Below are 281319 nucleotides of genomic sequence, written 5' to 3'. Positions count from 1 at the left end.
TAAAGCCAGAAATAAGCTGAGCAGAGAGATAGGGAGGCTGAGATGGAATCGTGCAAAGGTAGTGGGACCTGGATCAAGCCACACCTGAAGACACACTCCTGGATTTTTTTCTTCTTATTAGCCAGAACAATAATTTCCTTTTTTTTTTTTTGGTAATCAAGTCCCTGTTGTGAGTTGAATTGTGTTCCTTCCCCCTAAATGGTATGTCAAAGCCCTAACCCCCAAGATCTCAGAACTTGACTGTATTGAAAAATACGGTCTTTACATAGGTTATCAAGTTAGGATGAGGCTATTAGGGTGAACTCTAATCCTGTATGGCTGCAGTCACTATAGCAAAGTGAAATTTGGGCACAGAGACAGACATGCACTGAATGTGCACGCCATGTGACTGGAATGATATGTTTACAAGCCAAGGAATGCCTACAATTGCCAGCAAACACCAAGAGGCTAGGAGAGGCAAGGAAGGTTCTTCCCTAGAGTCATCAGAGCATGTCCTTGCTGAACCTTGATTTTAGACTTCTGGCCTCCAGATCTGTGAGGAAATAAATTCCTGTTGGTTTTAAGTCCCCTGGTTTCTTGTGCATTGTTATGGCAGTCTAGGAAACTAATATAGTCACATTAGTTGGTCTCTGTCACTTGGAAGCAAGAATTCTGAGTAGCACAGTGTTATAGCAACATACAAGCAATTATTTGCAAAAATAGTAAGTTTCTTATTTGAAATACCAGAATCTAGCTTTTTAGGTAGGACCCAGACTACTTATACAGACTTCACATCCTTCCATCTTCTTTTCCCATCGTATACCCTACTGCGTCTCACAAGCTGCATCCCACTCCCATCTCCGTAGAATGTGTGATCATTTGGACTCTGTGGTTGGGCCAAATACACCTTGGATTATCCCTGTAAAAGGTTTTTTGTTTTGTTTTTTTTTTTCCATGATGATGTCCCAGAGTGTCACAAATACCACTCATACATGAGGTTAAGTAGAACACCCAACTATTTTTTGCTTTAATGGTTAATATTCTAATGTGTGTTCAAACACTGTAACTGGCTCATCCAACCTGAGATTTCACAAATATCATTGTTCAATGTATCCGTGTGAGTCCCGGCACTCAAACAGGAAAACTGGAAGAGTTTATGGAAGGGACAGTTTAGGAAGGTGGAAGCAGGGTGTATGTTTGGGAAATCAAGGAGGAATGATGCAGCGCTCAAGGCTAGCATGAGCAGGGAGCTGTTGCCAGAAGACATGCAGAGGAAGTAGCTCCTGGAACCCAGAGGGAGCTGTAGCTTTAGGAGAGGAGTGACCTCCATCAGAAGAACACAGCCCCCGGTATAAACGTGGTGAGAGGGAAAGGGAGGTGGGGGAAATACCCCAACTTCTCTCCTGCTGCCTGCCAGCTTCCATCAGTGCCTCCCATTGGCTGAACCCTGCAGAGTGCAAGGGAGCCTGGGTAATGTAGTCCTCAGGGTCAGCCCCTCCCCCGCCCCGTGCGTAGAGCAGGGAAGGTCTGGAGAGTCAATGCAAGAGCCAGAATACTTAAAATGAGGCTATGTAAATGTAAATTAAAAAAAAAAAAAGTAAATACCCCCCCATCTCCCTCCCCCCTCCCCCCCTGCCCTCTGCTCTGCCCTCACTGGTCAACCTCCACCGGAGGCCAGAGGGGAGGAGGCCAGTCGATGCAGGCCACCTGGGTCAGCCCGAGGAGCAGAGCAAGGAGCACTAGAGAGTGAGGTCATCACAAGGAACCGCCCTCCTTTGATGGCTGAGGAGCAGGAGGCCAATCCCTTGCAGCAGGACCCGGAGCCAACAAGCAGCAGAGTCGGGATCTGAACCCGGGACCGGAGGCCCGGGCGCCAGCTCTGCCCGCCCTGCCCGCCGTGCTGCAAGCAGGGCATGCGGTGTCGGGAGCCAGCCACGTGAGCACGCGGCGTGTGCCAGCGTGTGTGAGTGCACTGGCTGCCGCTTCGCACGCCCACTCGGTGCCGCAGCGCCCCGTCCCGGGCATGTGTTTCTGTGGGCGTTCTCGTTTTTTCCGATCTCTGTTACCACCAGCAAGTTTCAAAAGCAGCCAGAGAGAGGGAGACAGAGACGAAATGACACTTGTACTAAACAGGAACCATCTCCCACCGTCCCCGCACGCTCCCGGTGCCTCTGTGTCTAATTAGGGGTGGTGGCGTTCGGGGTGCGAATGTGGACCCGGCTCGCTCTGCAGGCGGCGGGGGCGAGGCAGACGCCCCGAGGCCCGGGAAGCAGGGGCTCCTCCGCGGGCCCTGGGCGGCTGTGCCCGCGCCCCGGGGGGGGGGGGGCAGGGGGCCCGCGTGCGCACCGAGGCGTCCCCGGCCCCGCGGGAAGCGCCGAGCCCTCTCTCATCGGTGTTACCACATTGATCCTTGAACCCAGTGGGAGGGGGAAAGGGATTTAGTGCAGGTGAGGACCGGCTACCTAGGATTTCATTTCACCTTTGCAGCAACCAGGGAGCTCCGGCTACACCCAGCAGAGTGACAGAGTCACCGCCAGCGGAGCTGGGCTCCAGGGCAGCCCCAAAACTCTGCGTAAAGGGTCCCCGTGGCAGGACCAGGTCCTGGTGGAAATCTTGGGTTCTGGAGCCCGGGTGACTGGGTTAGAGCCCCACCTCTGCCGTTTCTATGCCTTATGACAGGTGCCTTATACGCTCTGTGCCTCAGTTTCATCATTTGTAAAGTGGGAGTGACAACAGTACCCCTCCAGGGGCCAGGGAGAGAATGCAGCGCGAAGAGCTTGGCACTGCGCCTGGTACATGATGGGCTCACAAGCAGCAACTTGTTATTTGCAAACATTGTCACTGCAGGGGCGCCTGGGGGGCTCAGGTCATGTTCCCGGGGTCCCAAGATGGAGCCCCACATGGGGCGGGCTTCCTGCTCAGCGGGGAGCCTGTTTCTCCCTTGGTCCCTCCCCCAGCCCCTGCTCATGTTGGTGCACACTCTCTTAAAAAAATAAATTAAAAATCTTTAAAAAAACCAACTAAACCATTGTCACTCCACCTTGGGATGGGACATTTGCTTCTCTGTTCTACCTCCAGAACCTCCCTGGCACCCTCCTTGGGCACATCAGAGCTGGAGTATTTGTGGAATGAATAATTGATTGACTTGGGCTAGCTGCTGAGTGGAAAGCATTCAGATCCAAAGGCTTGTAAGATACGATTTAACTCTGATGGGGCTGGAGCTTCACTGGGAGGCAAGGGGGTGCTGGGACCCTCCCATGAGGGCTGATAGGAAGGAGCTGGGGCTTCCCACCAATAGCCAGGACCCAAGCTTTGCTGTTCTAGGCTGAATCATGTACGCCCAGATTCCTGTGTTGAATCCTTGAGCCCCGGTACCTTGGAGTGGGACTGAATTTGGAAATGAGACCTTCAAAGAGATGATGAAGTTAACACGAGGCTGTTGAGGTGGCCCTCATCCAACCTAAGTGCTGTTCCTGTAAGAAGAGGAAGAGATACGAGGGACGAGGGACACATGCACAGAGGAAAGGCCATCTGAGGACACAGTAAGAACACAGGCATTTGCAAGCCAACGAGGGAGGCCAGGACAATCAGACCTGCTGGTGCCTTGACCTTGGACTTCTAGCCTCTAACACTGTGAAACCATAAAGTTCTATTATTTAAGCCCCCCAGGCTCTGGCGGTTTGTTCCTAAGACACCTGGCAACAGCCACCAAGAGCGCTGTCTTAGAAGCAGCTCCTCCAGCCCCGGTCAAACCTTCGGGTGGGGCAGCCCCAGCCCACACCCTCCCTGCAATCTCACAAGAGACCCCAAAGCAGAACCAGAGAAGCTGCTCTCGAATTCCTGACACACAAAAAAACTACATGAGATAAATACTTAGGTTGGTTTAAATTGGTAAGTTCGAGGGCATTTTGTTCTGCAGCAGTGGCTAGCAAATACACCTGCCACAGATGGGGCTGTGTCTCGCTCCCAGGCTCAGCTCAACCCACACAGCCCGGGGTCTGGAACAGATAGAGAGACACATCTTGCTTTTTGATTCAATGACTGCTTTATGCTTGGCATATAATTAATGCTCAACAAACACTTGTTGATGAATGAATAACGAACCCTCAGTGTTGCAGACACCTCCCAGGCAGATGGATCCTTAATCAGGACTACATTTTTCCCCAGGACTATTTTTTTTAATTTTTATTTATTTATGATAGTCACACACAGAGAGAGAAGAGGCAGAGACACAGGCAGAGGGAGAAACAGGCTCCATGCACTGGGAGCCCGATGTGGGATTCGATCCCGGGTCTCCAGGATCGCGCCCTGGGCCAAAGGCGAGCGCTAAACCGCTGCGCCACCCAGGGATCCCCTCCCCAGGACTATTTTTAAAGTCCAGCAAGGAAAGACACCCTGAACATTTCCCTCAGCAACTTTTCTAAACGTCTAGCTACCCTTGATGTCATGAATTTTCCGCTCATACACACACACCTGGTTTTCATCAATAGCAGCTAAAACTCCTCTTTTTCTTTTTTTTGGCTTTTTGCTTAATCTGTTATTTGCTGAGCAAACATTTACTGAGTACCATTCCTTAGCCACGTCCTCTGAGGTGGCCTCAATGACAGGTGTCTCTTTGCCTGTGAGGAGTGAGAATGTGCACTGGGACTCAGAGGGCCTGAGTTCCACTTTCTTCCTGGTACTGGGGATTTAGTTTTCCCATTTATAAAAACCGAGAGCTTTGTGCTTGACTGGGGGCAGCAAGGAGCTTTTATCATGTGCCAGTTCCTCGCAGTTGAAAGTGCCTGCCTCAAGGTCCAGGTTGAAGATCCTGAGGCGATGTTCAAACTCAGTGGGGAAGAGAGTTGGGATAGATTAGTGATGTCTGCCTGGGTGTGGCACAGGAAAGTGCTGGGTATTTGCCAACCCCAAGCTTGGCTGGCTCAGAATTTCCTGCAAATTTTGACTGTCTCTGACCTCGGGACACTTGATAGGCCTGTGTGGAATATCTACACACAGACAAGAAGCTGGTGGCTGTTGTAGCCAAGATCCATGGAGATTTCTGCACAGGGAAATGGTAGCTGGGGCCAGAGAGCCTTCCCAGTAGGTCAGTGCATTCAGAGCCTGGCTGGCATGCTGATGGGGGCTTTTCCAGGCACTGAGAGCAGAAGGCATGGGCATGAACCAGGGGTGTTGACTCTGCTAGTCCTGGACATCCCAAGGTGTGAGAAGAGAGATGCCCCTTCCCTGAGGTCTTAGAGCCTGTTTGGGCCTGATGATGGGGCTCTTCTTGGAGGAATTCATCGCATATCTGCATCTACCCAGACAGATTCTGAGCTTTGGGGAGTTGAATTCTGTTCAGACTGAGGCCCTGTGGAGATGCAATATTGATAAAAGTAGAATAACAATATCCACATTGACCACCAATAATTGACAGCTTACTATATGCTGGGTGTGGTGAAAGTAGTTCCTATGGCTTTTTCCATGTGACCTCCAGGACGCTCCAAGACGCTAGTGCAAGAGGCTCAATGCCTGCAGTCTACAGCAGCCAGAGTGGCCTTTGCAAACATCAACCAGACCATACCACCGCCCTGCTCTACATTCCAATGGCTCCCAGTGCTCCCAGAAGATCTGCGCTTGTCACATGACCTCCAAAGCCTGTGTCCACCCCTCCATCTCATGACCTACCCCCTTCCCTTCCATTCACTCTGCTCCATTCTCAAGGGCCTTCCTTCTGCTCTGCAGAAGTTCCTGCCTCGGGGCCTTTGCATTTGCTGTCCTGCTCTGCCCAGAATACCTTTCCCCTAGATGTCTGCATATCACTGTTCACTTCTCACATCAACTGCCTTGCCTGGCCTCCTTTTCTAAATAGCCTGGACTCTCCCCATGGTTCGCTGCACCTTGTTCTGCTGTGTCTTCTTCCTCACCATCGTGTCTCCCTGACATTATCACGGAGTGTTTCTTGTTCATCTGCCGTGGCCTGTCTCTCCCTGTCCTAGAAGTAACCTCCATGGAGACCCCTCCCCAGTGAGGGGTCCTCGCTGCCTAAGGACCACCTCCAGGCCTTTCACCATAGCAGAGAGAACAACGATGTCCCCGCGGGGCGGTCCACCTGGCCACCTGAAGGTGGACGACAAAACACCATGATCCTAGCCTGAGAAGTGGCCTCTGGGAGGACGATCTCCCCCAGGACGGTCAGGACAGAAGGCCCAGAGATTGATTCCCCTTTGGGAAACCACCACCATTGTTCACCCCTTGCCACAAAAGAGGAGGTGAGAGGAGGACGTAACGTTAGCACGCAGCACCAGTGCCAAGGCCCGCCGTGAGCACTTTAGCCGAATTGACTCATGTACTCACAACAGCCTGTGAGAAGGAGAAGTCGTCACTTCCTGGAGGCCGGTCTTCCCTCATCACTGAAATCAAAACATTTCCAACCACCAGGGGCTGGTCAGAGTTTAAGTGGCAATGGTTTTTCTGAGTGGGGCATCATGTTACAGCACGGCCAACACCAGCGGCGGCTTCGTTTTGATGAAATACCTTATCATTGCCCCTACTTTCCAGCTGAGAAAACGGGGCCCAAGACCAAGGAGCGTGGAGTGGGGGAACCCAGGGGCCAGCCCAGGGCTCAGGGAGGCTGGCTCTTGCTGCATTTGAACGTGTCCGTCTTGAGCCAGAGCTGCTGGACGCCAGCGCCCCTGGGGACACCTGGAAAGTGCCACGTATGCCTCAGTGGCCCAGCATGCACAGGGGAGCACACAGCCCTGGGCAGCCTGACTGTCTTTCTATTTATTGCCCGGGTGAAAAACATCTTGGCATTTTCCAGAGATCGTTTTGGCAGCCAACTGATCTTTATCTTCAGAGGCAGAGATGAAAGACGCCTGGCGAGGACAGGTGAACGCCCAACACGTCTCCCTTTTGTAGAGGCCCTGGGGCGGGGGAAACAGGGAGACCGGGCCTGCTCGGCATGACCACTGTCCTGAGGCTGGGATACCCACCACCCCCGCCACCCCCAGTCAGGCAGGTGACCAGAGAACAGGGCGTGCCATGGCCCGACCACAGGGGCCTGGGAGGATGGGGGCTCCCAGGCTCTGAAGTCCACGATCACACCTACCCTGCACCCCTGTGACTCCAGGTGAATAAGAACAAAACGGGGAGAAATTCTCTGCAGCAGTTAGAAGCAGAAGTAGGCCAAGAGAGCTGAGTTCCAGTTAACAGCTGTGTGACGTTGGGCAAGTCATGTTACCTCCTGGGCTTCATTTTCCTCATCTGAATAGTGAGGACAATAACAGTGACCACTTGAATGAATTGTTAGGGAAATTAAATGAGTTAATATATATGAGTTGCTTAAAAAACAGTGCTTGGGGGGATCCCTGGGTGGCTCAGCGGTTTAGCGCCTGCCTTTGGCCCAGGGCGCGATCCTGGAGTCCCGGGATCGAATCCCACGTCGGGCTCCCGGCATGGAGCCTGCTTCTCCCTCCTCCTGTGTCTCTGCCTCTCTCTCTCTCTCTCTCTCTGTCTATGATAAATAAATAAATAAATCTTTAAAAAAAAAACAAAAATACAGTGCTTGGCATATAGTTAGTATGTTGTAAAAGTTAGCCACAATCATAGGTCCACATCAATGAGGAGAAAAAAGGACAGAAATACACTAAAATCGCAGTGGTGTTAACTGCAGTACCACAGGGCAACAGAAGGCCTTTATTTTCTTGCTTAGAGCTCACATTTTTTTCTAAACATTTTATAATAAACATCCTTTCTATTGTCCTAAAAAATAACCTGCTTTGGGGGCACCTGGGTGGCTCAGTTGGTTAAGTTCAGTTCAGGGTCCTGGGATGAGCAGGGAGCCTGCTTCTCCCTCTTCTCTCCCCCCAACCCCCACCTGCTCATACTCTCAAATACATAAAATCTAAAATAATAATAATAATAACCTCCTTTGAAACCTGTAAGATGGAATTTCCTTTAATGAGGTGTCCTTTGTTGCTCTGTTGCCTCTGGAGGTGATGGTCTACCTTGGAGTTCATGGTTCTGGACTCCAGCAGGCAGGAAAGAAGGGGTCAGAGGCCTGGATGACACTGGGGTAGGAGACTGGACATAAAGGGTTACTTGGTGTGGGGGGCCAGGACTTCCAAACTTGGTGCCAGGGACATCGTATTTGGAAGTTCCTACTAAAACTGAACTTCACCTCTGCCCTAACCCAGTAATTCCACTGTTCCCAGTAATTCCAACTTTTCCCGGGGAAATACCTCTGGGGATGTTAATGGGAGCTCTCTTCATCATCACCCAAGCAACCCGGGTGTCCTGCAACAGGAGAATGGAAACATCCGTGGGGGTGGCTCACAATGCGATATTACGCAGCCAGGAGAAAGAGCTGTCTGCAGCCGTACCCAGCGCTGTAGAGGACGCTCATAAATGCAGCGGTGGGGAGGGAAAGCTGGACACACGAGCGCACGTAGCTCTGATTCCATTTATACAAAACACAGAAGCCAAGATTTGGTTGTAGCGATGGAGGTCAGGATGGTGGTTACCTACGGGGAGGAACGTGGGGTAGTGGCTGAGGGAGGTGAAGGGGCTTCTGGTTGTTTCTGGTCACATCATCTGTCTGGGTGTTGGCCACAGTATGTGCTTACTCACTTCTGGAAATATATTGCTCTGAGCACTTACAGGTTATTTATTTGTTTTTTTTTTTTTTTGGTTTTTTGTTTTTAATTTTTTTTTTTTATTATAGTCACACAGAGAGAGAGAGAGAGAGAAAGAGGCAGAGACATAGGCAGAAGGAGAAACAGGCCCCATGCACCAGGAGCCCGACATGGGATTCGATCCCGGGTCTCCAGGATCGCGCCCTGGGCCAAAGGCAGGCGCTAAACTGCTGCGCCACCCAGGGATCCCAGGTTATTTATTTGTTAAAAAAAATTAGTATTTTTAAAAATATTTATTTACTTTAGAGAGAGAGAGAGAAGGATTGAGAGAGAGGCCAGGGAGGGTGAGGGATAGAGGGAGGGGGAGAGAGAGAGTCTCAAGCAGACTCCATGCTGAGCATGGAGGAGCACATGGGGCTTGATCTCAGGACCCTAAGAGCATGGCCTGAGCTGAAACCAAGAGTCAGATGCTTGACCGACTGAACTACTCAGGTGCCCCAACACTTACAATTTATGCCCTCTTTTGTATGACTCATCTTTCGGGAAAGATATGGGGAACAAAAGAGAGATACAAGATCAAGACGATTTCCTCTTTCTGTTGGACATTGCTGTGTTTGCCTAAAAGGCTGGAACTGCAGCAGCCATTTTGTGACTATGGGGCTGAGTACAAAGCAAGGTCAGCAGAGCAGTAAGATGCAAGGATCCTGGATTCTTGGTGACTGGAGAGGTGGGTCTGAGTTCCTTTCCCTTGAACCTCGGTGGGTCTTTGTGACTGCTTTGACCTGTGGGTACAGAGGAAGTGAAGCTGCATGACTTTGCAGCTTGGTCATAAAGGTGATATGATCTCTACTTCGCTCTCTTTTGGGGCATGCTCAGGACACCAAGCCAAGAACTGCACTGTAAGAAGTCTGGCTTTCCTAAGGCCATCCTGCTGGAAAGAACACATGAAGCTGAAGGCAGATACCCAAGGTGTGCCCGCTGTTAGAGTCTTCCCAGCCCAGTGCCAGATGTATAAAAGAAGATGGCATCCAGATGACCCAGCATGAGCCACTGACGCCATCAGCTGAACTGTCTGGGACACCTGGAGCTTAGAATGCCCTGCAGAGCAACTCCCAAATTCATGACTCACAGAAATTGGGACATAATAAATGATTATTATTGCTTTAAGCCTCTACATCTAGGGTGACTTGTGTGGTCATAGACACCTGATATGCTACCTTCATTCTGAGACATCATCAAATGATGCAAGTCTTTTTATTGTTTAAGCCAGGGTTGGCAAAATGTTCTAGTAAAGGACCAGATAGTCAATACTTGAGGCTTTGTAGACCTGACAATCTCGGTCACAACTAGTTAGCTCTGCTGTTGGAACATGAAAGCTACCAGAGGCAATACGCAAACAAATGGGCATAACTTGGTTCCAATAAAGCTTTATTAACAAAACATAGAGGCAGCCCATGAGCAATAGATTGATGACCCCTGGCTTAAGCCATTTTTGAGTTAGATTACCTGTTACTTGCAACCCAAAGCATGCCACTGGTTATAACTACCTAGAAAGCCTGAGGCTAAGGGCAGCCAGGAGAGGGGGTGGGCAGATATGCATGGGCTCTGGGTGTGTGTGCCCAGGCTCTGGGTGTGTGTGCATGGGCTCTAAGTGTATACACACAAGCTCTAGGTGAATGTGCATAGGCTCTTGAGTGGGTGTGCATGGGCTCTGAGTATGCGTCCTTGGGCTCTGGGCAGTTGTGCATGGGCTGTAGGTGTGTGTGCCCAGGCTCTGGGTGTGTGTGCATGGGCTCTAGATGTGTGTACACAGGCTCTGGGCAGGTGTGCATGGGCTCTGGGTGTGCATGCACAGGCTCTGGGTGTATGCATGGGCCCTCGGTGGGGCCCCACCCCTACACCATCTTATCTGCTCAGACAAGAAGGGCTGGGCTTGCAGAACATTTCTTATCAAGAGATTACCAGCTCCCTCCTTTCCTCCTTGCTGACTCTAGAATCTCTGGAATCCTTCCTACCAGATGCTGAGCCAGGCAGGCAGGCAGACAGGAGCATGAGAGCCTTCTCTGAATGGGGACCTTACAGCTAAAGCCAGGGGTGGGACAGGCCCATGAAAGAGAAGAAAGGACAGAGATGTGCCATGGGGTGTCCTCCCTCCCGCACCCCTTTCCTCTGGCCCCCATGGGCCTGGAGTGACGATCATGTAGGGACAGTTTCCTATGTGCTGAGTGCTGTACTCGGTATTTACAAACCTATAATGTGGGGAAGAACTCTCAGGGGTGAACATTCTTCTTAGCCCCATTTCATGAATGAGGAACTGGGCAGATAGAGAGGGGAAGTCACTGTCCCCAGGACACACAGCAAGACGGAGGAGTCACCCAAGCGGGCAGTTCCACGCCCAGACAGGATGACTGTTCAACCTGAGCCAGAAACCCGCTAAAGAGAGATATGCTCAGCCACGTCCCAAGGCCATAAATCTCTCCCACCAGGGCCCTGCCCCCGGTCCTCCCAGGTGCCGCCCAAGCCCCCTGCCAGCCCTGCGCTGTGTCGGCAGGGGGATGGTGTGGGCGATGCTGCCGCTAGCTGCTTCTCTGCTCATCCTGTTTGTTCCTATTATATCAAGAAACCATTATAATTTTATGTTTTTTAGATGAACATTTTTGCTCAAGGGCATAGTAATTAGCACATGACTGGGAATTTAACTATTCTGGGCCATAGTGAGGAAAAGTTTTCCCCAGTAAATCTTTGGGAAGGCCTGGAGGCTACCACATGGCCCATGCAGACCCCCAACCCCCAGGATGAGAGGCTTCTGTATGGTGCACACAGGCTGGGTAAGGACGAGGCTGCCTTGTGCATCAGCCTCGCCAGCCACCACTCTGGGGATGTGCAGGTCATGCATCCTGTCCCTCTGGGTCTTTGCCAGAGAGCTACTCTCCCCTCTTCCTTTTTCCCTAGACTGTGCCTGGCACAAAGTTGCTCAATAAATGCATATAATGGAATGAATGGGCAGAGGTTGCAAACCAGTGGCCCATAGGTCAGATCTAGCCCTTGATGCACTGAATCAAGCCAGAACAATATATTTTTCTACAACTTCAATAAGTCACTGCCATCTGATGAGGAGGGCATTTGACAAGCATCTAAACTTTCAGATTCTCTAGAGAAGTCAGGATTTCTGGCCACATTGGGTCCATATTCCCATGTAGCAGCAAGTGGTGGAGGTGGAATGGGGTTATCCTCTCTAGAGGGGCCTGGGCTCTGGTTTGCCATAGTCCCCGCCACTCCCTATTGCCTCACATCCAACCACTGCTCTCACGTTACCCATCTGGCCAGCTGAGCATTCGGGTTTGGGACTCTTGATTTAGAAAGGCTCCCCCTTGTGACTTAACACACATGAGTCCCCCGTTCACTTGACAGTTTGGGATTCAGGGGGGTATTTAGGTGAAGAGGGCCCTCCTTTCTCCCAGTCCTTCATGTCTCAGGCTCCTGCCACCTCATGGTTCCACCATGTTCATGAGTTCTACTGTGCCTGCAGCTCCCAGTAGTGGGACAAGAAAGAGATCAGAGAGCATACAGGGGAGGTTTGGAGGGTCAGCCTACAAGTGGCCCACACCCCTTGACTCACCTTCCATTGGCCAGAGCTCAGACACAGGGCTACAGCTCACTGTGAAGGAGGCTGGGGAACACCATCCCGCTGCTCTTCCTTAGGGGAGAAGAGTAGATGCTGATGAACAGCTGATGGTGTCTGTTCCAACTACTGACTTCTTCCCCCAGCCCTGGAAGCCATCACCTCTTCCTGGGCTCACAGGCTGGCTCATTGTTATACATATTTTCCCCAGATCTTTTGTTTGGGGCATCAACTTTGTGTCTGGAGCTCTTCATTGCTCTGACTTTGCAGCTCAAAAGCCCAGATTCTTGCAACTCAAAAACTCTGGCTTCTGAAACAGAATAGCCTTTCAAATGCTTTTCTACTCTGTTTCTCCTTCCATGGGCAATGAAGTCCTGGGGGTCTAGTCTGGCAGAGGGCAAAAGGCAAAGAAGGAATCACTGGTATAAAAAGCATTGGTTAGAAATAGAATCCTGCCCAAGGTCATATATGAAGGACAACATGCCCTGGCAGGACCCAGAGATTCCACTCGTAGACATCCGCCTGAGAGAAATGAGAACCTATGTCCCATAGAGTCTCTTACACACAAACATGCACAGCAGCTTTATTTGCAGTCACTAAGCACTGGGAACAGCTCAGTGTCCATCAGCTGGTGGACAGATAAATGATGTTGCATGCATACGATGGAACCCTGTTCAGCAGTGAAAAGGAGAGATCTGTTGGTCCACACAGCGACATAGGTTAGTCCCCTGTACTGACGGGGGGCCACAAAGAATTATTTTTGGCTTTGTGCAACGTAGCATCTCTACTCTTGTAGTGTGGAAGAAGCTAAGACATAGACTCGTACATAAATGAGTGAGTGTGGCTGCATTCTAACCAAACTTTATTTATGGGCATTGAGATTTCAATTTCATATGCCTTTCATGAAATGTGGTTCTTCTTTTGATTTTCCTCAACCATTAAAAAGTGAAAAAACCCAGGGACGCCTGGGTGGCTCAGCAGTTGAGTGTCTGCCTTCAGCTCAAGGTGTGATCCCGGGGTCCTGGGATCAAATCCTCCATCGGGCTCCCTGCATGGAGCCTGCTTCTCCCTCTGCCTGTGTCTCTGCCTCTCTCTCTCTCTCTCTCTCTGTGTGTGTGTGTCTTTCATGAATAAATAAATAAATGAAATCCTTAAAAAATGTGAAAACCAAGATATTCTCATTCATCAGTGGTAGGAATGCAAAATAGTATAGTTACTTTGAAGACGGTACTTTTGGCGGTTTCTTACAAAACTAAACATACTCTTACCATACAATCCAGCAGGCGGGCTCCTATGTATTTACCTAAATGAATTGAAAACTTACGTCCATCTAAAAAACTTCACAGGGATGTTCATAGAGGCTTTATTCCTAATCTCCCCAGCTGGAAGCAACCAAGACACCCTTCAGTAGGTCAAGGGATAAACTGTGGTCCATCTGGACAAGGAAATGTTATTCATCACTAAAAAGAAATGAGCTATCAAGCCACAAAAAGACACGGAGGAACCTTAAATACATATGGCGAAGTGAAAGGAGCCAGTCTGGAAAGGCTATAGACTGTAGGATTCCAACTCTAGGACATTCTGGAAAAGGCATAACTATAAAGACAGTAGAGATGCCAGTGGTTGCTGTAGATCAGAGGGGAGGGAGGGAGGAACAGGCAGAGCCCAGAGGACTTTTAAAGCAGTGCAAGTATTCCTTCCGGCTGATACTATCACGGTAGGCACCTGTCGAGCATTTGTCCCAGCCCATAGCGCTGAACTACACCAAGAGTGATCCCTAATGTAAACTGCGGACTGTAGTAATAACGATTCACCAATATTGGCTCGTCAATCAGAACAAACGTATCATACTAATGCAAGATGTTAATAACAGGGGAGACTGTGTATTGGGGGTTGGGGTTTGGAGTAGGGTACTTCCATGGAACCCTCTGTGCTCTCTGCTCAATTTTCTGTAAATCTGAACTTATACCAGAAAAATAAAGTTTATTCATTATTTTTTGAAAAACATAATAAAAGTAAAAAACCATTCTTAGCTTATAGGCCTTAAAAAAGCAGGCAGCAGGGACACCTGTGTGGCTCAGTGGTTGAGCGTCTGCCTTCAGCTCAGGTCATGGTCCCGGGATCTGGGGTTCGAGCCCCGCATCAAGCTTCTCACAGGGAGCTTGCTTCTCCCTTTGCCTATCTCTCTGCCTCTCTCTGTGTATATCTCTCATGAATAAATGGAAAAATCTTTAAAAAAAAAAAAAAAGCAGGCAGCAGGCCCGGTCTGGCCCTGGGGCAGCAGGACCCCAAGGCGGCTGCTTAGGGAAAGAAGCCAGGCCTGCAGAGCACAGTGTGCAATCCATTTCCATTAGAGTCCAGAGAAGACAAAGCTGCTCTATAATGACATAAAGCAGATGGGGGGCTTCCTGGTGGGGATGGGGGTGAGTGAGAAGGGACACAAGGTAGCTTTGGGAATGATAGAAGTGTCTTCTGTGTTGGCTGGAGTGCTGGCTTCATGGTATGGGCATCACACGTTTGAAATGTGCACTCTACGTGGCTGCATTTTATGAAAACACATCGAGGGACCCCCACCCACCCAGCCCTTTGGCTCGTGGGGGTCAGGGCTGTGTCTGTCTTGCTCACTGCCTGGTGAGACTGAGGACATGCTCAGGGCAGTTCTGCATGAATGCACGAAGTAAGATCCATCCCACAGTCCGGGGCGGGGAGCAGGTGGGACAGGCTGTAACCAGTGGGAGATGTTTGAGCTAGGATTTGAGGATGAATCAGGCACACAGGCTGCCTGCCATAAAGGGGAAATAACCAGGCAAAGGCGAGGAGGCGGGAAGGGCCTGTGAGTTTGAGGAAGCAGCTGGAAGTAGCCTGAGATGAGGTTAGGAGGTCAGGCTGAGGGTTGAGGCATTTTCTCTCCAGGGCAGAGAAATCTGGGTGGTTTGTGTTCCTTTGTACTTACTACTCATCCCTATAGGCCGGACCCCAGCATCCAGGGTGGTGGCCCCAGGCCCTTGGGTCCTTCTGTCGGGGCAAGGGTGGTGGGGCTTCCATGTCCCGAGGCTGAAGGTAGAAGTTTCTGGGTCTAGAGACAGGTTTTGGGGCAAGCTGGTCCAGGGAAAGAGTTATCCTGACCCATCCCAGGGAGGGTGGCAAGAGTAGGTTTGGGGAGGGTTTCTATGAACATGGGTATTTGCAAGGCATATAAGTTCATGCTGCTGTAACAAATGACCGTAAACTTAGTGGCTTAAAGCAACACAATGTATTATCTCACAGTTCCGGGGCAGAACACCAAAACAGATCCATCTGCTTTCCTCTTCCAGCTTCAGACACACCTGCATTTTTGGGCTCCTCTGTCTCCCTCTCATAAGGAGAGGGACCTTGGGCCACCAGGATAATCCGGGACTATCTCTTCATCTGAAAGTCCCTTTTGCATGTATAATGAGTTAAATTTTGCCCCTGAAATTCAGACGTGGCAGCCATAACCCCCAGCACATTGGAGAAAGGGCCTCTACCCAGCTAATTAGGTTAAAACGAGGGATGCCAGGGTAGCCATCTCTGTGCAAAGCAATCTGCTCCAGAGCTAGACCTGCACCTGTCCTCGACCCCTCCACCAGCCTGGGTCCTTCCGCAGCCCCCTCTGGCTGCTTGGGAGCTTCGGTCCTATCCCTCAGGCCCTGGAGCTTCTCACCGAGCAGTTGTCAGCCCAGCCCGAGGCCTTCTTTTCTGTCCTGCCTGTGAGGGGCCTGGCTGCTGCAGGAGTAGCCCCGAGGCCCTGCCTCCCTGTCACCGCTGGCTTCCTTGTCTCAGACAAGAGGCTGCCCTCAGCATTCTGGAAAAAATAAGTTGCTTCCCTGGAGGGCTCTCTGACAGGAAACCAGAGCCCTCTTCTTTGCAGCCTCCTGCCCCTTGAGAGATGGCAGGCAGCTCCTGCCCACCTCCCAGCAGGGAATGGCAGCTTCAAAGCTTTGCAGGGGCGGGCGCTGGGGGCTGCTTGTGGCACGTCCCAGACATGCGTATGTAGGGGTCATGGTGCACGGTGCTTTGAGGAACCCCCTAAACCCAGCTCTTTCATTCATCCATTGTTTGTCTACTGATTCCTCCTGCTGCCCTAGGAACTGGGGCCGTAGCAGTAAAGGAGAAAGAGCATAGACAAACAAACAAGGCAACTCCTGGATTCTGGGCTGTGGGAAGGGGTAACTCCATAAAACTAAGGGGTAAGGAAGCGTGATACAAGATACTCCACAGGTACGGCTGCTCTGGAAAGACCACTGGGGCCTTCCTATTTGAGGTGATCTTTGACCAAACAGTGCCAAGATCTAGCAAAGGGAGAATGGTAGGTACAAAGGCCTGGTAGGAAACTGGCTGGTACAAAAGCCCTGTGGCAGGACCAATCAGGTGTATTCAAGGGCCCATTAGGAGGCCTGGCCTGTGTGGCTGGAGCAGAAGCTCTAGGCCCAATACAGAGCCTCTCACAGCTCTCAGCTCCTTCCCCATTCCAGCCCAAAGCCACTGCTCAGCATGCAAAGCCCTCCACCATGTGGGCCCCACCCACCTTCCCACCACACCTCCCCATTCTCTGTGACTTCTGGGGTTTTCCTGCATCCTTGCTTTTGTTCATATTGCACTAGGATTTGAGTTTGTTTTTTGGACAAGAAGGAGTGAGTGTGCATTCCTTAGGATGGACACGTTTCTCAGAGTCACTCCCTTGGAGGATCGAGGTGGGAGTGGCAGCTGGCCGGAGGAACCCCTCTAGAAGAAAGGAGTGCACGGGATAGCTGGCTGGGGCTGGAGGTGGGATAAACCGAGGGAGACCTAGTAGGACAAAACGGAGAGGCATTTCAACCTCAGAGCACTTGGCTGTCTTGCGCGGGCTCTGTGGACCTTCCACCTCTGGGGGTGGGGGGCAGGTGCCACCGCCTCTGAGGTCACCCCCAAGTCTCTCTGGGCTTCTCTCTTAGGCTGCTGGGGGCGTGCACACAGCAAACATAGCTGCCGCAGTTCTGGAGACTGGAAGCTCAGGATCAAGATTCAGTGTGTGGAGAGGCCCGCTTCCTAAGAGCATGGACAGTCATCTTCTTGCTGTGTCCTTGCTGGTAAAAGGGGCGAGGGGGCTCTCCAGGGCTTCTTTCATGAGGGTGCTAATCCCCTCGTGGAGGCTCCACCCTCGTGACTCAGTCCCCTCTGACTTCCTGATACTGGGGATTAAGTTTCATTCAGTATATGAACTTTGTAGGACACAGATATTCAGTCCTCATCAGCCTCAGCCGAGGCATCTGGAGGATGGGTATAACACTGGTAAGTCGGTTTCCGGACACTCAGAAGAGTAACTTGATCTTGCTGATGAGATGGAAGTTGTAGGTGGTGGGGCGGGTTGGGGGGGGGGGAGGTGGCATGGAAACTCCCACTTGGCCCCTGGCAAGTTTGTCTTAGCTGTTTGCTCTCAAATTCTTCAGGGCAGTGGGAGGCTCCTCATGAGATCTCTCCTGTCCCCCCACCCCCCCCACCCCCCCCCCCCGCCAGGTCCTGGGGAGGAGCCGTGCCTGGTACGCTCCCACCAGCCGTGCTTGCCCCGTGATGCTCCCGCTCCGCTCATTCCAGGGGATCCTAAGTGCCAGCAGAGTAGGGGGCCAGCCTTGAACTCAGCAAAGAGGAACGCTTGACTCATTTCCAGCTGGAAGGCTGTGCCATGGCTGGGGATTTATGAGGCTGCTCTAAGTAAATGCTCAGCGCTTTTGTGAAGGGGGAAGGGCGCGTGCAAGCCGATTTCCACCGGATCTGTGTCCCTTCCCCAGACAGCAGCTCAAGGCCTCTGCAACCTCCATTGCTCAGTCAGCCAGAAAAGATGCCATGGTTGCGAGACCACGGCCCGGGGACAGCCCGCCTCCGCCTCCAGCATTCTGCAGTTGGGAAGACCAGAAAGTTCTGGAGATGGATGGTGGTGATGGTTGCACAACCCTGTGAATGTCTCCGTGCAACACTGACTCCCCCTCCCACAGGCCCTGACAGCCGCCCTTCTACTTCCCGAGTCCACAAAGCAGACTCTCCCAGGGAGGTCTCCCAGGGACCTCCTGGACGCAGAATCACACTGTAGCTGTCCTCTGCGTCTGGCTTCCTCGATTGGCGTTGTGTCCTTGAGGTACCCTGTGTTGACATCCATGTGTCTGAAGCTCCCCTCCCCACCCCTTCCCCTCCTCCTCCTTCTCCAGGTACAAGTGCGTGGGGGGTGGGAGTGGGCTGGAAGACCCAATATTTGGACATTCTCTTTGCTTGGATTCTAGATCATCAGATATTAGGTCAATGGTCATGCCAGCTGGGTATGTTATGAAAAATACCGATTTGATTCTTTCTGATGCCTTAATATGTCTGCGAGCTAGTCCATTTTTAAATTCACTTTTGTAAGGATGGCACCAACAGCCTGCAGGGGCAGCTCTCAGACTGTTTGGCGGATGATGCCCACAGCAGAAGAGGGGACTTTTTAAGGCTGAATAACACTCCACATACGTACATCATTCTGTTCACCTGTTCCTCTGCCAATGACCTTGTAGGCAGCTCCTTGCATGGTGATACTTGTGAGCAATGGTCGGGCTCTTTTGTTCAGTATATCCAGAAGCACCTTCACCAGTAGTTTTGATGGCACGGTGCCCCATGCTGGGGGGACGGGGGACAGCTGGGCCTCTCACACGCGGCTGGTTGGGGCGCAGAGTGGCACAGCTGCTTGGAAAACAGCTGGCGCTTTCCTGCAGAGGTGAAGCTAACACCCACCAGTCCTAGATGCTCACTATGAGGAACACGGCATGCGCCCACTGGGGGCCTGCACCCGATCCCTCGCGGCGGCCCTACTCAGCACAGCCCCAAGGTAAAAACAAGCCGAGGGGCCAGTCCCCGAAGAGCAGATCCACAAACCGTGGGCCTTCAGCACAGTGGAATATTATCCAGCCATGAAGAGGAAATGAGGCACGCCACACGGTGGGTATGAATGGACACTGGAAACATGCAGCACGAAGGAAGCCTGACACAAAGGGACATGTGGTGGAGGGTTCCACTGACATGAGGTGTCCCTAATGGGCGAATCCGTGGAGACCGCTTGCAGCCGGGGGTTGGGGGAAGGAGAAAGGTTAAAGCACCTGCTAAGGAGACTGGGCTTTCCTTTTGGGCTGAGGGAAAATGTGCTGGAATCAGGTGGTGGTGATGGTTGCATAGCCGTGTGAATATACTAAACCCACATAATCATACGCTTACAGAAAAAATGAGGGGCTGATCTGGAAACCGATATTGCTCCCATTTTACAGATGAGAACACTGAGGCTCAGACTCAACACTTTGCCTGAGGCAATGGAGCTAGCGTGTGGGAAAGCAAGGATTTGAAGCCCGGCTGGTTCTGCCTCCAAAGCCCCACGGGTAACCCCACACCATCAGGGGCTCCTCGGGTTTGGGGCACGCATCTTTGCCTCCCTGCACCTCTGTTTCCAAATCCGTGCAATGGGCATTGTTCGAAGAGGCGCAAAGGCACGAGCACCGCCTGGAGCAAGCCATCGGCCGCATAACACCCCTCCTCTACTTCAGGAAAGGGCGGCCACGCAGCAGGAGGCTGTGGGGCTGGGGGGGGGGTGCGGCCACCTCCCGGCAGCTGTCCCCGCGGGGGGCGGGGGGTGGGAGCGGCCAAGCAAGACGTTCCTGCTGCAGTGTGTGGGTGTTTCCCGACACCCCCTTTTGTGCAAACACATCCCCGTTGCCATGGCGAGGGGCACCCTCTTCCATCTAGAGTGACAGCCACCACCTTGCTGGGACCGGAGCCAGCGCAGCCCAAGGGCAGATTAGTCCTGCCAGAGCAAGTCGGGCTCTGCGGGCTCTGCGCCTCCCGGGAAGGCCAGCTGCCGGCGCCTTCTCTTCCCCCCCGCGGCTCCTCCCAAGGGGGCAAAAAGAGGGCACGCGGGTCCTCTCCCAGAGCGTCACCCTGTCTTCTGAGGCGCTCTGGGCGGGGAGCGGGTGGGCTCCCGTGGCTGCAGTCCAGGCGCCTCTGTTTCCAAGCTCTGTGACCTTCAGCTTCACTCGGTTTCCTGGGAAAGGGTAGACATCAACACCTCCCTGCAGCCTTGTTTTAAGGAACCATGTATTCATTCAGTCAACATTGCTGCACCCCAACTAAATGCCAGACACTGGGGTGAGAGCAAGGAGTCAGAGGCAAAGCCCCTGCCCTCCTTGTTAACAAATGAACTTGAGAGTTTCCTTTAGGAGCAGTGCCCTGCAGTCAGGAACCCCAGGTGATGGGACCAGGGATAACAGGGAGAGGTGATGGGACTTTAGCCTGGAGCAGGGGCTATGGAGGATCTTTCTTTCTTTCCTTTTTTTTTTAAAGATTTATTTATTTACTTATTTATGATAGACAGAGAGAGAGAGAGAGAGAGAGAGAGAGAGAGAGAGAGAGGCAGATACACAGGAGTAGGGAGAAGCAGACTCCATGCTGGGAGCCTGACGCGGGACTCGATCCCTGGACTCCAGGACCGCGCCCTGGGCCAAAGGCAGGTGCCAAACCGCTGAGCCACCCAGGGATCCCCTATGGAGGATCTTTCTGAGGAAGTGACAGTGAGAAAATCTGGGGGACAAGTGGTAGGCAGAGGAACAACACATGCAAAGGCCCTGGGGCAGCAATGGGCTTGGCATGTTTAAGGAACAAGAAGGTCCATGTGGTATCACAGACAGAGCCTAAGGGAGAGCAGGGTCGTGTCAGAAGCAAGGAGGGAAGGAAGGCCAGAGACCAGTCAGGTGGGGCGTGTGGGCTGAAATGAAGAGTCCAGATTTTGATCTGAGAGCACAGAGAAGAGACTGGAAGGATGTAGGCCAGGGGATGGCCAGATCTTCCCATTCAACATGGTTTCTGCCCCTCGCCTTGGATGACTGTATTTCAGTTTCACAAACTGCACTTTTCTTTTTTAAGATTTTATTTATTTATTCATGAGAGAGACACAGAGAGAGAGAGAGAGAGAGGCAGAGACACAGGCAGAGGGAGAAGCAGGCTCCATGCAGGGAACCTGATGTGGGACTCGATCCCGGGTCTTCAGGACCATGCCCTGGGCCGCAGGCAGGCGCTAAACTGCTGAGCCACCCAGGGATCCCCACAAACTGCACTTTGAAACATAAAACTGGGCTCAGTAAATCTCATTGGAACAAATCATGGACCTTCACGAAATGGGCAAGTAGTCATCCCTGAGAACTTCAGTTCAGTCAGCGTGGGCAGAAGCAAAATCATCACACTTACTGATGTAACCTGGCCGTTGGCTCCAGTTTGGCTGCAAAACCAAAAAAAAAAACAAAAAAACCTTTTGCCAAAACCTAACAATGGTTCGAGACTCCCAACAGATATTTGTACACCTGTGTTCATGGCAGCATCACAATAGTGAGCTGTGGAGATAACTTGTGCCCATCGACGGATGAGCAGAGAAACAAGAGTGGTCTATGCAGGCAGGGGAGTAGTATTCAGCCCTAAAGAGGAAGGAGACGCTGACACCTGCTGTAACATGGATGGACCTGGAGGACGTGATACCCATTGAAAGCAGCCAGTCCCCAAAAGGACACCCGCTGTATGATTCCACCATATGAGGCCTCTCCAACAGTGAGATCCATGGACAGGAAGTAGGAGGCGGTGCCCAGGCTAGGAGAGGTGGATGCGGAGTTAGTATTTCATGGGGATGGAGTCTCAGTTCGGGAAGATGAGAGTTCTGGAGATGAAGGTGGTGACAGCTGCACAATGTGAATGTGCTTAATGCCACTGAACTCTAAACAGTGGTAAAATGGCAAATGGCATGTTATGTATATTTTCCCATAATAAAAAAAAGGAGCCCCAAAGATGTGAATATGATGCAAATCGCTGACTAAATATTTCTTGATCAGAATATTCGTAACCCTTGGCAGGTAGGATTGTAAGATGACCCCAAATAACCCATATCTGTGTATAATTCACTCCCCTTTAATTGAGCACGGGGATCCACAACTTGTTTGTAACAAAAAGAGGACGATAAAGGAGTTTTGCAGATGTAAGTAAAGTCCCCGATCAGCTGACCTTGCACTAATCAAAAGGGCAGTTATCCTTGGTGGGCCTGGTCTAATCAGGCAAACCCTGAAGAGAGAGTCCAGCAGTGAGAAGCAGGGTGCTCGCAGACCCTTTAAGCAAGCTGCTGTGACTTCCACAGCCACAGGGAAGTGAAGTCCGCTGCGGGCATGTGGCTGCTTGTAGGGGACCCTTCCTGAGCCGGGCCTCCAGAGGAGAGCACAGCCCAACCTTTACCTGGTTGGAGCCCAGTGGGATTCCTTGCTGAGAGCCAGCAAAAACCATGCCCGGATCCTGCTTGGCAAAGGCAGCGAGCAAATACACGTGTGTCACTTTGAATGGTTTAGTCTGCCACAATTTGTTATGTGGCAGTGGGTAACTAACACACAACCTGAAGCAGAACAGGCGCAGGTGAAGAGGGCACGGGATGTCAGGTGGGTATCTCAGGGCCGAGTCCTGGTGGCATCTCTCCTGCGCCACATGACCTCAGACGGGTGGCACCCGGTGGTCCTCGTACAGCTTCTGGAGGCAGCTGCCTGGGTCTGGGTCTCAGCTACAGTCCCTCCCAGGAATGTGGGACTCTGGGCAAGTGACCCCGCCATGCCTCAGTTTCCACATCTATAAACGGGGCTGCATCTTAGAAATGTTGAAAGGATGAAGTGAACGCCTCTGTGTGCATCTGTGTCTGGTGCAGGGTAACAGAAGCTGCGATGACATGTTATATGTTGACATGTTGTATGTAGGGAATAGGCCCCTAAGCCCCGAGGGTCTTCCATGGAAAAGCCCAGCCTCATGGCGAGATGCCCGCAGGGTGCAGGGACCCCACCTAGCCTGTCACAGAGGTTTTCTAAGAACAGGTGGGGCTTCCCTGCACAGGTGGAGGTGGTGAGAGGGAACAGGGGCATAGTGGTGCCTCCCTGGGACCTGTCACTCCCTTCGCTGCAGAGACTCAGGTCCCCGCCCCCCCAGCCCCATTTCCCTACCCACCCCACCCCCGAGCCCTCGCCCCAGGAAGGCAGGAAGCTAGCTCCACGTGAAGCTCAGGTGCCCAAGCAGCTCACCAGGGCCCTGGTGCTTTCCTCTCCAGGCCTTGCTCCACACTGCGCCTGGCCCTTGGCTGACTCCAGCTAAGTGGCAGGCAAGGCTGTGGCTTGGGAAAATCACTGTGAGAAGCCACTGGGTGGAGGCTCGAGCCCAAGGAATGTTCCAAAAACAAGAACTGTTGCTCATGGAGCTGCATGGCTAAAGGAGAGAGGGGAGGGACCGGAGACGGGCAAGCAGACAGAGAGGAACTGCCAAAGGTTTGCTCCAAGGTGGAACACCTTCCCTCTCTGACCCTGACTTTCAGGACTGATGTTTGTCGTAAGGTTGTGAGTGCTTAGGGTTCTGGGATCTCTGAGCTACTGGGATCTGCATGGTGGGCCCAGACAGGTAGAGGGTGATGGGAGGGTTTTGGGAAGCAGGATGCAGGATGGGAGGGCTGGGAGTTACCTGACTCTGGCTCAAATCCTACTGACCACTCACTCGCTGTGGGACCTGGGGCCCCTTCTCAGACAGGCTGTGCCTCAGTTTCCTCCTCTGTAGAATGAGGATGGTGACAGTCTTACTATGCTGGGACAAGCTGTGAAAATGCATGGTACACAGAGACTGGTTAGATGTTGTTGTGTTGATTTGATCATTTTGGGTTTCTAAACACACCCAAAGCAGGGACCTTGCCAAGCAACGTGGGCTGGAAGCTCCTGCGTAGAACACAACAAAGAGACCGCTAGACCTGCCAGGTCCCGTTAAATAAGTGATTAGCACCAGCATAGAAATCACAGCCCTTACTGACCCCTGGAGTCAACTGGTAATGGCTCCCGGGAGGCCAGCTCCAGTGAAACAGGTTCCTGGGAAACACAGGAAAACTGGGCCATGCTGCCTCCTCCAGGTAACCCTCCAGTCTGTCCAATGGAGAGGGCAAGGGATGGGGCAGTCTAGGCATGCTCACCCTCACATATACCCTCACAGATGCTTGCGGAGTGCCTCACACTCACCAGGACACACCCAGACCTACCCTCAGGCCTAGAACGCAAGAAGGATGCAATATTAACCTTTAAAGGCAAGGTGTTACAACTCCCATTTCGTGCAGAGGGAGACTGAGGCCAAAGAGTTTCAATGGTCTGCCTGGGGCCACCCAACAGGAAGTGGCAGAGGTGACACTGAACCCAGGAGACTGGCACCAGTCCAGACCACTGCCCCAAACAACACCTCCGAGCCTGTGTCCTCCCCGGGGCATGGCAGGCAAGGGCAGGGCAGGGGCAGCTCTGGCCCTTGTGTTGGTGGTGGCGCTTTGTTTTCCTTCCTGGCTCTGCAGTTACATTAACCCAGCTCTGCTTTCAGGTGTTAAGCAGCCTGGAGTCGGGGTGGGGGGTGGTTAAGTGTTGTTGTGATGGAGCTTTAGAGCCAGGAAGGGGAAGGGACAGCAGGGAGCTGACCTGCTGGTCCTGAGTGCCCTTCCCAGGAAGCCACTGTGGACTCTGGGCCCCTGGAATTGTGCAGTGTTGAGTCTGCACAGCCTCCCATGGCAACCCTGACTGAGAACTGTCTAAGGGGAGCATCTTAAAAAAAAAAAAATAGAGTGGAGCGTCTTGGGTGTGGAGAGGCCCCACTCAGGCCTCTGTCAGTGGCAGCATCTGTCACTTAGAAATACCAGGGACTCCCTGCAAATGACCATCTGGCCGTTTTTCTGAAGCTTCCTGGCCATAGAGCTATGTGCCTCATGCCTCAGGCGTCTTGTGGGGGGCACTTCTTTGCAGCAGCCCCACAATTCAGGCATCTCAGCACCCCCAATTCACAGACAAGCAAACTGAGGCACAGAGAGAGGAAAGCTGCTTGGCCCAGGTGGCCTGTCCCTTTGGCCCTTCTGAGACTGCCCTGGGGCTGACACTTCCTCCCCTCCTAGGAGGTGGACGCCATGCCCTAAGTGGGCCTCCTGGGCACTGCATGTCCTTTGAAGTCCCAGCCAGCAGACGGGGCCAACCCGTTTCCTCCTGGACTGCTGCCTAGCCTCTCAGGGCTGCGTAGGAGAGGGGTGGAGGCCGCAGGGCAGGGGGCATGTTTTGTTCTTTTTAATGTGTCTTTCTAGATTTTTCAGTTGTGTGTATGTACATGTCAAGCATCTTTCTCAAAGGGCACAGTGAAGGACACATCCTGTCTCCCTGGTCCTCAGGTGCCCACCACTGCTCTGCCCCTGGGGCATCTGCCATCCGCAGTGTCTGTGTGTCCTTTCAGAGGTGACCTGTGAGTGCACACGCAGAAATGCACAGACATGAGTACCAGCGATGAGGCCCTTCCACCGTCTCCTGCACCCACTGAACAATATAGCTTAAAAAATTTGTCAAGCCATCACCCCAGTCCCAGCACCAGAGAAACATCAGCCCGGTCCCCCTGGGGAGCCTCCTACACAATCCATGACCAGCACTGCTAAAAACTGCCCAGGCCATCGCAAACAAGGAAAGTCTGCAAAGCCGGCACAGCTGAGATGCCCAAGGAGGCGTGCCGCCTAAATGTGGTGTCGTGTCCTGGATGGGATCCCAGAGAGAAGGAGGACATTGAGGGAAAAGAGAGACAATCTGAATGAAATGTGGACTTTAGTGATTAATAAGGTACCAGTATTGGTTTGTTTGTTGTGGCAAATGTCGCATATGAATATGATGTTAATAATGGGAAATGGGGTGCCAGGTGTCCTATCTTCACAATTGGTCTGTAAATCTAAAACTGTTCTATAAAATGGTTCATTTTTTTAAAAAACAATCCAGTGAGTACACCAAAGGTTAATGTACTATATGCTCTTAACTATTATCTATTTTAACTCTGAATTAAAAAATACAAAACAGGAACGACACAGGAAGCCTAGATCTTCAAGGTGGCTCTGTGCCCTGACTGTGAGACAGCCTCACCCGTTGTGATGGCTGTATAGTGTCCCTCCCTCTGGAAGTCCTGTAACTGACATACTGGGTCCCCTATCAGCAGGCACCAGGCTTGCTGTCAGGCTTTTGCTGTGCATTTTTGTCTGTCCGTGGCTCCATACCCCGTCCCAGCATCTCTGCCCATGCTCCCACCATAGGTTCTAGGGACCGACTGTTCCTTGCCCCTTCCTGCTTCCTCGGCTTGCAGAAAGTCCAATCTCGGCCTCTGTTGTCTCATGATGTCACTCCTGTGTGATTCCGTGTCTTCATTACGGAGCTCTTGCTTATAAGGACACCAGTCCTACTGCATTTAGGGCCCACCGGGCTCTAGCATGACCTCATCCTAACTACTTACATCTACAGTGAACCTATTTCCAAATAAGGTCACATTCTAAATTCCTGGAAGTTAGAACTTCAGCAGTCTTTAGGTGGGACACTCTTGGATCCAGAACAGGGGGGAAACAGCATTCCAAGCAGAGGGAATGGCAGTTGCAAAGACCCTGAGGCAGGAGAGGGCTATTGGTCTCAGACCTTTGTTTCCTGCAAAACTTGTTCATGAGGAAAAGCCTGAGGCTGAATTCTGAGTTGGGCAGGGAGAGGGTGGCAAGAAGCACCGTGCCCCACCCCCAATCCAGTCGATAGCCTCCCGAAATTGGCCAACTCTCCCTAGACTCTGCCTCCACCTCTGTTCTCTTCCTCCCTCCTTCCGGCTCAGGCAGCCAGACCCTCTTATCGCCCATGCACACTGCTTCCTTTTTAGCCAAGGTCGTTATTTTAACACCTGCTGGGAAGACCAACAGGCGCTCTCCTGGGGGTGGGGGTGGAGGTGGGGGAAGTACTTGAGGAGATGCTGTTTGCCAGGCTGATCCCCAGGATTCATCAGGGTGCTGGGTGGGGCGGGTACTGGCTGGATGATCTGCATGTCTTTACCCACATCTGTTGGCACTGCAGCCAGGCAGGCTGGAGGGGCCAGGACGGGGTGGGGGGCATTTCTCCATTTGTAGTCCCTCCCCTCCTCAGTCTTCCCTCTGTCCACGTGCTTGCTTGCCCTTCTAGAAACTGGCTTGAGCTTCTCTTGGTGGAAAAAGTTGGATACCAAGAAAGGAAAAGCAGATGCTGCCAGGTCTGTCAAAGCTTAGTCCCAAACTGGTATTAATTCACTTCCACCGCCTCTTATTGGTCAAAGCATTCAAGGGGCCCACCCACTTTGGGGGGCTCCGCCCCTGGAGGGAGGAGCTTCAGGTACCTGCAGGCAGGAGAGGTGTGCTGATAGCCATCTTTGCAGGGAACCCTTGCTCCCCCGCTGCCTGCCTCCAGCTGGCCTGGCAAGGCCTCTGAGGCTGCGGAGGACAGCATGTCCCCATCGTGGGATGCTAGGAAGATGCACAGGCTCCAAAGAGTCTTGTTTTATATAAAAAACAAAACAAAACAGGGAGGGGGTATGATATCCCACCAGAGGCAAGCATCCCAGCCAGTTGGCACTGCAATCTGACTGGGAGGCTGAGCACACAAATTAGATGTTTATGAGAATAAACAGTCATTAAACTCGAGAAGTAGAAGGGAAATAAACACCATCTCAAGATACTTCACTAATTTGGACCTGAATTCTGCCTGCCTGTGGATTGCGCACATTGCAAGCCCTCTAAGCATCCTTCCTGTGCACCTCGGTCTGCTCCTTTGTCAGATGAGGACAAGAATCGCACTAAACTTGGGGTCGTCAGAAGAGCTGAATGAGGAAATATACACAAATCGAATGAAACTGTGCCCAGCGCCTAGAAGGTGTTCAGGAAATGTAAGCTATAGTTTTCATATATTCATGCATTCATTCATTCAACAAATATTTGGAGGGTCCCTGACAGTGGAAGTCCTTTGCCTAGTGTTGAGAATACAAAGGCTGGGCTTGAGTCCCTGTATCAGCTGATGCCCCAACCAGAGGGGGTGCTAGGGAACAGGCTTCCTGAGGAATGAACAAACAGAGCACTGACTCTGCTCTCAAAAGCTCCAGCCTAGAGAGGACACAGACTGGTAAATAAATCATTACAAGCCCTACAACAAGAAATCCAAAAGAGTTTGAGGTATGGGTTTCACCCAAAGGAAAAAGGACTAGCCTTTTTCTTCTTTTTTTTTTAAAGATTTATTTATTGTTTTTTAGAGAGAGCACAGGATTTGGGGCAGAGGGAGAAGGAGAAACTCAAGCAGATTCCCCGTTGAGTGCAGAGCCCACCGTGGGACTCCATCTCACCACCTTGAGATCATGACCAGAGCCCACATCAAGAGTCAGATGCTTGACTGAGCCAACTGAGCCACCCAGGTGCCCCAAAGGAACTGGCTTTAATGGAACTGCAGATCCAGTGGCCAAGGTAGGGAAAGGCTCTGGGAGCAGGATGTTGTCCCGGACCTCTTTAAATGGTACCAGGTCAATGATGGCCTCTGACCCCAGTCAGGAGACGAGAGAGCCCTCTTACTCGATCGTCAGACTTTGGGCTTCCCCTCTGCCTCTGTGCCCTTAGCCCCTGAACAAAGGGCTCCTGGTTCCTGGTAGGAGCTATAGGTGGCAGGGATGGGGCCGGGCAGCCATGGTGGAGAGGGTTTTATATCGGGAGGGCTTCCAAGTCTATCTGTAGGGCAAGTTAATGAGTGACTCTGGATATTTAATCAAAACCAGACACCACCTCACAGATGTCTGCTACAAGCAGCTCTGACCTCTGTAGAGGTGCTTCCACAGAGACACAGCCCCAGAGGGTTTCCAGTGGCTTCTGGCCAAGAGGTGGGGATCTGCAGGTCCCAGCATTTGGGGCCTTGAGTCTAGGCTACACATCAGATCTCCAGTGGCAGTCAGGGAGCCAGGCTTCTAGATCCTTGTCTGTGCATCTAGAATGGGGCCCCTGTCCAGGCCGACCACATAATTTGTGGGGCCTGGTGCAAAATAAAAACAGATGGTCCTTTGTTCAAACATGATGATGAAGTTCAAGATGGTGACAGTAGAGCATTAAACCAGTCACAGGACCTTCTGAGTGTGGGTCCCTCTGTCACCATACCCTCTTCCCATCAGCCCCCAAATGGCCAGAGCACACAGTAGAAGCACACAGCAGGGTGGGGAAAGTCCAGATGTGTTTGGATTCTTACACTTGTGAGTTGGCCAGATGGGGAATGGGGATGAGGGGAGCTGGATTCCGGGGCCTCAGTCTCTTGGCCTCTCCTCACTTTTCCAATCTACCTACTGGGTACCATCAATCCTGTCTTCCTGCCCTCCCTCTCCCCCCAGGGGATGCAGGCCTGGTGGCAAAACAAAGTAAACTCTTAAGGGCCATAAAACACAAAGAGCGATTGTGTCCCCTCTTAGCTTTGACCTCAAAAGCAGGTGTTGTTGAGTGAGTAGTGTATATGGTGCTAAACTGAGGTCACTGCCTTGCATCTAAGAGGTGCTAAATAAGTGCTGATTCCCAGACTTGAGTTATATTGTACAGGTGGAGGAGCTGGGAAGCCCTTACCTGCCCTTTGGCACTTTCTGTGGCCCCTCCTTGCTGTTGGCTGCTCCACTGGGGAAGAGAAGAGGGTGGGAGGCAGATGGGGAAGTAGGAGGCATTAATCCTTCTATCCTGGAGGACCTGAGAATGCTGGATAGACACACTGACTGGACCCAGCTGTGGAGAGGGGCTCTGGATCCAGAAAAAAAATGAGAAGTTACCCCCTGTTCAGCCCAAAAGGAACCAAGCACTCCAGATCCATCAGATTAAATAAAACTCACCTCTCTCCATGGTCCCCTGGGCCCTGTAAGATCTGGCCTGCCCACTCTCCCTGCTCCCACTATTCTCTGGCTTCCTTACTGCTCCTTGAATATAGCAAGTGCATTGCTGCCTCAGGGCCTTTGCACTTGCAGTTCTCTACCTGGTGTTCTCCTCTCTCAGATATTTGCAAGGCTCAATTCTGCTTTATTCTCTCTCTGTTCAAATGCAGCAGCGCCCCTCCCTGCCACTCCTTTCCCTCTGTTCTACTCTGGTTTCCATGAGGCACTCTTTATAACATCATATTTGTTTGTTGTCTTTCTCCTAATGCCAGCTTCCTGGAAACAGAGACTCATCTGTCTTGTTTACCATTGTGCTGCAAAAAATATAATATATGCACAAATGTTAAGGCAGCTCCTTGTCATACCAAGGAGAGGGGTACTTGTCCCAGTGGTTTGTTTTTTTTTTTTATATAAACTTCAGTATAAAAGTTCAGAGGTATAAATTAAATAGTCAAATGTTTACTTGCCCATTTGTATTAGTAAAAGAGTTACATGTGCCTATTTATGTCTATTTAAAGTCACATGTTATATAAGCAACATCATACATTAAGAAATATTTCTTTTTGTTCTGTGCTTACATTCATGCAATGCTGTAATGTGTTTTGAGCACCCCCGCCCGTGCCTTTGACATGGTGGTTTGAGTCATCAAACAGAACTTGGCTGAGCCCATCTGTTCTCCTTATGTCTAGAACTTTTCAGACATGGTGTTTTTTGAATCTGCATATGACGCAGCCACTGGAAATGTTATCCTAGGCCACAAATACCCTTTTGCATAAATTAGGACATTGGTTGTTTCATTTCCTTTGTGAGTGTATATTATTGATGAGCTCCAGCAAGTAGCTGCTTACTATGTTACTTTTTAAAGGGATCTTTAAAAGGTCTGTTTATTGCGATATCCAACACTTATGAATGCAAAGTCATACCCCCCCCCCCCCCCCGCGAATAATGGCTAGATCTGATTAAATTTCTTGGTGCCCTCTCTGGAGGGGGGATTTGAGGACGTGACATACAAGAATCCCACACAGCACACATAGTTTGAGGTGGTTTCAGGCTGAGGCTCTGGTTCTCATGGGGCTGTTTGTTTAGAATCACCCGGGGGAGCTTTTCACATCTATGGATGTTCCTGGCTTCTGGGTTCCACCCCTGAACCAACAGGATCAAGGTCCTGGGTCACGGGACAGGCATCTATAGTTCTAAAAACTCCTCAGGTGATTCTAATATCTAGTCGGGCAGAGGCCCATGAGGCTAATTTTGATAATGACAGATCAGTGGTTCCCCAAGTGTGGTCCTTGGACCAGCAGCACGAGTACTACCTGGGAACTTGCTAGAACTGCAGCTTCTCAGCTCCAGCCTCCACCTGCTGAATCAGACACTTGGGGGCGGGGCCCAGCAAACTCTGTATTTGCATAAACCCTCCAGGGGCTCCTGATGCTTAAATTGGGAAACTGCTGCTCCAGACTAGGCTTTGAGGCTTTGATGTTTAAAAAAAAAAAAAAAAAAAAAAAAGTTAATGAAACAGAAATAAAAAACTACCAGGCTTTGTGAGGACTCAAATATCAGGTCACTGCTGTTTCTCTGAAGGATGGCTATTCTCTTTGTTGAGGGATTGAAGGAGTTAGTGTCTCTTTGATGAACTGAGCATTCTGGGTGCCAGGCACTGGGGTAGATGCTTTGCACGATGCCCCAGTCAGATGGGTTCTAGTATTATATTCAGTTTATAGGCAAGGGAACTGAGGTTAAAGCAGAAATTCTTTGCTCGAAGTCCTGCTTTGGGGGAGGTGGTGTGGGTGCTTCGTAGGTCCAGTCCCCAAGCCCATGCTATTTACTATGACACCTGTCTGCTGCAGGGGCTGAGGTCCTGGGGTCAGTTACCCTGGCCCTCAGGGTGTGGCTTCCTCCATCTAGAACGCAGGGCAGGACATCCCCGGCTAGGCATCAGCTGCCCGAAAGCAACACTTCTCTGGCCTCAGAGGGCTCGCTGAACAGGAAGGCTTTGCCAACTGAAGTCCAGGCAGGGGAGCCCAAGGTGGACTGGGGACTCTCTTACATGAAGAGGTTTTGCTGAGGGATGCCTGGGTGGCTCAGTGGTTGAGTGTCTGCCTTTGGCTCAGGTTGTGATCCCGGGGTCCTGGGATCGAGTCCCACCCACATCGGGCTCCCTGCTTGGAGCCTGCTTCTCCTTCTGCCTGTGTCTCTGCCTCTCTCTGTGTGTCTCTCATGAATAAATAAATAAAGTCTTAAAAGAAAAAAAAAGAACAGGGATTTTGCTGAGAGCCCTTGTGAGGTAGAGTGCTTCCCACACACATCAATCTCATTGCTTCCGAAGGAAAATAAAACTGCAGAAGGAAGCACTAGATGCCATCTGGGACAGCTAACATGAGAAAGGCTGCTAATACCCAGTGCTGGCGAGGATGTGGGTAACGACCCCTCACACATTGCCAGCGGGGATGCAAAGTGGTGTAGCTGCTCTGCAGACACAGTTTCACAATTTCTTCTAGAGCAAAACACATGGTTACCATAAGACCCAGCAATCCACCTCCTGGGTATTTAACCCCAGAGAAATGAAAACACATGTCCACACAAGGGCTTGGACATTGAGATTCGTTGTCACATCCTTCATAATCACCAACACGGGCAATAAGCCATGTGCCCAGAAACAAGTGAACGACGATCACACGGCAACACACCCACGCCAGCACACCCACGCCAAAGGGAGCTATTCAGCCATCAGAGTCATGAACTCTCCGTGCGTGCCACAACACGGATGCATCTCAGAAACGTTATGCAGAATGAAAGAAACCAGATATAAAACCGTACATACCCTAGGATTCCAATGATATGAAACTCTAGAACAGGCAACTCTAACTCAGATGGGTGGTTGCCAGGGGGCCAAGTGAGGGTGGGGTGGCCACAGGGGTACTTCCTGGGGTGCTAGAAGTCTTAGATGTCTTTACTGGAGAGAACTGTGTACATATGTAAAAATTCACTGCATTTTTCTGCACATAGGCTATATATACCAATTAAAAAAGAGAAAAGACTCTTAAAAGTGCCCATCCAGTAGCTCATTTGTGGTTCATAGAAACAGTCCTTGATACACAAATGCCTTGAAAAATGGCCCCATTCTATAAGGTGAGGTCCTGGCCCCCTGAGGGCTGGCTGGTCTCCCCACGGGTTGGTGAAGTCAAAATCCAGGACTCTTTCTGGCCATTCTCAGGAATCTTGCCCTCTCCTCTGGGCCCTGGAGAAATGTCCTGAGTTTGCGACCCCTGAGAGCAGCACTTCACATCTATCCTGTGAGCCTGCCATAGGGAGATTTAATGACCCAGGGTAAGGCCTTTGGGATTTGCAGTAACCTGGGTGTGCCCAGGGCTTTTCCTGGATGCCTAAGAGAGAGGCTAACCTTCCCGTGATGCTGATGCAGGGATAGTCCCCTAAAAGAAGGAATGGTTCCACCTCCTACACAGATTTCAAACTCCTTTTATCATTTTTGGTGAGAACTCTGTCTATAGCAAACTGGCTCTAGAGCCTAACTTTTGTACAGGTAAACTGAAAGTAGTTTTTTTTTTTTTTTTAAGATTTTATTTATTTATTTATTTATTTATTTATTTATTTATTTATTTTTAATTTTTTTAAAAATTTTTTTATTTATGATAGTCACACACACACAGAGAGAGAGAGAGAGAGAGAGGCAGAGACACAGGCAGAGGGAGAAGCAGGCTCCATGCACCGTGAGCCCGACAGGGGATTCGATCCCAGATCTCCAGGATCGAGCCCTGGGCCAAAGGCAGGCGCCAAACCGCTGCGCCACCCAGGGATCCCTAAAGATTTTATTTATTGAGATGCAGAGAGAGAGAGGGAGGCGGAGGCAGAGACACAGGCAGAGGGAGAAGGAGGCTCCATGCAGGGAGCCCAACGTGGGACTCGATCCCTGGTCTCCAGGATCACGCCCTGGGCTGCAAGCGGCGCTAAACCGCTGCGCCACCGGGGCTGCCCTGAAAGTAGTTTTGATAAGGTTTTTAGGTGGGCACAGGGCTTTCCAGGAATCAAATGAGTATCAAAATCAAGGGGCAAGTATCCTCTGTTCTGTTCAGAGCCATGTCAAGTCTTATGCCCCTCTGGCAAGCCATGTGGCTGATGAAGTCACCACTAGTGATACAGGAGTCCACACCACCCACACACCTGTGTGAGTCTGCACATTACCTGGGGCATTCAGAGTGACTTTGCACACAGGTGCAAGCTGACATCGGGGTAGCTGTATTTGAGCATTTACCTATAGAAATATGCATTATTTTATTTATTTATTTTTAAAGATGTTATTTATTTGAGAGAGAGAACAAGTTGGGGGAGGAGCAGAGGGAGAGGGACAAGAAGACTCTGGCTGAGCTCAGAACCTGGCTCAGGGCTCGATCCCAGGACCCCGAGATCATGCCTGGGCCAAAAAACTCAACCAACTGGGCCACCCCAGTGCCCTGAAATATGTATTATTTTAATAGGAATTAATTTCCTTGATCTTTCAGGCAGGGCATGTGTGTATTTTATTTTTGGTACATACCATATGTAGGTAGCTCCTATAAGTCATGAGTCACATTTCAGGATCGTGGAGGCGACAGTCCAAACATTTGGCTTAAAAGGGGGCGTTGAGATCTAGTGAACCCTTGAGCCTCAAGAAGCATACATAGAAAAAAAAATAAAAATAAAATAAAAAAAGAAGCATGCATAGGATTTTTCACTGTAGCCTGGTTTGTAATTGGGGAAAATCGAACACCACACATAGGTCTGTCAAGGGGAGACTTAAAAAATACACCATGGCAGTTGAAATGAATTCTCTGTTCCTAAGCCATGGGTGTTTAAAGTATTGATAATAATCTATCGCATTAAAAAAATCTATCACATATCATATATTGATTTATAATAAGCCAAATGAATCAAGCAGGTTACTAAACCCTTGTGAAAATCCACAAGATTAAGGAGCGGGTCAGACCAGAGGGTTTCCCTCCCAGGGTCATGGGTGAGTGGAGGCCATGTCCTCCCTCCTCTCTTTCCTCTTGCCTTGTTTCTTACCTCCACACAGTGATCAGGTCCCGAGGGCCGCCAGTAGGGTTCCCGTGGCAGGCTCTGCAGTGACGGCTGCTGCTACCACAGGCACAGCCTTCCCTCTACCTGCTGTTTCTTGCCGGACTCACCTGCCCAGTAGGCACATGGCCTCCACTTGCCCCAGAAGAGCCTGCCTTGCAGAGAGGCAGAGCTACTTGCTCAAGGGCGCACAGCAAGCCTGGGGAAGGCCCAGCTGGTCCGACTCTGGCCCTTGTCACTCCCCTGCCTCGACAATAAGAAAACTCTCGTCATGTGTGACAGGAGGTCTCGGGTTTCCACCCCCCCCCCCCAGGCATGGTGGCCAGACTCTGGCTCCATGAGTCCACTGGGGAGGCCGGGGGTGGGCACTCTCCTGGGGCCAGGGCATCGTGGGTATGGCTAGCACACACAGTTTTCCCCAGGAGGCCCCAGGAGACACCCTTTCATGTGTTGTCAGTCAGAACGAGGGTGAACATCTCCCCACGAGTCTAACACGCTCCCCAGACAGGGGTTGTCAGGGGCCGCCCGCTGCACGGGAGGGTGTTGGGGCCTCTGTCAGTAAGCGCCCTTCCTGCTGCGGGTAACGATGTTTGACTAGAAGGTTCCGTGAGAAGGGGTCAGTGTAATCTCACAAAATCAAAGGTGGAGATACGGGCAGGCGGTCGTAGGACTAGTGGTGGGCTCAGTAGCACCAGCAAGGGCCTGAGACCTGTCCTCTCCTCCAACAGGGGCCCATCTTCAGCTCACCGCCTGGGCCACACTTCTTCCTGCACTTGCGTTCTTCAGGGAGGGAGAACCTTCCCCAGACTTCCCTCAGGTCCACTGCCCAGAACTAGGTCACGGGGCCTGTCCTGGCTCAGACTGGGCGTCTGGGGTTGGTCTCCTCAGAAGCGGACTCCTAGGTGACATTTCTGTGTGGGTGATTTATTGCTAAGGTCGTGCTCCTGGCACAATGAGGGAGGGCATGGGGAAGCAAGGCAGGCCAAGGGGGCAGTTTGGGGTTAAATCCTGGCCTCGGCCTGGTCCCACAGGGAGCTGCGGGCATCGGGGGCACCACCCCAAGGCCGGGCTTTTGTTCCTGTGCCAGCTGGGCCTGCCAGACAGCTGCGCCAGGGGATGTCAGCACCAGGCAGGGAGGCTGGGAGCCTCCAGCAGCCCGGAGTCAGCCCTCTGGAGAGTCAGCAGAGAGTGCACAGAACCCCAGGCCGAGGCGCAGATTCCTCAGGGTGGCCCAGAGATGGGGCAGGGCACCGGCAGGGTTCCCTGCCCCGGGGAAGCAGCGCGCTGGAAGGTTCCCTCCCCGCTGTAGGGGGCAGCCACTCCCATCACGAGCAAGTCGGGGAGAGTGGCCACTGGGAATGCAAATGACAGCATCTGCCAGAGGACCGAGCCACCAGAGGACTGCCGCTGGCCACAAGTGACCACTAGGCGCAGGCCAAGGGGAGGCAGGAGGCCACGCCAGGCCAGGGGACAACAGTGCCCCCTCCCTTCCTTCCCATCCTCTGCGGGGGTCCCCAGAGCCCGCTCTTGCCCACTCAGCAGGCAGCCTAAGAGCCAGCAGAACCTGAGCCGGCCCATGGGAAGGGGAAGCTCTGTCGACAACCCAGGCTGAACCCTGGGGCACCAGAGCCCAGAGGGCATGGGGTGGAGCCTCCCCTGACTTCTGCCTTCGCCGGGCGCCCAGGGAAAAATGCAAGGTTCCAAATGGATTGCTGGCCGTGGTCTATTAGTTCTCTTTAATTCCTTTCTCAGTAATAAAGGGAAAGGTTATTAGCACAAGGTGGCTGGTAATAAGCTAATTACGGTGCTGGCAGATCGGGGGCGTGAGGAGGCCGAGGCGGTGCCCCCGGTCTCTTCTGAGCCAGCGGTTCTGAATGATTACGGATGGGACAAAGCCGTCGCCGGCTTGCTGTGTTATTCACTTGGCCGATTTGCCCGGCCACAAATGCCCAGACGGATGCCTTTGAACTCCTGGGCCCTCTGCATGCCTTCTCTCGTCCCGAGGTGTGTGGCAGAAACACAGAGGACTATGGAAACACAGACGCCAGGGGACACTCGACACCGACTGTTTCTCTACTTCCCTGGACTCAGTGACCTTATCGGCGAGGCCGGGGCTTGCTTTCTCTCGGCCGATATGCGGGCCCTTGGCCTGCCTCGCGGCAGGTTGTCATCTGAATGGCTTTCTGGGGCTGCGTGGGAGGAACGGGGAAATTTGGGACAGGGGCCACCCTGGCCAGGGTGCGGGGGAGGGAATGAAGGCTCGAGGTTGTGGGTTTAAGTCCCCTCAAGGCCTGGGAGCTGTGACTCTTGTGCCAGCGGGGAGAGGACGGAAGGCATCGATGACTCATGGCAATGTGCCCCAAACACAAAGGCTGGGAGGCTGTCCAGACCACAGCGACCAAGTCATCCTGGTTTGTCTGGGACTTTCTGGGTTTTAGTACGAAAGGTCCCTCATCCTGGGAAACCCCCCCCCCCCTCTCCAGGGAAACTGGGACGATTGTTCAGTCTATCTATACCAGACAGCATAAGCAAGGGAGTTGCCTGGAGGTAGGGGGTGCAGCCCTGGGTGTCAGACAACACGGGGGCTGAACCGGGCTTCCACTGACCCTCCTATGCCCCACTCTGCTTCCTGAAAAATGGAGTAAGTTATCTCAAAGGAGTCAATAGAATGAAGCAGAGAAATGTAAATGCCCGGAATAGAGGGAGGTCTCAAACATATCACTGATGTGGGTTGGTGTCAGGAGATGATTGTGTTCTCATCACTGATGATGGGAGACCATGATGAAGGCCTTTTACAGATGGAAATTAGTGGGGACAGGGCTGCCCTTGACTTCAGGGAAGAAAACTAAGAACATCCACCCTGGGTGGCTGTTCCGGCGTTATGTGAAGTGAGAAGCCAGCGGGGGGCTGGCTTAGTGTGTAGTGTGTAGCTCTGAGAAGAGCATGGATTTCGATGTAAAACCAATAAGGGATAAGCTCCATTTATAGATCATTCAGCAAATACTCAGGAGGCCAAAAAAAGGGGATAGTAGGCTGTGTTCATGTGACAAGGAAGGGTGTCATTAGTCATTAGGGAGACGTAAATCAAAACCACGATGAGACACCATTTCACATCCATTAGGATGGCTGTAAGAAAAACAGAAAAACAAGTGCTGGTGAGGATGCGGAAAAACTGGAACCCTCACACACTCCTGGTAGGAATATCAAACGGTACAGCCTCTGTGGGAAACAGTATGGCAGTTCAAAACATTAAACACGCATGACTCAGCAATTTTACCCCAAGATATACCCCCGAATAACTGAAAACAGAGCCTCAAATAAATGCTTGCGTGTGAATGTTCACAGCAGCGTTGCTCACCTATCGCCAAAAAGTAGAAACAGCCTAGGGGTCCATCAACAGGTGCGTGGCTAAACAAGATGTCTCTCCATTCAATGGAATTGGAATATTTTTCATCCATAAAACAGAATGGAGTATTCATACCTGCTACAGTCTGGATGAACTTAATAACAAGTATGCTGAGTGGAAGAAGCCAGATGCAGGCAACCGAATATACTGGATGATTCCATTTATAGGAAATGTTCAGGATAGGTAAATCCATGGAGACAATAGATTGGGAGTTGGTTGCCAGGAGCTGGGAGGAAGGATGAGGGGCAATTGATATATGAGTGTGAGTTTCCTTCTGGAGTGATAAGAATGTTCTGGAACTAGATAGTAGGCATGGTTGCAAATGGACTCAGTGTCACTAATGGTAAAGTTTATGTTTTCATCTTTTACCACAAATACACAAAAAAAGGGCACTTGGGTGCCTCAGTGGTTGAGAATCTGCCTTTGGCTCAGGTCGTGATCCCTGAGTCCTGGGATCAAGTCCCACATAGAGCTCCCCACAGGGAGCCTGCCTCTCCCTCCCTCTGCCTATGTCTCTGCCTCTCACTCTGTCTCTCATGAATAAATAAATACAATATTTAAAAGAAAAAAAATACAAATACACAAAAAAAGGCAATGGGGTGCCCCTGGCTGGCTCAGTTGGTGGAGCATGTGGCTCTTGATCTCGAGGTTGTGAGTTCGAGCCCCACATTGGGTGTAGAGGTGACTTCAAAATCTGAAAAAGGTGTGGGGGGGATACGTGCCAATACATCCATGTACACACATATATCCTGGCATATACACAAAATACCTTTGGGAGGAAATGCTGATGGGAATGGTTGTTTCTAAGGATGGGAATCAGGGGGCTAGGGGCAGGGAGGGGGCATATTTTTAATTGCATATCTTTTGGATCGGTTGGAACTTATTATATCATATGCATATGTTACTTAGAAAAAGTAATAAGGTCTCCAGGTGAATTTTACAAGAAAAATAATGTACAAAATTCAGAGGGAAAAATGAGATGTCAGAGACAGACTCCCTGTGGGAGGAGATGGGGTCATGTGGTCAGACAACAGGAAGAATGCTGAATCACTCATCTTTGATGCAGCTCTGCCTTCACCACTGAGGACAAATGTTCTTTCAAATCCCACGGGAGGAAGATATGTTCTAAAGAGAGAATTGAATTCACGGCTTGCCTGGAGACAGTAAGGAGGGACCCAGGAGAAACCGCTGGATAGAAAGTGGAGCCTGAAGACGGGCGAGGACTCCAATTTTCTAAAAGGGAAGATAATATGGATTCTGGAAACCCCAGATGGGGTATGTCTGACAGCAAGAGCTCTTACCAGAATTCTGGAACAGAGCTTTACACAGATGGCTTGTGACTGTTTAGAAGAAAATATGATAATCACGAGAAGCTAACACAGGTTCACTAAGCTACCTTGTGTCGCCTAATGTCAATTTCCTGTTTTCACAGGGGACCACCCTGGTAGAGCAGATGGCCACTTAGGACTCTGCCCTCCTAAAGGATCTGTAGAACAGTGGTTTTATTATCTTTATGGTAGAAATTGTTATTAGTTTCTTGATTATCTGCCTTGTGTTTTCTGCATCTGCTTTATCTGGCAATACTATTCCTATCCCACAGGTTCTTAGGTCATTTCCCCGAATAATTGTCCATTTGTAAGCTACTCAGACTTATTTTTAATAACCTATATTAATCAAGAATCTTTTGGTTGCCAGGGAAAGAAATCCAGTTCAAATAATTATAAACAGAAATGTCTGCAAGTGCACCAGTTTCAGGTATGGCTGGATCCTGGTGTTTAAATGATGTCATAGGGCATCTGAATCTTGCCCTGTATTGGATCTGCTTTGTCTTATATTTGGTTTCATTCTAAGGTTGGATTTCCTCAAGTGGAGTTAAGATGATGCCAATAGCTGTTGGATTACCTCTTATCACCTTGGCAACCTGAGCAGCCGCAGTATCTGGGCCAGCTCTGATTGGCCCAGCTGGGTCTTACACCTATCCCTGAACCAGTTACCATGATGGCTTGTTAGTCTATGTCCTCCACACAAATCACGATAGGGATTAATTCATTTAGCCATAAGAAAAGAGAAATTCCCTAAAGGAAATTTGAGATTCCATTATTGGGAAAGGAAGGAATGGGTACTGGTCAAGCAAAAACACAGCCTAATCAAATTATGATTAGTTATGCAAATATCATGCAAGGAGGACAGGCCTAGATGGCATCCCAAAGTCAAAATGAGCCTGCTATTGTTTCCTTGTGTTCCATCCTTCCATCAACACAGAAAACTAACTGGTCGTACTCTGGCCCGTGAAAACTACACGGAGCTTTTGTGGGATTTGTTTGTACATGGACCACACAGGTGAACACATGCAAGGCCTTTCTGTCTAGAAGTGAATGCTGTATAGGAGAGGAAGGGGTCTGGTAGTGGGAAGGCAGGTAGGGCTGAGACCAGAGACGTGGTGCCCAGGCATCATGCTGTATGTCTAGTTCCAGACGGAAACTGCGGATCTCTCCTCTTCTGCACTCTCCTCTGGGCATGATGATTTCCTGGGTATGCCCCTGGCAGAGGTAGGACCCATGGCTTACAGTCTCACTGATCAAGGAGCAACAGATGTTTGGATATGGAATGTCAAGTAGATGTCATCCAAGGGCAAGCTGCCACTTGTTTGCAACAATCTCTTTGATGTTGCATTGTAAAGGATTAATGGCTTTCTCTGGAATCAATGGACAAGAACTCTGAGATTGATTAGCCATGTCTGCCCTGGGAACAGCCCATGGAGGGATGGAAGGCACGCCTCATACTTGCTGCAACTGAGCCAGGACTTCCCAAAGTTATTCCAGGGAGAGGGGGTGTTAGGAGGCCACCCAGCAACTGAAGACAGATGTATTTCCATCAAAAGCAAAATGAAATAATCTCTAAGTGAAGAGTACTTTTTATGTCCCGTCTGTTCTCCTAAGCCTCTTCTCTTAAGTCTACATTATCACAACAGGTGTTTGCTGTTCATTTGACTCCAACCACTAAAAATAGACATGACAATAATGATGATATAAGACAGACTCCCAGACTTCAGTCATTCCTGAAAACCTGCACATTTTCATAAACCAGTGTACCGATTGTTTAGCTAATATTTTTCTTTACAGTGCTTCACTTTCTGAATCTTTTTTTTAAAGATTTTATTAATTTATTTGCAAGAGAGAGACAGAGGGAGCAGATCAGGGGGAGGGGCAGAGGGAGAAGGAGAAGCAGACTCCCCAGTGAGTAGGGAGCCCAATGCAGAGCTTGATTCCAGGACCCTGAGATCATGACCTGAGCCAAAGTCAGATGCTTAACCAACTGAGCCACCCAGGAGCCCTTGGAACTTTTTATTGAGGTGCATTATATATACAGAAAAGACATAGGTCTTTAGTGCATGGCTTAAAGAATTCATGAAACAAACACACCAGTCTAACCAGCACTCACTGCAAGAAACACCACAGTCCCAGCTTCCCCAGGACTTTCCCTGCCCAGACTCTTTTTCTATCTCTACCCTCAAGTGTGACCCCTACGTGACTTCTTTTTTTTTTTTTTAAGAATTTATTTATTTATTCATGGGAGACGTAGAGAAAGAAAGGCAGAGACACAGGCAGAGGGAGAAGCAGGCTCCATGCGGGGAGCCCGATAGGGGACTCGATTCCGGGTCTCCAGGATCACACCCTGAGCTGAAGGCAGACGCTCAACCGCTGAGCCACCCAGGTGTCCCGCTACCATGACTTCTAACTCCAGGTTAGTTTTGCCTGATTTGAGGCTTTAAATGAATAGAATCTTAGAGTTGGGTCCCTTCTCGGCCTGGTTTTCTCCATGTTCTTATAAGTAGCTGTGGTATAGTCTTCCATGGTGTAAATATGCCACGATTTATTTATACATTCCAGGTTGATGGACATTTGGGGTAGTTTATATTCTGAATAAATCTTGTGTGGACATCTTTGTGCATGTGTTTTTATGAACAGTGGACACATTTCTAAAGGGATAGAAATGGCTGGGTCGTGAGGCAGACATATGTTCAGACATAGCAGATAAGAGTTTTCCAAAGTGGTCGAACCATTTTACACTCTCACCTGAATGTATGAGAATTTGCCCCAACTTTTTATTTTATTTTATTTACTTTATTATGTGATTTTTATTTTTTGGTGTCAATATTTCAAAGGACAGAATAGTGCCATTGAAGCTTATTTTAAGAAGGAAATTGTATAGCTATCATAAAAGTATCACTTGCCACAAATAAAAGGTTATAATAGCTATTATAAAAACTAATAACTATTAAAAAGGTTCATCTGAAACCTATTAAAAAGTTCACCACCCGAAATTACCTCACATGCTATCAGTGGTATGGACATCACCCGTCAGGAAAGACTGATGGTTCTTACCCGGCAGAAAGGACCCGGGCTTTATTGGGGTCCTAAGACCGTCCACTGACAATTAGCCTACCCCCAGCCCCAGGGAGGGCCTCCACAGGTCTGTGAGCTACCCAATCTCTGTTTTCTGCAATGGGGTACACTAATGCACCTCCAGGCTGACCCTTAGGGCCCATGAGATCCCAGCTCAGGCCCTGCTTCTCTGTGTCTGCTCCGGGATATCTGAGCCCCCACTGCTCTACTTCTCTGACCCTCTGTCTCTTCACCTGCCTGTGGTGGTTAACAAAGGCAAAGGTGAGAGAGGTCCCTTATGCCAAACATGTAGCCCAGCATCTCCTTTTTAGTAAACACCACTCACATTCTGGTTTGTTCTGGGCAGCATGCTCAAGCAAGTTCTCTCCTCACCAGCTTCTAGGATGGGTCTTAAAAGGCAGTCATCTTTAGTCACTTTTCATTTTCACCAGGGGTGGGGGAAGACTGGAAAAAAGTCTTCCACAGACAAGGCAACGGAATAAGAATAGACATTCTGGGCACCCCTGGGGGTGAAGAGAAAGGTAGTAGTAGGTAGGCTTGTTCAGAGCCGGGCTCTGCATGGTTAACTCATGACATTGTCACAATAATCCTGTGAACTAGGTCCCTTTACTATACCCACTTTACAGATGGGGGAACTGAGGCCTGGGGAATGATTCAGAGGGAATGTGGCAGAGCCAAGATTTGACCCCAACTATCTGATGCTGGAACAATCATCCCCTTCTCTCTTGCTGGGGGATGCCATGATTTTATTTAGGGGTCTATGCGTCTCTGTGTGGTTCAAGAAAGTGTGACACACTCCTGGACGGGGGTGGGGTGGGGGGGACAGGGTGGCTCTGGATTGATCTCAGGTATTTGCTCTGATCCTTTCCCGGGGACTGGCTGAGCAATGGCCATGGGACCCAGGTGTAGCCAATGAGACATGAGCGAACGCCTGCGGTAGGCTTTGGGGAGATTTCCTGTTCTCCATGCACCCGCCGTTGTGTCTGCATGTATTAGCTGGCGCAATGGCAGTCATTTTGTGGTTATGAAGGAATTTGGGATGAGAACAAAGCTGAGGGTGGAAAGATCCTGGGGTCCACGACAATGGCGCTTTTAACCTGACTCAGGACTACCCCTCCTCCTGACTTCTTGCCATGTGAAATAGCAAATGATCTCACTGTGTAAGCTCATTTGAGCTGGGGGTTCTGTTACTTGCATTGACATGGAAATGATAGAGGGATGGTCAGCTTTGTGCAGGCAAGGATATTCTCCCGTTTTGGTTGCCGCTGTATCTCCAGTGCCTGGAACACTGCCTGGCATAGAGTAGGCACTCAGTTAGTGTTTGTTAAATGAATCGATGCAGCAGAGAAGCTGAAGCATGAAAATGTAGGTCCAAACAATAAGCACAGCACGAGCCGGAATCCCCAAACGGTGGTGGTGACTGTGGGTTTTACAGTCTGACAGATTGGGTTCAGGGCAGAGCCCTCAACTTTTGGGCCAGCTGACCTTGGGCAAATTCTCCCACCTCAGCGTTTTTGTGCATAAGATAGATCTGGGAGGCAGAATAATGCCTCCCTCAAAGATGTACCTGTCCTTATCCCCGGAATCTGGGAACCTGTGACCTTACGCGGCAGAGGGGCTTTGCAGTTGTGATGAGGTCAAGGATCTTGAGATGGGGAGATTACCCTGGATGATCCAGGTGGCCCAATGCAAACATGAGGGGCCCTACAAGAGGGAGGCAGGAGGGTCAGCGTCAGAGAGGAGATGTGAGGACCGAGCGAGGGGTTGGGGGATGAGGGGCCACCAGCCTCTAAACTCTGGAAAAAGCAAGGAAATGGATTCTCTTCAGGGCCTCCCAAAACAACACGGCTTTGCAGACACCTGGATCCTAGCCCCAGAAGACTCGCTTCGGACTTCTGACATCCACATCTATAAAGTCGTATGTTTTTGTCATTCGAAGCCACTGAATTTGTGGTAATTTGTTACAGCGGTGACGGGAGATTTATACCACAAGGCGGGTAATTGTGTCTACTTCCAAGAGTTCTGGCAGGGGTTCAGGAAGCGCAAGCCTGGACTCGGCATGTTGTGAGAGCCCCGCTAGCCATAGCTGTTACTCACCAGTTCCAGCTCTAGCAGCTCCTCTGCCAGGAAGCCACCCCTGATTCCTCCAGCTCACGCCCAGCGCCCCTTCCTGGTCACTACGAATAAAAGGAGTACAGCTGACATTTCTGTGGCTCCAACACCATGTTAAAGGCCTTACCTTGCTATCTCATTTGATCTTCAGGACCACCCCGTGAGGGGGGGGGCTTATATGAGACCCATTTCACAGAGGAGAAACTGAGACATGGAGAGGTTAAGAAAAATAACGGGATGGGGTGAGGAGGCCTGATCCACCTACACTGGACATCTTCATGGGCTTGGCTTGGACTGGGATGGCCTGGAGAGAAGATGGGCCCTGCAACCCAAGGTGCGCCTTTCCATAAATAGCTTCAAAGAAATCACAGGGAGCATGGACAGCAAATGTCCTTGCATGCCGCTGCCAAAGCAAACTGTTTTGCAGGTACCAGCGGGCTCACTCCTTTCTCCTGGCCCAGACATGTCTTCACACCCAGCCCTGCAGGTGTCTCTGTGCTGGGACGCAGGGGGTTGGGTACCCCACACATTGCCTTCTGAACCTCTCTGGTACCCGTCCCCTCCTCCCTGCTGTACTGTCCCTGTCCTGACACAGCATTTCTTTCTCCAAGGCCTCCTGCCTCATGTTGCTCAAAGGGATAACCATTCTGAAACATGACCCAGGCCAGAGTACAGTCCTGCTGAAAACCCCTCCGGGTCTCTCCAGTGCCTGCAGGTGAAGTCTGGACTCCTTGCTGTGGTGTACAAGGACATTTATGCTTGCCGGGCTTGTCCAACCTGCCTCAGGACCTTTGCACTTACTGCCCCTGTCTGAAATGTCGTTTCCATGGATATCTTGCAGCTGGCTCTCTCTTTGCCTTCAAGTCTGTGCCCCACTGTCACCTCCCTAAAGAGGGCTTCCCCAACCACCCTCTGCTTTATTCTTCTTCCTTCAACATTAGCTGAAATTACAACATGCCATTATATGTCAATTTGTTTCTTTGATATCTCTCACTGGAAGATGGTCTCTATGAGATCAGGGAGTTCATGTCAGGTCTCTACCTCCCCACCCGGCTGACTGCAGATCATGAGACTTGTCAGCTTCCATAACACATGAGCCAACTCCTTGTAATTTCTCTCTCTCTCTACTTATTTGTGTTTATATCCTATTGGTTCTGTTTCTCTGGAGAACCCTGACTAATGTGGAAGACAATAGTTTCTAGGAGAAAAATTAAGCAGAAGAGGAGGATTGGGAGCTTTGCCGAAGGGCTTGTTTTAGAAAGTAGGCAGAGTGTCTTTCATCCAGGACCTGCAGAAGGTGAGAAAGCAAGTCTGAAGGGCAGGAATGGTCAGTGCAAAGGCACTGAGGCAGCACTGTAGATGTGTTTGAAGAGGCCAGTGCTATGGAACACCATCCAGGGTGGCAGGAGGAGTGGGGATGATGAGGTCAGGCGAGGTTGGGGGGGGGGATCAGGATGTCCCTACCTGGATGCTTTCCCTTCCTGCTGCTGTCCTTCTGGCTTTTCTTTCTCCTACATCATCTAGCAAAATCGATTGTCCTAAGCTAGCAGGTGCTATGACAAGGATGATTCATACCAGCCAGATTCTGCGTTCTGTTCTAAAGCGCTGGCCGTGGTGGAGCCAAGGAACCACGGTTTTGGCTACAGTGACATCAACCCTGCACCCTCTGTGGCTGTTTAGTTCATCAGCGGTGTGAATGCCTCCACTGAGCGATGGAAATTACCATCAAAACAATGATCCAACTAGATCTTGTGGGATGGTGCGGGTGCGGGGGTGGGGGGCACTTCCAGAGCCGGACAGAGCCAGGTAAATGTGAACTGCGTCTCTGATGGCATTGGGCTGGTGATTTATCTCCCTGAGCCTCAGTCTCCTCACCCGGACAGGGGGGATGGTAGCAGTGCCCATCTTATCTTGTTGTCTGGAGGCTCCGTAAGATACAATGAATAACTGATGCTTATAAAGCACTTATTATGTGCCAGACATCACCAGCTCTACTTGCATTCATTCATTTTCACAGTGATCCTCTGAAGGAGGGTCTGTCATTGTTCCCCATTTTACAGATTAGGAAACTGGCTCAGCAAGATTGAGTAACTTGCCCAAAGTCACCACCCCGCCAGGCAGTGTGGCCATAGAGTATATGAGCCTAGTCTTCAGGCTGCACAGCCCATCACTGGAAACGCTCGGTGAGCCCACAGCCCATTATAGAAAGAGCTCTTGAAGCATGTGCTTTAAGATTCTGAAGGGTACCTGCTCTTTGGGGTTTCCAAGGGTATTCAGCTGCATTGGCTCACTGAATTCCTAAAAACACTTGGTAAGGGGTCCAGCCCATTTTACAGATGGAAGACACTGAGGCTCAGGGAGGGAAAATGAGCTGTTCATCCCACCACTCCAGCCTCTCCAGCCAAACAAGTCTTCTCTCCACTCTTCGAAGACACCGAGTCACTTTTCCTGGGATGGCCTCAGCACTTGCTGTTCCTTCCACCTGGAATGCTGTGCCCTCACCTTCTGGCTGCCTCCTTCTCAAGCTTTGTAAGCCGTCTTACATGTCACGTCCTTAGGGAGACCCTCCATCCCTGCTCACCCAAATTTCAAACCTGTTGTCTGTCTTCCCTCTAGCTCTCTAGATCCTCAAGTTCCTTGCTTTGTGGCGATCACCACCACTGTTAATCGTATTCTTTCTTTACTGACTCCCTAAATCTTGCATGGAAGAGAATGAGTCCTGTGTGGGGTTGGGGTGTGTGTAGATTAAGTGGCCTCTGCACCTGAGGCAGAGAACTTCCAGGCATGACACTCTGAGACAAACAGCAGAAGCAGGTGGCCAGAAAGCTGGTGCCTTGTCCCAGGCAGGAAGCCACTCTCTCAGTGACATACCACCTCCCTCAGATGCGGGTTCCAGAACCCATCCCACTGCTGCAGTGCCCTCAGTCCAAAGGCTGGGCCCTCTGTCTACCCTGGGGACTTGGTTCCGAATTCTATCATTACATATGGTTTGTTGGAACCAGAGTCCATAGGGAACCCTCCCTGCAAGGAGTCTGGAGATTGTACTTGTTGGCTTCTACCTTCCTGGCAGGCAAGCCAAGAAGAGGGAGGTGTGACATCCTGGCACTGCACTGTAGCTAGCTAGCTCCGCGGGCGGGAGTCTTGTTCCCTGCTCCGGCCATGGGCCAGCCCAATTCCATCAAGGGACTGAATGAAGTGTTAGGGGTTGAACCCAGACCTGTCTGATTCAAAACTCCAGATCCCTTCCATTTGAACTTGCTCTCTCTCGCTCGTTGGGCCCTCACTTGAGGGTTTCGGAGCCCCAGATGCTCTGTATGTGCAATGCTGGCAGTTCAAAGCTTCCTCGAGGATGCCTGACTCAGAAGGCTCCACACTCACCATGGGGCTTGAACTCAGGACCCTGAGATCAAGAGACATGTGCTCTTTGGACTGAGCCAGCTGGGCGCCCCAGAAAGGCTGGTATTTTTTATTTTTTTATTTTTTATTTTTTTTTAAATTTTATTTATTATTTACTCATGAGAATACACAGAGAGGAGAGAGAAGCAGAGACACAGGCAGAGGGAGACGCAGGCTCCATGCAGGGAGCCTGATGTGGGACTCGATCCTGGGTCTCCAGGATCACACCCTGGGCCGAAGGTAGCACTAAACCACTGAGCCACCGGGGCTGCCCGGCTGGTATTTTTTAAATGAGAATTAGGATTGACTGTGTGAGGCAGGAGCCAAAGGGGACCCAGGAGACACTAACTGCTCAGCTCCAAGACTGTAAGTCTTCCCGGCTGAGCAGGAACCTCTATGCTCTGCTCTTTCCTTGATTAGGGACCTGAGCTCTGGGCCCATAGGCAGGATGCGGGCCACTTGGAGAAGCAGGTGGGGCAGCCACAGCAGTGCAGTTTCTCCCTAGCTCTTCCAACTTCCTGGGGCTTTTGTCGGCTTCCCAGGCCTAACTGGGAGGTCAGGCCACCCAGGGGCTAATTCCTGACATTCTCTGGGAGGCTGAGAAATAGCAAATGTGGTGCAAAGATGCTGGCAAGGAGGCCTCCTTGAATCTCAGGAAAAATACCCAGAAGTTCTCACAGGGATGTCCAAAAGCAGATGTCCACACTTGAAAGAAAAAGAGACAAAGAAAGAACGAATGAATGAGTTTTCATTATGCATCTTTAAGCAGGGAATGGGCAGAGCAAGTCTCCACCCCTGACCTCAACTCCAGCTCCCAGGCATCCCCCTACCCAGAGGCAACCTCTGGTAGCATCTCTCAATCATCCTGTTCCCCTCAAGCTCATCCCTCCCTCCTCACCTCCCACTCCATCCTGTTCTCCTCATACTGGCCTCCTCCTTGGTCCTTGAATGGGCCAAGTGCATTCTTATCACAGGGCATATGCACTGGCTGTGCCCTCTGCGCAGATACTGTATGGCTCTCTCCCTCACCCTCTCAGCAAGGCCAGCCCTGACCTCCCTACCTCTGTACACAGTCTTCCTTTCCACAATTTTTTTCTCTCTAATACATTGTATAATATATTTGGTTTTCCTAATGCATCTCCCCCACTGTTAGAATGTGGGCTCCATGAGGGCAGAGACTTTGCTTATCTTGGTCACTGCTGAATTCTCTCCACCGGCCACGGCGCCCTGCACATAGTAGGTACTCCTGCATTAGTGACTACCCTTCAGAAGTCTCCATGCATGGACAAGCACGGATATGCACATTTACTCCATCTCTTTTTTTTTTTGTTTGCACGAAAGGTACCATTTTCCATACCCGTGCCTGCACCTGCTTCTGTGCTAAACAGTGTATCTTGGAGCTCTGACCGCTTCAGAATGCACAGTCTGTCCTCATGCTTGTCCACAGCTGCCTAACTGTTTCACTGGATGGACACCCAGGACACGCAGCCAGCCCCAATGACTCCGCTCAGGCGACCCCAGCCTCGGCCACCAAAAGGGAGGCTGCATGGATCACGGTCCTCCCTCAATGTCTCCTCTTGAGGTTGCACTTCTCTGGTTCCATCCCTCTGGTGCTTGGGAGTGGAGCCTCAGGCAGATGCTCCAGGGGGCAGGGTAGGGGGCAGGAGCACACTCCAGAGATGCAGCCCTGGGAGAAAACGAGTTGTTTATCTTCAGAGATGATTGGGCCTATCAGACAGGGACTTGATCTCCTTCTCTGCTTCCTTCTTTCTGAAATGTACACAGTGTCATCAATAAAGGTGCAGACATGAGAGGAAGCGGGGGTGACACTACAGTTTCTTGCAGCAAGGGGCGCAGAGTGACTGGGGGCTCTGAGTGACATCCTCAGGGATGCTTTTGCAGGATTGTGAGATTAGAAGGGGCCCTGGACTCCCATTATTCTGGAAGGGTGGAGATCTGGGAAGATCCTGACCCTTCAAAATCCTGAGTTCTGAAATGTAACTTTGTTTTTGAACACCAGGATATGTTTTCTTACCCTTTAAAGAGTTTCTAGCATTCAGGTGTCCTCGATGCAACTTCTTATTTGGAGTGTTAACTTCCCACTGGATGCTGGGTCCTGAGGGCTGGGCTTGACTTCCTTCACTGCTCTGTCCTACAGTGCCCAGCACTCAATAGGCACTTACTACGTATTAAATGAACAAACGATGAGGCATTCATTGAAAGCAGGCTTTCCCTCCTCCTGCCTACAATTTTGAAAGAGGGTCCCTGTTCACTAAAGAAGTTTCTACTTCCTGCCCCCTGTCGACCCCTCCATTTTGGGTAGAGACCACTGACTGCTGAATGGAAGACTGGTCTGGGCAGCTCATGCTTTGTGTGTGTGTGGGGGGAGGGGGTGGGTCACAGACAGGCTGGCACTCACTGAATGTAGCCCACCCAGTCATTTGGTATTTGGTTTGTGTTTTAAAGTGAGGGTGAACATGACAGCTCGGGCATGGGTGCAGGGGTGTACTGCAGGCCCCGCCTGTCCCTGCTGTTCACCTCTTCCCTGGCTTGCTGTTCCTGCCAGGCTCTGAGGGCTTTTGAGTTTGAAATTGCTGTTTAAAGCATGTCCAAAGTATGAACATTGTATGTGAGATTTCCCATGTGCCCATGGTTCTGGTATGTATGCAAGGCTGGCCTGGGAATGTTCATCAGGGTGTCTTTTGGTTTGTCCCCAATAGAGGCCCAGAGAGTGAGGGCTTTCCTCTGCATGTGCTCTGACAGCCAGCCCAGGGCTTTTGGGGTGGCTCAAGGAGGCTCAAGTCATTGTAACCTCCAGCCTGTGTTTTTCTCCAGGCCTGTCCAGGGGCATACTTTTGGGGCAGGAAGTTTGATCTGACATCATAGTTGCCCATATGGACTGTTAGCCTGAATGGGTTTCTCCTGGGGGTCAGATCCTGGGTTGGGGATGAAGGATCCCCCATATCTACCCAGAGGCTGAGACAGTGGAGAGAGGTGAAGACTTTATTGTGACACGTGCCAGAGGGATGAGTGCTAGAAAACTGGGATGCAGAGGCCAGTCATTCCCACTTGAGTCCAGATTCTGCAAGGCCAAGCCTGATTCCCCAGCCAGTGTCCTCCATGTTGCATGAATTCATTATTCACTGTTGATTCACTGTCAACACTTTTTAACTGCTGTCTATTGTGTGCTGGTAATACAGCAGTGGGCTAGACAGATGAGGTCTCTGCTCTCATGGAGCTGACATTCTGGTGATGGAAGACGATATGTAAGTGATAAATGCCCAGGATAATTTTAGGTGGTGATAAATGGTGAAGAAAATATACAGGGTGATGGGGTAGTTAGTGCCTTGGGAGTTTTGATAGAGGGCCAGTGAGAACTTCTTTAAGGAGATGACATTGAACTGGGACTAGAACATAGGAGACAGCTATCTTAGGCAGAGAGACTAGCAAGTGCAAAGGTCCTGAGGCAGGAATGAGTTTGACTAGTTTGCTAACTATTTAGGAGGGAATGGTTGAATGATTTGAAGGATAGTGGCAACATAACCTAAGGGCAGAATTTGCCCCTGGGATGGCAGAGCTCCCTGGATGCATGGGACATCTTCTCACCATGTTCCCAGCTGGTCAGAACCCATGTGCCATATGCTGCTCAATGTCCTTGGGCAACTTCCCTTTATCTTAGTCTCCTCACCTATAAAATGGGCATATTGACAGTCTTTCCCTCATGATGATGAGATGTTTGGGAGGCTCTTAGTTAGCATAATTATTAACCCTCATCCCAACCCAGGGTGTAAGGCCCCTCTAGGGAGGCTGTTTGGGGGCAGAGTGTTCTTTGGCAATCTTTCAAAGCTGCTCTTCCCATTAGTTACATGAGAAGCCCTGGGGCGGCTGCTCAGAGCCCAGTAGCAAATGGTAAAGTGCTGCAGAGTAGTATCCAGGGTGCTGCTGGGTGCTGATGTGTGGGGGTCTGGGGGTGGGCAGCGGCTCAGCTGAGACCCCTTCCAGTTCATCCCTGCAGAGCCATGGTTTGGAGTGCCCATCTGGAATCACTTGCAGAATGAGTCTATCAGTTAGGTCCTTAATCTCTCTGGGTCTCAGTTTCCCCATCTGTAATGTCAGGTCAATACTAGGAACCCACTGTCTGAGGGCTTCTGGGGTGGGGGGGAACAGTGCGATCCTGAGGACATGTACTTATTCCCTGTAGCCCAAGAAGATGGGATTAATAACCAGAGGGACAGAGGAGGGCTAGAAAGAGCACAAATCACAAATTATCCTGAGAAAAAAGGCCTTGCTTCTCCTGGCTTCAGTTTTTCCATCTGCAACATAGCTAGTCCAGAGGACACTGACATCAGAGTCTGTGCTTGGCTCCCTTCAAGGGGTTTCCAACTGGCCCCTGGGACATTTAAAGCTGACAGTTTCCCTCCCTGGCCTGCCTGCCCCGCCACCTATGTCCACAGCCTTGGCCAAAGCCCCTGGGGAACCACTGGGAGGCAGACCCTGGGCAAAGGAACCCCTGAAGGTACCCCAAACCCTCCTCCTCTGGTGCCAAATCCCAGAGCAGATCTCAGGAGCCGGGCAGCCCAGGTGGCTCAGCGGTTTGGCGCCGCCTTCGACCCAGGTCGTGACCCTGGAGACCCCGGATCGAGTCCCACGTCGGGCTCCCTGCACGGAGCCTGCTGCTTCTCCCTCTGCCTGTGTCTCTGCCCCTCCCCGCCCCCCCCCTCTCATGAATAAATAAATAAAATCTTAAAAAAAAAAAGATCTCAGGAGCCTTCTCAGGTGACACTCTGGGGGAGGGGCAGGGAGGATGCAAAAGGAGGGCTGCCCTGTCCCCACCCTACCCCCTGGCCCTGTCTTCCTCAGGCCCCTTGGAGGACTCCACCTTCCTTTTGCAGGTCTGGCTTTTTGCCTGTGGATTCCCACAGTTTGGTTGGTGGCAGTGGAGCTGGTGAGGCCAGGTCGGGGAGGTAGGGGACCACTGACCCATGCCCCCTTCTCATTCCAAACTGTGAACTGTGCCTCTTCCCTCCACATGTACTTCCCCTTTTTCCAGATTTTGTCAGCCCCAGGTGCTCCCTCTTTTCCCCCAATAAAAGGAAAACTAGCAGCCCGAGGGGGCAGAGAAGGACAAATTGCTACAGGGGAGGCAGGCAACCCCTGCCTGCTGGCAGGAGGCACGCCTGGGCCCCTGGAAACCGCATGGCTGCCTCCCCACCGCAGCCATTCCCCACACCCCCTGGGGGTTCTCAGATGTTGGCAGATGGCAGAACTGAATCTGCTGAGACTTCGCTCCAAAAAAGGAAAGCTGAACCGAAAACAAAAATTCAAACTCTCCAACATCTTAGGGGAAAGGAGAGGAGGAGGGAGGCTCCAGGCCTGGGGCTCCCAGTGCCCTCTGCTGTTTAAAAAAAATCTTGTCCAGCTTGGGAGGGCCACCTGGGAGGGGGTGAGCCGGGACACACAATTGTCAGGGAGGCCAGAGAGGTTCTTGCTGGAACTGCGAGTGTCCGTACATGTGCCTGAGGTGACCTCACATGCTTGTGAGGGTGTGCTCCTGGATGTGCGTGTGTGTCCCTGTGTACCTGACCGCAAGCTTGCAGCATTTAGTCTGTGCATTTGTGTCCTCGGAGGTCCCAAAATGGATGTACACTCAACGACACATCATTGAGTCCCTACTGTGTGAAAAGGCAAGCGCACAAATAGCCACAAATGCCGTCCCTGGTGAACAGGACATTCTGGTGTGCGTGCCTGACCGTGTATGGAACTTGTGTCTGTGTCTCGTGTTTATCTGTGGGTGATCTGACACTTGAGTCTATGCCTCGGGCTACGCGCACGTCCGCGGTGCGTTGTGAGTTTCCTCGTGTGATCACGGAGCACATCTGCTGTCCCACGAGGCCCAGGGTGTGAAAGTCTGCAGCTGAGAGGTTAGGCTCCTGCTCCGTGCGCCAGTCCCCGGGGTGGGCTCTACCACGCGGGGCCCTGCGCCTCGGCGGGTGGCCCTCCCTGCGCACCCCCTCCCCACGCACGGCCACTCTGGAGCTATAATTTAATAGCTGAAACGCGATTCCACTTAAGTATCTGGGGCTGGGGAGGAGAAGGAGGGCGCGAAGCCCCACAGGAGAAGGAGGAGGGGGCGGGATGGGGAGGCGCTTTCCCCCTCCTCCCTCCCTCAGGGAGCTGCTAAAAGAAACGGCGTCGCGCCCCAGTGTAAGGGTGTGTGCGTGTGTGTGTGTGTGCGCGCGCGCGCGTGGGTGCGCGCAGGCCCAGGGGAGGCGACGCGGGCCCTTTAAGGAGCCCGAGGGGGCCGGGCCGGGGAGCGTCGGTGCGGGCGGGGAGCCGGGAGCTGGGAGGCCGAGCCACCGCCTCCCGGGCTCCCGCCCCGCCCCCTCCTCCCCCTCCCGCCGCCGCCGCCGCCGCCGCCGCCGCCGCCGCCGACACCGCCGCCGCCGCCGCCGCCGCCGCCGCCGCCGGGGAGCGGAGCCGCGGGCAGGCCCGGCCGCACCGGAGCCCCGCGTCCGCCCGCGCCCCGCCCGAGCCGTGCGCCCGCGCCCTGCGCCCCGCGATGCGCCCCGAGTGGTGGGCCGGGGACCCCGGGCAGGCGCCCTAGGAGGCGGCGGCGGGAGGATCGCGCCCCGGCGGGAGGCCGGGCCTGCTGCGCGCCCCCGGCCCGTTCGGCACCGCCACTTGCCTGAGCGCCCGGGCGGCCAGAGCGCGCCCCGAGCCCGGGCGCCGCCGCCGCCACCGCGGCGAGGTGAGTCGGGGCCGCGGGGAGGCGCGGGGCGCGCTTCCGGGGGGATCGGGGAAGGTCGCGCGGCGCACGCGGCGGAGTTGGCGGGGCCCCTGCACTCCGGAGTTGGCGCTCTCGGGGGTGGCCTGCTGGGGAGCGGGGCGCCCCGTGGCCGCTGCGGCCCGCGTGCGTGGGGGCGCTGGGGAACTTAGGGGAACTCCAGCCACCCTGCGAGGGGGCGGGAAGGGGGGAAGTGGCGTGGGGTGGACCCGCGGGGGACGCCCTGGAAACGCGCAGGGCAGCCCCCCGCCGTGCGCCCAGCCCTGTGGGCCTGGCCGCCATGCGCCTCCCTCCTCCCCAAGTAGCCCCGGGCTCGGGGGTGACACTGCGTCTTATTTTCCAGCAGGCAGCGCGGGCTTGGGGAGCCCCTGGAGATGGCACCCGGTGCTCCCCGGCCTGGCTGCTGGGGGAGGGCGCGTGGCGGGTTCCCGCCAGCGGGGGGCGGGGGCCGCTCCCGGGCGAGAGAGCAGAGGGCGCTGGGTGGGGGGTCCCCCCGGGAGAGGCGCCCCCGGCCCCCCCCCCGCCCCCCGCGGGCCGGTGTTCCTGCTGTCTGGGCCTGCCTCCCGCGGCTGGTGACGCCTCATTGGGCCGCCTCCTGGTCCCTCCCCCGGGCTGTGCGGATACTTGGGATGCCACTAGTTTGGGAAGTTGGAATTCAGAGCTGATCCCACCCGGGCTGGACCTGGGGGCCCCAGGCCCCAGTGCTGGGAGAGCATCCCCAGAGACCTGCGCAGGGGTGGGGGGACTCGTGGGGCGCGCCTTCCTCACCCCGGGCGCTGGCAGTGAAAAGCCGGAGGGAGGGAGGGAGGGAGGGAGGGAGGGAGAGAGGGAGAGACAGGCTGTACCTGTGAGCTGCCGTCGCCCGGGCCCAATTAGCGTGGGGCGCCCGGCGGTATTTTTACATTGTAGGTTTATTTTTTTGGAAGCCGGTGTCCTCCCGCAGCCTGTCGCGCGCTCCGGCTCTCCAAGGGTCTGGTTGCAGGCAGCGGAGGCGGATCTGTTCAGTGGGCTCAGCCTCCTCCCTTCCTCCCCCTTCTCCTCCTCCCCCCCCGCCTCGTTGGTGAGAACTGGTTTTATTATGATTATTTTTTTTTTTCCCTTTTTGCAGATTTGGAGGAAGGATGTGTGAGGGAGGGCGGGGGGGGAGGGGTGAGGATCCCTGTGGGCTGGATGGGGGAGTTCTGGGCACGTTGGGATGTGTTATCGGTGGCCTTGACTTTGCCCTTTTTAAAACCAGATCTGGGTCTTCGCGGCTGCTTTGATATAAGGGGCTCTCAGGACCAGGCGTGAGCTAGGAGGGCGTCCCAGGGCATTGTTGTGTACCTCGTCGTGGGTGGCCTTTTTTTCTTTTCTTTTTTTTTCTTTCTTTTCTTTCTTTCTTTCTTTCTTTCTTTCTTTCTTTCTTTCTTTCTTTCTTTCTTTCTTTCTTTCTTTCTTTCTTTCTTTCTTTCTTTCTTTCCTCTCTCTTTTTTTTTTTTTCTGATGGAGTGGGGGAAGCAATCAGAGAAAGGAAGAGATGTGAGCTGGGATAGCCGAGCCTTTTCAACAGCCTACTCTGCAACTCAACTCCCCAGGTTCAAATCTTTCTTTTGTCACTTATCTGGCTGGGTGACCCTGGACACATTACTTAACCTGTCTGTGCCTTAGTCTTCTCAGCTGCAAAGTAGGGTAACGGTATGCCCAAGTCCCTAGGGTTGTTGTGAGAACCAGAGTGGTATTTGTGTGCATGTTACCATGACCACTGTTTTGTTATTATTAATTACTCTTACTAGGTTCTAAAACTTGACTTTTAATCCAACGGCCTGGAAATTTTGAGAGCCGGGGCTGACTTGCCTCTTGCTGGGGAGTGGGGGGACCAGGTGGAGGGAGGACGTCTTCTCCCACCCTTGCCCTCCGCTTGTGCCGGTGCCGATGGAGCCGGGGCAGGTGCTGCCTGCCGCCCATTGAGCGGATGCACAGACCGAGCCGGGCGGCGGGGCGCACGCAGGCCCGGGAGCAGGCCCGGGAGCAGGTCCGGGAGCAGGTCCGGGAGCAGGTCCTGGAGCAGGCGCCGAGATGCGAGGGCATCCCGGGTGCTGTTTGGCTTCCCCGCCAGCCGCCTTGTCCCTGCTTGGAAATTTACCGCCGCCAGCCGCCACTGCCGGGTGCCCGGGGAATCTGCGGTGCCCAGACATGGGGGCGGGAGCAGCGGGCCCCAGCCCTGGCCTCTTCCCACTGAGCTATTTATGCTTGCTCCGGGATCAATACTATTGATAAATCCATGTAAATGGTAATGTGACTGTCAGGTCCCGGTGAGGGATGGAGACCCCCTTCTGGGGCTGCGCGCATTCCCCTCCCTCCCTGGTCGAGGGTTCGCCTACGTGGGAAGGATTTATTTGGCATAATCTGTTCTTTTCCCCCAATTAATAACACTTATACCACCTCCTAAAGATCTCTGAGAGCTCTGGAAACACGCATTTAGCTGCATGAAAGCCCTGAGCCTAGCCGGGGAGGGCGGGATTGTTCCAGGGCTCGGGGGGGGGCTTGGGCTCTTTGGCACTCACCCGCTGGCACAGTGGAAAGCCTCCCCCCCACGCCCCCTGGGAGTCGTGGCCCCCAGTGCCTTGCCATTCAGGCTGCCTGTGGCGGTGGCCTGGGCTGGAATACTCCCCCGCCAACTGCCTGGTGGGGGTGTCCATTATTCTGTGTTCCCACCCCCACCTGAGGCCTGTGGGTGAGATTGGTGGTTCACACTGAGATTTGGGAGTGGGAAGGTCCACCTTCAGGAGAACCCAGCCTGAGGAGCTTCTGTCTATGAGAAGCAGAAGTGCTCCAGGCAGGAGCCCACAGGCCCTTCCCTCCTCCAGCTCTCTGAACACCCCCCCCCCCATGGCACTCTGCCTCCTACGAGAGGGTTGAGAGCTTTTATTTGTCTGTTTTTCTCTTCTGTTTCCTTTTCATGTCTCAGCCGCCAACAGCAGCCTCCCCAGGTGACACCTCTGAAGGGAACAGCTTGCAGGAGCTGGTAATTCCTGCCCCACCTGCCCCAGGGAGGGGGTACTAGGAGGGGGGCCTGGGGAGGGCCAGCTGCCCAGGGCCAGGCCAGGCTGTCATCCTAGGATGCCTTGCACCATGGGTGGGTATGTGGGGTCCCCAGGGATGTGATGCTTAGGGAGGGTCAGCGGCATCTTCTGAGGATCCTTGGGGGCGTCTGGAAGGGACTTTATCCCATCATTGGGCTCCTGCTCTTGGAGCTGGAGGTATTGTACATAACACAAAATACTCTATTAGGAACAGCCAGCACGTACCAGGCACTCATGTGCCAGGCTCTGCCCCCACCAGGAATCCAGTCCTTCAGCTCTTATGAGGTCAGTGCTATCATTATCCCATTTTATAGATAGTGAAATCGACAAGGCACAGAGTGGTTTAGTGACTTGCCCAAGGTCACACACTTAAGCTGTGGAACCAAGAATTAAGACCTGGGATTGATTGCTCATGGTCATGTTGGTACAGAACTAGCAGGCTACAGACCTGCTCTGTGGAACTGCCGGACAGGTTAGGAAGAAAAGAATTGTTTCTTATTGGAGCAGCACCTACAGATCTTTGCCCCAGGGGGCAGGAGAGACATGGGGAGGGGAAAGTGCCTGAGGCAGGCCTAGCGTTTCTTTGAAGTCTCATTTTATCTTGAACATTCATGCAAATTTGGTATTCGCTTTGGCGGCTGTGTTTATTTTGAAATGAAAACATGGTTTTGAATTATTTAGCAGGGTGGATAACGGGGCTCCAGAAAGTGGCATCAGAGGAGTGCCGTGGCCTGGAGTTTCCGCATGCTGCCTGGCGTGCAGCCCTTGGGTGTTTCTGTAGCAGGCCTTGAGAGGGTCTGAGGTGGAAGGCAGCTTTTACTCATTTTACAGATGAGGGCACAGGTCAGAGGGGCCAGGCCAGCCCAAGGTCACACAGTGGTGTGACTTTTGCTTACAGTGATCAACATCATTGTGGTTACTCACCCAGTTGGGCTCAGGCGAGCCACCCTGGAGGAAGGCTCTTTCGTTATCGTAAAGAATCCTAAACAAACAGCAGAGGACAGACTAGGCATGTTTAGTTCCTGATCCTCATGGAGGCAGCCAATTTAGCAGGTTCTGGTGCATTCAAGCCCCAACTCAGCAATATACACGCAGTGTGCCCAGGGGCTGGCCCCTGCTTCTCAGAGTTTGGGTTCCCTGGTCTGTAAAATGGGTACATCGCTCACAGCTGGGGGGTAGTGGAGAGGATTACAGAGCAGAAAGTGTGAGCATTGGGTTTGATGTTTGGCTCTGTAGCTTTCAGCTGTTTTGACTCTGAGCAAGTTGTTTAACTTCCTTGAGCCTCAGTTTCCTCATCTGTAAGATGGGGATGGTGATGATAATGATGATGATCATCATCCTTCTGCCTTTATTGCTATGAGGACCTGATGTGTGTTGCAAGAGCTGCTGTTTATTATTTCGACTCACCTTGTCAGAGCCAGAATGCTTCCTTGTAGAATTTATTGTGGGAACCTGGGTCATCACCCCAAGGCTGTTTAGTCATTTCTCCCTCTAAGGGGCTCCTGGGAAGGAGGATTCTCTAACAGAACGGGGTCTCGGGGTCCTGGCTATAGAAAGGGCTCCTTTGAAGTCAGACCTGGGTTCAAATTCTGCTTCCTTCAGCCAATGACTTGAGTGAAGTCTCTGACCCTCGGGCCTCTGTTTCCTTACCCTTGAGTAGGAAATAACATCCAGCTCCGTGGATAGTGTGTAGCAGCACTGTCTAGTCAGCTTTCTGCTTTCGGGGACGGTGTCCTGGACCTGCGCTGCCTGTAGCCATTGGGCACACGTGGCTCTTGAGCTCCTGATATATGGCTAGCAGGACTGAACTGGCAATTTTATTTCATTTTTTTAAAGGTTTTATTTATTTATTCATGAGAGACACAGAGAGAGGAAGAGGGGGAGAGAGAGAGAGAGAGACAGAGAGACAGAGATTCAGAGACACAGGCAGAGGGAGAAGCAGGCTCCATGCAGGGGACCTGACTGGGGACTTGATCCTGGGTCTCCAGGATCATGCCCTGGGCTGAAGGCTGAGCCACCTGGGCTGCCCTATTCCATTTTAATTAACTTAAATTTAAATAGCCACATGTGGCTGTGGCTAATGGCTGCCTAATCAGATGGCTCGGGGCTGGATGATGGGAGTCAGAGTCTGTGCAGGAACAGGGCTTGGCTCTTAGCATCTGATTTTTTCCCTTTTTCATGTTTCTTGTCTCTGCCAGGTCCCCAATGGGGCACCATCATATCTTGGTGGCTGCCACCACATTCTTGGGACCTGTTTCCCAGACAGCCCCTGGCTAACCCTAATGCTGACCCAGGCTCCTCCAGCCTCTGTCCTCCTGCCCGTGCTCCTGATCTCACTGCCTCCTTCTGTCCCTACCAGCCTCTGGGGCTGCTCCATCCAGTCAACCTTTCTGCCATGCGGGGAGGAGGGAGGAACATTCTAGATCTGCCCTATACAACACCATTGCTGGGATCCCTGGGTGGCGCAGCGGTTTGGCGCCTGCCTTTGGTCCAGGGCGCGATCCTGGAGACCCGGGATCGAATCCCACGTCGGGCTCCCGGTGCATGGAGCCTGCTTCTCCCTCTGCCTGTGTCTCTGCCTCTCTCTCTCTCTCTCTCTGTGTGACTATCATAAAAAAATAAAAAAAAAAAATTAAAAAAAAAACAAACAACACCATTGCTGTAGCTGCATGTGGCACTGAGCACTTGAAGTGACTGCAACCAAGGAATGGAATTCCATTTTTTACTTAATTTTGATACATTTAGCTAGTCCTGTGTGGCCTGTGGCTACTGTCTCCTTTGGGTGGCATGGTTGTAGTGCCTCCTCTGTGGACTCGGGGCCAAACGCCAGTTTTCAGACCACTGGTTAACATTCTCTTCCTGGCCCTGTAGGGGCCCTGAGTGCCCCTGAGGCCAGGATCTCTTTGCCCGGACTCTACCTCCCCATTTGCTTCCCTGGCTGTCATTTCTCCAGCACAGAAGCAGCTCCAGGTCTGTGCAAAGCGTGGGCAGCTCTCACTTCTGAGGGCCGAGCTCTGGTGCATGGGCCTCAGGCCTGGCGGGGCTCACAGAGACTATTGCCCCCCCCCATTTGTTTTCACAAGTGCAGACAATGGGGAAGGCCTACTGTCCATAAGTGTTTCATAGTTTTTTTTTTAATTTTTTTTAAAAATTTTTATTTATTTATGATAGTCACAGAGAGAGAGAGAGGCAGAGACACAGGCAGAGGGAGAAGCAGGCTCCATGCACCGGGAGCCCGATGTGGGACTCGATCCCGGGTCTCCAGGATCGCGCCCTGGGCCAAAGGCAGGCGCCAAACCGCTGCACCACCCAGGGATCCCCTGTTTCATAGTTTTTTTCTGAAGAATGAATGCATGACATAACAACTAGATTAACTTTCTTTCTTTTTTTTTTTTTTGGTTGGGGGATAATGTCCCTTTCTATTGCCATTTGAAAAACATAAGAAACTAAAAAGTAATGCATTCAAAACTCCATTACTTTCTTTGGGCTTTATAAAAAGTAATTTTTATAAGAGAGAATGCCTGGGCCTGTTAGAAAGTTAAAGCAGTTCATGAAGGTGTCAGGGGAGGTCTTCTGGTTTCTGCCCTCCATGCAAGGCAGTTTCCCCTCAGAGACTCTGGGCTTATGCCTGCTTAAATGGACACAAGTAATATCATACCCTAGTCACGTCTTGCTTTCTTCCCCTAAGTTAAAACATATCTTGGGGCTTATTCTGGAACATATAGAGCAAGTGTCAGCAAACTACTAGCCCACAGGCCAAAACCAGCCCACCTCCTGTTTTTGTGGGTGGGGGGGAGCAGAGGGAGAGAGAATCTTAAGCAGACTTCACGTCCAGAGTAGAGCCTGATGTAGGGCTTGATCTCACGACTCTGAGATCATGATGTGACTTGAAATCAAGAGTTAGACGCTCAACCAACCAAGCCACCCAGGCGCCCCACCCCCCAACCTCATCTCCTGTCTTTGTATGGTGTGCATGCTAAGGATGGTTTGTGCATTTTTTTAATGGCTGAAAAAATAACAGGAAGATAATATTTCGTGACCTGTGAAATTATATGAAATTTAAATTTCAGTGTCTATAATAAAGTTTTATTGGCACACAGCCACACCTATGCATTAGTGTGTTGTCTGAGTCTGTTTTCAAGCTATAGATGAAAAGTTGCAGAATTGTGACAGAGGCCCAAAGGCTTGCCAGGCCTCATGTTTTTATTGCCAGCCCCTGCTACAGAGCTACTTCATTCTTTTTTTTTTTTTTTAAACATAGAATTTTTATTTGTGTGAGGATTTTAACTTAAAAAAAATATTCATGAGAGACACACACACAGAGAGAGGGAGAGAGAGAGAGAGAGAGAGAGAGAGAGAGAGAGAGAGAGAGAGAGAGGCAGAGGGAGAAGCAGGCTCCATGCAGGGAGCCTGACGTGGGACTTGATCCCAGGTCTCTAGGATCAGGCCCTGGGCTGAAGGCAGCGCTAAACCACTGAGCCACCCGGGCTGCCCTACATCATTCTTTTTAACTTCAGAACGACCTTCTGGGGTTTTCACTGTTGATGAAACTGGGATCCCAGGGAGGATTGTGAATTTAAGAGTCACACTGAGCAGGCCCTGAAAACTCCTGCTTTTGGCCTGGCTAACTATTCTTGCTCATGGTTATAATTCATTGTTGTAGGATTCGGTAGCAAGGGTGGGGGGATGTTAAGGCATCAGGCAGTGTAGACTGATTTTTATGATGCCTGAAGCTGTGATTCTTGCTGTACAGCGTTATGTGGTTGCTGACACACTTTCAGTGTGGTGCATCTTGTTTACCTCTTTGCTTTGGCCATCAGGAAACTCGGAGCCAGATTTGCAGCCTATATTCAGCAATGTGGTCTGGTCTGTATTTCTGTTTTACCCACTTCATCCTGATTTTACATTAGCTTGTCCCTGGTTTTTCTCTTTGCCCTGACCTCCCTCTCTGATACTATCTTAACACATGCATTCCTGAAAGTTGTCTCATCTCTGGAGGGGTGCCCTGGAGCAGGCAGGAGGAGTCAAGAAGAGCAAAACACTCTGAGATGTTTTCATGCTCATGTCCTGTGGGTGTCTGTGGGGTGGTGGGTCACCCCACTGGGGGAGATAACACCCTGGAGTCTCCTGATAGATGATCCCAGGAGGACATCAAGCTTAGCCCTGTGGAGTGTCTTAACTAAGGCCAGACCCTGGGTGATAACCAGGATCTTCGGATGCACCTGTTGGGTTGGATTTGGGAAGATGACAGTGAGTGATGAGAAGGGTGGCAGATGTCCCCGTTGGAGGCCCTGGAGAAGGCCCTGGAGTCGAGCAGGTGTCGGGCTCACTACTCTGGGGTCAAGTGTCATTTCTGTCTCTTCTATGTCTGGGGCCCTGGGGCCCAGCGATCTCCAAATTTTAGGGTGGCAGTCCTATGGGTGTGTCCACAGTGAGGGAGGGACCCCTAGGGCATCTCTTCTGAGCCTCCTTGCTCTGCTGATGTTTTCAATTGCCTCTGTCTCCTCCTGCTGATCCTGGGATACTTCTTGGAGCTGGGAAGGAAGTGGGGGAAAGAGTAAGCTATAGGGTGAGTTGTAGAAAGTGGAAGTAGGGGAGACTGGGCAGCTGGCTGCCTGGTTGTGTGTGTGCATGTGCGGGTGCATGTGTGTGCTATGCTGGAGGTGGCTGGGAGGCTTGGAGGCTTTGGGGGGTCAGTCTGTCCTGTGGCCTGGTGGCTGAGCCTTTGTGCCTCTGGTTTCCCAGGATTGGCCCATGGCCCTGAGTCCTGGGTCTGCCTCTTACTAGCTGTGTGATGTGACCTGGACAAGCAATGGAGCCTCTGTGTACAGCTCCTCAATTTATCCACCAGTGAAATGGGGTGATGGATGACACATCCTCATAAGGTGTAGTAGAGCAAAGGGGGCCAAGAGGCTGCCTGAGGCCAAGGCGCTCCTGCAGCCTGCGACCTCACCTCTCCTGTCCATGGCTCGTGCACCCAGGGAGCCCACCTGGGGCCAGGCAGCTGGATCCAAGGGTCTCCTGCTGGTGGCTGACAGATGTCCTTAAGGAACCTCAGGCCCAAACAGTCCCCAACTGGACCCAGTGTGGGGCACAGGCCAGAGACCCCGGGGTCGCCCATACTGCCCTCCTGGCTGCCCTCCTGGCACTTCCAGTAGCCCCCTCCCTGTTCTGTTTGTGGCCTTTGTGTCCCCACGGACCTTCTGTGGGTGCAGCTGTGCATGGGGCCCTGGTGGTACTGTGCCTGGACCTTACTCAGAGTCTTGAAAGGCTTCCCACCACGTTTCACTGCTTTGGAGGCCTGTCTGCCCAGGCGGCTGCTGACCTCTGACCTCCCCTGGGCGGGGGGGGGGGGGGGTGGGGGTGGGGGGTGGGGGGTGGGGGGTAGGGGGGTGGGGGGGTGGGGCGGGGGCCAGCAATCGCTGTGCTGGACTGGGGGCCGGGAGAGGGGAGGCTCTGGCTGGGCAGGGCCGGATGCATGGGGGGGTGGTGGGGAGTGGATTTTTCTCTGTGGCCCAGGAAGCCTCTCTGGAAGCTGCGGTCTGGAGCAGCAGGCCTGGAGGCCGGGCCCATGGGGAGGGGTTGCCCCGGCTTGTCCTCACTCTGAACTCCGGTGCCCGCCGCAGACCCTCCGGGAGCATCGCCCAGTGCCGCGGTGGTGTCTCCGTGGCCATGGCAACCGCCTGGAACCAGGGCCCTGTTCATTAGGCTAACGAGGCAAGCCTGCTGGGCCGAGGCAGGGAGCCAGTGGGAGCCAGGACCCCATGGCCGGGCTCGGCTGGTCTAGGGGGGCCACAGGGCCCGGAGCAGGGCCTGGCGGGAATCTGGGGCCCTCTCTGGGGTCCTAGGGACTTGGCCAGGCTCACAGGATGGGGTTCTGGCGGGCACTGGGTGTGAGGGTGACTCGTGTGTGGGCAGCTACTATGACCACCTGAACTGGCTGCAGGGGAGATATAAGCAGGGAGTGGTGGGGAGTTGCCTACTTTGGCCTTCCCCCACCCCCACCCAGTAGTTTTAGGCATTTCCCCACCTCTACTCTACACCCAACCTAGGCCATTGTGCTGGATTGAATAGTGCCCTCAAATTCCCATTCCCCCAGAACTTTGGAATGGGACCTTATGTGGAGATAGGGTTGTTGCAGCTGCACCTGAGATGAGGTGCTGGGGTAGTGTAGGCCCCAAATCCAGCATGGTGGGTGTCATTTTTAAGCAGAGGAGCAGGCCATGTGAAGAGAGACAGACATGGGAGTGTCATGTCTCTGAGCCCAGGAGTGCTGAGGATTGCGGGCTGGGAGACCCATAGAGTCTCCGGATGAAATCACCCGCTGACAGCTGTGGCACTGTGAGTTCTGCAGAGCAGAGCTGGGTGCCTGGGCTTTGGGATGACATGGTGACCAGCCTCAGTTTCCCCATCCATAAAATGGGTGCACAGTCAGATGACATGGCTCCAGAAGGTGCTGAGGGGTTGAGTCAGATCACGCATGAAGGAGCTTGCTGCCTTTTTTTTTTTTTTTTGCTGCCTTCTTTTGCTGAGGGCGCAGAGAAATACCTCAACACGGGTTGGCACGCATGTGCTGGTATTTGCGGTGTGAAAGTTCCCTTTGCCATCGTGCAGGAAGGTTGGGATATTGCAGCCAGACAACCCCAGGTGCCTGGGGGACTTAAAGCCTGTCTCCACAGGCAGGTGGCTTCTGGGTGCTACTTTGGCCTGAGATGGCGCCTTTCCCACGCCCAGAAGGGAGCTCTGCAGGGGCCCAAACTAGTCCCAGGCAGTGTTTGGGGGATTCATTTCTGCTATCTGGTGTGCGAGGAGAGACACTTGTAAACTCCAAGAAATGCAGGGCCTGAAAACACCTCCCTTGGGTAGAATTCGGTTGTTTGGTGCTTCAGTTTCTACATCTATAAAATGGGGGCAGCTGCATCCCTGCCTCATTGGGGAGTGGGGTGGAGTAGGGTATTGGGTGCCTCTGACCACCTGCAGTAGATAGGTGTGCACGCCAGCCCCCCCCCCCCCCCCGCCCCTGTGCCTGGTCTCTGGGTGGGATTGGGTCATAGCCGACTGGGGAGCCCAGTGAGCTGCTCACCGAGCGCCTATTAAGTGGCAACTCACTTAAGCCCCACAGTGACTCCCACGTGGCCAGAACTGTTTGTTCCTTTCCCTGTTGTGTGGTGGGGAAACTAAGGCACTTGGTGGTAGTGTGAATGGCTTAGGGCACACAGCTGGTAAGTGTCCTCCATGGTAGGCAGTTGTCATAGGTGGGGGCTGGCCTTTTCTTGGCTCTCTGTTTCCCTTGGACTGCGAGTCTGAGGGGGTGGCCTGGGTGTACCTGTATCCAGCCCTGAGCATCTCTGCCCATTCTTCCCCTAATCCAGCCTGTCCCCCTTGGGGTCACCCTTGCAGGCTCCTGGGCTGTGGCTGGCTCTGCCATGCAGGAAGCTGACCCTGCTGTCTAGGCTATAAATAGCAACTGCAGCACAGTGGCGGCCAGGAAGCTGCATCTCAGGGCACCTGGGCTGTGGCTGCTGCCCCTTTGCTGCAGCGCCTCCCAGAACCGTCCTTCTTCCCGTGGGAATGCCAAAGTGGAAGCATGTGTGCACCCCAGCATTGTGCTGCATGTTTGCTGTGTGACCTTTGTGTTCTCACTGCCCTCTCTGTGCCCCTGAGCCCCCAGCCATGTGTTTAGGACGCCTCTCTGCTTCCTGTGCTATAACACGTGTTCCCAGGGTGTCTGGAGGGTGGCTGGGGAGGTATGCAGGGCAGGGTGGGTTGTTTGTCATTGAGAGGGGGTCAGATGGTTTTGGCTTTGGAGGTGGGGGAGGTTAGTGGGAGGGGTAATCCAGGGAATCTGGGGAGGGGACATAGGACCTGTCTAGATGGGTGTGGGGGAACATGAGGAGGTGGAGGTGGAACTGCCTGGAAGGTCCCGGACTGGGGATGACCATGGGGTGCACTGGGCATCTGAGACCCATCCCCACTACTCGGTTCCTGTGTGACTTTTGCATGGCTTCTTTGGGCCTCAGCATACTCCTCAGATTTCCCGGCAGGAAAGAGGCACACAAAGCTTTCAAGCAAGAAAGAGCCATTTCATTGTTCCCTCTGTCATCTTCTGTGTTTTCATGGTTAATATTGCTAATGTCCTTGTGTTGTTAGGGGGCAGGGCTCCTCTTGCCCCTCTCTGGACTGTCAGGTCCTTGGGGGCCCTGGCTCCTGCAATTTCCTGAGTGGCTTTGCTGCTGGGCACTTTGGTGGCCTCTCCTCCCCCGGTCCCTGCTGACTGCCCTGCCTGGTTTCTGGCAGATGCCAGCTGCGCAGTGAAGGCTAGGGCTTGATCCTTTGGACATTTCCCAAGCGTGAGCCTCATGCTGCAGGGCCGGTGTACCTTGCAAAGCCTTCCACCTTCATGGAGGTTACCTGTCTTGTTGGTGTACATATCGTCCATGGCCTAGAGTGCACGAACACGAAGTCTAGGTTTCATCAGGGTGGCTTCCCTGTTGGCAGTCTTGCTAGATTGTGGGATACAATCCCAGGGCGATTTGTGACTGGTCCAAAAAAAAGAAAGAAAGCTTGCCTAAGATTATTGATTGATGAGTTATCATCTTAGAGAGGGAAGTCTCTAGTGATAAGCCACAGGACTCTACCTGATTCACATTTTCATTGAAGGCTAGACTTGACACCCATGGAGTATGTGTTTACCTGGCAACTGGCCGGGCTCTGTAGGAGAGGCAGTCATGTGGGCCTGGCAACTGCCTTCTGGAGTTCAGGGTTTGGGGGGGGGGTGCGGCCATAGGAGCAGTTTCCTTGAAGCCTGTGGTCAGGAGAATAATGATCTTCCCACAGTTGTCCATGTCCTAGTTCCCAGCAACCGTGAAGGTCTTGTCACCCGGCAAAGGGGAATTCAGGCGGTGGCTGGGATTAAGGCTGCTAATCAAGCTGACCTTGAGATGGGAAGCTACCCTGGATTATCCTGGTGGGCTCCAACTCTCCCCAAGGGTCCTTAGGAGGAGGAAGCAGGAGGTCAGAGCGGACGGAGCCTGAAAGATGCTATCCTGCTGGCTTTGAGGATGAAGGAAGGGGCACAGAGCCAGGGAATGCAGGCAGCCTCTGGAAGCCGGAAAGGGCCAGGATCGGATTCTCCTGGGGAGCCTCCAGAAGGAGCGCAGGCCTGCCGACACCTTGACTTGTAGCCCTGCTTTGGACTTGTGATCTCCAGAAATGCAGTAATAAATTTTATACTGTTTTAAGTCACTAAGTGTGTGGTCATTTATTACAGCAGCAAGAGGAAACTCATACGTGGCCTGCATCTTTCCCGAGACCAGCAGCTGGGAGCAATGTGGTCATTTATTTATTTATTTAAAAAGATGGATTTGTTTATTTGAGAGAGAGAGAGAGGGATCGAGCAGGTGCGAGCAGGGGAGGGACAGAGGGAGAGGGAGCTTGATCCCATGACCCTGATACCATGACCTGACCCTGAGATCATGACCTGAGCTGAAATCATGTCAGACACTCAACCAACTGCACCACCCAGGTGCCCCACAATGTGGGGTCATTTAGATGCTGGTGTGTCCCTACTGCCAGTGACCTTGGAGTCAAGTCTGCTCTGGGGTCTTGGCCTCAACCTAGGGGTGTGGGTAAGGGACTCTGAGCCAAGAGAGGGAACTATAAAGGGCCATACTAGGGAAAAACTGAAATACAAAACAAATCTGGAAGCAGGGAGGTGACCCTTTGGGAGCTTTGGAGAGGGAAAGAGGTAGTGTGAGGTAAGGATGTTGGGGTGTGTGTGTGTTTTCTTTTTTCTTAATTACTTCGAATCCAGTGGGGTACCTGGCCCCAGCGATGGCCAGAAAAATAACACATCCTCAGCCTATCCACCAACCTGTGATGAGCCATGGATGATTCTTCTGGGTGTGGTCTCCCAAGGGGCAGGTGTACCAGATTCTTGGAGCAGACAGGTGATGCCACACGCGGCTTCCTTCTTGGCTTTATTGAAAAGAGGGGAAAAAAATGGCCCACACCTCTGGCTCCGAAGGCCTCTGGGCCTGTGTCCAGAAACCTGAAGCCTGCAATTAAATGAAACTAGATCCGTAGGTGGGGAGAGCTTCTCCTGCCCAGAGAGGCTCCAGAGACTAGGCCCTGGGGACCTGCTGCTGATGGATGGACTGTGTGGGGTCTGGGGGCACAGAGAAGCTGCCTCAGGGAAAGGGGAGAGGGTGGGAATGTACCAGCCAGCCTCAGTCCAAGAGGCCGGGCTCAGGGCCACCACTAAGGTGGCTGCCTTTTATTAAAACAGAAAATTGCAGGTGACTTTCTGGTCACCCGAGTCCCTTCCCTGGAGGTCACCACTTCTCCGCTAGATATGTGCTCTTCTAATCCACATTTTCATGCTTCACGAGCCTCTCTGTGGATCCCTGCATGGCTTGGGGCCCTGTCCCATCTCTGGGCTGAAGAATGCATGTGGCCATGTTTTTCTGTGTGCGATGCTCTGCAGTTTGCTGTTAAGGGGAGCCATAGGACTTGGCCAGTTTTGTAGGTCAAAAGTGCTCGAATATCGACAGCTTTTATATAATTCAAGCTAGTAATTTCCTGTCTGTGCTTAGACAGGCGGCGGAGCGGAGTAGCTACAAGCAGGGATTTGATGGTGCATGGGCTCCCACCCCATGTAAAACAAGGATCGAAATACTTACTACGTTCTAGATGTGTTTTGAGGATTAGAAGTGTAACATACAAGGCATTTAAAACCACGTAGCTATAGTCATTATTATTATTCTTATATATTTTTTTAAAAAATTATGATTTTGCAGTGTGTTGGTGGAGTTTGATCTAGTTGATGGATTTTAACTTATGTACAGATAATATTTTGTCATGGGGATGCGTGACATGTGATTGGTGTATTCCATGGAGATGCCACTTGAGTTGATTGCAGTGTTTGGACCTTCTCTGAGCACCTCAGGGTGCTCATGTGCGTCCTGTCTCCTCCACATATTCTTGGGACTGGAATCTTTGGCTTGTGGCTTTTCCAGACATTGCCAGCTGGTGCTGCCCAGGGGCTGCACTGGCTGACTCTCTCTGTTTTGGGGTGTAGGATCTCCCTACGGCCAAGCCCTTGGGTGGGGCATGTGGTTTGATAGCTCCCTTACAAAAAAAAGACTGTTGGTTTTTAGAAGCAGAACAAACATGTTCTCTGTAAGTTGGAAAATTAAGAAACAAAAAAGCCTGCACATAAAAAAATCCAGCTACATTCCCGCCCCCCAGAGAGGGAGCATTGGCATCTTGGTGTATGTGGGTTTTGATGAAAGGGATCAGCTCTGATCTCTGCTGCCCTGAAGTGACCATGGGGCAAGAGAGCAGTGAAATATGGGGATTCTGCGGCCTCCACTCGAGACCCAGCAGGCGAGAATACTCAGGGATCGGGCAGGGATTTGGTGGCTTGGAGTAGGACTTTGCATCAGCTGGATCCGGGACCCACCTCTGCCTTACAGTAGCTGTGTGACATGCATGGCTCATGGAACCTCAGAGACCCACAACTTTGTTTCCTTGCAGTGTTTTTGTGCATCCCTGTACACAGTAGGTATACAACTGATGCTTGAAGGAATGCAGTATAGTAGGGTCTCTCAGCCTAGGCACTACTGACATTTGGGTGAGATAATTCTGATCTAGGGGCTGTCCTGTGCATTCAGGGGTATTGAGCAGCATCCCTGGTCTCTGCCCACCCAGTAGATGGTACCCCCCCAACCCAATGTGATAACCAGAAAGGACTTCAGGACACTCGCTGCCCAATGTCCTTGGGGGCTGGGGTTGGTGGGCACAGTTGCCCCTCCAGGACCCCTGTGGTACATGATAGGACCTCAGAGAGGACTGTCTGGAAGACAGAGAAGCCCAGGACAGTTTTCCATGGAGTCTCTGCCCAGTGTGTAGGTTTTCTTCATTCAGATGCTTTAAGCACCTACTGTGTGCTGGGAGCTGTCCTAGGTGCTAGGATTCGTCTGGGCACGAGGCAGGCAGGTGGTCTCTCTTCTTGTTTCCTGGGCATAGCTGGACACTGCACTAACCATGGCTTGGCCTTGGGATATGGTGGTGACTTAAGCCCTATTCCTACCTTAGTCTCCCCTCTCTATGACATGGGGCAAAGGTTGTCCTGAGGGTTGCAGGTGACCCTTTGAGGAACTCTGTTACCTTGGGCTGGCTGTTTCCTTTCTGGGCCTCGGTTTCCCCATCTGGAGAGTGGTGTTTGCGGTAGCACCTACCTCCTGGGCTGCCTTGGGGATTTGTGAGTTCTTTGCTCAGGCACATAGCACGCAGTAGGTACCTTGTGACGGTGGGCAGATGATGTGTGCAGAGACTCTGAAGGCCAGTGTGCAGGCATCTGCCCTTGGGTTATCACAGCCTGTTGGGTGGGGGCGGGGCGTGCTGGTGGAATGCCCCCGGCATCCTCTCTGTGCCTGGCCATGCGAGTGGGGGTCTTGGCGGGAGGGAGAGTCCAGCTGCCCTCCTCCCCAGGCCTGTAAGGAGCCGGCTCAGTGGAGATCCCTAAGGCGATTAAGTGGGTTCATTTGATCCTGAACGTGAACTTGAGCAGGCGGCTTATCTCCTGGAGATGAAAGCCAGGCAGGCGATGAGCCACCTGGCCCAGGCAGGGAGTGTGGGATTTTATCCTCCACTCTTTGCCCAGCTGAGGCCTGTGCTGGGGGCGTTTGCCCTACCTGCCCCCGGCCCCTTCGGCTGCATGTTCAGACTGTGTGCTTTTGATGTTGGTCTGATACTGGCGGGCACATGCCACAGTAATTCATTTGACCCTTTCAGTCTCATGAACTAGCAACCATCATCACTTTCTCTGTGTTATAGGCAAATAGTTAAGGCTCAGAGAGGTCGGCTGACGTTTCCAGGGTCACACAGCATCTTGACACCCCCAACGATATTTGCCGCATATATGGGCAACAACCCCTTTTATTCCTGGGTACTGAGATTCTTGCTTCATACACTCTGACTTTACACAGGGTTAACAACAACAAGAAAAATCAGTGTAATGCCCCCATTGTAGTATAAAGGGAAATGCTGCAGGCTCCCACTCAAATGAGTAAGTGCAGATTTGAGAGAAGTGAGTGCAGAAGGGTTTTTGTTCTGGAAATACATGAAAGTGACTTAAAGAAAAGGAAAAAAGCAAGTGTTTGAATTGGTTCTGGCAGGTTTTTATAATGGCCAGGTCATTTGAAAATTGTGTGGGGAGGATGACTTTCACGGCGTGGGCCTGTTTTCCCGGGCTGAGTGCCCGGCGCACGACAGCCATCATCATCTGCGTATGTTTCTGGCATGTTCCAGGTGGGGACACCGCCTCTGAGACCCTCGCTGCTCTAATCACGTGGAAACGGTAACAGTGACAGCTGTCACATGACCACTTGTCCAGAAGCCTTCCTGGTAACGATGGATAACATGTGCCGGGAGTGGGACCGCTGCCTCGGAGACCCCTGTCCGCTTTTCATTTTTTTTTAATATTTTATTTATTTATTCATGAGAGACAGAGAGAGAGAGGTAGAGACATAGGCAGAAGAAGAGGCAGGCTCCTCTAGTGGAGCGCCATGTGGGACTCGATCCCGGGACTCCAGGATCACGCCCTGAGCTGAAGGCAGAAGCTCAACCACTGAGCCACCTGGGCATCACCCCCTGTCCTCTTTTCAGTCGGTGATAACAAAAGCAGTGATGGCAGACCAGGTCTGTGACCCCCACCCCCCACCCCCTGCTTTGTCCCCTTCTGGCTCGGATTTCTGCAGTGGCTTCCTGCTGGCCCCTGAGTCCACTCTTGTCCTTGCGGTGCTGCAGCCAGAGGGAAGCTGTCTGAGGGAGGAGGTGCCTCAGGGTCTGGCTCTCCAGGCCCTGCGCCTCCTCCTCCTCCGGGAAGAAAGCCAGAGGCCTTGAGGCCTGGGCGGCTCCTGCTACCTTCACACTTCTTTCCACCTGGGCATTTGCACTTGCTGTTCCCCACCTGGCATGCTGCCTCCTTGCTGTCATTAATGTCAGCTCTGATGTCACCCTCAGGAGGGCCACCCATCACTATCGTTGCTCCCCACATACCGTCTGCAGTTGCTGTGTGAAGCTCCTCGGTGGATTTATATTCCCTCATGTCTTGATGGCCTTCCCATGTCAGAGGTCACCTCCTAGGCAGCAGGAGCTACGTCTGTCTGTCTTGACCACGGTGGGGCCCTCGGGGTCTGGAATGGTGCCGGGACATAGGGGCTTATTCTGTGTTGTTGAGTCCCTTTGCAGGGCTGGCTGGGTCCCTTCGCAGTGAGATGGAGCCTGGCTGGGCCAGGTCTCTGTGGGCCTGGCCCAGGGGAAGGGGAGGCCGGGTGCTGGACACAGGGCCCTTGTCCCTCAGTGGCTTCCAGCCTGTCTGGAACTGGCCAGACCCATGCCTGCTGCTTCCTGCCCAGGGAGAGAGGTTCTTAGGGAGTCAGGGTGCAGATGGGGTCAGTGGGGTGGGGTTGCTTCCAGGGTTCATTTGGTAACATCTGAAGATACTTATGGTTGTCACAAGGCGGGTGTAGAGGGCAGGGGGCAGGGAGTGCCACAGGCCTAGTGTGCTGGGGCCAGAGATGCTGTAAACACCCTATAGGGCAAGAGCAGCCCCCATAGGGAAGAATGATCCAGCCCAAGTGTCAGAGTGCAAGGACCTGGCATCAGGCCTCGGATGCTCAGCATCTGGGCTGTGCTCAGAGCAGGGGAGGACCGGGCAGACCTAGGTCCTCATTGCATGCTGTGTCTGCATATCTGTGACCCAGAGTGTGCCCCCGGGCAGGGTGTCTAGGCATCCCAGAGTCGCGTGTCAGGTCTGTTACCAGCACAGGCTGGCCATCAGCTGCCTTGGTGATGGGTCCCCCACATCTGCAGGGTTCCCACAGCCTGGCTGCTGGAGCCTCCTTTTCCCAGGGCTGAGAGCCAGTTGGGGGCCCTGCAAACACAGTTGTTGCTGTGGGAGGTCCCCCTGCAACCATCCCCTTCAGGGCCCCTTTTACAGATGGCAAGACCAAGGCCCAGAGTGGGTTAGGCGTTGGCTCAGGGTTGCACAGCACCATAGGGGCTGGACTTAGGAGGCCTGATATTTGAGCAGGGGATGCCAGCTCTCCAGGTCCCACGGTCTCCTGCCTCTGTCTGTCTGGCTCCTCCCACTGACCAGATTCCACATCCCCTCCAGTCATTATGGCTATAATTGTTTTATAATTTTTTTGTTTGTTTTATAATTTTACAAATTAAAAAAATATTTCATGTCTGTACCTGGTCATGTTGCATTTCTGTGTTATTTATAATGTTTTTTTTATTTTAAAAATATGTTATTGTTCTATTCATGTAAGGAATACTATTCAGTCATAAATAGGATTGAAGTGCTGGTACATTTATAGTGTGGATGAACCTTGCAAACATGTGGAGTGAAAGAAGCCAGACAGAAGGCCACACCTATCAGATTCCGTTGAAATGAAATGTCCAGAACAAGCAAACCTGTAGGGACAGGGGGCAGATAAGTGGTTGCTGGAGGGGGTGCTGGGGGTACGGAGGTGACTGCTCATGGGCAGTGGGGGCTCCTTCCCTTTCATGTCTGGGGAATGTTCTGGAACTAGATAGGGATTGTGGTTGCACAACACTGTGAAATGTCATTGGTGCACCAAGTTGTTCACTTTATAATGGTTAATTTTGTGTTATGTGAATTTTGCCTCAATAAAAAAACCAATCTGGGAACTGAAAAAAGATATGTATTTATTAAGCTTTTACTCCTTGCTAGACACCGTATACATTTGCTTACTGAGTCAACCCCATGAGTGAGAGTTTCCATTTCACAGGCAAGGGGCAGGCACAGAGATGTTAAGCAGCATGCCCAGGGTCACACAGCTGGAAAGCAGAGGAACCGGGGCTGGATCCTCAGGTCCCCAGTCTGTGCTCCATGGCCTCCCCGTGGCCTGGAAAATGGTAGAAGTCTGTGCTTTGGTGGGGCTCCCCTGCCTGCCTGCCCTGCAGCCATGAACACCCCTGTTCGCCCCCACCCCCACCCTCCCTACAAAAGCAGGAACTTTCCAACACGGGGTCGGGTGCTGTGATTCAGTGTGGCTTGCTCTGGGGAGCATGGGGGGGGGGCTGAGCTGTTTTCAGTTTCTGCTGAGTTTCTTGCTCTGACTCAGTGCTGCCCCTGGCCCCAGTGACCTGGGCTTCTGAACACCTGCTGAGCCAAGCTCTTGCTCATGTGAGCCATCAGAAGGAACCAGATTTGAGACTGTCACTTGCTGGCTTCTCTGGGCCTTGGCTTTCCTTTCTGTGTAGCGGGGGCATGGAAGGAGGTGTTTATTGATATCTCTCACATCAATTAGTGGATGTGAGGGGCCGCACGTGTCTGGGTGTGTGTGTCAGGCCCCTTCTGTTCTCCAGGACGACCAGCTGCTGAGCCTGGTGGGTGAATGAATGGTGGCCACTGAAGCCTCCATCTCCCACCCATTGGGTCCTGCTGTAGAGGCTGGGATGGGAGCCTGTGCCCTGTGTCATCTCATCCTTGCCTGGCTCAAGGGGCTGAGTCTGGCTGTATCTGGTTCTGGGGGAGTTGATTGATGTCTGAATAGATTGGAGGCTGAGCTCCGGTCTCTGGGGAGGCAGGCTGGTTGACCTGAGCCCCCGAACTGTTCTTGAACAGTGCTTCATGCTGGCCCACAGAGCAGCACCTGGCATCATCCTTGTTTGCTTGCTTGCTTGCTTGCTTGCTTCCTTCCTTCCTTCCTTTTCTTTCTTTCTTAAATTTTATGTATTCATGAGAGACACACAGAGAGGCAGAGACAGGCAGAGGGAGAAGCAGGCTCCATGCAGGGAGCCCAATGTAGGATTCGATCCCAGGACCCTGGGATCACGACCTGAGCCGAAGGCAGGCACTCAACCACTGAGCCACCCAGGTGTCCCTCATCCCTGCTTTATTGATGGGGAAACAGGTTTGCAGAAGCAAGTTGACTTCTTCAGGCTTTTCAGAATGGCTGGGCTGGGGTCTGAGCCTCAGCCAACCTGACTTTAGCTGTTCTGGTTATTATTGTTTTGTGCTGGAGGAAACAACTTCAGAGAAGTTCAGCCATGAGTTTGGGGTCGTCCAGCTAGAACCTGGGTTGAATCCAGGTGTCAGGCCAGGTCCTGGGCTTCAGGGGCTCTGGGTACAGGCTCCCTTGCTGGGCTTTCCTGTTCTGTCTGTGCAGTGAGCACTGCCTGAGGGATTGTCTGGTCCCTCCTGGTGCATAGGAGGTCCCTGGGTTGGTGTCAGCATGCAAGCCGTTGGGGAGCATGCAGAGGGAGGCCAGGAGAGGGAGGGGGAAGGAGGGAGGGAGGGAAGGATGATGGAGGAAATGTGCAAGGACCCTGATCTCTCTCTGGACCAGGTCAGCGGGAACCATCCTGCCCGCCCTGGGTTGCTGGAGTCCCTGGAGCATCCCTTGGGCCTCGGGTGACAAATCTCTTTCACCGTCTCTTGACCTGGACAATTAATTGCTTCTGGCGATCGATTGCTCCATGGCACCCCTGCTCTCCCAGGCAGCCCCCAGCCTCGCCCTGCAGCCACTAATGGCCCAGACCCCACTCTGGGGGCGGGGAGCCTGGGCCGGAGGCAGGAAAGGCTCTGCAGTGTTTTCCTTCTGGCTGACCATCAGGATCCGGTGGCAGGCGGCCTCTTTGAGGGGAACCCAGCTGCTAATATCTTGGAGTGCTTGCTTTGTGCTCTCCGAGAGGCAGAGACTGGATTATCTTTACAGTGAGGGGGTCCCTGAAAGGCATCCAGATGCTTCTAGAAGTTTCCATTCCCTTCCATTCCCAGTGCACCACTCCCAGGGGGCCTGCTCTCTTGTCTCCTGCCCCCCAGGGGGCTTCTGGGCAGGGGTATCTAGCAGAGGTCATGTTGTGTGGTTATATGGATGCCTGGATGCAGCTCTCAGCTGTGGGAGGCCTGAGCGAGCTTTCTGGCCTCTGCCTCATTGTCCCCATCTATAAAATGGGGAGGGCTGTAGGTTGGTTGTATTAGCCAGTTAATAAGCACAAAGGGCAGAGCGGTGTGCCTGGCAGGGGAGCTCCAGGTCTCTGTGGGCTGTCATTGCCGGTGGTAGACAGATGGACGGACAGATGGCTTCTCCATGCTGGCGCCTCCATGGGCCTGGAGGGAAGCCCCTCGTCCTCCCGGCCTGGTCAGCGCCGGCCTGCCTTGGCCTGTGCTTGGCGGGGAGCCAGGCTGCCGAAGCCTTGAGCTGGGCCCCGCCTGCCCCCTTCCCTCCGATAGCCCAGCTCCTTCCTGGCGTCTGATTTTTCCTGGCGGTAGCTGTCCTTGAAGATGGCCCCACGCCCTGAGTGAGGAGATGGTCAGGAGGCTTCAGAGAAGCATGTTTGGGGCTACATTGGGGGTGTAGAGGGTGGAGGATGGGGCAGCTGAGCATATGCCCAGTTTCCAACCTCCCCACCCCTCAAAGGCTGTGCAACCTCGCAGGCTGCTGACCCTCTCTAGGCCTTAGTTTCTCTGTCTTTGAAACAAGGTCAGGATCATGCCCCTCCTTGCTGGGCTGTGGAGGTGGCCCGGAGCCTGGCAGTGGGTGCCTGCTGAGGGGGTGTTACCATGAGGATGACTGTGGGGTTGTTTGCCTGTCCACTTCCGTCCACACCCCCTGGCCTTGCTGTGGCTGCCACTGTCCTGGCAAGTGGTAGGGGATCGGGCCGAGAGGGCTCCATCTGGCTGGCATGTGCCACCCGCCTCCTGCCCCCCAGCACCTGCCAGCTGCTGCAGTCCAGTGGGGAATCAGAGACCTGGCCAGCTCTCGGTGATTGCCTCTCTGCAGCTTCCAGGAGAGCCGGCGCAGGCCGGCATGCCTCAGCTGTCACTTGAGAAGGAAAATAAAATGTCCCAGTGGCTTCTAAATGGAAGGGCTGCAGAGCCTACCTCCCGCTCCAGCTGTCTGGGCTGCTGGCCACCATGGTGATGGGGATGGCCTGCCCCTTGCCCCTGTTTATCTGATGTGAAGAGATATGCCCGGTGGCCCTAGAGGCTCCCCCAGGTCTTCCTCTGCTTCCTTCCATCCCCAAATGCCTCAGGGCCCTGGCCTGCTTCCAGCCTGGTGCCTGGGTCAAATGGTGCCTGAAGTCCCCAGATCCAATTGGCAGGGACCACTTCTGGAGGTCATTCTTGCCTCTTTTGGGCCAGTACCCGGATCTGGGGTCTCCTCAGTTCAGCTGGTGGCTTCTGGAGAGCTGTCTGGCTCGGCTAACGCTGCTGGCTATTGGGACCATTGGGAGGCTTGCATGGGTATCATGTCGCTTTGCTCGAAGGGGCAGGCACCACAGTGGTCCCCGGGCTTTGGGTGATTTTGTAGAACTTGCCCTGTGCCTGCTGAAGGGGGTTTGTCATGGGCAGAGGGTGCTTCAGGCAGAGCAGCTCCTCTCCAAGGGCCAGTACTGGAGGTCCTGCCCTGGAGCAGCAGAGCTGGGCAGGGGGACCCGGGCAGGGGGCAATGCCTGGGGGCAGGGGTGCTGCGGGTGTGCCGTGGCACCTGCTCCTTGTGAGGTCCCAGTCTGTGCCTCTGCACTGACAGTGGAGTGCAGTGAGGGCACCCGCCCTCAGCAGGGACCCCTGACGATATGGGCAGTTGGCCCTGAGGTCCCTTCTTGGAGCCTCACTCTGTCCGGAAGAGGGGCGGTAGCAGTTCCAGAGAGAGGCTGCAGGAAAGATTGGGCTGGATCAGCGCTGCCTGGCCCGGGGTCTGAGCTAATGCAGGCAGAGGTTGCTCCCTGACTGTGACATTCCTGACACTCAGCCCCCAAGTGGGGGTTAAGACTACCAGGGCTCCCATCCTGACTTCACTCTCTGGCTCAACCTCCCTGGGTCTCAGTTTTCTCATCCGTAAAGTGGGAATGGTAGAGAACCTGTTTGAAGGCTTGTTGGAATTTAGTTAAAGGCTCGGCCTGGGGCTGCCACTGAGTAGTCAGTTAGGACCACTATTATTATTAGTTGTTGGTTTTGTGGCTGCTGCCAGACTGGATGTGGCTGAGTGTGTAGGAGTGAGGGCTGCCTTGAGGAAGGGGGACATTGGGCTGGTACACACGGGTGGGATTCTGGGGGGTGTGGGAGGTGTGTGGTGGTGGTGGGGGCTTATCTGTCGGGGGAGGGGATTGGTGGAAGACAGCAGGCAGGTCCGGGGCCCCACTGTGTGCCTGGCCCCATGATGCACCCACTGCATGCCGGGTATCGTGTTGGGTGTGTTGTGAGCTGGTTGGGCCAGGCCCTCTCTCAGCCCTGCTGTCAGCTGCACCCCATGGTGTTGGCTTTGCTGTGCATTGGCCCTCCCCTGTACCCCACCTCTTCTACTCTGAGTCTCACCATGCTGGTCCTACTCTGCATCTGGCCTCAGGTAGACACTTGTAGCCAGCGCGAGGGATGAGTCTGGTCCTTTCCTGGGGGACTCAGGTCTGCAGGGGGTGGCCAGACAGAGCCTTTGGGTGAGGTGGCATTGAGGCTAGAACATGCCTGGACCATCCAGAAAGACTTACTTGTGGGGGCGGTGGGGGGTGGGGAGAAGGGGAGAGAGCGTGATGGAGCTGGGCTTTGAGGGATGTGAGGGTGTTCTCTGGAGCGGTCACTTGCAGTCAGCAGGGCCAGGGCCTCAGTCTGCCTCACTGTGAAATGAGCATATTAGGGAGGAATTTGCTGGGGTCCTTGGAGAGTCAAGAAAGCTCCCAGTTCTAGCCCTTGTTCTTTAAGCCTCTCTCTGAGCCCCTTGGGACAGGTGACCCTCCCGAGCTAAATTTCTTCCTGGAGAGCAGCTTCTTGGAGTGTGGCTCAGGTCCCCAGGAGGGTGACATGTTGAAAGTGCTTGTTGTGGCAGTAGGTTTGTCGAGCACCTGTGCCATGCTGGGTGCTGTTCTGTACCGGCTCCTTCACGGGGCACTGTACCTTATGGGGAGTGGGGGCCCCTGTCGCCACGCCTCAGGTTACAGATGGGGAGCCAGAGGCACGGGGAGATGAGGTGACTCGGGTGCCCCATGCAGAAGTGGCTTGAGCGGGGACTGGAACCTGGGCTACCTCCGGCCCCACCTTGCCTGTTGTCTGCAGGCAAGACCAGGGGGTGCCCCGTCAACACCTGCTCTCTTTCCTTATACCTCAAAAATGTGCCTCCTGGGGGCCCTGCCTGCATGCTGTGCCGTGACCACCCAGAGGCCCCAGCTGTTGCATTCATGACTGCATCCTTGCTCAGGGGCTTTGTCAAGCCTGTGGACTGACTGAAGGGTGATGGTGTCCTGGTCGAAGCAGAACAGCTGCTCTGAGGTTTGAATTCTGGCGAGCTCTGTCCTCCTGGCTCTGTGGCCTTGGACTGGTGACTTCCTGTCTTTGAGTGGGACGAATGGACACGTTGGGCCGGCTTCCTGGAGGAGGAAAAGGTGATGCTTGTGCTTGTCCTGGGAGGACAGAGGAGGAGGATGAGGGTGCATTTGGCAGAGGCCTGAGGGAGCTTGTGTTGGGGCTGGGGAGCTGAGTCTCAGCCCATGGGCCCTGGGGGCCAATGAAATACTTGAGCTAGAGTGAGTGGCTGTGGGCTTAGGAGAAGGAGCCCTCCTCGGATCTGCTTTGCCGGGGAACAAATTGGGTCAGCCCCTGGGAGAAGAGGAGGACAGGAGGGGGCTAGAATTAAGCATTTGTGGCTGAGCCAGGCCAGGACTGCCCCTGGGGAGCGAAGGAGGAAGGGTGCCTGGTCCCGCCACGTGCTCAGTGAGTGGAGCCTGCACCGAGTGCATGAGCGTGAAGTGCCCATGAGCATGGACCAGGGGGAGAGCGTGTGAAGGGAAGAGGCACGGGCCAGTGGTGGAGTGGCTGAGGGTGTGCACGGGTGTGAACAAGTGTGTGAGTGTGAGTGCCAGCGTGACAGAGATGGTGGGTGAGGGGTGTGGAACCTGGTTGGGCTGTGGCAGCTGCTCCCTGGCCCGTGGGGCACAGGGGTCAGTGTTGCCCCCTCTCACAGAGGACCCTGGGCAGAGGGAGGTCCTGGGGGTGCAGCTCCGTGCAGGGAGGTGTGAGCCACGGCCATACTGGGGGAGCTCCAGCAAGTGCCTCCCCTGCTGCCCTGCCTTGTGTTCTGGCTCCCATCACCCAAAGAGCGTGTACCTGGGTTCGAATCCCAGCTCCTTCACTTTCTGGCTGTGTGACCTTGGGCGAATTGCCTTGACTCTCTGAGCCTCAGCTGCCTGGGCTGGAAAACAGGTCCCGGTGGTCATGAGGGTTCCACAAGGTGCCTCGTGAGAAGCAGTTGGAACACAGACAGGGCCTAGGTGGCTGTATTTCTCTTCTTCCTACCCTATCTAGAGCTGACCAGGGCTCTCTGACCATGGCCAAGCTGACAAGCTGAGCTCCTTCCCTGCCTGTCCTGTGGATTCTGCTTGCAGGGTGCTCCATCCCATGCACTTCTCCCGCCTCCCCTGGTGACCCACCTGGGCCGGTGCAAGAGCTTCCTCTTGGCCATCGGCTTCTACCCGCTGCCCCCACCCATTCTGCCCTGCACAGCTGGAATGCACGCTCCATATCCTAGCGGGAGCTTGTGCCTTCTGGGCAAGCAAACCCTCACAGGGGTCCCACTGATCTGGGAACAGAGCTGGTGTCTGTGGGGCTCTTTGTCACCTTCCCTATCTCCCTGAGCTCGCATGCTCCATCTGCTCCAGCTGTGGCTCCAGCTGCGGCCCCGGGGGTCCCTCCCCAACTCCGAGCTTTGTCCCCTGTCTCTGCTCCCACCTGTCCCCCAGTCCTCATGTCCTCGCCTGGAAAGACCGGGGAATTCTTTAGTTGGGAATCACGCTCTGGACTTGTGTGTGGCTCAGTCATTGCTGGGAGATGCCCCGATCTCCCGGTGGGCCATGTGACCCTGGGGTGGGCTGGGCTGGTCCTCACCCCATGCTGCCAGGTACTCGGGCCTGGGGGTTGCAGGAAGAACTGGCTGCAGTTGGGGGAAGGTATATGCAAAGAAGATGGGGTCTGAGCCCCGAGCTATGGTCTGGGGAGAGCGCCCGCTAGGCCTGACCCTGCCTGACCCTTTACGGGGCTTTTGGGAGCCCAGTTCTGGCCTATGGAGTCCTACCTGGGCACTCCCTGTTCCAGCTGTCCTGCGGGGGCCTGTCTCTGGGGCTGCTGCAGATGACAGGACCAAGTGCCAAGCTTGGGGGCATCGTAATGAAAAACACTTAACAAAAAAACATGGGGGTGGAAAGAAAGGGGGTGTGTCTCCCTTGAGCCACCTTCAGCTGCTCCTTTTAGGGCTTTTTTTGGGATCTGAAGGGGCTGCCAGGGCAGACGGGCAGCCAGCCCCTGGGTAAGGGTAATGGTAGAGCCTGGCGGCAAAAGAATGCTTGCGGTATGCTCTGGCTCTGCAAGCACTTTGCATCCACTCTGAGTCCAGGGACTTCAGCAGCGTTCCCAGAAACCTGGATGTTGAGGTGTTTGCGCATGAGCGGGCTGTGGAGTCATTGTGGGGAGCGGGCCTGTTTTCTGGTTGGGAAGATTGAATTCAGAGAGTGCTGGGGGGCTTGCTAAAAGGTCACATCTGTTAGTTGGACTAGAGCCAGGTTTCTGGACTCTCTGCCCAGTGCTCTGCCTGCGTACTATTTCTTTACAATTTTTTATTCCCGTGTGAAAGCTAACATGGTAACACAAAAACATGGGTGCAGGTTAATGAATAATTATCAAGCAGACACCACATAGCCCCCCTGCTTTTGCCCCAGTGGTGACCAGCATCCTAGCTTTTTTTTTTTTTTAAGATTTTATTTATTTATTCATGAGAGAGAGAGAGAGAGAGAGAGAGAGAGGCAGACACAGGCCAAGGGAGAAGCAGGCTCCATGCAGGGAACCCGACGTGGGACTTGATCCTGGGTCTCTAGGATCACACCCCAGGCTGAAGGCAGCGCTAAACCGCTGGGCCGCTGGAGCTGCCCAGCATCCTAGCTTTTTGTGGGACTCTCCTTTATTCTGTCTGGTGTGACCACCTCTGTGGGCCTCTGTACGTGTGAAAGTTGGGTTTTGCCCTTCCCGGAATCGTGTAGGTTGAACGATGGTGTGTGCAGCCGCGTGCAGCCCTTTGAGCCTGGCGTCTGCTCGGCACGTTAGCCGGAGTTCCTTCCATCTGGTTGTGTGCACCCGTACGTTGTTGCATGTTACCGGGGAGGAGCAGCGTTCTGGGGTACGCCTGTTGGTGGACAGCTGGATTGTTTGCAGATTTGGGGGGATTACGAATAAAGCTCTAACAGACGTTTGCGCAGAGTCTTTATGAGGCGTGGTGCTTTCATTTCTCCCACGTAACTGCCCAGGGGTAGGATTGCTGGGTCCCTGATCACCAGACACTTGGTGTCTGTCTGGCTTTCATCTTGACCATCCCGGTCAGTGTGTAGTTAGCGGACCCTGAGGGTTTTAACTTAAACTTTCCTGATGGCTAGTGACCTCGAACAGTTTTTCATGTGCTCATGGGCCATTCGTATATCAACTTTTGTGAAGTGCTCTCAAGTCTTTTGTCTGTTTTTCTCTTGGGTTGACTGGCTCTTTCTTATTTCTTTGTGGGATTCCTTTATATATTCTGGACACTGGTTTTCATTGGACTGTTTCTGACTTTGAATGGTGATATGGAAATTCATGAGTGAGAATAGCAGGTGTGCTCTTTCAGGTATCCCTAACTGGTGCCTAGGGTCCTCTTGAGAAGTCTGTGGGGCACGTAGTTCACAGTGACACTGTGATCTGGGCTCCTAGCTCCTCGGTGGCCCTCCTCGTTGTGACCACACAGCCCGGTTTGGAATCCCAGCTCTGTGACTTCCTGGCGGTGGGACTGGGGGCCACGAGACTTTGATTCTCTGAGGCTCTGTGTCCCTGTCTGTCACCTCTGGTAGCACTGCCCGCCTCACAGGGTGGTGGCAGGGAAGTGCTTGGCCTCCCACATGCGGCGTACCAGGCACAGACCGGTGGGCCGCACTGTTGCTGCCCACATGTTGATGTGGCTGTGCCATACATAGCTCATGTGTGGAGGCTGCTGACTTTTTACTAACAAGACTCGTATTTTCTCCTGCAGGTCTCCCGGGCTCTTTGAGGACTCGGAGTTGCTTGGAGGCTGATTCTGGTAGGTTCACAGCTGTCCCCACTCATTGCCTCCAGCAGACTCATGTGGCTGGGACCTTCTCGTGGGTGGGATCAGGAATTTCTGGGGAAGAAGAGATTCCTCCTGGTGGATGTGGTTGGCGGCCCAGTGTGACCTTGTGGGGTGGGATCTGGCACCGTAGTTGCCCAGGGTGGGGAATGGTTGGGGCACTTGGGGTCCCCTGGGGATGGGTTATGATGCCTGAGAGAAGGGGCAGTTCCTGACAGTGTAGATGTGGGATGGTGGGTTTTCTCTGTCTCTGGGGTTCATGGGCACATTGCTGTTGTGCTCTGAGGGTCGCTGCAGGCTTGGGAATGGACAGGCCTGTGGAAAGGCCCTGGTGTTGGGGTGGCAGGTATTGGAGGACGTCCTTGGGCTAGACATCCGTGTGCCAGCGTGGCCGCCATACCAGTGTTCCAAGCCCCAGCACTGCCACTTTGATGCTGGGCACCCAGGGCAGGTCACTTCACCTCTCTAGGCCTCCATTTCTCCACCTGTCAGGTAGGCGCGCCATCCGTACCACCTCATAGCATGGCAGTGATGGTTAAATGAGCTGATACAGTACAGAGCCTGGCATGGTGTGGGTGCTCCAGAAGCTTGTACCGCGGCTAGTGCTTTCCAGGTGTCGCCCATTTTGTGGGTCTCACAGTAATGCTCCCAAACGGGCTGCTTTCCGCATTTTACAAACCAGGAAACCGAGGCACAGATGGGTCACCTGTCCCACATCTCAGCTAGAAGCTAAGAGCTGGGGCTTGAACCCTTTGTCGACCCTCCCAGAGAACCTGGCATATTCTTCCAACATGCTCATTTGGCAGCAAGCAGAGTAAGGCCCGTAATGGGTAGGCCTGTGCCCACTGCCCGCATCTCCACCTGGTACATTGGATGGCTGGGGCTCTCCACCAGGGGGGTGGGGTAGGGGTCATACGGGCACTGGCCGGGTTTGGAAACCTCAGCGGGGAGGGAAGGCAGTCCAGGAGTGGGTCACGCGTGGTGGACAAAAGCTTGGAGCCAGGAATTCGGACATTGGTCTGGCTGGCACACAGTGTCGTTTATATCACATTGATTTTTAACTAGGAGAGGCATGGTGCTCCTGAGCAGGGACTCTGGAGTCTGGCTGTCGGCGTGCCAATCTCTCTTGGCCACTTATTATCTCTGTGACCCTAGCCATGGCTCTCTGTCACCCTGTGCCTCAGTTTTCCTGCCTATGAAGTGGGGATATACCCAAATCTCTTCTCCCCCAACCCCACAGGACTAATGATGAGTGGATTGTTGCTAAGATTTCTGTGTTTTTGTAATTTTTTTTTTAAGCAGCTGGGAGACCTGTAGTGGAGGGAGCTACATCCACGGCCCCGTCTCCCCATGCCTGATCCCCATCCCTGGAGTCATGGGGCTTGGCTGGGGGAGGACAGACTGCTGACCCAGGCCTGGCAACACCAAGGCCATGTCTTGGGAGACCCTGGTGGGCATGCCAAGGATGCTCTATTCTCCTGCCTAAGAGTTGAAAGATTTGGAGAACTAGTGGAGGATGCCTCCCAGAGGGGCTGTGGGGAGGGGGGGTCCTGGGTCACAAGGTGAGCACCCAGCCCCAGCCCATGCCCTGGAGGAAGTCAGTGAGGGTGTCCTCATAAGTGGCAGCTAGGCCCCTTCCTGGCTCTATGGTTCCATGACACTGAGTACAAGTCAGCGTGGTGGGGCGTGCATTTCTGTGAGCATTTGGTGCTTAGCAGGTAGTAAGTGCTTGTTCACTGCTCCCTGGGTCTTTCTTTACCTCTTACTGACAGAGCTGTTCCTCTGGGAGTGAAGAGGGGATGTCAGCCTGGCCTGGCCCCCAAGGAGGGTTTGAGGGGGGCTGAGCCACTGGCAGAGCCCCAGCCTGACCAGCAGCTTCCATGGCAGGGCTGAGATTGGGCACTTTGTGCTTCTCTGGGTTTCTAAGCACCTCTCACCTTTGCCCCTTCTTCCCCCATCAAAGCCATACTGGGTGCAGGCGGGGACCTGGGAGGAATAGCCAGGGTCACCTGTGCATCCCCATTCTGCATAGGGGTAAACTGAGGCTGAGAAGCAAGCAGAGGGTGTTCCAGCCCTTGTCCCTGACTGACACCCAGCCTGAAGCTGATGTCCTGGCTTCCCTGGCGGTTCTGCAGTGGGTAGGCCTCCCACAGACCTGGGCATGAATCCACTCCCATGCCTCAGTTTTCTCATCTGCCAGATGGGTGTCCTACAGGGCTGTTGAGGGGATTGCTGGCCCCATAACAGGGCTCCGCACATTCTGGCTCAGGCCTGGCTGCTGTTGAGAGGTTTTCCTCCTCTTCAGAAGACGTTCACTCACGAGAGTGATTATTTCTAAAGCACCTACTGTGTGCCAGGTGCTGTTTCAGGTGGTGGAGATGGAGCTGTGTGTTGGGTGGATGAGCACTCCGTCCTCCCTGGATGAGGCAGGTAGTAAGCACGTCACATACACACAGTGTGTCCTGTGGTGGTGGGGGTGCAGGTGTGAAGAGCCAGCAGGAAAGGGGTTTGGGAAGGGCGTGTGTGGCTGGGGGTTGCAGTTTCTAATGGCTGGTAGACAGGGTGGTCCTACTTGAGAAGGTGGCATTGGAGCAGAGACCTGCAGAGGGGAGGAAGGGAGCACGCAGGTCTCTGGAGGAAGGGTGTCCCGGGCAGAGGGAACATCTCATGGAAGGGCTCTGAGGCTGTGTGGAATGGGGTTCTTGGTTTGCAGGAGACTTGTGAAGTGGGGGGGTCTTCTTGGGGCAGGTGTCTCTCCATTGCCCTCCACCCCCTGGGAGGCTGGAGGGATAAGCAGGCTTGTAGGTTGCCTGTTTCCTGAGCCAGGCCCTCCCCTGGGCCCCAAGCAGTGAGTCTCATCATGGAGGTGGAGAGATGTGGGCATCACTGGAGGTATTCCCCAAAGGTGATGAGTCTAGCCAGGTTTGGGTGCTTCTGAGGTTGAAGGGAGACAGCCTTGCCCCCGGGGGTTAAGGGGCAGGGGAGGTCCCCTTCCTCCTCCTCCTCTGCCTCCTGGGCCTCCATCAATCTGCCTTACTGGCCTAATGGGGAACCTTCCTCCCATGGCTGAGTTATCTGCTTGTCATGCCGTAGCCCACCCGAGGACGATAAAAGGGCTTTTTGTCTGCAAGCACTTAGCTTCCTCCTCTGGGGCGATCCATCATGCCTGAGGAGGGAGGGAGGCAGACAGATGGGGGAGGGGGCAGAGGGGGTCCCAGGAGCCCCCCCTGCAGGATCCAAGTGGCTCCTCGGCCCAGAGACGAGGCCTGTCTGGGGACAGGCAGGGATAGCTGGGAGGGGGCCACAGAAGGACATGGAGGCAGAGCGACAAATGGAGACAGGGATGCCGTGTGTACCCTTGCCCCACAACTCCGTGTTGGCAGCTTGGGGGCCTTTCTGAGACCCTCACCTGGGGCGGTCTGGGGGGGTCAGAGCTGGGGAGTGGGGGTGTGGGCATTTCTGAAATAAGAGGTAGCCCACGAGATGGGTGGAGGCCAAGGAGGACCTGGGTCCGAGATGGTAATATAACGGCTGCAGCAAACACTCGCGGCTCTCATGTCGCCTGAGACCGCCCCCTTCTAAGCACCTCATGGGATTATCTCATTTAATCCTGAGAGCCACCCCACGAAATGGGGACCTGGGGACCTGGGGACCGTTGTTGTCCTGTTCTGTAGGTGAGGAAATCAAGGCTCAGCAAGGTGTTGGGAGGTCCCCAAGCATGGAAGCCGCAGAGGGAGGGTTTGAACCCGGGGAGCCCGGCTCTGGAATCTTTGTGCTGGTGCATGTCACTGGAGGAGGTGGCATTTGGTTTGCGTGCCCCTGAGCCAGGTGTAGGGGTTGACCCCGGGGACCGGGGGCCTTCCTTCCGGCATCCCAGGAGGAGGAGCTGTAGGATCCCTGGTGCAGTGAGTGGGTGGGGCTTGCCAGGTAGCGCTTGGTGGTGTAGAGATTGGGTGGGGGTGGGGGGTATGGGTGGAGGCTGAAAGCAGATGAGGGACTGGGGTAGCCAGGCTTTCTGGGTACCCTGGGGAGGAAGATCTGGACCCAGCAACCTGCAGGCAGACAAGAGTCCAGGTGTGTATGTTGGGAGGCTGGGGGGAAGGTTGGAGGGGCTCAGCCGTGCAGGATCACACCTCTTGGAACTCCTGTTGGTCCCACTTGGGCGGTGGGTCCACTAGCTTTGTCCCCGGCTGGCCGGGGTCCCCGTTCCTCCACTGGGTGGAGGAAGTAATGTCTGGGGGTTCTCTGCCTTGGGCTAGCTGTCCTTCCTCCTTTCCTTCCTTCCCCTTCTTCCCCACCCCCCTCACTCCATTTCTCTCCATCTCTCCCTCCCCTTCCTCCCTCCATAACCCCCTCCTCCTTTCCTCCCCTTCCCACAACCCCCCTCCTTTTCCCCACAGGCCACCCTCAAATGACAGCAATTAATGGTGCCTCTGATGGCGGGCTGGGAGGACGAGGCTGACAGTTGAGCGTGTCTGCCTGTGGCTGGCCCTCTAATCGGGCCCCAGGGATGCCCCCTCCTGCCATGGCTCCCAGGCGCCGCCTGCCCGCTCCATCACTCACACGGTAGCAGGGAGCAGGGGCCGCCCTTGGCGGGCAGTCGCGTGTGAGCTGGCGAGGAAGCTACCCCCCCCCCCAGTCCCTGTCATCCTTTTATTATTATCTTTTTTCTTTTCTAAATGGGGGGCTCTGGGGTGACCCTTGTCCTACCCCAGTTAATGTGCATGTGATGGCCAGGCCACCGACATGCCCTCCTCCCCCCGGGACATCCTCTCTGCTGGCCAGCTCCTGTCCCCAAATGACCTCTTGGGTACTGTGTCGCCCTCAGGGCCAGCCCCTTCCCATAGGGCCCCCCTTCTTTTGTGTCTGCTCTCTTGGGTGGAGTCGAGGAGCCTTGTCCTGTTCTGGACACTGGGCATCAGTTAAATGCTGCAACCCTGGCAGCCAGGAGCCTTCAGTGGTGGGGGTCACTACCCAGACCTGGCGTCTTGGCTGGTGGGGGTCTTGTGTGTGTTGTGGGGTGGGGGCAAGAACCCTGGCTGGTCCTGTCCACACTGGGCCTGGCGCTTGCTCATTCATCATTTTGCAGCAGCAATAATGAGGCCCCTGCTGTATGCCACAGCCTGCAGCTGGTGCTTTTCACCTCGGTTCATTTTATTCTACAATAACTCTCTGAGGAGAGTGCTATTTATAATGCTGCTTTTGTAGAGGGGGAGCCTGACAGGCAAGAGGCAAAGTGATTTGCCCTAAATGACCCAGCAAGGAAGGGATAAATCTGGGATGCAACCGTGACCTTCCTTGTTCAGGGCTCATAATTCAGGGCCATGGGGGCAACTTGGATGTACAGTGAGGGAAACAGCAGACCTGACTGGGAAGTGGGGAAGGAGCGCTGGGGGCACCTAAGTGGGGTTAGTGGTGTTGATTTATACATATGTCTTTCTCTCTTGTGGTTAACAAAAATCAGCCTTATTGAGACATGATTAACCTGGAGTATAAGACGCACCCATTTTAAGGCTTCACTTCTGTTAAGTCCAGACGACTGAAAACATTCACATAACAACCACAACAATCAAGATGTTTCCATCTACCCCAACAGAATCCCCACGTATAAAACAGAGCACCCCACCAGAAGCACCCACCGATCTGCCACCGCAGAAGCTCTAGAATCTTCTAGATTTTTCAGAATAAAATGATAAAGAATGCATTTTTTGGTGTGTTTTGCTTCTTTCTGCATGTTTCTGAGATTCATCTGTGTCTTGGGATGTACCAGTAAGTCCTTTTTTATTGCTGAGTAATAATAGCCCACATGTGAATGTGCTGCAGCTCATTTATCCCTTCATGAGTTATGGGCATAGAGGTTGTTTCCAGTTTGGGACTCTTGGGAATAAAGCTAGCAAGCCTTTATGCCTTCAACTGCTTTTTCTTCCCTTACTGCATTGGTAGAGACCCAGGGCTATGCTGGGTGGCAGCAGTTGGGTTTTTAGGGTTAGCTAGCTGTGGGAGTTGTTCTCTACACTCCCATTTTACAGATGAGTAAACTGAGGGCTCTGAGCGGTTAGGTGACTTATCTGAAGTTTTCTGCGAGAGTTGAGTTCTCTTTTTCCTCCTTGGAGCCGGGGCGTACCAGGCCCATGTGTTGCACTAGGGCCTTTGCTGGTCCAGAGGGTCGAGCCAGGAATTGATGGCTAGGCAGGACAAGAACCACCCATCTTCCCCAAGGGTTTCCTCTGCTGCTGAGTGAGGGTGTGGTAGAGGTACCTTGCCTTCCAGGTCAGGCACTGTCTGCTGGCACTGCTGAGCGTGAACGGCAGGCCTTGCGTGATCCCGTTGTCTTGGGCAAAGTCACGCAGGCATTCCGGGAGTTATTTTTGGGGCAAGGCAGGAGCATGACATACGAGAGCCCAGGAATGGGGATGAGGACAAAGAGGGGAGCCTTCTCCTCCTCCTCCCTCACCTGAGGGGTGTTAGCTAAGATGACTTTTCGGGGAAGGAGGCCCGTAAATTAAATAAGCAATCCCGTAAATAAATAAGTAATGAAGTTAGTGGGGTGCCTAATTACATCAAATTCATAATTATGGATGGATTCCTGCCCGATAATTGTACTTGTTTTTAATCTTTGGCTCCAACATGCGTCTCCTTCCATCTGACAGTAATCCCTGCCCCAGCTGGAGGGAGGAGGGAGGCACTGCCTTGCAGGGCTCCCATTGAGCCTGGTGATGGGCCCCCCCTGGCGCCAGGGATCCAGGCAGACTTGTCTTCATCCTGCAGTCAGGTTTAAAAACCTACGCAAGCTTTGTAATCGCTGTAAATGACAGTAATAATAACACAGTTTGTAATAGTAATCCTGTTGCACTTTACATGTTATAATTTAATCTTCCAAAACCCCCTGTAAAGCAGAGATTGTTATCATCCCCATTTTATAGATGAGGAACCTGAGAAACAGAGAGGTTAAGTGACCTGCCTGAGGTCACACAGCCAGTGAGATTCAAACCCAGGTTGTCTATGCTGGGGCCCACGTCCTTCCCATTCTCCTGCCTCAATGTCTAGGTCATCCTGAGTGGGACTTCTGCTGTCTCTGTGCTGGGCGCTTTATGCATTTACTGTTGTTTCCTCAGCACATCCCTTTGAGGGAGATGCTAATTTAGGGTGGCTCAAGGCCTCGCGAGGCTTTAAATGCTGAAAAGATTATGTCATGCTTTCCACGATTGCCATAAATCAAACAGAAACCATTCTGAACCATAAAATAAAAATGTTTGTTTTTCATTTAAAGACAAAGCAAGCCCATTGCTGAATTAAAATGACCTTCTTTCTAGATCTTGTCTTTCCCTTTTGGTGGCTTTGACTTGCTGGCACTGTGGACACTCCTCACCCTGCCAGGGGCTCTGTGTTGATGATCATTAGACCCATCTTCCAGATGATGGAACCAGGCTCCAGGAGGTGGCAGGACCTGAGTGAGGTCATAGCGGGTGGCGCTGGGCTTGCATTCTAACCAGCCCTTCCCCCCTGGCTTGGGGAATGGAGACCACCTCAGTACCTGCTGTGGAGGGGCTGCCTCTCTTGCCTGAGAAGTGAAGGGGGTCCCTGCTATGCTGGGTGGCCATGGCGAGTCCAGTTAGCCATCTGTCTGATGGGAAGAGGAGACCAGCAGTGCCCATTTCATTCTGGGGATGTGGGGGTGGCTGGGGGCGGTGTTGTTATCACATGCAGTCCATGCAGACCCCGGACCGCCAGCCAGGCTTGACATCTTTTCTTTCACGCTGTTTGCCCTCTGTCTTGGGACATCTGAATTCTGAGCCCTTGGTATGCCTGGGCCTCTCTGGGGGAGTTGTCCTGCAGACTGCAGGGAGGGAACACCCTTTGGTTTCTGGGGAATGCTCATGTAGCCAGATGGGGCCTGTGTTTTTGGCAGAGGCTGTGGTTTGGGCTGGCCTGGGGCATGCATTCCCCTGTGCTGACTTCAGGTTCTGGGGTTTGGGCTCTCTCCCTGCCCTCTTGCTGCAACCTGGGACACAGAGGAATTGAGGACAGACTCACATGAAGAGTTGTATATCTTCATGGTGCTCTGGGGGATGGAGCAATCTAGAGAGGCTGCCTGGAAGGGCTGAAGCAGGCATGTTGAGCAATAATGAACTTAGCTTGGAGGAATCAGTGTGAGTAAAACACTCCAACACTCCAAACGAGACCTAGCATAGAGCAAATACTGTGTTTATTACCAAAGCTAACATTTCCTGACCATTTGCCTGCCTTAGTGCTATGCGAGGGTTTACCATTGCCACCATCACTGACATTAACTTAATTTCTAATGATTCCTGGCCATTTATTCTATGCCATGCTGTGATCTGAGTGTGTCGTATATGTTCATTCATATGGCAGCCCTGTGAGGTAAGTGCTCTGTTTTATACGTGGGGAAGCTGGGGGCACAGAGAGGTTAAGTGACTTGCCCAAGGTCATACCGCTGGCAGAGTTGGGATTTGAACCCAGGCAGAGTGACTCTGTGCACGTGCTGTTAATTGTGGGGATTGTGCAGGCGTCACCTGTAGCTACCCCTGAGCCTAGAGCCAGACTAGATCTCTTGGCAGGGCTGCACCACCCATGGGACAGGCTCCATATGCCACGTAGGGCTCTCAGGCATGCGTCAGCTGTTCTGGGCTGGGCGGGACTGGTCAGGATTTGAGGGGTCTGTTTTCTGCCTCCCTGCAGCCAGGCTGGTGTCCCAGTGGCCTTCTGGGGGTGGGGCGGGGTATGTATACACAGCAAACAAGATGCCGGGGCCCCGCCTTGTGGATCCCATGGGCTGAAAGGAAGATCGGCAGTGCACAAAACAAATGTGGTATTCCAAGATGGGGATATGCTGGCTGTGGGATAATGCAGGGTGGGAGACAACGCTGGTTTTGTGGGGAGGCTCATTTTAGGTCAAGGAATCAAGAGTGGTCTCGATGGAGGTGGCATTGGAACTGGGACCTAGACAACGAGAAGGAAGCAGGCATATGAAAAGAAGAGGAATGAGTGTCCTAGGTGTGGGAATAGTTTGTGCAAAGGCCCTGAGGCCATAATGTTTCAAGAATGCCGAGGAGGCCTACATGGCTGGAATGGAGCCAGGGGCAGCAGGAATGCTTCTCTGGATCTGAGGCTGTTCTATAGACCTCGGAGGTTGGATTCTTTTCACATGTAAGGCAGAAACCAAGTTTAAAGGCTTTTGCTTCTCCCGTTTGTTCTTTTGTTCATTGATTAATTTACATTTATTGGGCACATGGAATGTTCTGGACGTTGGTAGGCCACTGGGATCAGAATGATGGAAATAGCAGGCATTGTCCATGCCTTTGAGGAGTTTAGTGTCCAGAGGGAGAGTGTCAGTAAAACAGGTGATATGGATGGTGGTAAGGGTCATGATGTGGAGTTCAGGCTATCACTGGGGTATAATAAGGTCTGAATTCGTCTGTGCTCAGGACAGGCCTTCTTGGACAAGTGTGTCAATTGAGGGAAGACCCAAAGGTGATTGGTTAGGACTTCTGAGTTGTGGTAGAGTCACACTTAGGCTGGTTTGGGCCACAAGGAGGAATTGATAGGTGCTCACAAGGGCAAGGTTCAGGGTACGACAAGTTCGGGCATGGCTGGATCCAGTGGCTCAAACTGTGCCTTGGGGGAGCTGACTGTGTCTCAGCTCTGCTTCCTTCTGTGTGGGCCTTGTTTATAGGTAGGTTTATGCTACCAGTATAGCCAGGCAGGGGAAGGAGTCATTTGAAGCCCCAAGAGTGCCATTCCTTTCTCTTGTTTGTTATCCTTGCTGAGTGAGACCTTCAGTACTTGTTCAGCTATTTTCAACAGCTATGGGAGGTGGCTGGGGTGGGGGGAGGGGTTGGCCCAAACCAGATGCAATCAAAGAAGGGAATGAGGCAAAAGGGAGGGGTGGGGATTGTGGCTAACTGGCATGCTGGATATTCTGATTTTCTTCTTCAGCTAGAAATCTGGATTTTATGAGCAATGTCCTAATTTTTAAAAAACACTGCGTGTGCCGGAAAGAGCTTCCCTGTTGGCTGCAGCTGGCTGTCATCATTTTGTGGCCTCTGTTTTTAATGATGACTTTCATCTCAAAGTATTTTGCCCTTCATGATCTGGGGGCAGGGTATCCCATGGAATGTAACAGAAAGTCCCAGGGCTTGGGAAGTCACATTTAATGCCTCTGGAGATCCCACTTCTAAAAGTTGGGGCCCAAGGCCATAGTAGTCCCTGCTAGAGCCCTCCAGTGGAGTTTGAGAGTCTGAGGGCCGTAAATCCTCGGGGTTAGTGACATAAGCTTAGGTACTACATTCCCTGTGTTCTAACCCTTGCCACTTCTAGCTTCCCGACCTGGGCAAGTCGCTTCATCCCTGTTCCTGGGTTTCCCCATCTGTAGAATGGGTCGGCTGTGCTCCTTAGTATTGCCCTAAGGCATAAAGGAGCACATGGAAGCCTGTTTGCCCAGTGCCTGGTGTGTTGGGAGTGTGTGTGTTCCCCTGGGCTGGTATTATCTGTCCTTCCTGGTTTGGGTCCTGAGATCCAGCTGGCAGAGGCCAGGAGCATTCCCCGACACCTCCTCCTTCCTCTGCTGCTGGGGTGTGGGCTCCCGGGGCTCCAGAACAGGCAGCCATCCGCCAGTTGCTCTGTGCCCTTTGCTGCGGGATGGCATTGCACTTGGACATGAGTGAGCAGTTAGCCCTGCCCACTGCAGCTCACAGCTGCTCTGGGTGGGGGCGGCCCCTTTGTAAAACAAAAACAGCACACAGGAAAAGAGCCCTACGGGACATGGCTTCTGTAGGTGGATGAAATGGTGGAGAAAGAAGAGTGCAACTTGGTCTGGCAAAGTCTCCTCCGTTCTGGGGCTAAGGCTGTGGCCCGTTTTGGCCTCCCTGTCAAGGAGGTCCATTTTGTGCAAGCCTTTTGGCAAGTGGCTCATGGACACCTCTCTCAGGGAAGGGGGTCTGGGTTCCTCACTGTCTGCTTTTAGCTGGCTTCGGCCTCAAGAGGGCCGGCTGTGGAGTCCCTGGGGGGGATTCCTTGAGAGGTCCATGGGCCTGTCCCTGCACTTTCCGACCTGGTTCCCTGGACTCAGTGCAGAAAGGAGAGGGGAGGCCCAGCACGTTGCTGAGCAAAGCATCTGATGCTGCCGAATCGAGTCTTGATCACGTAGTGGGTTGAGTTGTGTCTGCTTGGGTCCTGTAAATGTGACCTTGTTTGGACAGAGGGTCTTTGCAGATGCGATCAAGTCGAGCGTCTTGAGATGAGATCATCCTAGATTACGATGGGCCCAAAGTCTGATGACAGAAGTCCTTAAAAGAGAAGATACACAGAGAAGGCCCTTTGAAGATGGGAGCAGAGACAAGGAGCAGAGGACCGCCCGGGGCCACCATGAGCTGGATGAGGTGAGGCAGGATCCTCCCCAGAGCCTGGATTTTGGGCTCCTGGCCTCCAGAGCTGTGAGAGAATAAATAGCTCTTGCTTTGAGCTACCCCCTCACCCCCCGCCCCCAGGTTTGTTGCAGTTTGTTTCGGCCGCCCTCGGACACCGATGCAGTTTTGTGAATTTTAAAGACCTGTGTGTGGCCTCCTAGGCCTTGTACATCTGCACCCTGGGACTCTCACCAGCCATCTCAGCCACGGTGGCCTCCTGGCCTCAGGGCCTTTGCTCTAGCTGTTTCCTCTGCCTGGCACCCTGTTTGCTGAGAAGTTTCCGCATCTGTCTGTCTTCTCCAGCCAGGCTGCTGCTGAATGGCCACCACTTCAGAAACCATTTGTTACGTGAATTACATCACATCTTCATCTGCTGTTGACTCCTGACCTCTTCCCGTGTTGGCTTCACGAGGGCAGGGGTCTTTGTCTTCAACTCCTCTGTCTGCCCAGTCACCTCGGTGGACAGTAGGGCCTCTGTATGTGTTTGTTGGGTGGCAGACTGGGGTCAGAGGCTCTTAGCTTATTGAACAGAGGTAAAACTCACATCATGTAAAATTAACCATTTTAAAGCAAACAATTCATTGTTTTTTTTTTTTTTTTAATTCCCAAGTGATGTTGAACACAACCAACACCTTCCTCTAGTTCTTAAATATTTTCATCACCTTCTAGAGGAGACCCAGAAGCCATTTTCAGCCATTCCTGCATTTCTCCTACCCGCGGCCCCTGGAGACCACCTGCTTTCTCGTGTCTGTGGACCTGCCTGTTCTGGAAATTTTATATCAGTGGCATCACACAATATGTGACCTTTTGTGTATGACCTCATGCACGGCGTGTCATGTTTTTGAGACTCCCCCACGTTGTGGCAGGTGTCACTGCTTCCTTCCTTTTTATGGCTGCATCCTCCTGTCCCATTGTGCGGGCTCTGAGTGCTGGGTTGCGGGATAGGAGAAGGAATGTGGGAACAGGCTCACGTCTCTAGCTTTCTTTCTTTCTTTCTTTCTTTCTTTCTTTCTTTCTTTCTTTCTTTCTTTCTTTCTTTCTTCTTTCTTTTTTTATATTTATTTATTAGAGAGACACACAGAGAGAGAGAGAGAGCACAAGCAGGGGGAGCAGCAGACAGAGGGAGAAGCAGGCTCCCCGCTGAGCAAGGAGCCTGATGTGGGGCTCCATCCCAGGACTCTGAGATCATGACCTGAGCTGAAGGCAGATGCCCCCCAGGCACCCCTTTCTTTTGCTCTTTCTTTCTCTTCCCTCAGCTCCAATTCTGCTTCTGTGGGGAGGGAGGGAGTGTATGGGGGGGTCCCTTCCACTGGGGCCAGATCCTGTGGTTCCCTGAGCACCACAGCAGGTATGGTTTCTGTTGACCCTGAGAGAGGCAGCAGGCAGCATGTCCCCATTTCACAGCCAAGCAGAGTGATGCCTGCAGAGAGTCCTTCCTGCCTCCTCTCGGGGACCCCTTTGCCTCTCCACCTATGCCTCCATGGCTTCCACCAAAGCGTGTCTTGTTAAATTCTTCACTGATCTTTCCCGGTGTGCAAAGCTTTGTCCCGCAGACAGCTTCCTGGGGACAGTCTCTGTCAGAGTCTTGGGAGAATGAGGTGTTCCTTTGCCAGGCAGTGGACCCCTTGCTAACTTACTCTGAACATACGCTCAGGTTCTTTTGTCTAGAGGGACCTGCATGTCACTGTTTCTGGTTGGTGATGATTTGCCATGTTCATGAAGTCACTCAACAAATTGTCCATGGCCCAGCATCTCGGGCACAAGACGGAGAAGTGACCGTGGAATGACACGGCCCAGTGTTGAACCTGCCACAAGCATAAATAGCTCTGGTGGGGGTGTGGATGCGTTCCTCCTGGTTCCCGGGCCAGCTTCTGTGAAGGTTTGGGTCCAAGCCTGTGTCCAAAACAAACAGAAAAGAACAAAAGGAACCCGTGAGTCCTGCTGCTGCTGCTTCAGGCTCCGCTTCCTGGCCGTGTTTTGGTGGGGCTGGTTTCACCCGTTCCTGGGTTTTGTGATCTGACAGTTACAATGAGAGCCAACAGGCAGGAGACAGCCGCCAGATCTGGGGAGTAAAAATGTGGCTTTGTATTGCCTATCTCTCTCTGTGGCTCAGCTTCCCCATCTTCGAGGCTGTGGAGGAGTGAGGTCCCCATCGTGGCTTTCAGGGCAGGTCCTAGCAGCCCTCCCCTAACACTCTAAGGGAGTTGCCTTGGGAAAGGCGGGAGGGTGAGTTGACAAAAGTCAACACTATATGGCCCCTGTAGGGCCTCTTTACTGGTCTCCTGGCAGCCACGCTGACCCCCTCGCTAGGCCAGTGGCCATAGGCCTTGGTCTTGTGTAAATCCGATCTGCCCCAGACCCTCTGTAGCTCCTTATGGACTGTACCACGTGGCAGGATGAGTGCGGGCCAGGCTTGCCCTTTTCAAACCCAAGCCCAGCCAATTTCCAGCTGTATGACCTTGGGCAGCCTGCTTAACCTCTTTGGGCCCATTTCCTTCTCTGTGTTTTGGGGTTCAGAAGCGCACTGGCCTTTTGTCAGGCTGTGGCAAGGACAGATGAGCTCACAGGTGAAGTGCCCTATGCAGTGCTGGGCACCTTGTACACTGCCTGCCAGGGTCATTGTCATGATTGCCCTTGGGAGCCTTTCCAGTCTGCGGAGTTAAGTGACCTGCCCAGTGTCTTGTTGACCTACTTCCCCCTCTGCTCCTGTTACCCCCTGACCTCATCTTCTCTCTCTGCCTCACTGTATCTACTCCAGCCTCCTCTCTGCTTCTGCAACACGCTGGACGTGGTCCTGCCTCCAGACCTTGGCTGTGCTTCCTGCCTACAGCGTCCTGCCCCACATCCCCGGGGGACCCCCTTCCCTCCCCTAGTCATCCCTGGGGATGCCATCTTGGGCAAATGTCCTGGGGCCTCGAGTTCTGGTTGCTAGGGGGTGGGGGCGTGAATCTGGAGACCCCCCAGGGGATCCAGCCGCTTCCCTTGGTGGCCACCGCAGGGAGTACTGTGGGAAGCGGAGCCCAGCCTGCCCCTGCTACAGATGGGAAGTTGACACCCAGAGGAGCTCAGACTTGTTTCTGAGTCATACAGCCGGTTGCGGCCAAGGTTCAGACCCCTGGCTGACCACCAGAGCATCCATTTTGGCCCGTGTGCGTGTGGTGTGCGTGTGCGTGTGTGTGTGTATGTGGGGGGGGTGGCTTTGTTCACCTCTGGGCCTGTCACCGAGATGACCCTCGTTCAGAATAGCGATGCGAGCGGGTCATGTTTGCTTCTCCTGCGATTACAAGTAGGGCAGAAATATTTTTGAGGCAGAGCCTGCTCCTCCGCCATGTCACTCTGGAGGCCAAGGAGGGACCGGGCCGCGGCTCTGGGTCCTGGCCAGGCCCTCCGGGGAGGAGGCGGGCAGGTCCGGCTCCCGGGAGGACGGTCGGGCCGGAGGAAGCCCGTTGAAGTAGGAGAATTCGGGCCGGAGCTCGCTTTCGCCCGCGAGGAGGGAATAGTGAAGAGGTTTTTCTACCAAGCTATAAAAAGGCCTCCCAGCGTTTCAGCTCCTGAGTGTCGGCTGGAAGCCCGCCAGGGTTACCATGGCGATGAGGAATTATTACTTACTGCCAAGGCTGGGAGAAAAAGCGAGTACTTTTGGCTTCCGAACAAGAGGAGTGGACTTATGTAATTCTCTGTGTTTATAGGCCCGGAGTGGCAGGAGGCGAGGAGGGACCGCGGAGGCCCGACACCGAGCTCTGGCCCCGCCGGGTCGGCGGCCGCGGCTCGTGCCTGGTGGGCCTGGGGCTGCGGGCTGGGTGGGGGGCAGCGGGCCGGGGGAGGGGGCGCGGGGGCTGGGCCTGGCCGCGGGGCCTCCTCGGCCCGGGCGCCCGTAGTCTCGCGGGAAGGCGAGCGGCCGCTCTCCGCGTCGGCCGCAGGAAGGATGGCTTTGATGTCGGACACCGGGTGTCTTCTGGAAGCCAGCAGAACAGTCTGTGTGTGTGGACTCCGCTGACCCACTTGCTGGCACATTTTACTTCTTTTTCTTTTTCTTTCTTTCTTTTTTTTTTTTTTGTGGGAGAGTTACTTCAAGTTGTGTTGGGAGCTGACGTGAGTGGAAGGCTGGTCATGTGCTCTGGTAAGAGAAGTTTCTGGGCTTGGTGGTGGGCAGGGAGTCGCAGAGCGTCCAGGTCGTGGCCCAGGAGGGGTGGGCAAAGACCGGGAGGCACCGGGGCATCTGTCCGGGGGCCGCCGGGCTCACCCTGGCCACGGTGGCCTCAGGTGGCCGGCCCTGTGTCGGGCGGGTGGCGATGGCGGGGTGGCGCTGGGGGACGCAGGGCCGGCGGTCGCAGTGGACCGAGTGGCTGGGGTCCGGAGCAGGGCGCCCTGCAGGAAGGGCTTGTGGCCGCCGTCTGGCCGCCGGGGTGGATGTGCGGGGTGCGGACTGAGCTGCCCGGAACCGGGGTGCACACTTCCTTGCAGGAGAGCGGGCAGGGCCGAGGGATCGGGGTGCTCCTGGCGCTGTGGCTGCGGGGTGGGGGTGGGCTGGGGGCCTCGGGATCTGGGTGATGGGCTCCCTGGCTGCAGGGGGCAGGAGAGGGGAGCCAGGTGCAGGCAGCGCTGCGGCTGCCCCGGCGCCCGCTCCCACCGCGGTGGCGCTTGGCCGGGTGCCCATGTCTGGTTTGAAATCAGCGCCACCAGCCCAGGCTTGCCCAGGGACCTGGCAGCGAGGAGCCGGCATAAACACTGGAAAGTTGGAAGGGCTTCCTGAGCTCACAAGGAGCCTTCAGTTGCAGGCACAGGGGATGAGGGAGGGATTTGTCCTGAGGTCTGGGTGCGCCAGGACCGTTGGGAGGTAGCGGGACGTCTCGTGGGGGCCTGGAGCCCAGGCCAGGGAGGGCTGGCTTCCCAAGATGGCATCTCTCATTTGCCATGGACCTGAGTTTGAATCCTGTTTCCATCCCTTTTTTACACTGGGTGGTCTTGCCTCACCTGTGTGAGCCTGTTCCTTTGTCTGTAAAATGGGGTAATAGGTGGGGGGGGGGATCACTCAGGCTTTGGGATGAGGTGAGAGAGAGCTGCAGCCTCCTGGTTCCCTCTGGGGCCAGATTACTGGGGTTCACATCCCAGTGAAACACTTCATGGCTGTGTCTGGCCTTGGACAGATTATTTCACATCTCCTAGCCTCAGTTTTCTGGCAAATGGGCCCTCCATTTGTCTCCACCCCAGAAGTGGTTGTGTGGCTCAAGGTGGCCCCGCGCTGCCCCTCGTGTAAGGTGTGAGGTCACAGAACTCCACACAGCGGGAGTGGCTTGCAGGTGCACGGTGGTGGTGGGGAGCCAAGACTTGCCTGAGCAGGGCCCCTGTGGGCTGGTGTGGGGAGGCTCCTTTAGTGTAGACCATAAGCTTGGATTTAAGTTAGCTATACCTTGGGCTTCACCGATATTTCCTTTCTTCTCTGTCGAGAACCCTGTAGATTTGGAAACCACGGTGTAGATCACGGGAGGCGAGGCGGAGAGGGTCCTTCCTCAAGCCCCAGGCTCTGTTTGCATTTGGGCCTGGGCTGGGCGCCCTGGAGCTGTCCCAGTGTGTGCTTGTTTTGCTCCATCCCCCACCAAGCAGGGGCCAGGCACCCCTACTGCCTGGCGTGGCATGGGGGTTGGGCAGGCAGGGCTGGCTCTCCCGCTGAGGGTGGCAGTCATCCTGTGTTTGTAAGTGACACCGGATGCTGGGCCGGTGGCTGGCTCAGGGCTTCTCCTCCTGGGCCAGCAGGAGCCCGCAGGGAGTTCCCCAGGTGTCCAGGCGGTCCACACCAGCTGCCTGCTGTCCGGTTGTCCTCCAGCCTCTCCTGGGGACCTTGGGAAAGCCTCTGTAGCAGGGGGCCCCATGAGTGTCACCTTGCTTGACCTATTTGGGTCAGCTGCAGAGCTGGGTTGTGGGTGTCCCAGCCCTGCCCTGAGAGTTTCAGTGACTTGACGCCCCTCCCATCTGCTCTGAGGTGCAGGTGCATAGCGCTCAACACACACTCATATACACACAAATGAGTGCATGTAAAACAGCGAGGTCTGAATTAGGTCAATTGTGTCAATGTCAATCTTCTGGTCCTGACATGGGCTTCTCTAGGGACGTTCCCATTGGGGGAGGGTGGCTGAGGATACGCAGGGTCAAGCTTTCTTTTTTCTTATGGCTGTCTATGAATCTATAGTGATCTAGGGAGACAAAGAGTAGAGGCTCAAGGCCAGGCTGTCCTGGGTTCGAATTCAGATCTGCCTGTTGGTAGCTGTGTGCATTAGAGCAAGTGGCTTGGCCCCTCCAGGCCTCAGTCCTCATTTGTAAACTGGGGATAACATTTGGTATGTTGTGGGGCGTGAGGGAAGGTGAAATGAGGTGACATGCAAGGTGTTAAGAAAGGCACTGGTGTGTGCCCAGTGCTGCGTGGGGGGTGCTCTTTGAGTATCATCCCTGATGCGATTACTGTGTTTCTCCCCTCGCTGACTCATTCCACACCTGAGTTGGCCGAGACATGGGAGGGTGCTATATGATCTCTGCTTCTTAGACGAGGACACTGAGGCTTGGGTCAGGTGACCCACCCAAGAGCACAGAGTTTGTAAGGGCTGGGGCTAGACTTGACCTTAGCCAGAGCCTGTGAGCCCTGGTTCCTCTTCTCCTGTCGTTACCTGTAGGCTGGGCTTGGAGGCTGGGATGGGCGGTGTTGGCTAGGCTCATGAACTGTGAAAACCAGAGAGCCCTGACCTCTGGACCTCTCATTCTTCTGACTTCCTGGGCCCTCCCAGAGTCTGCCCCCTCTCAGCCACCTCTGAGGCCCGTGGGGTCACTCCTGTGATAGCCACACTTGCTTCCTCTTTCCTCCTTGCTCTCTGTCCTCTGGGCTGCATTTTTTCCTTTCTTGCTGTTTCCTGTGGCAAGGTACTGGTTTCTCTTGGACCCCTTCGCACCTCCACGGTGGATGTAACTAGCTCACCCTAGAGTGAGTTGGGTTATCCCCAGCTGGTGCTTAAGCATGAGAAATGCGTTTCTGTTCAGCCAAAGCTAATCTGAGGCTAGACACATCTCTGGAGACTCCTGAGAGAGGGCTTACAGGTTTTTGTTTCCCTTACAACTGACTAGTAACTGGGCTTGGGCCTTCAAGTGTCCCCAGAGGTCCAGGCAGGGCTTGCTTTATTTCTAAGGATTTGGGAGGGTTCCAGACCATCCCAGGCTGGGGACAGGGTACTGGCAAGCCCTGCTGGGGCTGAGTCGGGAAGGGTATCCACAATCATGTCCAATAATGGAGGCTGTGTCTGAGGCTCGGGGAGCACCACTCATAGCTCAGGATCTCAGGTTCTGGGCTTTTCTGGGCAGAGCCTGGAGGGCAGGGAGTGGGCTGAGTTGGGGACATTCCAGCCTCATGAGCATCTTGACTGTTTCTTGGAAACTCCGATCATGGTCCTGCCATTGAACCTTTGTACTTGTTGTATGTTCTTTCTGCAACACTCTTGCCTCAGGCCTCTGCTCAAATGTGGCCTTCTGAGCAGGGCCCTGACCTCCCCAAAGTTACTCCTGCCCCCTTGTACCATTGTCACTTGGGATTTATCATGTGTCTATTGCCATGTCCCCCTAACCCCTTCACCCAGGATTTTGTTCCTCTTGGTCACTGCAGTATCTCTAGTGCTGGGCATGTCACAGGTGCTCTGCAAATGATTGTGCCTGACTCAGCGTCCCCCACGGGCTGTGGATCTGGGCCTGTCCCCTTGCAGTGAATGAGGCCTTTCTGGGGATGGAAGTGCTTCAGCTGTGCCTCCAGGCAAGTCACACCCATGAAGGCTCTGGCTAGGGAGACTCAGGTCCATATCATCCCAGAAGTTCTGCATCTGAGGGCTGAGAATGCATTTTGGGGACTCAGGGTATATTAGAGTCCTTTGAAAAGCAGTTCTTGTGTTTGTGCTCAAGAGTGCCCTGTAGCAACTACACCTCCAGAAGGTGTGCATCTCCTAGATAAAGTCAGAGAGGTGGAGGTTGTGAGCAAGGCAAGAGGGGGGCCTGGTGACATGGGGCATAAGCTTCGTGTATTGAGGGCTGATGAAGCAGGGCAACCACTGCACACATGTTAATTTATGGAGTTCTTCTAACAACGCTCTGAGTCACAGAGAGGTGAGCATCTCGCCCAAAGACACACAGCTGCAGGCACCCAGTATTAGTAGGTAAACGGCATTTTGTAAGCAGCCAGGCGAAAAAGGGCCCCTTTCCCACTCTGAGCGAGCCCTACTTATCCAATCTGAGGCCAAGAGATGCCCAAATTCTTCTGGAAGGCCTGGAGTTGATTTCTCAGCCTGGCTCAGAAGCTAGAAGGCTGGAGGAGCTGCCCCCCAATCCTAGTTGTCCATTTGCATAACAATGAGCCTTTTGTCCCCGGGTCCAGCCTCCTTCCCAGGCTAATAACATAATTCCCGGCCTGTGATGTCATAATGGGCCCTTTCTGCTGGGGTTGGAGGCTGGGCGGGCAGCTGTGTAGGCTGGGCCCCAGTGGGTAATAAATAGAGAGGTGCTGATTATCGGGGGCCGGACGTGCTGTCCTTGCAGGACGTTGTTTCATCCTCCAGGAGTGGGATCTGCTTCTCTTTGACACAGGAGCAAACAGATTCAGAGTTTGTTCAGCTCCCTGGCTGAACCACTTTGCGCCTCTTCTTGGCCTGTGAAGTGAGGGTGAGTCATCCCTGGTTGGCCCTCTCTTGGAGGCGTGGGTGTGAGAGTCCCTCGCTTCCTGTAAACGTGAGGGAGGCCCCTGTGCCCAGCAGCTCCTGTGGTAGGACTGCTCAGAGCAAGTGGGCTCAGACTCTGGGCCTGTGGCTTCTCTCTGTGTCTCAGTTTCCTTGTTTACATAGTGGGGGCTCCTGCCCAGGGTTTGGTGGTGGGCCCCGGCAGGAAGCAAGCTCCCTGTCAGGGGGTGGCATCAGGAAAGGCTGCTGTGTCACGGAGTGAACGGCAGCCCCCCAGAAAGATAAACACAGGCATTAATACCCGACTCCTCTCCCATGTGACCTGCTTTGGGAAGAGGGTCTTTGCAGACGTTTCTTGAGATGAGGTCATTTGGATTCCCCGAGGGAGCCTTGTATTCAGTGACCAGTGTCCTGATGAGGGACGGAAGAGAAGGCACACAGAGGATGCTGTGTGAAGACGGGCAGAGACCAGGGTGACGTGGCCAGAAGCTGGAGAAGGCAAGAGGGATCCTGCCCCAGAGCCTTCGGAGGGATTGTGGCCTGCCCACACCTTGATGTTGGACATTGGGCCTCCAGACCTGGGAGAGAATAAATTTCTGTTGTTTTATAGCCACCCGGATTCTGGTCATTTGTTACATGCGTAGCCCTGACCAGCTAACACAGCCAGGGATGCCAGTGCTTCGGAGGTGGGAGGGAGCGCTCCCCGGGGAAGGGGCGTGGGGGGTACTCTTCCCCATTCCAAGCTGATGGCCCAGGACCTAGTGAGGTAGCTGGGATAGCTGAGAACACTGCTTTGTGCCCAGTGGTGTGGGCAGCCCTGTCAGAAGGGTCCAGAACCCAAATCCACAAATCCCCGACCCTGCCTACTGCCTGCCGTTAGCTCTCCCTCCTTGGGCATCCCTGCTAAGGAGGATATAACCTGGAGGCAAGAGGCTCCCCAGATTCCATGCTGAGCCTTCCCTAAGCCCTGAACACTCATTTCCCACATGCCTGGCCACTCATCTATCACCTGGGTTGCAGCCATCCTCTGCCCTGCACCTCCCTGCCCCCTAACCTGCCTCCTTTGCTAGGAGTCCTTCACAAGCGGAGACACTGAAGCCCAGAGGAGGCAGGCTACAGCCCTCGGTGGTGGTAATGGCCTTCAGAGTCTTAGCCATGGCTAGTGGGTGGGCTGGCATTGCAGCTTCCAGGAGGAAGGGGTCAGAGCCCTGACCACACTGAAAGCTGTAAGAGAGCAGGCAGTGTGGACATGGGTAAGTTCTTGGGACACGCTGGCCTAGTGTAGGTGACACCCCAAAATCTGACTTTAAGTAGACCCCTTCTCAGCCTCAGTTTCTATGTTCAGACAGTGGCCTTCAAGCTTTGGCTTAGAGTCTACGATAATGCTCTCCGTGTTCGTGGACTCAACAAGCATTTATGGAGGGCCTGCTGTGTGCCTTGAGCTGGAACTCAGTGGCAGACAGAACAGGTATGGCTCCTGCCTTCATGGACCTTACCTGTGGGGTTGTGGGGAGATGGGAAATAAGGCAGCAGGGGCTTTGGGAAGGAGGATTCCAGATCCTGATGAGGGAGGTAACAGAGCAGGGGGTTGGGGGAGGACTGAAGATGCCGCCTTCTCCTTCTGGGACCAGGGGTGGGGATTTGCAACGAGCTCTGGGGGGGCTAGCCAGATGGACATGGAGATGGCTGTGGCCCATCAGCAATGACTTGTGGTTGCCTCCAGCTGGCAACCTCCAGTGACTTGACCTGGACCGATGAGCAGTGATGTTGGCTACAAGACCAATGAGACCCTGACACCACCCTGGTGGGAGAGGTAGGGGTCTTCTCCAGTTTGAGCAGGGAGGCTGGGGTACGCTGGCAATGGACTCCCAGGACACAGTGGATAAGAGGTGGATGCTGGAGAGGGCTAGTCTGGGTTTCCATCCAGGCTCTGTCACTTGCCTACTTTGTGACCTCCAGCAAGTTACTTAACCTCTCTGTGCCTCAACTGTGTTTCCCATGGGTATTGTAATGATTAAATGAACTGGTGATAGTGAGCACCATGTTAGCAATTAACTATGTTGATGAGTGCAAGGTGCTCACTTTGAGTTGGTTACCAGGACTGCTCAGGACCTGGAATCTGGAAGTAGAATTTGTTAATCTTCCTGTGGTCCTGTCCTGCCTGTGGAACACTGAAAAGCTTTCTTTGGCCCCAGAACCTCAGTCCCCTATCTGTGAAAGGGTAGTGTAACTAACTTGTGGCTACATGGAGGTTGGGAGGAAAAGAGGACCCTCTGGGGTCAGGGATTGGGGGATCAGGCTCTTTACCTGCTGCTGGTTTGACTCCTGATCACCACCCTCCAGGCCCAGAGCAACTGCTGTTCTACAGCTCAGGCAGCGGGCTCCAGCAGGGATGTGGCCCAGGGTGTGTCTGTGGATGCAGCCTGCACGACCTGGCTTCTGGACTGTGGTCCTGTCTGAAGGGAGAGATGGGGAGGGGGAGGGAGAGAGAGAGAGAGAGAGAGAGAGAGAGAGAGAGAGAGAGAGAGAGAGAGTAGCACTCGCCAGCTTGGTATTTTCCTCCAGAAATCCCTTCAGAAACAGAGGCCAGAGCCAACATATACCGCCTGGGGCTTGGTGGGTGGGGGTGTGCTTTCTGCTGAGGGGCAACCCAGATCTGAGTTAGCTAGGAGGGGCAGTCTTTATCTGCAAAGTTGCTGCCTGCTGGGTCCCACCCTGGGCGACTGATGGCTCAGGACTGGTCCAGGATATGCTTCCTATGCCAGGCTCCTGCCGGACCCCTTCCTCCCAGGCTGAGTCTGTCCTAGGCTCCCGTCTCACTTCTCTTGCCTCCTCCTTGGCTGGCCTGGGAGAGCTCCCTCCCCACGCAGGCGGGCGGGGGGGGGGGGGGACACTAGAGGGAGGGTAGAAATATAAATATGGTTCCAGGGAGATTCATGGGTTAGAATCTGGGTTTTCAGGGGTTGCTATTAGGTGTTTTGGTTACAGTTGGCAGACTCCCTGCTCTTCCCACATTTAGCACAAAAGCCTCAGCATAAGCTTTAGGCACAGTTGGATCTAGGGGTTCAGGTGATTGAGGTGCTCCCCATGTCCAGTCCCTGGTAGCCTAAAACAAATCATCACAACCTTGCAGCCCAGCTGAAGGGAATCCTGTTGTTATTCCCGATACTACAACAAAAGTCAGAGTGAGCTTTATGGGCTCAGGTTAAGAGTTAAAAGCAGTGATGGTGGCCCTGGTAGTGGTAGTGCTGGGGCTCTGCTGAGAGTATGCTGCTTGCCTGGACCTGGGAAGCGGGGGGGGGGGGGGGGGGGTGTGTGTGTATCAGCTTCCTTCCGAATCCAGGTTGGAGGGCACAGGGCGGTTGTAACCCAAGAGACATGAGGGTGCAGTTTGCAAGGAGTGGGTGGGCAGGGAGACAGCAGCTACTGGCCACAGCCAGTTCACTGCATGTGTTGGAGATGAGCCAGCTTGGGGTCCCTGTCCAGTCCCCCCTTCACAGCCAGTGTGTGTTCTTTAGAGTGGGGGTGTTACTGAATGTGCACTGGGTAAGTGGCTTCAGCCCCTCCCACTCCCTGTTTTAATTAGGGGCTTCTCTGGTCCCCCTCCAAGCCATTGGGAGAACATTCCTGCCTGTCACTCTCCTTGCCCCCCCCCCCCCCCCCCCGCCCGCTGGGCTTCGCTGGGCTGTCTCTTGTGGCTTTCAACTGACCACATGTCAGAAGCCACAGGTCACCTCCTGGCAGCCCACGGGCTGTATTTGGATGTCAGACTGATTTATTGGGTTGGGTTTATAGTCCATGTTTTTGAAATAAAAATTGTAAATTGAGGGGTGTCTCAAAATCAGACTTTCTTTGCCTGAAACACTTGGAAGCTGTGATCCCTTGGGCCATAGTCTTGAGCATCTATGATGTGCCCCCCAGCTGGGGCTGAGCGGCAGCCACCCCCTTCCTGTGTCCTTTCACACATGACAGCCACCACCTGCCTCCCTGCTTGGCATGACTCCAGTCTGGCCCTGTGTGTTCTCATCAGGGTATGGCATTCTCGGTCTGCCCTCCTTCCTCTTTTCCCCTCCTTGTTTCTGGCTTGGGACCCTCTCCCCTGGAGCCTTGTTAGTCTCGCTCCTTCCACAAACTGATAATCAGATCCCAGGGGAATGCTCGCCAGTCCTGGGCACTGAAGCCTTTGTTCGCATCTGGAACTCCTGGCTGCAGGGGCTGGAGGGCCCTTTGGATTCTCTATCATTGCTCCATCATCAGAGACTAACTGATGAACGAAAGCCCTCAGGGATGCCGAGGGGCTCCTGTGATCCACGTTGGAGCATTGCAAAGAGCTGATCGAAATGGACTGTTCCCTCTTGGCCTGGCACCTAGGGGGCAGGAGAGGCCTCCCGGGCCAGGCGTGTGGGAGATGGAATCTGGAGGCCAGGGATGGGGTGGGGTACAGAGAGGGGGCCTGTTGTTGAGTGGGTGGGCTCCTAGCCCTGAAGGCTGTTGCTGGCCAAGCTATTCTTAGCAGCGGGAACATTTGTCCTCCTTCACATGTGGTGGAGGATGTCCCCCAGAGATCTGCCCTGAAATACTCAGGACGACCCCATAAATTCCTCAGAAGGCTGTCCTTGAGGGACCAGTGTGTTTGGAGGAGGGGCTGGAGGAGGCGTTTCCGGCAGCTGCACAGCTGTAGACACATTTGCCAGATGTTGATGCAGGGAAGTTGGTGGGAACCCAGAGTCAAGCTGCCCCTGCTCCCTGGCAGTGGCCCCCTGCACCCTCAGGGTCTTGGTGAACGATGGGTGGAGCTGACAGCCTGGCAGCCCCTCCCTGCATCCTGGCCTTTCAGTCATCTCCTAGACTGCCCAGGTTGGGAGCAAGGTCTTGACTCTGGTCCCTCTCAGTGCCTGGCAAGGAGGGGCTGCTGCATGCCAAGACTCCTGGCAGGGCATCTGGCAACGCCATCTCTCTTATGGGGCAGTCTTGGGCAGTTGGAGCCACCACAGAGTAATACCAGCCCAGCTAGATGACTTGACTAGCAATCAGAGAGGTCTCCCTGGAGGAGGTATGTGGTTTGTTTTGTTTTTCTTATTTTTAAAAAACTTTAAATTGTGGTAAAATAACAATTTTACCATCTCAACCATTTTTAAGTGTATAGTTCAGTAGCATTAAGTACATTCACATGGTTGTGCAATCATCCACCACCTTCGTCTCCAGAACTTTCTCATCCTGCAAAACAGAAACTGTTCCTGTTAAATGCTAACTCCCATACTCCTTCTTCCAGGTCCTGGCAACCACCCTTCTACTTTGTGTCTTTATGAATCTAACTATTCTAGGCACCTCCTATGAGTGAAATCATAGTGTGTCCTTTTGTGTCTGGCTTATTTCACTCAGCAGAATGTCTAGAGCTGTGCGCTGTGGCCCATTTACTCCTGGGTTCCCATCCAGGAAGTGAAGTGGTCAGACCCAGGACCCCAAGCCCCACATCCTCAGCCATCCCCAGGGCCTGGATTAGTAACGCTGTCCCAGGCTCTGTGAGTGGGTGAGCATCCACTGTGAGCGGGCACTGTGCTGAGCCCCAACACACCCTACCACGACTGGCCCCTACTGTCCACCCTGCAGTGGGCCTTGATCTACTGTGAGGCCCCTGGGGTGGAGGGTCCAGTGGTTTGGTTTGCTCAGGCACACAGCTGGTGCCAGTGTCCTCCTGCCACTGCCTGGACACCAGCATCTTCTCTGGTTCCCCCCTTCCCTCTGCAGAAAAAATCGCTGTTGGGAAGGCCAGATGGAAGAGCAGGGCCTAATGGAAAACACATCTCTCCTGGGATGCCCAGAACCTAATGAGGAAGAGCCAGGAAAAATCCGGCGTCATGTTTGTGAAATACCCAGGAGGGAGGGATAGCACGGAACGGCTCTCGTGTGGAACCCTGTGACCTCGTGTGCGGGGACGGCTTGTCCTGATTGTGGCTTCCCTCTCCTCTCTTCCTTTTAAAATTAAAAGAGGGAAAAGGGGGTCCAGGAGGAAGTGATTTTGAGCATATCTGGCTGGGGCTGGGCGACCTGTACACAAATGTACCAATTAAATTAGAGACAGAAACGGGCCTCCTCGGTGGCCCCAAGCAGTGCCACGCTGCTTCTGCTTACTTTGGACAGTGTGCAGGGCTGGACCTGGCTGCCTCTGGCTGTGTGACCTCAGGCAAGTGAGCTCACCTCTCTGAGCCTCAGCTTCTTGGTCTGTTGAATGGGGTGGTCCAGTTTGGCGAGGGAAATTGGAGCCTTCCCCTGTGTGGGTGCCTGATACACGTCACCTGTGAAGCAGGTGGAGCTGCCGATTCCAAGGCAGGTAGGAGGGATCTGGGAGGGCTGCACCAAGCAGAATTGGGGGGTGGCAGAGGTTCTTGTGCTGGCTGGGGATCCTTTATAGGGGAGGTGAGAGGTGGGGTGGGTGCCGGGGGTGTGTTTGGATCCAGGCCTCTGTCTTTCCTGGAAGGCTGGTGTAGGCTGTGGCCAGTCCAGGGCTCTGTTCTTGCACCTGGACCTGGAGCTTTAGTCCTCATGGCTCTGGGTGTGGTTCCCCTGGAATGTCTGAAGTGGGCTTGGTCCAGGTCGCTCTGCTCACCTCCCTGGGTGCCTGGAACTTGTGGGCTATGGGATCCAGCCTTGGAGGGCAGAGTCAGGCCATGAGGTACCAGCCTGCCGAGTGCCTGCCTCTTTTTGGGCCTCAGTTTCCCCACCTGCAGAAGGAGAGTGTTGAGTGAGGGCAGCCCCTTCCTCACTCATCCAGACCCTGTGAGGCGAGGCTCACCCCTCCCTTGGGGAGCTCTCTGCCTTCCTCTGTGTTCAGGTGTGGGTCTCCCCAGTCCTGCATAGCCTCCATGCTCTGGGAACTTGCTCTGCCATTTATTTGGTCAGGCCCAGCCTTGGTTTGCTCATCTGCAAAGTGGGGAGGGTGATAGCATCTGCCAAAAGATTAATATTGCCACCATTATTATCATTAACTTGCCTCCCCCACGCCCCCCCCAACTCCCCGTGTTTTGAGTGGCGGAGGGTACTTGAGCCCTCGCCCTTATTTGGGGAACTCTTCTGTGGGTGTTGAGCTTCCTGTGGTTCTTTTCTCAATGAACCTTTCTACCTGTCTCTCCTTGTTCTGATTCTGGAGTTTGAGACTGGATGTGGTTTTCCCCAGGGTCCTTTTTGCCCAGCAGTCTGGGGCTTGGGGGGCAGTTGTGAAGGTTTGGGGGTTCATGGGGGTGATGGTGCTCATGTGTGTCCCCAGCCTTGACTGGCAGGGAGCCTGATATAGGAGTATTGGTGGAATAAGGCCATGTTTGGGTCTGGGGGTTGCTTTAAAAAGAGACCCAAAAAACCATGGATAGTGGGACAGTTAAATTGATGTCCATCCACTGATTTGTCTGTCCATCTATCTATCCATCCATCCATCCATCCATCTCCCCGCTCCCCCTTCCTTCCTTCCTTCCTTCCTTCCTTCCTTCCTTCCTTCCTTCCTTCCTTCCTTCCTTCCTTCCTTCCTTCCTTTGTTTCTCCTTCATCTATCCGTCTATCCACCCACCCTACCTTCCCCCTCCATCCATCCTCTGTTGAGTACCTGGGGTGAGGAGGTGCTTCTTCTGTTGGGACAGGCCTGTCATTGGATGTGAGTTCTGGTTGGCAGCAGTTTTTGTCCAACTGGTCCACTGCCATGACCGCAGTGCTCAGCACAGTGCCCGCACATCAGAGATGCTCAAATAAGTTCCTGATTGACCAGAATGGGAAAGAGACCCACTTGGGGTGGGTTTGTCTTCACTGGCCTCAGTTTGGGGGAGGGCAGGCAGGACTCCTGTGAGTGGCACTCTGGGTTCTGAGTACAGTGACCACAGGCCCCTCAGGGCTGCTGCTCTTTGGACAGAGGTGTGAGCAAGTCTTGGTTGGGTTCCTGGCTCATTTTTGGGGAGCCCAGAGAGCTCTCTGCTGGGTCAGCGCCATTCCTGCTGGGCCTGCCTATATGAATGGGTGGGCAGGGGCTTGTTTTCTATGAGATCCTGAATGGTGGCTTTAACAGTGTTAAGATTCTGGGTGGGTTGATCCTTTTACCCACATACGATACACAGAGGCCTGGACCCATTACTCCCTGATGGGAGACACAGCTGAAATTCCTTTAACCCAGGGGCACCTACCCTTCCAGGGTAGGCTTGATGGGGAGACCTTGAGCATCACCGCTGCCCAGAGGGGTGGCCCTTCCCTTTCTCACTTCGAGTGAAAGCCTGTGTGACATGACCTCACAGGGCCCTGCCTTGTTCCTCCCTGCTGTTCTTTCTCCCCCTCAGGGCCTCTGAGCTGTCTGTTCCCTCTGCCTGGAACAGCTTCCCCAGACATCTGCATGCTTCCCTTCTCCCCTTTCTCTTCCTTTCCACCTCTTTGCCCAAAGACACTTTCTGGTGAAGCTGTCCTGACCACACACACCCCCATCCCCTGTCTGCCCTCCTCATGCCTCTTGCTTCTGTTTTTCTCCACACCACAAACACCTTCCAGCATTCCTGTTGTGACTGCTGTCTTGCCTGCTTGAATGGCAGCTCAGCAAAGGCAGTGTTTGGGATCTTTTACTTGCTACTGCATTTCAGTACCTGCCCCCAAAGTTTCCTGGTTGGTTCCTGGTGGTTGACGGTGGTGAGCTGCTGGGGCTGGGGACAGGGACTCTGCCTGAAGCCCCTGTCTTCAGAGGGCCATGCAGGCTCCTCTGAGCTCACTGGGGCCACCTCTTGTGGGGCTTTCTGTGTTGTGGGCCCAGCAGAGAGCCAGCTCCCTGGGCGTCTGTTCTGTGCCAGGAGGCCCTGCGGAAGGTGGCAGGAGATACTTGGCCAGCTCCCTGTTTTTACAGCACACCAGAAACTAGAACCTCAAGGTGTAAACAGCTTCGTTCTAGCTGGTGTTTCTGCCACATCTTAACCTCACATCCCGGAACAGCTTCCGTGCTCACGTTCCCTGTGTTGGCTGGCTTTGGCTCTCTGTTCTCCTGGGGGGCCAGGCTGTTTGGTAGATGTTTGTTGGATGCCTACTGTGTGCCAGGCACTGTGCCAGGCTTGGAATTATAGCAATGAACAAAACATATTTATTGAGCACCTACCATATTGGGTTAAATGGGGTCCCCCCCCCTTAATTCATGTCCACCCAGAATCTGGGAATGTGATCTTGTTTGGAGAGAGGGTCTTTGCAGATGAGGGTATCCAGGATGAGGGTGGGCTTGGAACCCAATGACTGGGGTCCTACTTAGAGGAGAGGATGCACAGACAGCAGGGGCCAGGCCAGGTATGATCAGCAGAGACTGAAGTGAGGCGGCCATAGGCCAAGGGGTGCCTGGGGCCACTAGCAGCTGGAGAAGGCTGGAAGGATCCTGGAGCTTCTAGGTGGGGGAGCGTGGCCCTGCCCACATCTTGACTTGGGACTCCTGGCCTCCAGAACAGTGAGAGAGAAGGCATTTGGTTTGTTTTCAGCCATCTAGCACATGGTCGTTTGTTTTTCGAGGTTCCAGAGCACCAGCATACCTACTACGTGCCAGATGCTTGCAGGGATTCAGCAGCAACTTGTCTAGTCGCTTTCTGATGGTCACACACTCTTCTAGATGCTTGCTGAAGGGCAGAGGTGAGGTGGGGTTCCCGGTGCATCAGTGTCCCTGCAGCCTGGAGAGGAGGCCGTGGGGGCATGGCTATAGGAAACCCTGTCCCTGTGTGGGCCCCATGGCTCCTGCCGGCACCCTGGACGGTTCTGGTGAGCGTGCATGTGTGCATGTGTGTGTGTACATGTGCTGTGGGCTTCTGCTGGGCTGACAGCTGTGTTACTTCTGAGGCTCCCCCACACCCTCTGGAGTTCTGATGTTGGCACCCAGTCGTCACAGGAAAGTTAGGCACGTGTGGCACAGACAGCTGGCCTTTCATCTTCTCTGGGGCCTGGACTCAGGTCTGAAGGCTCCCAGGCACATTTCTGCGCTCTTAGCACCTTAGCGGGAATCCCCCGCTTTGTTCCCCCACTCTCAGACACACCCCAGCCCTGGCCTGCTGTAATTCCGCCCTCCCCGGAGCTGATGCAGGCTGCACACGACATGGAAAATCTGTGGAATGTGCCTCGGTGAGGCCTCAGCGTCCTGCCTGGGGCCTGAGAGGAATGTGGGGGCAGGAGGCTCTGGCCTTACCTGGTGTTACTGGCGCTTGCCTGGACAAGTCCACTTGGTGAGCACCTGCTGTGTGCCAGGCCCACTGAGCGGCTGCAGGGATGAAGCAGGGAGCAAGGTGGACAGAACCCGCAGCGCTGAACTTCCTCTTGCAGATCTGGAAGCCTTACCAAGCCACACAGTGGATGTGACAAGGAATGTGAGGTTAGGATTGTGGGGTGCTGCCACATTGGACCTGCAGCCTGTGGGCTCTCTCTTGTGGGTTGCTGAGTGGCCCCTGCTGGGTGCCGCCTCTGGGGCAGGTATGGTAGAGGGCCATGCTGGAGCCTCTGCGGTGTTGGTGGGGGGACCCCCGCTGTGGGCCATTCACTGGGAACCCCATTCTGGACTGTGTACGGGATCCCCTGCCGTGGGCAGCCCTGGAGGTCTTGGCCCTCCCCTGGCTGGCTCGGTGGCCCTGGTGTCGTGGTTTGTGGGTTGGATGTATAAGGCCTGGTTGGGCCTCTGGTGTCCCTGTCTGGGGCCCTGGGGCTCGGAACCATCCCAGCCCCTGGCTCAGCAAGTTCTTGCTTGAGTGCTGTCTTTTCTCCTGACTTTGCTGAGTTGGCCTCATTGAGCGCCTGCTGTTTACTGGGCATGATGGCAGAGCTTCCCAAGGCTGCTGTCCTCCCAGCAGGCCGGTGGAGCAGGAGCTCGATACATAGCTGAGGAAGCAGACTCAGAGGTGGGAGGCACCCTGCCTGGGAAGGGGACAAAGGACCCCTGTCCCTGGGAGGCCAAGTGGTGAACTCCGTCCCGACCTTCCTGCCGTGTGCTGCTGCTTCTCTGTTACTGCTGTTCCAGTCCTGCCAGCATCGCTTCTTGCTTGGATGTCTGCAGGAGCACCTGGGTCTCCTGATTCTCTGCAGTGCCTGCTTGGAAAACACACTGACCCTTTATTTCCCAGCCACTGGCTCCTCAGGGCCCTTAGAAAGAATCCATCCTTGCCTTGGCCTGTGAACCTGAGTGACTGCCTGCCCTCCCTGCTTTGTGCTCACTCAAAGAGTTTCTCAAGCACGTGTCGCCCAGTCTCACCTCTGGGCTCCTGGTCAGACGGTGGCGCCATCTGACTCCCCCTGACTGTCTCGTGCCCATTCTCTCCTTGATGCCCCCTTGCCCTCCCCAAGGCTGGGGTAGACTGAGCTTCCTTCTCTGAGCTAACAGTCTGGTCCTTGTCTGCCCCCTGCTGCACCCCGCCGGGGCACTGAGCCCTCTGTGGCTGGGCCCTGCCTCATTCACTAGCTTGGGGCTCAGCTTGCAGTGGGGACCTCAAAGTTTCTGTAAATAAGCAGATGCCCACCGCCCTCTCCTGACCCTAAAGCCACCAACACTCGCAGTGGTACCGGAGCTGCTGTGTCGCATACCTGCTTCGGTCTCGGTTCTTCTTCTTCCAGCCCAGCCCAGATCCAGGCATCCTCTCCTTCCCCTGTCTTTGATGAAGGAGTGTCCCATTTCTTCCCGTCACTCACATTCAAACCTTGATGAGGTCAATACTTAATTTGTTTTTCCATTCACAATATTATGCAAATACTACCTCACTGCGTTGGGGAGCCCACTGCCCGGGAGCAGTCCTTGGCCACCCCTGTCTTGGCAGCCACCATTCTGTTTTCTGTCTCCGTAGGTTTCCCTATTCTAGGTACTTCCTGCAGGTGAACTCATGCCCCACCTAGCCTTTTGTGACCTACTTCTTTGACTTAGAGTGATGTTTTCAAGGTTCATCCGTGGCATGGCCTGTGTTAATGTTCATTTCTTTTTGTGACCAAATCATGTTCCACTGTCTGGACGGACCACAGTTTGTTTATCATTCATCTGTTGATGGACTTTTGGGCTGTTTCCACCTTTTGGCTGCTGTGAATAATGTGGCTATGGACGTTCATATACATGTATTTGTTTGAGTCCCAGTTGTCTGTTCTTTTGGGTATGTGCCCAGGAGTGGAATTGTTGGGTCATTTAGTAATTCTATGTTTAACTTTTGGAGGAACCGCCAAAATGGTTTCCTAAAAAAAAAAAAAAAAAAAAAAAATTTTTTTGAGCTGGCAATAAATGTGACTGAGGTTGGGAGGGATGGAAATCGGATTTATTAAATAAGCTCATGGTGAATGAGGGAGGCACTCAATCTCCTAGTTTTGGGGACAACATGTGTGTGAGAACATGGGGCCAGGGAGCTGCTGGGGTGACCTATTGATGGCTGAAGCACTGCAAGCTTGGTGGTGGACACACAGTGAGTCTAGAGGGAGTGGGAAGGTAGCCAGACCCTGGCCTTGGAGTGAGAAGGGTAGGGATACCAGCGAGGATTCTCCAGAGCTGCTTTGGAAAGGTGTCACCTTTCCGGCTTCTGGAGCCCACAGGCACTGTATGTGTGAGCATCTGTCTAGTAGAGGCCTGCCTTCTCCAGTTGGCGTTTTGTTAGGCAAAGGAAGTTAGGAAAGCTATGGGTAAATTAGACTCCTCTGCCACTTTCTGCAGTGCAGAATCAAATAGCAATTTGGAAGTTGCCCGGCAATGCTCTTGGAGGAGGGGCAAGCAGTGTGAACATCTTCCCACCCAAGTGCTGGCCTCATCTCCTCGGTGACAGTGGGCCACTGCTGAAAGCCCAGAGAGAGGGCAGAATGAAATTTGCATCGCTGCATTGTATGGCCAGGGTCTGCTTGGGCTTTGAGATGAGCCGGCGCATGAGAATTCTGGAATGGGGTCCAGCAGCAGTGGCCACCCCTGGCCCTCCCCAGACAAGGCCAGTTTCATGTCTCTGGGCTGCAGGACAGATGCCACGTTGCCCTTTGTGGGAATTGGCAGGGCAGCTCTTCCCCCCACTTCCACAGCAGAGCACCAATATCACTGGGCTGGAGCTACTACAGAGCTGGTTCTAGTGAGAGTGATACTAGTTGCTCCTGTTAGCTGAGCAGGATGTGTTCCCATGCTCATAAAAATTATACGGTACATCCTGTGGGCTGGCACAAGCCCACGTGGGCAACTTCCTGAGGTGCTCGTAGGTGCACTGGGCTGTGACTCCTTTCTTCCCTGGGTGAGTCAGAACTTTTGGTGGCAAATTACAGAAACCCAGGTTGGGCTGGTGAAGGCAAAACACACAGGAATGTCTCAGCTCTCCTAAACCAGTGAGCAGGCTTCGACTGTGTTCAGGCATGGCTGTCATCAGGACCTGGACCGCGCTCTCACCATCCTCAGCTCTGTCTTCCTGCCAGATGGTGTCGCCGTTGGGCAGGCACTGCGGTGAGGTGGGTGAGGTGGCCCAGAGAACGGCAGGCTTTCATCCTCCCAGCTTCCTCCCAAGCAGAGCGCACCTGTTCTTGGTTTCCCCCAGTGAAAGTCTCAAGGCTGCCTCTCATTGGCCCAGTCTGGGTCACATGCTCATCCTCCAACCAATCCCTGGCCCAGGGGATGCAGGAGTCTGATTGGCCAGGCCGGGATCACATGACCACTCCCAGAGCCCGGGGAGGGAGGATGGCTCCTGGAAAGGTCTTGCCGGGTCTCCTCCCCTCGTGGAAGATGGGGGCGGGGAATGGAAGGCAGGCGGACCCGGGGCGGGGGTTTCCTAACCCTTCTGACCCCCGCGCCCTCAGCCCGCCCTCCCGGCGTTCTTTCGCGTTAGACCCCCAGCAGGCACATCACCGTGGAGGGTCAGTTGCGGGAGGACAGCTGTGAGCCGCGGGCCGGGGCAGGGCGATGAGGGAGGCCAGGAGGTTTCGGGGAGCTGGGGGTACGACCTACTTACCTGATGGCCGGAGATGCAACCCCAGCCGGCCGCAGTACGCGGGAGCACCGAGGGGGGTGCCTGCGCCATCTTGGGCTTTCCTCAGCCGGGGTGGGCTGCACGTGGCGGGGCCTGAGGGGCACACGTTTCCCGGTGGGTGCTGAGGGCGGAGGGCAAAGGAGGCCTGGCCGTGCCGTCCTGTCACCTGGGGCTTGCGCCGGCGGGGCCGGTGGTGCCCCCGACCGGCTGATGGAGCCGGGGCCTAGGCGGGAGGAGGCCCCCAGAGATTCCCCAGCAGAGGCGGCTCCTGACTCTGGTCTCCGTGTCCTCTTGACGTGAGTCCTTTTGTCTTCCCGAGCCCCAGTTTCCCCACCTGTAAAGACTGGACTGTCTCTTGAGATTCTTTCTAGCCTGGACACGGGTGGTTTCTCTCCCGCGGAAGGCACCGTTTACCTGCACCCCAGCAGCCTTTTGGGGCCCCCTGGCTCTTATCGTGTCCTCAGCTGTCTCCCCAGCCCCCCACTGCCCAGTCCCCCCACTCCCAGCTCTGCTCCTATACAGGGTCATACTGTGACCTGTGACCTGCACCCTGCCGGAGCTGACCCTGTCCACCGCCCTCTCGGGACACTTTGCTGCACCTCACCCTGGCCATGCCTCTCAGCACAGGTGCCCAGCCGTCTGCCTGAACTGGGTGCTTCTGGAGAACTTGGCCCTGGTGACTCAGAAACTGTAGAGGTCGTGGGGTGAGGCTGGGGGGTTGAGGGGCAGTGGGAAGTGCTGCCAGACTGGGGGTTCCGTGGGGTGAGGCCGGGGGGCTGAGGGGCGGTGGGAAGTGCTGCCAGAGTGGGGGTTCCGTGGGGTGAGGCCGGGGGCTGAGGGGCGGTGGGAAGTGCTGCCAGAGTGGGGGTTCCGTGGGGTGAGGCCGGGGGGCTGAGGGGCGGTGGGAAGTGCTGCCAGACTGGGGGTTCCGTGGGGTGAGGCCGGGGGGCTGAGGGGCGGTGGGAAGTGCTGCCAGACTGGGGGTTCCGTGGGGTGAGGCCGGGGGGCTGAGGGGCGGTGGGAAGTGCTGCCAGACTGGGGGTTCCGTGGGGTGAGGCCGGGGGGCTGAGGGGCGGTGGGAAGTGCTGCCAGACTGGGGGTTCCGTGGGGTGAGGCCGGGGGGCTGAGGGGCGGTGGGAAGTGCTGCCAGACTGGGGGTTCCGTGGGGTGAGGCCGGGGGGCTGAGGGGCGGTGGGAAGTGCTGCCAGAGTGGGGGTTCCGTGGGGTGAGGCCGGGGGCTGAGGGGCGGTGGGTAGTGCTGCCAGAGTGGGGGTTCCGTGGGGTGAGGCCGGGGGGCTGAGGGGCGGTGGGAAGTGCTGCCAGACTGGGGGTTCCGTGGGGTGAGGCCTGGGGGCTGAGTGGCTTTCCCTGATGTGGTGCATGTTGCCACTGCTGCCTGGGCTATGGCTCAGGGGTCCCTCAAATGCCAGTCGCATCTCTTGCTGTCATTGGGCAAGAGGGACCCAGTGGCCCAGAGAAGGGTCAGGAGTCTGTCTTCCTTGGAGTAGACGAACTACCAGGGGCCCTACCAGGGTGTCTGGAGGGGCCATTGCTCTGCGACTGATCATTTTTCTTTTCTGGTTTACTCTCAGGTGGTTGTGACAGGGCGGCCCACCCGCAGATGCCGAGGACTGGCTTTTAATCTTGGTGGTCACTGAGAGGGACATTACTGGGGCCCAAGAGTCCCTGGACACTCACCACCATGTCGGGATCCACGCAGCCTGTGGCGCAGACGTGGAGGGCCGCTGAGCCCCGCTACCCGCCCCATGGCATTTCCTACCCCGTGCAGATTGCCCGGCCCCACACGGTAAGTAAGGGGTGCGTATGTGTTCCCTGGGGCCAGCTTTGGGGCCGCCTTCTCTCATCGAGGTCCCCATAAGGGCTGGTGCATCTCTAGTGGTATCTGGCCAGGGCTCACTGTGTCCCCCGAGGGGAAGTGGGCTGCCACGGCAGAGACTGCTGGCATCTGGAACTTCCAGTACAATCTCTTAGCTCCCACTTTAGAGCTGGGAAGATGGAGACCGTTGCCAGGTTGAGCTGGGATCTCTGTCTCCATAGGCCTCAGTGGAATTTACATGTAAACATGGAGCACACACTGTATACGTTTTGCTGGCAGCCCAGCCTCTCCAAAACTCTTTGCTTTTTGAGGTGGCCTATGGGGGGGAATATTGCTGATAACCCCTTGCCTCCCTGATCCTTGACCCTGGAGCTCATTCACTCTGGTGTTGGCTCAGGGCTCTGAGATGATGAAGCTCAGAACACATCAGTGTCTCCGAAGTCCTGATTTGGGGATCCAGGTATTGTTTGGCTCACTGAGGAGCCACTCCATCTCTGGGGGATGACCTACCTGTGGAGAGGCTCACGTGCTCTCATGTGCCGGCTTGCACATGTGTGTGCTCTCGATCAGCTTTCCTAAGCTGTGTCCCGCTCTGTCCATCCACCAGTAGGGCCCATTTCCTGCCTTCAGCTCTAGCTGCATGGTATAGCTGTAGGGATGGGCCTTTGGTTCTGCTCTGTGGACATTTATTGGGTACCTTGGTGCTTGCCAGAGGGCTCTTAGGGCCTTGGGCCTCCCCATTTGACCAACTGGCAGCTCAGCGAGGGGATGTGGGGCCTTGTGGGCATAGCTGGGGGAAAGGCTGGCTCTGCTGGCCTGTGTTTGTGTGCGTGTGTCTGTGTGTACGTGCACATGCATGTGTGTATATTGCTTGGCATGGTTTCTCATGAGAAGAGAGGAAGTGGCATGGGAGGGCATTTCTATCAGTGAGCATGTGAACCCACTGGCCGAGAGTGGGGGGTGTCCCAGACACAGTGACCTCTTGAGAATTTGGCCTCCCACCCTCTACCCCCGGGTGCTTCTTGAGCCAGCAGGGCTAAATGGGCACCTTATGGAGCCCTGTGACAAGAGCTTGCCCCTGGGTAGAGTCTTTGGATTCCCACAGACAGCCCAATGAAAGGGCAGCTCATGTTACTATCCTATTTTGCAGATGAGGGGACTGAGGCCAGGAGATTAAACCACAGGCCTTAGGGGAGATCACTGCCAGGAGACAGTCGGCTTCAGCTTCAGGATTCTGAGCCCCCGTCACGGAGGCTCTATTAATTGGGCACCTGGTGTGTGCCCAGGACCAAAGAGTGTGCTCCTGGGGGCGAGTTATTATCATGTAGTGTTGTTGTAATCTTTATCGTGATCACCAGCAACAACAACGCTGCGACCTCTCATTTACCTGTGGCAGGACAGACGTTCTGTTCAGAGCCTTCTCTGCGGACAGCAGCACTTGCTGCTCCAAATCACTGTGAGTGGGTCTTTTAGCTCTCTATTTGTAGAGGAGGAATGTTCTGTAGGTGAGGAAGCAGGCCCACTTGCTCATGCTTTCTGAGCTCAGTTTTTTATCCATAAGACAGGGTCACAAGAGCACTTGTCTCCTAGATTCTCGTGGGGATTAAATGAAACGACGGATAAAGTGTTTATGGCAGCACCTGGCACACACTCTGCCCGACATGTCCGTTTGATGTTATTATTCCTTGTTATTGTCACTGTTACTGCAGCCTCCTGGAGGGGCTGCCTCTCCTGGGGACCCGTGGCCGATGCTTCTGGCTTCTGTCTTGATTCTCATTCCCTGCTGCTAGGTTCCCACCCCTCTGCCATCCCCTTCCCTGTGGGCACAACCCTGGGAAGTCCTCTGGTCTCTATAGCTCCCGCTCTCCTACCTTCCCTCCTGTCATTTGCCTCATCTAGGCCCTCAGCTGGGCACTCTCCCGGTCATCTGGGGTCACTGGCTGACCCATAACATCTCCTTTTCTTCCCCTGCTGGGTTGTCAGTGACGCAGGATGTGGCTGGACAGGACCCAGCAGTCACCACCCACTCGAAGCAGGAGGCTGAGGCCAGGGGTGAATGGGCCCCTAGGGTGGCTGTGGGGTGGGGTGTTCCTGTCCTGTGTGTGGTGGCAGCTGTGGGGCCCCAATCCCTGACCACCCTGCCTTGTGCTGGGGTGACATAGCCCTGCTTGTCACCTGAAAGGCAGGAGCAAGAATTCTGGGCATCCCGGGGGTTGTGGGGGGTCTCCTGGGCCTGTATTCTGGCTGGAGCTATTTGCCCTTAGCTGGTGGGAGGTCAGCATTGGGTCTGTAATCTGGAGGTTCCCCCCCACCCCCAGCCCCCGGTGCAATTCACATGCCCTCTAATCCCTTTTCATCAGCCTATTTTACAGGTGGGGTTTGTGAGATGCCTCCCTTTTTTCAAGTCTAGAAGACAGAGGGTGGAAGAAAGGGGAAATCAAGGCACAGGGAGATAAATGCTCCATCTGAGAGCCAGGCAGGAGCCCAGTGTCCTGACTCCTAGCATAGTAGCCAAGGCAGGAAGCTGGAAAGAAGGGGAGGAGCCTGTACCCAGTGATCTCTGACCTTCTTGGGGCTCAGTTCTCTCTCACATACACTCCTAAAAGGCTTACCTTCTGGGATAGCCCGTGCTGGCTCCAGAGGCCTCTTGCAGGGTGCTCTGGCTCAAGGCTGCTTGGATGGCCAGTCTCCCCTGGAGCCAGAACCTCTAGAGGTGGCTTTGAGTATCTCTGTTCCTTCCAACCTACTGAGTGACACTGGGCTGCTCACTTAACCCAATAGAGCAACCTGAGTTTTCCTATCTGCAGTATGGAGTTGTGGGTCTGAGCCTCAGGGGAGGATGTTTGCAAGGTGCTCAGGGTGGTATCTGCATGCAGTAAGCATGTTGTAGACCTTTCTTTCCTCCTGGCAGGGTGACAGAGCCCCAGGGAGAGCCTCTTTTTCCTTGGGGCTGCAGGACCCTGGACTCTGAGGGACTCTGGACTGTCTCATCTGCTGGCCCACACCTCTAGGCTGCCTGCTGTGCTCTGCACAGCACAGATGGAAGGCATAATTCCAGGTGTGCTTGCAGGCAGAGGCCTGGACCCAGGGCTGTGGAAATCCCACTGTTCCTCTGACCACTTCAGGAGCGTGCTTGGCCTCTCTGAATACCAACTTAGGCACAGTGCGTGTTGCTCGTTGAATATGATCTGCTCTACCCATGGAATCTGTGCCCTGTTCTCTCCACCTCTGTGGTCTTGGCTTCCCTCCCTCACAGAATCAGGACCCCACATCTTTCCCTGAGGGTCTCCCAGGATCGAGAGTCCCGACATACCCTCCTTGCCTTGCTTCTTATCAGTCTTTCTGCAATTTCTCCTCCCAAGTCCACAGGAACCATTTGAACTTCCCTGAGTTATTGGAGTCCTTGTGCTAAATGAATGTGTTCAATTCAAAAGGTGCAAGGCCTAACTTTAGCACTACCCCTTTCTGCTGTGTGGCCCTGGGCAAGTTACTTAATCTGTCTGTGCCTCACTGTAGAAGGGTAGTTAGGAGTACAGCTTCTGGAGCCAGACTGCTCACATTCATGTTGCAGTGAATTTTGGACAAGTGGCCTTACCACCTTATGCCTCAGTTTCCCCATTATCTGAGCAAGGTAATTAAGGGATTTTCAGGGTCAGGTTAGCTGACGTAGGCAGAGGCCTTTGCACAGTGCCTGGACAGAATTAGCACACAGTGGTATCAAGTATGGTGATGTTGATTTCAACGATGGTGTTGTTATGACAACATAGCATGGGTATCCTTTTCCACCTTGCCTTTGGGCTCTTCTTCTGGAGGAAGGTCAGCAAACCTTCCCTGTGAGTATTGCAGGCTCTTCAGGCCATTTGGGCCCTGTCACAACTGCTTGGCTCTGCTGCCCTTGTAGCTTGAGAGCAGCCCGCCCAGATGCAGAGGGATGGCTGAGTGCCGAGCCAGGCTTTGGCCTTGGGCCCCATTTCTGACTCCTGCCCTGGATTGGTGCTTGTCAAACTCTTTGTGGGAAGGCTCAATCTGGTGAACTTGCAGATTGCCCCCAGCTGGTACATGGTTGTGCTGCATGTGCCCCAGTTCTTGGATGCGGGGGTGGGTTGTGGCTAAGGCCAGCAGCATGGATACTGGCTGTGGCACAAACGCGTGTGTCTTCTGTATCCTCCTCGTCACAGGCCAGCAGCGTCATGGGCCCCACGTGGAGCTGCGCTGCCCTGGCTTCAGGGTCAGGGATCCAGGAGCCTGCCTGGGCCAGAGGGATCACCTCATGTGCCAGTACTATTGTAGGCCCTGGGAAAAGAGCTGTGAGCAAACCAGAAGCATCCCTGCCTCTGGCAGCTAGTGTTCCCATGGGGGAACAATGAACAGGGGAGGAAAGGGGAGGGATGGCTGAGGTTGCAGGGGTCCTAATTGAAGTCAGGAGTCGGGGAAGGATGCCTCACTGAGAAGCTGACATTGGAGTCAAAACCTGAAGGGAACTAGAGGGCCAGGCATGGGGAAATGTGGCTAAAGAATGTTCTAGGTAGAGGGAATAGCACATGCAAAGGCCCTGAAGTAGGAGCCATCTTGATCGTAGCTCCTACTTCTCCAGGAGGGACCCATGAGTTCTTTGCCTGCCATGTACAGTTCCAGATGTTTCTTCAGCCCCTTCTGGGGTGAGAAGCCCTATCCCAGGGATCATTGAGGAGCATGCCTCCTCCTAACACAGCCACAAGGAAAATCCTCCTCCCAGTCCCTCCTTCAGATATCTCCCAGAGTCCAGGCCCGGTTTGGATTTGACCTGATGTGCAATGCCCCAGCCCCTCTGTCCATGTAACCTCACAGGAGAATCTGTGCAGAGACGTGCCAGATGGGGTTCCCTCCTGGCTACACTGCTTTTCCACAGCCCCACGTCACCTACCTGGGGAGTTTAGGGGCATAGTTTATTGGCTGGCCCCAATTCCCAGTGTCAGAGGCACCATGGCTGGAGAGAAGCCAGCAGAGGCAAGTCGGAGCCTCACCTGGAGACTCTTTTCCTCTGATTTTTTTTTTTTTCCTCTGATTTTTCTGAGCAGGAGCTCTGGAAGCACGTAGCAAGGGCAGGGCAGGCCTCTTCTCCCCGAGTCTGGTTTGCTGCTGTTTTTCAGGACTGGCCCCCTGTTCCTGCCTGTTCCTCAGCAGGAAGCCAGCTTGGGCCAGTCTTGGGGCTCAGAGCCTCTCCTCCTTACTGTGTGATCTGGAAAAGTCACTTAACTTCTCTGTACCTGATTTCTCATGTTGCTATGGGACTATGTGTGATACCTCGTGGTGGTGTTGTAGGGATTACGTTAGTGTGTTTCAAACTTTTAGTGGCAAATGGACACAGGCAATTTGTGTACAATGGGTATTGTTGCTATTTTAACTCCCAAAGAGTTCTCATGCTCCGAGATGTGGCTGGGAGGCTTGTAGCCCAAGTGCCTGAGGTATCCAGTCTCAAGTGAGCCCCACCTTGGCTCAGTTTCTCTCTTGGGGTCTCCCCAGTTTTTGCCTTCCTGTGGAGCATCCAGACACCCTTGGGGGTTCCTGGGTTCAGCCTCGGGGACCTGCTTCAGGCCCTGTGGTGGAGTTTCATGAGGACCCTGCACAAATGGCCCCAAGATGCTCTTTGGAGGGACTTTGTAGACAAACATCTCCCTCTTGGGTCCTAAACTGAGAAACGGAGGCCAGAAAGTTTGTGAAGTGGCTTCTTTCCCCCTCCTCCTCGTCGAGGGCCCCATTTGCCATGTGCCTTTTCTGCCTCCATTGGCAGGTGTAGGCACTGTCTTGCTGTGGCCCTTTCCCAGGGGATCGGATTGTCTGTCTCTCTGCCGCTTTGCTCATTTTGCTTTTGTGTGAAAGAGCCGGTTGGAGAAAATTTTCCTCCTGGCAGACTGCAAAGCCTGCTGATTCCTTCTCACACCTCTGTACGTGTGCGCGAGATCTTTGCCTGGCAGCCTTGCTGGCGTGATCCCAGAGGCCCTCACTCCCTCCCTTGAGGCCTTTCTCCCTCCTCCTCCTTCCCGCCTGCCGCCCTGCACGAGCACCTGGTGCCTCATGCTAGATGTTGCAGAGTGGGGCAGGAGGGATGTGCCGAAACCTTCTCTGCCTTTTTGAAGCTGCCCTTCGTCTTGGGGGGGTGATGCTTTGGAGAGTTAAGGTGGGGTGAGTGGTAGGAGGCACAAAGGCCTCTTTCCCAGGTAGGTGCCTTCTTCAAAGATGAGGAAACCTAAATCTCAGAGGGTTTGAGCATCGGACAGCCCCCTCCAGCCTGAGGCACCTTGTAGCTGTACCCTACGTTGGGCTTCCTCAATGTTTCCAGCCTCTGAAGTTGACAGGGTCCCTGTTCATTCCATTTATTCATCTGCTCTAACCTTTGGCCTCTCAGCCTTCTAGATGCTTGGTTTGGAGGGTCTGAAACACATACATTCCCAGCACACCTGCCTAGTATCATCTGATCTCTTTGCAGAAATAACCACTTAAAAAACAAAAACCAAACAACAGAAGACTTACTAGGTGTTTAGGGAAAATTGGGAGAATTAAGAGAGGTGCCAAGAAGGAAATAAGTCATACGTGGTGCTGCTCTTCCTAAGCCTCACCTGTGTCAGACATCACTAATTGATTGTCACACATAGTAGAACTGAGTGTTCTAGGCAGACAGCGCTGATCGATTTCACTATGGTGTGAAGCCAGTCCTGTTTGCTCTTTTGAGAGACTTGTTTTTATCCTTTTAAAGTTTTTTTTTAAAGATTTATTTACTTATTTGCAAGAATGAGAGAGCACAAGTGGGGAGTGGAGGGAAAGGGAGAGAATCTCAAGCAGACACCCCACTGAGCATGGAGCTCCTCAGAGGGCTCAACTTCATGACCCTGAGATCATGACGTGAGTCAAAATCAAGAACCGGACACTTGACCAACTGAGCCATCCAGTTGCTCCTCCATTCTTATTTTAAAAAAACCTTTTTAATGTGTCTGTTGTCAGAATGTAGTTGATAGTCAGGATATATCTAGTTTGTTAGTGTTCAGTTTTTCCTCAGATGGTCAGGGACACTAGGTGGCATTTTACTGAAGAAGGAGGGTTTTGCTTGCAGTGTATCCTGGTGACTTTGATCTTTGCTATATATGACATACATGTGTGGCTTTTCCTGTCACACAGCAGACAGGGGAGTCCCAAGGCGGTGCCTTGTCTTGGAAGCTGGCCTTTGAGTCTCACAGCCCGGTGGTGTCGGCAGTGTCCTGCCTGTGCTTCTTGGTTTCACGCATGCACCCCGCTCCTTTAGTGGCCTGGTTGGTAGACCTGCAGTCTGTGGCTTTTCCAGCTGTCTGCTGACACATGGACTTGGCTGTGTCCTCTGGAAAGAGGGCATAATCGCAGAGCACTGTGGGTACCAGTGTGGCGGGGAGTGAGGGACGGAGGCCGTCAGCCCTAGGTACGCACTCTGGCCACTCTAGGCTTCAGGAGCTGCGTGGGGATGTGGGCCTGGGCAGGGAGCATGTGACTCTGCCGCCTCTGCCTGCCACTGTGAAGTGGGCAGTTTTCGCTTGCTCACTTCCTGGGCCTCCTGCTACAGGACGTCGGGCTGCTCGAGTACCAGCACCACCCCCGTGACTACACCTCACACCTGTCGCCTGGCTCCATCATCCAGCCGCAGAGGAGGAGGCCCTCCCTGCTGTCTGAATTTCAGCCTGGGAATGAAAGGTAAGGAGAGGCTGGCATGTTGCCTGGCTCAGAGCTGCGGCATCATGTCTCAGGTCGGGGGATGGAGGGCTGTGCTGGGGCAGGAGCAGGCAGGGTTGGTGTGAAATGAGGGGTCACTTGGACTGTGTGCTTCCCCTTGTCCTCGTGCAGCTGTGACTTCGCAAAAATGGGGATGAGCAGGATGAGCCATGTGGAACCTCTGACTTCCTACCAAGGGCCTTCAGTGGTCTCTGGGTGTGTGGCTAGGCAGGAGGGGTTGACCACCAAGATGTGCAGGGGCAGGGCTGGGGTGCTGATTGAGAGGGACATGTCCACACCTGGGTGCGCATGGGGAGCCCCTTCCTTCCATCCCTCTGTCCTCCTTTTTTCTGCCCCTTGCTACCAGATGAGGTCCTCTGGCAGATGTCTGCCTATCTGGGCTGGCCTGCGTTTCCTTAAGACCCTTAAGTAGGAGGGAGAGAGCCAGTGCAGTGGGATGGGGACCCCAGTGAGAGGAGGACCGAGGTCAGAGCAGGGCCCCAAGGTGCCAGAGATAGTAACAGCACTAACTGCTAAGAGTCTTTACATCTGGCACATGCTGGTTCATTCGAGGCTGTGGGCACACAGCGGGATCCAGGTAAATGGCCCTTCCTGTGGGGAGCCCACAGTCTAGCAGGGAGATGCATCACAGAGACCACACAAAATGACCCCCCCCCCCCGAATGAGGCACGTGACTATTACCTATGGGGTGAGGAAGGTATTACCTCTCTGGCCAGAGGTAAGGAGGAGGAAAGGCCTCTCACAGGAGGGGTGCTTGTCTAGTGTGTAGCTGACCAGAGAGCTGGGTAAAGGTACTCCAGACAGAGGGAACAGCACATGCAAAGGCCCAGAGATAAGAAGGCACTTGGAGTGTTCAGGGAGGGCATGAGCTTAAAAGGCATTTCAGCAGAGACACTGTTTAGGCTGTCTGGTAAGGAGCCGTAGCTGGAGATGGAGTATGCGAGTCTCGGCTCTGCTGTGTGTGCTCAGGCAAGGCATGCCCTCTCTGGGCCAATTTTGTCCTGTGCAAATGGGGGAGCAGGTTAAGGAGAGCCAGTTGGGAGTGATTAGGTTGGACAGCTCGCATCTCTGCCCCAGGCAGCCTGGCTAGGTAGCCTGGCTGAGTCAAGAAAGAGGCAAAGGCAGGGTTAGCAGCCAGAGTGCTGTGGTTGGCTAGTGATGTCTGCCCTGGGTGGATGATGTGCATATATCATCACCTGTGTTATTATCTGTGCTGGACCCACAAGACTTTTCAGACTTGCTGTGCCCATGAATCACCCTGGGGCTCTTGTTTCAATGCAGAGTCTGGCTCTGTAGGCCTGGGTGGGACTCCAGACTCTTGTTTGTAGTTACAAACGAGCTACAAACTCTTGTTTGTAGCTCCGGGTGGGGCTGATGCTGCTGGTCATGGGCCACACTCGCTAATGAGGGAATTGCCAGTACATCCTATCTATCTATCTATCTATCTATCTATCTATCTATCTATTTATTTATTTTTAACATCCTCTTTCTGTGAACATAATGAACGTAGGCTCACAGGAAGATAGGTCTGTGCCCGTCCACAGGTGGGCACTGCTCTCTGAGGGTCCAAGAGGGTGTGGTGTCCAGCAGGTGCTCATCAGGAGAACGGTAGATATGATACCCTGTGTCCTTGCCTCCATAGGTCCCAGGAGCTTCACCTGCGACCTGAGTCCCACTCATACCTGCCCGAGCTGGGCAAGTCAGAGATGGAGTTCATTGAGAGCAAGCGCCCTCGCCTGGAGCTGCTGCCTGACCCCCTGCTGCGGCCCTCACCCCTGCTGGCTGCGGGCCAGCCCGGGGCCTCTGAGGACCTGTCTAAGGTAAGGCCTGGCTCCAGACGGGCCCTGCTGAGGATTCAGTTTTCTTCTGTGATTGGACTGGGTGCAAAGCAACGGGTTGGTGTGTTGGACTGAGGCACAGCTCAGGCAAGCGTCTGGGAGGCAGGGCTGAGTGCAGGGCACAGTGCAGCTGGGCAGAGGCCAGGCCTGGGCTGAGGTTGGCTCTGTAGGGCACTCCTGGCCAGAGAGGGACCACACCTGCCTATGTCCAGCCTGTAGGGCCACAGTTTCCCCTGTGCCCTAGAGAGCTCTTCTGCTTTACTCCTCTTTAAAACAGAAAGTCGAGCTGAGACAGGGGGGTGAGGATGTGTAGAGATTACTGTGGGAGGTTCTTCTGCCATTTCAGTAAGTCTCAGGGACAGTTGAGGTTGGAAGCTTCTTTGGTCTCCATTTACACAGAGCCAAGCTGATAGAGGTGGTAATGGAGCAGTTTCCGGGCTGCCCCGAAACTGTTGTTCTACTGTCACTGCCTGGGATGGGGCAGGGACGGTGGCCAGGTGACATGCTCATTCTTGGCCGGCTGAGTGATGATGGATGTCACTTCTGCATGTGCTGTTTCCGTTCAGTGTCTTCACCACCATGGGGACACATGTTAGCTCATTAACAGTCTCCCAGCTGCTGGGTGAGGTCAGTCCTCATGCAGCACTGGTGGGTGTGGGAACCAGGCCAGGCGATGGAAGTGGACCATTCGAGCCTGCTGGGTCCTCTTCTCTGTCTGATGCTGGATGGGATTGGATGGTGGGGTTTCTGGCCAAGGCAGGTCCTCCACTGGGAGGCTGGCATAAAAGAGGTGTTCCCGTGGTGGTGGTGGTGATGATAAGTTAACATTAAGTGAGCGTGTCAGGTAGTGTGCCAGCTGTGAGTGTCATTCCTTTGTGTCTTCCCAGCCCCGTGAAGTGTGATCACAGAGCATACTTTCTCTGAAGGGGCCCAGCTTAAGAGAGAAAGCCACTCTCCCATGGTCGCTGGGAAGTGGGCACCGAAGGCCAGGCAGCCTGGGTCTGCCACCCCTCCCTGCCCACCAGGCTGTCCTGCTGCGGGGTGCCTGCAATCCCCCCTCCCCAACCCCGATTGCTCAGCTTGCTGGGAGGGATGTTGCTGTTAGAAGAACTGTTTCCCTAAGTGGGCCTTGGATGGTAGGAGAGTGGGATATGTGTGAAGGGCTTAGGGCCATGCCATTAGCCAGGCCATGGGCCACACTGGGAACTTTGATTTCTTCCATAGAGACTGGGGCCCCCAATGGGTTGTGCCCCCCAGCTCCTGTCCGGTTTTGCCCAGAGAACAGGCTGACAGTTATCTCTGGCTAGCCCCCATCAGGCCTCTACTGCCCGCCTGGACTGGCTCTCTGGAATAGTGGCTCAGAGCCTTCAGACCTGTGAATTCTTCTGAGGGTGTCTGTGCCTCGAAGTAGCTCTGTGATCCTATGCTTGTTCCTCTTGTAGCTGCCTGGGGAGTCTTGTCTTTGTGTCTGTTTCTATCTGTCTCTATCTTCTCTTCCTGGCCCCTGGGGTTCAGGGAAGGGATAGGCCCAGCACTGGGGCCTGCCTAGACCAACTATTGTAATTGGTCCAGGCTGCTTATGAAGAGCATTTGGAAAGTTTGAGCAGATTTTGGGCAAGGGAAGAAGCCAGGGAAGAACACAATTCTGAAAGCGTTCAGATGTTTTTTGCATCTGCTTTGTGGAATTCAGCTGGATGCAGGGGACTGGAATTCAGTGGGATTTTTTTTACAGCCCTGTTCCACCCCCCCCCCCCCCCGCTGTGTTCCTTTTTCATATGAAAATGTTCTGTTTTATAATGCTTCCCTGCCCTTGAGCCTCTGGAGTTTTGTGGTATCAGGCTTCCTTTGGAATTCACCAAACTCTGTTTTAGGGGACTCCAGAGTCATCACACACAGAATCATTTCTGAAAGTCCCTTTGTCTTTTGGGGATTTGTTGGCTGAAAAAGACAGAAAACTCATGTCAGACTAACTTAAGAATGTATCCTGGCTCATATAACTGGAATCCAGGGTTGGTTGACTTCAGGTACAGCTTGATCCAGATGACATGATGTCACCAGGTCCCCATCTCTGTCCCTGTCTTGGGTCTGCCATTTGCTACGTGGTCTTAGTGTGTTAACAATAAGAAGGCAGTTTGCGATTCCAGGCCTTCCTCTTCCTATGTTGAAGGCCAGCATAAAGGGAGAGGCTTCCCTCCATCCCCATATTTCCAGCCACAGCTCTTTCCCTCCTTGCCTGTGTGTGGGGTCCTTGCCCATCCTGGAACCCATCATTGTGACTCCAGAGTAGACTCTGGGTGCCTGAGGCCAGCTCCGCCCCTTCCCGAAGCTGGGATTAAGGGGACCTTACCAGCTACAGGGTTTTTGCTGCCTCTATGTCTTTAATTTTGCATAGTGAGTTTTCTCTTCTGTGTTGGCCTGAATTTTACACCGAGGGCATCTGATGGGGAAAATGGTGCCAATTGCTACCTGGTGACCGGCTGGGGTATGGGTTTGTTGTTTTGCTCCTGTGGCTTTGGGCTGAAGTGAAGGCCAGCAGCCATCGGGAGAACCATCTGGAGGCCCAGTAGCCAGTAGACCCAGCTTGGTCCCATTCCTGGAAAACTCAAGTTATGGAGAAAGTGCTCTTTGCTCATGGATGTGCTGCTGCTTTTTAAGTTGAGGTGAAATTCACAGAACCTGAAATTAACCTTGTGAAAGTGAACAGTCAGTGGCATTTAATACCCTCACAGCGCTGGCCAGCCCCCACTTCTCCTCATTCCAAAACATTTTTTTCACCCCGACAGGAGACCCTATACCCATACGCAGTCACTCCTCATTCCTTCCTCCCCAGCCCCTGGCAACCACCAGTCTGTTCTCTTTCCTTCTGGATTTGCCTGTTCTGGACGTTTCCTATCAATGGAATCCTCTAATGAGACCATTTCTGTCTGGCTTCTTTCTCTCAGCTTCGTGTTCGTTCTTTCTCTCTCTCCCTCTCTTCTTTCTTTCTTCTTTCTTTCTTTCTTTCTTTCTTTCTTTCTTTCTTTCTTTCTTTCTTTCTTTCTCTCTCTCTCTCTTTGCTTCTTTCTTCTTTCTTTCTTTCTTTCTTTCTTTCTTTCTTTCTTTCTTTCTTTCTTTCTTTCTTTCTTCTTTCTTATTATCTTTTAAAGATTTTATTTATTTATTCATGAGAGGCACAGAGAGAGAGAGAGAGAGAAAGGCATAGACTCAGGCAGAGGGAGAAGCAGGCTCCATGCTGGGAGCCCGATGTGGGACTCGATCCCGGGTCTCCAGGATCGCACCCTGGGCTGCAGGCGGTGCTAAACTGCTGTGCCACTGGGGTTGCCCAGCTTCGTGTTCTTTGGGTTCATCCATGTTATGGCATGGATTGGGGCTTCTCCATTCCTCTTTAGGGCCGAATCATGTTTCATTATATGATGATCCACATTTTCTTTGTTCAGCCATTGATGGACCCACTTGTGCATTTTTGGTGAGAATAAAAGCTAAGCCTGAACCTCAAATGACCAGAAGCCATTGAAGAAGGTGGATCTTACCCAGCAAGAATTTAAAGAGGGATCCCTGGGTGGCGCAGCGGTTTGGCGCCTGCCTTTGGCCCAGGGCGCGATCCTGGAGACCCGGGATCGAATCCCACGTCGGGCTCCCGGTGCATGGAGCCTGCTTCTCCCTCTGCCTATGTCTCTGCGCCTCTCTCTCTCTCTCTCTCTGTGACTATCATAAATAAATAAAAATTAAAAAAAAAAAAAAGAATTTAAAGAAAAGTTTCCAGCAGCTTTTCCAGTGGTTTCCAGCAGTTGCCACTTGCTTCATCTAAGCCTTGTGCTGACTGCCAGCTTTGAAATGGGCTCTTCTTTTGCTAGTGTTGCTTTTGAGAACTGTTCCTGTGTGGGGGTGCTGTTTGTCTTCCTTCTTGGTTCTGGTGTACCATCAGAGAGGGGAGGGGAGGTGTTTCTTACAACAGGTAATACTATTGGGCTCCAGGACCCACGTCACTGCCACCTTTTGTCTCCAGAACCCTGAGAAATGGCTGAATCTGCAGGGAGAGCCTAGCCAAGTGCCCTTGATACATGGAGGAACCAGTAGATCTCAGGGGCAGGGGGAGGTGGCCATGGAAGGGGAGTCTGATTTCTGCTGGCCCAGAGGTGGAGTTGGGTGCTGTGGGCAGAGGGGATGGCTTGTGCAAAGGCCCTCAGATGCTGGAGCACATGAATGGATTCTGGTTTGGTATGTGTGGGCCCAGGTGCCCATGGTGCCTGTATCCACCGGCTTGGCCCTCCTGTTGGGGAGTAGAGTCCCAAGCCCACTACGTATTTTTCTAGGGAAGTTTTCTTCTACACACAGTTTTGCCACTAATTTCAGGGAGTCCTGGGCCCTGGAAGAAATCTTGCTCTTGTTTTTTTTTTTTTTTTTTGCCCAGCCTTGCAGTTCCTTGGGATGAAAAATGCATGGTCTGGACCTTGTCTCTGCTATGGAACGCCCTGCAGCCTGGTCTCATGTTCTGCCTACCTCTAGAGAGTCTGATTGAGGCCCAGCCTCAGCCTCTTATGCCCTCCAAGCAGGGTTCCTTAGCATTGTGGCTGGTGACCTCAGGCATGTTGCTGAACCTTACGGGGTCTTCTTTTCTTCATCTGGGAAATGGGAAAAACAGTATTCCTCCTTCACAGGATATTTTTGACAATTACCTGAGTTCAGACTTGTGAATTGCTACGGGCAGAGGTTGGGAGACTTGGCGGGCTCTAAACTTAGTGCTCAGCCTGTTGTAAATAAAGTATTATTGGCCATGCTCATTCATTTGTGCCTTGTTTGTGGCTGCTTTCCCAGTACAATGGTGGTTAAGTAGTTGGACAGTCCAAAATGCAAACCTGAATCGAATTATTCTTCCACCTGGCTTTTGCTGGTCACTGGCTTAGAGCTGTGCTGGGCATGTGCTTCCAGGTTCCCGGGTTCCTCGTCCGTGAGGTGGGGACAAAGTAGCAGCCCCCTGTAGGGCTGCTGTGGGTGTGCTGGGAATGAGGATGGGCTGAGTGAGGAGTGGTACCTGGTTTGGTTTCTGGGACCTCTCTGTGGACCTGAGCAGCGTGGGGGCCAGGTGGTTGAGGGCCTTGGGGCCTTTTCTGCATTTCCCCCGAACATCCTGAGTGCGGAAGGCCTAGAGTCCTGACACCAGCTTTCCCCATGTCACAGATGGACTCCATGAGGACAGAAGGCAAACCCGGGGACGTCCTGAGAACCTCGGGCCGTGTGGAACTTGGGAGGGCCTGTGGTGGGGGGAGGGGTGACCACATGATGGCACAGCCTCTGCTCGTCCTGAGATGGGGAGCACTTGGCAGCCCGTGGGGCTGCAGTTGTCCCAGGGAATAATGTGTCCTCTGTCCTCTGGGTGCAGCTGCCATGGGGGCGGGGAGGCGGCAGCCAAGAGCTCTTGCTGGGGCCTCCTTGGCCAGCAGCTGCCGGCGTGGCCTTGAGGATGGCTCAGGCGTAGGCTGGGTTCTGCTTGTGCTGGCCGCCAGGCCCGAAACCTGGGTTTTGGGGCAGGACAGTCCCAGCCCCCGCTTATGAGGCGCCTTACAGTCTGTCAGGCTCTGAGCTGAACTCTTTGTACACATTAGCTCATCCCAGCCACACAGCAGCCTGGGCGCAGGCAGGAGTTGTCCCATTGTACAGATGAGGAAGCTGAGACAGGGAGTGGGTGCCTGAGGTGCTTTTGGTCACAGTGCTGGGGGGTGGCTGAGTGGACTGGGATCTGAACCTGGGGCCTTGCACATCTGTGCTCCAGAGGCAAGGACTAGGTTTTGTTTTGTTTTGTTTGTTTTAACCTCCTCCTCCCCAGAGTACTCCTGTCACAGCTTGGGGCTCAGTAAACCCCAGTTGGAATGAGTGGGTCGATGGATAACCCAATGAAGGATTCCCCTGTTTGTTTGATCTAATTTTGAAAACTTTATTATACAAAGAGTAATCCTCAAAGAAGAAAAGCAGAAAAATATTGGACAATGAAACAAGGAAAGTTGAAAGCTTCTCCCCCAGTATCCATAGCTCCTTGCACCTCTGTCTTGTTCTCCTTGGTCTTGGGTCTCTGTGTGCATCTACAAAACTGGGCTTGTAGCCTATGTGCTATTCAGACTGTGTGCTATGAACAAATGTTCACGGAGGGTCAGCTGAGGCCAGGCTTTGGGGGCTTGGACATGGGGGTCTTGGTGCTTGTTCTCATGGAGTTTGGTTCAGTGGGAGGACATGGCCAGGTAGGTGGAGCACGAGAGAGATGTGTTGTGGGAGGAGGGAAGAGGGGAGGCTTCATGGCTTGAGGAAAGGTTGTGAAAACTTCCATAGTGCTGGGGCCTGAGGTCATGGCTGGAAACTTGGGGGGCATGGCAGGGCATGCTGGCTGAGATGCCCTCTGCACTGATTCCGTGCTTCTCTTCTCTCCACTGCAGGATCGCAGCCTGGCGGGCAAGCTGGAGCCTGTGTCTCCTCCCAGCCCGCCACACGCTGACCCTGAGCTGGAGCTGGTACCTCCGCGGCTCTCCAAGGAGGAGCTGATCCAGAACATGGACCGGGTGGACCGCGAGATCACTATGGTGGAGCAGCAGATCTCCAAGCTGAAGAAGAAGCAGGTGCGGATGGGTGGGGTGGTGGCGCCTCGGGAGAGGACACTGGGAGTAGTAGTGAATGTGTGCCGAGCCTGCCCACGTGTCCGCTCATTTTCCTGCCCTTACGTCCACTGTGCAAGAGTGCTATTCTGTGCACAGAGGTAGCTTTTGTGTGACATGCTCCTGGTTTGGTTGAGTAACTGAACTTCTAGCTTAGCGTAATTTGAATTAAACGACACACACCTACACTTGAATAAGCCTCAAGTGGCTACTGTACCAGCTGGCACAGGGCTGCAAGGTGAGGCTAGGCTTCACAGCCAGGCTTTCAGTGTTCTGTTCTCATTGCTGCCGTCCCCCACCCCCCAGTGATGTGGGGAGGACAGTTACCCTCACCTGCCTCTGGCCGAGGCCCTGGAACCTGAGTGGGCAGGGCCTCCCAGCTCTGCCTTTAAACAGTCACCTCCCCCCAGCTGCAGTTTTCTTTCTGTGAAATGGGCACAGATTTGATAGCCCATCATAGGGTTGTAAGGAGGGAACAGGGTCATGTGGTAAAAAAGGGTCTTTATGGTAACCGTTGAGACCAGAGAAAAGTTAACATAAAGATTTGTGATGTTAATTCTGTAGTTTAATTTTTAACATTAACTGATATAAAATTAACTGATGATCTACATTTTCCCAGACCCTCTCAGGCTTCCCTTGGCATCTTTAGGTACCTGCTCAGACGCCCCCTCCACAATGGTGCCCTTCCTGGCCTTTGTAGGAGCCCTCATCCCCAGTTACCCTCTATTCTGGGGCCAGCAAATCCAGCCAAATCTGGCTTGATGCCTGTTTTTGTAAAAGTTTTATTGGCACACAGTCACGTTCATATGTGTTGTTTGTGGCTGCCTTCAAGATACAGTGTTGGGCAACTATTCCTTGTGTCTAGTTTTAGGACAGCCACCAGTCTGCATCATGTTTCTGTCTTCTGAATATTTCCTAGAAGTGGAATCCTATAATACATCACCTTGTGTGTCTGGCTGCTTTCACTTGGTGAAAGGCTCATATTGTAGCTGATGTCAGTATGTCCTTCCCTTTTTTTTTTTTTTTTTAAAGTAATCTCTATGCCCGACATGGGGCTTAAACTCATGACCCCAAGATCGAGAGTCACATGCTTCACCAAGCCAGCCCATCTCCCCGTTTTAAGGCCACATAATACCCTTTGTGTGGCTGGACCGCATTCTGATCCCCATTCATCTGATAGAGGCTTGGGTTGCTTCCATCGTTTGAATGTCGTGAACACAGGGGCTGTGACCACTTGGTTCACGTTTTTGCTTGTGCATCTTTTTTTTGGTTCCTTGGGTTACATACCTGGGAGTAGATTGGCCAGGTCATATAGTAACCCCATGTGTGACAATTCAAGGAGCCACCAGATTGTCTCCTATGGCCACTGTGTCTCCTCGTGTTCCTGGCAGCCAAGCAAGGGCCCTCAGTTCCCTCACAGCCTCACTGACGCTTGTTGCCCAAGTTTCTGTTTTCCTTCTAGCCTTCCTGGCGGGTAGAGGTGGGATTGTGGCTTCGATTTGCTTTCAATAGCCAGTGTCTGGCTGTGTGTAGCAGCACATTATGTGCTTCAGTGACTTGGTCAAGGCTCACAGAGCTGGTGAGCGATTGAGTGAGGTTCGATTCCGGCCTTGGCGGAGTTCTGTGTCACCAAGATCTCTGTGCGCCTCAGGTGGTATCTCTCCTTGGTGCTTCAGGGAGGGCCACCTTCATAAATTGTAGAGAATCTGCTTCCTGGCTGTAATGTTTCTTCCACCTCTTGGCATCCATTGTTTTGCACTTTAGGGGGCTTTTCCCAGGTTTTGCCAGATTCTGGCTGCCCTTCTGGAAGCTACCAGCAGGGGTCACTGTGGGACTGAAGCAGCTTGGCTCTACCAGCCAGGCCTTCCTTGGTGCCAGCGGAAGCCAGGACTAGATTTTCTGGCTCTTTCTGTGTGGCTCTTGTCTTGGCCGCCTTTTTTTTTTTTTTTTTTAATTTTTTATTTATTTATGATAGTCACAGAGAGAGAGAGAGAGGCAGAGAGAGAAGCAGGCTCCATGCACCGGAAGCCCGACGTGGGACTCGATTCTGGGTCTCCAGGGATCGCGCCCTGGGCCAAAGGCAGGCGCCAAACCGCTGCGCCACCCAGGGATCCCCTTGGCCGCCTTTTTGAGTTTCTCTTGGTTTCTTCCATGGTCAGTAGTTGTGGGTAGACTATGCATTACGAGCAGAAAATGGTGTTCTGCTCTCATTCAGGATGCCCTGTCAGATTGCACACACCCAGGCATTGGTCTTCTGTGGGACTGTGGACAAATGTCTTAAGCTCTCTAGTCTTCACTTTGTCTTTTCAGAGGAAAGTGGACAGCAGCATGAAGGGATGTTCTATGGTGTTTGGGGGAGGAGGGTCCAGTGTGAAGAGCACAGGGCAGATGAGGATGAGGAGGTGCTTGGTTGGTGCTGTGTCCATTGTGTGCCTCTGCACGTTTTAACCTTTGTACCTGCTCTCCAGGGTGGAGGCTGTAATTATCCCTTGTTTCTAGGTGAGGAAAGTGAAGCTCAGGGAAATTTAGCAATTTCCAACTTAGAGAGTAAGGAAGTACTGGAACTAGGATTCCAGTCCACACAGCTGGGCTCCAGAGTCCATGCAGCCTCCCCTGATGGTGATGGTCCTTGTAGGGATGAGGAGGCTAGCCGCTGGCTTTTAGCGAGCCCCCGGCCATGCTGTCCATGCACAAAGTTGTCAGAGAGGCACGGTGATAAGCCCCATTTTACAGACCAGGAAACGGCAGCATGGTGCACCCAGCAGCCTGCTTTTACTCACCTAGCTCATAAGTGGCCAAAATGGGATTCGAACCCAGGAAGGCTAGCCACATAGTTGAGAGCCTGGAATGGGCCCTTCCCCACGCAGCTGGGGCCTCTCCAGAGCTCGGGGTCCCCTAGTGACTCAGAGGAAATGGTTAGCAGCCTGACTTCCTGTGCGAGTCCACTGGGCCTGCTGGGCTGCGTGGTGCCGCCCCTCTACCATGGGGGTGCTACATCTTGCCTTCCGCCCGCCAGGGTGCTCACCGCTGCACTCTCCCCCTTTCCACAGCAACAGCTGGAGGAGGAGGCTGCCAAACCCCCAGAGCCCGAGAAGCCGGTGTCGCCGCCACCCATTGAGTCAAAGCATCGCAGCCTGGTGCAGATCATCTACGACGAGAACCGGGTATGCCCTGCCCCAGCCTGTGGAGGCCCCCACTCCCTGTTCTCCCATTGGCCTTGGGCCGACTGCCGGGTGGGATGCAGGTGTCGCCGGGAAGGACCACCTTTCTCCCTGGGCCTCAGCATTTCTGTCTGAGAAACGGGGACCTCTGCAATAGCCCATGTATGCACAGATCTGGGTTGGGGAGTGGGAGCAGGAAGGGGCAGCCCATCTTGGTGTGGCTCTGGCTGTTCTGCTCAGGTGTACTGACTGGTATGGACTGTGGCTGGCCTGTGGGATTCAGTGTGGAAGTGTAGGCATCAAGTTGTAGGAGAGCCTCAGAGGCCAGTTGATTGGAAGGTCAGGGTGAGAAGGGTGGGGCGATCAGTTCAGCACTCAGAAACTGAGGCCCAGAGAGGTTGAGTGACTTGTCCAAAGCCATACAGCTGGAAAATGGTAGAACTGGGACTTGAACCCATGAGCCGTCAGGTCCTAGATCATGAGCCCTGGCCTCTGTTGATGTTTAGCTCTGCAGGGGGCCTTTGGCATGGTTGAACACAGTATCTGAGGCAGGCTGTGTGGGCCCCCAGAGGTCTGGAGGGCAGGTACTGGCTGATTGGAGGGGCTTGGTCTTGGGGGGATGACTTAGAGTAGCAGAACAGAGTGTCTCCAGGGGCTAAAGCCCAAGGGCCCAAGGTGCCCTGAACTGGAACCTGGTTTTTGGTGAGGCAGGGACCTTGTCATCTGAATCAGGCATCTGGGAGCCCAGCTCCCCTGGTTTATGGTTGACTCTTTGCAGATGTGCCCAGGGCCTGTGGATGTGAGTCCTCTCCCTTATTTTACAGATGAGGAAACATCTGTCCCCACAGAGGGACTGTTTTTTTTTTTTTTTTTAAGATTTTATTTATTTATTCATGAGAGACACAGAGAGAGACAGAGACACAGGCAGAGGGAGAAGAAACAGGCTCTATGCAGGAGCCCGATGCGGGACTCAATCCTGGAACTCCGGGATCATGTCCTGAGCCGAAGGCAGACAGACGCCCAACCGCTGAGACACCTAAGCGTTCCTACAGAGGGACTGTTTCTTGTCTGAGGTCACACATTGAAGCGTGACATATGGGGGACGTCTTCTCCCTGCCTTGTCTTCTCTGGTTCCCCCTTCCAGCCTGGGGGTCCTTCTGGTCCTTCCCAGCTGTCTCTGCTGTTGGATCTGCCCCTGGCTGTGGGAATCAGTGCTCAGAATCCACGTGGGGGCTGGGGAGGACTGGGGCCTAGGAACTTGTGTTTGGTGCTCGTGGCTGTAGTTCCAGGCGAGGAACTACTGGATCAATTGGTTTGGCAATGCTTCCACCTTTTGAGGCAGCAATAGATGCAGGGTGTGGCCTGCTGGAGGCCTAGGGCTGTATGCTGGACCTTGTGGGGCTGGTTACCCTCCTCACCTACTCACCCTTCCCGACCCCCACCCCAAGTAACACTAATAACAATTGTGACAAGAGGAGAGCCGATGGATCACGTGTGCTTTAGCCAGATGCCCTGGGTTCATATCCTGTCTTTACCACTCCCTGGCTCTGTGACCTTGGGCAACTCACTTAAACCTCCCCATGACTCACCTGCAGAGTGATGATAATTATAGTAGCTCCCTTGCACGGTGGCGTGGGAATGAAATGAGTTCATCATAGAGTGCCCTTAGAACAATGTCTGGCACTGAACAAGTGCTAGCTGGCGCAGTTATTGTTGCCAGTGCTCATTTCTGGTTATTGCTTACATTATGTATGGTTTCACTGAATTCTCTCCAGACCTGTATGAAACAAGTACTATTATTCTCTTCATTTTACTCATAAAGAAGCAGAGGCTAAGAGAGGGGAGATGAGCTGCCTGAAATTACACAGCAAGCGAGCTTTGAGGCTGGAAATCAGAGCCAGGATTAAGCCTATTGTGGAGGAGACAAGGGCAGGGCCCCTGGGTGTTGCCCTGGACGGCCCCGCTGCCTACCCTCCCTGATCTCCGGGTGAGGGAGCAGGCATGCTTCACTCCAGCAGCCGTAGAGGCAGGTTGGTGGCTTTTGCCCAGGATGTCAGCACAGTGCCCTTGGTCCTTGTCGGAGGCCAGGAGACCCCAGCAGGCTGCAGCCCCCAGCCCTTCCCAGCCAGGTGGACTTGAAGGCACAGGCTTTTGGTGCCCACCGTAGGAAGAAGCTTGCTCCACTTCCCAGCTCCGAGACTGGCCTGCTATTCCCTCCGGTCTGTCCTTGAGTTCCTGGGGTCTGTCCTTGAGGTTTCACCAGCTTTTCCCCAAAGAGCTGTGGCTGCAGATTGGGTTGGTCTTTGGCGACTTGGCCTCAGCACTCCCCCTCCCCCAAGACCAGTGAAGGCACCCCCCCTTCCAGTTCTTTCTCAGGATGGTCTCCCTGCCAGAATTCCCGCCTCCTTCCGTTTAGATTTTCTGCAGTTTCTCTGTGAGTGGGCAGGTGGGGGGAGGCGGAGGGGGCTTGGATTCCAGGCCAGTCCATGCCCGAATGAGCTGGGTGGTTTATTTTAGTCTCAGGTCTTTGGTTGCACTGGGTCCTGGCCATATTCTTGAAGTCATGGGGTTGATGTGGCCGAGATGGCTGGAAGAAGGGCTTTGTAAACTGTAAAGTGCTAGCTCTACCAGGAAGGCTCCAGGAAGTCAAGACTCTTGGATACAAGAGACGAAAACTCAGCTCAAACTGATTGAGGCCCGAGAGGGGTTATTGATGAGAGGTCTTGTAATGCAAGTTGGTGTTCATTGCTTCAGGTATGGGTGGATCCAGGCACTTAAATGGAGATGTTTGGGAGCTCCCCATCCCCATCCTGGCTTTCTCCATGCCAGGGTCATTCTCAGGCAGAGTTCCCCAGGACATGGAAAAGCTGCTGCCACCTTAGGTCCACCTACCTCCCAGGGTGGATAGGAAATAGTCCTCATGTTGGCGCTTGCTGGTTGGCTGGAGTCACATGCTCATTTCTCAGCCAGAGCCAGGCCTGGTAGGGGAGGGGGTGTGTGTGGGGGTCTGAATACACTGATTGGTCAGGGCTGGGTCTCAGGCCCACCCTTGCATCTTGGAATGCTGTCAGCCCCACCACAGCTCCATCCCAGGGACTAGATAGAGGGAGGGAGAATCTCCTGAGATGAGAGGAGGCTGGCCAGGCACGTGCAGCTCCCAACCCCGGGCTGGTGATGACCTTGGTGGGGTCCCAGAGTGCTGGTGTTGCCCACTGTGCCCCAGCACCTTGAATGCTGGGGGCTCAAGCTCAATTCCTGGATTTCATTCCGATGGTGACCTGATGGTGTAGGAGTGGGTAGGTTAGGTTAAACTGAAGCTCTGGTAATTGCCCCGAGGCCTCATAGCTGGCGAGTAGTGGCAGGTTAGGACTCTGGTTCCTGGGATGCTGAGAGCATACCCCTGTCAGTCAAGTGCGGGTGCCCTAGGGGGCATTACACTCATCCTCTTCATCCATCCATCCATCCATCCATCCATCCATCCATCCAGGAGCCCTGTAATAGAACACTTGCCTCATGCCTGCCACAGGGGGCAGGGGGGTACAGTAGTGGCCCACTCACATTGATTCTCTGGTGGGGGGACACAATCACACCCACACACCACCACACCTGGGCATCCTATTGATTGGAGGATTTTGGCCCTCATTGTCCCTGAATTCCCGTTTTTCTCCATTTACACTCTCACTCTGCCCCAGCCTTCTTGCCGCAGGAACTTTGCACTGGCTGTGCCTTCTGCCTGGAGCTCCTTTTTCACACTGGGCTTACTTACTTGCTCCTTCAGCTCTTTGCTCAGATGTCCCCTTTTCAGCAGGGCCTGTTGTGATCCTCTGTTTGATCCTGAAAGCCCTTCATGGGATGTTTGTCCTCTTCCTTTCTCTTTTTCCCTCATTCCCACTCCACTGAATACGATTCATATTTGATTTATTCTGTTTATTGTAAACAGAAGTTCTGTGAGAGCAGGGATCTTTGCCTCTGTTTCCCAGCTGGATCCCCAGCACGGAACAGTGCCCAGCAAACAGTGGGTACTCAGCAAACATTATTTGAATGAATGAAGGATGGCAGAGAGGAGGGGAGACTCTTTCCCCTGGAAGAGTCCTCTGGTTTTGGGGGTGCTGGGTTTGGTCCCTGGCCCCCAGTGGAGGTTAGCATGGAAGGGGGTCCCTCCATGTGGGCTGAATTGGGGCCTGGAGGCTGGGTGGGCAGGAAGCCCCTCAGCTACTCTTGGCAGGAGCAGCCAGAATTTACAGCCCCTTGGGGGATCAATAGGATTAAATTTTAATCCTCCTTCCTTCCCTGCTGGTTCCTCTGAGAGGTGGATGACAAGGGTCTGTCTCTAAATGCCTTGCCGGCTGGAAAACGCAGCTTCCCTGCCAGGCAGGGCCTGGCTGGCTTTTCTGCATGTTGGACTTGGTTGGGCTCATTATCCATTCGGGGCACATGGCTGAGGCACCCAGGCCACGCAGAGGGAGCCAGTTGAGCAAGGAAGGTTTTCCCAGCCTCCCAGGAGCTGCCTCTGTGGGCAGGGCTGGGCAGGTGCACACAGATGGCAGGACAGGAGGCAGAGTTGTGCAGGGTCCCTGGGGGGAGGAATGGGGGATGGGGTGGGCCGACATCCCTGAGGAGAGTGCATCCTGGGGGAGATCCCAGCCCAGGCAGAGGCTCAGAGAGGGGACAGGGTCTCATTTGATCTTCAGAGGGAGTGTGTGAGGGCCAGGAGGTAGAGGCCTTGTGGGTCTAGGAGCATGCTCACACTTGAGAGTTCGAGTAAAACAAACATGTGGCACTACTGCAGGCTGCACAGATGAGGGTCACGTAGCATGGCGCTGATGCTGGAGGGAGTCTGGGCAGTGGGCAGGACTTGCACTGGGTCTGCAGATATGGGAGCTGTTGGGACGAGCCAGAAGGATAGAGGGTTAGGAGGCTGTTTATGGGGGCAGAGCACCTCTGTGCACGTATGTGTGCACGTGTCTGAGGGGACCTGGGGGTGACTGTGTGCATGTGTGCGTGAGTCAGCACATGAGGGGCACACCTGTGGTTATTTGTGTGGTGCTCAGTGATGAGGGAATCAGAGTAAGACCCATGTTTTCTTTTGCCATACATTTCAAGCATCTTAGGAGTAAGAATTTTGTTTTTTGTTTTTTCTAAAGACTTATTTATTTATTTTACAGAGCTCATGTGCATGTGTGTACACACGCACTGGCATGCAGGGGAGGAGCAGAGGGGCCGGGGGCAGAGGGAGAGTCTTAAGCAGATTCCATGCTCAGCACCTATTGATGCAGGTGACTGTGGGGTTTCATGACCTGGGCACCCAGGTTCTCTGGCCACTGGGACCACGGGGTCCCCTGCACGAGTGCAGTCTCTTGTCAGACCCTAACCTGCCGCCCCAGTGCCTGGTGAGGGACCTGCTCCTACCTGCCTGTTGGCATGAGCTCCTAGGTTTGCCCTCTGGTTGCTGAGCAGGGCACCCTCTGGCAGGGGCCTCCCAAAAGCCAGGCATAGTGGGGCCCCATGGGTCCTCAGAGGTTTGGTTTTGGTTCTCAAGGTGGTAAGACGCTGTCAGCTGAGGGGGTGGGAGGGACTATCAGGTGCGGGACACAATCTGGCCCACACCTGTGTTCCTGGCCATGCCCCTTGCTAGGCGGTGGGAGAATTCCCCTCTATTTGAAGGGAGACATTAAGAGAGAAGTGACAACATGCATGTCACTTTGTTCCTTGCAGAACGTCCTTGTCAAAGTCCAGGAGGAGTGTAGACATTTTGCCGGTGGTGGACCAAGGCCCGGGATAGGTAGAGTGGCTGGACGAAGCTTAGAGCAAGCAGAGCTGACTCCCAGATGTTGCCACTGGTGGACAGATGTGACAAGAAAGCCCTGCCTGTGTAGGGGAGAGGCCCAATAGGCAGGACATCCCCCCAGCTCCCCATGAACTGACAAGTAGATTCCTCCCACTCCACCCCTTCAAGCTGAGCCATGAAGTGGGATGGGGGTGGGGGTGGGGATGAAGCAGGAGCAGGGGTGTGGTGGCATGGGGAGAGGAAATGCCCCCAGGGAGGCATGAGGAGGTGGGCCTGCTGTGTCCCATCCTTTACCCGCCACTGGACCTGTGTACTTCAGGTGGGCTGCATGACCCAAATCTCAGCTTTCTTGTGTGTAAATGGGCTGATGCTAGAACCTTCTGAATAGAGTTCTTGCAGGAATCCAAATACATGGGGCATGTGGAAGATCCAGTAGAGGGCCTGGCTTAGGTAGGAGCCACCTAGTGTGAGCCATGGTCTTCTGCTTGTTGTCAACCACAGTAATAGCGATAGGCAACCCTTACTATATAGTGCCTACTGTGTGCCAGATCCTGATTTCAGGGTGTTACAGCTGCCCAAGGTGGTGTTCTGGTCACCCGTTCTCCAGAGGAGGAAGCTGAGGCTCGGGAAGATGGAGGGACTTGCCCAAGGCCACGCAGTTAGTAAGTGGACTTGAACCTGGGCCAGCTGGCTCTGCGCCCCTTGCTCTGGGGCAGCACATTGTCCAACCCTGCCAGTGCTGCAGCAACTTTGGGGTAATTTCAGGATCGGTTTCAGTGAGTAAACTGGGGGAGAGTGGTGTCATCTTTGGAAAATTGAAGTGCATCTTAAAAGGACCCAGGGTCGCTGAGGGCTGAGCTGTGGAGCTTGGGGAAGTGTTAGGAGCAGAGACACTCCTGTACCAGGCATGTGCTGGCAAGCTGGCTGCTCAGGGCACCCCATCTCCTGCACTCCCTGTGACTGGCAGATGGGGAAGGGACTCCTCCCTGCTGTCTTCTCCAGCGCCTACAAGAAACCCCCTCTCTGGGTGCCCGTGGTCCTGAGAGTGATGATGTGGTTGAAGATGGAATCTGCTATGGTTTGTAGGACGTAGGCTTCTGCCACCTGCCCCCCTACCATGGGCCTAGTACCAAGATCCAAGACCCATGCTTACCTGTGTGATGCGGCAGTGTCCAGGGGCCCAGCCACTTCAGCCATACCCTTCCTGTGCTTGGCATCTCTCCTTTATCTAGTTGCCGCTGACCCCCACAGAACCTCATGAATGCACAGAAACTCTGATTCATCCCTCAAAGACCACCTTATGCATCCCAATTGTTACCTTTCTGGAGACACTTGAGCCTGGCTTTCATGCCTTGCATGCCCACCACACATACCTTTCTCTGCTGAGCTTCCTAGGCTGCCATCGCTACTCCTGACCAGCTGCTCATTGGACTTGGGGTTATTGCAGGCAGGGGCTGGGCCTCATTCATTTCGTGTTTTGCCCCCATGCTCAGTACAGAGTGGGTGCTAGTCAAAATAGTCACATGATTGTGAAATACAAGAATCCTAGAAAGGGTATCTCTGAGCACCTCTATCCTCCTCCCCCTCCCCGGCTGGAGGCACCAGCTCTGAGGTAATTGCAGTTTAGGGAGCTGCTCTATCCCCTCTCTACCGCATCCCTTCTTTCACTTGACCTGGCTCAGGAACTCTATCTTTAGCCTCATGGTAACCCTCCCTTGTTTTTTGGCATGGCCAGGGCAGGGGTGGTTGGCAATGACTGTCAGGATGGTGCCCGTCCCAAGCCCAGGGGAGGCCCTGTGTGGGCCTTGGCCCTTGTCTGTCTTTCTTCTTGGAGCCTGGAGGTCAGCAGGAATTTTTCTCCTTACGTTATCTTTCCATGCCTCAGTTTTGTGGTCTGCTAAATGGGGACACATCTCATATCTGCCTCATGTTGTGCTTGTGTGTGATTTAAGTCTTGATAACATGTGCTCTGTGGTCATGTTTGGCTCATAGTAGGTCCTTGGTGACGTGGCAATTATTACAGTAATGATTTGCCCCCTGATTTTTTTGGCCCCCAGCCACATGCTGAGGCTGCTGGTCTTGGGGTTTTGACTCTGCACAAAGGGACTGAGAGCATGGCTTGTTCTTGGTTGGGCTGGGCCCAGAGCTCTAGGTGGAGCTAGTTGTTGGGGCCAGCTTAAGCCCACCTACATATCCACGGTCTGTCACCAGGGGCTAAGAGGGGGGATGGGTTGGCTTTCAGCAGTCCTCCTCCCCACTGTGACACCAGGAGCCCAGGCCCCAGATTCTGTTGTTAGCCGTGTTTCCCAGGACTCTGGGAGCGTCCGCTTTTAGTGGGTCTGGACTTGGGAATTGTTGCTGGTGACTTGCTTGGCCTGTTGTCCTGGCTCTTTGCAGATACTAGATGGTCTCCCTGAGGTGGACTGAGTCAGGAGCAGCCAGCGTCTCCTGAGTCACAGGAGGACTCAGGTCTGCCCCCATGCACGCCATGGGCACCCCACTTTCCACGGCACATGGTGGCCCAGATCTGATGATAACCCTGCTAAAGCCACCGTCCATAGCTCTCTGCCCATCTCTTACCCCAGCTGGCCCCAGGCCATCCCCTGGGCCTCCTGAGAGCAGGCCCTGGTGGTCCCAGGCTGGGGGCCCGTGGGGTCTGGCACAGGCACAATGTCCGCCTTTATGGCCGGGCTTGGAGGTCCAGCTTGCTGCATTCACAGCCACTGAGCATTTTCTGCCACATGTTCCTGTTTTCCTAATAAGTCCTGGGTTGTGAGTGGGGAGGGAGGTGGGGAGGCCCCTGGGCAGCTCAGAAATAGTCACATGATTGTGAAATACAAGAATCCTAGAAAGGGTATCTCTGAGCGCCTCTATCCTCCACCACCGCCCCCCCCCCCCCCCGGCTGGCGGCACCAGCTCTGAGGTAATTGCAGACACCCAGCCAGCTCCCAGGCGGAGGAAGGCATCTTGGGCCTGGCAGAGTGGCCTGCTGGCGAGGGGCTGTGCCCACAGCACTGGGCCCTGGAGGACGTGGGCCTGGGGTGGGGGGGCCAGGCAGCAGAGAACACCGCGTGTTTGTTAGAATCGAAACTTGGCCGGCTTGCCAGGGCCGCTGCAAGGGGTGTTGAGGCCCCTCTGTTTGTTTCTAGCCTGGGGAGGGTTTGCAGGGGGATCCTGCCTACACCCCTCACCCTCTGGGGCTGTGGATTGGCTGCTGGGTTGGGCAGCTGCCTGCTGTTCCGGAGGCCTCTATTTATAATCTGTTTTTTTTTTTTTTTTTTTTTTTTTTTTAATTTTTCCTCCTCTCCATCACCCTGCAGAAGAAGGCCGAAGCTGCACATCGGATTCTGGAAGGCCTGGGACCTCAGGTGGAGCTGGTGAGCTGGGGTACAGGGTGGGCAGCTCTGGACAGGGGTGGCTAGAAAGGTGGGCAGGGCTGCAGGTGGGCGTGGAGGGGAAGGAGGAAGTCAGCTGTTGCCAAGGCTGCCCTGTCCTCTGGAGGAGGCAGGAAATACACCCTTCTGATAAGAGGGACTGGCTGATAGCAGGCGGGTGGGTGGGCCTGCCATGCTGGGGCTGGGGGTGGGGAGGAGGGGAGCTGGCTCTCCTGCAGTCAGGACACAGTGGAGTCCAGCGCAATTGGACTGGCTTGGCATAGGAAGCCCATACCCCGGGCCAGGTGATCTCTGCTACTGAATAGGTGTGTGGACCTAGGCAGTTCTCTTAACCAACCTATCCCTCAGTTTCCTCATCTGTAAATGGCAGTAATAACACAGGTCCCATTGGGTTGTATTGAAGATTAACCATATTGATTTTTGTGAAGCACTGAACACAGTGCCTGGCAGACTGTAAGCACTGAGCATTTATAGTTCATCTTACTCATATTATTGTTGTCTGCAAGTTTTCTGATGGGAAATGCCCTCTCAGCAGCAGAGCTGGGAAGCAGACCCCAGGCCTCTTCTCTCTCAGGCACCCAATCACATGCCTGTGTCCTCAACACCTTTATGTGTCAGAGAGAGACGTTGAGGGAACTCCCAGCTGATGGGAAGCCTCAGCCCCAGGAGAAGTGAGCAGAGCCCCACCTGCCCAGGACCGGTCAGTGGGACCAGTCTGTGTCCCACTGGGCAGGTTGGCACAGAGCTGCAGGGCAGCATGTAGGGGCATACACATGGGCTGGCCATGCGGGGCCCCATGCACGTGGCACGTCTAAGGGGATATCTGTGCATGCTCATGCCTAATAAAGTCTTCTGCATCTGGAGCCTAATTCTCAACTTGGCTCCACCGTGTGTTTGCTGAGTAGCCTTGAGAAGAGGACTGGGTTTTCTTCTCTGTGGAATGGGAAGACCAGGATCTTTGGGGGATGGGGCAAGATGCTGCACTGTTAAGGCTCAGCACAGCCTTGCTTTGTCGTAAGTGCTTCGTTGTTGTGAACACTTAGGAGGGTTGAGCTGTTTGCCCCTGGGATTGTTTCTTCAGTGAAGCTGCGCCCTAGTCTGGAGTCCATGTGCTTGGGCCACGGGGAGGCAGGGCGCATCCCGGGTTCTCTCAGAGGACAGGGCTAGGCAGGCGATGGATGGCTTCTAGGGCTCTGGGATGGGTGGCAGGCACCCCTCCTGGGGCTTGTTTCCCTGTTGGATGTGATTTCTGGGATGTCTCTGATACCTCCCCGTTTTTTATTGAGATATAACCCACAAGTTATACAATTCATCCACTTAAAGTATATGGTTAAGTGTTTTGTAGTATGTTCATGGGTGTGTGTGACATCTCCACAGGCAACCTTAGAACGTTTCACTATCTCAGAAAGAACTTCGTGTTCTTAACTGTCACCACCTTATCTTTCCATCTCTCCCTCCCCCCCCACGTCCCACCACTCACTTGCTCTCATTTGCTGTCTGTCTCTGCAGCCTTGCCTGCTGGAGAGTTCGTTTCAATGGACACATACACCATGTGGCCTTTTGTGACTGGCTTCTTTCACTCAGTGTAATGTTCTCAGGGTTCATCTATGTTGTAGCATGTGTCAGGACTTCATTCCTATTTAGGGCTGAATAATATTCCACTGTGGGTACATCACATCTGTTACCCCATTTATGCATTGGTGGACATTAGCCTCTCTGTGCTTTGGGCCATCACAAATAGAGTGGCCTTGAACGTTACCATACAAGTCTCTGCATGGGCAGCTTTTCGTTGCTTTTGGTTGTATATCTGGGACCAGAATTGGTACGTCATGGTTACTCTATGTGTGGCCTCTTGAGGATTGGCGGACTGTTACCCCAAGCTGTAAACCATCTTCCATTCCCACCAGTAAGCTGCTGCTTGCTCCAGTTTCCCCTCTTGCCAGCAGAGATGGCAGGACTGAAGGCGGTACCCAACCATTTCTAGACCTGGCAGCTCTCCCTCTCCCCTTTTCTGACCTAATGAGTCCCAGGGGCATCCTGAGTGGAGGTGTGGGTACAGGTTGCTGTGTCCAGATGCCCGAGGAATGCCCAGGGCCAGGCTGCCCTCCTGGCGAAGTCAGAGAACACCCAATCCCTGACCCCAAGGCCTTGCAGCCTGTCCCTGGGCTGAGTGCTCAGGGGAGCAGGGTCAGCCTCCCAGTAAGTGTTGTGAGGCCGCCCACTGGGCTCACAATCCAAGTGATCCTTTTCTGGGTCTTCCAGGGGGAGGGGTTGTCCCCTCCTTGGGGATCTCCAAGCGGAGATTCCATCAAGGCTGGGGACGCAGGAGGCTGAGGTCTGGAGTGTCTGTTTGGCGGGCTGTGTGGCTGTCACTGGAGCCTCCTGAAGTGACCTCAGTGGGTTCTTGGCTTGGTGGCCTTCAGTGGGGCTTTGCAGAGGACTCACAGTGACAGAGTCCCCGCTTTGTGCCTGGCCTCGTAGAGGGGTCACTGTCCATTTTCTAGATGAGGCTTGGAGAGGGCAGTTCCTTGTCTGAGGTCACAGAACAAGAAATGAGGCAGAGAGGTATGCCGAACTTGTGGGATTGCAGCCAGCTGAGGTCAGCCCTCTGTCTTGGTCACCAGAAGGCCCCACTGAGCAGAAGTGTCCTCCAAGGAGAGGCAGCTCAGAGGTGTAGCCCGTGCACAGGTTCCTTCATGGAGGGAGGGCCTGGTACTGCTGATCCTAGGCCTTCTGGGCACTGGGCTGCACCGTTGGGGAGTGCAGCTCCACGCTGGTCTCATCTGCAGCCAAGGCGCCCTTGGCCTAGGGACAGGCTGCGGGGGGGGGGGGGGGCGGGGGGGTTCAGGATAAGGATGGGTGCTCTCTGACTTTGTGGGAGGGCAGCCAGGGGGCCAAGGGGAAATTTGCAATGGAAAGCAAGTGAATAGCATGGACTGGGTTGAGTACTCACCCACTCCATCCCAGGCCTGCCAGTCCCATATCCCCCAGTATCCGCCCCACCCCCACAGTCCCTGAACTGCCCCCTGGGGTGGGGGGGGAGGAGGGGATACTGGATGGGGGGTACTGAGGGAGTTAACTGGGGGTGTTATGAAGCCTGGAGGAGGGGCGCTGTGGGGGGGGGGAGGGTGTGGGCCGCTGCAGCCCCCACCCTCTCCCCCGCGGCTTTGAGTCATCGCTTTCCTTCCTGTTCAGAGGTGCTATTTTAAGAACGTGGTGTCACCAGAGGGTTGAGGGCCGGGGCTGACACTTCATTTCTTAGCAGCTCGGTCCACCTGGGTTGCTGGCTGTTCTTGGCCACCCTGCCAGCTGGCTGCAGTCAGGCCCAAAAGGGACCACCCCCCCTTCTCCCGGAGACCAGTGCTGCTTTCCTTGTCATGTCTGCTTTATAGCCTTGCACGTCCCCCGCCTTGCACTCTCTTTCTGCCCTCTGAATTGTTCGGGCTGTGCCCCCATTTTTGGAGGAGGAGATGGAAGTGTGGGGAGGGCAAAGAGACAGGCCTGGGGCCCCCAGCCAGGAGAGTGGGTCTTCCCGGCAGTACCTTGGTCTTTGTCTGTGGGAGGGAGCTTCCCTCTTGGGTGTTGTGTCCCCCTGACGGGGGTTGGGGGCTGGAGTCTGTGAGGTAGGAAGAGGTGGAGGAAAGCCACCATGGGTGTGAGTGAGGTGAAGGTCCTGTCCTGGCTGCCATATTGGGACTTATCTCCTGGGACCCAGGGAGGCCTTGCCTGGCCCTTGTGCAGCACCCCCTGCAGGTGGCCAGGAGAGCTATAAGGGAGCCTCCCTTGGACCCTGCTTTTTTCTGAGCTGTGCACCTGCCAAGGATGGGATGTGGCCCCTCTGACCCCCATCCCACTCGGGCCTTCAAGAGGGGCTGCCCCGGGAGTCTGTCACCATGGTAATGAACAGCCTGCCAGGTGCTCTGGGCCCAGACACTTCCTTCCCTCCTGAGACTCACTTTACCTCGAAGAGCGCTTAGTGAGTGCCTCCTTGGGGGAAAGCCCCTGTGATTAGAGGCTGTGAGCCCCACAGTGTTCCCTGAGTTCCCAGTGTTGAAAGTCGCCTGAGGGCCAGGCTGCTCTGTCCTCATCTTTACCTAGCAGGGCAGGTGGCCACAGGTGAAGGTGGGTTTGGCAGGTCACAGGCCAACTGTGACCCAGTTGCACCTCAGAAACCTATCTCCCAGGGACCCCTGGGTGGCGCAGTGGCTTAGCGCCTGCCTTTGGCCCAGGGTGCGATCCTGGAGACCCGGGATCGAATCCCACGTCGGGCTCCTGGTGCATGGAGCCTGCTCTCCCTCTGCTTCTCCCTCTGCCTGTGTCTCTGCCTCTCTCTCTCTCTCTCTCTCTGTGTGACTATCATAAATAAATAAATAAATAAATAAATAAATAAATAAATAAATAAATAATTAAAAAAAAAAAACCTATCTCCCCTTTTCTGGCCCAACCTAATATGTAGAGGTAGTCCCTGCTTGCTGTCCATCACTCATTCCTAGGGTCTCTGTATGTGGTCCTTCAGGCCCTCTTGGCCTCCTTAGGCTGTGGAGACATTGCTGTTTGCCATCTTTAAAACCAAAACAGCACAAATCAGCCACCAAGCCTGAAATTTCCTGGGTTCCTCAAAAGCCCTGTGAGGTGGTTCCTGTGCCCATTTCCCAGATGAGAAGACTGAGGCCCAGAGTGTGGACCACATGTGACCAAGGTCACACAGCCAGTGAGGGAGGTGCCATCTTTTAAATCAGGGCATCTGTTTGTTCCTGGAAACTGAACCTTTGGGTCAAGCCCTCTCCCCACTGGCCTGTGTTTTATGGGTGTGCGGAAACTCAAAGGACCTAATGCAGCATCAGTCAGGGTTAAACATGCATGTTTAGTGCTTGAAAATTTGGCCTGAGGATCTTTGTAGGGCCCCTTGCTGCTCTGAGGTGAGTGCTATTGGCCTTCATTGGTAATGCCTTGCCTCCTTCTAGTTGAGAAACTGCATGAGTCTTACTGTGAGCTCTATAGTTGCCCTCCTGTTCAAACCCAGAGTGAACTTCAAACCTCCCCGCTTCTGGCTGAGCACCTAGGAAGGGTAGCCTGGCCCAGTGTGGCGAGAGACGGCCTGTACCAGCCATGGGGTGATATCTCTGTCCCTGGGGGCATAGTTGAGCTCAGAGCCAGGGGTCAGTTGTCATGGAGGGAATCTGAGGGACATGGGGAGGGAGTGACATTGTCCTCAGCCAGGGCTGCCTGCAGTGCCTCATCCATAGGTCTGTGAGTGCCTAAGGCAGTGGAGGGCCCTCTTTGAGGACCCTGCTCTGCCGTGGAGGGCAAGTGGCCTGTTCCTGGGGAACAGAGCAGATGGGGCCCTGTGGCTGTGCTGCTTGTGGGGGTGGTCTCCATCGACTGGGATTCTTAAGACATTTGGGGGTGTCAGGAGGTGTAGCCGGCTCCATTCCCGGGGAGAAGTTCTAGGGCAGAGACTTACGTGCTCTTTTCATTCGCCCCGGGGCCCTGTCCTGAGGCTGCACCTGTCCTGCCTGACCCCTCACACTCTGTACCTGGTTCATCTACCGCGATCATCCATGGCTGCCCTTGGAGGCTCCTGCTGTGTGTGTGTGAGTGTGAGGAGGAGGGGATGGCAGGGGAGAGGGTCATGTACACACACAGGCATACACACGGAGGAAGACAACCAGAGAGGGCACAGGCAGGGACAGCAGACCCCTGCCTCCAGTGCCAAAGTTGAGACAGGATTCCAGTTGTAGCTCATTTCTTACCAGGTGTGGACACACATTTTAACCTCTCAGGGACTTGATTTTCTCCTTCCTAAAATGGGGACAATAATTGTATCAGCCGCTGCTGTGTAACAAACCAGCCTCAGATTTAGTGGCTTGAAATATGCACCGTTTCCTGTCTTCCATGAGTGTAGAAGTCAGCTGAGCATTTCTGTTGATTATGTTCTCAGCTGGACAGTCGGCTGGTCGCCCCAGCTTAGCCTTGGCTGGGATGGCACTCCTGTACCCTGTGTTGTCTCTCTGCTTCCAGCAGGCCAGGCCTGGTGTGTTCTCTGACCAGGAGCAGAAGAACAAGAGAGGAAGCAGAAATGCAAACGTGCATTTTTCAAGCCTCTGCTTTCATTAAGTTTGCAAGCGTTTCATTGGCCAGAGCAAGGGCGTGGCTGGTTATGGGAGGCAGGAAAAATTGGGGTCCTTAATACATCATTGCACCCTGATGGTGACAGTAATGACATGGACAGTCTTAGGCATTTCCTTCACCAGGAACTGGGCTGAGAGCTGCATGTGTGCCACCACATTTGATCTTCACAAGGACTCTGAGTTTAACTCCATCTACAGATGAGCACCTGGGGCAAAGGTGGCTTATGTGACTCACCCAGAGACACATGGCTGGAGAGTGGCAGAGCCAGGCTATAGACCCAGGCCATGCCCATGAGAGGGGAGACGCACGGTGGCTGGCTCTGCACGTAGCCTTTTGCAGCTGTTGCTGCCTCCGGTCACATACACTTGATGCCATATGTGGGTCCAGGACCCTCCTGCCCTCTGTGTGCTGCCCATACGCCCTCCTGTCCACTCCTTTCTTCCAGGGGGTACATTTAGCTTGCTTCTGATGTATCATCTTTATGAACTTGCCCTCTGGGCATGGCGGTGTCCTCTCCTGGCGGGATACAATACTCAAACATTCTTGGACATCTGCAGGAGGGGAGGGGGCTGTAGGGCATACACATCTTCCTTCCTTGACAGTTGTTGCCTTGCTGCTCTGCAGAGCATGTGTACCCAACTCTGGGTCCCCGGCTGTCATGAGCTTTCCTATCCTTCCCTCACTCTCACGGGCTCTGGCAGCATCTGGCCCTATTTCTCTGCCAGGCAGTGGGGCAGCATGGTGTCTTAGCATGGTTTGGATGCTGAGAAGTTGAGCAGCTTTCCGTGTCGAGACCACTGCTGCACTCAGACACCTTGGACGCTCTGGGCAGCACTCCCCAGTGTCCTGCAGAGGAGCTGTGGCAGCCGTGGTGGGGCATCATGGCACCCACAGCTGCGCCCAGAGGGTTACAGCCCGTTCCCAGCTGGGGCTGCGGGCCGGGTCCCTGTGTCCTGTTTCATGCCTGCCGGCGGCTGCTCCCCACCCCAGCGCACAGCTCCCTGGAGCCAGGGCCTGGGGCACTGGGGCCAAGGTTGCCCAGGACTGCAGTGTGGCACCCGGCTTGGCTCTGAAGTGCTTTCCTCTCTCTTCCTCTGCAGCCATTGTACAACCAGCCCTCTGACACCAGGCAGTATCATGAGAACATCAAAATGTAAGTACTCATGGGCAGCTGTGCAGACGCATGGTGGGCGTGGGGACAGGCTGTTTGGCCTCAGATCTGGGTTGGGAGGTGGATTCTCAGTTCCCAAAAGGTTGTCTCCCAGGCAGGGCCAGGTGCCAGAGGAAGGGCCAGGAAGGGGCAGTTTGGGCAGGAATTCTGGACTGGGTAGTGCTGAGATCATGGTCAGAGGGGGTTTGGGGCAGGGAGGGGAAGAGGAGTGGCCCCATGAAACTTGGGGACACAGACCTTCAGTTGGGGAGGGCAGGCGAGGATGCTGCATGCACAGCCCTGGAGACACAGAGATGGAGGGCTGCAAAGCCTCATCCCACTTGAACAGGTAGAAGCTGTTCTTGGTGGAAAGTGAGCTCAAGACGATTGGGTGGGGTGGCCCTGGGACAAGTGGGGCCCTGTGGTTTGGGCTCTGATGTAATAAGCATATTTGGGAATGCTCTACGGTCTGCTCAGGGGGTCCTTCTGTGGCATATGGCTCAGTATGGAGCAGCTGTGAGCACTAATCCAGACCCGGAGGTTAGAGGTGGCCAATACGGAATACCCCAATGATGGGGCCTTTTCCTGGATGGATGCTAGGAGTGAAGAAATATCAATTAAGTGCCATGTGTAGTTGGTGTGGGCTGAGCTGGCATAATGGGGCAACAGAATTGTGTTGGAGGCTGGTGGCTTCATGTCTTCAAGCTGGGAGGAAAGCACTGTAGATGTGGCTGCGGGAAGAAGGTAGGCTTTGGGGGGGTGGGATGCGTTAATGGGAGCATAGCCTTGTTGGCTGAAGAGAGAATATTGTTATCCAGGGAGCCCAAAAAGTAAAAGGGGCTGAGACCTTGGCCCTTGAGGAACACGTGGTTGTGGGCACTCAAGGTGTTAGGTTGGAGGTAGACTCTTTGGGATGTGTTTGAATTGTTCAGGGTTCATCATTGTGGGAGGGTGCAGTGCAGGCGTTTTTGTGTGACCTCAGAGCATAGTACTTAGCTTGTCCAGTGGGCAGTCCAGCCTGGTCTGACTGTCCAAGCGTGTTCATTGCGATAGTGAGCTCCCCATCCCTGGAGGCATCCAAACTTCCCAATAGTTTTTAAATATTTATTGGTGTTGGTCTAGTTGACAGAGAAGTCTCTTCTTTTGTGGCTTCTGGACTCTTATGACTGGACCAAGCTCTGGTGACCAAAATGGGCAACCCCTAGCAGCTCCCAGTGACTGATGGAGCAGCCTGGAAAACCTCTTGTTGCCAGTGAGGTCGTTGGTCCATTTGGGCTCAGGAACACCTGCTGAGGATGCCTCACCTGTACCACTGGCAGGTCCCCCCTCACTCAGCCCATGGCTGCAGAGTGGCCTGCTCAGGAGGCACTGATACAGTGCTAGGATTTCTGTGTCTGATATGGCCTGTGATTTTGTGTGGCCTTGTGGATGTATTCGCAGCCCGGGTACCCAGCCCTCCTTGCCTCCACAGGCCACCTGAATCCCTTCTAGACTCCTTGCGATCTGCCTTCCCTGGGGCCACTGCTAGGGGTGAGGGGGCCTTAGATGAGGGTACGTAAGGGCAGAGGGACTTTTAGGGCTATGACAGCTGGTTTGGGGCTCCGCGGTGGGTGTTTTCATCTGAGCAGGGCTGCTGGAAGCACTCATTCATTCATTCATTCATTCATTCGCTTAGCACACATTTGTAGAACACCTACTGTGTGCCAGGCCCTCTTCTACGACCTGGGGATTCAGCTCCGAACAGAACAAAGGCCTATGCTTTCCTCAAGCTTTATCTAGCAGTGGAGACAGAAAGTGAGTTAAACAAATAAGAAGATACCTGCAGACGAAAAGTACTGTGCTCACATAACCATCTTAAGCTCTTTATGTTTTGATACATCTAGTTGTGTTTTCCCTTTTGACATAGCAGTTTTTGTAGTAATGTCATCATACTGAAATCTTACACGAATTGTTCGCTAAAAAATGAGTAATATTTGAAGCAGAGTAACATGGATGATTTCTGTTTATAAAAACTGCCATAGGGATCCCTGGGTGGCGCAGCGGTTTGGCGCCTGCCTTTGGCCCAGGGCGCGATCCTGGAGACCCGGGATCGAATCCCACGTCGGGCTCCCGGTGCATGGAGCCTGGTTCTCCCTCTGCCTGTGTCTCTGCCTCTCTCTCTCTATCTGTGTGTGACTATCATAAATAAAAAAAAATTAAAAAAAAAACTGCCATAAAATCCAAACAAGAAAGGAAAAAGGTATTCATAGTAATATTTTAGCAGATAAGGTATTGCCACGTCTCTGGTAAAGCAGAAGAAAGCTATAAACTTGCTGAAGCCAGTGCCCTATTTTTGCACTCCCTAGTCCTCATCAGAGAACAGTTCTGGTCTCCTGGAGTACGTTCTGGCTAACTAGGTGACTGCCTGGTGACATGTGTTCCAAACCCAAATCACAGATGGACATGTTTCAGTTTAAAATATAGAGATGAATAATTTTAAGATATCTTACATAAGTGGTGAATTTTATGTTAGAAGAATATATCTGTAAGCAAATTATTTGAACCGATTTATTGTTAGAATTTTGATTTTGTTCCCAGTTTTCCACAAAAATCCTAATGATCTCTGTATTTTTAATTTCAATGTGATCATCAGCAAATTAGCGCATTCACTTTAAAGAATGCTATGCAGGGGGGCCTGGGTGGCTTAGTCAGTTAAGCATCCAACTCTTCATTTCGGCTCAGGTCATGCATGATCTTGGGGTCATGAGATCAAGCCCCACTTTGGGCTTCATGCTGGGTATGCCTGCTTAAGATTCTCTCTCTTCCTCTGCCCCTCTTTCCCTCTCTCTCAGAAAAAAAAAAAAAAAAAGAATGCTATGCAGATGGCAGATATGGTAGGTAGGTGACTTTAGCCAGAGGATCAGGGTTGGACCTGACAACAAAGGGGACACTTGGGGGCTGAGTGGCAGCTGGCCATGTGACCTCCCTGGCAAGTGGAACAAGCAGTGCAAAGACCTTGACACTGGACTGAACTGGTGAGATCCCAGAGAAGGCCAGCGTGGCCTGTGGGGTAGGTGAGGGAAAGACGGTGCCAGGCAGATCACCCAGGACTGATGAGGAGTTCAGGTCATATTATTTATGTGTGAAGGGAGGCCAGAGATGATATTTATGCTGGGAAGTGATGTATTGGGTTTTTACTTTCAAAGCTCACTCTGGTGGCTCTGGAGAGAAAGGACTGGTTGTTGGGAGGCCTTGGTGGAGATAGCCATGGCCATCCAGGCAAGCAGTGGCAGGCCCAGGTGCTGTGGGAGCTGCCAGGGGTGTGGTGTGGAGGGGCAGGGACAGAGAAGTCTTGTGGCTGCCGAGGTCAGGGGCCTGGACAGATGTGAGTACAGCGAAATCTGAGATGAAGCTGATGAAACCCAAGGGCCGGTTGAGGGCCATGAGCATCTGGCTAGCCACTGACTCTCAGTGCCTCGGTTTCCCCATCTGTGAGGTAGGAATAAGAGTAGCTCCTGCCTCCTAGGGTTGCTGAGGATTCAGTGAGTTACTGTCCCTGAGGTACTGAGCTCAGTGTCAGGCACGTGAAAAGCATCTTGTGATCTTTCTTCTTGCTGTTTTATCCATGTATTCCTGTCCTTTGTTCATCCAACCAGTATTTATTGAGCGCTCACTGTGTGCTCGGCACTGTCCTGGGCCCTGGGGATGCAGGAGTGGATGGGTCTGGCATTCTGTGACCTGGTGACAGCTTGATAAGGACAGTGAGAGCCCATTCCATCTCCCTGCCCCCACTGCTGTCATTGGGCCAGGTGGGAGGTTACCCCTTCCCCAAGGACCTTGCTCTGTCACTTTAATTTCCCTGTGTGTGCGCGCTGGGGCTGCACAGTTAAAGTTAATTTCACGCTTGACTTCCTGCCGCGCTGGCAATTTCAGACGTGTCCAAGTCACCTGTGCCCACCTCTGCTGCGCTCCCTCTGCCACCTGCATCATGGGGAGGTGTGGGGGTGTCTGCCGTGGATGCTCAGCCCTTCTCAGGCTCTGGGAAGCAAGGGAAGAGGCCAGGGCAGCCCCTGGGAGAAGTAATTGGGCACGCCACTGCAGGACCTGCCAGGATTGCTGTTCAGGGAGCTCAGTGCCTTCTCGGAGGACCCCTGTGATTCTCCAAAGGGGTCTGAGGTTGGTGCCTGGGGGACAGTTACTGATATGTGTGCTCTGCTGTGTGCTGTGCCTTTCCTTGCTACGCCCTCCTCTGGTGGTAGAGCCCAGGCACTGGCCCTGTTCCTCTTGCCTTCCTGGGGCCTGGAGGCCTGTGGGTTCCCGGTGTTCTCTTCCCCGTTTTTCTTGTCTTGATGCCCCATTTCATCCCTCTTCCTGCCTCATTTGGGGGTTGGCTGATTGGAGCCCGCAGCCCTAGAGCTGTGCAGGTGGAAAGGGCACCTGGGACAACAGGTTTTTGTGGTCTTGCTCTGGAGGTTCAGAGATGTTAAGTAATTTCCCTAGGGTCATAGAGCCAAATTCCTAGACCAACCAGGTCTGCACACCCACCCTGTTACCTCTCCTGGGTCTCCGGTCTGGCCTCTGCCCCTTGCTAGTCCAGTGGCCTTGGGCAAGTCACCTTGCTTGTCCGTATGTAGGTTTCAGACCATCAGTTACTCCATCAGATGGATTCTTCTCAAGGTGTTCAGAGCCCCGCTCAGGCAGGCTTCCTCTGGAGCCAGCTGCTGGGGGTCTGGCTCTCCCTGAATGCCCCTCCTCACCCCCTCTAAATCCATCATCACCCTCACTCCCCTAGAACTCAATGCTGTCATTTTCCTCTGCCCGTTCTATTGCTCTGCTTCTCCCAAGCCTCAGTGCAAGCCTCTCTTCTTCCAGGAAGCCTCCCTGATTGCCCTAAGCTGTCCTATTTTATAACCCTGTGGTCCCAGGCCTGGCCAGACTCTCCTCAGACTTGCAGAGTTTCCAGCCTCTTATTGCTCCCTTCTAGGTTTTGTATCTCCTTCTGGGCCCAGCAGCAGTTGATGAGGCCTATGTTTCCTTACAGATTGTGCTTTTATAAACTCTGACTTCTCCAGGAAATGATAGCTATCCTTTGCATCCCTGTAAATGCCTCCACTGGCAAACTCATCATGTTGCTGGTTTGTCAGCCTTTCTAGAGCCCTCTTATTATGACTGTGTTGCCTATTTTTGCCAGAAAAAAATCATAGTAGAAAAGATTTGTCTGTAGGAAGCTATTTGCATCTCCAATACCAAAACATTCCTTGGGACAAAATAAACACTCCAAAAACGTTTGCCAGAAGAATGTTGAACAAGTGGACACCCTAAGCCAGATGTCTAGGGGATTGCGACCAGAGGCATGTCCATGGGGCTGAGAGGGAAAGGTAGAGTGGGGAGGGCTGGCAGGAGGCAGTAGGGAGTGGCAGGGACTGTGGTGAATGGTGAGCTCATCATCCTTGTAAAGGGGTGGTCAAGCCTCAGTCCCCAGCCTGTGGCCATGAGGGGGTGTAGCAGACTGCCTGGTCTTATAAAAGAAGCTTTAAGTTCAGCTTTTTACACAACAGCTTCTGGTTTTCAATACTGGCAACGAATTCAGATTTTTTAGAAAGCATGGCAGTCCAAACAATGCTTTCATGGACTGGCTCTGCTTGGTGGACTGTGCCCATTTGCAACCTGCGGACTTGACATTTGTCCTCTTTGGCAGTAAGTGGATGCCTCTGGGTGCCAGGCACAGTGCTTGCTTTGGAAGGAAATTCGGATCCACTGGGGAGAACTGCCCTGCAGTAGCTGTGGGGAACAGAGGTGGCTACAGGAGTTACCTCTGCCCTGTGAGACTTTGTACTCACTGAGTCCCTCCCAGGGTGCAGCCAGGGCACCGCAGCTGGTTGAAGACTGGCCTTGGCTGCATCTGCTTCCTCAGGCAGCTGGGTCAAGTTACCCCAAACCGAGCAGCTGGAAACCACAGCAGCTTATTCTTTCCCAGCTCTAGAAGCCACCAGTTGGGAATGAAGCGGTGATGGGACCCTGGTCTCTCCTGGGGAGCCTTCCGTGCCTTTCCCAGCTTCTGGAGTTTGCTGGCTCCCTGAGCATCCCTTGGCTTATAGACACTCCACTATCTCCTCTCTGTCTTCTCATGTCATCCTGCCTTTATGTGTGTCCTCCTCCAAGTCCACACTTCGCCTTTTTATAAGGACGCCATTCATAAGGGATGAGGGTCACCATCCTGCCTGCATGCTAACTTGATGACCTCTGTAAAGACCCGGTTTCCAGATCAGGTCGAATTCTGAGGTACAGGGGGTTGGGACTCCCAATGTCACTGAGTGTGGAGAGACCCATTTCAACTTGTAACATACACCATGCCCCCTGCAAGGTCTACCGTAAATTGTATTTGGTCGTACTGTGGCATTTCAATATAGATCATGACCCTGTTTGGTTTCTTTTTAAGCATCTATTTTAAAATAGCTAGATTTAGGGGCTCCTGGGTGCCTCAGTCGGTTAAGCATCTAACTCTTGATTTCCGCTCAGGTCATGGTCGCAGGGTCATGAGATTGAGCCCCCATGTCTGGCTCCACACTCCCCGGCAAGTCTGCTTGAGATTCTCTCCCTCTCCCTCTGCTGCTCCCTCTTTCTCTCTAAATAAATATATAAAATCTTAAAAATAAAAAGCTAGATTTACAGAAGAGTGGCAAAGATAGTATAAAGAATTTCCCATATATCCTCCGTCCAGCATCTCCTAATATGAACATCTTCTGTTAAGTGAGGCTGCATTTGTCAGAACTGATAATGTGGCAGTGGGACAGTACTCAGTGCCAACCCAGAGACTTTCTTTGGATTTTTCCGGTCCGGGATCTGATTGCAGATTCCTACTTTGCACTCTGTCCTTGTGTCTCCTTGGTCCACAGGTGACAGTTTTTCCATCTTCCCCTGACTTTCCTGACCCTTTTGAAGAGCTGTTTTCAGGGCTTGGGCAGAATGTCTCTTGATTTGGGTTTGCCTGGTGCTTTCTCATGATGGGGCAGGGCATAGATTTGGGGGGAGAGCCCCACAGAGCTGAGGAGCCACCCTTCCCATCAGGACTCGTCAGAGGTGCCATCACCTCCGTGCATGGCTATCTTGCTCTCCTGTGTTCAGTGCTTTAGAAGCAAGTAAGGATCCAGGCTGCCATCATGGGGTGGAGGGCTCCCTTCCACCTCCTGCAGGGGGAGCATCATAGGATTTGTGGCCGTAAGTGAAAACTGCTCAATGACTAGCAACTATTTGGGAGAAGAGACTTTGAAGCTATGCAAATTCTGGTTTTTCCTTAAAGCGTGGCCAGTTGTACCATTCACACGTGGATCTTCTGGCGGCAGGTGGGCTGAAGTGTTCTAGTGGTGACTTTCCATCTCCCGCCTTCCTTGTAAGCAGATTCTGTAAGAAACATTTGCTCCTTCTTCCTTATTTATTTATTCAGTTTTTTATTTATATCAGCACGCGGACTCATGGATATTTATTTTGTTCTTTGGGTTTGGGTCCAGCGCTTGGGTTACTTATTTTGGTATTTTGGTGCTTATATTTTCCCAGCTTCAGCAGTCCGAAGCTCAGGCTGGGTCTTTGTCCCTCTGATCTTTTAATTTTGTCATCTTCTTTTTAGCACTTCTTTACTTAAAGATGTTCTGGGCTCTTCTTGTGTATGCCTGTCCCAGCTTTGGAGAGAAATGGCTTATTGTTTTGGAGAATCCTGTGAAGAAGCAAGACCTCGGTGCTCCCCGGCTCCCTGCCCTGGGCTGTCCTTGCTTCTCGGCCTTCTCAGCTGCCCATCTTTTTAAAAGCCCTTCACCCTGCCCAAACCAAGACCTCATACAGCCAGCCCTGCCAGCCTCACTGTCTCTCGCCCCTCCCCAGTTCTCTCCAACCATATGGCCTTTCTTGTTCCCACCCCAGGCCTCTGTACTTAGAATCCTCTGCCTGAGGTGCCCTTCCCTCCGCATCGTTCCACAGCTAGGTGCTTCTGGTGATCCAAATCTCAGCCCCCAGCCCTCTTACCACTGCACCTAAAGTAGCTACATTCTCCCATCCCACCTACTCACTACCCCCACTCCCATGTTTGAGTTTCTGAATCCACCATGATGTGGACTGTCCTGCTTACTGTCCATGTGACCTCTCTGAGTGTCACCTCCGTGAGGGCTGGGGATTTTACACTACTCAAAGCTATGTCCCAAGTGCCTAGAAGAGTGCTGGCACGTAGTAGGTACTCCATAAACATCTGTTGAATGACTGAGGATGTGAAAACATGATGTTATTGAATTCGTTTTTCAGATGAGGGTATTGAGGTTGGAGGCCCTCTAAGGTTGCTGAAATACCTCGTCACAGAACGAAGTGTTCTGGTTTCAGCCTTTGTGACTGAGGATCCTGGTGCCCACCCTTTTAGGGACAGCACAGGGGAGGCTGATGACAGTGGGAGGGCCCTGGCTAACATGAGGCCAGAATGACCCCGGGAGGCAGGGTAACCCGTCCCCCTCCACCTCCCAGGACCCTCTTAGAAGTGGCATGGTATTTCCTTCTCAGGAGGTGGAGAGTAAACAGGGCTCTGAACCCTGCTAGGGTCCATGGGGAGTTCCAGAGAGGTGATGCTGCCCACACATTCACTGTGCCTTTCCCTCCGAATTAAGAGGGGGCATGTAGGCTTGTTAGCATCCCTGGACTTGAGACCAGGTAATGAAGATGCTGACTTCTGTTGAAGATCACTGGGGGTTGGGGAGAGTACTTGTTTGGCCTGGGACTTTAGTGTGGGGGTAGACCCTGAGGACAGCTGGGCCTGACAGTGGGGCCTTCTGAAGTGGTGGCTTCTGGCTGCAGGGGCCTGGAGGCAGAGAGGGACTCTGTATGAGGTGCCTGTGTCTGATTGTTTCCAGCCCTTTAGCCCCCTCGTGAGGCATGTGTTGGGGGAGCTTTGTCCCATCAGGGCCTGGGGACTCCTACCATCTTGGTCTTTTTTCTGAGGTTGGGGTTCTGGGTGGCTCCTGGAACCTCCTAGAGGCTGGATGGGAAATGGCATGTAAGCTCTTTGTGGGGTTTGGACACTACTGAGAAGATGAAGTTGGAGTACCCCTCCTCAGAGAAGCTGTCACAGCTGTACCCCTGGATCGCGGTGAGCAAGGTCTGGGTCTCCCCAGGCTACTTACTAAGGCCTGTCTGACGACACAGCCCCACCCAGGTGTTGGTAGCACTCACTTGTGTGGGGAGGCCATGGAGAGGGGCTGAGGGGAAGAGGGCTTACCGAGGGGTCCTGCCTCACGGGCTGGAGCATGGGTAGCCCATGCTGCCCTACTTATGTGACATCGACTGCCACAGGCTAAGGGTGCCCCAGAGGCCAGAATGTGCTGCTTAGTTGGAGGCAGACTGGGAGACACTCGTCTCTGTGTGGCCACAGACCTCAGGGTCTTGATCTCTCTGGCCCATGTTCCTGGTCTGAGCCTGTGGATGTTTCTCTGTGGCTAGTTTTCTAGAAGGGATCCTGGGTGTGCATGGCAGGGGATGGCAGCTCCAGGAGGGCAGGAAGCCTCAACACCCCACCCTCTGGGAACCCTTCTTCTGCACACTGTGCTCAGTCTGAAATGTGGGAGAGCTCGCTGGGAGGGAGAGGATGCACATTGGCATTTCATGGTTCCCTTGTGGGGCTGTGGGCTGCCTTTTAGGTCAGTAAAGGGGCAAACTTAGGGCTTGCTGTCAGGAAACAGCTCAGTGAAGGATAAGATATGTGAAACCCTGTATGACTGACCTGCCCCATTTGCTGTTTTTCTCTTGCTTAGAAACCAGGCGATGCGGAAAAAGTTAATCTTGTACTTCAAGAGGAGGAACCACGCTCGGAAACAATGGGTAAGCCACCGCTGGAGTCTCCCTGGTCGCTCCCCTGGGCCAGGCTTCCTGGACAGTCAGGTAGTCCAGGCACTTGAGGCTGTGCCCGTGGGGCCTCCTGGCCTGCAGCTGTCTCTCTGCATGTCCAGGCTATGAAGAAAGGCCAGGGATAGCGGGGCAGATGGGAAGCGTGGCAGCTGCTTTGATGAAGCCAGGGCTTGGGGCGCAGCTACCCGAGGAGGCCTGGGGCCCGGAATTCTGCTGCTCCTTTTCCAGCCTGGAAGGGGAGAAAGCAGTATGTTGGCCTGGAAAATTGGTTGCTGTCAGAGGACCTGTGGGCTTTCCAGGCAGGAAGAGAGAAGTTTGTTGGAAGAGTTGGGGGTGGGGTAGGCCATGTGTTGGTGGAGGTGACTGCAAGGCACTCCCTTAGAGATGAGGTTTTCCTGGCTCAGGAAAATGAGGGTGTTCAGAAGAAGTGAGGCTCCCTTGCTTACTCCGGTGGGCAGTGGCTACATCACTATAGCCAGGGGTGCGACTCCTGCATCAGCCACATGCTCTGGCCTCTCATCTGGGACGGGGGCCCAAGGCGAAGAGAGTGTGCATGAGGGAACACAGGCAGTTGTGGTTCAGGGGGGCTGTTTACATCACTGATTCACTGTCGGGGGTTACATTCCCCTCCTGCGATGGAGGGGAAGTCACTTGTTATTACTCTTCGCTGTGAGGGAAGAGCTGGCTCAGATGAGCTTACCCAGTACAGGAATTTGTGGCTGAAAGAGTCCTTTGGGTGGAGTTCAGGAGTCATTCGATCCTGTTTTACCTTCATTTCTGTGCAGTTTTTCTTCAACTCTGTATGTTAGCACATTGACAGATGGGTTTCTCTGTGGGACCTGAATTCCTGCAGCAGATCTGAGTCGTCTAGAGCCAGAGGAAGTGCTGTCCTTCCTCAGACCATCTCACCAAAGCTCGAATTGGACCACTTGAGGGCATGATTCCTCTAAACCAGTTTCTAAACTGACCGTGTTCTGGCCCCAGACCCCAGTTGGGTCCTGGAAGAGAGGAGACGCTTCTGGAACAGATGGCAGGTGGCTGGGAAGCTGGCAGGTGGTCCTCTGGACCCCAGAGTTCCATGGAGTGAGAAGTGGTGGGCATCTCGCCTTTCCTTTCTCAGTTTCCTCAGATCCCCAGATTGACCACATGGAGAACAGAGGTGGCATGGATGGATTTCTTGAAAGTGGGTGTTTCATCTTACTCATTGAGTTAAATATACAGCCAGGACCTGCCACAAGCCTGGTACAGTGGCTGAGCAGAGGAGGCACAGTGAGAAGTGCTGTGTGGAGGCCTGGAGTGGGAACAGCCTGCATGTCCCGCGTGGTAGCCTCAGTACTGAAGTGGGAATGACAGGAAGGACCAGCTGTGTGGAAATCTGGAGCATCAGGCAGAGGGCACAGCAAGTGCAAAGGCCCTGAGGTTGGAGCCAGCTTGGGTAGGATGGGACAGAATGCAGCAGGCAAGTCTGTAGTGCACTGTGTGACTTGGGGGTCGGCAGTTGATGTGAATGACATGGGAGCCAGATTGCCTTCAGCAGGATGAACCATTCAGATTTTATTCTAAATGCAGTGGGACCCTTAATTTATTCTTCTAAGTGCATTCTTGATAAACAATATGAAGTCTTTATTGTGAGAATTTCAAACAGGAAATTGGAGAAAATACAGTGAACACCTGTATTCCCACCGAGTGGAGTCAGTCATGGGGTCATGGCTAATGCTTCTTTGCTGTGTGTGCACATGTGCATGAGTGTGAATATTTTTGTCTAACAAGTAGGGAGTAGGTGCAGGCACCTGGGCCTCTCTCCCTAACTAACGCCTCTGTACCCATCTCCTGAGAGGATGGGAAGTTGTGTTCTCACCGCACTGAAGAACCAATAGCCATTCCCTGCCATCTTCCAGCCTCAGCCACATTTCTGTCCACTGTTGCCCTCTCTGGGGTGGGGTTCATTTTAGGCAGGAGGAAGAAATTCTGATGTACATTTTAGAAGGATCCCTGTGGTTGCTTGGGGGTCCCTTGAGGTGGAGGGGAAAGTAGTCTTATTTGAAATTCAGGGTGGCTCTGAGGCCAGGCTGAGCCCATCCTGCAATGGCAGGGCATTCTTGTTCTTGTTCTGTAATGAACCCAAAGCCCCTGATGCATTGTCTTCATCGAGGATGGGGAGGGTCCAGATGGTCCAGATGGTCCCCCAGACCTTAGGCCTGCATGCCCTGCCCCCACTGTGAACCAACCTCCTTCAGACTTAAAGGTTCCAGGGACCACACAGGTCAGCTGCCCACACTGCCTGCACTCCGGCCTTGTGCAAAGAGCCAAGGCTTTGCCCCCAGAAGGACATTGACATAAACCTCCTCAGCTTGTCCTATCCTTCCCTGGGAGCTGAGCTCAGCCCTGGGAGGCCGGACTGGGGGGTAGGGGTGGGGGTAAGGCTCTGCTGAGAATATCGGGGCTCAGGTTCAGCCCACCCACCATGGCCTGCTGTGTGTGATCTGGGGAGTGCAGTCTCCACCCCGAGCCTTACTCTTCCTCTTCTTCTTCTTCAAAATGGAGGCACGTGCTTGCTGCAAGAGCATTTAGAGTGGTGCCTGGTGAAGGGGGCGCTTTGACAGTGATGGTGGCTGTGTGGGATGGGTAAGCCAGGAGGTGTGCCCAGCATGGAGGGTGGGTGTACCTGTTTCCTGAGGCTGCTGTAACATGACCATAAGCCAGGCTGCTGAAGATAATAGAAATATATTCTCTGGTGGTTCCAGAGACCAGAATTCCAAAGTTAAGATGTGAGCAAGACTGTGTTCCCACCAGAGGCTGTGAGGTGGATCCCTTTTGCTTCTCCCAGCCCCTGGGGGTCCCTGTGTCCCTCTGGTCTCAGCCTCTGTATCCACAGGGCCATCTCCTGGTCTCTTACATGGACACCTGATTACATGGTTCAGAGCTCACCTTAATCCAGGATGACCTCATCTCAAGTGCTTTGTCAAACAAGCTCAAGTAATCTCCAGATTCTGGGAGGTCACCCTTCAGTCCACCACAGTGGGCACTGGCTTATTTTCAACATAGTCTGCCTTTCCGCTTTCCTTGGCTTGTCCCCACCCACCTTGTCATTTATGTACATCGAGAGGCAGCTGAAGGTTTGTTCACCCCTCTTCCATCCTTCACACCTCTCAAGAGTATTCCCGGCTTCCCTTTGAGCATTGGGGCTTTTCCCGGACCTGCCCCAGCAGCCGTGGCTTGCTTCTGCAGCCTGAGCACTGGGTAGGCTGGAGGCCGGGGAGAGTCGCAGCCTGTCACCCTTATCCCTCATGAACATGCTGTGGGGGAGGCCGGGAGCCCTGGTGCTCAGGACAGTTGATGCACAGAACATTTTGAGCTTCTGTGACCCTGTCCTGCTGAGCCCTGCAGGCAGCCTACGGGTTAGGAGGTGACCACAGAGGCCAGCCCCTCTGGCCAGCTAGCTGCAGCTGCCCTTCTCTGACACCACCTTCCTTTCCCCCAGCGCTTGGCCTGGGACTGCCTTCTCCTGTGTTCAGGGAGCCCCATCACCCATTGCCTCCCTCAGTGCAGAGCTGCATCACACCGCACCTGGCAGGGCAGGCAGGAAGGTTTCAAATCTTGGTGCTATTAGACATGTGGGGCAAATCATTTAACTTTTGGCCTCAGTTTCCTTCTCTGCTCGTTGAGGATATTAACACCCATTCATTGGGTCACTGAGTGAGAGGCTGCATGCAGTGTGCCCAGGGTGCCGCCTGGCATAGAGTGGGCACTCAGAACTGTCAACTGCAGGCTGGCTAGGCAGTCCCTATGGGATGGGAAAAGAACAACCATGTGCATCTGATTTCAAAATGGATCACAAAGTTATAGTAACCAGGACAGTGTGGTTCTGGCATAAGGGCAGACCCGAGACCAGTGGGACAGCATGGAATAGCCTGAAAATAAGCCCTCACACCTGTGGCTAGGTGATTTTTCACAAACGGCTGAATCCATTCAGTGAGAAGGATGGTCTCTTTAGCAAGTGTTGTGGGGATGACGAGGTATCCACGTGCAGAGTAGAGTTGGATCCCCACCCCCCAGAACTGACGCAAACACTCAGTCAACTGAAGCCCTAAATGTGAGAGCCGAAACCATAAAATTCCTAGGGAGAAACAGCAGTGACTCTTTATGACCTTGGGTGTGGCAGTGGCTTCTCAGGTATGACACCAAAAACACCAGCAGCAAGGGGCGAGCAGGTGCTCTGGATGCCATTAGAGTAACTTTGGGCTGCTGCTGCTGGGATCCTGGCCTTTGCTCCTACACTGAGCGATGCCAGGCACAGGGCTGGGGTACCTGGACCCTGAGTCCCCTGGCACCGGGGATGGTAGTTGCAGCCTGTGTGGGTTTGAGTGAATCTGTCTGCAGGAAGGAATGTTCAGCCAGTGGCAGGGGTGAGGGCGGGGGTGGCAAGAGTGAACTCTGGCTGCCAGAAAGCAACAGGTTGGGGGTGACATGTCCTCATAAGACACAGTGACTGTGGTCATGAGCATGGTGGTCCTGCTCCTCGTCCCCTGCAGAGATTTGCTGCTGGCACCCCCTCACACTGGCTTAGCTCTGGCCCAGCATTTGGAGCGTGAGTGTGTGTGTGAGCATGAGGTGGAGATTTGCTTCCTTCCCTGGTCAGTGGGTCCACCTCATGGAAAACCCACTGAGCATTCTTGCTCCCCGGGGAAGGGCTGCCACCTCTTGCAGGGCACTGTCCCCAGGAGCTCGGTGCAGTGGACACGGGCCGTGTGTGTCTTCTCTGGTAACTGTATGATTTTCCTATGCTGATTGGGTGACCGTTTCTCCCCATCTCCCCATCTGACCTGTTTTCTCACTCTTGTTTATCAGACTGCGGCCTCTCAGGCAGGAGTGGGGTGGGGTGGGTCCCCTGCTATGATGGTGACAGGGCTGTCAGTATCCTCCCCTCCCCCAGTCCCCATGCCCGATGGGGTGCTGTCTGCACCGCAGAGCCACGAACGCTGTGGCTGTTGTCTGCTACTGGAACCACATCCTGATCTCTATCGGGTTCTTGGAGCAGCCCACATATGTATGGGACTCCTGGGAGCTGGGGTCATGTTTCATGCCCTGCCAAAGCGGCCTGACATCCCCTTGGGTATGGATGCCCTGCTGTGTTTGCTGAGGACCAAGGTCACAGGTTGCCTTACATAGGTTGAAATGCAGGATGGGGTGAGGTGTCTGATCACAAGGACGAAAGAGGGGTTTTCTGATTATGCTGAAGCATTGAGAGGGCGTTCAAGCGAGACTCCCAGACCATGCCATCTGTCTAGCACAGCTGTTTGAGACGGGGAGATTGGGGTCTTATGGGCAGCTTATTGCTCCCCACCTGCTCAAGGTCTTGGTCACCTTGGAGATGTGGAAGGCAGGCAGCTATGTTCCTGGCTGGCTGGGGGTCTTTTAGTGAGGACATAAAGTAGGTGGCACTGTGAGTAGACATAGAGAGGGACTACGTTGTCCAGGAGAAGTGGTAGAGGCTCCTCCCTGGGAGCTGCTCAGGATTTCACATAGACTCCCTAGGCCTGGGATCATGGCTGAGCCTGAGGCCAGAGAATGAGGAACTTATCAGAAAGAGGATGCTTTCTAGGGGGCGCCCCGAACCTGACAGACACCCCAGAGCCTGTGTTAACATCATTTCCTTTCATGATGGAAATGGCCTCTGTGTGTGCTGCCCACTCCAGATGAGAGTCCTTCCCACATGCAGCTATGGAGCACGGGAAATGTGTTTCGGGGAACCAGGGTCTGAATACTAAATGTTACTTAATGTGCTTTGAACTTAGTCATGTGTAGCTGGTGGCAGCTGCATCAGATGAGGCATTTCTAGGAGGCCAGGCCGGTGGACCATCTCCCAGGGTAGGAGGCAGCCAGGCCCTTAGGGAGGGATGGTAGAGGCTTCTTCCCAGGAGCTGCTTGGGAGCAGCAGCTGGGTTTTCTTGGGGCCCAGGTCTGCCCAGGTCTCTGTGTGATCATGTGTGTCCTGTGTGTGGCCGTGTGTGTCTGCATCTCAGCTTGCCCCTGTCTGCCTGTGTGTGATGGTGTGTGCCCATGTGCATGCAGAGCGGGCTGGGAGCACAGAGGGGAGTGGGGCTGGCGTCCAGACAGAGGATGAACCGCTGATCAGTGCTCCCCATGCTGTACTCACCCAGGAACAAAAGTTCTGCCAGCGCTATGACCAGCTCATGGAAGCCTGGGAGAAGAAGGTGGAGCGCATTGAGAACAACCCCCGGCGACGCGCCAAGGAGAGCAAGGTGCGCGAATACTACGAGAAGCAGTTCCCTGAGATCCGCAAGCAGCGCGAGCTGCAGGAACGCATGCAGAGGTGAGCCAGGGGCTGGAGCCTGACCCTCCTCCTTCCTTGCTTCCTCCCGCATCCCACCTTGCCCACCACTTCCATTCCTCCTAGATGCCTCAAGGACCTGGGTCAGCAGAAGAGCCCTGGCTGCTGTGAAACAGCCCAGCAGGGTCTCAAACTGGTGGCCCAGGGACTGTATGAGGCTCTTGGATGTGCCATGCAGCACCTGCTTGGCTTTAGTGCTTATTTGAAACTCAAACATGTTTTGGTGGAGCAAGGTCCCCTTCTCATGTGCCATGGGCTGGCACCTGCCAGCCTTGTTCATTTATGTGGCCTGTATGGCCCCTGAAGGGAGTGGAGTTTGAGATCCCGGGTGTAGATCAGAGGCAAGAGGACTGCCTGCCCCTCACTTGGAAGCTGGATCAGGATGCTGGTCTCTGGGCTTATGTGGGGGTCATGAGGATAGTGTGAGATCCTGCATAGGAGTGCTCATTGCCCAGTAGGGGTGCTTGGTGATGTGTAGCTGTGCTTCTGTTGTTCCACAGATAGGGTGATGGGCAGTGAGCTTTGATGATGCCGCTTCCATCCTTTCCTGGACACTCACAGGCCACATCTCACTGAATGCCCCCTCCCAGCCCTGGGAGCCAGGGGCCACTCTATCCCCCTGTTACAGGGGAGGAGACTGAGGCACAAGTCCTGGAGCAGTGGGGCTGGGCTTTCGGGGGCATCTTAGGAGAGAAGATGGGACTGGGTCCCTGTGGCTTTCCTGGGTCAGGGTTGGGGCTCCATGCCCTCTCCTAGACTTCTCAGCCTGGGGTGGTCCCTGTGGGTAGGAGAGGCCTGGTCCCTTTGTACCTCCCTCCTTCCCACCTACACTCTGCCTCTGGTGAAGTTCTGGGCTTGGTCTATGCTGTGGTGCCTGCTGGAGTCCCGACTGCCAAGGGGCCGGTCTTGAGTATGTCCCTTTGGTCTCCAGCAGGGTGGGCCAGCGGGGCAGCGGGCTCTCCATGTCGGCTGCCCGCAGTGAGCACGAGGTGTCTGAGATCATCGATGGCCTCTCAGAGCAGGAGGTAAGAGCACAGCCTTGACTCTGGCCTTGACTTCATTCCCTTCCATCCCCCATCCCTGGGAGCTTCCTGACAGGAAGCAGAATTCACCCTGATGGTAGAAATCAAGGGGCTTGTCCCTGAAGTGTGGGCAGAATCAGTGCAGGGTATTGTGGCATGGGGGCGGTGGCCATCACCTTTCTCCAAGCCTAAAGGACAAATGGAGAAGGGGTGTTGCCATGCTACAGCCATCTGGCAGGACATGGCCAGGGCGGGTCACAGCATGATGCCACAGTGGGGAGGAAGCTGGGGGATTATTACCCCTGCCTCTTGTATCTCCTGTCTTGCAGTACCTCCCATTGGCTGAGCCCAACCAGAAGCCAGAGGTAGGGGTGCCTGAGAACTGTGCTTTCTAGGTCAGCCTCTCAGCACCCAGACTGGGGGCAGATGCGATAGTTCCCAGCACACCCCACTGGCGACCTTCTGGCAGGACTCCGGCCCTGCCAGCATGAGCACACTCTCTTTGTTCTCTTGGACCCCCTGGGCATGCCTGGACAACCAGAGCTCAGCCTTGGTGACCCTGGCCATGGTCTTGGTTCCCAGAGATGATCAGTATGCAGAGGAGGCATTTGCCTAGGGAAGTGTTGGTGCCAGCCTGGCCCCTCCTGAGTCTTACAGGTCAAGATTCTAATGTGCCAGTCCTCCCACCTGCTTGTGCCCAACCCCACAGTAGATGTGAGAGAGCCTTGTGAAAGGAGGGAGCACGTGCTTCTTCCCCAGGGACTCTGATCCGGTAGTGCAGCAGCCCCTAGCAACCCAAGGTCATTTAAGTCAAAGTTAACTAAAGTGATAGAAAACTAAAACTTTGGTTCCATGGCATACCAGGCACATGTTCTGTGCTCAGGACCCATGTGTAGTTCATGGCTGCCACACTGGACAGGGCAGGCAGTGAATACCTGCATTGCCGCAGCACTGCTCTAGGCTGCTGATTCTCACACAGGACAGACTGTTGAGTCCTAGGGAAGGGGTGCCCTGTTCAGTTTTCCAGGCCCTGCCCCCAGAGGTTCTGATGTAGCCAATCTGGAGTGGAGCCCAGGACTCTGCATTTTTTACCAAGTTACCCACATGAATCTGATGCAGGTGATTCAGACTGTCTGGCCATGAAAAGAGATCTTCTTTTTAAAACTTCACATGGTATGTCCCTTTTCTGAATGCCATTCGGTCCAGAGAAAGCAGAACTCAGCCCTTGGCCACAATCATACCTGCGGGTTGGCTCCAGCTCCTGTCGCGCCGATGCTATGGCTGCATGCACATCCCACAGGGGTGTGGACACGAGTTCAGTTTGCCTTGGAAGCAAGAGGGGGGTGGGTGGCCCTCTCCCAGTGTTTCCTGCCTGATGGCCAAGGGTGAGTAGCATCTCAGCCGACCATGTCCTCTGTCCCCAGCCCCCATGCCAGAGGCCTACTTCCCTGGGTCCTGGCCACATGAGAATGTAGCCACTGGCCTCCTGAGGATGTTGAAGGGATGGCATTGGGGTGGGGTGGTGGGAAAAAGGGATTTAGAGCCGAGACTTCACCTGACTGGAGGTTCCCTGGGAGGGTAGGAAGGAGGGGGCGGGGCAGGAGGAGAGATGCAGTCACAGCGCACGCCTCAGAAGACAGACCCCTGAGTGGGCACAGCAGGGGTTCCTGTCTGGAGACAGCTCTGCCTGTGACATGCCTGTGCTGTGCCATTAGTGCGCATGCGGGGTGGCCAAGGATGATGGGAGAGGTGTTGGTACCAGAGGGCTGTGCCAAGTACTGGGAGGCTCAGGCCTCCTGGGGCAGGGGTCCTCCCGGAGCTGGTGCTCAAGGCTCTGTGTTCCTGCTGGGAATCCCAAATGCCAAAGGAGAGGTTGGCTGCGGGAGGGCAGGCGACGCAGATCCTTTGAACTAGCTGATCTTGGCCATGCTGGGCCCTTGTCTGCCTCCTCAGATGGGTAATTAATCACCGGTAATGGGCTGGCTGCAGAGATTTGGGGAAATGAGCCCAGCTGAGTGGTGGCTCAGAGCCTCTTAATAGCCATCCCGATGCATTATGAGTGAACACCCAACTCCTACCGTGCATGGGGCCGGGCAGGCTAGATCCCAAGTGGGCATGCTTGAAGGAGCAAGTGCCAGGGCTGGGAGGGTGGCAGGGAGGAAATGGGTCCATGGTCTCACTGGCCCCTCTCTCTGCACTGCGTGCCCTCGGAGCCTGGATGGCCAGGCCTGTCTCCCCAGCTAGTTTCACCCAGCTGGGTGAACATCTTTCCTGTCATGTTTTATGGCACTTGCATTTCCAAAGGGAAGATGCATTGCCCCTCTCTCGCTGCAGATAAGGCCTCTGCTGCTCCTTGCATTTAATTTATAGCCCCATCCACCATAAACCTGTCTGGGGCTGCCTTTAAATTCTCCCTCCCCCTGGCATTTGGCTCTTAGTATTTTCCAGTCATCCCTCCCTTTCTGTCTGGCTCGGCACTTTCCCACTCTCACTGGGCAGGTCTGTACTCTCGCCCGGGGCCCCAGCGCCCACCCCTGCCCCTTCCCAAGGCTGCCCTCTGGAGCCCTCTGACCCCGGCCCTCCGCCTTCTCCTCCTCCCTCCAGAACCTGGAGAAGCAGATGCGCCAGCTGGCTGTGATCCCACCGATGTTGTACGATGCTGACCAGCAGCGCATCAAGTTCATCAACATGAACGGGCTCATGGATGACCCCATGAAGGTGTATAAAGACCGCCAGGTCATGAACATGTGGAGCGAGCAGGAGAAGGAGACGTTCCGGGAGAAGTGAGTCCCCCGTTGCTGGGGTGTGGGCCCTATGGCCCTCTTGGCCCTCTCTTGTCCTGGGAAGCCCTTCCTGTCAAGGCATGGATGGGATTCCTGGGGCTGCCGTGATGAATGACCACAAGCCAGGTGGCTTACAGCAACAGGAATTTTCCCTCACAGGTGTGCCAGGCGCAGGTGTGGGCAGGGCTGGGTCCTTCTGGAGGCTCCAAGGGAGAATCTGCTTGGCACCTCTCCCCTGGCCCCTGTGGGCTCCCGGCAGCTGGCATCATTCCTTGGCTGCATCATTCCCTCCTGCCTCCATCCCATGGTCTTTCCTGTGTGTCTCTCTGTCCCCATTTGTACTGGGTACAGGGCCCACCGTAATCCAGTGTCACTGCATTGTAACTAATCACATCCTCAGAGAACTTGTTTCCAAATAAGGTCACATTTAGAGGCTCTGGGTGGATGTAAAATTTGGGGCATGCTCTTCAACCTAGTACAAAGTGTGAGGGCAGCCTTATATGAAATGGGGCCATGTATATCAGAAGAACAAGGCTGGAGGATCTTGGAGGCTGGGCCAGAGGGCAGAGATTTGTGGCTGGCTGATGGCTCTTTGGTTTCCATTTTACTCTGAGAGTGATTGTTGAGCATGTCCTCTATCCCAGACACAGTGCACATGTGTTTTGGGTTTTGTGAGTTTGTCCCTCTATCCCTCATAATAGCATTGCCAGGCCATTCCAATTGCACAGGTGAGGAAACAGAGACTCAGAGAGGTTAAGACACTAAATGAAGGCCACACAGCCTATAAACGTTGAGGCAGGCTTTAGGCCTCATCATCAGGGCAAGGGCTCAGCAGCAGGGGAGAGGCTTGTTGGGGAGGGAGATGGAGCCATGGGGCAGGGGAGATTTGGAAAGCAGAGGCAAGAGTTGAGTGCTAAGAGGTGAGGCTCAGAGCTTCTAAAAGGAAAGAGCCACAAGACTGGAGTGTTTTGGGGAGATGAGTGAGGAGTTGCCAGATGGATAAAACCCTGTCTTCTCAACCAAACTCAGAAGTTGTATCCAGGGGCCCACACAGGTGCCAGGCACAGGCCCCGGAGAGGTGGGAGGGCGGGAAGCGAGGCTTGGGCAGAGGCCTCAGAGCTTGGGCAGAGGCCGCAGAGTTTGGCCAGCAGGGTACATTGGAAACAGACTCTGCCTGCTTAGCGGCTGGACCTCCACCTCTGCTTCCCGAGAAGGCCTCATGGCCAGGGGACGAAACTCCTATTCTCCAGCCACCGCTGTGAGCCAGGCCAGGGTCAGGCCCCCAAAGTGCCTGCTGGGCCTCAGGGACGAGGATGATTCTGGGTAATGGGCAACACAGATGGGGTGGGGGGTGGTGTTCTAGCTGCACAGACGCCAGGACACAAAAGTGTAGGAGCAGTTGATGAGGGTCTGGGCAGGAGAGTTGTGTTTTTCAGAAAAGCTTATGAGTCTGGAAATTCTAAAACATCTGTAAGAAAAAGAGGGGTAGTATAACAAGGCCTCAAGTGCCTGCCACAGACTGAGCAGTTTTCAGGGAATAGCACTTTGGGGAGTGGGTCCCAGGGGCGTTTGGGGTTAACTCCTTGGAGACAGAAAACCTAGTTGCTTGGGGCTCATTTCTTGGTCCTTATGATCCCCAGTGCGATCGTTCTGGTGCATAGTCAAGTCCCCAGGGTAAGCGATGGTATAATTTTAGTGAAGGGCCGCAGTCACGGGTGCTAAGAATTACTGTGGTGTTAGGGATCTAAATACTCCATGATATGTTTGACATTTTTATTTATTTATGCTTTCTTTTAAAAAAAATAAGGGTGCTTCTGGTGTGTTTTCTGTGTTCCAGCTTTTCTGAAGAGTTCATGTTTGCTCTTCTCACCTAATGAGTTCATTGTTATTTCAGAAGAACAGGGCAGCCAGGGAGGGGCTCGCTGGGCTCCTATCCGCTGAGCCTCAGCTTCGTGCCATGCATCTTTCCGGGAGAGTGTTCCTGGTCAAGGCCTCATTTTCCAAAGAATCGATGGCACTCAGGCCTCTGGAAATCACGTGCCAGTGGCATAGAGCCCCACCATTTAGTGGCTTAGTCCCCTCCAGTAGCCACTTCTCCTCTTGGAGCCTCAGTTTCCACATCTGTAAGATGGGTATAGCAACAGTGCCTCCCTTGTTTAGCTGCCGAGAGGTGCCCAGTGGGTAGGAAGTTCTTAGGAAGCATTGGCAGAGGATCCAGGGCTAGGATGGAGGGCACTGGAAGAGGTGAGCTAGATAAGGTTTCCAGGTTTGAAATCTGGTCTCCTGGGACCCCATCTCTCCTTGGGGAAACCTTGAGGAACGGATCTAGAGGGGAAGGAAATGTCACTGGGGCAGGGAGAGGAAGGGGACTGTCTGGAAAAGAAGGGCGTTCGGCTGGCTCCAGCTTTGCATGCTGCCTGAGGCAGGATCCCAGGCGGGGAAGCCTGCCACTCGACTCTAAGCTTCCTCCTGGAAGAAAGAAGAGGCCATTCCGGATTCTCTGGTGTCTGCTTGGGGAGCAGGGGAGGGGCCTGTTGGCCTTCTGCCCAGCCATCTGGAGGGCCGGGCGGGAGAGCACCGGGCGCTGGCCCAGGCTCCCTCAAGGGGACTGGGGCCCCCGCCTCACCAGCAACTCCTTCCCTCCCCGGGGGAGGCTGTGAGGCGGTGGCGCGTCGTGGGGACCCACCGGCAGGCCAAGGCTGGGTCTGGGCCAAGGACTCCACCCAGCATCCCTAGGGCCTCAGCGGCCGTGACCCACATCTCCGCCCCCACTGCCCGCCTGCTCCTGTGGCCCTGACATTTCAGCCTTGCCGAGCCTTTCCCAGTAATTCCGCAGGCTTCGCAGGAAGCCACTTGGTGGGGTGCCAGCTCCCCGCACCCTCTCTGGTATAAGTCCTTTCTTGCCGCCTCCTTGCGGGCACCCGGAGCCTGTGCTCCCGCCTTGCCCAGGGAGGCCTGCAGCTCGCCGCCTGACTTGTGGTCTGGCTGTGGGGGCCCGCGTGGGCTGGGTGAGGCCCGGCTTCCCAGACCCGGCCGGAGATAGAAACAAAGGCAGATTTTAAAAGGGGGGGAACCCCACCAAAGAGCTGCATGCAATGTCCTCATTTTTCCTGGAAGCTGCCTCCAGCAGGACAAACAAATATATTTTCAAAGGCGCTAAAACCAGTGACTCACTCCAAGGAACGCCCTCTCTTACCCTCGGCCCGCCCGCCCTTCCCACACCCCCCTGGGCTTAATTGCTCCGAGTGGGGCGGCGCCCGCCCAGCCGGGCCCGCGGAGATGGCAGGCGCCCGGGTGCTCGGCGCCTGCCCAGCTGGGAAGCCCCCTGTGCCTGGGCCTCATGCCCGCCCTTCTCCTTCCGCAGGTTCATGCAGCACCCCAAGAACTTCGGCCTGATCGCATCGTTCCTGGAAAGAAAGGTGAGTGGCCACCCCCAAGCGCAGCCGCCAGCCCAGCTGCCCCACCCGCCCCGCCACCTCTCTGGGGTCCACTCTGATGGGCGACCGTTGGCCCTGGGGCAGAGGACCCTCCCTCCCTGCCCACGGAGCTTGCCCCTGTTCTGTCTGTCTGTCCTTCCCTGCTTCCCCCCCCTCTGTCCTCCTGCTCCTTCCTTGGAGAAGCAGCCGTGGGCCCCGCCCCTGCCATCCAAGGGGGTGGAGCACCAGCGAGGAAACCCCAGGAGAGCTGAATGCACCCGGCTTCCCTGGAGCTAGCTCCTCAGACGTGGCACCAGCGTCCTTGCACGTTGGGCATGGGTTCTGGAAGCCATGCTGTGCCCGGCGTCCCCGTTAGGGTTTTATAGGCAAGAGTGGCATTCTTTCAGGGGGCTGCTCCCTCTGATGGTCACGGTATGCTTTCTGACACCAATGCCAGCCAGGCCTGTGGTCTGTAAGTCCTCATCCTATTTGGATAGACCTTTGTATAGAACTGCCACTTGAACCTTGCCTTGCCCCCAAACCCAGAGCAAGCCAGTGCCCCCTCTCGCTCTGGCTCCTACCTGGCAGGTGGACAGAGTGTCCTAACAGAATGGCAGAGACCTCCTTTGCACTCTTCACTCTTTATTAGGTGGGGCAGTGCTGGGAGTGGGGGGAAGCTGGGTTGGATCTGGATGAAACCCTGTGTGTTGGCCTTGGCCCTGGGAACCCTGGTGTTGTTGGGCAGAGCAGGAAGGGCTCCAGCCAAGGTTTCCTTCTGGGCTGCAGTCATGGGTGTTTTAGGCCACACTCCTTTGAATCAGGTTTGTCAGAGAGAAGGGTCATCTGCCCACCCTCAGCTTTGCTAATACCCGTCTGCTGGAGGCCTCATGCTTTTTAGTTGAGAGAGGGCCGTCTGAGCAGGAGCCAGGCGGTTATTTTAAAGTTGAACAGTTGTCCCCGACATCTGTCCTTAATGAGCTGATAACCATAGAAGGAGGGAGATGGGGCAGTGTGGGGAAACGGAATCTCTCCATGCCTGAAAAACCAGCATGGGAAAGCAAGCCCTATAAATAGCCTTTCGTCTGAGTTCATGATGGCTTCATGCTGGGGGTGTGGACAGTCCAGGAGGCTCTAGGTCAGGGCTCCCCAGGGATGGACGCAAGGCTTTCAGAAGTTGGTCCTTGAGCAGCATTGCTTGGGAATGGGAGAATCAGAGTCTTTACCCTGGAGAGTAAACTTTTTGGTGTACTTTGGCTAAGAGGCAGCTCAGGATAGGAGTTAAATAGAGCTTCCAGAAGGATCTAAAGCAGGGATTGCCAATGGTGCCCCATGCCCTTGGGGAGAGGCATGTTCTGAGTGAGGCCAGCAGCAGGGTGGGAACTTGCCCACCTGCAGGGACAGCTGCTGCGTAGGGTCAAAGTCAGCCTGTTGTCCTCCAACATGGAAGGCGCTCCCCTGAATTGTTCAAGGGGAAGTCGGACACCCACATTGCCCAATTTGCAAATACTGGTGTCTGATAACATAATGATTTTCTCAACTGCTGTGTGGGCCCCATGGGGGGGGCCAGGTTTACCTGGGAAGTAGCCTCTGTTCATGTACATTCTAGGAGGTGTCAAAGACCGTGGGGTTTGAGGCCCTGCCTGCCTCTGCCCCCAGCAGCCTTGACAGGATGGTCCTCAGAGGCGAGCTGTCATCTGGAGCTGGTTCAGGGTCGCAGGTGGCAGGCACCACCATGTTGAGTCTCATTGCTTTGAGGACACCCTGTCATTGGTCCTGTTTGGGCAAGAAGGTGGTGGGGTTCAGGGAGGGCCAGTCACAAACTCAGCAAGTGGCACCAGGGTTCAGACCCAGATGGGTGTGGAAAAGACCAAGGCAGAGAAAATTATAAACATTCCGAGAGACAAAGAGTTGCTTGGGGACATTATAGTCTGGATGGGTCACAAAGCTTGGAAGAGGTTACTCAGGGCCCCAGATGTTCGGGAAGAAGAAGCTGGACTGAGAAAGGAGACCCAGGCCCAAGTTGGGGCAGACCTTTGAGTTTGCCCGGCTGGGAGCTTGGAGGGGCTGGAGAGGGCAGGTGACCCCTTGGCTGTTTCAGTTATGGATAGCAGCAAGAGCAGTAGGACCAGGTGGCACTTCTGTAGCATGTCCCAAGTGCTCCATCTTCATGATTGCTCTGGCAAGTATGTGCTCTGAGCATCCCTGTTACACAGGCGAGAAGGCTCAGTGACCTGCCCAAGGTCACCCTGTTCTGGGTGGAGGAGGCAGGATTTGAACCCAGATCTCCAGCTCCTGGCCACCTGCTCTGACCACCCACACTGTACACAGCATCATTTTCTTTCTGTCCTACAGACTGTGGCTGAGTGTGTCCTCTATTACTACCTGACCAAGAAGAATGAGAACTATAAGAGCCTGGTGAGGAGGAGCTACCGGCGCCGCGGCAAGAGCCAGGTGAGAGGCAGGGCAGAGTGGTTAACTGTGGGACCCGTTCCCAGCATGCTCCTGTGCGGCCATTTGCGAGATGGGTGGTGACCATCTGCACATGATGCCCTGTAGCAGGCTCCCTCAGTTTGGGCCTCCTCACTGATGGCCAGGAAACCCTCTCTGGGGGTGTTTGGCCTACCCAGGCAGCGCAGAAGAGTATTAGGAGAAAGACTACTTCCATTCTCAGCCTGGAAAATTCTAGAACTCCTGGCTTGGTGAATCATGATCTCTGTGGTGAACGGGTCATATCCCCAGAGTGAGGACTGGGTTCTCTGCATGACTGGCTCACAAATTTAACATTTGAAAAATGTTTATAGTTTTTTTTAGCGTGTTTTTATGCATATTTGAAAGCAAAAAATAGCCAGTACATCAACTTGAAACCTTTCAGACATCACTGTTTAGGATGAGACTTATGTTAGGGAGGGCTTGGCAAGCTATGGCTTGTAGGCCAAGTCCTGTCTACCCCTTCTTCTGTGAATAAAGTTTTATTGACACACAGTCAAGTCCATTCATTTGCATATTGCTGTGGCAGCTTTTCTATTACAGCAGCAGAGTGGAGTAGTTACGATAGAAACTATAAAACCTGAGGTATGTACTGACTGATCCTTTCCAAAAAATGCTGACCCCTGAGTTCGAAAGCAAGGAGTTGGTTTTAAACAACATTTGGCAAATAATGGTAAAGATGGTGGGGGTCTGTAACACAAGGTGAAAGGAGGCGCCTGGGTAATCAGTGCTTGGGAGACAGGGAGAGGGGATGGATTCACTTCACTTCCAGGCCATTGAGCATTGGCTCAGGGCAGGTGCTGGGAGTACAGGACTCAGGGAAGAGGTGGGGTTCCACCATTGGAGGACAGACTTGGGGTGGGCATGCAGACTTTGCATGCAGCTTTGGGGTGCTGCTGTTCGAAGCTGCTTGGAGCTGGTGGAGGCGTGTCCTTCCTGGGCCCTTTGGCCTGGGTACCAGGGAAGTGTGATGAAGGCCAAGAGTAGCAGAAGCTGGGAGGAGAAGGTCCTGGGGTTTTCTCCCTAATGTTGGCGTCTTCTCTTCCCCACACTGGTCAGGGCAGGGTCCTGAGGTATCACGCGTAGCCATCCTCGCTGGGGTCCTGGTACCCACTGTGAAACAGCCACTTTGTGATCGGGTCCCACACATGGGTTCTTAACTGGCATCTTTCTCCTGTGCTTCGGGGAATTGTGCTTCTGCAGTGTGGACCCACCTCCTTGTTGGCTAAGCCACAGGTAATTAAGGGAGCAAATTTGTTGACGGGGGAATAAGTAACCCCTCTCTGCACTCATGGGTAAATAATCAGGACTGAGTATTGGTTCTCACGGGCTGGGTCATTGAAGCGTGAGTGTGTTTAGTTAGTTGATGGATAGGTTTTTCCTTGAGTGTTGTGTGGCCACGGTTGGCCAGCCTGTTGGCCCATCTAACAGGTGTGTAAAAGCGAGTCTTACTGGCTTGGAGCTATTTAATTCCAAAGAGCTAGCTGTGGTGTTTTAGAAATTAAAGCACAGTCAGGGATTTTCTAGGCTGAGAAGCACAAATGCAAATAAATTCCAGGCAGGGAGCATAAATATGCTGAGGCATGAGAGGCAATAGGGAATGGTGGGGTCTGTGGCAAAATAGAGGGGGAGCTAAAGGCCTTTAGCATTATTTAAAAACCGTCATCAGAGATTTGCTGAGCACCTACTATGTGCCAGTTCTCCTACTAGTCTTCCCAGCCCTTGTGCCTTCACCCTGCTTTTGTGGGGTCACTGTGGCTGGGCTGAGGGATCTGGAGGAGAAGGGGTTCTGACTCAGATGGGGAGAGCCATGGAGGGAGATGAGGACTAATGTGTGTTGAAGTCATTTAGGGAGGGGGGAACCCCAGACAAGTCCCAGGATGTGTGTGGGTGTCCGTGTCCTGCATCTTTGGTTCTGGCTGCCATGCCTTTCATTCTGTGGTGTTAATTCTGTTTATGGGACGTTTGTATGCTGGGAATAGGGATCTCCTTTGGTTATATTGGCGGTCTGCCTGAGAGTCTCCATAGAGTAGAGACCCTCAAAAATGAGTTTAAGGAGCAGCCTCTTGTTGGACCAGAACAGAGGTGAGGGTGTCCTGGTCAGAGGGAAGAGCAGGTGCAAAGGCACTGGGGCATGAGAGAGCACAGTGCCCTCAGAGTATTTGGACCAGGGGTCTTAACACCTTCCAGGCTCTTAAATAAATGAACAATTGGAGAAAAATGATGGGACCCTGGTTTTTGCTCATATTTGATGAGTGACTAGTAGTGTTTCTGTACTCTATGGAAAATAGAAGCACAAATGTGATGGTATGTGGCAGCTCAGACTTGATCTCAGCTTCTGTGAGAGGCCACAGTGGTGAGGCCTGTAGCCGGCATAGAGAACTTGTGCCCCATGTCTGCCCCAGCTGATGTTCAGCCAAGTGGCCTCGTACTGCCAGTGCTGATTTTTTTTTTAATTTTTTATTTATTTTTGATAGTTACACACACACACACAGAGAGAGAGAGGCAGAGACATAGGCAGAGGGAGAAGCAGGCTCCATGCACCGGGAGCCCAATGTGGGATTCGATCCTGGGTCTCCAGGATCGTGCCCTGGGCCAAAGGCAGGCGCCAAACCGCTGCGCCACCCAGGGATCCCTGCCAGTGCTGATTTTTGATGATGAGCTGGAGATCGGAGTTTATGTGAAATTGTCTGAGTTTTCAATCTTTGGTTGCATGAAAAACAACAAGACATTGACGGTAGAGACCAAATAACTTGTTTGCTCCTTTTTTTTTTTAATTAAGTTCTTAATTTTAAGGCCAGTTTAATTTAAACCTGTTAATTCCAGGTGTGCAACATAGCGATTCTACAATTCTTACGTTACTCAGTGCTCATTTTGATAAGTATATTCTTGATCATATTTGCTTTCCATCTGTCCTCAGCCCCCAGTATTGAGAGTAGGGCTTAGGTGGGGGCAGTAAAGAGGGAATTGTTTGACTTGGGGCAGAGGCCAGACCAGGCAAGGCCAGGGCGCCGGGGAGCCCTAGAATGTTTTATAGCAGAGGAGAAACATCTGTTACCTCTCTTTGTCTGCATTGCCTTGGATTAGCCATAGTGTCTGCACTGCTTCTCTGGTGAGGTTTTGCCCTCTGCCCAAGCCAGAGCCTCAGGATGGAGAAAGGATGCCTCTGTGTTCTGCCTCTTGAAAAAAGACAGGAAGAAGCTGGCAGAAGGTCCCTGTCTCCCGGGAGATGGGACATAGCGGGGAGGCTCACCCCTCCCTCTCATCAGCCAGGGATACTGGTGTGCCTCTGAGACCCAGGCCCTGCCTGGGATGGAGATACATGGGCACATCCTGGACGGGCTGCTGTGCCCGTCAGACTCACTGCCCTCACCACCACCCACTGGCCCTGTTCGTAAATATGGAGTAAGTGGATCAACGCAAGTGTTGACTTTGGGGCTGTAAGTCTTTTCTCTGCCCCGTGACAGTGAAATAAATGGCAGACCCAGGTCCCTCGGCCCCTCTCATGAATCTGAGATGCAATTCCTGCTGGAGTCCAAGCTTCCTTATTTCTCCTTGGTTTTACAAAACTTGTGATCCTGCTGGTAAATCTCCCAATGAGGAGAGTAGGGATTCCCACAGCCTGGCCTGGAGTGGGCAGGGGTGTGTCCGTGTGGGTGCCTCCAGTTGCATGGACAGACGGGCGCAGGAGGTGGTGGTCTCCCACGGGCTGAGAACAGGAGACTGGGAGCAGACAGGAGAGGCTGCAGAGACCCACTGCATGCCCAACCAGCGGGTGAGAAGGGTGTGGGGACTGCGGAACGGCTGCGCCCAGATGACCTCTCTGCTGCCTCATTCTTGTGTCTGACCAGCACACACCCCACCCCTGGCAGCTCTGGGCCTTGGCAGTCTTAGGCTCCAGCGCACGAGTCCCACCTTGTGTCCCCTTCCCTTTGCCCATTTCCCTGTCCCGACTCTCCTATCTGTGTGGGCTTCTGAGTAAAGAGCCTAGCCTTTTATTTCCACCCCGGAGACGGCCCCCTCACCTCCCTGAGCAGCCACAGGAAGACAGACATTGGGTGGCCTCGGGGGCAGAGCCTCTGCTGCCAGGAGGTAGCCGCTCCCTTCCCCCTGCTCCTCCTCAGGTAGATGGGGGCTGAGCCATCGGTCATGTATTTATTTCTTGAGGGGAGCAAGTCAGGCTTTGCCCCACCTTCCTGGGTCCCTTTAGTTTTAGAGGAGGACTTAGTTGTCTCAGCCAGTATTTGCCTTGTTGGGGAGTTGCTAGGAGGCCAGCGAGACAGGGGAGCCCTGTCAGAATTGCCAGGCACTGGCCTTGCAGTGTGATGGGACAGCGACACTGCTGGCCACTCACTTGGCACCAGGATCGGTGTGAGGGGTGGATACCATCATCCCTGCTTTATGGGTGAGCAGGTAGAGGTTCAGGGAGGTGAGGAACCTGCTCTTAGTGTCATAGTCAGGATGCTAACCCAGCACAGACTGCCATGGGAGCCCAAGGGCAGGGGGGACCCTGGTGGTCCCATTTGTCACGTTTTGGCCGTGGAAGCTGCCCCTCATTGACCTTGTCGGCCTGTAGGTTCCTTGGTCTGTTGTAGGCTCTGCTGCATCAGGGAGCAGATGGACCTTGCTGTGGGTGGGAGTGCTCCCCTGAGCCCCCATCTACATCATGGCACCAGGCCTGTCTGGGTCTCCATCTCTGCTCCCTAGGAAGCTGTTATTGGCCTCATGTGCACCTGGCTTCTGGGGGGCCAGTGGCTGGAAACACTGTCTCTCAGATCTCCTGTGCTCCCTGGACCGTGAGCGTCTCTGGGAGACACAGAGTGCTGTCTCTCTCTCTCTGACTCTCTTGCAGTCCCTCTTAGCACCCCCAGCTGCGTGCCTGTCCTTTCCTCCCCCTGGTGGCAGTGGCCGTGGAGGCTGTGGCATCTGTCTGTGGTTCCTGTGGCTTGGGCCCACACTGTGGCTAAGGATGGCCGTGAGGGGCCACTCAGCTTCTCAGCCCGACAAGCGCTCCTTGATGGGCCCTCCCTGCCAGGTGTCAGATGCACAGTACCGTGTGTTCATCTAAGGGCATTCATTGAGTGCCTATCGCCATGTCAGGACTAGAAGTTCTATCCTCAGAGCCACACCGAACCATGATATTTTAGGAAGCTAGAGTGAAGGCATTAGCCCAGCATGGCTGTCTTGATGCCTCACAGACTGTCCCAATGAAGAGCTGTGAGATGGGTGCCAGGTGGCTTGATGGCTTCTTTAGGCTGGGTGGTCCCACCTACCACCTTGTAGAAGGTGCATCTTCTGCATTGGCTGGCTCTTAGCCCAGGCCCAGAAATGAGGGTGCTCCTGATGTCTTTGCCAGTGCCCTTCTTCTCACTATTCCTGTTTTAGTGTGATCAAGGTGGGTTCCAGGCTCAAATCCCCACATCTGGGTAGGAGAGGAACCCACAGGGCCAATGGGAGGAAGCTATTTTCCCCAGAATGGAGGGGATAGTACTACCTGCTCTGGACTGGCTGTAGTCTGTGTCCCCAGGCTGTCCCCTCCTGGGGTCCCAGGATGAGTCACAAACCTGAGACAGAGCTGGCATCCAGCTGAGGGTCTCCCAACTGTCACCAGGAGGTGACTGCTGGGCTATGCTCTTCCTTGGGACTCGAGAGCTTACCTCTCTAACAGGCATCCAGTGCTGGCTGCTGGTCGGGGACCACTCAGAACCTCTCAGCCTGTGGGATATTTACTGAGAAGGGCCCCCGAGGAAGGGAGAGGGAGGGAGCAGGGGGGTAGAAGAGGAAATTGAGGCATGGCACAGGATCACTGGCCACATAGACCAACCAGAGTTGAAGGATGGGGAGGAGAAGATGACTGTGAAGGTAGCATGAGCTGAAATGGCCCTTCTGAGGTGTCCTGAGGTGGGCAGGCAGGGCCAGGTCTCAGTCCACAGGCCGTGCACAGCTGAGGGCATTTGCAGCAGTGGAGGCAGGCAGCAGGCATCTTGTAGAAGGGGACCCGGCCCGTCCATCCAGGGGACAAACCCTGTGCATTTTCATCTATGCAAATGACACTTCCCAGGGTCATGACTTCCTTGAATGCTTAATCACAGCGTTGTGTAGCAAGACATCATTGCATCTGCTCAGATGACACCTTGTCTCGTCACACCCTCATCACACACCCTGCACCAAGCCATTTGTTCATCATGTTGGTCACCTTTTGAAAGCTTGAATGGTTACAAAAGCAGAATGTAAAACTCCTTGATGAAAAGCATCACCCATTGGATGTCTCTGTGCTCAGACCCTGACAGCTGCATTTCCCTGAGAGGGATGAGGCCCACCCTGGCATCCACGGCATGGGTGCTTGACTCTGGAGGCAAGGCCTGTGCACTGGCCATTGGAGCATCAGAATCACCCTTGTGTTCATCAGAGGGAGCCGTCCACCTTCTGGAAACTTACCCATATTCTGACAGAGAGAGATGCAGGCCAAGCCGTAGACTTTTAGAATGCCAGTCGCTTCATGCCCACCCCCTGGACCCTGCACACCTAACCTTTGGCAAGTGGGAGCTGAGCCCTCAGGTACTTGACCCTGGCCCATGAGACCCAACCATGAGTGGCAGGTGGGCTTGTGGGCTGGGCCCAAGCCAGAGCATCCTCTCCATGAGGTGAATCACTGGCTGAGGCTGTGACAGTTTATAGTTTATGATTCATGGACAGAGGGGCCCCATTATCCCAGCTAATTGCAGAACCAGAGCCCAGGAATGCTGTGGTCAGTAGTCAGCCTAACTGGAGACCATCAGGTACTGAGGGTGTGAGGCAGATTTGGGCCAGGCAGCAGGGCCCATCCTGCTGTGGCTGTGACCAAGGGGCTCTCATGGCCATCCAGGCAATGGCAGGGGCTATGCCATGGAGGATGTGTGTTCCTGGCACCCCCGGGCAGCTGAGCCCAGCATCCTAGCCTGTCCCTGGGGCATCCATGGGGGACATGCAGGGGCCCCACTTCCCTCCTCCCTCTCTCACCTTCTTTCTTCCCTCTGTGTTCTGTCTCCCAGACTCCTTCCCCACGTGTGAGTCTCTATATCTCTGTTCCCTCTGTGCCTGCATCCCTATCTGTCCCCCCTCCTCTCCCCAATCATTGTCCCCGCCCCTCTGAGCCTCCTCTCCCAGCTCCTCGCCAAAGGGACAGGTGACCTTGTTCCGGTTGCTGTGGCACTCCCGAGGCTCCTGTGCCTGTGGCAGCTCTCACAGGGGACAGTATGACCTAGAAGGCTGCTCCAGGGCAGACCCAGCCAAGCACGGTCCACATAGGGAGGGGGCAGCTGCTGTGCAGTTGGAGCTGGTTCCCAGAGCCAGGCTGCTTCCCCCCCCCCCCCCCCCCGCAACCAATGAGATCACCGGAGGGCTTTCCCTGGTGCAGTCTGACAGGGATGTGTAGCAGGCCAGATATGGCCATACTGACTCTGGGCTGGGCTGTCCCTCTTGGCCCACTGGCTAAGTGTGAGTGTACTTGTCCCAGGCTGCTACCCAGAGCCCAGATGGGCCTCCAGCCTGGGGGTCTGTCTGACTTTCCTGGGCGGCCCAGGCCTGTCAGAGGCGGTGCTTCTGTACTGCTGGGAGCAAGTGGGGCCAGGCCAGACTGCCCAGTTTTAGGGCTCCAGTGAGCAGATGTCTCTGATTCCTGCCTAGAAAGGGGAGACCTGTGGGAGGCTCCTCCGGGCACACAGCCCCCCAAATGCATTCCAGGGACCACTGTTCTCAGGAGGGTAGGTGGGCTCCCGGGAGGCAGGAGAGGCCATACCCTAGGGAGCAAGCAAACTGGGCTGCTGTTTTGAAGGCAAACATGGCCTTCTCAGGTGCAGGGGAGACCTGGCTGTCTGCCGGCCTTGTCCAGGGCAGACCACATCAAAAGCTTCGAAAGACATGGAAAATGTGAGCCCAGCCCAGAAAATGTGAGCGTGGATCATTTGGACCGCAGGGGGTTGAGAGATGAGAGGCTGATGGACCCCACATCCGGACCTCTCAAGCTGGGCTGCCAAGAGTCAGGAAATAGTTCCCAGAAGAGCAGCATCTGTGTGGGTCTATGCCAATGCAGGCCACAGCAGGACAGGCTCCCTTGGCCTTGACAGCTTGTGGATCATCCTGGGTGGATGGTGGCCATGTTGGAGACCTTTTGTCATGCCTTCACACTGTCCCCATTCTAGGTGATTCCACAGTGAACCAGACAAATGAGGTCCCCAGAGCTGACACATCCATGTGGGAGATGGGCAGTGCATAAGTAAATTAGCATGATTCTTTGAGGTGGTGGTAAGGGCTACAGGATGTCAGTAGATAGCTGATGTGAGGGAGGGCAGCTTTTAGGGAGCTGACCTCGAAGGCTCCTCTGAGGAGGTGTCATTTGGGCTTAAACTTGAGGGATAAGAAGGAACCAGCCAGGCAGAGCTGGAGGGAGAATTCCAGGCAGCGAGTGCAAAGGTCCTGAGGTAGGGATAAACATGGCATCTTCCAGGAAGCAGCGGGGAGCAGCCCCAAGGGAAGTGCATAAAGTGAGCAGGTCTGGGCAGGGGCTGGATCACATGGCTTTGTGGTCTGGCAGACTGCTGATTTTATTCCCAGTGGCAGGACAGGATCTGATTGACAATTTAAAACAGAGCTTTGGCTGCCACAACTACACATCTCCCTGCAGGCAGAACAGACGTCACATGTGTGTGTGTGTGTGTGTGTGTGTGTATTAAATGCTACTCAAGTTTTGTCAGCATATCTGTTTGCAGGGGAGTGCTGGTAAGTGTTTAGCAAGCAGCTTTTTGAGGGCAAAGCCCCGATTTGTAGCACATAACAGTTGCCGTGGTATCAATACTCCCACCGTGCCCCATCTAAGCTACCAAAGTGATGTCACCAAAGGTGGAACTGGGAGGGGACGCGCCTAGCGTGGTGCCCCATCCCACTTCTGCTATGTGGATGTCGCTGATGTAAATACCATGAAGAGCGTAGATAGCAGATACATGTAGTTAAATAATTGGGAAGTGATGAATTTTGAGTACTTACTGTCTTTGTTTTTAAGTTCTTTAAGTGTAAGGTTATGTACTTTTGTTTTCTTTTTTTTTTTTTTTTAAATTTTTATTTTATTTTATTTATGATAGTCATACAGAGAGAGAGAGAGAGGCAGAGACACAGGCAGAGGGAGAAGCAGGCTCCATGCACCGGGAGCCCGACGTGGGATTCGATCCCGGGTCTCCAGGATCGCGCCCTGGGCCAAAGGCAGGCGCCAAACCGCTGCGCCACCCAGGGATCCCTGTACTTTTGTTTTCAATAATGGGTCTGTTTAACGGCTTGCCTGCGAAATCCCTGAAAGTTAAACTCTGCTCTTGTGAGCTGGTCTGAGCCAGCTCCAGCACACCGCTGTCTAGATTCTGGGGGCATCCCTGTCTGTGTTTCTCCGGGAGGGACAGACGGACTGGAGGAGGAGGGTAGGGGGCCGAGGTGGCAGCCTCCCCGACCAGAAGAGACCCCTTTGTGTCTTGCGTCTGATCCCTGACCCCAACCCCAGTTCTCCTGCCTGCCTTGGGCTCCCAGGCACCCTTGTCCCCAGTGCTGAGAGACAGCAGGTGTCATGAGGACAAAGGCCCTCTCAGGATTTGCTCCCTGGAGGCACATAGTCTCTGCTCAGTGATGTGTTTGTCCAGTGAGTGGATGAGATGGTGGTGCCCTGGGCGCTGCTGTATAGGGGGTGTCAGAAAACTCTCATGACACGTTTCTGAGGACCTGTCATCTGAGGATTAAGTCTCATCAGCTCTTACTGGGATTTGTTGGCACCGTTTTTCACTGGACTCTCTCTTTCTGGAACTGATGCCCATGCCTCCCTCGATCAGCTACTGTGTTGCCCTACAACATGAGGCAGAAGATGTCATCCCCCGCCTACCCCTCCACCTCTGACGAAAGACTAAAGTGGCTGTCCACTGCCACCAGGGTGGCACCTATATGTCTGAGTGTGGGTGTTAAAGGTGGCCAGGTTCTGCAGCCATGTCCACTATATCGTATGTCATGTGGTAAAGTACTTGTTTTCATGTTGCCATGCCTTTGCCCACGCAGGTCCCCTCCCTGCAGCATTCCCCTCATCCTTGTCAACCAAAAGCCTCTGGGGACTCAGAGATCTCCTTCCCTGTCCCCGTGGATCCGGAGGAACTGTCACCACATTAACTGCTGTGCCTCTCAAAGTGTTATCAGCACTGAGCCTCCGTCAGCTGGGGCACTAGCTCTGGAAGGTTAGGGACTGCACTTTTTGTGGTGTGGTGTCCCCCTTGTGGGCTCAGAGCACACATGTGAAGGGAATGATCAAGTGGTAGCACAGTTTGGCTTGAAGGGGGGTAGGGGTAGGGCATGATTTCCTAGCCCAGGTAGGAGAACACCTAGGATCTTGCTAAGAAATGCTGTGCAACCTTGGGTGAGCTCCTTGACTTCTCATGACCTTGTGTCCTCTTCTATAAAACTGCTTCTATAAAGAGGCAGTCTCAGGGTTGTTGGGAGGATTTTGTCATCTCACAGGTATAACGAGGGAAAGGAGGCTTCGTGAAACATTTATTGTTCTTATCCATGCTGTTTTCCAAGCAGCCCTGGTCTGGGGCTTCAGCACAGTACAGGCTCAGTTACGGTTGCTTGTCCTGCACTCAGCGCTCTGGAAGCAGGGGTCCCTCAGGGATTTGCACTGATGGCTCTGGCTAACCATACATCCGGTCAGGTTTTCTGCAAAGCTGTGCAGTGGTCTGGGAGGGACATTTCCGACCGAGCACTGGGCATGAAGCCCATCGTGAGTCTGACCACTGATATGTCTGGAAAGCAAAGGTAGACCCCTTATCATGAGTTCCAGAGTCATTTGAGATGGTGGAGTTTGGGCTCTGGTTCTTCTCCCAGGTCCACAGGTGTCACCTGCTGCCAGTGACAAGGGCCCTGGGTGTATTTTGTGAAATAAGGATCTGTGAAAGCCTTGTTCCTCTGTGTGGTCCAAGAACTAGCAGCATAGCCTCTCCAGGAAGCTACCTAGAAATGCAGAAGCTCGGACCCACCCCAGACACGCTGAATCTGCATTTTCCCACTATCCCCGGCTGATTTGTGTACAATTTAGATTGAGCAGCGCTGGTCTGAAGCAGGGGTGGACAAGGTATGGCTTCGCAGGCCAAATCTGGCCCACTGCCTCTTTTGTAAATAAAGTTTTATTGGCACACAGCTATGCCTACTTGTTTGCATTTTAGTTGCTTTCAAGTTACAAACCATGTAGCATCAAGTAGTTGCAATAGAAACCAGTGGACCTATGGCCATAAGGTATTAACCACGTGGCTCTTACGGAAAAAGTCGGTTGGCTTCTTGTCTAAAGCACTATTTCTCACGCTTGGCTGCCCATTAGACTAACCTGGGGATTTGTGATTGGTGTGGGTGTGGCCTGGGCGTCAGGACTTCCCAGAGATTCCCAGGTGACCCATATGTGCGGCTTTTGGGGCATGGGAACGTGGGCTCTGAACTGCTTGTGAAAGCCAGCAAGTGCGATTCCACAGCCATAGATGGCCTGAGGTCTAGACGTGGAACGGGAGTGGGTGTTCATCCTCGCTTATTTAGCAGTCCTCTTGTTTGCTGCTCTAGACCATTGAAGGCTTTTGGAGACTAACCTGGCTGTGGAGGGCCTTTGGGTTGGGACCTCAACTCACCCCATAAGTGTGGAGTGAATAGAGCACCCCTAAGTCAGCCCGTTGACCTCCTGCAGGCAATAGGAGGCCAGGCAGATGATTGTTACTGTGCCTGCTGAGTCTCACCCACTGGAAAATGTGTTTAAGGCCAGGATGGACCTGGGATTCCTCCCTTTCACCCCCTGCACTGGTGCCATTCAGCTTTGGGTGCTGAGACACCTCTCCTAAGGGAGATGGTGGTCAGGTCACATGAAACCATGAGCCCGTCTGGGGGCTCAGTGCCATGGCTCCATGGTGGCCTCAGAGGTGCTGTGATAGCAGGTATTGGCTGCACGTCCCTGCCTCCCTGACCCCTGCTTAGGGCTTGGTAACGTGTCCGGGTATGGGCAGTGGTGCCTGGTTCTGGGATTACAAGCCTGAGTGGGAAGTGATGGGAACCATGACCAGGCTCTAAAGCTGATAGGGACTTCTGGGCCTCCCCACGAAGTGGGCCCAGAGCACCGGCTGGGGGCTGGTAGAAGGGTGAGGGGCACACCAGGGTGGTTGGAGATGGCGGGAGAGGGGGTCAGGTATGGCTGGGGTTAACTCAGGCCTAGGTTGGAATCCTGGCACTCCTCTTTACGAGGTTTGTCACTTGCCTTTTCTGTGCCTCAGTTTATTCTTCTGTAAAATGGGAGAATGAAGGGGTTAGTATAGGAGGTGATAGAAGGACATGTGTGTGGCACTTTGAGCTATTTTTGTTATTTGTGCTGTGATGTGGTTGATGATATAGGGGTAGGGGAGATTACATTACAGGCTGGTCCGGGCTCAGGTGGAGGCTCGAGGAGTCTTGAATGGGGGACAAGGTGGGCTGGGCAGGAAGGGACAAGGATGCCTAAAGACCACTCCACCGAGGCTGTAGATCCTGGTCAGAGACTCCAAATGGGGCTCTGGGGACAATGGGACCATGCCCGCCTTCCCTGGGCCATCACCTTTCCTCCCCCTGAGACCATAAGGCTTTGCCTCTCTGCAGGATGGGGACAGGGGTCACTGCCCTTTCTGTCTGAGGTTGGCTAAGAGCATTAAGCAGGATAGTGGTGGCAAGGTGCTTGGTGTGGTGCCAGGGACAGGGCTCCTCCATGGAGCCCCGGTCACCACCACTCTTGGTTTTTCATCTCCATCACTATCCTCAGGACCTCATAGGGCCAGGAGCTAGTTGATAGCTCCATGTTGGGCGTATAGTAAGCCCTTGGGAAACGCAGGCATCTCCCTAGTGAGGCTTCTGCAGGATTCTGAGGCAGGAGGGCCACAGGAAGGCATGTAGCTGGGTGCTGGCTGGGGTACAGACACCCCTGGGATTCTGCCCCTGTTAGGAGGCGCTGGTGCAGGGCCAGGCCTCGGTGGTAGGGAGCCACAGCTCCTGGCCGTGCTGGGATGGACAGTGGCCTCTGTGGAGGAGGAGACCCTAGTGGGCTTTGAGGACCCGCCGGCCTAGATCCAGGGGATGATGACAGATGCCTCCTGGAGGGTGGCCCAGAGTTGGGCCCATGTGACCATTGGGAGCAACAGCAAGAAAAGGTTCAGAGTGAGGCTGCCACCCAGGTGGGGGTCTGGGTGTGGATTCAGCTGAAGGCTGTGTTGGGAGATGCCAAGCTTCTTGCAGTTGGAAAGCCCCTGCCCTGCCCAGACCCTGGTGTCAGGTTACCAGGTGTTGTAGAAGTCAGCAAATCTGACAGGTGGAGACAGTAGCCACGCTGGTGGCCCATAGGGCAGGGAACTGCTCCCCAGTCAGCCACAGTATCTGTCCTGCCCTGGAGCCAGGTCCCTGACCCGGGCTCACCAGGAGAGTGTGTAGAGGGCCTGCTGTGTTGGAACAAACCGGGAAACCTCTGTCCCTGCTTCTGCCTGCTGGGATGGCCAGTTCCAGAAGAGACTTTGCCTTTTGGGTGTGAGAGGTAGCCATAGCTCCTAGGCTGTGGAAAATTTATGCTTTAGTATTTGGGGGGTGCTGGCGGTGGCGAGGGACAGGCTAGTTAAGGGACACCGGGCCAGCCACCAGAAATTGGTAGCAACATGGTGGGTGGGGGAGAGGCTGTTCTGAGTCTAGCTGTTATGCTCCCTTGTCTCCTCTTAAAGAGTAGAGGTGGTTCTTGGAGAGAGGGAGGCAGACCCAAACCAGGCGGTCTCAGGGTGGCTGCTGCTACAGCTTCAGAGAACATGGGGTTCCCTGCAGACCTGTGCTCTGGGCCCCAGCATCCACAGGATGCCCCTGCCGGCCCGTGCTCTGCTGCTTCCTAAATTCCAGCTGCACCAGAAGGTTTAGAGAGGGGGTTGCAGGCTGAGGCAGCCTGTGTGTTCCTGATGGGGAGGAAAGATACAGAGAGGGAGTGAAACCCCGCCTGCCCCCACTTTCTCCATCTGCTTGGGTTTCTTTCTTCTTGTTTGAGAATTGGTATGACCATACCCCTACCACACACTTGAAAGGCTTTTCAGTGGGTTTGTTTTCATTTCACTTGTATCATTGGCTTAGAAAGATGGTCCGGATTGGCAGTTGCCTGTAGATAGGACTTTGGGTGGCTGAGGGGATCCGTGTGTGCTTTAAAAGAAATCGGGTAGGGCAGAAAGGAAGTCAGGCAACCTCTGGGGAAGGAGGGAGCTGCCTTCACTTCCTCCCCTGTCCTGCCAGATTCGGCAGCCCAGTGTGACGGGGCATATGAAATCATACGGGAGAGAGAGGAGGCTGGTTTGCTGTGAGCCCCTTTGATCTTCCCTTAAAGTAGAGGCTCACTTCCCCTTGACGTGAGGAGATGGAGCCACTGCTGCAAGAGTGACTCCTCGACATGGCAGCAAGCACCGGGATACCGCTCCACCTGCCCATTTTACAGATGTGGTGACAAGCAGGCCTGAGCTTTGTCAGGGATGTGTCCCCAGGTCCCCTGGTGCTTACGTGCTCTGGCCATGCTGTTGATAGCATCAGTCCCCCTTTAACACTCTCACCAGACACCAGATCCCTGAGGGTTCTCTCATTTCGGCCTCTTGGCCCCTGGCTGAGGTTGAGGTGTGCTGAATAGAGCACAGAGAGGTCAAGACCCTCATCTAGGGTCACACAGCCACCCAGTGGAGGAGGCGTGAGTTGAGTTCAGGCTTCTGATCTCTGCCCGTCGCCCGGGGTTCCTGTCTCCCAGATCCCAGGGGCTGTAGGACCCCCAGCCATTGCGAAGGCCTCTCCCTGGCCTAGCAGTGGGGCCTGCGGCTGACTTGGTCTGTCTCCCCTCCTCTGCCAGCTCCCTCAGCTCAGGTGTGGAGACTCACTTACTCACTGTTCTTCCTCCCCCACCCGGCCCTGGGACCCAGCAGCAGCAGCAGCAGCAACAGCAGCAGCAACAGCAGCAGCAGCAGCAGCAGCAGCAGCAGATGCCCCGGAGCAGCCAGGAGGAGAAGGAGGAGAAGGAGAAGGACAAGGAGGCCGAGAAGGAGGAGGAGAAGCCCGATGTGGAGAACGACAAGGAGGAGCTGAACAAGTAAGGCGGCCCGGCCACACGGCTGCCCAGCTGGAGCCTAGCCTGCCTCCCATGAGGGGGCAAGGTGGTCTGCACCCCGCTGGAGGCCAGGCCCCCCCGGGGCCGACTCTGCAGAGGCGCTGGAGGACAGCGGTTTGGCGTAGGCGGATTGCCTGCTGGCAAGGGAGGCTTCTTTGGCTCTGGCTGAACCTGACAGCCCCCCTTCCAGAAGCCTGCCTGGCCCCCTCCTCTCGCCTCCCGGCTGCCCTCTCCTCCTCAAACCCTCCAGAGACCTCAGAGACCGATAGCTCATTTGAGCTCTACTCCTGAGCTAATAAATCTAGGCGATGACTTTGGAGCTCTTTGCCTGCTCGTCTCCTCCCCCTCCTCCGCCAAGCCTCCCGAGATGCCAGGCGGGGGAAGGGGGATCAGAGGGGCTGGCTGGAGGATTAGGTATGCAGGCGGGCACTGCCCTCACCTTTTTAGAGTTATCGCTGTCAGCATGAGTTCTTGCAGATCAAGGCATAGCCTCCTGTGCCTGCCAGGGGCGGGTGCCGAGCACAGCCAGCTGGAGATTCACGCCAGAGAGGGGGGCGGGCACGGCTGAGTGCCAGATACCTGGGATAGGCTCAGGAATGTGGCTTCAGAGAACATCTGGCTTCGTTACCCCCTGTCTCCCAGACGTCCAGGGAGGGCCTTCAGGAAGATGAATGGGAGGCGGCCCTACAGTAAACCCTTCTGAGTTGGCTTCTGAGAAAGCCCCAGCCGTGGATACAGATACAGAGATCACATGCACCCACACACACCTGGCTCAGCTGCAGAAGCCCGGCAGGAGACTTCCCTTTTGTGAATGCTGCAAGGCATGGTGGCCCTCAATAATACTGCAAGCAAAGCTGGTGCCATTTCTAGAGCCCCACTGAGCATCTCTGCTTTGAGAAGTGTAGTGGACTTGTGGGTTGTACCTGCCTACCCCCACGCAGGTAATCCAGTAGTGTTGCAGGCAGATGGCAGAGTGCATCTCTGTTTTGGTGTGTAAGGTGGTCTTGTAGAGAGCCACTGGTCTGTGCACATCCATCCAGTTAACTACCAGTCCCCAGCCCTGGTTTGGAGAATATAAAGCTGTGGTAGCTGTTAGCTCACAGGTCCGTTTGGACAAACACAGCAATGCCGCAGAGAGCTGGTAGCCACAGCCTCTCTTCTGGTGAAGAAGGCTTGCAAATTGCTGCCCTCTAGCCCTTACCCTGAGCTTTCCTGGCTCCTAGCCTCTCAGTAGTACAAAACCCCTGGCAGCCAGCACACATCGAACTAAAGAAAAGCAGGCCTCTTGCAACTGTCACTTGCTGGTTCAGGTGAAGCCATCCCTGTCTCCCTCTGGCCTTTAGGGAGAAGACGGATGACACCTCTGGGGAGGACAACGATGAGAAGGAAGCAGTGGCCTCCAAAGGCCGCAAAACTGCCAACAGCCAGGGAAGACGCAAAGGACGTATCACCCGCTCCATGGCCAATGAGGCCAACAGTGAGGAGGCCATCACCCCGCAACAGAGCGCTGAGCTGGGTGAGTTTCAGGCCAGGGAGGACGGGTGGGTTCCAAACCACAGCTTTGGCTTCTGAACTCACTGCATGACCTGGGGCAAGCTCCTGGACCTCCTTGTGTGTTGGGGTCCTCATCTACACTGCTTGCTGTATGTGGGGAGAACCTATGATGGTGCGTCAGCCCTAGTTACCCCAGAACTGGGAGGGTTCACATAAAAATCCAGATTACTGGTTTGGGTTCTGTTTTTTAATCAGAAAATCTGGCCACTCTTGGCCCCCATTTCCACTGAATAGCCACCACTACTGTTTAGAAGGACCTGGGCACAGACTGTACCCCCCTGCCCTGCCCCAGCCCCATAGGTCCCTGTGTCTGCACTGACTTCTGTGGACCTCAGTTTCTCCTGCTCCTCCAGGTACTCTGAACCTCACCACCCCCACCTCAACTTGTTGAGGGTGTGTGGGGAGAGGTGGATTGAATGGCAGTTCTCGAGTTCAGCCACAGGGGGGCAGCCAACATGTGTCTCTCCTCTCCATACTATGTTGGCTGTTGGTGGGGGCTGGCCTTCCCACCTCTGTGGGAGCCCCCATCCAGGGCGCTGAGTGCTCAGGTAGAGGCCCAGCCACCAGGATACCTTCCTAGGGTAGGAATTGATGGAGATGATGTTTTGTTCTCATGGATGCTCCCTACCCCACATACAGGGTCCGTGCCAGACACCTGTCCCTTCTTCCCATGGGAGATAAATTGTACCCATTTCATAGATGAGCTGTTTAAGGCTTAGAGAAAGGATGTTGCCTCCATAGTCATGGGGTTAGCTGGGATTCAAACCCAGCCCCATTGGCCACAGGTTTCATATGACTCCTGTAGGTTTTTGCTGGCTACCCCCTGGTGCCTAGAGGCCAATGGCCATTGCAGTCAGTGGTGGGCCAAACTCATGGGAAGCTCCTCTCAGGCCCCAGGCTGAAGTTGGAGCTAGTCTACCGGGTGGAAAGTACCACCCTGGTCCCTCCGATAGACTATTCCAACATGCCCACCCCAAGCTGAGACTTCATAGCTTCCCTCTGAGGATCCTGTTGCAAAGGAAGGGGAAAGTTGGTGAGCTCTCACAAAAATGTCAGGCCGCGGCAGCAGGGAGTGGGGGAGGCTGCCCTGGCTGAGGGTGGGGTGCCCTTCTTGGCTTGAGCTGCTCTTTCTCATTCCCTCTTGCTGGGACTTCCTACACCGGTCAGCCAGCTTCTATACTCTGGGCCTGGTGCTGTTCCCGACACTGAGTCCATGTGGCTGGCCTCTCATGTCTGCCCCCTTCATGAGGTCTTTTTTTTTTCTTCTTTTTTAAAGATTTTTATTTATTTATTCATGAGAGACAGAGAGAGAGAGAGGCAGAGACAGAGGCAGAGGGAGAAGCAGGCTCCCTGTGGGGACCCTGATGTGGGACTCAATCCCAGGACCCCAGGATCACGACCTGAGCCAAAGGTAGACATTCAACCACTGAGCTACCCTGGCACCCCTCCCTTCATGAAGTCTTAAGCAATTTATAGGGAGAGACCTGGGCTCATATCTGGGGGACCTTGGAGGAGAGACCCCAAAACTGCCACAGTAGAGGCCTGGCCAATTCTATGTGATGTCAAGGGCCGCCATGTCACTTCTAAAGCTTCATCCTTACACAGGGGGACTTTGGGGAGAATATGGCAGTTGTCCTGTAAAGCAGCATTGTCAATGAGTGACCTTACAAGCCCCAGGGGACAATTGGCCATGTCTGGAACCATTTTTAACTATCACAGTTGGAGTGAGGACTCCTGGCATCTAGTGGGTTAAAACGGGGATTAACAGCAGAGAATCACTGGTATCAGCAAGTCCATGCTCTGATGAGACCCCTGCCCACCCAAAGCTCATGTCCCTAGTCCCCCTGACCTTTATGCAGTCACCATGCTCTCAGGTGGGTTACCCCCTTCTCAACCAGGTGCATGCAGAGATAGCTCTCATAGTCCAGGGCCTGGGCCATCTCAGTTTCCTTTCCTGTAAAATGGGCTGATTATATCACCCCCACACTAGCGGGCTGTCTGTGAGCTGGACCACCCCTCAGGCTGCTGCCAATGCACCTTGTCTTCCTTTTCAGCTTCAATGGAAATGAATGAGAGTTCTCGCTGGACCGAAGAAGAAATGGAGACAGCCAAGAAAGGTGAGGGTTCTCTGGGGACTCTGACCAGTCTCGATTGGCATCCAAGTGCTGGGGAGGATGTGGCACATCGGGCCTTGAACCAGGTGCTATGGTGCCATCTGGAGGGGTATGCTCTGCTTTTGGGCTGTTCTCAGGTTGGTCCCTCTTCCTTGGCCAATAGCTGCTTTGTCAGACTCCACGTTGTGTCCCCAAGGTGACATCGAGGCACAGCTCAGAAATGGTGCAGCTCGTGCTGTGCCGGCGGGTCAGTGGATAGCTTCTGTGCCTTCCAGGGTCAGCACATTGTGGCCCTGTAGATATTGGTGGCAGCACACTTGGGTGTCTTGGAGAGGAGGTACAGAGCTTGGTGGCAGCCACCACGATGGGGTCACCGAGGCAGGGCTGGAGGCGGCTGTTGGCCATGTGCAGTAGCGCTGACCTCATGTCCTCCCTTAGAAGCCAGCCATGTGTTCCTTGAAGCCAGAACAGCAGGGTCCTTCACTTCCTGCTTCAGCGACCTATCTACCTCAGTTTCCCCATCTGTGAATTGGGAGGGGCATCAGGGTTGGCCATGAGGAAGCAGAGATAACAAGCACTGAGGGTCCTGAGGGTGCGTCCCACATTGCCAGGACTGCGTCTGTGTGGATTCCCCTTGTCTCTGGACCGATCCCTCCTTTGCTTGTGCCCAGCACTGACAGGAGGGTTGAGGCTAGGTGGAGCCTGACCCTCTGTTTACCTGACTGCTCTATTTACTCTGATTGTAGCGCCCAGAGTGGCTCTTGTTTCCATCCCATTTCACAGAGGAGGAAGTGAGGAGTGAGGCCCAGGATGGCCCAGGTCCAGGAGCTGGTACATGGAGGGGTGGGGAGCAAGCCTGGGCCTCCGGGTTATGACTCACAGAGGGAACAAATGACCTTTCTCGTGAGGGCCCTAGGTGCACAAGGGCAGTGGTGTGAGGACTGTAGCCTCCGAGCCAGGATGCACCTGGGCTGGCTGCCCTGCCCTGCCTCCACTGTCCACCCTGGGAAGGGGATGCTCAGTGGCTTGGGTGCTCTTCCCTGGGGCTTCAGCAGCTGACCAGGAGCAACCCCAGACCTGAGCAGGCCATATCCTCCCAGTTGCTGTCTGGGCGCTCCGCCCCCTGCCCTCCTGAGGCCCCAGCCCTCTCTTCTGAACTCCCTGCCTTCAGTTGAGGCAGACCCTCAGCAGCACTCAGGAGAGGAGCTGCCCTGCCTCTTCGCCTAGGCCAAGGCCCTGGAACATGAGAGATTTCCAGCACATCAGAGCAGTACACCTGGTGCCTGGGTGTCGTCTTTACCTGCAGGGTGCCGGGGTGCTGGTTAGCCCCTGGGGTGGGGTGGGGGGCATACTGTTGTTTTTCTCTGTCCACTTTGTGGTTTCCAGGATGGATCACACCATTGGGTGCAAAGGAGGCCTCACTGACATTGTGTGAGTTTTTTTCTCTTATGTAACTTTGGTAAATACGTATAACATAAAATTTACTGTTTTGACTATTTAAAAGTGTGTAGTTCAGTGGCATTAAGTATATTCACAGTGTTGTGCAACTGTCACCTCTGTCTAGTTCCAGAACGTTTTATCACCCCAGACGGAAACCCCGTACCCACAAGCAGTCACACCCAGCCCCCAAGGCCTGCCAGCCTCTGGCAGCCACTAATCTGCTTTCCGTCTCTGTGGATTTGCCTTCAGGACTTTCACATGAATGGAATCCTGCAGTACGTGCCCGTCTGTGTCTGGCTTCTCTCACTCAGCATTGTGTTTTCGAAGTTCATCCGTGTTGTAGCATGCAGGCTTCATTCCTTGTATGGCCAAGCTCTGTTCCACCGTGGGGATGGACTACATACCCCTGATGTGTTCATTCATCCGTTGGTCAACGGTCATGGTGGTTTCCACCTCTTGGCTATTATGAACAGAGCTGCCAGGAACATTTGTATAGGATTATTTATTAACCACACGTGAGATCCCTGTGTCTCAGCCATTGGCAGCGATATTGCCCAGCACCCCCCCACCCCGCGCGCACGCGCGCACGCACACACACACACACACACACACACACCCCAACCTATTGGGGCAGTGAGGGGCTCCATGTGCACACCCCAGGACTGCCAGCCTGTATTCCCACAGCCCCTCATCCCCCACAGAGTGTCTTCTGTTGTCACGGCGGCTCCATCCCTGGCTCCCTTCTTGTTGCCTGGGAACCGAGAGTTGGCCAAGTTGGCAGCTGTCCTCTCCCTCTGGGAAGGGCAGATCTAGGGAATGGGAGGTCGGCAGGGATGACTCACTACCCGAGACAGGAGTGCGCCCCACTGTCTCAAGGTTGGGTCCTTAGAGCGGCAGTGAGCTCATCCTGGGTCCTGCCCACAGAGACGGCAGTGCGAGAACCCCCTGGGGACTGTGCACGGCCAAGGCCCTGCTCAGTGACATTTGTAATAATGCGATGAGCACCAGCGTGCTCGACTGCCGTGAATTACAGCAATCTGGACAATTACTGCTCAGGGTGGCTGCTAATGGCTTTGTGTTCCAGGCGGTGGGAGGGGGCAGGGCGGGAGGCAGGTGCTGGTAGCCCCGGCGACTTTTCTCCACCATGGGCATAGGTGGGGAGATCAGGAATGCTCTGGAGCCCCCTGTCCAGCCCTCAGAAAACCCAGGAAGGGACTAAAAAAGCAGCTATGCTTCAGGCAGATGGCATGCACTCATCCTGCTGGCCATCCCTCCCATCGACCCAGTGCTTCACCCTTTGTGGGGGGTACCCAGAGATGAGCCAGACTGAAGTACCCCAGGAGACATCTAGCAGCCTGGCCTTAAAGGTTGAGCAGCAGAGAGAAACCAAGCCTTTTAGCTCCATGACCTTAGGCTAGTCCATCAACCTCTCTGTGTCTCTTTCCTCATCAGTATGGTAAGAATTAGAGTATCACCCACCATGAGAGTTTCCTGGAGCTTCCCCTAACCACATACAAACAGAGGGGCTTAGAAACGGCAGCAGGGTGCTCTCTCCCAGCTCTGGAGGTGGGAGGACTGAAGTCAAGGTGTGGGCAGAGCGGTGTTCCCTCTGGGGGCTCTGGGAGGGCACCCACCACCACGTGGTCCCTGGTGTTCCATGGCTCGTGGGTACATGGCTCCCTCCTCTGCCTCTGTCTTCATGTGGCTGTCTTCCCTCTGTGTGTCTGTGTCCAAAACCCCCTCTCCTTACAACGACCCACCTTAACCCGGGTGTTCTCATCTCAATTTGCTCATATCCGTAAACAGTCTTTTTCTCAATAAGGTTACTTTTATAGGTGGCAGATGAACATGAAATTTGGAGGGAACACAGTTCAATCTGGTAAAGCCACCATTGGGGTTCTGTGGAAAAAAACAAAACAACAACAGAAGAGCTTAGGTCAGTCATGTGTCAGGCATATTGAGGTTCCCATCACCATTTATAACACTAACCAGTTCCTCAGCCATGTGACCCTGGCCTGGCCTTTCCCTGTCTTGGCCTTGTTTCACCCTCCTCTGGCATGTGGCCAGGATGCCATCCCACAGGGGCATCATAAAAGGGGGGAGGCATGAACCATAAATGTACAGCATACAGTAGGCTCTCAGAAGTGGTAGGCCCCACAGTTCAATACCAAAACTCTGGAGCCTTTCTTGCTGTGTCCAAGTCATGGCTCTGCCCCTAAAGGGGTATGTGACCCCAAGCAAGTGTCTGCCCTTTCAGGGCTTTGGCTCCTTATGTGCATGTGGGGGAAGTGGGCTGAAGGTAAGTGACGTGCTGAGCTCATGTAACCTGATGCTTGGAGGAGCTTCAGTGAGGCCAGAGATGGTCCCCCCCTCCGAGGCAGAGGCCCGGGGCTGGCACCCAGAGCACAGATAATCAGTAACCCTACTGGGTGTTCCTCAGGTCGCATCATCCCTACCAACCTCATGAGGCAGATGCTCCATTATTAGTTCCTTTATTCAGATTTGGAAACCAAGGCTTAGAGAGGTTAAATGAGCTGTCCTGGGTCACACAGCTGTCAGTTGGTGGATTTGAACTCAGGTACTCTAGTTACAGAGTGGGAATGGGGCTGGTGTGAAGTTTGAATGAGTTAGCCTTGGCTACTATCAGATAATGGGGGGCACCTAGGTGGCTCAAGTTGGTTAAGTGTCCAACTCTTGATTTCTGCTCAGCTCATGATCTCAGGGTCATGGGAGTGAGTCCCATGTTGAGCTCCCTGCTTAGCAGGGAGTCTGCTTGAGTTTCTCTCTCTCCCTCCCCCTCCCCTGCTCATGTGTACGTGCTTATACTCTTCCTCTCTTTAAATATATAAGTAAAATCTTTAAAAATTTCACATAATGAGGGAGGGAAGAGCATCCCAGCAGCAAGAACAGCACATGAAGAGGCCTTGTGACAGGGAGACTGTGGTCAAGTAAGAAGATGTAGAAATGGGGAGTGAGGGTGAGAGAGTCAAGAGATGGAAAGGCTTTTGGGGTCCTGGCCTTACCAGCTGTAGGATGGAGTTTGGCTCTGACTCTAAGAGCATGAGGAGGGCCAGAACCTGGGGAGAGGGTGAAGCAGGACATAGCAGCTGCAGGGTTCTGGGTGAGCAGATGGGCACCTCATTTTCTTGTGTGCAGGGAGTCAGGCAGGGCTGCCTGCCCTAGGGTTCATACCAAGTAGGCACTGAGCATGTACAGGAAGCAGCCTCCCCAGGAACCAGGCAGCTCCAGGGAGCTGGCCGCCTGCCCTCAGGCTCAGCGCCATGCTGGGCAGGAGGGGCAGGCCAGGCGCTGGGCTGGGATGTGAGGCTCTCGTTCCCCTGGGAAAGGTCAGCCTGGCCTGGCTCAGAGTCTTGACCCAGCTGTGCGGGAGGCCCGGGGCTCTGCTGGCAGCTCCTCTTGGTCCCCAGCATCTCTTCTCTGGTGGGCAGAACGCCAGCTGTGGAGGGGGTGGGGAAGCCCCTGGTCACACCATTCCAGACCAGGAATAGGTACGGGCCCAGCTCCAAGCTGCCAGCCCTGCCCTCCCCTGGCCTCTAGCGGCCTGCCTGGTAAGGGGAGAGATGCCAGATTGACCTGGCTCAGTGTGGAGGCTGCTTCAGGGCTGGCTTCAGGGAGCCCCAGGCAAGCCCCCCCAGGCTGGGTGGAGCTGAGACAGGCCCCAGAACTCTCTCTCTCTCAGTAACTCTAGGCCTGCAGGACTTGCTGGCTGCAACCCCCCACTGGGCCCACGCCCCCCCCTCCCCCCTTTCATGGAGAGTAAAGGAGAAACCACTAATCGCTTTGCACCTTCAAAGTGCTTGTTGTGCACACTGGTTGGTTTAATTAGTTTTTACGGATGAAGAGTCTAAGGTTCAGTAAGGGGAGGTGTGAGCCCCCAGCCACAGAGCCTGGAAAAGCAGGCCCTCCTCACATATGTGTCCGTCATCACAGTCTCCTCCTGCCCCTACTGCGGGGACCAGACAGGGAGCAGCCTGTGCGCTCCACTTGGACTATGGCACATACGCCCGCTGAGGCTCGTGATGGGCAGAGCGGTGCAGTGGGCTAGGTTCCCCTGTGCTGGGCCACCTCTGATGCCAGGACCAGTGAGGGCCCATATGGGGACAGGGCTACCCCTCAGCGAGGGTGTCCGAGGGAGGCTGACGTAGAGGGGGGGCGGCATTAAGGGTCGTTAGAAGGGATGGTGAGGCACCCCAGGGCTGACACTGGTGAGGAGCCGCTGCCACCTTTGGACTGCTCTGGAGGATCCCATCTTGGGCACGTTGCGTCCCAACCCGGATACTTCTGGCATGTGATGGTTTCTGCATGACCTCAGGGTGGAGGAGATGACCAGGCTCAGGGGCGGGCTCTAAACCCCTCTGCTGCTCCTTGTCAGCCCCCTTGAAAATACGGTCAGGCATCTACCGTCCCGCTTCACTCCCAGGAGGAAAATCCGCACGTCCACACTCAAGCTGGTAACTCCTCAGGGAGAGAGACACTTGGCAGTTTACACAGTAATGATGATACCTGTTTGCACGTAGTAAGTGTTCCCTGGTTTGAGCACTTTGCGTGAATTACCGTACCAGGCCAGCGCTCCACATATGTGGCCGTCCATGACTTCTGCTTTGCAGATGAGAAAATCGAGGCCCAGAGGGCTGAGTGGATGAGCCGGCATGCATTCAACAAATGATGCAGAGCTGCTCGGCCCCAGGAGCATGCTCTCTGCTGTGCTCTGTTGAAAGACTTGATGCTGAACATGTAACGTGGCATTTTCCCGGAGTGGTAGGCAAGGCCACACTAGGTCACCCACAGGTGACTTCTTTTCATGTGTCTGCTGCATTGTGTGTTGGAAGAAGAGGTTGCTATTAGACATCCTGTCGATGATGTGTGTGGCTGTAATTGCTGAAACTGGGGTGTATTTTTAAGAGCATAGATGGAAAGAAAAAGGCAGGTAAGTCAGAGTTCAGGCACGAAGTTGTCTCGCCAGGATCCTGGCGGGATTTCAAGACTAGCCAGAGTTTTGGAAGCTCTGACACAGAGCCGGTGCCCAATAGAGTTGCCAGTTGAATGGCTGCTTCCGTGTCTAACCCACCCAGGGCTTGGGGTTTCTGAAAGAAGGAAGTGCCAGGATGTAGCACTGAGCCTGCTGGTTTTTTTTCCCCTCTCCTTCGACAGTGCTTTGGGCAGAAAATTTTGTTTTGCAAACTGGAGTTTCTTTTGGAAAATGGGAGCTGGCAGGAGGGGTAGGGATGTGTCCCTCTTGCAGGCCACCTGTGCTCCTCATGGAGGGAACAGAAAGCCTCAGGGTAGGAAGGGGCTGGCTGGGGTGGGGGAGCCAGTGCATTTCCTGGAAGGGGGTGCTGGTTTCCAGAGAGAGCAGCTGTGGGATCCCTGGGACCCCGATGGATAGTAGTGTGCCCATGGGTGCTGCCAGGGCCCTCCCTGCCCTGTGTGTCTGAGCTCACCAGTGGTGGGCTGGGGCTTGGCTGTTGGAGTGTGTTCACAGACCCTCGGGAGAGCTGCCTGTGGCAGGGACCTTGAGAAGGATGGGGCAGGGACAGAAGCCTGAGTCACTGTTCCCATAAGAACAATTTGTCACAGGCCCCTGCACAGTGCATGGGAAGCTTCCCTCGATGGTGTCCAGAGCAGTAGGTGGCCACACTGAGCCCCCAGGACACAGTGTTGAGGTGCCCCTCCTGCTGCCACCCCTGCAGCTACCCACTGCTCCTTGTCTCATTTGGACCTCCAAGTATGTGACTCAGACCTCCTGGCTTGACTTCCTGTCTTGGTCAATTTCACTTCCTAGTTCCTGCCTCCTGACTCTTCAGAATGAAACTCTTTTCCTTAGAAATTAGAAGTGAGGTCGGGGAATCCAGACCGCAGGGGACATTGGGAGAATCTGCCATCTGGGCATAGGCACAGAATGCTTATGGGCATGCCCCTGGCTGTGAGAGGTGGGCATTGTCTCCAGCCTCATCTGGTGATGGTCCAGGGGACCTTGCTGGGATAAACAGTCAGCCCCCTCCTCTCAGGAGCTCCTTCTCAGGAGCCTCAGAGAGATGAGACCCAGACCCTTGGGGGTCTGGAACTTTGTTCATTTGCCAAGTGCCTTCTGCATGCCTAGCAGTTGTGGGTGCAGAGACATGACAGTCAGTGAGCAGTGGAGCAAAGGAGCTAATTTCTGGGAGCGATAGTTCCCTGGAGGTAATAAAGCCTCATGATGGCAGGGTGTCTAGGGGGATGGCTTCAAAAAAACTGATCAGGGAAGGCTTCTCTGAGGAGGTATCACTTGAGCTGAAGGAGGACAGAGTCAGGTTTGTGAAAAAGGCATGCAGGTAGAGAGAATAGCTGGTGCAGATGTCCTGGGTCACACTCAAGGGCTGGGCATATAAAAGGTCCCATAAAAGCCATAAAAGGTGGCTGGAGTGGGTGAGGAAGGGGAGAAGTAGGAAGCAGACTGGCCATGGGGGTGGGGCTGCTTCTGCAGGGCCTCACGTACCACACAGGAGCCTTTGGATTTTATTCAGAGAGGCATGGGTTGTCGTTGGAAGATTTTAAGTAGAGGAGAGACACTGTGGGATTGGCGTTCATAAAAGCTCACTTGGACTTCTTTGCAGGGTATGGACTGTGGAACTAAGCAGAAAGTCCTAGATCTTTGACATGGTTGGGATCCCAGGATGAGGGCTGGGTGCAGAGGTGCGTCAGGGATGTCCGTCGTTCCTTGGGTTCCTATGGGCAGGGCATAAAAGCTGAGGGCTAAAGGGACAAGCAGGTCAGTGACCCTGGAGTTGGAGAAATCGGTCATGACCTGGATCCGGCTCCAAAGTTCAACCCCGTTAACTTTCAAACTCCCAGGAGCTGCTTATGACCTTTTTCTAGCAGGTGTTTATATGGGGCCAGGCTGCTCAGGTTGTCAGGGGTGCCTCACAGAGAGTGGAAAGAGGCGGCCTTGGTCCAGAGACCCTCAGGCAGCAGAGAACCATCTGGGATCTTGAAGCCCTTCCCCCAGCCCTCAGTGGTTGGAGGTCTCATTTGCACTCCGAAAGAGGCTCCTCAAATCCTGAGCTTCTTCCTGGAATGTGAAGCCAGGCCTGCCCACCCACAGACCAGCGGGTGCTAGAAGGAGACCGCATGGCCCCCTTCCTGCGGTCCCAGACGTCCAGAGTGTCCCACGGAGAGCCTGGCCAGCCGTGGCAGCATCGGGCCGGGTTGGGGGCAGACTGCGGGTGGAACTGGCGCAGGGGAATGACAGCGGAAGAAGCTGTTTGCTCCCCGTCTGCTGGGGTGGAGAAGCTCTGTTTTTCTGAACCCTCATCTGTTCTTACCACTGCTGCTGACGCCGCCACCGCCACGGATGGGGAGAGAGGGAGGAGGAAGCCAGTGCCAAGTTGGCCCGCCCCTTCTGAACCTGGGCTTCTGCCACGCTCCCCCGCCCGCCTGCTCCCGCGAGCCTCCGTCTGGAGGTCACATTCAGCCCTGACAACGCGTCTCTCGCTGGGTCAGGCAGCGGGGAGATCCAGCCCAGGCGCGGCGAGCCGGCTCAGGACACCGCTGCCCCGTCAGGCTTGGCTCTCTGGGTTCCGCCCAGCAGGGTGTCCGGGGACTGGGGGCTCCCAGCCAGCACCCCTTGCTGAGCGCCTGTTCAGGGCGCACTTGTGCCTGGAGGAGCCTTGGACGCCGTGCACCCTGGTGACGCCTGGCACGGGGCACGAGCACACAACTGACAAGTTCCGCCGCCCGCCCCCATCGGCGAAGGGCACCTCGCACGCCCGCAGCTGCGGGGGAGTGGGGAGGACGATGTCAGGACTGGCAGCGCCGGGGAGCGGGTGGTAGGAGCCCTGGGCCACCAGGGGCGGGCGGTGCGGAGCTGCTTCCCCGCCCTTCTCTGAGCCAGCCTCCGCCCGCCCTCCTTCCCTCCTCCCCCTCCCTCCCTCCCTCCCGCCCGCCGCCACTGCCGCTGCTGCCGCCGTTGGACAGAAGGATGTGAGGCAGAGCTGAGCCGGAGCAGACGCCAGCCACAGCCTGCTCCAGCCACAAGCCTCGCAGAGCCGGCATCGGCATCGGGGCCGCCCAGCCTCCCGCCTCCCAGCCCACTGCTCCCAGCTCCACTCCCTGGAGCATCCTCCAAGCCGTATGTTTCCGGAAAACTTGGCCGAGGGGGAGACGCAGATGAGAGGATGTGAGTGAGGCCCCAGGAGGGGCTTGGGGTTGCTTTGGGAGCTGGTGACAGGGACCTGGCTGTGGCCACCAGGCCCGGGACTTGGGAGTTCTTCACCTGGGGGACCCCATCCCCATCCTTTGCCTGGGGCCCCCTTCCCCCTGCCTCTTTGGCTGTCAGGCAGGGGCTTTTAGGGTGGGAGGGCAGGACCTCCATTTGCTTGGGGCAAGCCCTGGGGGTCTTGGTTGGCGCATGCTCAAAGGTGCACTCTCGCTTTTCAGGTGGATGGGCGTTGGGGGGCTTTCAGCCAGGTCTAGTGTTGGTGGTCTGCAAGGCTCAGTGAGGCTGTGCCCAGCATCCTCAGCCTGGGAGCAGGAACCACAGGGGGTCCCAGGCAGTTGTATGAGGGCACTCACCCCAGCCTCTCACAAAGCCGCTAGGGAACCAAGACCCAAGTGGGTGGTTGGGACGGAGTGGGTGGCTGACTCTACACAGCACTTTCCAGGCCAGGGCTTCTGGACAGCCTCAAACAGTACTCCCTTTTGAGCCACCACTCACTTTAGGGAAGGGCTGGGTGACCCTGTCACCCTCACCTTCTGCTGTTGCTGCTGCCACAAGTGGAGTTAATTAGGACCCTAAATCCCCGGCCAGCCTCCAAACCACCTCCTTATTGATGTGTTGAGTTTGGAAATGCCAACCTCTCTGGGGTCCAGCTAACCCCTGCACCACCACCCCCTTCCGCTGCTCTAGCAGGCCCAGATGGGAGACCCGCCCTCTCCCGCCCAGGGTTCTGGCCCGACGTGTTTGCCTGGGCTCTCTTGGCCCCGGCTGGGGAAATATAAATAAACTCGCGTCCCATCGTCCTCCGCCAGGTTCTGTGGAAGTGGCAGCTGCTGCTGGCGCAGGCTGAGGGAAAGGTCAGGGGGCTGGGTGACACTTGATCCCATGCCCCAGCCCTCCCTCCAAGCCTGTCCTTGAGGAACCCTGAGGAGCCCGCTGTGGAGCCACGTGGCCCATAGCCTCCGCAGGGGAGCAGGTGGCCTGTCGGGCTGGCACCACCTCACCCCACAGTGTCCAGAGGCAGGAGAGCAGAAAACCTGGGTCCTCATTCCCCCTTTGCCCTTGGCTTGTCCCCAGAAGCTCAAGAGTGGCTCTGGCTCCTTCTCCCATCTAGGGATGGGGACAGTCACGGCCTCGGTAGCAGGGGTGAGATGGAATCACGTCTCTGAAGGGCTCTGCAAACTCCAGGTCACTCGGCCGTGTGATGTGGCGTCTTGTCGTTTCTTCTTGCAGTTTTATTTTCATGAGAGCTGTGTGTGTAGTGAGCTATTGGCACATGTTCGGATGGATGGATGGATGGATGGACGGACAAACGAGGCACAGAAAGTGCAAACACGCAGATTGTTGGCCCCTCCAGCTCCTGTACCCCTACAAAATTCCAGTCGTAGCCTCCCTGTTTGCAGCTTGATTTGATTCAAGGAAAATGACCTCAAACTTCATTATGGGAAATCTTTCGTTAGCCGTTAAAAGTCTAGCTCTGGGGCTTAGAGGATGCTGTATTCCAGTGTGACTCAGGCTTCCCACCTGCTGCCCTTGGGGGCTCAGTCCTGCCCCACAGCCCTTGGAGATCTGGAGCCTGCCTTTTGTCTCTCGGGCAGCCACCGGGAAGTGGCCAGCCTACCTGCTCAGGCTGACCTGGCCGCACAGGGCATGTTGCCGATGTATAAAGAGATGCTGCTGCGTGTGGCGTGCTTGTGTGTGCCAGGAGCTCCGTGGGCAGGTGGATTGAGACCGGGGGCCAGGTGTCCCATGTGTGGCTTCTGTGAGCAGGAGGCTGTGTTTTTTGCTGAGACTGGTATTTACAGCATTGAAACCAGAGTAGGGTATGGAGTGGGGGTGAGTATGGCCCTGGCCCGAGTTTGTGGGGCTGGGGAGAACTTTCTCTGACCTGGGTGGGTTTGGGATGGAGTCTGTTGATTCTTGGGGATTTCTCCCCATATCAGGAGTCTGTGAGGCTGTGAAAGCTCACAGACGTGGGGGGGCCAGTTTTTGGGGGGCCGTTCTACTCCCAGACCCTTGAACCAGCCTTGTGGGCCTCAAGCCCATGGTGGGCCCCAGGCCCAAAGGTGCCCCAGTTAACCTGGGTGAAGAAGACTCCTGGCTCCAGCTCACACTTGCCTGGACCCCACCCTCCATCCCCTGCTCACACGTTCCTTCCTTTCCTCTGGCCTTGGCCTGGTGCGGCCGGAAAACAACACTGTCTCCCGAGGCCTGAGGCCTCATCTGCAGCTGTGAGGGAGTGTCAGTGCTAGGTCATGACAGCCAGGGGAGGCAGGGGAGGTGGGAGCCTGGGCGGGGTCTGTGCCCAGACCTCAGCTCCTAGTCACCAGAATCCTCGATGGTGGTCTCAGGAGGGGTGCACCCAGGGCGAACAGCCCCTTGCCCCTCTCTTCTCTGTTCCTGGAGCCTGGGCCCTGCCCAGGTAGCCTGGGTGGGGGATGGGGGTAGCCAGGTGGCCATACCCATCTCTCTGGCGCCCCCCACCTCCACTGGTCTGCTTCCAGAGCCTTGGAACCGCGTGCAGAGCCTCAGTCCGGGCTGCAGGCTGTGGGCACAGGCCTTCTGCCGCCCCTCACCTGCCGCCCTCTGCCACAGGTCTTCTGGAACACGGCCGGAACTGGTCGGCCATCGCTCGGATGGTGGGCTCCAAGACGGTGTCTCAGTGTAAGAACTTCTACTTCAACTACAAGAAGAGACAGAATCTGGATGAGATCCTGCAGCAACACAAGCTGAAGATGGTGAGCACTCTGCCCTGCCTCCTGGGGTCTCTTGGGGGGCCGCACCCTGGGTGCCCTGGGTCGGGAGCAGGTATTCACCAGCACCTCGGGATTGGGGGTACCCTGGGCTGGCTGCAGGGATTGTTGTGTTCTGCACATCCCCTCCTGGGCACTGGGCCGACTCTGTGTGCCAGGCCCATCCTTCTGCTTCCCTGCCTCCGCTCCCTTGCTCTCCTGGGTTCCACACCTCTGGGTGTGTGGGGAAGGAACACCGTGGGCCAGACACCGCCTCATCAAGGATCGTGGCAGTCAGTGCCTTAGAACGAAGGCCCAGAGGCAGATGAACCCCAAGCATGTGTCTCTCCCATCCTGTTTGACCTCATAGTCTTAGGGCCGCCTCAGTAGGGGGGAGGGCAGGTCAGGGAGCAGTGGGCCCAGCCCTGGCCTCCCCCCGCCCTCCTGCAGCCCTCTGGCCTCGAGGGAAGGCCGGGGGAGGCCAGGAGCACGAGAAGGGCGGGCTGGCCTTGCTGAGCATGTAAATGGTCTCTATGGAGAGACTGCTTCCTCCACAGCTGATACTGTGAAGGGAGGGCCGGGTGGGGGGCAGCCTCTTCCCTTCCTCCTCTCTGTCTTTCTTTCTCTTTTTCCCCACCCCCTCTCTTCCTCCCTCCCTGACTCCTGCCCCTTTGGACACATTTACAACATGCCTGCATGGTCACTATTTCAGATATGGGGAAACTGAGGCTCAGCAAGGCTCATAAACAACAGACTTGGGTCAACCACACCTGTATGACCCAGGGACCCGTGTTCTGGATCACCAGGCTGCGTATTTCCTTATATATGTGAAGGTATAAGAAGGGGGTCCGCAGCTCTCCTCCTCAGGCCCCCCTTGCCTGCTGCCCCCTCCCCTCCATCAGGCTGCCTGTTGCTGTGTATAAAGTACAGGCAGCCTGTCCTGGGATGAGACGGCCCTGAACTGCTGCTCCCATGCAGCCTGCTGAGATGCACAGACTACTGAGGTCACCTGGCATGGCAGGCAGGCCGGGCATAGAATCACCCCACTTGAACTGTGCTTGAGTGCCGCGCAGAGTTTAAGGGCACCCTCCTCGGCTGCCCTGGGTGGGAATCTTACTGGATTGAGTATGTAAGCAGCTGCTGGCTGCTCAAGGCCAGCGGAGACTGTGTCATGCCCCTGTGGGCAGCGCTGAGGCCAAACCTCATCTCCAGTTGGGCTCTTGTCTACTCCCTGTTGCCCATCATATCTGGTGAAGCCAGACCACCCTCACCTTCCCTGCCTGCTGCTCAGCTTCTGGGCTCCTTGCTCCTTGAGCTTCTGGCAGTGCTTCCTGGTACACCAGGAGCTCTACTTTTTCCTGGATTTTCTAGGACTCTGGTTTCCACAGGGAGGAAGTCTTATGAAAGCCTGAGGGCACAGAGCACTTGTCTTTAACACCTGTTGAAATCCCTTAGAGCAGGAGGATGGCTGAGCCCAAGGGGAGCAGCCTATGTGTGTAGCAGCTAGAGATTTAACTGCGGGGGAGGGGGTGGGCAGTCCTGACAAGAGGTGGTCTTCTTGCCCTTCCCCTCCTCCTCCTCCTAGCCCCTGCTCCTCCCAGCCAACATGGACACCAGCCCAGCCATGACTCAGGCTGTTGGGGGTATAGGCCTCCTCTCCCAGACTCCCTCATGGCACGGTCCTGCTATGCCCCCAGGGACCCCAGAACCTGAGTGTGGGTTCAGGGGTAAGAGTGGGACCAAGTCCCAGCTTGATGACTTGGCACCTGTGTGACCTCAGGTGACAGCTTTGTCCCAGCGAGCCTTAGTTTCGTCCTTTGTAAAGTGGGGGCATAACGGCCCTTACCCCCGAGAATTCTGCTGAGGATTAAATGAGTCACCACTTCTGAGGACCCAAGTGTCTGCCAGAGGGGAGCACTCTGTGAGGGGTGGCTGCCCTGACTGCTACCACTGGTGGTGGTAGTAGTAGTGGTAGTATTTTATTTTAAAGCCACTGATCCCCCTTTTTTCTTAGGGGTGTGGGAGGCACTCTCTCAAATGGGGTGTGCAGGAGCAGCCATTGTAGGGACTCTGGCCTAGAAGACCCGGATTCTAATCCAGATCTTGCCACTTAGTAGCTGTGTGACCTTGGGCAAGCAACTTATTCTCTCTGTACTCAGTTTTCCCAACTATACAGTGGGGACAATACTAGTGCCCACCTCAGAGGGCTTTTATGGCACTCATCTGAGTGGATGGATGTAAGGGCTTAGAACAGGGCCTGGCACGTTCTGAGTGCCCCACAGGTGAGAGCCACAGCTGTGATGGTATCATGGCCACCAGACACCCCGTGGCTAGGTCTCGTGTCTCCCTGGGTGCTTGGTTGTATATGGAGAGCAGCTACTCCTGGACTGGCTGAGTGAGTGATTGGTCAGCTGATTGATTGATTGATTGAGCCAGTCAGTGTCTTTCATCTGAATAGATAGCCTAGCAGAATGGTGTAAAGCAGGGCTCTGGGCTAGAGGGCCCACACCGTAGCAGTGTCAGCAGCTGGGTGGTGCCTGCAGGCACACGGCGCCCCCCTCTGTGCCTCAGTGTTCCCTGTAGAGGGAAGGGAAGACCAGGACCCACCCTTAGGGTTGTGAGGAGCAGAGGAGTCCTATGTGGGGCAGTGCCTGGCCCTGGGCCAGAGCTCAGGGTGTGTGGGACATCATCCTCACTGTGCAGTGAGCCTTTCTTGAGCACCCACTGGGTGCCAGGGAAGCAGTGTGCATGGGGTTTTTCTGCTGGGCATTCCTTTAGGGGACAGCGGGAAGCCATCTGCCGGGACTAGGCTCAAAGTGGGTTGTACTGGTCTGAGAGAAGTAAAGCTGACACTGACGGAGAAGGCTGCCCTCCTCGTTGTCTGATCCTGAGTACTGATGGGTGGACCACTACAGGGTGATGAGGCCAGGAGACCACAGAGGGGGTTCGACCCCGGGTCTGTAGGCGCGTCCCTTCGTGGACCCATCCTCCACTAGCCGTGGCTCACACAGGACCCAGCAAAGCAGAGTCATACTGGGTGAGCCGTGGACCTAGTACATCAGGCCAGAAGATGGGGGCCAGCAAACCATGTCCTGAGGCCTACAGATGGGTGAATCTTGCTGACCACTTATTGTTGAGAAAAGGCAATTTGGGTGCATGCAGCTGGTTCTCGTTCCTAGCTGACCTTGAAGGAATCACCGTGAGCAGTTCCAGGGACCCATTGCGGGAAGTTGGGCTCTGCCTGGGTCCATCCATCCTGCCAGTGGCCACCCATGCTGCAGGGATGAGTTCCCTGTCACTGGAGTATGTAAGCAGGCCTCACAAGATGCTGCTGAACTCCATGACCTCCGCCTGCTGCCCCTCCCCGGCACTCACCAAGGCTCCAGGAGGAAGCTAGGTCCCTACTAGTCCTGAATCAACAGCAGCCACATCTGGCCACTGGCCAGGCCCTGTCTGGAGCTCAGAAAGACATGTCACTCTTGTCCAGTGCAGGAAGGAGCAGGGGAAGCAGAGGGTCAGCGGGTGTCCCCTCCCGCTTTACGCCAAGCCTGGCCTGAATATGGCCACAGGGCGACGTCAGCAGGAAGCAGGATCGGGTGGGCAGGCGGAGCGTGGCCCAGTTATGTAACATTTGGCAGTAGTGACTTCTCCGAGGTTTCCCTCCCCCTTGTTATGGCCGAAGGTTACCCTTTCCTCCCATCTGCAAATCCAGGCCCTGGGGCTCAGCTTCCATGTTTCTCTGTCTCAGCCCAGGCCCTGCCTTGCCTTGTTTTCCTCTGTTGTCTCCTCCGTCTGAGGCTGCATAGGCCTGCAGAGGGACCTTGTCCAGGCAACAGAGTGCCTAAACCTGACCTGCGTTCAAATTTGGGCTACTTGACTCAGGAGCTGTGTGATCTCAGGAAGGTGTCTTTGCCTCTCTGAGCCAGTGTCTTTGTCAAGTTCAGTTCATCTAAAATAGTTACAGACCACCTGTTTGGAGATGCCAGGCCCTATTTCAGGGATCCTGGGAATATACCAGAGAACAAAGATTACTAGCTCTTAAGAAGGAACTGATTCTATTTCAAGAGACAGATTAACATACAAATAATTTCTGATTGTGGTCTGAAGGTGATAAGGTGAGGGATATAGTAGAGAGTGATTGATGGGGGGGTATGAGGATTAGCTGATTTTGACACGGTAGTAAGGAAGACCTCTCTGAGGAGGTGGTGATGTCTGAGCAAAGCCCTGATTGAGGTGAGTCATACTAGTATCTAGTAGGAGAAGGTTATCCAGGCAGAGGAATAGCCCGTGCAAAGGCCCTGTGGTTGGGGCACTATGCACATGTTTGCACAAGGAGACCAGTGTGTTTCTAGCAGGATGACCAAGGAGGGTAGGGGTGGACGAGTATTTTGAAGAGGTGAGTGGGGTCTAGGTCTAGAATATGCAGGGCTATATTATGGAGTGGGGAAGACTTGGGGTTTTATACGCAGGATTTCAGGGAGCCCCCGGAGAGTTTGAAGCAGGGAGCAGCATACTCTGGCTTGCCTGCAGAGCAGCTGTGCAGATCCATTGACTCAATCCAGGAAAATGCTAGGCACATAGTAGGTACTCAGTTAACAGCAGATATAATTATGCTGGTTTTGCCAGCATCTCCTGTTCCACACACACCTCCTGGTTTGGAGGTACGGGGCCACATGTGGAAGGATTTGGTGTAATTCCTCAGGCACTCAGTAAATCCTAGCCTTTCAGTGTGGCCTTGTGCTGATGGAAACTGTGACTTCTCATACTTGTGCCACTTGGCCTGATGTGTCCTGGACTGCAGGTTCTGGCCAACCCTCCTGGACTTGAGTCCCCAGGAAGATGCACATCCTGGCCAGGCCCCCAGGAGCTCCTGTTCCCTGCCAGGCTCCTGATCGCCTGCCTCACCCAGCCTGAGCAGAGGAGTGAGTCCCTGTCTGCTAAAAATAGATTGGGGAAGAAGGGGATCCCTCAGCCTCACCCACAGAACCCACATGCCACACAACTTTCTCGCGCCTCCATGAGCTCCAGCCGGGCCTCTGAGAGAAGCTTGGGGTTTGGGGCAGGGCTGGGCCAACCCCTGGAGGTGGGTGGATGGGGGAGCTGAGTGTTCCTGCAGTGGCCAGGGGACATTCAGCAGGGTGGGGCTCTGGCCCTGGCCTGGTGGTGACGGAAACCGTGACTAATGGGCAAACAGATGTTTGCCTTTTTCTCCCCGTGTTCAGAGCTCCTAAACTCAGAGGACCCCCATTTGCTCAGGAAGGTGGTAGGACAGGAATTGATCCCACCCCCAGGCTGAGGTTGGGGCTTTGGCACCCCTCCTGAGGCCTATTCCCAGCCCAGCTGCTGGTGCCTGGAGGAGATAGGGCATTTGCTCCAAGAGTGGACCCTATCATGTTTGGGGTAAGGTGGCTTTCCCCAGGGGGCTGGGGAATTGGTAGAAGGGAGGTACATTTGTTTCCTGTTTCCTATAATAGTACCATAAACTAGAGGTGACTTAAAACAATACAAACTTACTCTGTCACAATTCTGGAGGCAAAAATCTGAAATGGAGGTGTCTATAGGGCCCTGCTCCCTCTGGAGGCTCCCGGGAGAAGCCTGCTTTGCTCCTCTAGCTTCTGAGGGTGGCCGGTCATGCTGGATGGTCTTTGGCTTATAGACACATGGCTCCCCGTGTGCCTCTGTGGCCAAATTCTTCTCTTCTTACAAGGACCCCAGTCATCAGACTCAGGGCCCACCCTAATCCAGTATGACCACATCTCAACTAATTACATCTGCAAAGAGCTTATTTCTGAATAAGGTCATGTTCTGAGGTTTGGGTGGACATGGATTCTGGGGGAATGATGTTTCGCCCAGTCTGAGGGGCTTCACTGAGACTGCTGGCATGTCTGGGGTTGTCGTGGGTTCTGCTTCCTTCCTCGGAGACCCCACGGGGCTCAGGCTGGGACCCTCCTGTCACACCAGCTGTATTGGGGGCAGTCGTCCCCTCTTAGGAACCAGTCTACCGCCTGTGGGAGTCCCCGGTCACCCTGAGACCCTAGCACTCTGCCGCCCCCTGTATGCCAACTCTGTTAACTGTGTGTTTAAGCCCCAGAAGCCACCCATTCAGCCAGCCAGCCAGCCAGCAGATGTGCTCTGAACCTCTGCCTGGCTCAGCATGGGAGGTAAAGAAACGCCCCCCAAAGTGCCCCACCCAGTGAGGTGCAAAGGCAGGAGCTGCTAGTGAGGAGTGAGAAGCTTGTTTGTCCCCAATGTGGGGGGTGGGCATCTGGCTCCATGAGTGAGGGGGCTGGGCTTCCGGGAACCGGGGTCCTGTGTGGAGGGATGTGAAAGGCCCTGCAGTGAGAGCCTCTTTTCTTTACCCTGAACACACTGAGTTGGGCCCCCCCTCAGGGGTTCGTGCTTGCAGTTCCCTCCACCTGGACGACCATCGTCTAGGGCTTTGTTTGGCTAGCTCTCTCAGTGCTCAGACTCAGCTCACATGTCACCTCCTCCAAGAAGCCTCCCCCATCCCATCTTGCTCACGTCCCCACCTCTGAGTCTCTTTTTCTTAAGTGACGTGTTATTTGTTGGTCTCCTTGACTGGAAGACCTTTGTGGGCAGGGACCTGTCTACCTCCTTCATTGTGTGTCCTCAGCCTTGATGCAGTCCTGGTACATAGGAGGTGCCATATAAAGACCAGCATAGTGAGTTGATGAAATTCCCAAGCCAGCCCTGTCTCCCGGGGCTTGGTGAGGGGCAGAGATGACATGCAGGGAAGGTTGACTCATTAGTGTGCTCCACACGTAGTGACTCTGCCTGGCAGGGTATCCTCCAAGGCGTATGCTCTGGCTGTGGTAATCAGAGGGACTGGAGTGATCACAGGGGCCCTTTAGGCAGAGGCAGCCCTTCCTCACTGGTCCCAGCAGGATGTCAGGGCAGCCGGGAGGCCAGGTTGCGCTATACATGTATCTGGGACTTGGTGGAAGAATAAAGCCCTCAGTAAAAACAACTACTGGCATGCTTGGCCACTGCTGGGTGGGTGGGGGGTAGGGGTAGGGTTGCCTCATGGCCACGCATCTGGGATTGCTGTCTGTTGCACTATGGCGTCCTTGGGCACAGGGAGTCCCCGGGCTGACAGCTCAGGCCCAGGATCTGACCGTCACTGTCCCTGTGCCCTAGGAGAAGGAGAGGAATGCACGGAGGAAGAAGAAGAAAGCCCCAGCTGCTGCCAGTGAGGAGGCTGCCTTCCCACCTGTGGTGGAGGACGAGGAGATGGAGGCATCGGGTGCGAGCGGGAATGAGGAGGAGATGGCAGAGGAGGCAGAAGGTGAGGGGCAGGAACTGACCTGTACCAGAAGTGTCTGGGTCCTTCTGAGACGAAGCCTAGACTGTCTTGGAGGGAGAGCATGGTGATGGTGGTGACAATGGTAGTGATAATGGTAATGGTGATGATAAGGGTGGTGGTGATGGTGATGATGATACTGGTGATGATGGTGGTGGTGGTGGTGGTGGTAGTGGTGATGATGGTGGTGGTAGTAATGGTGATGGTAGTGATGGTGGTGGTGGCAATGATCGTGATGGTGACAGTGATGATAGTAGTGATTGGTGATGGTGATGAATGTGGTGGTGGCGGTGGTGGTATGATGATGGTGTTGGTAGTGATGATAGTAGTGAATGATGGTGTTGGTGGTGGTGGTGATGGTGGTGGTGGCAGTGATGATAGTGATTGGTGGTGATGGTGATGAATGTGGTGGTGGTATGATGATGGTGGTGGTGGTGGTGGTGGCGGTGATGATTGTGATGGTAGTGATGATGGCAGTGGTGGCGGTGATTGATGATGGTGATGATGTTGGTAGTAGTGATGATGGTGGTGATGATGGTGTTACTCCCAAGTACCCCATTTTGGATTACATGGGTCTGTACCTGCCCCACATGGCATGATGTCCCTAAAGACCCCAACCCCTGCTTAGCAGCATGTCTGTGTCTTACTTGTTGTCTTTCTGCCCAGAACTGCCCAAGTTGGGCCCTCATGTTCCTAGTGAACAGAACCTTCCTTCTCCCTGCCGCTGCCTCGAGTGCCTTCCTTTTCCTTCTATCTGCCTGCCTCTGCATTCAAACTCCCAAGCTTCTGCCAACATGGTATAGGAAGGTGGGGGTCACCTCCTGGCTCCTCAAGCCAGGCCTACAAATACATTCAAGCTCTGCCAGCCCCCAGGGCATTCACTGAGCTGGACCCTACTTCCTGGTTGAAAACAGAGAATTGGGCCATGTGGTTGCTGTTGTCTCAAGTTGGGGATGGGTCTGGGGACAGAGTCTGGCCCCTTTCTGCTCTGGGTCTCTCTTGTTGTCCAAGTTGGTGACAGGCCTGGCCAGTGTCTGATGGAGGGCTGCAAATCCCTCTGCCTTCATTTTCTTGGTCCTGGGTTTATAACCAGAAAAAAGAGAAGGAAACAGAAACCCAATCCCACTCTTTAAATATCCTCCCAGCTGCTCTGTGGACAGGATGCAGCCCTGGTGGGAAAGTAGAAGGAAGCCAGACTTTGGCTCAGCATTAAGACTAGAACAGACACTGCCCAGTAAGAGAGCTGTGTGGTAGTGAACTCCTCGTCACTTGTAGGGTTCTCATACTGCAGGAGGGGATGAAGGAGGGTCATTCTGTGCTGGGGTGATGGGAGGGCTGGTCTGGTGGAGCTGAGGCTCTGTGACCACCTGATGGCTCTGAGTGGATCCTGTGCAGCAGGGTAGGAAAATCCCACACAAAGGAACAGGGTGATACTCCCATCTCATGGATGAGCTTTGAAACTGAGGACCAGGGAGAGGAGAATCGCTTTCACAGGGTATCATGTAACTGGTAGACTTGGAGTCGGACAGTCCAGCCTGTGTTTGCCATGTAACCCTGTGCTTTCTGACCATGGGGGGGGGGGGGGTCTGGTCAGGGAGGTTCTGGGCTAGGGCCTGAGGTCACCCCTATGGAACCTTCTAGAAAGCCTAGCCAGCCCCAGCAACATGACAGACCCCTCCAGGGAGCTGGCAGCAAGTGCCTTTGTTGCATCTAGGCGGAGATGAACCATCCAGGGAGAGAGGATTCATTCTCTGTTCAGTGTCTCAGCAATGATCATGGTCTCCCCAGCCCAATCAGAGGGGCAGCCTTGAGTTCATCTCATGAACCATCACAGTGACCCAGTGGAGTAGGTTCTCTTGTCACTCTGTTTACAGATATGGAAACTGAGGCACAGAGTGGTCACCCATGGTCATACAGTTGACTTGCTTGGGGACTAGGGTTCAAACTAGTCAGAAGTGCAGATCCTCAGGCCCCTCCTGAATCTTCTGATGAGGCAGCACTTCGGGAGAGGGTGAGCCCCCCCCCCCCCATCTGAGTCTTCACAGCCCCTGCCTCGGGTGCATGCTCGCACTTGAGAACTCCTCATGGGACAAGTATCTCAGTAAGGGAGAGGGCCTAGTAATAACCTCCCATTTTGTGGATGAGCAGACTGAGATTCTGGGCGTTAAGCCACTTGTCCAAGGGGTGTCCACGCTGGCCCCAACACCTTGATGTCTGTTAAGTGAGAACAAAGAAGTGGCATCACAAGTCCTCACTCAGGGGTAGGAATTCTGTGGTTAGAGACACGGGACACAGGGTCAGCCCTCTCCTGCCCCCGTGCAGTATGGCCTGGGGCACGTGACTCGGCCCCTCTATGCCTCAGTTTCTTGCTCTGCAAATGAGATGCCGCTTGTCCTGTTCTTCGGGGGTTGCTGAGGATTAAATGAGTCATGAGCATGAAAGGCTCTGCACAGCTTAGCACCCATAGAAGAAGCCCTGTTGTTCCAATGATGATTTTTGGGAGTGGTGGACCCTGAAGGGAGGTGAGCAGTGGCGGAGGCAGGGGCCAATGGGGGCAGCGGAGGCTGCAGGAAGCCTTCGCCCAGGGCCATGGCAGCCCCTGCCCACCTGGCTCTGTCACTGAGCAGTGGGATGGAGTCCAGGGCTCCAAAGGCCACTCCTGCAGCCCTGCCCACCTCTGGGGTCAACACTCCCACCCTTAGAGTCCTGGGGACTCAGATCCAGAGAAGGCTAGTGACTTGTCCAAGGATACTATCCCAGGAGTGGGCGGGACTGGCTCCTCACCCTACACTACCCAATTGTTGGGCAAGGCTGCTGCAGGCCACCTGTGGGTCACTCCAAGATGAGGACCACTGTGGGTCCCCCGGCTGCCTGCCAGGCCCCAGGTCCCCCCCCCCCCCCTACGGCCACCTCTTCTCTCCTGCCTGTTGCTTTTGCCACCTTGCTTCTAATCCTTCTCTCGCTTCCTTCCAGCCTTACACGCCTCTGGGAACGAGGTGCCCAGAGGGGAATGCAGTGGTCCAGGTATGAATGTGGCCAGCTGGCCTGGGGGTGGGGTAGGGGTAAGGCTGTGCCGGGGGGGCATCCTGAGGTCACCTGTCCTCAGTGAGGGGCCCCACTTCTGTGAGCATGCCTCTGTGAGTGCCAACATTGGTGCAGCCATGGCCTCTGTCCCCCTCCCGGTGTAGTATCTGTTCCCCGTGCTGTTCCCTGACTCACTCTTACAGATCTGTGCACTTAGCTCCACCGTTCTCTTGATTTTCACCAGTGTTTTCATCCGTGACTTTTACCTTGTTTGATTTCCGAACAGCAGGGGTTTTCAGATATCCCCATTTTACACAAAATGGGGGAATTTGAGACCCAAAGAAGTGACAGAAGTGTTTTTCTTAAGGCTGAAGAGCCAGGTCGAAGGCCAGCCACCCTTGTCCTTCCTTGCCTTTCATCTGTATGCACATTCAGTCACTCACTTAACACTTACTGTGCACTGCTATGTGCTGGGCCGTGTAGGAAGCAGATGGGGGATGCTATCGGGCCCTTTCTCCTCAGGCTCCTCAGAGTTCACCGGCCCATTTTACGTTGTCGTGTCTTAACGACACAATAGCAAATAGTCACCAAGTGTTACCCTGTGCTGCTACACCTCCTGGCTTCCTTACCCTGTAAGCTCTACAGACGAAAGCAAGGCAGGCCCAGAGATAGCCTGCATTACCGTGGCTGAGCTTCCAGTGTGGGCAGAGCCAGAGGTGGAATGCAGATGAAGCTCCATAGCCCTGGCTGTGTAGGGGTGCCAGCAACCCCAGGGGCCGGAAGTTAGTGACGTGGCTGGGCTCCAGGGTCAGCATGGGGAGAACGGGGCAGGGGGAGGCCAGGGCCCCAGGACCGTGATGGGCCAGCTGCCCGAGTGTGTCAGAGCTTCGGGGCTGTTGAGATGCATCCTGAGTTCGTGCCCTGGACCAGAGATGGGCAGGTCTGGCTGTGAGGAAGGCCGTGCCTGCCTCTACCTCTGAGCCCCCGGCACCACTCACTCTTCTTCTTTTTCCTCCCACAGCCACCGTCAACAACAGTTCTGACACAGAGAGTATCCCCTCCCCCCGCACTGAGGCTGCCAAGGACACAGGACAGAATGGGCCCAAGCCCCCGCCTGGCCCAGGCACTGATGTGCTACCCCCTGAGCCACCCACCCCGCCGCCAGAGGACGCTCTGGTATCCTCCGAGCCTGGCCCGGCCCCTGAAACCACCAGCCCGCCCACGCCTCCGCCAGCACCTGCATCACCCACTGCACCCCCTCCCGTGGTCCCCAAGGAGGAGAAGGAGGAGGAGGATGCTGCGGCTCCCCTGGTGGCGGAGGAGGAGGAACAGAAGCCCCCTGTGGCCCAAGAGATGGCTGTGGACATGGGCAAGACGGAAGAGCCTGGTGAGGCATCCCCTGCAGAGCCCATCAAGAGTGAATGCAAAGAGGAGGCCACAGAGGAGGGGCCCGACAAGGGCAAGGGGGGCTCTGAGCCCAGCGCGGAGGTCGAGGCCACACCTGAGGGGGCCCTCAAAGTGGAGAAGAAAGAGGGCGGCGGCCCTGGGGGCAAAGCTCCCACAGCCAAGGGCGCCGGAGCCCCCCAGGACAGCGACTCCAGTGCCACCTGCAGTGCAGATGAGGTGGACGAGCCCGAGGGGGGCGACAAGAACAGGTGAGTGGGCGTACCGGGTGGGACTCTTATCTCCTGCCAGCACCAGGGCAGCAGCACGCAGGCTGCCTCAGTGCCTGCCCTCGGGGCGTGTGGCCAGCTGCAGGAGGGGATTGCACCAGGCAGGGCTGGGTGGCTGGAGGCGTGCAGCAGGCTCCACCGATTGCTCTTACTCCTTCAGCTCCTGCTGATGGCCGACCCTGCTTGACCTTCCTCCGCTCTTAGGTGCATCACTCCCGTGTGCCACCATCTTTGTGGGGTGTTTTCCTGCTGTGTCTACAGGCCCCAATTTTTTTTTTCTTATGAAGACACCATCATTGGATTCGGGTCCACCCAAATTAGGTCACATTCACAGGTCCCTGGCTGTTTGGACTTTAGCTTGTTTGAGGGGCGGGGGCTGGGGGGCACAATTCTATCCTTAACAGGGCAGGAACAGCAGGTGCCGGGGCCCGGGGGTGGAAGGAGCATGCGTGATTCAGGCCAAGTGTTGGAGCCAGTGAGGGTCAGCAGGCTGCACTAACTCATGGCTGCAGATTGTTCTCAGGGGAATGCCCCGGTCAGCTGGGTGTGACTGAGGCTCTGAAACCAGCTGGAGAATGCAGAGAATTCAGTGGGGGGTCAGAGAGGCCCATGGAGATGGCTGCCATGTCCCCGCAGCCAGTGATGCGGGTCTGCCTGCAGCCAGTTGTGACAGACTCCTGAGCTCACTAGTGGCTCACATCCCATCTGCCAAGGGTCAGGGTGCAGGAACTGGGAGCCCCTGTCCTGGCTCGAGCTGATGGAGCCATTGAGGCTGCTCTCCTGCTGGGGCGGCCTGGAGGGATCCCCCCAAACCATGCTGCCCTCTTTGGGTACTGCTGTCTCTGAGATGTGTTCCTCCATTTCTCTCCTTTGTCTCTGCTCTTGGTGCGGGGTACCCGTCCCCACCTTGCACCCAAGGCCCCTGGAGCACTGGGTTTTACCCATGTGTGGCACAGATGGTCGAGGGCTCTGAGCCTCTGAGACCCCCAGCCAGGACCAGAGCTCGTACCCCACGCTGGGGCCGAGCCAAGCAGCTGAGGGCAGAGGTGCAGACCCACTCCCACCCACATCTGGACCCTGGGCCAACGTTTTCTAGTGAGGCAGGTGGGTCATTTTTATTTTGACTAAAACCGGTGTGGTCTGTTGTCTCTCCTCTCCTGTCTCTCGGAAAGTTCTGGGCAGAGTGAGAGGGAGGAAAATCTGACTTTCAGATCGCCGAGTTCATGTGGAGCCTTTCCCCTGTCCCGTGATTCACCTTGGGGCATGTGAACATGGTGAGCTCAATAACTCTTCATGTGAGACTCAGATTCATCCAGAGCTCTGTGGGTCTCTGTATGTGCCACAGAAGGAAGTGGGCCAGATTGTCCTCAGTTTCCTGTGTCCGGGAGTCCCTGGGAGTCCCCACTGTCAGGAAGATGGTCTGGTGGGTAGCCCCGTGACCAGCAAAGGCCAGACCAACAGTCTTCCAAGGGCTCAGAAGTTCCTGAGCTTCTTGCCCTTGGAAACCAGTATGCGCAGTGGCCCGGTCCTCTGGGGAAGGCCCACAGCCAGGGCCTGCTGCTACGTTCACTCTTTGTGCCTGGGTAATGGGGTCAGGGTGGATGGCTCCCCACCCTGCTCCTGCTGGCCATGAGGACGGAGTCATGGAAACGTGTTTCTGCTCTTAGCGGGAAGAGTGCTGAGCTCATGAGGCAACCATGCTGATAAGCCTCCTGGAGTCTCTGTTTTGGGTTCGCGTGGCCTGCCTAAGACCCAAGGCTGGGCTGAACCCCGCTAACGCCCCGGATCCCTCTGGCCATGCCTGAAGCTCTGGAGGCTACTCTTGGCCTCCCTCTCTCCCCCAAGAGCCCCACCCAGGGACATATCCCTCCCTCCCCAAGCTGGGTCTGGCTCCACCCACTCTTCCTGCCTGAATGTCCAGCGTTCCATCCCCAAGGAGCAGCAGCTGTGGGCTGGGAGTCAGGACACCTGGTTTGTCATGCCCTGTGTGACCGAGGCTGGTCCTCCCCCCTCAGAGCCAGGCTGGACTTAGGCCAGCCTGCTGACCTCTTCCTGGCTGGCCGCCTGCCACCCCTCCCTCCCTCTAGCCGTGGCCATGCAGGCAAGATGCGTCAGAGCATGCCCTGGCAGCCACAGCCTCCCGGAAGGGCTGGCGGGACGGATGGGCCCCTCCTCGACCCCAGGTCCTGGCCGCCTGCCCACCACCCTCCTTCCCGCCTGGCAGCCCTGCTGTGGTGAGCTTGGCGTCCCCGGATAGGCCCAAGATGCATCTCGTCCTGGCCTCTGCCAGACGACCTTTGGGGAGAAATCATATTCTGCTTTTACTTTCCGTCACCTTCTGCCAGCCAGCTCTGCCTGGGAGCTTTCTTGGCTGACGACCAGAGATAGTGGCTTTGAGTGCAGAGCCTTGAGCTTGCCTGCCCTCCTCTGTCCCAGTTTCTGGAGAGGGTACCTGGGCACCTCGGGTGGGTTGGGGACTTCGGAAAGCCCCTTCCCTGGGGCCTCAGTTTTCTATAAGGTAGGTGTGGAATCCCCACTTTTGGGCTTACTGCGAGCATAATGGAGGTCATAGCAAAAACTGCAGCCTGGTGCCAGGCCCACATACACTAGGTTTGCTACCTTTGGGTCTGTTTTAGGAACACTGAAAGTTTACTCCAAGAGCAGGCTAGATTGTGGCTTCCACTGTGCCCCTGAAATTTTGAAAGCATCCCAACAGCAATTTACCTTTTATTTCTTTATTCCGTAAATGATTGGGCACCAGTGTGTGCCGGGCGCCCTTCTATGTGCGAGGGATGCTGGGAACAGTACAGATGACTCCTGATGTCAGAGTTCTTCCCTTCTGGTGAGAGTGCCTAGTATGGAACAGAAACATTGAAAAAAAAACAAAACAGCTGCTCCTATGATAAGTGGGTGATGGGAAGATTGGGGTGCCGGCCAGGGGCTGTGTGGGGAGCAGTCAGGGAGGCCTCTCTGAGGAGGTAGCATGGGAGGGTGATCAGAGCCTATAGTGTGTGTGGGGGGGAGGGTAGGAGGGAATAGCCAGTGCAAAGGCCCTGCGACTGTATGAGCTTATGTTCAGTAGAGGGCATAGAGGCCTGTGGCAGAGTGGAGTGAGGGAGAGGGCAGGAGAGGAAGTGACAGGTGGGCAGGGACCTGGCCCCACAGGGAGCAACATAAGTACGTCTATGCAGACATTGTTCACAGCCAGCCTTCCATCACTCTCCAGCCCCAGTTGCAGCAGGGATGATCTCAGCCTGGTGATCATGGAGAAGCCAAGGAGAGCACTTAGCAGGCAGAGAGGTGTGCCCTATTGCAGACCCAGGGTGTCCCCAGTCCCCCTCCCCCAGCCCCAGCCCTCCAGTGTGGGAAGAAAACCCAGTGTGATTTTAAGATTGTGTGACCCACTCAGCCCCTGGTGTTGCTCAGGGTGCTTCATGTATGGTTGCTTAGAGGGCAGGGGGGTAACTGTTCTCATTCCCATTTTATAGATGGGGAAACCAAGGCCCAGTGGTTTAGTCCTATAGCCAAAGGTGGGATTTGAACAGGAGCATGAGCCCTGAGCCACTCCCAGCTGTGTTGCCGGCCTCCCCTCTCCTCTTGGATCACATGCCTGGTGCCAGGCTCCGAGAGCCCTGACCCGCCCCGGCCTCCCGAGAGGAAAATAAAAGCTGCTGTCTTCCAAGAAAACAAAGGAAAAAGAACAGGCAGGGCCATCCCAAGGAGGGCTCCCGGAGGCAGTGCTCACCAGCCACGGCTGCTGAAACAAGGGCAAGTGGGAGCCACGTCAGTGCTAAGTATCTTCCTGCTCCTTTGGGGTTCCAGACCCTAAGGCTTGCCAAGGACTTGAACCTACACCCTTGTTCTTGGATGCTGCCCTCTTACAGTGAGAGGTCGAGCTGGCATCAGGAGGCCACTCATAAATGGTGAAGTGCTGCACCATGACCCCAGGCCCACTGAGCTCCTGCCCTCACTCCGTGGGGGACTCAGGAAACAGGAGTCTGGGTCTCTGCTGAGACTGGTTGCTTGCTGAGAGTGTTTGAGGGGCAGTCCCTGTTCCCCTTTCTCTGGTGTGGCTTGTCCCTCCCTGGGTAAGGAGCTGTGGGGAAACCAAGGCAGGGCCCAAACCCCAGGGAATGGCCCTCGTTGGCTGGCAATCAGGGTGGGACACAAACACTTCATTTCATATGTGTTATAAAAACATACTTATGCTGATATGAAATGTTACTTTTTAGCTTTAATGTGTATATTTCACGGTAGTTTTGTATTTTTGTACACCTGTCCAATACAAAGTCCAATAGAACATCATTCTTAGAACAGTGCAGTTAATCAATCTCTTGATTTCCTGGCTAGCATATAGTACGTTCTTTATTTTCTTCTCATGACAGCTTTATGGAGCAATAATTCAGCTAGTGTACAATTCAGCTGTTCAAGTGTGCAGTTGAGCGGATTTGAGCCTGTTTAGAGGCGTGCGACCATCACTGCCGTTGAACTCCAGAACGTTTCCGTCACCCCAGAAAAAAAGCCTTTGCCCCTCAGCATCACTCCACGTTCCACCCCCAGCCCCTGGGCTCCACTCACCTCTCTTCCGTCTGCGGATTCTCTTCCGGATGTTTCATATCAATGGATTTGCATAACATGTGGCCTTTTGTGTCTGGCTGCTTTCACTTGGCATCTTGTTCTCAGGGTCCATCCATGGTGTAGCAGGTGTAGCTACTCATTCCTTTTTGTGGTTGAATCACAGTCCACTGTGTGAACAGACCGTGTGTTGGTCATCCTTTTATCCATGTTTGGGTATCTGGGTGCTTTCCTCCCATTGGCTACAATGATGGTGCTGCTGCCATCCTGGTAAACAGGTTTTTCTGTGGGCCTGTGTTCTTGGTTCTCTTGGGCAGACACCCAGGAGTGGGATTGTCAGGTCAGACAGTAACTGTGTTTTGCCTCTTGAGAACTGCCAGACTTCTTCCAAAGCGGCACAGTCATATTCATTTTTAAATTGAAGTTTACAAATGTGGGTTGGTTTAAATGGGTGCTGGAAGGCAGAGGGGAGGGGAGACCGGGTGTGGTGGCTGTTGAGGTAGGGTGGCAGCAGCAGGACCGCTGATGACATGAGTGTTTAGTCCCATTAGGAAGCGTGGGCCCGGAGGCCCAAGTGCAGGGGAGTGGGGAGGGATGGCCGCTACAGGAAAGGCCCTGAAACCCTCAGAGCATGAGCAGGGTGTGGAAGGCTGGAGAGGTGAGGGCGGGAGGGAGAGTGAGCAAGTGGGGAGGACCATAGAGGCCGGCCGAGCGTGGAAAAGTCAGGATGACCTTCCCCTGTGCCCGGCCCTGCCTGCACGCCTTGGGTAGCCCCAGCAGGCAGCACCACGTCTGTCTTTGCTCAGCCAAGCGTGTGGCAGATGCGGGTGGGAGGCAGGTACCCGCAGGACAGCCTGTCATGGCCATGGCTTGGCAGCCCCGCCACCATAGAGAGTGGAGGGCACCTAGGCCCCAAGTCAGGTGTCTGCCCTGCTCCATCCACAGGAAAGAGGCATGTTGTCCTCATCACGGGGGTATGGCACCAGCTGCTGGGTTGCAGAGTGGCTTGAGCCACGTCCTGGTTGTCACAGCTCTAACCTGGAAGGCAGTGGCTATGGCTTACAGTCTACACGTGGAATGACCCAGTATGATCGAAGCACACAACAGGGGTATGCCAACAGGACCTTCTGGCTTGGGGGACCCAGCCTTAGCTTGGCCCTCTGGGTGAATCCCAGCCCATGGCCGATGCCCTCATGTACCCTGTTTGGTCATCTGTGGCATCCTGCAGGCAGACACTGGATCCTGGGTCTCTGTGCTCCTCAAGCACAGCACCAGGTCTGTTGTGTGTTCAGTAAGTACAGATCGCAGGAGAGAGTCAAGAACTAGGCAGGAACCTGGCAGCCCCAGTGGGTGGTTGAGGGTCTGAGGCTGGGGCAGATTGAGCTCCTGCTTTGGAGACCTCATGCCAACTAGGGAGCCAGATGGGATTTGGAGCAAGTTGCTATGCCCAATACTCTGGGATTTCCTTGAAATCCCTGAAGACATCCTGAAGGAAGTGACACCCGTGAACAGCTCAGGAGCCACCCCGCAGGGTAGGCTCTGCCCAGGTGCAGCCCTCAATGGGAGGGACCCTTCCCCTGGTATCTGCTTCGGCCCCACTGTGTGCCCTGTCCTGGTGCCCAGCTCTGCATATCCACAGCAGATGGATGTGACCTCGCTTTGGGGAACCCAGTGCTCACAGGCCCGGTTCAGCTCATGGCCATACTTTTCGCTAATAGGTAGACAGTTTTATTGCTGACCAACCCTTCCACACAAAGCCTGCAGTCTACCTGCTTTAAGCTCTTATGTAAATGATAAGATTCCAGTTAGTGGAGCATTCTGGTTAAGTGGGTAGGTTTCCCAATTCCTGTCCTCTGGTAAGTGGGGTCCACTCAACTCCATGCCCTGGTGCCTGAGCCCCTCACACTCGGGTGATGAATAATCTCTCTGAATCTCTTAAGCTCACCAAACCTTAATCTAGTTGATTCTTTGGCTTTCCCATAGCTTCCAAAGGGCTTTGCATGGTGCAGGCCCGAAGTCTGGGCTTCCCTGGGATTTTGCCTGCTGTGGGCTCTCTCAGAGGAGTGTTTGATCCTGGCCTGGGCCTCTGGGCTGGGGTTGGAACGGATCTCAGCTCCTCATGGAGCCAGCAGAGACCAGAGGAAGGAGGGAGGGAGGAGTCCCCTTCCCCCCTGGTCCCCCACCCAGAGTCCTGGTTGATATCCTCGGCCAGGTGACCCTGGACAGTTGCCTCCCTTCTGGCAGTCCTTCCAGCCCAGTTGTATAGGGCTGGAGCCAGGAGAGGCCAGCTGTGAGCCTATGGGCTGACCCTTGTCTCTCCCTCAGGCTGCTGTCACCGCGGCCCAGCCTCCTCACCCCGACCAGTGATGCCAGGGCCAATGCCTCACCCCAGAAGCCTCTGGACCTGAAGCAGCTGAAGCAGCGGGCAGCTGCCATACCCCCAATTGTGAGTGCCCAGGCACCCCCCTCCCACACCCCAGGACTCCTGCCAAGGAAGGCCACAGCCTCTGTGCCCCCGCCCTTCCCCTCTGGTTCAATAAGGCAGTATATCAGGGCAGGTGCACGGTTCCATGGGGGTGGGGGTGGGCAGCACCTGCAGCTTTCCTCTCCTCAGCTCTTCCCAGCAACCTCCTGTTTACTGGAGAAATCCCCATGGAGATGAGGCAGGAACAGCTCCAGAGAGCTGGCAGTCGTGCAGGGTGGGGCCCTGGGGGAACCAGGGAACTTGTGGCCCACAGGGCTGCCTTCTACCCTTCCAGCAGGGTACCCTTGCTGGCCCTTGGAGCTGGAGTGGCCCTGCCCAACCCTGCCTCCCAAGGGTTCTCCAGAGCTCCCCCAGACCAGGGAAGGCAGGAGATCTCCTGGCTGTCACAGCACCGTGGGGAGAAGGGTGGGGTCCCACCCACCCATTCTGAACATGATGCCCTTTGAGGAGGCCTTCCAGAAGAATCTCCAGGCTACATGGGCAGCCCCTTGGAGGAGCCCTTTCCTCTCTGAGGAAGCGTTCCTGGGCTTCCCAAGTATAGCTGGGGGCTGCGGGCTGAGGGGCTCTCTGAGTGAGGGGCACAGTGTGAGCTAGGCTATACTGGCAGCTCCCAGGGCTGGGTCAATCCCCATCTCTCAGACCCACAGGGTCCTAGAGCCTGGGCTCCCTACTAGGTAGCTGAGATGGGCAGCCACATCCTACACACTTTGTGCAAAGACCTACCTTCCTGTCTCCTAAGCCATGTGCTCTTGGCTACCTCACTGCCATCCATGGCTTTCAGGCTTCTCGTGTGCAGGGGGCCTGGAAGGCTATTCTCGATCTCTGTGGCTCATGAGATATTCATGTCTCCCACTTCTCTCAGCAGGTCACCAAAGTCCACGAGCCCCCCCGGGAGGATGCAGCTCCCCCTGCTCTGCCACCACCACAGCCCTTGCAGCCAGAGAACGACACCCCCCAGCAGCCCAGCAGCAGCCCTCGAGGCAAAAGCAGGAGCCCTGTGCCTCCTACCGACAAGGAGGGTGAGTGTGTGCCTGTGGCCACGGCGGGGAGTAGGGGTATGGCAGAGATGAGGGGTAAGCGGTGTCTATGCGTCCACAGCAGCCATGGCAGACTTGAAGCAGAGAATGGCAGGGCAGGCCAGCTGAAGCAGGCAGGTGGAGGGGAAGAAGGCAGGGCATGGTGGGAACCACAGTGAATCTGAGGACTCCTGCTCTTCCTAACGCAGGCACATACTGGCTTTAGCCAAGTCACCATGGGGCAGAACAGGCCCGCCCCTGTGCTTCCAGGGAAGCCAGAAATCCATGTTCTCACCTGAGATGTGGTTTTTTAATGTTGGAAACTTTAAAACATTTTCAAAAACATTGTATATACACGTACACACGTCTGTGACTCAGGCTCTGATTCCATGTGATTCAGCCCACACATGAGCTTCTAGAATCATGCATAAGGCTCAGGGCCCAGCTGGCAGCAACTCTGGGGCCTGGGCAGGAAGCACTGCCCCCTCGAGGTCTCATCCTGACCTTATTCTAGGCCGAGGTCGCTGGGTTCACTGGGGAGCCCGTGGGGTAATTCCCTGAGCAGCTGTGTTATAGCAAGTGCCCAGGGCGTGCTTTATTTTTCCACGTGAAGCTCAAGGTCAGGAGACAGGCAAGCGGGGTTTCTTGTTCTCTGGATGTTCTGTCTCTGCCTCCCTTTCCCCACTGGACCCAAGAAGTTCCAGGCCTGTGTCCCCAAAGAGGCACCCTCCCAGAGCCTGGCATCCCACATGTGCTGTGTGCATCATGGGTGTCGGGCGCTGGTCCTCCAGAGACTCCCCCACACTGGGCTAACCTAGGCTTCTACTAGCTGCTCTAGGGGTATAAGGGCAACAGGACCCCGGCCCCCTCCCTGAGCAGCACAGTGCCAGTGCCATCTGCACCCCCTTCTTGGGTAGAGCAGCCCTTCTCTAGAAAGCCAGGCTGGCCCTTGGCCACAGGCCTCTTGAAGGGGGGGTGCTGCTTACCTGTGTGAGGACAAAAAGGAAGGCTGTCCCTGAAGGAAGATGGCTCCATGCTTCCCACAAGTGACACAGGCCTGCCAGATATTCCCTGTTTCATCAGCCTGCCCTCTTGCCTCCCTGTGGCCGCTTCCACCTGCTGCAGGAAGTCTCAGACGCCACCCACATGGGTGGCCATGCATCCTGGCCAGCACACAGACTGTCTTGTGGCCACTGGGCCAGGACATTTGTTGAACACCTGCGATGGTCAAGTCCTATGCTAAGCGGTGGGGGTTCAGGAGTGAGCAGGATGAAGTCTTTGATTCAGGGAGCTCTTTCTCTGATTGAGAGGGATATTAAGCCAGGATGCATACAAAGGAAGCGAGATGACTTTAGATTTGTTCATGCAATTAAAATAGAACAAAGCAGGGTGAGGAGGGGTCTCTGTGGAGATAATGAGTCAGTCATGGGAAGAGATAGGGGAAGGGCATTCCAGACAGTGGAAATAGCATGCGCAAAGGCCCTGGGGTAGGGATAAGCTTGGTGTGTTTGGGGAGCTGCCAGAAGGTCGTTGTGGCTGTGGAAAGGGTAAGATGGAGAGTCAAGGAGGGAAATGGGGACCCATGATTGTGTAAAGCCTTGTAGGCCATAGTTTTTGTCTCAGGTGTGGGAGAAGCCTTGTCAGAGGAATTTTAATATGTTTGTGTTATGGGGGATAATCTGATTTTTATTTTGGAAAGATCTCTCTCTCTCTCTCTCTCTCTCTCTGGTCATTGTTGAGGGTAAGGGCTACAGGGAGTCATGGGCAGATGGAGGAGGCCACAGTGCTATTCCTGACCAGCTGTGGTGGCAGCCTGGACTGCAGGGGTGACCATGGAGGTAGGGAGGAAGGGGGAGCACTAGGAGTCTGTTTCAGAGGCAGAGCCTGTGGGGTCTGTGGATGGTCTCATGTGGGGATGAGGGCAGGGCGTGTGCCTTCTCTAAGGACCCTGCCATCCCCCCATACTAGGACCAGGACACCCCGTGGCAGGGATGGGGTTTGCTGGGCGAGAGCGATGTATGGCTCTGGAGGACATTCCAGGCTTGGGGCACCAGCCCAGGGGTTTGCTGTGTAATGATGCCTGGGGCCCAAACAGCTCTGGCCAGTGTCAGATGTGAGCAGGGCTAGACAGCCCGTGGGTGGCTGGGCACCACTCAGGGCCAGCCAGGACCTGCTGGGACAGACCATAGGCCCTGTCCTGGGAGAAAGTGAGCTGCCACCAGTGGTTTCTGAGTCTAGCCAAGGGTTGTGCCTTTTCCTGGAATGGCTCCCCACAGTAGACAGTGCCCCTGGCATCAGGTGCTGTGTGCTTTTCTCATGTGGTCTGGGTTGCTGCTCAGTGCCTGTAGGCACATGTGTGAACTTGACACCCAGCACTACCTCTCTGGTCTCTCAGGAGCCTTCCCTGCTGCCTGGCTCTTGCATGGAGCAGCTCAGCCAAGCCAGTCGCTCAGCTCCCCTGGGGGCCAGCTGGAGGAACAGGTTGTCTCTCCAGGCTCTCGGCCTCCTGCCCAGCCTGGCCCAGCCGCAGATTTCCCTTCCAGCGCTGGAGCCCACCCCCGCCCGGCACAGCCCAAGCTGAGCTACAGAAAGCATCCGAGGTGCACATAGGATCGGGCAGCTGGACAGGCAAGGCCTGGGTGTTCATGGCAGGCCCTGTGGGGGCACCTCTTTGAGGGGCTGTGGAATCCCTCCACTGACTTGTTCTCTGCACCTGTGACCCTCTCTTGTGGGCTGCTCCTTTCACCAGGGCACAGGCCTGGTGGGGGGGGGGGGATGACGACTCAGTCTCTCTTAGGAAAGAGGGAAGATCTGGAGAATGCACGCCTCCACTGCCACCTGCTGTGCCCATAGCAGGCATCACTAATCGATGCTAACACTCTGCTGCCATACCTCGGTGGGCTTTCAGAACCTCCCTTTGTCATCTGGAGGTGGCCCAAGAGATGACACCTGCCTACTATTCCTGTCCCAGGAGTTAGAGAGTTCTGGTGTTTCCAAGTTGTGTCTCCTGCCTGATTTCTCAGCCAGTTCTCAAGGGAGAGGTCCAGAGCTTGGGGCAGATTTCAGTAGAGTGGGAGGCGAGGGGCAGGGGGAAATGCCATGATGGTGGACCTGAGTCCCTGGCCTTCGGTCTACACGGTGTACCTAGACCTGAGAATCTGGGGCCAGTGGTAGTTCATCTTCCTGTGGGCAGGGCATCTAGTGAAGGCTAAGATCACAGTCTATAGCCTGATTGCCCGGGCTCGAAGCTCCCTCCCTTGCCAGCTGTGGGCCTTTGACCAGGTGACCTCAACTCTCCTGGCCTTGGTTTTCCCATCTGTAAAATGGGGATGATGGTAGTTCTGTTTAGGGTGTAGTGAGGATAAACAAGTCGGTGCACACAAGCACTTGGAGAAGTTCTGGCCCATGGGAGGCTCTGGGAGAGTATTACCTTCCTGTCGTGTTTTCTGTAACTACACAGGCCAAGAAGTTGAGCATTCAAATCCTGACTTGGCCAGATGTTTGCTGGTGACCTTACAAAACTCCATTGATGTGTCTGTACCTATTTCTCTCTCTGTATGACAGATCTGGTAACAGTCTCTTTCTCACAAGCCTACTAATAAGCTAAGGAGGCTCCTTGGGTCCACGCTGGTAGGATACTTAGCACAGTGCCTGACACATAGTACATGTTCAACAAATAGGCTGCCATGGTGGTGGTAGTTCTCCAGAGTGGACCCCTGGCCACCCCTCCTGCCAGGGTGTACATACCCCAGAAAGCCTTCATCATTGTGCACAGGCCAACCAGCTTTTTCTAGAGAGAGCTGGACAGTAAACATTTTAGACTTAATGGGCCAGACAGTCTGCTGCAACTGCTTAGCTCTGCCATAGACAATAAATAAATGGGCGGACACAACCATGCTCCAGAACAAGTGTCTGTACAAAAGCAGGCAGCAGGCCCTTTGCTACCGGTTGCCAGCCCCTGCTTTGGAGGTTTGTCCAGGGCCCCTTGCTTGCCTGGCACACTGGAACTGAGAAGCTCCCGAGGATCTCAAGGGCTGCCAAGAACCCCAGCCCAGAGACCCATTCCTGTGCCAGGCAGAATATCACAAGGGCTCAGGGCAGTGCCAGGCTGCAGACTTGGTGGGCTCCCAACATAGACCCCTACTACTCTTGGCCCAGACCCCATTCTCGCCCCAGGCCAGTACTGTGGGCACAGAGGGCCTTGGTTGAGCAGGGGTGGCCAGGGCCGTTGGGTCCCTGAGGGCTGGCCAAGGATGGCTGACTGCCCTGCCTCATCCTCTCAGCAGAGAAGCCTGTGTTCTTCCCGGCCTTTGCACCCGAGGGCCAGAAGCTGCCCACGGAGGCCCCATGCTGGACGTCAGGCCTGCCCTTCCCTGTGCCCCCTCGTGAGGTGATCAAGGCCTCCCCGCACACCCCTGACCCTTCGGCCTTCTCCTACGCCCCACCTGGTGAGTAGCTTGGCCCACACGTGGGCTCTTCAGCTGCCATGCTGAGTCAGCCAGCACAGTCATTGGGTGCCAACTATTTGCACTGGTTTTGAACTGCATGTAAAAGGATCTTAGAGTGTGATGGGAACCAACGAGAGAGATGGTTTTGTCTGTGAAAGAAAAGATCTGTTGAGATTTGAGAAATTTGCAGGACTAGGATTGAAGCCACTGGCAATAGGGAGCCATAGGAGGTGCTTGAGCTGGTGAGGGGTAGCCCAAGAGTGGGGGGGCTCTGTCTTCTACCAGTGACATAGAGCTAAAGAATGGATACATGGAAAGAAAAGCCTGGGGAGACCACAAGCACCAGGTCAGATGAAACTGAAAGCTGAGTCAGAGATTAAGACTTTCTGGGAGCAGTGGAGAGCCATGGAAGGTTCACAGCAGCGGGGAGGATGTGAACCAGAAGACTTGTCAGAAAGATCCCTTTGGTTCCTGGGAAGGAAATGGGTAGTGGCTGAGGCAGGGCAGAGGTAGGGTAGTGGGTAAAGTGGGAACAGGGAGACCAATTAAAGGGTCTGGGCCAGAGGTAAGGGGCTTGGGCCAGGGACCAAGCTATTACAGGGTGGAGGGAGGCTTCCGAGTGTGGCATCTGAACCAAAGACACAGCAGCTCATCAGGACAGAGATGGGAGGAGCAGCAGAGGGGCATGTGTGGACAGGAAGCTGCCTGGGGGGTGGGGGTGGGGGTCCTGTCTGGCAGGGGCATGACCGTTGCTGGGGCCCCATGATGGACACATGTGTGCCCTACAGGTCACCCACTGCCTCTGGGCCTCCACGACAGTGTCCGGCCCGTCCTGCCACGCCCACCCACCATCTCCAACCCGCCGCCCCTCATCTCCTCTACTAAGCACCCCAGCGTCCTTGAGAGGCAGATGAGTGCTATCTCCCAGGTGAGGCGGGAGGGTTAGCACCCCCACCCCCCAGGAGCATCTGTGTGGCCTGTTGCCCAGAGAATAGCCCCTTCCTCTTTTAGGGGTTCAGTCTTTCCATCTATAAAGTGGGGGGGCATTGGAAGCAATGATAGCCAGGAGGGAACTGGGCCCTCAAGGGGCCAGGGTCACCTCTCTGCCCGGCACTGCTGGAGTGTGAGCTGGCTGGAGCTTGCCCCTGGCACTTAGGACCTTGGGACTCTGGGGTAGTCAAGAGCATGGGCTGTACAGCCAGACTGTGTAGCCTTGGGCAAGTTACAGAATCTTTCTGTGCCTCGGTTTCTGCTCTGTGAAATTGAAGATTGAATGCACTAGACACACAGCATGTGGTGAGCCTGTCTGGAACTACCTGCCCCTTCGCCCCCCTGACCTATCCACCTGTGTGGTGAGGGATGGGGGCGAAGTATCCACTCTGTCCAAGACCACATGTATGCACCATTTCCTTTAAACCATACCAGGTCATGATGGCCACTTCACAGGTGAGGGGATCCAGGCTCAGGAGAGCCAGGGACTTGTCCATGATCACTCAGCTGAGCAGCTCCTCTGACCTGCATGTGATTCTGAGGTTCCCCTCCTCTTAGGCTCTTGTGGAAGGGGATGTCAGGGCACTCTGGCTGGGCTTGGGCATGTGGTGGAGGGACTGAGGGGGCCCCTGTGACCCCAGGACCTCTGCCCCTCACAGGGAATGTCAGTGCAGCTCCATGTCCCATACTCCGAGCACGCCAAGGCTCCTGTGGGCCCCATCACCATGGGGCTGCCCCTCGCCATGGACCCCAAGAAGCTGGGTAAGGATCTGGGCCCTCTACCTGGATGGCCCAGGCTTGGCTTTAGCTGTCCGTATTGGGGGCATGAGGGAAGGCAGCTTGGCCCCTGGGACTGTGGCCTGAACTTGAGGGGAGGGTGGCACTCCAAATCCCCGGCACTGCTGGACCTCAGCCCCCGGGTAGGATTAGGTGGGGGCCCTCCCTCCAAGTCTGTACCCTAGTGGCATGTGGCTCACTGCTCTTGCCCATCCCCAGCGCCCTTCAGCGGAGTGAAGCAGGAGCAGCTGTCCCCACGGGGCCAGGCTGGGCCACCGGAGAGCCTGGGGGTACCCACAGCCCAGGAGACGTCTGTGCTGAGAGGTGAGGGCATGAGGGGTGGGCATGAGGCCTGGAGTCTGCCCTACATCCCCAACAGCTGCCCCTCAGCTCTTTGGAGAAAGGTTGAGGCAGGAACAGGATCTTTTATCCAGAATCTGCTGAATACCGTCAGTTCCCAGAGGGTCCCAAAGCTTCTCTTCATAATTGTTCACCCATTTAGGGGCATGGGGTCTTCTGCACCGAGACACCAAGGGGGTCTTGCGGGTCACCAGGAGCACGGTCAGGGTGGCTTTTAGGACTGGGACCTGAGAAGGGGCTGCAGACACCCTTTATGCCCTGTGTCTCTTGTCTTTTAGGGACGTCCCTGGGCTCGGTTCCAGGAGGAAGTATCACCAAGGGCATTCCCAGCACGCGGGTGCCTCCTGAGAGCCCCATCACGTACCGCGGCTCCATCACCCACGTAGGTGTCCTGGGCCACTGCTTGAGGGCTGGGGGAGGCCCAGCAGGCAGCATCTCCAGACGCTGCCCTGACCGCAGGCAGAGCAGTGGGCTAGCCCATCTCTTCCCTCTGGCATCACTTTGTGGTACCTGTCCTGGTGGATGGGGTGATGTCCTGGGGATGGCAACTCATGGTCATTTCTCTTGTGTACTCGGAGCCAGCACTTGAAGTGCTGAACAAAACACAAAACTCACTACTCCCAAGGAGCTGGCAGGGTAGCAGAGGGCAGTAGACAGGGGGAAAACTGCACAGATGGCTTCAGGGTACCCAGGGCTTCAAATTTAGTAAAATACTGAGATTAAGAATGCTTGGGGCCAGCTCTGCCACACAGGTTAGTGGGGAGACTTGTGGAGGATGAGCCCCACAGGCATCTCAGGGAACAACATTCCCGGTTCGGGGAACAGCATATGGGAGTGTCTCCGGCTTGCACAAGGATCAGTGAGAGGCTGTGGTGTCTGGAGCATGAGCAGAGGCTCCTTGGGGTGTCGGGGTGTCAGTAGGCAGGTGCTCTGCACTTGGGCCACACTGTGGCCCATCATGTGCTGTCATTATCCTCCCCTTTTGTGACTTAAGTCCCAGAAAACAAAGAGGTTTGCTCTTGTGCCAGCCTTGACCTTGTGATGTTGGCAGCCTGAAGGCTAGAGGCAAGCATTCTAGCCCTACTTACCTCTGCAACAGGGAGTGCCTAACCACATCTGCCCCGTCCCTGTCCCCAGGTTTGCAGAGGGAGCTGATTGGAAGGCCCTGCGGTGTTAGGGTTGGAGGATCAGTTCTCCACTTGACAGAGGTCGGGGTGGGGGAGGGGTGTGGAGTGGGGCCTCCCCGGGCCCCTGGGATCATTTAACCCTCTCCTCCCTGGCTAGCAAGCAGGAAGTGGGGTCCTGAGCAGCCTGGGCTTTCTTTTCCTTTCCCTTCTACCCAGCTCCAGACAAGACACTTTACACTGGCACAGAGTCCATGCTATTGCAGCTCATTTTAGAGATAAGAAGAGCGAAGCTCAGAGATTAGACCCGAGGTCACATAGCTAGTAAGTAATGGACTCAGTTTTGTGCCAAATGCATCTGGCTCTCGAATGCCATGTCAGAGGGCGAGGAGCTAAGACACAGATGCGTGCGTGCCCAGAAGTATATGCTCAGACATACTTGCATACAGAGACAGGCACACACATGGATATGATGCAGGTGCACTCACATGTACAGGGCATATGGACAAACAGACACATGGGCTCACCGCCACAAAGACACATGGACAGGAGCAGTCACGCACGCACAGCACACCCTGCCCCACCCACACGCACGTTTGTGGTGGAGCTTCAGGCCATAGGCTGGCCTGTAGTGAGGTGTGTTTGAGCCCAGTGGCCTCAGATCACACCACAGAGGAGAAAGCTGTAGATTTTGAAATAATAGGCTTTGGGAGGCAGCTTCGCTGAGTGCAAAGAACAGGTACCTGGGGCAAAAGTCAGGCCAGGGTGTTCAGGTCTCAGCTGTGCCGCACACTTGCTGAAGCAGGGAGCAGTCTTCCTGCCTCGGTTTCCCCTCTAGTAAAAGTCCTCACTGTTTCTTTTCTTGTGGAGTTTCTTTTCTTGTGATTGAATGGTTGACATGTGCAGGCCCTAGACACCAGTCCACCCCAGGTTTCCAGGCAACTGTGACCCACACCATCTCAGTCACTTGCACCCCTTCGATTGTCTTTGGCGCAGAGGGTGGCAGCTGCCCAAATGCATGAGAGTCAGACTTTCCCACAGCCTGGCCACCGGGTGGTGATGAAATCATGCCCGGACCACACACGTGTGCAGACAGACGCATACATCTGCAACCCCAGCGGGCACTGGCAGGCAGGGACCGTGATATTCCCCCCGGAGGCTCCAGGAAGACCCAGCACTGTGCTCCCCCAGTGTGACCCCCACCCTGGGAGTGATGCTCGCTGGGGCCCACCCTATGAGGCTGCAAGCTCTTGTCCCTGAAACAGGCCTCAGGCAAACAGTGTCCACACTCACACGAGTCTGTCCAGTGTATTGTCCCCAGGGGCAGGGTCTGCAGTCCTTCAGGTTTCTGTCCTCTGTTGGAGTAGGAGAGCACCTGTAAACAGTGTAGCCTGAGGACACGGACCACCTTCAGCCCCAGCAGGAGAGCCCCTCCCCGTCATCCCCTGTGCTATTTGGTAAGCCACTACTCTCCGCAGTGTGTACCCCATTCTGACAACACCCAGTGCTGGTATCAGCTGCCTCCAGAGGGGATGTCACTGCCGTGTGCTCCTATTTTGCCCCTGGACTGCCGCCCAGTGATCGCCTGTTTACACTACAGTGTGCACAGTCATTTCAGAGTGTGGCAGGAAGACCCTAGCTAGAGCATTTGCGGTGTGAAGTTGCAGGGAACCCGTGTGCATTTAGAGGCTCTTGCTGTTATCCTTGCAAATCAAGGTCTGCAGCAAAAGCCCAAGGAGTTGCCAGTTGTTGCCCTTCCCCCCCAGGGGGATGTTTCTCAGCAGAGGAGTTCCCATGGGGAGACTGGTTGGGCTTCACTGGTCCAGGGTTTGGCACACAGTAGGACCCCACATCTGTGAAAAGGGACAGCTTATCTGTGCCAAGTCCCTTTGAGAATTGCACATGCAGAGATTATTTCCATTCTGTAGATGTACAGATGTCCAGGCTCAGAGAGGCAGAGTGACTTGACAGAAGTCACACAGCAACTCCCTGGTAAAGCCACTGTTTGCCATCCAGCCATCTGACTCCACACTCTGTTCTGATCCCTGCGCTCGTGTTCTTGAAAGTTGCCCAAGGCAGGATGCTACTCCACATGGCTGCTTTCTCTCTGCTTGAATACCTCCCCTTGTGGGGAGCCCACACTCCCTTAAGGCGGTGGTTCTCCACTGAGGGTAGTTTTGCCTCCTGGGGGACATTAGGCAATGTCTAAGGACATTTTTGATGGTCACACTTTGGGAAGGGGGCAGATTGGGGTGCACAGTGCAGCTCTGACGTCCAGTGGGTGCAGGCCAGGGATGCCACTAAACATCCTGCGATGCCTAGGACAGCGCCCTACAACAAAGAATCAACTGGCCCCACATGGCATAGTGTCGAGGGGGAGAAACCCTGGTTTGGGGAAGTGGGGGTGTGTGGTACACATTCACAGGCATAGCACGGGAGCCAAATAAGCAGGGGTGAGTAGTGAAACGTTAGGGCTCTGAGGACAGGCAGGAATGAACCGACTCCAGAGCTGCACTGCCTGGGTTCCAGTTTTGCCCCTGGATGAAGTCACCTAACCATTAAGTGCCTCAGTTTCCCCCTCTGAAACAGGCATAACAATAGCCTTAGGGTGATTGCCAGGATTAAATTAGTTAATATATATAAGGTGCTCCTAGTGGTTCCCGTGACACTGTGGGCACTCTGTAAGTTGCGACATGCTGGTGTCCTGTGTGGTTACGGTCCACTGGGCCTGGTCTCCCCCCCCCTCTGAAGCAGCACATGTATGAACACATGTGCACTGGTAGAGCTGGCACGTGTGAGCATGTGTGTGTGTGTGTGTGGATGTGGAGGTACACGTGTATGTAAGCTGGTCACACCCACGTCGTGCTTGGGGAGTGTTGGGGTCCCCGGGTGGAGCCTGCTGGGTGCTCACCCCTTCTGTGCCTCCAGGGCACTCCAGCCGATGTCCTGTATAAAGGCACCATCACCAGGATCATCGGTGAAGACAGCCCCAGTCGCCTGGACCGCAGCCGGGAGGACAGCCTGCCTAAGGGCCACGTCATCTACGAGGGCAAGAAGGGCCACGTCTTGTCCTACGAGGGTGAGTCCATCCTAGTGTTCCCAGCCTCAAGGAGCTGGCGGTGGCAGCCTGGGGCCAGCAAGGCCTGTGCCTTCCTCCTTCCCATCCACAGGAGTCTTCAGTGCCCAGAAAGAATCTTTAGTTGGAGGGCTGATGGGGGCATGGGAGGACAGTTGGCCACACATCCACGTGGTATATTAGGTGGGGACACAGCAGATGAAGCCCCCCTCAGAGAGCTCAGGACACCCACATGTGACTCAAATAGGAAGTCACCTTGTGAACGCTATGAGTCACAAAAATCTGTTCCTGCAGCATAGCTTGTCCCCAGGACCCCAAGCTCTGGTGTTTCTGGAGTTGGTCAAAAGAGGAGGGTCTAGAAAAACAACGTCAGGGTAAAAGGCAGCCAGATGTGTTTGGAAACACAGATCTAGGGAGTTTGTGCCCCTCCCATCGGCCTAGGTGGTCAGGAACCAGGCATATTGTCTGGCGAAGCATGTTGTCACTATTTTATGGATCTACAGGGGCAGCCAGTGGTCCTTCTGTGTGGCCACCCTTGTGGCCCCTTGAGAGACCAGATCCCCTTGGGATCAGGGGAGGAGGATGTTTGGCCCCTTGAGGTAGCTTCACAGGGAGCCAGGGCTGGGTGACAGGCAGCATGAAGCATGAGAGAGAGGTGGTGACCTCTTTGTCCCTGCAGGCATGTAAGCCAGTGGCAGGCAAGGGTTGGCTTGCCTTTCACCTCCGCTTGGTTATTTACAATTTAGGAGACAAACTTGTGGCCAGCTGTGCTAGAAGCATAGTGGCAGAACTGAGGCCCAGAGAGCAGAAGCCCAGCACTTCCTGCAAATGGTGTGCTGAATAGCCCGTGGGTGGCTACCAGGGTGACGACCAGAGTGACCCTCCACTTCCCCCTGTCTCTCACCCCCTCTCCTTTCCCGGGTTCAGGTTCCATAACCAAGGAGCCCTGCATGGAGGGAGTTAGGGGAGCACAGAGCCAGGATGTGGGTTTTCCAGCATCCCTGGACACCCAGGGCTGTGAAGTGACACATAACTAATGGGCAGGCACCCTCTCAGCAGCTGGCCCTAAATTGCTTCTCTTCTGGTGAGTGGGCATCGGCCTGTGCCCACTTGCTCCCTCAGTCCTGGTACCAGGTGGCAGAGGGACAGGCCAGCGGCTATATCTTGGGCACCAGCATCAGTACGTGGCTAAGGGGACCTGCAAGCCGAGGCGGACAGGCTGGGAGAGTGCCACCTCGGCTCCGGTCCCCACGCCCCTTCTGGAGCCCCTCTGGTTGTCTGGTTACCATCTAGGAAGTGCATTTGCACCAGGGCTTTTCATCTTTCCTAGGCTACCTGGAGCCAGGTGGCCCGGAGAGCACAGGCCAGGTGGAAGGCAGCAGGGGTGTGGAGCCCTGGCAGCCCAGATAGCGACTGTTGTCACCCTGTATGGATGTGAGCCCATCAGCTAGATTTCTCATCTCTCCATATATATATATATATATATATTTTATTTTGATCTGAAGTCTTTGTTTAAACATCAACAATTAATTCTGAAAAAAATTGAGAGCAGTAGCCCAGTCTATCTATAGGCCACCGATGTGTAACCTGTGGAGTGGATCCCATAAAGTAACAGGAGGAAGAGGACCTGTTCTCTTTGAGGGGCAAGACTGAAGTTCTGGGAAGCTTACTTCTGATGCCCTGGACTCTGCTGCTCTGGGGAGGAGAGGCCCCTGGACGAGCCCTAGCCTGCTGGGCAAAGCCCTCCTCTGCTCAGGGTGTCCCTCCCAGCTTTCAGACCCTCAGCCAGTCTGGGGGACTAGGGGTCCAGCCAGAGGTCTCTGGCCCCAGGGGGTTCATCCTGGCTTAGCAAGGCCACATATGCTATGGGCAGCCAGCCCCCCGCCCCCGCCAGATGTACACTATCCTCATGTAGACTTGTTATAACACCCATGCGTGTGTGTGCTCATATATGCACATGGACACAGGCATGTGGGTATATTTGCGCTTTGTTCTCAGCGGCTCAGCATGTGTGCATGTGTGCACATGTTCACACATGCACGCTCACACACTCCCACATGCAATGCTAATGCATAAGTGGTCATGCATATCCTGTATGTTCATACTCTGCTGCTGGATCTCTGCTCGCATACACATGTGCACTCATGTTCCTGCCACAAGTCAGCACCCCTGTGAGGCTGTTTGAATAGAGGCTTATATGGCTGCCGGTGGTCAGAGGCACACACATGAACAGTGGGTTGGGGTTCAGGGAGCAGGAAGCCTTTCTATCTGTTAAATCCCTTGGACTTGAGAGAGACTGCTGGGTGGGGCCCTGTCGTCAGGCCTCAGCTGGACTACAGGCTGTGGGTTCCCTCAGGAGGGCCCAGCAGGACCCTGTGACTGCCATTGACCTCTGTCCCCAGGCCCCAGTTGGTTTGCTGGTCTTGGGCCCTGTGCACCAGACCTGCAGCCCCTCGCCATGAGCATGGTCTGGTTTCCAGGTGGCATGTCGGTGTCCCAATGCTCCAAGGAGGATGGCAGGAGCAGCTCAGGACCTCCCCACGAAACCGCTGCCCCCAAGCGCACCTACGACATGATGGAGGGCCGTGTCAGCAGGGCCATCTCCTCAGCCAGCATTGAAGGTGGGTGCCCTGCCTGGCTCCCTACTCCAGCTGAACAATGCCAGGGGGCCCAGGACCTGCCCTGTGGGGCTTCCCAGCTCATTGGGTCATAGCAGCAAAGAGAATTTGTCTGTCAGTGCCCCCTGGATGGGTGTGGTGGGACAGTTTGCCTGATTTTCTAGAGAGCTAAACTGAGGCTGGGTTTTGCTAAGGCTCCCCCATCTGGAGCAGGGCCCCGGAGATGGGACACTGCTGGCTGGATCCAGTGCTTCCACTGCTGCCACCATCATGGGGACTGCTATCAATGGCTGGAGGAACCCGTGCCAGGAAGGGTGGTTCTGACCGCAGCCCCTGTCTCTGCCCAAGGCTGGCTGAGGGACCTGTGTGACCATAATGCTCTTATCCCTCCCCCAGGTCTCATGGGCCGTGCCATCCCACCTGAGCGACACAGCCCCCACCATCTCAAAGAGCAGCACCATATCCGAGGCTCCATCACACAAGGTGCCCCCCCACACACACTGCCCTCACGGTGGCTGCAACAAGGGTACAGAGGTTTAGTCAAGATGAGCAGGGGAGGGAGGAGGGGGACGAGCTGGAGTGCTGTGGGAAAGGCGTGTAACACGTGTGCATGGCCAGTACAGGTGTGACTTGAAGTGCAGAGCAAGGGCATGTCTTCTTGAAAAACAAAAGTAGAAAGCAGAGTACTGCCCATCAGTCCTATCCTTCGTGGGCATTGTTTATTGAGCATCTGCTTGGTGCTTGGCACGAATGCAAGTGCTACACCTCTGTTAGCGTGTGGGACCGGTATTATCACTCACGAACAGTTCTCAGCAGCTGCTGTTACCATGCCACTCAGATTCTCTTGGCTAGTTGGCAGCAAGCCAGCTCCGTGGGCCCCATTTTATGCTTTTTGTCTGCAGTGTCTCATCGAATGAGCATGGCTTGGTGAAGTATTTCTTACATATGAAGGGGCTGAAGCTCAGAGAGGTCAGGTCATGAGTTCGAGGCCACACAGCGAGTGAGGATGGGAACCCTGGTAGTCTGGCTCCAGAAACACCGGCACGTGGAGATCCCAGGTTAGGACAGGCACGGTAGGGTGCAGAGTCAAGGGTCAGCTCCTTATCCCCCTGGCAGGGATTCCACGGTCCTACGTGGAGGCCCAGGAAGACTACCTCCGCCGGGAGGCCAAGCTCCTGAAGCGCGAGGGCACGCCGCCCCCTCCGCCCCCACCCCCGCGAGACCTGGCTGAGGCCTACAAGGCCCGACCCCTGGAGGCCCTGGGGCCCCTGAAGCTGAAGCCGGCCCATGAAGGGCTGGTGGCCACGGTGAAGGAGGCCGGTCGCTCCATCCATGAGATCCCACGGGAGGAGTTGCGGCGCACGCCTGAGCTGCCCCTGGCCCCGAGGCCGCTCAAGGAGGGCTCCATCACACAGGTATGGCACCAGAGCCAGGCAGGCTGGACCAAGAGGCATGGGGGGGAGTATTAGCTGTGCTCTGGCCTCTATAAATGCGGAGACTGAGGCTAAGACTCCGTGAGCATCTTGCCTGAGTTTACACAGCTGCTTGTTACTGAGCCTTTGCCACACGCATTCCAGATTCCAGGCTATAGGCTTTATATCCACGACCTTGTTTGATTGTATTTATTCTCCTGTGAAGTTCATACCTATTATCCCCATTCTTCAGGTGGAGCACCTGAGGCCCACAGAGTTCAAGCAGCCTGCCAAACTCCCAGAACTAGTCATAAAAATAAGTGGCTGCTGCTGATTGGATTTCTGTCATAGGCCAGGCCCTGCCTGAGCACTTGGCATCATATCCTGTTCAGCCCCCACAACCACTCTCTGAGGTAGTTCTCTTACTGCTCTCATTTTGTCAGTGCATAAGTGGAGGTTCACAGACATGAAGCGGCTTGTCCAGGGTCACACAGCAAGTGAATGGCAGTTGTGAACCTCAAATCCAGATGTGCCTAAATCTACAACATCTTTGCTTCTTGGTGTCTACTTCCCTCATCAGCAGGCTGCACCCCTGTGGCCCCTACACATCAGAAGGCCCCAACCTATTAGGATATGACCCACTCCAGTCGTGTGAGGAGCTGGACAGTGGCCCTTATGAGTGGCCACTGTCTCTTCCCGTGGGCAGAGGGGGCCTGATGGAATGAGGAGGGAGAGTGGGAATCATCCCAGGGGCTGCGTGGCTGTGGGGTAGACAGGACTGGGGAGGGTATCCTGGAAGAGGTCCCAGCTGGGGTAAAGGTGCACAGTGCCGGGAGAAGCTGTGGGGAGATGATCCAATGCCAGGGGACCAGTTAGGCTCTCAGCTTCTGGGCAAGAGCCCACTATGGACCCAAGAGGGAGGTCAGTCTGATTCTACAGGATTCTTAAAAGCAGGGTGTTTCCCTTTCTTACGAAAGTAATTAAAAGGTCCATAAATAAGCTCTGAGTTCTATCACTTGTAGAGACAAAGGGCCCCACTGTACCCTAGTTTCCAAGCCTGTGTCAACGGGGTGGGGGCTTCTCCCAGGTGGCCGGGTTGCGCTCTGGTCCATGACCCTCTGTTTCTTCAGCTGTCCCTTCTGGCCAGAGAGCAAACAAACCTCAGCCCTGACCTCTGAGCCTTGGGCCACAGGCAGTGGAGCTGGGTTTTGCTGCTGAGTTTTCTGGCGTGCCCTTGAGTGTGCCATAGAGGGTCCCAGGCTGACGGAAGGGATGTTGTCCCCACGTGGGGTGCTGAGACTGCAGGGGCCAACAGGGGGTCCTCTGCTTGCTCCAGGAAGGGCTGGCCTGTGAACATTACGCCCTTTCTGTAGCCTCCAGGTAGCTTTGGGGTCCAAGACAGGGTCGGGCAGGGAAGTGACAAGTGTGCTCATCTTAGGTTTAGGAAAGCCCTCTGTCCCCCTGCCCCTGGAGGCATGAAATGTGCTCCTGTTTTATAGCTGAGAAACTGAGGTTCAGAGAGGTGATATGGCCGGTGCTCACAACCCATTCTCCCCAGGGCACCCCGCTCAAGTATGACACTGGCACATCCTCTGCCGGCTCCAAAAAGCATGACGTGCGCTCCATCATCGGCAGCCCTGGCCGCACATTCCCACCCGTGCACCCACTGGATGTGATGGCTGATGCCCGGGCACTGGAGCGTGCCTGCTATGAGGAGAGCCTGAAGAGCCGGCCGGGGGCGGCTGGCAGCTCAGGGGGCTCCATCACCCGGGGGGCTCCAGTCATCGTGCCCGAGCTGGGCAAGCCACGCCAGAGCCCCCTGACCTATGAGGAGCACGGGGCACCCTTTGCTGGCCACCTGCCACGCGGCTCGCCTGTGACCACGCGGGAGCCCACCCCACGCCTACAGGAGGGTACGTGGGGTACAGGTTGGGGTATGAATGCCAGGGCCCCAGCCAGGCTCAGTGAGCCAGCTTCTTCCTCTCTGTTCCTTGCTCAGAGCCTTTGCACCTGCTCTTCCCTCTGCCTGAAACCCCCACTTTCCGATTGTTACCTAAATGGCTTCTTTTTATCCTTCTGGTGGTCTCTTCAAAATCACATTCTCGGCAGGCTCTAAGGACCCTGCTCCACTATTCTGGTCACATTTTAAATTTTCACTGGAGCATTTATCACTCAGAAATTTTTATTTGAAAACTAGTTTATCACCTTTCTCCAGCGGTAAGTATCTGCTCCATGTGGGCCAGGTTTCCTGCCTGTTTTGCCCACTGGGGTGGCTCCAATTCTTAGAACATTGCTTGGCATTTAGTAGAGGCTCTGTAAAGATTTTTTTATTGTTTGAATGAGTGAATGAAAGAGAACAAAGGAGAGCAGGAGTGAGTGTATTTTTTAAAAGAACAAAAACACAGAAGCAAATGAGTAGATGAAAGAACACAGAACCTGAAGTAAAGAAACAGGGGAAGGCAGGGTCCTGGTCCCTGGATCCCAGAGAGCCTACCCTCAAATGGCCTCCCATAACCCCTGGCCTCAGCGGACCCCGTGTTGGGAGCTGTGACAGCCCTGCCACGGAGGCCTAATGCTAACCCCCCTTGGCCTGTCCCCACAGGCAGCCTCTCATCTAGCAAGGCATCGCAGGACCGGAAGTTGACGTCGACGCCCCGTGAGATTGCCAAGTCCCCCCACAGCGCCGTTCCTGAGCACCATCCCCACCCCATCTCGCCCTATGAGCACCTGCTTCGGGGTGTGAGTGGCGTGGACCTATACCGCGGCCACATCCCTCTGGCCTTCGATCCCACCTCCATACCCCGCGGAATCCCTCTTGATGCAGGTGATTGCCCCAGACTCATAGAATCCTACAGCATAGGGTCAGAGGCTTCGTCAGTGTCAGCCCAGGGACTTCTCAGGCATCAGCTCAGCTCTGGTAGATGAGGAAACAAGTGTAAGGGTGGAGAGATCCAGCAGTAATGAATGCAGTCATGTAAATAGTTTAGGTTAGAACAGAATCTCTCTTAGGAGTCTGAGGGATATATGGGGTTAAATATTTTTCAGTGGTTTTCTTTTCCTGCAGAACTTCAGTGCCTTTAAAACTGCAAATGTATCAAAAGAGGGTTGAAGTATTGAATGTTCCTCAAATGAACATGGTCTGAAAATCTGTTTAGAAGGATGCCTCCCCTAGGTATCTTAGTGATCTACATTTTGGATGCCCTTTGTTTGGGGAAACTTGGATCTGAAAAAGTTATCAGTAGAAGGTACCCCCATGTGTGTGGGGAGCGGAGGTTGTTCTATGTCTAGGCTCTCAATTCTGTGTTGTGGGGGTGTTTTGGGAGAAGCTGTCAGGTATGGGAGTGGGGGGCGTAAAGACAGGTGGGGAGACATTCTTCCACCAGCCTGACCTTGCCTTTCTCTTTCCTGCAGCCGCTGCCTATTACCTGCCCCGACACTTGGCCCCCAACCCTACCTACCCGCACCTGTACCCACCGTACCTCATCCGAGGCTACCCTGACACGGCAGCGCTGGAGAACCGTCAGACAATCATCAACGATTACATCACCTCACAGCAGATGCACCACAATGCGGCCACCGCCATGGCCCAGCGAGCTGACATGCTAAGGGGCCTCTCACCCCGCGAGTCCTCACTGGCTCTCAACTATGCCGCCGGACCTCGAGGTGAGTAGGGCTGGACACTTCCTGGCAAGTGGGTGAGCAGACCCTCCCCATCCAGAATCGGCCTTAGTCCTCATCTACCCAGGCCTGCTTGAGGGTGCAAAAACACATGTATGCTTGCTGAGATGGTGGTGTGGTCCCCTTAGAGGTCTGGGAGGTGGGATTGCCCTGAGCGCACACACAGACCTGGTGGGTGATTGTGAGTGTGGGTGTGTGTCTGGTAGCCATGTGCATCCTGTATGCACACATGGGAGGTGTGCATGGGCCTCTGTGTACTCTTGGTATATGGGGTCCTTGGCATTAAAAAAAAGGGAGGGTCTAAATAGGAGACTGTTAGAATTTCCCAATCCCTTGACTGGCAAACAACCCATGGCCGCATTGTAAGTGCATTGGAGTCATCCTCTGGAAACACTTTTGGAACAAGCAAGTACCAGTCAGAGTCCATTTGGAAAAACCAGTCAGTCTAGTTGTTTCAGACAGTGAGGACTGAACACGAGGAACTGATTGTATGGGGCCAGAGGCTGGAAGAGCAGAAGAGTGTAATGCAGGGATGCCACCTGCAGGACACCACTCCTGGGGTCTGGGAGCCAAGGGGAGGTGGGATGGGGAGAGCCTGGCATTCAGAAAAGGGTCCAGGGGGGTTGGTGCTCAGAAGCAGGAGGGAGCGGCCTGGCTGTGCTTCTGCTCACGAGGGCATGCTGCACTCCACCGCTGGGGTGGTCAGCTGGCAAGTGGCCTGGCCCCTACTGCCCCTCCTGCAACCCCGCCTCCTCTTGCAGGCATCATCGACCTGTCCCAAGTGCCACATCTACCTGTGCTGGTTCCTCCGACACCAGGCACACCCGCCACCGCCATGGACCGTCTCGCCTACCTCCCCACAGCACCCCAACACTTCAGCAGCCGACTTAGCAGCTCCCCACTTTCCCCAGGTAACACCCCTGCCCCTGTCCTGGGTCAGGACCCCTGCGTCCACAGAGGGTGGCTGGGTGTCCTCTCTCCACCCCCAAAGACAGGTCCAGGCCCTCCCTGAGCACTGGGCTGAATCACAGGACTTTTGGTTGGCAGGAGGTCCCACTCACTTGACAAAACCCTCTGCCACCTCCTCGTCTGAGAGGGAGCGGGAGCGAGATCGAGATCGGGAGCGTGAACGGGAGCGTGAGAAGTCCATCCTCACATCCACAACCACAGTGGAGCATGCGCCCATCTGGAGACCTGGTAGGGCATCAGAGGTCCCTGCCCCAGCCTTTGGGGGTCCTCGTGGGCCATGTGAAGCCTGCCTCCCTGATGCCACAGCCTGTCCCCACCAGGTACAGAGCAGAGCAGCGGCAGCAGTGGCAGCGGGGGTGGGGGCAGCAGCAGCGGTGGCAGCCGCCCCGCCTCCCACTCCCACTCCCACCAGCACTCGCCCATCTCACCCCGGACCCAGGACGCCATCCAGCAGAGACCCAGCGTGCTACACAACACGGGCATGAAGGGCATCATCACCTCCGTGGAGCCTAGCACACCCACGGTCCTGAGGTGGGCCAGGTTGGCACAAGGGAGGGGACAGGTGGGTGGGCCAGTGGTTGGTTGGTGGATGCAAAGGTGGATGGATGAGTTGGCAGATAGATGGTGGGGTGAATGAAGGAAAGTAGGGAAGTAGGTAGGTGGATGGTAGGTCAGTGAGTAGGTAGCAGGAGGGCCCACGGACGGTGGATGAACAGACGATACATGGGTAGGTGGAAGGAAGGGCAGGTGAGAGGGTGGATGGATAAATGATGGGTAGGTGAACAGGCAGATATTTTGGAGGTGAATGGATAGGAGATGGGGTTAGAAGGTTAGGTGGATGGACAAAGTGGGTGAGTGAGTAGACAAATGGATTATGAGTGGGTAAGTGGGTGGATGACAGGTGGTAAGTAAGTGGATAGGTGGGTGCCATGGTGTGGATATGGCTGGGCTTAATGAATGGGTAGGTGGGTGGGTATTAGGTGAGTGGGTAGATAGATGGAGGGGGAGGGGGCAAATGGAAGGGTGAATGAATAACAATAGAGGTTGAATGAGAGGTGAGTAGGTAGGTGGGTAGATGAGCATGCAGATGGTTGGGTGGGTAGATGGTGAGTTGGGTGGATAGGTGGCAGGTTGTGGGGGGGAGGTTGGATGAGTAGGTGGGTAGATTGTTGGGTTCAAAGATAGAGTCTGTGGAAAGAAGAGGGACAGATGAGCAAGGGCTGTGGGGAGAGATTCTCCTGGTCCTCCCCTGACTTTAGCAGGGCTCTTTAGGGAGGAGATGGTGTCTGTCTTGCCTGGGTATAAATGGGAGAGCCTCCACAGGCCCCATGTGTGCCCCTCAGAGTCCACTCACTCCCACAAGGTGCCCAGGTCCCCTCCAGTGACACCCACGCCCCAGGGACTGGGAGCAGAACTGACTGATGGAGGGGAAGGGAGCTTCCCTGGAATCCCGTCCCACCCAGGGTCCTATTCAGAGGCAGGTGCTTCTTCCAAGGTGAAGTTTGCTTTCATACGAGTACCCACACCCGTTTGGCTGCTCTGATCACACCCACCACCCAACCACAAGTCCAGTTAGGGGAATTGACAACTTTGTTCCCCAGAAGTACTGGCTTTGACCTCAGTGACTCAAGCACCCAGCAGGTACACAAGACAGAAGCACCTAGCTGCTTAGAGCACGGTTAGTACTCACATAGGAAGGCCAGCTGTTTGTCTATACCAGCAATGAGTTGATTAGAAACTGTCATGAGGCAGTCGGGCCTTTCCCATTGGCAACTAGAGTGAGGGTTAGTGAAGAGCAGGGAACCTCCTCACAGAGACACTGGGCTTGACAGGCCCTGAGGGCTGGAGTTGGGCCACTTCGAATCCCAGCCCCTCAATGTCTAGAGCAGTTCCTAGAACAGTGCCTGACACATGGCAGGCAGTTAGTGGGAAGCCTGGGAACGATGGAGATCGTGAATAAATGAGCGGGTGAATGTATGGGGTGGGTAAGGCCATACCAGGAAGGACCTCGCAGGCCGGGTCAGGAGGGCAGATTTATCCCAGGGCAGTGGGGACCCATCAGGGTGTGGAAGTGTGAGGGAGTGACTGTGCCTCAGTCTCCTGGGCTCTCCCCCTACCCCCCACCCCACCCCAGGGTGGCTTCCCCAGCCTCCTTACCGCCTTCTCTCCTCCCTCAGGTCCACCTCCACCTCCTCGCCTGTCCGCCCGGCTGCCACATTCCCACCCACCACCCACTGTCCACTGGGCAGCACCCTCGACGGGGTCTACCCCACCCTCATGGAGCCCGTCTTGCCGCCCAAGGAGGCCCCAAGGGTTGCACGGCCCGAGCGGCCCCGGGCAGACGCTGGCCACGCCTTCCTTGCCAAGCCTCAGGCCCGCATCGGGCTGGAGCCTGCCTCCCCCCCCAGCAAGGGCTCCGAGCCGCGGCCCCTGGCACCCCCCGGCTCCAGTCACTCGGCCATCGCCCGCACCCCAGCAAAGAGCCTCGCACCCCACCACGCCGGCCCGGACCAGCCTGCGCCGCCCACCTCGGCCACGGACCTGCATCGGGAAAAGACTCAAAGTAAACCCTTTTCCATCCAGGAACTGGAGCTCCGTTCTCTGGGTAAGACCACCCTGACAGCGGCCACCTTCATAGACGCGATAATCATGCGTCAAATTGCTCACGATAAAGGGCCGCGAGAAGGAGGTTCGCTGGCCAACGACTCCCCTCGCGATGGTAAGATTTCCGGCCCCGCCGCCCACCCACCCCGTCTTGTGGCCTAAAGATATTTTCAGATCTCTTGCTTTTTATTTTTCCCCCCGTTTTTCGTTGGTTTTGGTATTTTGTTTTGAAACTCGTCCTCGTCGATTGCACGCTCTGATGGTTATTCCTCAAGCTGCCACCCACGCCACCCCCCCGATTGGGGGGCACCTCATCATTTGCACATTGTTTTATCATGATTTTTTTTTTTTTTGGATTTTCGCTTTTTTTTTCCTTTAATGAATGGATCTGTGATTTTGACTTCAACTGCACCTCCCATCTCCCAATCTTTGCGCCTGTGTTTGGGGAGCAGGGAGTGGGGCTGCGGGCTTGGGCTGACGCCTGCTGCTGTATGGGTGAGTCTGATTTGGAGGACACCCACCAAGGCAGACTGTCCAGAAGACAGGGAGGGGAGGGAGGCTCCTGACTCTCCAGGAGGAGCTGACCCCCCTGTACCCTGCCTGGTTTGTGAGGGAGTATTGGGGTGCTCTGGCCCCACACGCCCCTGTTGACCTGCTGCCCAGCATCCCCTAGGAGGAGAGATCTCTGGCCCCAGCTCTGGACTCCTGGTAGCTGGAACTGGGGGCTACAGGGAATGCGGCCCAGGCGGGGTCCTGGGACCTGAGTGTCACTCCCTGCCATACCTCCCACTGATCATACTCCTGCATCTCCTTCCATAGAGACTTCTCTTCCCCCAGCCCCCACCATCTGGATGGGTCTGTGTTTCTCATTGTCCTTTTCCATCTCCTGGCCTTTCTGCCTGTGTATCTATCCATGTTTTTCTTCCACCTGTCACTCTCCCCACCATTCTAGCTCTCTCCGTTCTCGATGTACCCCCACCCTGACTGGCCAGCAGCCCCTGCGCCGGCTCGCAACTTCTATCTGCCCACTACCCCCACTCCGGCCTGGGGGCCCCAGCCAGCATGGGAGGGCAGGCCAGGAGGGGCAGCCCCAGCCCCAGGTCCTGGCACTGGCCTGACCCACGGCCTTGCCTACACTAGGTTACCATGGTGGCAGCTACAGCCCCGACGGAGTGGAGCCCATAAGCCCTGTGAGTTCACCCAGCCTGACGCACGACAAGGGGCTCCCCAAGCATCTCGAGGAGCTTGACAAGAGTCACCTGGAGGGGGACCTGCGGCACAAGCAGCCAGGTAGGCTACCCCACCACTCCCTCAAACATCCCACTTACCACCACCCTGTGAGAGAGGGGTCGCCGTCACCCCATCATGCAGGTAGGAAAACCAAGGGCACTGGGGATGGAGGAGTTGGCCCCACCCCACAGCTCACAGGGTCGAGCTGGGTTTCAGGGATGCGCCCCCAGTCAGGCACACACCTCAGCCACCCCTCCTCCCATGGCCTAAACAGCTCTGCTCTGTCTGCAGGCCCCGGGAAGCTCAGCGGTGAGGCTGCACACCTTTCACACCTACGGCCACTGCCTGAGAGCCAGTCCTCGTCCAGCCCGCTGCTCCAGACCACCCCAGGGGTCAAAGGTCACCAGAGGGTGGTCACCCTGGCACAGCACATCAGTGTAACTACCCCTTCTCTGCCACCCCTCCTCATCACCTTTGAACCTGGGCCAGGACATGGTCCTGGGGAAGGGTCGGGGAGGGTCACACACAGCCTCTTGGTCCGGTGGGTAAACTGAGTCCTGGCAGACTGGACCCAGGATGTGGGGGTTGGCAAGGGCAAGCCCTCAAACTCAGATGTGGTAACCGCCCCTTCCTCCAGCTGATGGAGCCTGGGATGCGTGAGTCCATGATCCATATCTTATATATTCTGGCCAGTGGAATCTGACCCATCCAGGGGCCACCACCCTGCGCACACAGGGACCATGAGGCTACTGTAGGCAGGCCTGAAGCACCCAGAAAGCCAGGAACCAAGCCTAGTTCTGTACCTGAAGTTCAACCTAGCCTTTGCCCACCCTGAAGGTTCTGGTGGGGTGGCTGCTGCCTGACCCTGTGCCTCTGCTCTGACCTTTGGCCTGCAGGAGGTCATCACACAGGATTACACGCGGCACCATCCACAGCAGCTCAACGCGCCCCTCCCTGCCCCCCTCTACTCCTTCCCTGGAGCCAGCTGCCCGGTCCTGGACCTGCGCCGCCCACCCAGCGACCTCTACCTCCCACCCCCAGACCATGGCGCCCCAGCTCGTGGCTCACCCCACAGTGAAGGGGGCAAAAGGTAAGTGTCAGGGACAGGTGGCCTTGTTGTTCCGCTTCTGGGAGGCTTTCATCATATGTCTGTAGGGGAGGGTTGAGCAAGTGCAAGACGCCCCTGTTATGCATGCAAAGAGGAGAAACTGAGGCTGAGGGAAATGCGGGAGTTTGCTCAAGGGCACAGTGCCAGTAGGTAGTAGCTGACATGTGCATCACAGTCTGTGGGCTCCGGACACCAAGCTAATAAGCACTTCACACATGTTACTGGAATTCTTACCACCAACCCAGCAAGTGCAGGCAATATTGTCCCCATTTCACCAATGAAGGCACCGAGGTATGGAGAGGGAATCCATTCATCCACAGGCGCACAGCCAGTAAGTGGCAGAGCCAGGATTCGAACCAGAGCTCTGCGCTCTTAGCAGCCTCCCTGGAGACACACACACTCATCTCTGGGTCCCCCAGGAGTGCTGGGCTTTGGGGCAGCCCCCAGCTCTCTGTTGAAGGGAACCACTCAAGGTGCCACATGAGTCAGGCACAAGGGTGGGAAGGCAACAGGACATCCTTGGGGGAACAGTGGGGGACCTGGCATGGGCTGCAGCAGGGGTCAGCTACCACCCATGGGCCAAATCCAGCCCACAGTCCAGGAGCTAAAAGTGGTCTACATTTTTAAAAGATGGTAAAAGAAGAAACTACAGTGGAGACCACATGTGGCCCACAAAGCTTAAAAGAGCAGCCCTCCGGCCCTCTGCGGGAAGAGTGGCCGAGCTCTGACATGGAGCGGGGCAGGGCTGGGACAGCAGTGGAGAGAGGGGCACATCCCTGTGTCATCTTGGGGTGGAGCACTGGACTCTGAGTACAGCCAGTACCCTCTGTCTGCTCAGGTCTCCAGAGCCAAGCAAGACGTCAGCCCTGGGCAGCAGCGAGGATGCTATCGAACCCGTGTCCCCACCAGAGGGCTTGGCAGAGCCCGGGCATCCCCGAAGCACCATGTACCCGCTGCTGTACCGGGATGGGGAGCAGGCCGAGACCAGGTACCTCCGTGATGCCCCTGCTCCCCCGGGGCTCGACTCGCGGCTGCGCTGCACCGCTCTGCAGTTGGGGGTTCACAAGCGCTTTGTGTGTGGCTCAGGGATCTCAGGCTGCTAAGCAGGTGTCCCAGCTCGAGGGACCTCCGTAGCAGAACGCGTGCCTTGAACTGTGGTATCTGGGCTCAGACCAGTCCCCTACTTGGGGCACTTGCTGAGGACCTGAGAAATCAGGAGCTAAATGTCTAGGCCAGTCAGGTGGGTGGAGATAGGAGGCAGCCAGGACTGTGGGCCTTAGGAAAGGTGTGCTCTGGTTGCACGCGCAGTTCCTGAGGCCCTTTCCAAGGCGCCAGGCTGTTGCAGGTAGACTAGCATGGCCCCCCAGAGCAACTGGGGCTCTCCAGAGGCAGCCCAAACCCAGACACATGAACTGCAGAGAAGACTGCAGGAGACAGAATCCCTAAGAGATGAAGGATGTAGGCGTGGGGTAGGAGAAGCTTGGTTCTGAGTTTCTAAGACATGGCAGGTAATGAGTGCCCCATCAACAAAGGTATGCAAGCTTAGCACTAAGCAAACCAACCTGGGACATCTGATTTTTGCAGCAGGATGGGCTCCAAGTCCCCAGGCAACACCAGCCAGCCACCCGCCTTCTTCAGCAAACTGACTGAGAGCAACTCTGCCATGGTCAAATCTAAAAAACAGGAGATCAACAAGAAGCTGAACACTCACAACCGGAATGAGCCCGAGTACAGTAAGCCACGCGCCTGCCGCCCCCCCGCGGCCCCCCCCCCCCCCGCCAGGAAGTAGGAGCCTCTATGGGGCTGGAGGCCCGCACAGGGCTAGAGCCCACAGGATACTTTCCAAAGCTAGGTGGCCCCACCGACCACCTGTCCCACTGACCCTTCACCCCCCATTCAGGGAGCCCCGGGTGGCTTCTCCTTTGCTGGCGGTGCTGGCTGCTACAGGATGTGGTGCCCGGCACACTGTGGGCATGTGGTGAATTCCTGCAGGGATGGGTGTGTGCCAAGCCCCATCCTGGGTATCAGGGATTGGGGTCCTGCCCGCCCAAGGGTCCTGTGTGTATTCCCAGCTAACAATGCTCATCACACATGTTTTTTCCATTTATGTGGCTGCTGGATATAAGTCCTAACTCCCCCACCCTTAGCACAGTGCCTGGCACATAGAAGATCACAGCATGTGTAGAAGCTGCCACAGGCCCTAGTTGGGGGCTCATTAGCTGGTAGGGGAGTCTGGGGGCATTGTAGGGCCTTTCCTGAAACTTTCTGGGGCTAGACCATTGCAGGCTGGTAGCGCCAGAGCCCTGCCAAGTGCAGTCTGTGGGCCAGCAGGTCAGTAGCCCTAGCAAGCTGGTTGGAGATGCAGCATCCCTAGCCCTGCCCCAGACCTTGTGAATCTGTGTACACTGAATGGATTCCCCACATGGTGCACCTTGCCTAGACTAGAGGACAGGTGGGGGCAGGTGACTGCCCCTAGGACCAGTGGGCACTTAGGCCTTACCCATCTTGTCACCTGCTCCCCCCAGATATCGGCCAGCCTGGGACGGAGATCTTCAACATGCCTGCCATCACCGGAGCAGGTAACTGTCCAGCCAGGGCTACATGGCCGCCAGCCCCCTCCCCACTCTCCCCATCCCCTGTCATGGCTGCGTGCTGGGGAGGTTAGGCTGGTGTGTGGGATCTGGAAGGAGATTTAGGGAGTGTGGCTTTCACCCTAGCCATAGTCCTGATGAAGGGGAAGCCTTTTAGGTCAAGTGTATCCTTATCCTTCCCTCTGGACTCGGCAAACCCAGCAGTGGGGAAATACACATAAGGCTGGCAAGGTTTTGCAAGGAGTCTACATTGGAGTTACATTTCAAGGCCTCCCAGTATGTTTAGTACAGAGTCAGGTGCACACACAACTATCTGGAAACACCAGCTCTAAGGCGGGGCCTGTGGTGGAGATCTGAGTGTGGACCGGGAGTGTGGGCGTGTGCTTGATGCACACAGGCTTCTCTGACAGTCCAAGTGAGCATTTTTATAGAGAGAACATCAGTTGTACTCGAACATTCAGACCAGCTCAGGGAACGACGAAGATGTATTATGGAGATGGGTGAAAACTCCCTCACATTTTGAAACTAAAGCTTCAGCCTGCTATGATATTTTGGACTTGGCGGATGCTGAGGGTTGGGTCCCCAGCCTCTGGTAGGGGCCACAGTGTGTGTTTCTCCTGCTGCGCAGAAGGACCAGGGGTGGGGCTTTAGGGACATGCCTTCCAAAGTCCAGCATACAGAGACTGAGCCCAGACCAGCTCAGGACTGGTGCCTCCGTGGGCAGACCCTGTCCAGTGGGGTGGGGGTGCCAGGGTCGTTGGCAGGGCTGTGTCCTCTATGCCCTGGGCCTTCAGTGGGAATCTGAGGCCAGAAGAGCAGAGAGGAGATGGGCTGGCCTTCCCTGGGGCCATGAGAGGCCTCAAGCCTTGGGAATGTGGTGAGCAAAAGACAACCATTGGATTTTATCAAAATTGGAGGTAATCAGAACCTCCAAGTGGGGGTTTTAACCAAGGCTCATCTATCTACCCAGAGACTAGATCCAGGGGGCTTCACTGGGCCTCGGACAACAGGGAGGAGACAATTTGGTCGAACCAACAAGACGGTTAGAAATGAATGTTTCCAGAATGTTGTAAATCTTGACACAGGCAGTGGACACACCAGATACTTCTGTCCATAGAGATCCATGCAGGGGTACGATGAAGATCTGTGTTGAGACTTCTCTGTAAATCATATTTGACTTTTCTGTAAGCAGTTTAGCATGCGTGTGCACACACATTTCCCCGGGCCCCAGTCTCTGTTGCTTGGCCCCACGTCAGACTTTGCCTTTGTAACTGGAGGCAGTCAAGCTTCCTTCCTGCCTGGCACTGTCAGATCCCACACCTGCGACCTTGAGTGGAAGCCTCCGGAGCATCTGGGATCGCTAGATCCACCAAGAAACTGCCGCAGCCTGTACAGCTTGCATCATCTTTTCCACTTCGCACTATTTTCTTAGCCTGGAGGATCACAAATTTTTTTTTTCCCGGTGTCCACCCCATGCTGGAAATACTGCGTTTTCTTGAGAGACATGGTTCCCCAGCCCCCCCGATCCACTTTTTTTTAAGTGCTGCTGAAATGTGCCTGAAACACAGCTAAAAAGGTAGAGAATGTGTCCCAGGCTGTGACCAAGTTTGGAGCTAAAAGGAAGAAAGGAAAAACAAAATGCAGGGAGCAAACGGTTACTGCCCAGAAATGTGATCCTCAAAGCCACTGAGAAGCCATCAGTGTAGTTCATAGACAAGCCGGGGGCAGAACGACCCACTTGCCGGCTGCCTGGTATTCACGCACTTCGCCAGAGTGGAAGTTTTAAAATCCTTGCAGATGTTGCCCAAGGACGGCAGGCAGAGGGGACTTGAGCTTCGTTGGCAAAGTCTGGTTTAGCAAAAATGCTGAGAAGAGACGCCCCCAGGGTTTGTGAAAGTCCCCAGAATGATCCATAAGAAAATGAGAAAGGGACAGAACACCTGGTGAATGACAAAGGCTGAGTTCACGTGGCTACATAGTGGGTGTCTGCAGGGTCTGTTGGGGACCAGTCTGTTGATTCGACCACTTTGTGACAAGATCGCCGGGCTGAGGGCGGTCATGCAAGCATCTCTAGCTCTGCCCTGTCCCCCCGCACGCACCGTAACTGCATGGCTACGACCCCCACCTCACCTCACCGTCCTTCTCTGCACCTCTCTCTCTTAGTGGCTCCCGGGTGGGGAGAGGCGGGGGAGGAGAGTTAGGCTCAGCTTGGGGGGCATGTGGTGGGGGTGTACTGAGGGTCCCGGACCTCGTGGGGGTCACCTTCCCTTCCAGAGTCTCTTCCTCAGCCCCCGCCAGCCCCAGGGGACCCAGGGTGGACCCCACACACACACCCAGTCCCAAGCTCTGGCTTGACCTGGTTTCCCAGCTGTGTCTCCCCAGAGTATCCTTCTGATTCCCACCCCCTGACACACACACACACACACACACACACACACACACACACACACACACACACCCCTTCCCCGATTCCATCTCAAGGCCCCTTGGAATTTTAGAAGAGAAGCAGCCCCAGCTGGGATTTGTGGGGCCAGCGGGGCTTCTGATACCCCAGAGGGCAGAGTGGGAGAGACTGGGGGTGGTCACCTTGCCTCCCAACCCCCTAACCCCCAGGGCCCAAGTCTACCCCATCAACACGCTGTAGGAAAATGAGGGGGGGGGGGGGGACTAGGGAAATGAAGAAACATGTTGCTTTGCCAAAATGTGTTCACTGTGTATTCTCTCTTCTCCTCTCTCTCCCTTCTTTCTGCTTCTCTCTCCCTCTGTCTGTTGTCCCTCCGGCCCTTCCTGGCCCCGTGTGTGTGTGTGTGTTTGTGTGTGTGTGTGTGTGTGTGTGTGTGTCTCTCTCCCAGGCCTTATGACCTGCAGAAGCCAGGCGGTGCAGGAGCATGCCAGCACCAACATGGGGCTGGAGGCCATTATTAGAAAGGCGCTCATGGGTAAATATGATCAGTGGGAGGAGCCCCCGCTCAGCGCCAATGCTTTTAACCCTCTGAATGCCAGTGCCAGCCTGCCCGCTGCTATACCCATAACCGCTGCTGACGGACGGAGCGAACACGCACTCACCTCGCCAGGTCTGCAGGCCTCCCCTGCCTCGGCCCTCCAGCCCCACCCGCCCCGCCTGTCCCCATCCCAGTGTCCGTAATCTTGTGCCTCCGCAGTCCTCTGACCAGCCCCCTCCAGCTTTGGAGCTTGTGACTTTATTTTTGTGCCTGTTTGACGTGGTTTTGGAGTCGGCTAATCCCCATCTGGGCGGGCACGGCCCCAGCCCCCACCCATCTCCCCTTCCCACTAGGTCCAAAGGAGCTGCTGCTTTTCTAAAAACACTCACTGCTGTCCGAGCCCTGCCCTGCCTTCCTCCCCTGCTGGACACAGGTCCCTGGGATGCCTGCGTCCGGGCCCATTTTGTGTCTCCTTGGGGGAAATCAGGCTAGAGCAAAGGGCCCACCTCTGTGTGGGTCAGGCTGACCCCTGGGCTCGTGGCAGCCTGGCTCATGACAGCCAGGCCCGTGGGCTGGACATCCACTGGGGCCACCTGTGTGTGACCCTGGCTGACTTAGGATCTGATGGTGAGGAGACCACTTTCTGTGTGCCAGGCCCAAACTCAGAGGAGTCAGGGAAGCCAGAGGAGCCAGCTCTCTCTCTCTGTACCTCTGCATGTCTGAGCAAGGGCCGAGCAGGGAGACCTAGGGCCCATTTGTCCAACCTGGACGGTTTGGTCCCAGGAAGAGTTTCTGGACTTAGTGGGGGCCCAGGCCTGGCCCCAGGGGTCCCAGCTTCTCTGCAAAGGGCTTATAGCCTTCCCAGCCGCAGCACAGTCCTGGGGCAATGGTCCGGGTCAAGCCAGAGGCCTAAGGCTTCGTGCCCTGGGTGGCAGGTGGGCCTCAGGGCAGCCTGAGTGGCTTTTGAAAGTAGTTCATCCCACTCCCCTAGTAGAAACCCACCTCCAGAATCAGGCCCAGGGCTGGGTCTGTCCATCAGGTTGACGCGTCCTGCCCCTCCTGGGGGCCTCCCCACCACCACCACCCCTACCCCCACATGAGTGCCATCTCCACAATCTTGACATCACCCTTTTCCATGTGTCCCCTCACAGGTGGTGGTGGAAAGGCCAAAGTCTCTGGCAGACCCAGCAGCCGAAAAGCCAAGTCCCCAGCCCCGGGCCTGGCATCTGGGGACCGGCCGCCCTCCGTGTCCTCGGTACACTCGGAGGGGGACTGCAACCGCCGGACCCCGCTCACCAACCGCGTGTGGGAGGACCGGCCTTCATCGGCAGGTGCGCATCGGGGAGCGGTGGGTGCGTGGGCCTGCTGGCTGCCCACAGGCAGGGGGCCCGGGTGATCAGGGGTGCCTGAGCACCTACTGTGTGCAGAGTGTGTGCTCTGACCTCTTTTATGATAACTGGGGCCCAGGTAGGGAGAGGGGGTGTGTTGCATGCTGTCCAGGGATGCTGGCCTCTGGCCCTGACCGGAGAAAAGGGAAGGTTCAGGGAGCGAGGAGGGAGCCGATACCACAGGCTTTGCGGGTCATGGAGCCAAGTTTGCTTCGTGAGCATGAGGAGCCCCTGGAAGGTTGTAAATGGGGAAGTGCTTGATCTGATGTAGGTTCAAGAGAGCCCTTGGCTGTAGAACAGAACCAAGGAGCAAGGGCAGGAACTGCAGAGAGGCCGCTGCTGGTCTAGGTGACAGGTGGCCAGGGCATGATGATGGGGCGGGGGTGGCATTGGTGAGGAGACACTTGCGGTTTTGAGAAACCTCGCAGGAGTTAAGATGTGTTGCGACAGTGGCCAGACATGGGAAGCTGAAGTGAGGTGAGATGGGCGGGTGGGCCTGGAGTGCCCAGGCCATGGGGGCCTCCTGATGGTCTCTCCTGGTCTTTCTGGCAGGTTCCACACCATTTCCTTACAACCCCCTGATCATGCGGCTCCAGGCGGGTGTCATGGCCTCCCCACCCCCACCTGGCCTCCCTGCAGGCAGCGGGCCCCTTGCCGGCCCCCACCATGCCTGGGACGAGGAGCCCAAGCCGCTGCTCTGCTCTCAGTACGAGACGCTCTCCGACAGCGAGTGACTGTCAGAACGGGGTGGGGGGCGGCACCGGGACCCAGCGAGTGGCCAGAACAGCGGGGCAAGGAGTGGGGCAGCCGCCGACTTCCCCCACTGAGGAAGGAGCCCCTGAGTCTGCCTGCGCGCCCGTCCGTCCGTCCAGAGCTGGCATCCTTGCCTGTCTAAAGCCTTAACTACGACTCCCGCCCCGGGCTGGTCCTGTGCAGTGACCTTACTCAGGGGATGTTTACCTGGTGCTCGGGAGGGGAGGGGCCAGGGAGGGGGCGCGGTGGTGTGTGGTGGCCACACGCACGCAGCCGGGGCGGCCAGGGACCCAAAGCAGGATGACCACGCACCTCCCACGCCACTGCCTCCCCCCTTATCACATTTGGAACCAAAGTCTAAACTGAGCTAGCAGCCCCCGCACCCTCCCTTGTCCCCATTCCGCTTCTCGCTCTGGACAGACGGACACGGGCCCTGTTCAGCCCCCCACGCTCTTGTCCCGGGCTCCACGGACTGCCCCAGTCAACAAGACTGCCGGAAACCCAGTTGGGCCGGATGGGCGGGCGAAAGGGTGCGGTCTGGGGCGAGCGGACGCTCCGAGGAACTGGACTATCTCACACAGCGTCGCCGCAGCGGTGGGTGGGAAGGAAAGGCAGGTGTAAATGATGTATTGGTTTACAGGGTATATTTTTGATACCTTCAATGAATTAATTCAGATGTTTTACGCAAGGAAGGACTTTACCCAGTATTATTGCTGCTGTGCTTTCGATCTCTGCTTATCGTTCAAGAGGCGTGTGCAGGCCGCCAGGCAGTGAGCCCATCGGCCACAGGCCTGGGGGGCGGGGCTGCGGCTCGTGAGCACCCTGCGCCCTCCCTCCTTCCCTTCCTTGGGCAGAATAAACTTGATGGGTATTCTGTGACCGCCACCTGCGCACGGCGGTGGCGTTCTGTCATTTACACACATTGTTCTCATTAAAAAGCGAATTATACTCAAGTGACAAAGGTGTCTTCTCTAGCTTGGACAGGGCGGCCAGAGGGCGGGCACCTGGAGTTTCGGGGGACAGCAGGAGCATAACCTGGAGGGGCAAGGAAATCTCCCCCCGAACGAAATGCCCCCGACATGTTCCCTCTGCGGTTATTTCTGCCCAGGGTCGGAGAGTCACCGTGAGGGCATCCACAGTCACACCCGTGGTTAGGGTGTTAGACATTCCTCCCTGGGAAGGGACGGTACCAAGTATGCACACCAGTGTGTGCACCCTGTGTGTGTGTAGGGGTATCGTGTCCTCACGCCCCTGGGGGGAGGGCTCCCCGCTCTCACACCCATGGAGAGAGCATCACGCTTACGGTGAGGATGTTCAGGTTCACCACCATCGATCTGTAATCGTTAAATACTTTTAATTTCATTCGTGCCAACATCGTATTAAGAATCGGACCCCTTGCCGTCACCACCTTCTTCAAACACAAGACAGAAGAGACAGCAGTCCTCACCAGCCTGTGCCTTGAAATAGCCACCAAGTTGCTTCTTGCAGTTTTAGTGGGACACATCCCCAAAACGAGTCTGCTCTTCACCTCCCGTGTTCCTTATGAGCAGATCCTGGGTTTCAGACGGGCTGCCATTCTCGGCCTTGGGCAGATGCGGTGTCTGTCTGCCACGGGCACTGGCAGCGTCCCTGTCACCCCTCACCTGCTCCTCCCCGCTACGTACACCTCGTCGGCACCCCTGGCCTCTGCTGCGTCCTCCAGACTCGCCCGGTCCTGGCTCACAGGTGCCAGTCTCAGCCCCCACTGCCCAGCTGGGTGGGTGTGATTGAAGAAGGACATTCGGGAATCCTTGCTGCCCACCGTCCCATCTGCATGCCTGTGTGTGCAGGTACCCACCGTCTGTCCATCCAGAGGGAGGAGCACCTCCCCCTAGTCTGGCCTGGCCTAAGTGCCCCCCCTGCAGCCGAGAGCCAAGTACCCATCTGTCAGCCACCCCCGTGTTGCTGGTCTGAATTCAGAAAAACTCCACCCCAGCAGAGCCAAGGCCAGCCCTGCTGTGTGGGGCGAGCAGCCACCGACTTGTGTCCCTCTCAGGTTCTGTCTGCCGAATGAGGCTAGGCCACAGCCCCTCGACTGCCTAGTGCAGACAGACAGCAGGCAGCTAGGACATGCACACCGTGGGAAGGCCTCTGGCTGCCATGCCTAGTTCTGGGTCTGCTCTTGGGGGCGGCCCTGGGTCTCCAGGACCCTGAAACCCTTGGGAGCTTTGAGGACTTTGGATCTCTAGCTCATAGGGATCAGGAGCTAGAGATGAAGCTCGTAGGTCTTCTAAGCAGGGCAGGTTCTCTTTCTGCTCATCATGCCGAGCCTGGACGTCATGGTCCTGGAATATGCCCTGTCCCTGCCCCTTGGCCTCTCAGCCCAGTGGGTGCTGGCCCCTTGGTCCACCCGGGGAGGGACCCAGGCTGTCCCAGCCCGTTTGCAAACAGGTGTGCCTGGCCAAGGGGATAGTGTTTATTCAGTTCGGAACCAGTCTTGCAAGGCTCCAATGAGGAGTCGCCAGCAAGGGTGGCTGCAGGCCCAGGGCATCCCTGGCCCTCACCAGACGTCAGACCCCAGCCTTACCCTCAGCACTGTAGAGACCCCATGGGATTTGGGCAGGCATAGAGAGAACCAGGATCCACTGGAGGCAGAAATTGCCATCCCCTTCCCAGCCTCCAGTCTGGTGCTACCTAGCTTCCCGGGGTAGCCAGCACCCCACCTCCCCACTGCTGAGGGTGTGTATCCGGGAGGCCCCAGGAATGGGGCAGAGGACGGGTCTAAGTCCAGGTAACTGCCCAACCTCCCTGGCACTCTGTATCACCCTGTTTCTCCTGCAGGCCTGTGCCATGAGGCAAAATGAGCAGAGGCCTGGAGCCTGGCCTAGTGATAATGTTCTGTGTAGCCTTGGGGACATTGTGAGTGCCTGCCCCCAGTGGCAGTGGGCCTTGTGCTCCTCCATCTACAGCATCTGGCCGGGCATCTGGACTGTATGTACTATTGAGGCCGGCAGGCAGGTGGCAGTGTCGGGCCAGCAAAGGGTCTTGTCCTGGCTGGGACCTGCCTGGTCAGCATATAGGTCAGCCCCATCTGGAGCCCGGGACAGGTCAGCTTGTGTTGACCACGCCAGCCACCAGGATTTGGCCACACATGCTGGTGCCACCCAGAATCCCTTGGCCCCTCCCTAAGCTGCAGTCAGACCAGAGTGATGGGGGTGGGGCACAAGTCTTAGTCCACACGGTCATCTCTGCCAGCCTCTGACCCCATGGCCTCAGAGCTGACACTATCTAGCACTTCTGTCTCCTCTGAGGGCTGGTGGCCCTGACCCAACACAGGGGTGTTTGCAGGGTATAGGGAGAGCTCATGGCCTCCTGTCACCTGGGGAGGGCCCACTCTGTCTTCCAAGCCCAACCAACCAGTCCTCAACCCCCCAAGAACTCATTAGACTCCCATATTGTTTGGTTTTCTCACTACTCCATCTTTATTTTTAAAAAGATTTTATTTATTCATGAGAGGCAGAGAGAGGCAGAGACACAGGCAGAGGGAGACCGGCTCCCTGTCGGGAGCCCAGTGATGGACTCGATCCCAGCACCCGGGGATCACGACCTACGCTCAACCGCTGAGCCACCCAGGGGTCCTCACTGCTCCATCTTTAAAAACACTGCTGTTCCCCTGACCTTCATCTCCCTGGAAAACTCCTACACACACTTCAAAACCCAGCTGGAACAGTGCCTCTTCTAAGAACTCCTTCCTCTCCATCTTCTCTCTCCTCTGGGTCTCCAGTAACGCACTGCAGGCTCCCCATGTCCCGAACCGGACAGAGCCCCTCAAGGCAGAGCTCTTGTTTTCCCCTTCTGCCCTGTTGTTGACTGAGCACCCCGGGCGACTGTTAAGCTGAACAGACTCTGTAAGAAGCAGATCTAATAGGAAACCAGCATGTGATTTGTAAGGTGAAGGGCAGTTGTTGACAAATGTCCACATGTCTTAGGACATTGGGAGGTTGGTTAAATGCACATTCCTGCGCCCCGCCTAGAGAACGTGGAAGTGAATAGGTAGGTCTAGGATGCAGCCTGAGAACCTGTGTTCTTGACAAACAGATCAGGTGTTTCTGCTGGGGTGGGCTGCCAGCTGTCACCGTGGTGGCGGGGGTGGGTGTCCAAGGTTGGAGCTGGACCTTCGCCTGGAGCCTGGCTTCTCCCCTCTGCCCGGCCCGCAGGCCTCTGCTCAGGGCACACGTAGACGGAGGCCCAGCCTAAAGAGCTGCTGCCCGCAGGGAAGGCAGGAACAGACCAGTCCCCGAGGCACCGGGCTTGGCTCAGGAAAGCCCTCCTGGGCTTCATCAGGGTGGCTTCCTGGAGGTGGTGGTTCTTGGAGGAGTAGGGGGATGGGCTGAATGGAGGGAGCCTGCCTGGGCAAAGGCTGGGAGGTGAGACCCAGTGGGACATTTGGGAGACAAGGGAGGCCACATGTGAGTCAGTGGGGGCCCAGGAGTTTCTGAGAGAGAATGAGCCCAACAAGGTGATTTGCTGCTTTTCTGAAGTTGGGGTGACGTTAGCTTGCAAGCATCTTGGATGGATTGAGAGAGAGAGAAGCCTCCGAGACCAGTGGGGTCCAGGATGGGGTTCACAGGGCAGAGGAGAGCAGGATGGAGCCCCCTGGCCGGGAGCGGGTGAGGGCAGGGAGCAGGAGCAGGCATCCTCACCAGCCACTGAATGGCTGTGTGACCCTGACGCCGTCACGTGCACCCTCTGTGCCTCAGTGTCCTCCTCTGTAAGGGAGATGATGCTATCTGTGGTTCTCTTGCAGAGACACCGCGCACTCCCCTGGGCGGGAGTCAGGGCAACCCGGCAAGGAGCAGACCAAAAGGGTTGGATAGAAAATGAAAGGAGGATAAACTGCAGGCGGGCTGGCAGCGGGGACTCTTGCTTGCATGTCTGGGGAGTAAAGGGACTGCCAGCAGCTGGGGCGGAGGGGGCGTCCCTGACCATCTTGTCCTTGAGGCCGAGGAGGGTCATCCTTGGGGATTTTTGGGAGGGGAGGATTCTCCAGGAAACCTGAGGGCTTGGCAGCCATGTGACAGGTCCTCCCTTCTCACCTCCGGAGGTGGGCCAGGTCCTGCTCCCTCCTTAGGATCTCTCACCTGCGACCTCCCAGGGTCACGGTGAAGATGAAAGAAGATGAACGTGCCAAAGCTGACCTGAGGCCTTGAGGGCTTGCTGGCTGCTCACGTCACATCACCCTGTTGAGTCCCAAGGATGGGGATGCCTGTTTAGGGGGGCTGCTGAGTTTGATTCAAGGCTTATGTTTGGGCCCAGAGGCAGCCCTCCGTCGAGGTTTCTGCCCCGCCCCCAGGGAGGCTCTGGCCAGAGGGGATCAGCAGCAGCTGTTCCCGCCCCCCACAGTGGGGGGTGGGCAGGGGGCCATAAGCATATGTGTCCCCCTGGCAGACGCTTTGAGATGTGAAGTGACCTGCTCTTTTTCCTGCCACCAGCCCACCCCCAGTGTCATCTCCTGCTCCCTGGGGGACTTCGGAAGTGACCTCTGCCCCCTGGGGGCTTGCCCAGCACATCTAGATCTATGGTGTGTGGGTGTGTGGGTGTGTGGAGAACAGGGAAGGGTAGAGGGGCCTCTGCGGGGTGCAGCCTGAGCTCCGGCAGCAGGGGGCACTGGGCTCCAGTCTCTCTTGTGGGGGGCGGGGTGGTGGAAATGCCAAGGATCTAGGCAAAACCAGCACCTCCTTCTACCTGGCCTCTGGGTCCTCTGGGTGCCCAGGAAACCTGAGGTACACTTGGGGGCCTCCCAGGGAGCTGTTCTTGTTTCCCACTTTCTCCATCTCCCAGGCTGGCCTCTCTGAGCCCCCTGTGTAGACAGGGAGCAGTCCGGGACTCCTGTGTCCATAGTGAAGGCAAAAGCTATCGACAGGGTCAAAATGACTTCTGCAAACACCAAGTGCAAGATGCAGGCTTGCTCTGCTCTCCGGGCCGGCGCACCGCCTGTCCTCCATGGCACCCAGGATGGAGGTGGCGCTGGGAAAGGTAACGAGGGGGCACGATCCCGGTGCCCCAAGAGCAAGGACTCATGCTAGGGGTCCCTGGCAGTGGCTGGAAGCCTGCACACCTTGGAAGTTCCTTCTTGAAGGGTGACCCCAAGGGTACCTCCAAGGTTGCTGGATTCATTGGCACCCTAACTGCACGTGTCAGGAGGCCCGGCCCATTCTTCCTTCAGGTGGCAAGAGATCAAGGTTGTGGTTGAAATGGAGCTCATGCAGTCGGATTTATCAGGTACAAACAAAGTGACCCCTAGCGTGCATGTCTGCACAGAATCCCATGTCTAAACGGGCTGAATTCTCAGGGTCCCCAAGGCTGTGTTTGAGTCCTGCTGGTCCACACAGCCAGCAGAGGCCTCAGGAGTCTTCCTCACAGTGACGTCGGAAGCCTGTCCTTGGCCCTCCTGGTTTTCACCCCCGGCCCCACCTTGCAGACACCATCCACCAGCAAGGCAGGTAGCCAAATGGGTAAGATCTGGCCCTGCCTCCCAGTAGTTGTGTGATCTTGGGCACAGGACTTACTTAACCTCTCTGTGCCTTCCTCCTCTGTAAAATGGAGATACAGTAGTGCCCATCTCAGCAGGTAAGGCTGAACAGAGTTAAGCCACCAGGGATGTTTAATAAAGCCTCGGGAGCGTGCTGGGCACTGCACGAGTCAGCTGGCACAGCTTTACCACGACTCTGCTCTTACACATGGCCAGGCTCAGGCTCCAGCATCAGGAGGCCACAATTGACCCTGCCCATTGTACTCGTGACCCACCCCCTCCAAGGAGGGACCTGTCCCCTGCAAAGCCTCTTATGTCAAAAGACACCCCACCTGCTCTGGCCACCAACTCCAGAGCCCCAGAGGGGCAAGCTCCAGTCTGACTTTCCAATTCCCAGAGGACATTGTCTTGTTGCGCCGGGACCCCAGCAGCCCCTCCAAAGATGTGGACAAGATGGAGAGAAGTTATAACATGGGTGGGGACCACCTTCTTTGCAGAGACAGCTGGAGCCCTCCTCCAGGGACCAGGGGAGTGGGGAGTATTGGTGCAGGGGGCTGGGGTGCTGAGCGCAAAGCATCTGGACACCAAAAATGCAGATCCCCAGGCCCATCTCAGAACCACCCCAGACCCAAGTCCTATGGTGGGACCTGGGTCTCTGCATGTATTCACCAGCTCTTTGGGTGAAGCCTTGCCCACTTTGGGTACAGGGTTCCCAGCCTCACCACCCACCTGGGGCTGAAGGAGGCAGGGTTCCCCAAAGTTAAGCCTGAGTGGGAAGGAAAGGGGGCAGCCACAGAGTACAGGGCATCTGAAAACCTCCCCCTCCCCGGCCCCAGGTGATCTGAGGGGCTCAGAAACACAGAAGAGGGAGCCTCTTCAGGTTTGCACATTTTATTAAGATAGTATCAGTCAAGTTCTTAAGTTATTTCTTTGTTAATCAGACTGGAGAGAACATGCACCTTCTGTTAGATATATAAAAATATATCAGGCACTTTGCCTCTCTTTCGTGTGAGCTGTGAGCTGCTTCTCTCATCCCCGTGTGGGGCTGAAGCCCCCGAGAGCCTTTCTGCCCCCGTCATGGGGGGTGAGCAGGTCAGGGGGCCCCTCGGCGGCCACGCTGGGGGCTCCTGGGGCGCCAGTCTGGGCAGCGCTGCCCCATGGCCCCAGCCCCTGGTGCGTCCTGGCATCACACGCAAGGCGAGCCCTGCAGCCCTTGGGGCTGTGCGTGTGGCATCACCATGGGCAGGAGCCCCCATGGTGTCTCTTTAAGCCTGGACCCTCACACAGGTGACTGGTGGCCATTCTGGAAGCTTCGACGCCTCCCCTTGGCACCTGGTGCAAAGGCTCTGGGATGAGAGTCCTGTTTCTGAGGGGGTCTTGGGGACAGAGGCTAGTGGGACGCCAGGGGGGGGCGAAGCTCCAGATGCAGAGCTCAAAGGCCTCAATTTAGGCGGGCTGTGCCCTCAATCCTCTGCAGGATGCGGGCGGCGCAGCGCACGAGGACGGCTTGGGTCTTCGCTGGCACCAGCCCTGCTTCCACCGCTGGCCCCGGCCAACCCCCCGCCTCGACAGCCAGCAGAGGTCGCTCAGCCTGGGCCTCCAGCAGAGCACCGGGAAGGGCCAGCTCTGGAGACCCCTCCTCCCGGGAGGCGGGGCTGTCTGGGTGGCACCCCTCTTCCCTCACACTCAGCCTGGGAGCAGGGGAGCCCGGGCTGTAAGGGCAGGGCGCTTGCCACGGACGGGGATGTGGCCTTCCCTCTGGGGGTCCCCCGCGCCGCCGCCTGCCGCAGCTCCAGGGAGCCCCACCCGCGCCGCTCCACCCGTCCACGTGCTAATGAGGCAGGGGTGTCTACGGAGTGGCCACAGGGACCAGGCCTCCCCCACCTCCCTCCTGCCCCGGCTCCGGCCTGACCCCAGAGTCCGGCCTTGGGCCCCCTGCCCGGGCCAAGGTCAGAGCAGCGCCGCGGGCCCCAGGAGGCGGGGGTGCTGGCACAGCTGGAGCTGTACGCTGGAGGTGAACCGGCGGCTGGGTCGGCCCAGGCTGCAGCGCAGGGTGGTCCGGAAGGTGCTCCTGGCGTGCTTGGGGAAGATGATGGTGGTGCTGCGGAAGCGCAGGGCCCGGGGCCGCGGCTCCAGGGTCAGCTGGCTGCAGTAGCTGCGCCACGAGCAGTTGGGTGCCGCCACGATCGTCTCACTGTAGGCCGTGACCGTGGGCACCGGCACGTAGAAGACATTGTCCTGGAAGTGCTTCTCCGAGGTGTACCTGACCTCCGAGTTGCAGCTGGGGAGGCGGGGGAGGAGGCGGGCTGAGCCCAGGATGAGGGGGGCCGCCGATGCCCTCCCGCACCTCCTCCTGCCCCTCCGCCCCACCCACCAGAATGGCCTGGGCTCTTCGGAAAGTCAGGATCAAAGGGCAGAGGAAGCATGTCACTAAAGAGGTGGGAAAGCTCAGTGCAGCACGTGACCCCGGCTGGATCCCAGGTCAGCTAATCAGGCCACGAAGGGACATCTGGGGACAATGGATGAAATCTGTGCCATGTGGATATGGGTGGCGGTGAGAGGTGAGAGGATGTCCCTGCTCTTTAGGAAGGGCGCTGGAGTATTGGGGGCAAAGGGTCAGGATGCCACCAACTGCCTCCCCAGTGGTTCAGAAAAGTTTCATTTACAAAGAGAGCATGCGGGTGTTCAAGCAAACAGGAGAAAAACATAAAGAAGCAGTGAATCTATTTAACGGGTACTCGAGGGATCCTTGCACTCTCCCTGCCACTTTTCTGCAAGTTTGAAATTATATCAAAATAAGTTTCCCTCAGGACGCCTGGGTGGCTCAGTGGTTAAGGGTCTGCTTCGGCTCAGGGCGTGATCCCGGAGTCCGGGGATCCAGTCCTACGTCGGGCTCCCTGCAGGGAGCCTGCTTCTCCCTCTGCCTCCTCTCTCTCTCTCTCTCTCTCTCTCTCTCTCTCTCTCTCTCTCTCTCGCTCTCTGTGTCTCTCATGAATAAATGAGAGACACAGAGAGCGAGAGAGGCAGAGACAGGCAGAGGGAGAAGCAGGCTCCCTGCAGGGAGCCCGATGCGGGACTCGATCCCGGGACTCCAGGACCATGCCCTGGGCCAAAGGCAGGTGCTAAACCGCTGAGCCACCCAGGGATCCCCAAATAAAATCTTTAAAAAGAAAAAGTTACTTTCCAAAAAAGTAGCTTCAGCTAGATGCGTGACCCCTGTACCAGTAAGCAACTGCTCTGCTTCCAGAACTCCAGAAAACCAAACTGCAAGCAAAAGCTCCGGGGTGGGGCAGTGGAGATTGTACTTGCCTCGTTCCCCAACGTATCCCCACAGACGATCAGTCGTGAAGGCGATCAGAGGCCCCAAGAGTCAAGGCAGTGCTCATCCACCCATGTGGGGGCGGCTGATAATCTTAGTTCATGTTTAGATAATACAGGCTCTTTGGGAAATGCAAATGGTCAAGTAGAGCCACCTGTCCCCTGGGGCCACATCCAGCGCTGGAGGGGCAGGAGGCAGTGGGTCTCCCTGGCTGGCCCAGGTGGATGCAGACAAATCCATCCCGAGCATCCTGTGGCTATGTGGGCAAGACCCGTGGCCCCTGGGCTCCACCTTCTGGAATACTGATCCCCAGAAGCCCTTCCAGGAGGACAAACCAATGCAGAAAGTCTCCTGGTGGTGTCACCCTAACTCAGAAGTCCAGATGCACTTAAGATGCCCTATAGGTGAGAACCTATAACCTGCCCCTAAGACAGGTCGAGGACTCCTCAGGAGACAAAGGAGACACTACAATCCCAGGAACACCCAGCAAATCTCATGTGACACCTGCCAAACCCTGAGCGGAAAAGAGGGCCCCCAGCTACCTGTGAGGTTCAGTCTGGATACTGAGGAATCTGGCAGGACTGGAGGAAGGAGGGAGCTACATTAGCTGTGGGAGTGTTGATCACTGTGCAAACTCTGGAAGATTGGATTAAAATAAAAGCAGCCAGATCTGGGGAGAAGGGAAGTGGGGCAAGGGCCCGATGCCAACCTGGAGATGGGAGACAGAGAAGATCCCTTGGGTCAGAGTCTCTTAGCATCAGTTCATCTCTGGCCAAGACACAGCCTTGCCTCCTCAGGGAGCAGCACCCAGAGGGCTGCCTAGAGTGGGGGGAGCCTGCTGGGCCCAGAGCCTGGCCCCCCTCCCCACTGGGGGGTCAGGTCACCAGTGCCTGCCACACCCCTACCCGCCCAGCGGCCCCACTCACCGGATCTCGTGCATGGGCTCTGGGTGCACCTCGATGCCCTCCCCGAAGAACACAGGCAGCATCCGGGGCCTCATCTCAAACGCTGGGGAATTCGGGGGGAGGGCACGGGGCTGTAGGGAGAGCCACAGACATGGGGTTACGCAGCCCTTTGGCACCGTGGCCCCAGCTCTCCACTGGGCACAAGGGCCGCCCTGCATCCTTCCAGCCCTGGCTTGGCCCCTGGGAGCCTGCTCTACAGGGTCCATCAGGAAGCCCACCCCTGGGGCACCTGGATGACTCAGTGGTTGAGTGTCTGCCTTCCGCCCAGGGCGTGATCCTGGAGTCCCAGGGTCGAGTCCCACATCGGGCTGCCTGCATGGAGTCTGCTTCCCTCTCTGCCTGTGTCTCTACCTCTCTCTCTGTGTGTTTCTCATGAATAAATAAAATCTTAAAAAAAAAAAAAAGCCCACCCCAGCACACCCATCTAGGTCCTGGGCTCCCCACCCACCAGCCTGACCCCAGTTCCCAGACATCTCAATGCGAGGATGTGGTGATGGCCTCTCCCTGCCACCCCCAGCCACAGCACACCCAGGAGCCCAGCTCAGAGCCCCGGGGACCCTCTCAGGGAAGCCCCGACTCAAGGGCCCCCGAGCTGCCCCTGTGCTGATGCGGGTGGTTGGGAGCCCTACGAGAGGCTGAACTGTGTCATCTTCACTCCTGACCCGGCCTAGTGCAGCGCCAGGCTGAGGGCCACCACCCAGGTGTCTGTGACACACCTGCCGTGAGGAGCGAAGGTCCTCAACAAGCGGCTGACGCCCGCCCAGGAAGAGGACCAGGAGCCACCCCCTCGGAGACCAGCCAGGGCACCACCACAACCTCATCCCGCGGCTCTCCCCATCCCTCCAGTGGGAATCGTTCAGGGCCGGCTGCGAGCGGGGCCCTGAGCTGGGGCCTGCACACGTCTGCCAACCCGCCCTCAGCGCCTCCTCCTGCGTCACTTCCAGTGTGGTCAGCGTGGCTCATGACCGCCAGCCTGTCAGCCGCGAGCTCCAGCTCTGCCTTCCACTCGTGCTTCCCAGCCCTGCTGTGGACGACAGGCCTGTGGCGAGTACCTGTGACGCATGTCACCGCTGGGCCCTGAGTTTCACACTAGGGTGAGGTCCCCCATTGTTAACCTTTCCTCCCAGTGTGACGTGCAGAATGACAGCCGCTTTGCCAGCCCGAGACCCTCAGTTCCTCTGAAAGGCAGACTGTCCAGGTCTCGACATCACGGTCAGCCCGTGATGGGCGTGGAGTGGGAGCCAGAAAGAAACCTCTGCCATCTGTCTGACACCACTGCCGTCTGGGGATGTTTGTTAAGCAGCGTTACCCGGCCAGTGTAGCAGTCGTCCCCCGCTAGGCCACTCGCCGGCCTGCCTCCACTGTAACTCCATGTGCCCACACCAAGTCCTGAACGAGTTCAGGGGATGTGGATGTAGGTGTTTCATTGAATTCATTTACTGAACCCATCTGTGCTCTACCGGGATCCATACCGTGGTTGCCACAGTGAGCGAGAAGATGGCCTCCTTGCTCCTGCAGACCTTGCTGCCCGAATCCTCCACTAGTCTTCAAATGATCCCTTAAGCAGACTAAAGTTCCAACCGTGGTGAGGGCTATAATCACTGGGCGGGTTGGAGGGGGGGGATTGACCACCAGGAAATCCAGGAGGGCTTCCCTGTGGAAGTGACACTTGAGATGTGATCTTTAGGGCGGAGTCAACTCTGGCCCCACAGGTCATGGGGCCTGCACTTTCATGTGTCCTGGAATGCCACCCAATCAGGGATCACCTCAGTCCAACAGCACTGCGACACCAGCACACCCACCTCCCCTGCTCCACCTGCTGAGACCCACCAGGCCACAGGGGACGGATGAAGCCAAGCCCCAGATGCCCCTCAGTCACTGCCCATCCACAGCTCCCACTGTGTCCACCTGGAACCTATCCCTCTTCCTTTTTACTTCAAATACCTGTCCCAGCCCCACCCTAGACAGATGAAGGCCTGGGGTTGCCTGTAAACCACGTGCATACATCCTGCCACTAAGAGGGAGCTTTCCCTGCCTCTCCTAAAATCCGCATGCCCTGGGGACACTGGTCTGGGGTTGCCCTGCCCAGCCCGGTAGTCACTAGCTGCAATGGGTGACTGCAATTTAACCCGATTACAATTAAACAAATGACAAATTCCACTCCTCAGCCACTTGGAGTGCCCAGCAGCCACACGAAGTCGTGGTTCTTGTATTGCTCAATGCACATCCAGAACATTCCCACTCTCGCAGGAAGTCCTCTTGGACAACACTGTCCTAGGGGATGTTCATTTTACCCTAATACGCAAGAGCAGGGGCTCTGCCTGCAGGCCAGCCCCCACCCCCAGACGGGACAAGACCAGGTCCTGCCTGGTTACTGACTTGAGATTTCCTGTACCTGCCCCTCCCCAGGCCCAGGTCCTGCCGGGGCCTCACCTGGAGGAGGATAAATCACAGCAGCAGGTGCTTTCTGAGCTCTAACTGCACCAGGCACTGCTCCGGGCACTCCCTCCATGCGTTCCCTCATCCGACCGCAGGGCAGCTGCTATGAGCACGCCCATTTTATAGATGCTGAAACGGGCCCAGAGTGACCAAGTAACTCACCTGAGGCCACACAGCCGGGAAGGAGCGGAACTGGGATTCGAACCCTGGGTCTGGCCCCAGAGTCCATGCCCTCACTCCCACTCCTCAGCCGTCTCTCCGTGCGTGGGACCGGCACCTGCCCTGTCGCAGCACTCAGAGCTGGCATGCCCTCGCACCCAGGATCCCGGCACCTCCCCTCGGGCCTCTGCCGGCGCATCCCTCAGCCCCTCGGCCACACCCCTGTCGCCTCTGTGCCTCCATTTGTGCTGCTTCCTGCTCCAGGAACATCCTTCTGGTTCCTTCTCATCTGCTCCAATGTGACTCAACTCAGGCGCCCTCTTCTGCCTCCCGCCGCCCTCTGCGGGGTCCTTGAGAGGTGAGGCGCAAACGTGCGGAGAAGCCCCCACTGCCTCATCAGCTCCAGGGCCATGCCCACGCCTGTCTGGTGTCAGCTACGGACAGGATCACCCACAGCCCCTCCCCAGCCGGTCACAGTGTCCCCAGAACAAGAGCCAAGGGCCACAGGGAGAAAGGATGCAAAGCTTGGCAAAGGAGGAGGTCCCCCGAAGCCCCCAGTAGCTGTCCTTAAGGCAGCCCCGTGTCTCACTGGCATTTCCACACTGTGATGGCCACAGAGGGCCAACTGCTGCCCCTTCCTGGGCATGGCAGGTGGAATAAGGCCCCAAAGATGTGCGCACCCTGATCCCCAGGGCTGTGATGGGGTTTGGTTAGGGATCTTGGGATGGGCAGGGGATCGAGGTGGCGCCAGGCACCAGGTGGCCTGGCGCTATCACAGAGGTCCTTATCTGAGGGATGTAGGGGTCAGGTTTGGATTGAAGATGCCTTAGGAACAGGAAAGGCCACAAGCCGAGGGATGCAGGTGGCCTCTAGAAGGTGAAAGAGACAAGGGACGATTCTCCCCTCGACCTTCCAGAAAGGAACACAGCCTAGCTGAAACCCTTGATCGGAGCCCGTAAGACCCCTTCAGACTTCTGACTTTTGGAACTGTAAGATAACAAATTTTTGGTGGTCTGTCTCCACGGCAGTAGGAAGCCACACACCACACAGGTCGGGGTAGACAACAACTCTCTCTGCCCAGCAGCCTCCACGTCCCTGAAGTGGGTGATGGGTCACAGTGACACCTAAACGAGTCAAAGCCTGCGAATGTGTGGGCCAGTGCCTGACACAAAGTAAGCGCTGTATAAAAACCGGCTTGTGTTACAAATCCTCCCTTTACATCAAGATCTGGGGTGGGGGAGTCCTCCCTGGACAGCAGCATAACCCACACCCTTGTGAGCTCTGAGACGACACTACCTCTACCTTCCAGAAGCAAGCACACGCTATTCCAGGAGACTGGATTTAAAGGAGTAGAGGGACTGTGACAAGACTGAAGCACTTCGGGCCTCCTCCATGGCTCATCTGGTTACGCCAACTGGCCCCAGCCATAAAGCTGCATGACTTAATATTTATAAAAATAATTCTCTCTCCCCAAAGGCATTACCTAAAGAGTGGCATTTCCCCCAAAGGTGTGCAAGTGTTTGCTGGGCACCTACTATGTGCCAGACCCTGTGTGGGTGGGATGAGGCACAGTGCCTCCGGGGACACCTCCTGTCCAGGAAGGCATGACATTGGCTATAGGAGAAAACGGAATGACGCAGGCATGTGAGGGGATGTGAACACGGGTGCTAAGTTATCTGGAGATGTTTCTTCTGTCCAGATGGATGGAACAGCTGGCGAGAAAGAGGAGAAGCCTGATGCTGGTTTTAATCACCCCACTCTCCCCTCCTCCCGAGAGAATAACTTCCAAGCTAAGGAGCAGGGAGGACGTCTTCAAGGGGCAGAGCCTTCCGTGCTGTTGCAGAGCTGAGCAGTGCTATCCCCCTGGGGTCGACCCAGGATAAAGAAACTGCCAGACCTTCTGGAACCTCCCTGAGTGCCCCACGAGAGCAGCCCCATTCCGGCCGGATCTCACTCCCTGACTGGCTGCCAAGAGAGGAGACAAGACTCACTTCACAGGCTGGGCTGGGAAGCCGGAGCTCTGGGCACTGCTTTCCAAAGGGCCCAGTGGAAAAACATCTAAAATCTACCCAAACTGGAAGTGCTGCAAAAGAGATATGAGAAGCCAGCGAAAACCCAGACACAGGCTGGCATCCAGAGGGCCTGGGTGGCGAGACAGCTCCGGAAGTCCCCACGAGGCCCAAGGACAGCCCTCGGGGCTCCAGGAACAGGCGCAGGAGGAAGACAGCGGCGGCCGCGCAGCGCTTGGCCTCCCTGGCAGCCACCGGCCCGTCCGGAAGCTCCAAGCAGAGCCTTTCTGGAGGCAGAGCTATTTTAACACCAAAATGGCAGTGCCAGCCCCATGGAACCCGGCCAGCCTGGAGAGTGGGCAAGGAAAGCGCCTCTCACAGCCAAGAAAGCACACCGCTGGCCCTGGAAGGAGGACTTGCCAACCTCCCTGGAACAGACACTCCTCCAGGACTGGGTGGCTCTCTGATGGGCGTCCCCAGGCTGGGGGGAACAGGGCTCGCTCA

The 281319-nt window shown here is 54.9% G+C and overlaps 2 protein-coding genes across 17 annotated transcripts in view; one reads left to right on the top strand and one right to left on the bottom strand.

Moving 5' to 3' along the window:
- Nucleotides 1–54931: 54931 nt before the first annotated feature.
- NCOR2 (nuclear receptor corepressor 2) lies at nucleotides 54932–266366 on the top strand. Of its 16 annotated transcripts, none has more exons than XM_055322397.1 (48): nucleotides 54932–55129; nucleotides 84300–84347; nucleotides 120029–120243; nucleotides 127841–127968; nucleotides 129650–129827; nucleotides 136271–136450; nucleotides 139537–139650; nucleotides 148756–148812; nucleotides 156063–156115; nucleotides 165874–165940; nucleotides 172129–172301; nucleotides 173254–173344; nucleotides 175946–176124; nucleotides 179489–179543; nucleotides 181893–181991; nucleotides 197012–197178; nucleotides 198540–198712; nucleotides 200805–200867; nucleotides 213115–213257; nucleotides 220410–220557; nucleotides 224618–225251; nucleotides 232170–232290; nucleotides 233192–233348; nucleotides 237629–237793; nucleotides 238582–238721; nucleotides 239443–239545; nucleotides 239780–239884; nucleotides 240199–240302; nucleotides 243973–244123; nucleotides 246601–246741; nucleotides 247135–247221; nucleotides 247855–248153; nucleotides 249709–250063; nucleotides 250753–250974; nucleotides 251562–251813; nucleotides 252590–252739; nucleotides 252876–253025; nucleotides 253118–253337; nucleotides 254975–255402; nucleotides 256542–256691; nucleotides 256923–257068; nucleotides 257528–257721; nucleotides 258578–258727; nucleotides 259324–259472; nucleotides 260265–260318; nucleotides 263183–263404; nucleotides 264424–264603; nucleotides 265213–266366. In XM_055322397.1, the coding sequence occupies exons 3-48, from the start codon at nucleotides 120139–120141 to the stop codon at nucleotides 265392–265394; spliced, it is 7584 nt and encodes a 2527-aa protein (XP_055178372.1). In that variant the 5' UTR covers nucleotides 54932–55129; nucleotides 84300–84347; nucleotides 120029–120138; the 3' UTR covers nucleotides 265395–266366. The 16 variants fall into 16 exon arrangements, with proteins under 16 accessions (XP_055178372.1, XP_055178374.1, XP_055178375.1 ...); XM_055322399.1 differs by having other exon boundaries at nucleotides 173251–173344; nucleotides 197015–197178; XM_055322400.1 differs by having other exon boundaries at nucleotides 173251–173344; nucleotides 233195–233348.
- A 6433-nt stretch (nucleotides 266367–272799) lies between these two features.
- RFLNA (refilin A) overlaps nucleotides 272800–281319 on the bottom strand; it is a 15660-nt gene continuing 7140 nt past the window's right edge. The window contains exons 2-3 of the mRNA XM_055323124.1: nucleotides 276170–276279; nucleotides 272800–274205 (exon numbers count right to left, since the gene is read on the bottom strand). Coding sequence (XP_055179099.1) covers nucleotides 273875–274205; nucleotides 276170–276279 — 441 coding nt within the window. The 3' untranslated portion in view covers nucleotides 272800–273874. The remainder of the gene's footprint in view (nucleotides 274206–276169; nucleotides 276280–281319) is intronic.

Source organism: Nyctereutes procyonoides, unplaced genomic scaffold, assembly GCF_905146905.1.
Source record: "Nyctereutes procyonoides isolate TBG_1078 unplaced genomic scaffold, NYPRO_anot_genome, whole genome shotgun sequence".
NCBI lineage: Eukaryota > Metazoa > Chordata > Mammalia > Carnivora > Canidae > Nyctereutes > Nyctereutes procyonoides.
This window is presented reverse-complemented; position numbering and strand designations above follow the sequence as displayed.

Coding starts and splice junctions, on each gene's coding strand:
- NCOR2 (XM_055322392.1), top strand. CDS start 120,139: ATGTCGGGATCCACGCAGCCTGTGGCGCAGACGTGGAGGGCCGCTGAG. Junction 237,794..238,581: donor CTTCTCCTACGCCCCACCTG/GTGAGTAGCTTG, acceptor TGTGCCCTACAG/GTCACCCACTGCCTCTGGGC. Junction 257,069..257,527: donor CCCTGGCACAGCACATCAGT/GTAACTACCCCT, acceptor TTTGGCCTGCAG/GAGGTCATCACACAGGATTA.